The 288,358-nt window shown below is 37.9% G+C and overlaps 1 protein-coding gene across 4 annotated transcripts; it reads right to left on the minus strand.

Annotated features, from left to right (window-relative positions):
- Positions 1–1,778: 1,778 nt before the first annotated feature.
- LOC131035389 (uncharacterized) lies at positions 1,779–184,715 on the minus strand. 4 transcript variants are annotated; one of them, XM_057967076.2, is made up of 14 exons: positions 184,265–184,713; positions 128,909–129,018; positions 128,670–128,780; positions 128,507–128,564; positions 88,828–88,917; positions 81,865–81,959; positions 81,569–81,622; positions 14,993–15,136; positions 13,242–13,299; positions 12,995–13,109; positions 2,701–2,770; positions 2,498–2,569; positions 2,286–2,406; positions 1,779–2,205 (listed from the first exon to the last, which is right to left on the minus strand). In XM_057967076.2, exons 1-13 carry the CDS (start codon positions 184,464–184,466, stop codon positions 2,287–2,289), a joined length of 1,299 nt encoding a protein of 432 aa, XP_057823059.2. In that variant the 5' UTR covers positions 184,467–184,713; the 3' UTR covers positions 1,779–2,205; position 2,286. The 4 variants fall into 4 exon arrangements, with proteins under 4 accessions (XP_057823059.2, XP_057823058.2, XP_057823063.2 ...); XM_057967075.2 differs by having other exon boundaries at positions 1,779–2,145; positions 184,265–184,712; XM_057967080.2 differs by having other exon boundaries at positions 1,779–2,145; positions 128,717–128,780; positions 184,265–184,286.
- Positions 184,716–288,358: the final 103,643 nt, after the last annotated feature.

A 288,358-nucleotide genomic window follows, 5' to 3' on the forward strand; every position in this document is an offset into this window, starting at 1 on the left:
ATTATCTAAAAAGTTGAAGGAACTTAAAGAGGACCAAATTGTGGATGTGGCCAATGCAAGGGAGTTGACTGGTTCTATTCAACAGGGTCCCAGTGTCAAGACTTGAGGCAAGAAGAAATTTGTTGAGGCTGAAAAGAAGGATTTGTGAAGCTAGTTGAGCTTCATAAAAGTTTCTATCAACAAGAGTTGGAGACTGCTGACGCACTGAAGTTGTTGTGTTCACTAGGTGTCTGTTATTGATTTGTTGTAGGTTTTCTATGTTGATATTTAGTTGCAGCATTTTGTTGTTTTGGTGGGCTACAAGTTTTATCATCTTTCTTTAGTTGCAATTTTTTGTCTTTGATGTATGTTGATGTGCAGTCTTGTTAATCTTATAAGTAGCATTTTGTAAAATTTCAAGTCCCTTCAAAACCTGTTTTACCCATAATCAAAAATTTAACTCACCAATCCAAATAGGTCACAAAACCATTACCACATCATCCCAAATCTTTTGCTCTTACAAACGGTAGGAATGACAAGATCTATCATGATTTTGTACCAATTTTCTAGTTGGTGTATAACATTTTTAAAGCTAAATTACAGTTGCTTGCCATTTTTGCAAAAAATATAATATAAACATTTTTAATGCTTATAGAATATTTTATAAAGAATATTAGTTGACTAGAAGGTATCGTGTAGAGGGTGAAATTGATGCATTAATTAAGCTAATCAGCCTCTCATACGTCTATACCATAGTTCCAGGATTCTCCAAGCCCTGGAAGTCCTGGGCCGAGCGACCCTAGCCGAGTCTTAGGGGCTCAGGACTCTCCAGTAACTTGCTCTAGGCAAGACTCACTAGAAACTGGTTTTTTGTTAAGTCCTGCTCCGAGTTTGTTCCCCATCTTGCCGATTTTTTGCCGAGTCCCAAGTCAGGTCAGCCTTGCTGAATCCGCGCCGAGTCCGAGTCCTGAAACTATGGTCTATACACCCATTCCTCTCTGATACAAACCAAAGTACAACTTTGGCGTTTATGTTAAGATTCAATTGCCTGCCTTCTTCCTTATAGTAGATTTTACATACTGATCAATTACCCTTTCAGTTATTTCATTTATCAACCCATTTGCACATGCATATCATAAGTTTATGTAGGTTGGACAGCACAAAAATTAAGCCGTGATGTAATAAATTCTAAAGATGTTTAAAGCTAGTAAACAAAAATATTAAATTCACTTGGTATCATAACTTTTGCTGGCTTATGTAAAGGTAGATCAGTTATGTAGTGTACAATGGCTTAAAACGATGGCGGATTCTCAATGTACTCCCGAGTCTACAAAATTACTCTGTAAGCTATTCTCCTTGGTCAACCTATCTGCATACCAGTGTCTAAATTTTATGTAGGCTGGAAATCACGAAACTTAGTGGAGATGGGTTATAAAGATTTTAAAGTAAGTTCATTAAATATCAAATTCACGTGGCATCATTTGTGTTTCGCTTTATGCAGACAGCCCAGTTTTCATATTTTCACAATGCTTACTTAGCTGTTAGTATTTGGATTGACTTTTATTTAATTTGAATGTTTATTTTATGTATTTCATCCCTCCTAGGATAGTAAATCACAGATAATGCCCCATTATGGCATTTTGGGGACATATTAGGTAGATGGTCTGGACAGTTCATCTCGGAAATTTACCAGGATATTTACTTACTATTGCTCTTTATTAAAGAAAATAAGAAGTCTAAATCTGCCGATTTCTACATGCTTTTCAAATGTTATATAGACCACTTACAATGCAACACAATGATACAAATTCTATAAGAAAAATTCACATTAAAACAATATAGAATTCTCATAGTACTCTATTACATTAAAATCACATTATCAAGCTTTTCATCACACAAACTGAGTACTATTATACAACAGAGGAGTATTTCACTTGAATGAGAAGTCCACACGACCAAGTTAGGCAGAAGTGCCTTTGAACTCAATGACAGGACTAGGTTACATTTCCCTGACTAGACAATTAAGTTCATTCCATTGGGAGAAAACTGACAAGAGAAGAACCCACCATTATGATTTTCCACAGAATAGGCAAAAAGGTTGGTCAGGCTTGAATATTGAACACCACAGTGATGCTTGTATCAATTATGAATTTGATCCGTTTGAATCTGATGGAAAAATGCATCATAAAGTTATGGTGTATAAAGTGAAGTAGCACCAACTATGAACTGCACAGGACAGGACTAGAATAAGCAGGTAAGAGATAATTAATCGGACTAAACAAAGCCTTGGCAAAAGTATTTCTTACATCATGGTAGGATGTGCTGAGCATGGATTGTTGAGCGAACTGAATCCTGAACTGATGGAGAATGCCCATTCACAAGAATTTGCTGCATAAAATCTACACGAATTGCCTGGAAATGATGATTCTGTTCTCCAGGAGTTAAGGAAAATAGAAAGCATTAGGTCTGTAATGCCAAAGCTGGTATATGTTAATTGTAAAACATATAGTAAATTAACCTTGTCTTTCCAGCAAACATGTATGTCACGATAGGAAGGCTCTAATAATGTAACCGTGTCACTCTCTTTGATCTGAAAAATGAAAAGAAAAAAACAAATTTTATGAATATATAATAGCATACTATATTTGGAGCAAACGAGAAACAAACACTTCAAACTAATAACATTAAAGATATTTTTCTAAACCATATTATAATACTAACCACACCATCACGCAAACCATAAATAGACAAGATAAAAGAGCTTCCCTCAGCATCAGAAACTACATAGTATCTGCAAATTCAAGAAATTTGTACATGTTACACTGTTACTCCATTCAAGTCGATGGCAAAGGAAGCAAACATAAATGAACAACTAAGGTCAAATAGTAAAATAATTGAGATGCTATTATCAAATAAATATAGTTGCAGTTGCATCACTACAATAACTTCTTAAGAATAACAAAACTAGAACTTATGCTAGGATCCAAGATTGTTGGTGTGAATAAGGTGTTGTACCTAGTAAGTTCATCACCTAGGTCCTAATCACATCTGTTATTTAATTTTTCTTAGGGACCACATAGGATTCTTCCCACTTTAAGTGGATAGTTATCACTTTATGTCTCATATCATAAGATTAAGACACTTATCATAAACTTATGCTATCAATGTCTCACCTTGGCCTGTATAATCAAGGGTCTCCCATACATTGTACATTGATTCTATTTGCATTCTTGATAGAAATAAAACTTATTCTTATCATATTGATCTTCTCATTTCATTGTGCTTCCCGTTAGGCCTCTAGATTTTGGGTGGCTATTTCCATAGCCAAATCTTAAAAAGAAGATTATTTTTTTATTGTTGTGATGACATCTGTAGAGAGGAAAAAGTGAACCACACCAACAAACAGATAACAACCTCTCAGGGACTCACTAGTCTACCTCTCCACTCAAGATGAGTACAAAGCTTAAGGCTATCAATGTTGGAATCATTTGTCGTTGCGCCAAAAGCTTGAACTATCAATGCTCGCTACAAACGCCAGACTTAACCCAGATCCACGAGAGGCTCACTACCATGTCACGAATCCCAAGATCAGCGTTGAACGCCTCACTGACAAGGGGGTAGCTCACTGCCAACAATCCCCCCCTCAACGCGACCCGAAGGATTCGAACCTATGACCCATGGCTTTGATACCAAATGTTGGAATCGTTTGTCATTGCACCAAAAGCTCAAACTATCAACGCTCGCTACAAATGCGAGACTTAACCCAGATCCACGGGAGGCTCACTGCCATCTCACAAATCCCAAGATCAGTGTTGAAAGCCTCACTGACAAGGGGGAAGCTCACTGCCAACAATCAAGTACCCCATAGATGACACTGAATGTGTCACAGAGGCTTTCTGACGCTCTCCACTAAATCTTTGTCCGAGGATGCACACGCGGATCTTAGACGATAATGCAACGTGTTGGCATCCCATACAGATAGAATACAAAGTTTTGTATAAAGAGCACAGAATGACGGATATGTGTTCCAAATAATATAAAACTAAGTAAACACACAACAATAAGCAAAAAACGACTATGAAGATGTAAAAGGATAAAAGAAATAGAGAGAGGTAAGAGAGTCTCACAATTGGTCCACGATTGAAGCTTCCAGCAACATGATCCTTTCCAACCAAACGTGCACACAAGGAAGAACGAAAAAAATGTTGGGGCTGTGTTTAGAGGTCTGCGATAGTCAGATCCCCACTTTGGTGTTTCCACCTCCACAGATAGCCAAGATAGATTGATAGATAAACCGATAATGGAAATAGAATGCCAAGGGTAATGTAAATATGCTAATAGAGACAATAAAGGAGACGAAAAAAGAACTCCCCTTCCACACCCAAAGCCAAGAGCTTACTGAGTGAAGAAGATGAAGCACCAAATCTTCCTCAAGCATAGAGAAGAAACAACAATGTAGGAATATATCACTAGAAAGCTTCAATGGCGTGAGAGAGAGCCGTGAGAATGATCTTGTAGCTAGAGAATGTGAAAATCCGTTGTTCCAAAGCTCAAATGAAGCAAAAGGAGGATATTCATGCAAGAAGCGAAACCGAGGTTGGTGGTTGTTGAAAGGGGTGTTACAAACTCTACCAAATGCAAGCATAACGCTCAAATGGCCACTTATGGAGCTGCAGATTCGCAAGATGATAGCGCAGCACGCGGACGTCTCCGCGGCGTACTAGAGTCTATGAGTCAGACAGTCAACAGGGTTGAGGAAAAGGCTAAAATGCAGGTGACGGAGCAAGCCACGTGGACAAAAGGACAAAGAGATGAACAAGGTTTCCATTCAACGTAAAGCAAAGGTGCCTATGTAGCGTGAAATTGCACAGGATGCAATTTACGACACTACATTTTGCCCCACTTTAGTGAGCATATTACTACCACTAGATGCGAGCTGAAGTAAAGAGATTTTACAAAGATATGAAGGGGAAACAGAATCCTCAAACCATTCAAAGTTGCCCCCAAGGAAGAGATTTGAACCTTCGTAAGGTGTTGCTAAACTGTTTCATCAAAAACATGTTAGCTATGAACAAACATGTTAAATGAAAAAGCAAAAATAACAATAAAATGATATGATCAGACACTAAGATAAGAAGATTTCGCCGGTATGGGTAGCAAGTTGTGTTATGTTAGATGGCCATACAATAGGGCAATCGTCACTTAGATAATAAAAGGAAAACAATTTTGCCAGTATGGGTAGCAAGTTGTGTTATGCTAGATAGCCATACGATAGGGCAACCGTAGATAGATAGTGGTTTGGCCCCCACAAAGGTGATAAAGATCAAAAGAGATCATGAGATAGACAATTTGTAATGTCCCCTTCTCAACTCTAGACGGTTAGATGGATCTTTAGCCTATTCTGGAAACCCGTAGGTTAATTAGAGACTAAATTGGGGTTTCCATCTTTCGGGTGGATTTCAGAGGGGTGTTTGCAGGAGTTTGGAAGTTTGCCTCCAAGGTTTCTCTGGGTTTCTCGAGAGCTTCAGAGTGGTACGACATGCATTTCCATTAGAGGAGATTTCTTTCCAAGTGGATTTTAGAGGGGTGTTTGCAAGACTTTGGAAGTTTGCCTTCGGGATTTTTTTGGGTTTCTTGAGAGTTTCAGAGTGGTATGACATGCATTTCCATCAGAGGAGATTTTTGAACTTACTATTTTTTGTAAATTTTGACGGCTACTTGGATTGTGCTTAAAAGGTGTTTGGAGTCACTATTTTTAGCAGTATGCTATATTTAGTAAGTATTATTTTTAGCAGTACATTACAACACTTGGTTTCTATTTCTGGCAGTCCGGTTTGAGGGGTGGCTCATTTGATTCTCTTGGAGTCCATTTTTAGAAGGTAATATCTAAAATAATTTAATAATTCCAAGTTGTTTTTTGACCCTCACGCCTAGACTCAATGGCTTTAGGTTGTTTTTAAAAGATGTTCTCATGTGGTCCTCCAAGTTGGGAATTATTAATAATTTTTATTAAGTTATTGGTGCACAAGAAAAGGGAAATAAAATAAAGTTAAAACTTTTAATCCCACATGGCCTGGAGAAGAGGATCAATTCCTTGAGAAAAGCTATAAAAGCAAGTTTGAGAGGCTCATTTGTGTATGCTATTATTTTGATAACGAAGTGCTACTGAAATATTTTCAGAGACTCTTGCTTCGGAGTTGTGTGTCTCCTAGCTTCTTCCAGTTTCGAGTTTGAAAGATAACTCCTAGCTGAGTGTGGTGCAGCTTCATCCAAAGGTTGCTAAGGTATTCCAATGTAGATTTCTGTTTGAGTGGATTTGATGCTTTCTAGTTGGTGTGTGAGTGGTGTTTGTTTTTGGAGTGTAAAAACCCTAGTTGCTGATTCACGTTTATACTCATATTGTCTGGAGGTTTGGTCCGATTTTTGTGGGTACTGCTTCATTCTTTTCCAGAGATCAAGGAGCTCCTATGCCCAAGGTTTCATGATTTTTGACGAGGACATTGATTTTTGTTGTTGAATGTACCTTTTTGCTGGCCTTACTATCTTGCTTGGGCTGCATTGGGATTTGTGCCATCTCCCCAGTGGCTGGTTGGGACTTGGGATTGGATGGAGGTTGGATGCCTAGCCTTTATGGGTGTCTTTTCTTTCAGTTTGAGCTATTTCAGAGAAGAAACAAGGGAGATATGATCATTTGAAGTTTTCTCTGGTTGCTGGGTGGAAATATCGGTTTGTAGCTGTTGCATATCAGATTGGATATCGCTGTTCTAAACTCCTGTTTTTCATCATACTTTATTAGTATTGCGTTTGGATTTGTTTCTCTAACTTCTTGAATCATAGTAACAGCGTTTTCTCATGACGCGTCAATGTTAGCCTTATTGTAATTCGTTGATTTAGTAGTACTAAACAACATTCTTAATTTTCAGATTTTGAAGCTAATCTTGTTACCCACTGAACAAGTGGAAGTGGCTGGTTCACCGCCAATTTCTTATTTCATTACTTTCCAGCATTTGTTATTAGCACTCCCGCTCAATAAGTGGTTGAATTTAGTTTTGTTTTGCCCGTTGAGAAGTGGAAGTGGTTGGTTAAACCGCTAAGTCTTGCTTTCAATAAGCCTTCAGTTAATCTTTGTAATACCCATTGAATAAGTGGAAGTGGCTGGTCATACCGCCAAATGCAGTGCTCTATCCATGTTATATCTTATCCTCCCACTGCACAAGTGGTCGAGATGGTTTACTTTGCTTGTTGCTAATGCTAATGGGTGCTAGTGTTGTGTTCAAAAAAGGGGAAAACTATGGGGGCTATTTCACAATCATGATACAAATGCATAATTGAAACACAAAAATGTAGAGCTATGAAAGCCCCCCCTTAGAATGGTATGTGTGGAATACATGTCATTCTAAGGAGAAGAGAAGTTGTGTCACATCAACATAACAAGATGTTTTCATGGAATGTCATCTTCGACGAATGACACATAAGACCCAAAACATCAACAAAAACACAAAGGCATAGGTAGATCTGTTGGTTCAGCGTTAGAACCCATAACAGTGAAATGTGACAATGTATATAGCTGCATATGAGTATTTCATCATGGTGCTGAACTTTACGAATCATATGAAGGAGGCACATGAAAACAAAGATAAAAGAAAAATTTAGTCAACATGGAAGAGAACCTAAATGCCCCCAACACTTTGCATCATCCCCAATATTGAAAATCAAGATATGACAAATAGACGAAGGTCGATTACCAAATAAAATGGTACGACAAATAAACCCCTGTTTCCAAGCACCAACAGAGAAATTTGGATCCTCCGGGAGAGCACAGATACATAAAGATAGTCAACCTCCCATTTCCAAGCACCAACGGAGTAACTTGGGTTCTTCAAGAGACATATAAAGCAACCACAAGGGGAACACAAACAAGCACACCCTAATCTAGAAGATAAAGAAACAAAGGCACTGTCCTAGAGTTCTCCATCGGAAGGAATTTGACAAGTTTGGAATCTTCCCTGACCCCCCTCTCCTAGCGTCCTCCTCTTTCCTTGGGCGCCAAAATGCTTGAGTGGTGGAATTCTCCCCTTTTCAATCTTTCCATGACCATGTCATTTTAGCGCCCTCCTCCCAAACTGGGCATTGTTTTCACCTGAGGAAGGAATTTGATGTAATTTGGCATTTTCCGTGATCAACACATTTTGGTGCCCTCCTCTGTGCATGGGCGCTGATTTGCCTATGTCATGGAATTTGGTAATTTGGAGTTTTTCCATGACCTGAGGATTTTAACGCCTTGATAACTGCTTGGGCGATATTTTGCCCTGGAGGAGGAATTTGGACTCCCTCCATTTTTCCTTGGAGACCTCATTTTAGCGCCAAACTTGGCACTTGGGCGCTAAATCCATGTTGCTAAGGATTTCATCGTTTCAATGCTTTTCCATGTTTCCCCTGTTTTGGCACCAGACTTCCTGCTTGGGCGCCATTTCCTCTTGATGGTGGAATTTCACATTTTTGAGTTTTCACTGACTCTTCCAATTTGGCGCCCTAGTGATGGATTTTCAAGTTCTTACTCCAGACTTAGCCAGTTTGAATGCTTCCAAATTCAAGATGCCATTTCAAGAATAGAGGTGCATTTTTCAAACTTGGATGATTTCCCAATGCTTTACATTCTTGGAATGATTCCCACACTTCGCCATTTTTTTGATCCATTTAGCCTGCTTTTTTAAACTTTCGGATTTAGAAATGATCGTGAATGTTCAGTCTTCAGTGTCTGCCTGCAAAGGACCTGCCATAAATAGACTTACCAAAAATAGAAAGTGTTTCGAAATGTCAATGTTAGGGCAAAACAGGATGCATGTGGACTTACTAAAAATAGTAAGTTTGATTTTCAATGAAATTAGACCAATCTAGGAGGCAGTGAAATCCCTAAAAAATAGGAACTTTCTAAAAATAGAAAGTTGCTCAGAACTTGTGCAAATTTCACTGGGAGGTTCCTTAAAGGGTCCTGATTCCAATGCAACGTTCAATTTTTGAAAACCCTAAAATCTAGGACTGAAGAAAAAACCCTAAACTGACAAAACGAACCCTAGACTTAGCCAGAATTGCCCAAACAAAAGGCAAACTTGATCAATTTAACCCCCAAACACTTGCAAACTCAAAGGATCGAAGAGATTGCCGCCAAAAGATCCAAAAACCAAAACCAAAAGACAGAGAGGGCCTAAAAAGTAGGGGGGTCCCCATTTGTGAGATGGGTTGATGTGTGATTAGGTCACAACAAGGCCTAATCGGAGCAAGCCAAAAGTGATCTAATGAAAAGCCCCCACGGGTAATCAGTGGTTGAAATCCAGTGTCCTGGATAGTGTGCACTGCACCCTCATGAGGAAATTTTAGACTTTGTGAATGATCAATGGTGGAATTCATATATCCATACCACTAGCACTTTGTTGATTGTAAGTTTGCCTTGTGTGGTCAACTGGAATCCTTAAATGAGCTTAAATTCAATTGCTATTCACACTTTGATATGCATTGCCTTGATGGTATCCTTGTTGTTAATAGTGATTTGAATACCATTTTGCTTTCTATTGTCACAAAAGCTTGCACCCTTGCTGAGCTATCAACTCAACAACCTCGTTAAACATGGAAACAATCCCGAAGTGTGGGACCTTGCGCAAGGGGGTTAAATCTTCGGAGAAGGTCGGCTTCCTTCTCAATCCAAGTGCAGGTGTTGAACCAACTCAACACTCCAAATCTTATTTCTAAACCTATCCTAACAACTTGCAGAGGAAAAGGGAAGAGAGAAATGCTAAAATGAAAGGAGGTGATGCACCAAGATAATAGATGTTTCTCTCCCCACCCGAAATGGCACAAAGAATCAATTGAAATACCCAAGAGATGCACAACTTCAGTTGCATGAATGACTTTAACGCACATATGGAGGTTAGGACTTGTTGAATGTCAAGAGGGGAGAAGGTTTCCCACAAGTCACACCCAGAAACAGGTTAACACAGCATACATGTGAAAGAAAGCCACAACATACACTTACAATGAAGGTAAGAAAACATGCACATCATGCATAAGTTGAAGGAAGGTAAGAACGATAATTTCAATTCATTCAGAGGCCAATGGCCAAACTTACAGTTGCAGAAATGCAAGATATACGAGTTTTTAAGAGAAAAGAAAGAGCATAGAATAGCTCAAGCCAGCAGGGAGAGACCTTTACAATGAGGCTTAACAGCCTTTATATAGAAAACTGGTCGTAGAGGAGTTGTTGGAGCATTAAAAGCCTTGAGTGTTGATCACGCCATCTGGAGTGTTGCAAGCCGAAAGGAAGTTGGGAAGACTTAGGCTTAGGATTTTGGAACTTCGAGGTTCTGGGATTGAGGAAGAGAAGACTAAGGAAAGGAACTTCGGAACCTCAGAGTTCCGAAGTTCCGAGGAAGAGAAGAGAGGCTAAGGAAGGGTTTCCAGAGTTCCGGGGAAGAAAAGAGAAGCTAAGGAAGGAACTTCGAAACCTCGGGGTTCTGGAGTTCCGGGGAAGAGGAAAGAGAAGCTAAGGAAGGAACTTCGGAACCTCAGGGTTCCAAAGTTTCAGAGAAGAGGAAAGAGAAGCTAAGGAAGGAACTTCCTCCAAACAAGACAACACTTCACACTTCATAATTCCATTTCTTTTCTCCTTGATCAACTGGGGCAGCGCCGGTCCACGGATCGTATATCTGATCGGTTCTCACTAATGGACCAAGGGTGTCATAAAATGACAACACTTTCCTTAGAAGATTGCACCAAACTTTGTGGAGTTGTTGCTTTGCATGTCAAAGCAAATCTTAGTCGAGTTTCACCAAAGATTGTCCATCGTTCCTACATTCTTAGGATTAGATTAGACTTCTTAAACCCTCTCTTTTGCCCTTTTTTTATAAATCAAGTTAATTTTCACATTCCAGCAACATTCAAGTATTCAACATAAGTCCCCTTGGATTACAAGCAATCACATCAACCAATTGAGCTATCCACACGTCAAGACCTGACTTTAGAAACCTTGGAGTCGTCTTGGTTGATCACTATCATTAGCATCCGAGGAGATTTTGATCAAGAGAGGATAGAGTACCTTTGGTATTTTATTCTGTGTTAGAGGTGTCTAAAAAACACATCAATAGTATGTTTGCAATGTATTTATGTCTTTCTTTTCCTTTGAATCATCAATGATTTCTCTTGGCCTTTCCTTCTTCCCTTGACAGCTACAATTTCCTTTGACATCAATGACAATCAATTCCAACAAAGCATGTAAGATGTTTTTGCTCGAATCAATTTTGGACACAGTCTTCAAAAATGAAGGAAGAAATTCTTTTAATTTCATAAGCTTTTGTGGAACCAGAAGCTCTCTAAGAAGAGAGTTGTAATCTGTATGGGATCTAAGAGGAGCTCGTCCTCAAAGGAAGACACAAAATTTGAAGTGAAGAAACCACCCACAAAAATTGGTTTTGAAAAACTACCAGTTTTGTATAAGAACAGTTTCAAAAGCAAAGTTCCCCAAAAGGTGTGATTACATAACCACCACTTGAGCAGGAATTTGAAATAAACAGCCAGCTCTTTCACTTCCAATTCCATTCAGATCATTCTAAAGTATGAAGGAGATGTTCCAGCAGTTACATAGAGAGGTGGAGGTCATGGTTTTGTTCCAGCAGTCACACTGTATCTCTTGAAAGTAGAGAGATGAAGCACTAATAGGCTTGATAAAGGTCGTAATACACTTTTGTACTTGTCTATTTGAGCAGTACACTCCAAAGGAGAGCAATTGCCTCTACCAACAGGGTTTCTCACTCTTCACAAGTTTTTACCAGGATAAATTATTATATTTGTGTTGCATTTTACATTCAGCACTTCATTTCTTTGAGTAGAAATTCGTTAATTCCTCCCAAATTCACTGTCATTTGGAAATCCACGTACTAGTTTTTGGTAGAAATTATAAATCACGAACAAGGGTCAGAAATGCAAATTAAACTTTAAGAGTAAAGTTTGAACTCTGAAAGAAAAACTTGTGGGCACTTGCATACATAGCAGTAAAAATCTTCTCAAGACTGACTTGAAAAACCCTATGATAAAAATAAATTCCAATTAATCAGAAGAAATCAGAAAAATAAAAAATGTTGTCAAATTTAATGAAATATAGAAAAAAATGCTATTCTTTTTAAATTTCAAGTCAATCATGATTACATTGTGATTTTGCAGATTTCATCATGACCTTTTGCCCATATTTTGATGCCTCGGGATTCTTTCCTAAGTTTGGAGAAAGAATTGGTGATCCAATTCAGATTAGATTACCAAACCTGCTGAGTGCAGATAACAAATCAGTACTTGCAATTTTTTTGCAGATTTTTGCTACATTGCATGTAAATCATCCAAATTAAATATTTCAACACTGATATTCAGCACAGCATTCATCCAGAATGGCTTTACCAAGATGATAAAATAGATCAACGAAACTCAAATTATCTACCACAACTCCTAATAGTGATATCTTTTTTGACAAAACTCAAGAAAACAAACTCATTTTTAGAAATAATAAAAGTTCATGTAAAGACTAAAACAGAAAGAGTTTATTCAGCTGTCTTCCTTTCTACTCATCTGATAGCAGTAAAGCTCACCATATTCTACGTGTCTTTGGTCAAATCAATTGTTCTAAGGATCTCTGAGAGTTTTAATCTACTAAATCAATATTATATGCAGATAGTGTTCATCTTCAAATTGTTCTTTTTTGGGATATTCATTACACATTCTATACAGAAAAAAGCAAACGGTAAAAGAAATTCCTGTATTATTCTAACAAATAATTATTTGACCAATACTTCAAACTAGGCTATACACATTATTCAAAAATAAAGACAAGGAAGGGATTTTGAGATTCTTTAATGCAAGGTTGGGAAGTATTCTTCAAAGATATTACAGAAATAATGAGATTGCATTTACATGATAGATATAAAAAGCTATGTTGCACAATTGAAACAATGAAGCTCTAAACAAGAAAGAAACTTACAGTGGCACTTCATTGTCATGTGGTATGAAATATAGCACTCTACCGATCACAGCCAAACCCCTGTTCAAGCCTTCATGCAGGAACTGCATGGGTACCGGCTTTAATGATAGCTTAACTGCATGTAAACATAAAAATTGCTTGCAAAGATCATCGTTGAAAAGTAAAAAGTACTTAAGATGCATGTGCAAATAGAAGACTAAGCTTTACAACAACCATGAGAGTAGTAAACCGAAAGTTGGAATTATACTGTTTTCATTTCCCAAGGAAGATAAAAGTGATGCATGTCTCTTTGATTTCATCTGCCCCTGCATCACACAATGAGTTAAATAGAAGTTCTCTCACAGATCAAATATCTCAACAGTGAGTATGAACAGATCAAGATCAACCTAGAACAGGTTCAAACATATATTCAGATAATTTTTAGCTTGTAAAGCAGAGTGTCAATTTGTAAAGCACAAAGTAATATTTTTAAATTACTGAAAATATATATATCTTTGATGGTTGTTTTCTCTAATACGTATATATACATTACATACATACATGCATACATACACACACACATACATACACACATACATACATACATACATATATCTTATATATGTTCAAACACCAAAATTATAAAATATAACTTTGAAGAAATGGGCAAAATCGTTTTTAACTGGCATATGGAATATATGCATAGTACAACAAGGTGATTTTGGGAATGTCAGCATATAGAGAATAAACAAAAAATCAAAGTTAGAAAGCTATTCATCAAATAACTGCATTCTTCAATACTGTGGAATGGATCATTTCAGAGCATTTTGATATTAAATAGAAGCTTCAAGCAAAGAAAGAAGATTTTATTTCTGAAGTTACAAAAGAGTACTCTAGAAAATTGCATAAAAGTGGACAACATGATGCAGAAAATAAAAAATTAAAAAATATCATCAAATCAATAGAGGCAACAAATTACACAAGACTGCGGATCACATCTACTTAGCTTGCGTTCAATTGTATAAAGTAATTACCAAGTTCAGCACTCAAGTACACCCCACAGGGTGTTCAAAATGGAACCGTCCTCAAGCTTTTAGACATCAGTATAGAATTAACATGCCATTCAGTTTACTGAAAAATGCAATCCAAATTATGACACTTTCTACAGCAAAGCCAACCCACTTACAAGATCACAAGATTATGACATCCAGGATATATTATTGTTTTCTGAATAAAGGGCTGCAAATAAAGTCTGGCATTATGAATAATGAATTTTCCAGATAATGTGAATAAGAAAATATTAAGGACCAACTTTAAGGACAAGGTCGGAAACGCCTGGGTTCACGCAAGTTCGGCCTGGGCACTTGGGTTCAAACCCAGGTCAAACCCAAACCCAAATCGAACCCGAACTCGATTCTAGACCCAAACCCAAACCCGATTTGCATGACTATCTTGGCTTGTAATCAAATTTAGTGTGACAGGATGAAACAGACTGAGATATATCAGCATTATAAGTGTTATTGCATCTAAGAGGGGATGTTGGCTCTTCAATTTGTGCAAACTAATGATGTAATTGAGACATCTTCAAGAAACCACTTGTTGAGGCTAAGTTTATCAGATTGAAAAACATCTCATTAGAGCCTATAACATTTTTGGTGCACCTTGGGATTCTTATAAACATAGTAGGCAAAAGAGTGTTTAAATTCTATATGCATCATTAGAAATGATTGTTCAATTAGGAAAGTTTGCCCCACTTGATTCTCGCATTTCCCAGACTTTTCCTCCCCTTTTCCAGAAGAAATACCAATTACAAAAACAACAAATTAAATCCTTTGAGAGAGTAAATAATGGTGGGATACTGTCACAAAGTAGTAAAATGGACAAGGCATAGAGATATTGTAAGCGAAGAATGCAAGCAAAACAAGAATACTAGAGAATATTTTCAATGAGCCATCACAGAGAAAGACAGTAGAAGAGCCTAGCTTTAATTCATGTGTCCAATGAAAATCTGAATGGTACCTTGTTGATGCTAGATTCTTCCAACTTTGTGAGAAGTCTAACCAGCTTTTGAACCTCTTGTTCAGCATTCAAACCAGGATCTCTTAAGCTCGCAGCTTCAAAGCCACTGAGAGCCCTTTCATAGTTTTCCACATAACGATTTGCCTGAAACATTAAACAAATATAGTATGCAAATCAAGGAAATATAAAGTTCATTATCCAAAGAAAGTCAACAACACAAATAAACAAGTAAGATCTTACATGCATTTAATTATTGTATGTTCCCAAGCTCTTTTGCATTGAGAAACGAAATTTTATGGTCACAATTCTTATCAGCAAAAAGGGGAGATGCTAAACATTTTCTCTATATTTTTTATATGAAATAGTCTTGAAAGTCATACAAAGATTGCCAATATGCATTTGGCAGAAGAAATACTCATTATGCATTTAGCATTGAAATTCCTGGAGATTACTGTATAAACATCTGTTAGACCTTGCTGAGAATAGACTCACAACATAACCAAGAAAATAGAGATTGAAAAAATAAGTAGAACATGTGAAGAACACATTAAAAGTTCAATTATATTGATAGTAAATATTGTTAGAGTAGACGATCCAACATGTTGGATTCCCTTGATTTATCAACATTCTGGTATACTATTGGGTCGTGTATCTTGAGCATAAAGCCTACAAGTGTAAATGTGTACATAAGTGTAAAAAACATGTGATTAATCACATGGTATGCAAATAGTGCTACAAAGCGAAACATCTAAGGTGAGGCAGTTATGCAAAGTAAGGAAGTTAAGGTTTGGCTTCATGACTGTAAAATAGACTTCAACAATGAGAAAGTTTGAATTGTTGTATTAATAAGTTTTCTTTGCAATTCTTGTAATTACTCAATCTCCTCATATGGTTCCAGAGCAGTAGTTTATGAGATTGAGTTTTATTTTTTCTGGATTTGATTGTGTATGAATTTTTTGCATTAACGTTTAGAATCATCCTCTGTGATCCATTCTTACTCTGATTGCAATCTTTCATCCTGATGATGAATCACAGAGGGTGATTTGAAATGTTGATGCTAAAAAATCATACACAATCGAATCCAGAAAAAATAAAACTCAATTTTATGGATTGTGGAAAACTCATGTGTTCAGTTTATGAGATATTAAAATAATTTGAAGATTAATGGATCAAATCAAACTCCTAAGCGTAATTGAAGATACTGAGTATTTTTCAAGTTCAGGGAAAAATGTAATAAATTTCATCTATGAAGGATTAAGCATATCATATTAAGGTCAAATGTTTATATCTGATAAGACATAAATTTACACAATTCAAAAAGAGCATAGAAGCATTCTTGCATGGCATAGCGGGAGTGTAAGTGGGATTCAATTACCCAAATTCTAAAATGGTAAAAATCTAAAGCTTTTAATGTTATTTTTTTTTTTTTTAAATTAGATTAATAGCAAGATGTCTTTATACATTCGCTTCACACTTTGAGGCTTATTAAAAACGATTCACTCTAGATTTCAGTGTATGCAGTCCGAACTGCTATACGTTATCTGAACTGCCAATGGATGGAATATAATATTCAGTCTGATATATATATATTATGTGCGATCTGCAGATGGAAGAATGCAATCTGCTGATGGAGTGAACTCGATCTGCTGAAGGATATCGATCTGCTGTGATAGAATAGCCAATCTGCTGATGACGACTTCCACTTACGAAGCTATCGATCTGAGATGTGATACTTCGATCTGCAATTGTGAATATATGATCTGCTTAAGTGTTTACCCAATATGCTATATGTTCATTTGTTTTACTGTCAATGAACTTCAACTATTCAGATTCCTTTTTTTTCGATGAAGGGGAGAATGCATTGCATATATATCCGCCGATAGGAGATGATCTCAAAGAGTCGGCTCTCTTCAAAGAGATACGACTATGCATAATGTGTCGCACCCTTCCAATAATGAGTTGGCGGACAAAACAAACATTAATAATAATTGCCTAATCGGTTATACACATCTCGATTTATAATAACATTAATTTGCTTATTAATTATGCATAAGAAATTGGCTAAGGTATAAAGTATGGCTAAATAGTAAATACAAATAATGGAAATACCAAATATGTAAGGCCGATAGGCCATTCACATATTTGGTCTCAGTTAGTCGGCCTGTAGGATTACTACCAACGCTATATCATCAACATTTAATACAAATGACACATATAAAGGAAGGTATCTTTAAAAAAAATCAGAACTGCATTTATAAAAACTATTTTAGAAAATAAAATCCAATTATCACTGCTCTATCCAAGAATGTGGGAGTTGATGTGACTCTATCCGGAGAAAGCAATATCCTGGAAAGGTTTGTGTACTTAACTTTTTCCAACCTTAAATCTATAGACAAAATTACATATGTATACACCTTGATTCCATCAGACACTTCGGTAAATGAAGGAGGTTCCCAAACTCAAGTTTGAGTGTGTGATTGATGAGTTCCCCTAGAATCAGGACATGTCAACTTTATCAACTCAGTAATATCTTCAATTTCAGCTAAAAACTATAACAAGAGTCAAAATTAATTTGGCACATCAAAGAAACTGGTTTGGATTGTTTGCTTCCCTAATCCGTTAGATGAAATTCTAAGGCAAGATGCAAACCCATATTATTATTTTTCCTAGGAGACAGAAACCTTAGTGCATTCCAATAGGGAAATGCAGTCTTCCCAGTGAGCAAAACTGGACCCATAAGATCCCAACTTGCAAGTCTCTAGCCAAAGCACCATTTGTCTATCTCATTTAAACAAAAGGGCCCATTCAGTTATTTGTAGTATAGGAAAGGAGTCTATTCGGCTATACTTATTGCCTGAGTATCTAGCTGACTTAAGTTTATGTAATCGAAATTTTGCAATTACGATATGTAAAGTGTTTAAATGTTATGTTTGTAGTTCATTTTTATTTAATGATCAAGTGGGTTATTACAGTTCTCTTGGAAGATATCCAATCCATCACAACACCTTGCTCTTTTAATACCACTTGGTGCAATCTAAGCAAGGGGGTCCCATGAAAGACCACCTAAACCTAGCAACCTCTCACACTAGAACAGCTCATATGCCTCAACAAATGTCTTCTTATTGACTCAAAATACAATTTTCCCTCACAAGCTACAACAGGCTAATAAGAAACCTATTTCCTACCCATGCGCAATCTCACAAACCAACCCGCATACCTTGTCAATTAAGGCTTACAGAAAGCTAATAGGTTTCATAGTTCAAAACTAATATAGACATTTAAAAAATATCCTTGTCCTGATCCTATCCTATATCCTGATTATTTCTAATATTCCCCAAGTCCTAATCCATTTTCCCTTTAGTCGTAATCCATTCTTCCCTAGGTCCTAATCCATTTTCCTATTACTATTCCTAGTCTCCTTTCCACATGATTTTATTAATTGATTTAATTAAATCCCTCACATGACCACCCAAAAATGAATAAATGAATTAAAATATTTCTTTTATTCCTCAACACTCATCTCAAGACTATTTCAAAAAATTATTTGTAGAATAAAATAATTCTCTTTTGTTCTTCACCCTCCATCTCTCAACCTGTAATATCCCCTGTCCTATAATGACTGAGAACAAGGAATATTTTGCTGTCTAAACTGCGTGTTATGCTGTTGTGAGAAATTGCGTGTTATGCTGTTTGCTGTCTCTGAAGTTTTCAGATTGATATAGAGTTCAACAAACATATATTTATCATGAAAGAACAACTACAAATGATTACCATTGATAGTATGATGTCCAAGAATGCATATACAATTGATTGATAGTGTTCTTTACCAAATTTGACACACAAATTATGCACCTACAGCTATCTGACATTTAATCAAACAGTTGGCATACATCCTCAGGAAAAAATATGAAATTAGAATGCAATCTTATTCCTCCTTCATTACCATATATAATGATCAAGTATCTCATCAAATACCTTCACCAATGACTGGACACTTCTAATCTAATACTCAGAATTTTCTGAGGACAAAGGACAGCAATGGAGGATTACAACCATTGAAAGAATGTATAGAATGTTGCCAAAAAGGAACCTGGAATAAATCGCCTATCTTGATGTGTGAAGAAGCAAACAATATCCTGCCATTTGACGCCTTTAATCTGCTAAATTAACCTGATCCAAAATCGCCCCTGCTGTCCATGGATGATCTGATCACAAACAAAACATCAGCTGCTAGGCCTCAAAACTCCCCTCTAATAAATGTTTGCCCTTTCTTCACAATTGTAGCACTGTCTTTGGGGATGAGATTCGATGCCAAATGTGTGAGTTATGAATAAAGACGAGGGTATAGACTGACTGCAGCGACTTTTCTTCAGACTGATATATTAATGAAAGACAACTACAAGTTCATTATTTTTCTACCAAAATGATCGCCCTTGTTAATTTTATCAGATTTGAGAATGCTAAGGGTTATTTTATTTATCAAAGTACTTCTTTTATCATATATTGATTTGATCTCTTTTGAATATAAGCAAGTAAGAAACAGCAATCAGAATTTATGATTTGTATTTCAATGAATATGTAACAGCAATGTTCGTTTTTTTGTGCATGCCAGCTGGTTCAATATTTCTGATTTCTATTTTGTCCCTTAACCGTAGCTATACACCATATATACAATGGTGTGGAGGCATGCCTACGTAGAGGCATGCCTCTACGTGGAATAGCATCCACGTAGAGACATGTCTCCATGAACCCGTGAGGGTTAGACCGATAAACATTAAAGACAATACGCTAAGATGCAAGATGGTATAATTAACCAATTCGACTTTAAGTCAACTAATGTTTGTCAAGCGATTAAATGTAACAAGTCGATTATATTGACTATTGGTTTTAATAAACATATTTAATAATCAGCTTTTTCTTTATTACAAAAACATAAGTATATATTATATATACATATATATCAATAATGTAAATCACAAACATTATTGTATATATAGTTATATAGATACATATATACATTTGTGATATATATTAATATATGAGTATTAAATCCAATCATCAATTACAAATACTTCGGTGACAATACATATAAGCTAATTTAACAAAACTTGCAAGGATAAAGCAACTATCAAATGCTTAAGGTCAATTGGCCACTTAAGCATTTCATTTCGACGATCAGAATTATCTGACCGAAGCTACATAACATTAACAGCCCTTATCTCTCGAGTGAGGCGCTATTCTCCATAATGAAACTCAATGCCCAAGTAGTCAGCTACAAGCAAATTGTGGGTTTCTTATATGTCTGGTTCGAATTGTCTCAAACCTCAAATCGATTCCAAATTCTGATTATAACTCCTTCAATTACCCTTACAAACAATCGCCTTATGCTTCCAATGATGAATAACCCCTCCAAGTGATCCTTGAATGCTCCAATGAAGAGTTATGTGCCAAATCGATGGAATAAAGGTTGAAGTCACAGACCTGCAAATTTATCAATTCTTTACACGCTTCTACCTCTAATCATCCACCAATGGAATCGCATCCTTAATTAAATGAAAATTGATGCAAATGGGCACTCAATCTGAAATTCTAAAGATGCCATGAATATCCATTCACCATGAAAATGCTAATAACTCATTAAGCTCTATATGGAAGACTGAGTATCTTCCACTCTTAGCTGCAACCCCTCGGAAGGTCTTCCACTCCCTTAGTTATGCAATCTATGGGAGTTTTCGTTTCCAAAGACCAAAGTCTATAGACACCTCTCGGTTCTACAAAACCAATCAAGATCAATAACCAAATCCAAGCTGCCTTGAAACTTCATCTTGATCTCCTTTAATACTTTTTCACCCCAACATCCAGAAGCTTCTAGAAGTGACTTTATGAAATAATATTTAATTAGTCACTTTATTAAATTAATTAAATATAAAGTCATCTTTTAATTTTTAATTTATTTGATAACTTTATAAATAATTAACTTAATATTATTAATTAAAATAATTAATCAAGCTATTCATAAAATATATCAATAATTTGGACAACTTAATTAATTTATTATTCTTCAAAATGGGGACATTACAATCTGCCCCTCCTAAAATTGCTTGACCCCAAGCAATCAATCCTCCACCTGGATCCCATGGGTAACTCCGTGTAATGTCCCTGTGATCACCACACAACTCTTGCACTATCAGTTGAATCCACTGAATCAACTCAATTACCCCATCATGTGCTACAGGAGTATAAGTCACATGAGGAAGCAAATCAAGTGGCTGATCCTTCTTGCTCCCATTCCCTGCTGAAAATAAACCATCCACCACTTGTAACTCTGAACTATGCATCTGAAATAAGTCATGTACATGAGGATCCAAGGTGAAGCTGTAGAGACTCCTCACTATATACACTTCTAAATTTCCTTGTATGAGACTTGTATGAAATCCTGATGTACTAGAAGATTCCCAATCAGCACTATCAGGAGAATGATCCACATCCAAATCATAAAGTGGATTATCCAACAACCATGTAGCATCAAGCTCAAACAATGGATTATCCACCATCTCATGCTCCTCCTGTATAACCAACTGTTCTTCTTTCTTGCTCTTCTGCCCACAAAGAGAGATAGAGTGCAAGCTGCCATCCACAATTCCCCTCAATACATAATCCCTGTTATTTGATTTGAATTTCATCTCCTACTTAGGCACATTGAGGGTGAATTATTCTATGTCTTGGAGCCATTTCATCCCCAAGACTACATCTACTGCCCCCATGTTGACCACATAAAAATCAGCTTGTAACTCATAATCATTCAACAACAAAGTGAGACCACATAATCATTTGGTGCACATGAGGGTATATCCATCTGCAACTCTAACTCAAAATCCTTTGAGATCCTCTGTCTGCAATCTGCATCGTGCCACAAATCCTTCATCAATGAAATTGCGCATGGCTCTAGTGTCAAGCAAAGCAACACAACGCTGCCCATTAACTGATCCTCTAAATTGGAAGGTAATCTCATCCTGCTCATTGGCAAATATAGCTATAGGAGATAGATTCTCATCCGGCTCAAGCTCCACTGCAGCATTTCCATCCTGATTATCTCCTGAAACAGCTGGCTGGTCTAAATTTTCAGAATTAGAATCATCATAATACACCCACATTGTACAATTCGCCTTGCCCTTGGGCCTCAAGGGGCAATCATGCTCTCCGCTGTAAGGCTCCTTGTACCAAAAACATAATTTTCTCCTCAATTCTTCTCATGTCTCCTCATCCACCATCGTTGCTAATTTCTTTTTCTTATCAGCAATTTGTTGAGGACTCTCATGGCTGGTAGAAGGAGTTTCTTTATGAGAACTTTTGTTTGTAGGCGCTGCAAACTCCATGCTCCTTGCTTTCTTCATTGCTTCCTGTAGTGTAGGTGGGTCAAAAGCTTTCAACCAGCCTCTTAATGGCTCCAATAATCCTTCCATGAACAAGATAACCAACCTCCTTTCACTAATGCTAGGCACCATGACTGATAATCTCTGAAATTCACCTATATGTGTCTCCAAGTTACCCACTTGTTTCAGTTGTGCTAATTCTCTGAAGTACATCTCTGGATCCTTACGATCAAATCGTTCTATCAACCTGTTCATGAATTCTACATAAGTGGTGATGTGTATATGACCGAGTGTGGTTAACCCATGATACCACCACTCATGAGCAGCACCCTCCAAATGTAATGTGGCGAATCTGATAGCATCCTCTTCGGGCATTGGTCTCAATGACAAATAGTTGTGAAGCTTCTGCACCCATGACCTAGCTGTACATTTGTCGCTCCCATCAAAATAAGGCATGGTGATCTTCCCTAGAGTATGTTGATAATCATTCTGCACTGGAGTGTGGTAGTCATTCCTCCCACCATTCCTCCTACTCCTCTGATTCATAAACTGATCAAAAGACCACATATCTCTAAAGTTAGGAGGTAAAGTAGTGTACTCTAGATATGTCTGCCGTGCTTCATCTGCATAAGGTACAGGGGCAGCAACCTGTGGTTGTTCTTCCCGTGGAGTGAAGGTAGGAAAAAGAGGTCTAGAGGCTAAAACTCTAGTGTAGGCATCACGTTGATTGACTGTCCTTTCTCTCCCTTCCACTTCATTGCGGTTACCACTATTTTCTTCTGAACTATTTGTGTGATTTTCTTTAGGTTGCTGATGTGTTTGCTCCATTTTCCCGAGCAACCGTGACATCATGTCAATCATGGTATCGAACTTGCGTTCGATTCTTGCATCATCATCCTCGGCCATGTTCGGAACTGCCTTGTCTTTTTCTTTCTCTCTCAATGCTTCTGCGAATGTGTCAACTTCAGGTACCTGTGGAATGTGATATTGCTGCCTTCATTGTTCCCTGTTGTAGTATCTTATTTCCCTTTCACTCATCAATCACAGGATGGCAGGATCTTAGCTTTGATACCACTGTAATATCCCCTGTTCTATAATGACTGAGAACAACGAATATTTTGTTGTCTAAACTGCATGTTATGCTGTTCTAAGAAATTGAGTGTTATGCTGTTTGCTGTCTCAGAAGTTTTCAGATTGATATAGAGTTCAACAAACATACATTTATCACGAAAGAACAACTACAAATGATTACCATTGATAGTATGATGTCCAAGAATGCATATACAATTATGCACCAAATTCATTAATTGTAGGAGTATGATCATTGATAGTATGATGTTCTTTACCAAATTTGACACACAAATTATGCACCTACAACTATCTGACATTTAATCAAACAGTTGGCATACATCCTCAAGAAAAAATATGAAATTAGAATGCAGTCTTATTCCTCCTTCATTACCATATATAATGATCAAGTATCTCATCAAAGACCTTCACCAATGACTGGACACTTGTTATCTAATACTCAGAATTTTCTGAGGACAAAGGACAGCAATGGAGGATTACAACTATTGAAAGAATGTATAAAATGTTGCCAAAAAGGAACCTGGAATAAATCGCCTATCTTGATGTGTGAAGAAGCAAGCAATATCTTGCCATTTGATGTCTTTAATCTGCTAAATTAACCTGATCCAAAATCGCCCCTGTTGTCCATGGATGATCTGATCACAAACGAAACATCAGCTGCTGGGCCTCAAACTCCCCTCTAAAAATTGTTTGCCCTTTCTTCACAATTGTAGCGCTATCTTTGGCGATGAGATTCGATGCCAAATGTGTGAGTTATGAATAAAGATGAGGGTATAGACTGACTGCAGCGACTTTGCTTCAGACTGATATATTAATGAAAGACAGCTGCAAGTTCATTATTCTTCTACCAAAATGATCGCCCTTATCTCTTGAGTGAGGTGCTATTCTCCATAATGAAACTCAATGCCCAAGTAGTCAGCTACAAGCAAATCGTGGGTTTCTTATATGTCTGGTTCGAATTGTCTCAAACCTTAAATGGATGCCGAATCCTGATTATAACTCCTTCAATTACCCTTACAAAGAATCGCCTTATGCTTCCAATGATGAATAACCCTTCCAAGTTATCCTTGAATACTCCAATGAAGAGTTATGTGCCAAATCGATGGAATAAAGGCTGAAGTCGGATTAGATATCAGACCTGCAAATTTATCAATTCTTTACACACTTCTACCTCTAATCATCTACCAATGGAATCACCTCCTTAATTAAATGAAAATTGATGCAAATGGGCACTCAATCTGAAATTCTGAAGATGTCGTGAATATCCATTCACCATGAAAATGCTAATAACTCATTAAGCTCTATATGGAAGACTGAGTATCTTCCACTCTCAACTGCAACCCCTCGGAAGGTCTTCCACTCCATCAGTTATGCAATCTATGGGATTTTCGTTCCCAAAGACCAAAGTCTGCAGACACCTCTCAGTTCTACAGAACCAATCAAGATAAATAACCAAATCCAAGCTGCCTTGAAGCTTCATCTTGATCTCCTTTAATACTTTTTTACCCCAACATCCAGAAGCTTCTAGAAGTGACTTTATGAAATAATATTTAATTGGTCACTTTATTAAATTAATTAAATATTAAGTCATCTTTTAATTTTTAATTTATTTGATAACTTTATAAATAATTAACTTACTATTATTAATTAAAATAATTAATCAAGCTATCCATAAAATATATCAATAATTTGGACAACTTAATTAATTTAATTAATTAATCAATTCTTCTTCAAAATGGGGACATTGTTGTTTGTAACTAGGGGTATAGGGGTTCGGATTGCCTTAAGGCAACATCCGAACCACCTTTTAGGACCGGGTCCTACCCTAAATAACATGACCCCATCCTTATGCATCATGCCACACTAAATTCTCCCAAAATAACATTGGTGCAGAAATTAATAAGGAGGCCGACTTACAAGGAGGCCGACCTACAAAAGAATAAATATGCATATAAATAAATGACAATTTGTAAGTCATTTCAATCAAGCAAAAAAATCATATCCAAGGTGATTTAGCTCTGCTGTACGAACTTAAGGAAGAGGGCAAATTTATTCTGCTTGGTGTGAAATTGTCCAAAGGGACATAGTAGATTTGATGCAAGTCATTGAAGCATACAAGGACAGATCTGATATGTGAAGATCAGATTCGAGCTCAGTATTGTACTTATATTTTAGAGGAGAATATATAATCTGACCTATGGGTCTTTCATGCTTGGTTTTTCCTCCTTGGAGGTTTTCCCAGGGTATGCTTGTTTGTCTTTTGCTCTATTTCTGATTTACTAAATACTGCAAATCTGATTACAATCTAGGGCACAATTTAATATATATTGGTTTTCTAAAACACTACAGATCTGATTACAATCTAGAGCACAATTTAATCTATGTTGGTTCACTAAATCTGAATACAACCTAGGGCACAATCAATTAGATAAATCTGGTTAATATACCTAGTGTTTAAATTAACATGGTATCAGAGCTCTAGGTGTCACTAAATTCTAATTTAGCAGATCGATTGTTGCATATAGCTGTTGTGTGTGTTCAGATTAAAGATGTCAGGTTTGAAGGCTAAAGATAGGCTTGAGTGAGCCATTGATTTTGTTGCTTGGAAAGTTCGTATTCTGTTGATCCTTGAAGAAAATGACCTACTGAAATTTGTAGAAGAAGAAAGGCTATCTCCTCCAGAAGATGCTGAAGAACTGAAACTGTTCAAGAAGGATTCCCTCAAGGCTCGAAGGATCATAATTGAGTCAGTCAAGAACCATCTTGTCACTGTCATATCAAAGTTTACATCTGCCAGAGAAATGATCAAACACTTGGAAGGGATCTATGAAGTCAACAATCTCAGCAGGGCTCTTGCCCTAAGATAGCAACTTCTTCACATAAAAATGAAAGAAGAAGACTCGATCATAGCCTACTTCATGAAGATCAATGAACTAAAGGACAAGCTAAGCACTCTTGATTGCCAAATCTCAGATAAAGACCTTGTTATGATTGCATTAAATGGTCTACCAGATGAATGGGAACCATTCATTCGTAGCATTGGTGGAAGAGCCGATCGTCCCAACTTTGAGCGTCTTCAATCTGATTGCATCAAAGAGGAATCTCGAATTGAGGTAAGAGGAAAATTCAAGAACTCTCTCAAAGATAATCATGTTCTCTTATCTAAATCTAGGAAAGGTGGTCATTGGAAAAAAGAAAAGAGAAACAAAGATTTTAGATCCTCCTCCTATGATCCAAGGAAAAAGTCAAGAGATTCCTCTCACATTCATTGCTTCAGATGTGATAAGTATGGTCACTATGCCAGAGATTGTCAAAATGATCCAAAGGAAAGGGAAGCTAACTTAAATGAAGTTGCCGAACAAAGTGAAGACTACCTTCTTATCTCTGCTCTTTCCAGCAATGTTCCTACGGACAGCAATACATGGATACTTGACAGTGGTGCCTCCAGACACATCTCAGGATTTCATGAGCATCTCTCAAATCTGATTGAAAAAGACACCAATCTTCATGTAGTAATCGGTGGTGATGCTCGATACTCGGTAAAAGGCTCTGGCACTACCTCTTTAAAACTAGATTCAGGTATTTCCCTACAACTCTGTGATATTCTATTTGTACCTGGTATTAAAAGAAATCTTATTTCCATTTCTGCCTTAGAAGATAAGGGTTTGCAAATAGCATTTTCTGAAGGGAAAGTACTCGCTTGGTCTAAGAAATCTAACTTCAAATCTGCTCACATTATTGGAAATAGATGTGATAGTTTATATAAGCTTGCAGCTAATCCAATTCAAGCTCTCATTCATGAGACCCCTGAATCATGCGAGCTATGGCATAGAAGATTGGGTCATCTTCACTTTCAAGCTCTTCCCTCTCTCGGTAAAATGGTCAAAGGTATGCCTAATCTCAGTTTATCTCATGATGATGCTTGTAAAGGTTGTGCAATGGGTAAGAATGTAAAGAATCCCTTTCATAAAAGCGATAGTAGGGCTAAAGAAAGGTTAGAGCTTATTCATTCAGATTTATGTGGTCCTATGTCAGTAGCATCTCCTAGCGGTTTCCTATACTATGTTATCTTAATAGATGATTTCTCTAGGAAAACATGGATCTATTTTCTTAAAACTAAAGAGTCTGAAGAAGTCCTAAACAGATTTAAAGAATTCAAAGTCTTAGTTGAAAATACTACAGGAAATCGAATTAAATGTTTGAGGTCTGACAATGGAGGTGAATACACCTCAGGTAGTTTCTATGACTTTTGTATTAAAGTAGGAATTAAGAGGGAGTTATGTGTTCCCTACAACCCTCAGCAAAATGGAATTGCTGAAAGAAAGAACAGGACCATTGTTGAAGCTGCAAGAGCCATGATACATGATAAGAACTTGCAACCTTTCTTATGGGCAGAAGCATCCAAAACTACAGTTTATATTCAGAATAGATGTCCTCATCAAGTCCTAAAGAATGTGACACCTGAAGAAGCTTTTTCAGGAATCAAACCAAACATCAGTCACCTAAGGATATTTGGAAGCCCTGTGTATGTTCATGTACCTAAAGAAAAACGAACCAAGCTAGATCCATCTGGAAAGAAAGGCATCCTAGTAGGATACAGCGAATCTTCCAAAGCCTTCAAGATCTACATTTCAGGTCAAAGGTATGTTGAGGTAAGTAGAGATGTAACTTTTGAAGAAGATATTGCTTTCAAAAGATCTAAAGGTTCATTAATCAACAATGATGATATGGTGATGGAAAAACAAGATTCAATTGTTGATGCTAACCCTGAGTTACAGGAAGAGTCTACTGATCTTCCAGATCAAGAAGTTCAAAATGACTCATCAGAACCCATGCAATCTACCGATATACCTCAGGATATTGTGGTCTGCAAGAAGAGACCACTTTGGGTTAGAAATACAATTCAAGATGCTCAAGGGTTTGCTGCTCCCAGAGGAACCTTCAGAAATAGCAAGAGTGTCCAAAATCATGCCAACTACATTTCTGTGATGTGCAATATAATTGAGTCTGAACCCCACAATATCGAAGAAGCTATGTCACATCATGCTTGGAAATTAGCCATGGATGAAGAGTATGGGTCTATCATCAAGAATGATGTCTGGGACATCGTACCCAGACCAAAAGGTAAGTCTGTCGTTTCCTCTAAATGGTTGTTTAAAATTAAACATAATGCTGATGGTAGTATTGAAAAATATAAAGCTAGGTTTGTAGCTCGTGGTTTTTCTCAAAAGGAAGGAATAGATTATGAAGAAACCTTTGCCCCTGTTGCTGGATATACCTCTATTAGGTCTATAATAGCTATTGCTACAGCCAAAGGTTGGGAGCTGCATCAAATGGACGTTAAGACAGCCTTCCTTAATGGTGTCATTGAGGAGGAAGTCTATATTGAGCAACCAGAAGGTTATGTAATCCATAAAAGAGATTCTCATGTTTGCAGGTTGAAGAAAGATTTATATGGGCTCAAACAGGCTCCTCGCGCTTGGTATGAAAGAATTGATAAGTACTTACTAAGTTTAGGGTTTTCCAAGAATGATGCTGATGCTAACATTTACTTGAAAATTTATAATGATGAGATGCTTATTTTAGTTTTGTATGTAGATGATTTATTTCTCATGGGTGAAAATAAATTAATCATAAGATGTAAAAAGGAATTAGCCTCAGAATTTGAAATGAAAGATTTAGGTCTAATGCACTATTTCCTAGGGTTAGAAATATGGCAAAGAGCTAATGAAATCTTTCTAAGTCAGGGAAAATACACTATTGACATTTTGAAAAGATTTAGAATGATAAATTGTAAACCTATGCGTACTCCTATGGAATCTAACTTAAAGAAGTTAAGTGTTTCTGCTGCTAACTCGGATTTTGCAGATCCTTCTAAGTACGGGCAGTTGATTGGCTCTCTAATGTACCTAGTCAATACTAGGCCAGATATCTGTTATGCAGTGAATGCTCTCAGTCAGTTCATGAATTCACCTAAACATGTTCATCTGGTTGCTGCCAAGCACATTCTAAGATACCTACGTGGCACAATTGGTTATGGGCTGAAGTATTCACTTAATACCCCAATCCTCCTGAAAGGCTACTCAAATTCAGATTGGGCAGGAAGTGTCAAGGACAGGAAAAGCACTTCAGGCATCCGCTTCAACTTGGGCTCCGCAATGATCTCTTGGGCATGCAGAAAGCAATCTTTGGAAGCATTAAGCACTGCAGAAGTTGAGTACATTGCCACATCTGTTGCATCCAAAGAAGCAGTGTGGCTTCGTAAGCTCCTTGTTGGATTATTTGGTCAAGTCAATGATCCTACCACCATTCATTGTGATAATCAAAGCTGTATAAAGATGTCAGTAAATCCTGTATTTCATGATCGATCCAAACATGTGGAAACACACTATCATTACATTCGGGATATGGTGCAGAGAGGCGCCATTCATCTAAAGTACATTAGCACAGATGAACAGATTGCTGACATCCTCACCAAACCCTTATCCAGAGTGAAGTTCGAGTACTTCAGAGATAGACTTGGTGTCATGGAAAATGGAACCCTGATTGAGAGGGAGCTTCAATCTCAGTGACTATTGGTAGCACTTTTTGCTTGTGTGCAAGAATGAATTTCATCCAATCTATGCTTGTGTGCTAGATGGATAGTTGTAATAATGTAAAGACCCACTGGTGTATTACACTTTCTATGCTTGTGTGCTAGGTGGAAGATGTAATTCTATGCTTATGTGCTAAATCCATTCTATGCTTGTGTGCTAGATGGAACTTAAAAGGTTCAGATTATGTATTCTCCTCCTCCCTAGTTAAGAGGGAGTGTTGTTTGTAACTAGGGGTATAGGGGTTTGGATTGCCTTAAGGCAACATCCGAACCACCTTTTAGGACCGGGTCCTACCCTAAATAACGTGACCCCATCCTTATTGTTAGAATATTTAATCTTTATTTAGCTTAGGTTTATTTGTATTTAGTTTAGGATATTCCTTTGGAATTCCTACATGTAATTTGTCCTCTAGTACATGTGTGAGGACAAGTCATTTCTTTTATTTTCCTTTATTAAGGAATATTAGATTTCCTCCATAAGAGGATGTGGACACATGGCACACACATTTTATGAATGGTGGCATTCATAGATTTGGGAGTTACTTTGTAACTCCTCTCCTCATCTCTATTTAAGAGATGTCTCCTCTCTCATTTCTTCTTAATGACAATATTGTAAAGAGCTTCTTGCTCTCTCTCTCTCGCTCATTTTAGGCATTGCCTCATTCATAATATCACAAGGGGTTTTTCTTTGCTTTTCCCCTTTCAAAAGTTCTTGTGCCTCCTTCTTCACATTTGGGTGATGCTCCAAGGTTTTTGCTTTTCTCTTGGTAACAATTACTTCATCATAAACTTTCTTGGATTTTATTTTTCTTCCCTTGCTCTTGTATTTCTTTACATGGTATCAAAGCAGGTTTCTAATCCTTGTTTTAAGTTGACATTGATGAAGGTTACCATTCTGTGGAGTTCACCTTGTTGGAGGCATTCTTGAGAGGAGAAGAAGTTCTTTTTCTAATATTTTCTATTGTGCAGGTTTTGGTTTCAGATTTTTAACTTTTTTTCAAACTTGTTAACAAGTTTGCCTGCAGGTTTAATCTTCTATTCTAGTTTTTTAATTAAAAAAAGGGCTTTGGAAGGCTTGCTGTCAAAGTTCCTTCTTTCTAGTTTAAATTTGTGTCTTTGGAAAGCTTGCCGCCAAAGATTCTGGTTTTTTTTTAGTGTGCATAGTTTGGAAGGTTTACCGCCAAACTCAGTCTCCTTAATCTATTTGGTCGGCTTGCCGCCAAATCTGATTTATTATTACATTGCATTAGTTCGCATAATTTGTTTCTTTGAGAGGAAAGATTTAAGTTTTTAATAGTTGTTCTTATCAGAATAACCATAATCTTTAGCTTTGATATCTGTGTATTCTTATATCTCCATTATATTTTGCCTCTTTTGTTTATATTTTTAATACAGATCTAATTTGTATCTTTCTCTCCTTGCATTTTGTTCTCTTTACATATCAGCCTTGCTTTTGGCATATTTTGTTTGCTCAAGTTTAACAATAGTTTAATACATCTAACGCATGTAAACAACAGTTTAACCTGATAGTAAATACATTTGCTCTCGATCTGCCAAACTCATCCTAAGATTGCTCAAGTTTATTCTCAAAGGAGTAAACGACACAAGAGGTGGTCTGGGTTTCGAATCTCTGAATATATCATACCAAATCTGCTCTTCAGTCATAGTTTTTTTAGTGAGAGAGGCTCACACTCTCAACCTCAGGATTCCTCAATATCAGCTTGAGACCTTCGCACTAGCCAACTGCGCCACCACCTCATTATCCTCTTAGTAGCGACGCTTCTTGTATCTCTCGCTTGTCTGCACTCTGCGTTTCTGTCTCGGCGGAAGAGACGTGCGGTTGAACAGATACCCGGGGGCTCTCTCCTGGTCCCCTGGACCCCTTTGCCCTTTGGCCTACCTGATAGTCTTCGGCATCTTCCGAGGAGTTCGCACCTTCTTTGGCGACTTAACAGCTTTCTTCTTTTTGCCAGCTTTACCAACTTTACCAACGCCTGCATTCTTCACAATTTTCTTGCGCTGAGGGTTTCTAGAAACCTTATTATCTCTCAAACCTTCTTTGGCGACTTAAAAAAGAGATACGTTACCTGTATATCATTTCTGGTTCATTTACCAATAGGACTAAGGCTGATTCATTATTTATCTGAGCATAACGGCTCTGTTGTGTGCTCCCTCTTCCGTTATTTCCTGCTCTATGTCATTTCTGCTTGTACCTACATTGCCTAACTTTCCCGCCCTCACTGTTTTTAACGCCTCTATCTTGTGATTGGTCTTTTATTTGTATCAAGGTTGGTAACATTCATTTCATGCATGTTTGTCTTTAACAAGTTTCATTTTTTTTACCTTTCCTTTATCTTATACGTGTAAAGTAAGGTTCCTTTATTTACACTAATAGTTTAGTTTCTTTAGTAAAAATTTATTTAAAACAAGTTTTCTTTAATATTAACCTTTTTAAGTTTATAATTTTTTTTTTAAAAGTTTTAAATAATTTTGTTAATATAAATAATTTTATTTTATTATTAATAAAGATTTAAAGTTCTTTTAAAATATAAAGTTTGCTTAAATAAATTTAATTTTACTATTAAGGATTTGAAAATAATACTTTTTGTTAAATAGTTTTTTAAATTGTTATTTTTTAAAAAAAACAAAAAAAAGTTATTATTGAATTTTAGTTCAATTTTTAATCAAGGAGGTTAAAAAAAAAATTTATTTTTATCCAAGTGGGCATTTTTTTTCAATATTAAGCATAATTTGTTCATTATTTTGCTATCATGTCTACATTAATTCCGGAAATTAAATTAAATAGTTCCAATTATCATTCATGGAAAACACATATCTCGTTTATTTTTCGTTTCAAACACCTTTTGGATGTTGCGACTGATAAAACCTTTGAACCCGCTACAGCTGCTCCTCAAGCCGACCTAGATAGATGGAAGGCTCAAAATGAGGAAGCACTTGGTTTAATTGGTATTTCAATGGTTCCTGATTTGTATGTTTTAATTGGAAATTATACAAAAGCGCATGAAGCTTGGGAAATTTTAAAAACAACTTATGATAGCTCAAATGAATCCCAAAAAATTCAACTTCAAGATCAACTTGAAGATCTAAGGTATACGGATTTTAAAACTATGGATGAATTCTTATTAAAGTTTGATTTTGTTAATAGTCAATTAACTGGTTTAGGAGTTACTCTAGCTGATTTACGTTTAATTCATCTTATTCTTAAAAAATGTCTTCCTCGTCAATTTCAACAATTTATTACGAATATTTATGCTCAACTTGCTATTCCTAGCTTAGCTACTCAATTAACATATGATATTTTTCGTAATTTATTGCGTCAAGAGGAAGCTAAATTAATTCAATTTGGTACTCTTAAAAGTAGTGAACATGCTTTTATGTCTAAAAATCAAAATCATAATAATACTTTTAGATCCAATAATAATAAACATAATCATAATCATAATAATAATCATAATAATAATCACAAATCTTCTAATTATCAATCTCATTCTAAATCCTATCATAACAATTCTCATAATAATAATCATAATAATACGTACAATAATCAAAGGAATAATTCTCAAACAAGACCCCATTGCACATATTGTGGGAAAGATGGACATATTACTAATAATTGTTTTAAGAAACAAAATGGTAAAAAGCCCATGAATCAAAATAATCAAAATAATCAACATAAACCTCATTATAAGAAAGGTAATAATAATGGTAATTCATCTCGTCATGCATTTACATGTACTTATAATGTTTCTCAACCACTTGAGTGGATTATTGATTCTGGTGCATCTCAACATGTTACTTCTCATAAAGAATGTTTTGAATCTTTGCATCCCGATACTTCTAATATTCCTGTTCAATTAGCTAATAATCATAGTTGTAAAGTTGAAGCTATTGGTGATGTGAATGTTCCTAATGGGAAATTACATGATGTTCTTTATGTTCCTGAATTAAAATCAAATTTGATTTCAGTTCCTAAACTTTGTCAAGATTATAAGATTAACTTTTATAGGGGCATATGTTATATCATTGATCCAAACACTAATCATGTTATTGCTACTGCTAAAATGGATAGTGATAACTTATTCAAGTTCTATGAATTTGCTCCTCCAAAGTATTCTTTGCTTACTACTATTGATTTTACTATATGGCATGAAAGACTTGGCCATCTCAATTCTGATTATATTTCATTGATGCAAAAAGCAAATATGGTTGATGGATTGCCTAGTATTGTTCCTTCTCAAATTGTTTGCAATGGTTGCATGAGTGGTAAGATGCATAGGGAACCCTTTCCTCATGGTCAATCTTGGAGGGCATATACTAAATTACATCTAGTTCATAGTGATCTCTTGGGTCCCATGGAGAATCCCTCCATCCAAGGTTCAAGGTATGCACTTACCTTTGTTGATGATTTTTCAAGGAGAACATGGATATATTTCCTTCATAGTAAGGATCAAGTGCTTGATGTGTTTACTGAATTTCATATGTTTGTAGAAAGGCAATCTGGTTCTAAAATTAAGATTCTTCATACTGACAATAGAAGAGAATATGTCAATAATGCATTTAATGCTTATTTGAAATCTTTTGGAATTAAACATGAGCTTACCGTTCCTTATACACCACAACAAAATGGTGTGGCAGAACGGAAGCATAAGACAATTGTTGAAATGGCTAGATGTTTATTGCATGCTAAAAATATGGATTACAAGTTTTGGGCTGAAGCTATGGCTTGTGCAACTTATTTAATTAATAGAACACCTACCAAAGCCTTAAAGGATAAAACTCCTGAAGAAGCTTGGTCCGGTAGAAAGCCTAATTTGCTGAATTTAAGAATTTTTGGTTCCATAGCTTATGTTCACAAACCTAAGGAGAAACGAAAAAAATTAGATGCTAAATCTTCTCCTTTTATTTTTGTTGGTTATGATGAAAATACTAAAGGTTATAGAGTTTACAATCCTATTACTAACAAGGTAAAAGTTGCAAGAGATGTTTGTATTGCAGAAAAAGGCATTCATGATTGTTCTAAAGTGAAGGATGATGAACTTGGTCAAACCAAAGTTGTGCTTGTGGAGGACCAACCTCCTTCTCTTACCCTACTCCTAATGCATCTCTTTCTATTCCTTCTAGTGATAGTGATGATGATAATAATAACTCTACTCCTCATGACTCTTCTTCTAGTGATGAATCCATTACTTCTAAAAGAAGACCTAAATGGTTTAAATCTTTAATTCAAGATAGTGATGAATACTTAGCTAGAATGGATAAACTTCAAGCTAGGAGAGTTAATTATTGTAATTATGCTTTAATGACTACTATTATGAATTCTAATGATCCTAAAACATTTGATCAAGCTAAAAATCAACCACATTGGCAAAAAGCAATGAAGGAAGAATATGATACTCTAATTTCTAACCAAACTTGGGATTTAGTTCCCTTGCCTCATGGTAAAAATCTTGTTTCTTGCAAGTGGCTTTATAAAACCAAATTGAATGCTAATAATCAAGTTAGTAAATTTAAAGCTAGATTAGTTGCTAGAGGTTTTTCTCAAATTGAAGGCTTAGATTATACTGAAACTTTTGCTCCTGTTGCTAAAATGCCTACAATTAAACTTGTGCTTGCTTTAGCTTCTAGAATGAATTGGCCTATTCACCAAATGGATGTTAAAAGTGCTTTTCTTAATGGTGATTTACATGAGGAAATTTATATGTCTCAACCTCCTGGTTTTATTAAAGAAGGTAATGCACACTTAGTTTGTAAATTAAAGAAATCAATTTATGGATTAAAGCAATCTCCTAGGGAGTGGTATTCAAAGATTAATACATTCTTTCTTTCTCAAGGCTTTATTAGAAGTAAAAATGATCCTAACTTGTATATTAAACATAGTGAAGATGATATTATAATTATTATCTTGTATGTAGATGATTTGATTCTTACTTCAAGTTCCAATACTTTGATTTCTGATATTAAGTTTCAACTTAATCAAAAATTTCAAATGACTGATTTAGGTCTTTTACATTATTTCTTAGGAATGCAAATTTGGCAAACCTCTAAAGGAATTTTCTTATCTCAAAGTAAATATGCTCAAGATCTCATAGATAAGTTTAAAATGAATGATGCTCATCATGTTTCAATTCCTATTGAATTAGGCACTAAGTTAATGCTTGATATGCAAACTCCTCTTGTTGATCCTACTTTGTATAGACAATTAGTTGGAAGTTTAAATTATTTAACTCTTACTAGGCCAGATATTGCTTATAGTGTTGGTTTGGTTTCAAGATTCATGTCTAAACCTCAACAAACACACTTTAAAGTTGCTAAAAGAATTTTAAGATATATTAAAGGAACTATTAATGTAGGTTTGTTTTATGATGCAAATTCCGATTTTACTTTAAAAGGTTTTACTGATTCTGATCTAGGTGGAGATCCCAATGATGGGAAATCTACTTGTGGTTATTGTTTTTTTGTTGGTTCAGGAGCAATTTCTTGGAATAGTAAAAAGCAACAATCTACTTCTCTTGGATCCACTGAAGCTGAGTACAAAGGATGCACTAATGCTTCCAAAGAAGTCTTGTGGCTTAGAAGACTACTTGAAGATTTGGGTCTACTTCAACACGAACCAACTCCATTGTATTGTGACAACCAAAGTGCCATTGCCTTGGCTAAAAATCCAGTTTTCCATGCGAGGGCAAAACACATTGCTCTCCAACACCACTTTATTAGAGAACAAATTGAAGACAAGCAAGTTTCACTCCTCTATTGCAAGGGGGAAGACCAAGTTGCAGATATTTTGACCAAGCCACTTTGTAAAGAAAAATTCCAATTTCATTGTAAAAATCTTGGATTGCAACCCATTGAAGGGTTTGATGTAAGCTCCCCAAGTAAAGCTTAAGTAAAGCTTAAGGGGGGGTGTTAGAATATTTAATCTTTACTTAGCTTCGGTTTATTTGTATTTAGTTTAGGATATTCCTTTGGAATTCCTACATGTAATTTGTCCTCTAGTACATGTGTGAGGACAAGTCATTTCTTTTATTTTCCTTTATTAAGGAATATTAGATTTCCTCCATAAGAGAATGTGGACACATGGCACACACATTTTATGAATGGTGGCATTCATAGATTTGGGAGTTACTTTGTAACTCCTCTCCTCATCTCTATTTAAGAGATGTCTCCTCTCTCATTTCTTCTTAATGACAATATTGTAAAGAGCTTCTTGCTTTCTCTCTCTCGCTCATTTTAGGCATTGCCTCATTCATAATATCACAAGGGGTTTTTCTTTGCTTTTCCCCTTTCAAAAGTTCTTGTGCCTCCTCCTTCACATTTGGGTGATGCTCCAAGGTTTTTGCTTTTCTCTTGGTAACAATTACTTCATCATAAACTTTCTTGGATTTTATTTTTCTTCCCTTGCTCTTGTATTTCCTTACACTTATACATCACGCCACACTAAATTCTCCCAAAATAACATTGGCACCAAAATTAATAAGGAGGCCAACTTACAAGGAGGCCGACCTACCAGAGAATAAATATGCATATAAATAAATGACAATTTGTAAGTCATTTCAATCAAGCAAAAAAATCATATCAAAGGTGATTTAGCTCTGCTGTGCGAACTTAAGGAAGAGGGCGAATTTATTCTGCTTGGTGTGAAATTGTCCAAAGGGACATAGTAGATTTGATGCAAGTCATTGAAGCATACAAGGACAGATCTGATATGTGAAGATCAGATTCGAGCTAAGTATTGTACTTATATTTTGGAGGAGAATATATAATCTGACCTGTGGGTCTTTTATGCTGAGTTTTTCCTCCTTGGAGGTTTTCCCAGGGTATGCTTGTTTGTCTTCTGCTCTATTTCTGATTTACTAAATACTGCAAATCTGATTACAATCTAGGGCACAATTTAATATATATTGGATTTCTAAAACACTACAAATCTGATTACAATCTAGAGCACAATTTAATCTATGTTGGTTCACTAAATCTGAATACAACCTAGGGCATAATCAATAGATAAATCTGGTTAATATACCTAGTGTTTAAATTAACAGACATTACACAACCACCCAACCAACTTGATCTAAGCCATCTTTCTCTCATCATATCTTCACCATTGATCATCCTTCTAAAAAACATATAAATCCACCATCCTTGAACAATTTTGAATATCTTGAATTTGCTTACCGTTATGCTGCCCATGCAAGTACCACATTCCATCTACTCATGAGCACAACCACCTTCATGGTGCAACAATAATCAGTATGGGCAAAATTGTGATTTTTATTCATTCATTATTGATTTCTTTGCTCTTACTGAGGTTGCAATAAGTGCAGATTGAAGGGTTTGATATTTACATTTGAATTCTTTGTTTTGGTCCACATTTTTTTGTATACAACTACATTACAGGAATAATTTCATCCTTTGCCCCTTGACTTTTCACTATACCTTTTTCCCTCTCTATTTCAAGAAACACCTATAACTATACTCTACCCACCTCACCTTTGCAAACAAACTGTCACCGACCAAATTCTAACCTTTCTCCATCCACTATCCTCAAATCAATCCCACTCGAGCTTTCTCTTTTTCGCACTTGTTATCCCCTACTTTGCACAAGAACAAATCAATGGTTTTAATCTACCATGGAATTGTCACAAAAACAGCTACCATTTTTTTCTCTTCTTGATTCAAATATTCTTTTATTTGCTTAGTATAACAATCCATCTACAACTACCCTTCGCTAGAAACTCACACGATGGCCAGCAAATAGTCACAATAGGAAAATGCCTACCCATATGACTACAAATAGTCACCACCTCGTGAAGATAACAATCATGCAAAAGAGGACAAACAATCGCCAAAAGATAATGACCTTGATGTCCAAACACCATCATCATGACACCTATAGAGTACAAACAACCAACAAGGGATATACACAATTGCCATGCAAAGGGAAATAACAAGATGCTGAGTACTAAGAAGAAAGAACAGATGCAACCAGAAGGAGAAAAATTTGTCATTCAAGAAAAGATACAAACATTAGTTGTCACCTCTGCATCAACAGCAAATAGTTGCCAGTTAAGAAAACAGCAATGCGCAAAAGAGGACAAACAATTACTAAAAGATGATGGCATTGATGTCCAAATGCCATCCACACAACCCATATAGGAGAGAAACAACCACCGTGGAATTCATAGTTGCCGCTAAAGGTGTCCCAATTGCTAATAAAGATAATAGTTACTGACACAGACACACAAATAGAAGTTGACTAAGTGCAAAACACAAGCATATGCTAATGAAGTGACTTAAGCAAATGCTGACAAAGTCACACAAATGTAGATACTGATGGAGCACACAATAGGCTAACTACAAAAGTGAAAATGAAATTCTACAAAATATGCAACTATGTTTTCTTTGCTACCAAAGTCAACTAGAACATTATTTCACCTCTAAAATCCTCCACGCATGGCCAAAACCAAAATTCTTTCAAACATAGATTACATACTCTGCGAGTTGTTGAGTACTTGCCTTTTTTTTTGTTCCACAAGTTTTAGCGGGGTTTACTCATTGAGTTTTTTTCAAAGTTCTTTGAAAAACTCATCAAGTTTGAGTTTTTCATCAGTACTTGCCAAGACTCAACAAAAATTTGGCAAGTTTTCTGATTTTAACTTGTGGCACCAACATGCAAAATTAAGAAAAAAAACAATGTCGGCTAGTCATTACAAAAACTCTTTTTTTTTGCTTCATAAAGCTATAAATTATAGAGCATGACATATAATAATGTAATAAATAATAAATTAACATGTTAATGTTGATTTATTATATGTTAGATTTTAGTTAGTTATTAGTTATGAATTAGTTGCTAGTTAGTGGTTTGGGTAGTTAGTAGGTTGAATGGCTATGTAAAGCCATTGAATGTAATAATTTCGTGTTGAAGATGAATGACTAATTTGTGGTGTTGGAGCCTCGTGCTCTTTGTTTCTCAATTTCAATATGGTATCAGAGCAAGTGTCCTATGAGACCTCTCTGTTTTTCTATCATTCACTTGGCATTCATCCTGCAATGCATACAATGGCCAAGCAATGCAGACCACATGCAATAGACATTGTTGTTCGTCCACCATTCTTGCATTTTGTCAACAAAGGTGCAGTGTATTCTAAAACAAATGCAGAAGCATATGGATTTCAAAGAATTGATGTATTAACAGAATGAGCAAGACGCTCATAAATAATACAAAGATATTTACAAGAATAGCAAGTTTCTAATAAGAAACTGCTGAGAAGATCGAAGACGATCTAACTAGAATAGAATATACACTATTGAGCATTAATACTAAAATAACATTATTTTAATATTCTATTACCCTCCCTTGATGCTCAATCTATTAACTACACCTATAGACCCCCTGAATTTTACAAATTTATCAGGACCAAGGGGCTTGGTGAAGATGTCTGCTGGCTGCTCCGAGGTAGGAACATACAGCAACTGGATGGATCCCTCTTCAACCAGCTGTCGAATACAGTGACAATGAGTTTCCACATGCTTGGTTCTTTCATGGAAGACTGGATTCTTGGCGAGTTTGAGCACTCTCTGGTTATCACAGAACAAGGGAGTAGGACCTGCCTGGGAGACATGCATATCCGCAAGCATTCGTCGAAGCCAAACCGCCTCACAAGATGCCTTAACTGCTCCCCGATACTCTACTTCTGTCGAGGAGAGAGCCACTACCTGCTGCTTCTTACTAGTCCATGTGACAGCACCAGATCCCAAACTAAACACATACCCTGTTGTAGACTTATGGTCATCAACCAAACCTGCCTAGTCAGAATCTGTTGCCACAGAGTATAGGATCAGAACTCCGAGTGTACAGAAGTCCATAATCAGGAGTGCCACTCACATAACGCAGCACACGCTTCGCTGCTATCCAATGATCAGCCTTGGGAGCTGTCATGAAGCGTGAAATGGAGCTCACTGCAAAACTGATGTCAGGTCTAGTGGCAGTAAGATAGATGAGGCTGCCCATTAGTTGCCTGAACAGAGATTCATCCACAACTGGTGAAGATGACTGAGCTGAAAGTTTGAGCCTGGATTCCATAGGAGTAGAGGCAGGTTTGCAATCCTGCATTCTGAACCTGTCCACAAGACTTCTGGCATACTTGGACTGAGAGAGAAAGATACTGTTCTCAGTCTGCCAGACTTCAACTCCTAAGCAGTAATGTAGAAGTCCCAAATCTGTCATATCAAAGGTGCGGCACAAATCCTGTTTGATCCCAGTGATCAAATGTGTTGAACTGCCAGTAATGATTGAGTCATCCACATAGACAACCACAAACAGAATATCATTACTAGTATGCTTGATATACAGGTTTGCATCAGATGGACTCCGCTGAAAACCATGATCTGTCAGGTACTTATCAATTTTCATGTACCAAGCCCGAGGAGCTTGTTTCAGACCATAGAGTGCTTTGACTAGTCTACAGACCTTCTGTTCTTGACCAGCAACCTTGAATCCTGGGGGTTGCATCATGTAGACTTCTTCCTGTAAGTCACCATTCAAAAAGGCACTCTTGACGTCCATCTGATGGACTTTCCAATTGAACTGGGCTGCCAAGGCAAGAACGAGCTGTATGGTACTCATTTTGGCTGTAGGAGCAAAAGTCTCCTCGTAGTCAATGCCTTCTTTCTGTGAGAACCCACGAGCAACAAGACGAGCCTTATACTTGTCTAGGGTTCCATCAGCTTTGTATTTTACTTTGTACACCCATTTGCAGCTAATGGGCTTCTTCCCTGAAGGAAGATCAGAAAGGGCCCAAGTGTGATTCTTCTAAAGACTCTAGAACTCAGCTTCCATAGCCTGTTCCCACTCAGGTATACCATTAGCCTCTGAGTATGTCTGAGGCTCAAAAACACTGTGTATGTTAGCCATGAGAGCAAAATTGACTGTATGCTGCTGTTTGCTCTTATTAGGGGAAGTTCTACCCTCAATGAGCTCAGTATCCCTGAGATCACCAATGGTCTTGGCCCACCATTTAGGCCGGAGAGTAGAAGTGCGAACATCTGGAGGAGCTGGAAGAGGCTCAGGATCAGGAACAGGAGCAGCAGGAGGAGGATTATTCTCCGGAGGGAACTCAGGTAGTGCATCATCGAAAATAGATTCTGCATCATCCCTCCCATCAGGCGAACCTAATGGAATAAGAACACTGTGAGGCTGATCCTCAGAACTCTGCTCAGAAGAAGGGGACTGAAAGAATCCTCTGTCTTCATCAAATACAACATCACGACTGAAGATAAGACATTCAGTGTCTATATCTATCAGTCTGTAGGCCTTATGGTGATCACTGTATCCTGTCATCATGAGTTTCTGACTTTTGGAATCCAACTTGGAGCGCTTAGCATCTGGAATCCAAACATAGGCAACAGAGCCAAAAACCTTCAGGTGGCTGATCTTAGGCTTCCGACCAAACCAAACCTCTTCTGGAGTCTTCCCCTTAACAGCCTAAGTAGGAGAACGGTTAAGTAGGTAGACAGCAGTAAACACTGCTTCAGCCCAATACTTATTCGGAACACTCCTGTGTTGTAACATAAAGCGAGCCATCTCAACAACCGTACGATTGCGACGCTCGACAACACTGTTTTGCTGAGGAGTGTAGGGTGTAGTCAATTGGCATTTGATGCCATGGGTATCACAGAAGTTGGAGAATGCAGAAGAACAAAATTCCCCCCCGTTATCTGTCCTAAGAGTAATGATACTATGTCCAAACTCTTTTTCAACAAAGGACTTAAACTTCTGAAAGATACTAAATACATCTGATTTATGTTTAAGAAAGTACACCCACATCTTTCTACTAAAATCATCTACAATAAGCAAAAAGTATTTGCTACCAGTAACAGAAGATGGATTCATAGGACCACAAATATCAGCATGAAGTAATTGAAGTACCTTAGATGCGCGCCAAGACTTTCCATGTGGGAATGAAGTCCGATGCTATTTGCCAGCTTGACAGGCGCCACATACTCCAAGATGCTGAGTCTGAATATCAGGTAACCCTGAAACAAGTCCCTCCCGAGATAGCTAAGAGAGATACTGAATGTTGAGATGTCCATATCTCTGATGCCACAAAGTGCTGAGAGGAGAAACACGAGCTGCCAGAGCCACTTCAGGAGAATCACCAGTGTCAAGAAGCCTATATAGGCCATGATCCTCTAGACCAACAGCAACAGTAAGACGAGTCTCCCGATCAATGATGGAACACTTGTGAGCACTGAACACCACATCTAGCTGAGGAGAATTCCTCATAATCTGGCTGACAGAGAGTAGATTAAGTTCCATTCCAGGAACATAGTACACATTTAGAAAAAGGAGAGTCCTACCACCAGACTGTATCTGAACAGAGCCTCTGCCAACAACTGTATACTCCTCACCTCCGCCAAATACAACGGAATCACTGAAAGGTGAGAAGTCTGTAAACCAATCACGCCGATGAGAAAAGTGACGTGATGCACCAGAGTCGATGTACCAAGCAGAAGACCTGGCATGATCTGAAGACCTCTTAGCCATAAAGGCATAAAAGGCAGACTCCTTCTGCTCGGAATGTTCAGCAACATGCGCCTTCTGGTGTGACCCTCCCTGCTTCTTTTGTTCAGAAGCAAGCCTCTGACGGCAATCGTTCTTCATATGGCCGTACTTGTGACAGTAATTGCACTGCACATTCTTCTTCTTAGCTCCATCCTGTGTCTGAGAAGAGCCTTTCTGCTGAGAAGACTGAGAGGACTGAAATTTGCCTTTATCCTTGTGAAAGGATTGAGCTGTGAAGGCATTTTCCGAGGAGGCTAATGTAGTACCACTACCAAACTGTTGTTTCCAGCGATCCTGTTGTAGAAGTTTGGTGCACAATTCTGAAAACTTCAGATCAACATTAATGGAAGTAATATTGAGGGTCTCAATGAAGTGTTCATACGATTTCGGAAGACTTTTCAGAGTGATTACTACCATGTCTTCTTCCTCCATAGTCCAACCAATAGCTTCGAGCTGATCTCGAATGTCCTTAATCCTCGTGAGGTGTTCCTGTAAGGACATACGTTCTTCCATCATAATGGAGAACAGCTGATTCTTTAGAAAGAATGCTCGGCTCTTGTCGGATGTCTCATGCAGTTCCTTCAGATGCTTCCAGATGTCAGAAGCTGTCTTGCCGGAAGGAATCTGCGGTAACTGATCATCAGTCACTGAGAGTTTGAGAAGCATAACTGCCTCCCGATTGCGTTCATCAAACTTATCTTGATCTGCACCAGGTGTACCAGGACTGAGCTCTTTTCCCAAAACAAGCTGGTCAAGACGCCTATATTCAAAAATGGTCAACATACGCTGTTTCCAGATGTTGTAATTGTTGCCATTAAAGCGTTGACTGCCTTCTAACATCAGGTTGGTTAGAGAAGCCATTTGCACGTTTCCCAAAAAAATTCTCGATTGACCCAGACAAATCCAAAGACAACCCAGAAATGCGTGCAAAAAACCCAGAAGGAATCTGTTGTCAGAATCTGGATCCACGGGCTCGAAAATCGAGGCACCCAAAAAAAACGGACAACTACCCAAATTGGGGTTCGAAAAACCCACCAAGAATCTGCAAGAAAAATTTATTTTCGATAAAAACTTGAAGGTAAACACCTTAATCGAAAAATTAAAGGGTCATGGAAGCCATGATACGCCCAAAAAATCTGCAGACCGAAGAAAACTTGGCACAGGGAAGAAGACACAGTCGCACCACCAGTAGAGATGGCCTCACGCGGTTTTTTTATTTTTATTTTAACCCACAGAAACGAGCCCAGAACACGCACAGAGCCGCGAACGCCGCCGGAGACAGAGCCTCGGTCGCCGAGGGTTGAGGTCGCGACGCCGAGGGTTGAGGTCGCGACGCCGAGGGAACATTGCAGGTCGCGCATTGCAGAGAGTTGCAGGTCGCACGGGACGTTGCAGGTCGCAGAACGTTGCAAGTCGCGCGTTGCAGAGAGTTGCAGGTCGCGCGGGAGTTATAGTGCGGGCACAAAAAACACAGAAAAACCTTGCGATAGCCCCCCACACAAAAACGTGAATTATAGGTCCTCATACACAAACGTGTATTACAGGTCCTCACACGAAAATGTGAATTACAGGGAAAAATCCGCTCAAGATCACTACCGCTCTGATACCATAAAACAAATGCAGAAGCATATGGATTTCAAAGAATTGATGTATTAACAGAATGAGCAAGACGCTCATAAATAATACAAGGATATTTACAAGAATAGCAAGTTTCTAATAAGAAACTGCTGAGAAGATCGAAGACGATCTAACTAGAATAGAATATACAATATCGAGCATTAATACTAAAATAACATTATTTTAATATTCTATTATATTCCATGTGCAAAATTTGTTGGGATTCATCATCCATCTTCATTTGGTTTCTCTCCTCCCTCCATATTGTTCCTTCTTTTCATATTTTTTCATTCCATTTTGATCATTTTCATATAAAAATTAGAAATTTTGAAAAATTTATACATTCAAAGATGGAAAAAAAAAAGGTGTTGCAAAAAATTGCAAGAGGTTAAGGTGGTTTAAAATAAGTTTTTTATCTTTCAGTAATGAGGTTTTATTTGTTTCAAGATTAGCATTAATTTATTACCAAAGATAGTTAGACCATGCAAAGAAAAAATCATGTTCTTAGTAGGCACCATTTTATTGTTGGTACATTGTTTTGATTTTAAAATGGCAGTTCAATATAGCCTCACTAAAACTGTGATATCCTTCTCATTTCTCAACAAAATTTAAAAATTAAAAATGTTTTGGAGAACTGTTGAATAAAAGTACAAAACCCAAAAAACAATTGAGAATAATATCATTATTTAATTCATAGTTTGATGCAGAAGATGGGCATTTGAATGGTTACTGTCAATTTGATTTATTTTATTTTTTATGCAATAATAAGGGTGTAATAGATTTTGTATTTTGTAATGTCCCCTTCCGAGGAGTAGTTAAAAGCAACTAATTGGCCTATTTAGTTCCCATAGGTTAAATTCAAGTATAAGGGAATAATTTAAATTAATTATTTAATATTATTCCATGAAATATATTTTAAGGGTAATGTTATTTAATTAAATTTAATATAGTATAATGTATTACTAAGTGACTTCAGTGATATGTTTAAAGGAGATTAATTAAGTCACTTTATTTTCAGGATTTAAATGAAATATAAAAAGTGCAGGAAATTGGAAGATCTTTCGAGAAGTTTCCTAGGGTAAAATAAAAGAATGTTTTGAGGCTCATTTTCACATGCTTGGATTATTTTCTTCCTTTTAGATTCTAGAGAGCTTCTTGAGGAGTTGGAAACCCTAAGGCTGCTAGTTTCGATAGTGCAAAATTCTACCCTAACTGGCTGTTGGAGAGATCACACAAGTTTCTCACAGGTGCTTCAACGATTGAGTTCGAAATTTGTTAAGTCTTCAGAGAAGACAAGTTTCAGTTTGATGATAATATAGTCAGCAAGCCTGGACGCCATGAACAGTTATAGGAAAGGGACACCATTATTGGTGCTTATGACATTTGCAGGTAGGGTGTTTGGAGAGAAGATTGACTGCCTTAGCAAGTAGATAGCTGGAGTGAAAGCAACATATATATTTCCTTGGTCGATGAAGGAGTTTATCCATGTGCTGGCCACATGAACCATTAGCTGGCCGTGGTAAATAAGAATCCTTTCCTGAGCCAAATGGGACACCAAACCAGAGATTGCAGAGGCATGGGAGGTTAAGAAATTAGTTGCTCTTTGCTGGCCGATAGGGTGAACAAATATATGAGGCATATGGTCTCTCACTCAGCTGGCAATGAATCCTTTGAATCTGAGTTTATGCTAATTCGTGGAGTGTGAGAGCTGTCCCAAGATGCCACAAAAGGGATTACTTCAGCTTGTGCAGTTCTTCAAGCCAGACATGGAATTAAGCAGAGTGAAAAAAACATTCTAGCCACCTAATTCCTTGTCTCAGATTTTCTCTATTTTGTGCTGGACGTGGGAATGAGATTTTGAGCAAAATTGGGGATCAATGTGAAGAGCAGTTGCTGCTGTGTATTTCTGAGGCCTGCTATAAGATTTCAGATTGATGCATGTAATGTAAGGTCAGAAATTGTATCTGTCCTTGAAAACTTTATTTCTGCTATTGCAAAAATGAAAGGAAAACCCTGTTATTTCATTTTGTACGCATTTTGGAAGATATAACTATTTATTGTTCGATCAAAGCATATTCCCTTTCATTCTGAGTTAATAAACCTGCTCAAATATATCAAACAAAACACCAGTACTTCTGTAAATCTGAAACTCTGCGATCATATTATCAAGTAAACCATTAGAAGGGCAAGATTTTGGAGATAGATCTCGCAGAGTACTTTACATATTTGCACAACATAATTGGATGCATTATGGTAGAAACCAACATCCAAAGAAAGAATTTTATTGAAGGGGGGCAAATATGAGACAAGCCAATTGTTGATACTGCAGTACCAAAACAAAGTCCCTATGTCAGCACTAAAGGGAGGTGTTAAAAATTATATTGCATAACATAGAATAATGTAATAGATAATAAATTAACATGTATTGTGCAGAACATAGAATAATGTAACAAATAAGTAATAACAAATTAACATGTTAATGTAAATTAACATGTATTGTGCAAAACATAGAATAATGTAACAAATAAGTAATAACAAATCAACACGTTAATGTTAATTTATTATATTTTAGTTTTTAGTTTGTTATTAGTTATTATTTAATTGGCAGTTAGTGGTTTAGGTAGTTAATAGGTGAATGGCTATATAAAGTCTTCGAATGCAAGAATTTTGTTTTGAAGATGAATGGCTGAATTTGTGTATTGGAGCTTTGTGCTCTGTCTCTATTTTCAATATATAAGCATTGTTTTTTGCCTTTAAAAAATTATGAAACTGGTGTGCACCATGAAATTTTGTGTGGATTTGAAGATCTTCATTTGGGCTAGGTGGCAAGGGCTCCACGCCTCAACTCCACCTTGAGTTGTGATAAGAAACGTGCCAAGGGCACTGCCCCAACCCCGCAAGAGGCATTGGCCCTCAACCCTACCAGGGGCACTACTCCTCAATCCCGCTGGGGTCATTGACCCCAAACCATCATGTAGGACACTGCCCCTTGACCTCACTAGAGGCATTGCTCCCAAACCCACGACAAATGCGTTTGATAGTATAGATGGAATACACGCAGAGTACTCGGCGAGTTTTTTTTTTGCTTTGCGAATATTTACGACTGTAACTCACACAAAAACTCGCAAAGTTTTTGGCGAGTTTTTCACAAAAACTCGACGAGTCTTTGGAAAAAACTCGGCTGCATAAAAAAAAGGCCCAAACATGTCAAAAAATTATCTACTTTGTTTTTTCAAGTCACTCTCATTCCAATATAACAAATATATACATGAAATATAACATTTAAGTATAAGTGACATTTCAATATGTCTTTTTCCTTTCTTATACTTTAAGTATAAGTGGCATTTCAATATGTCTTTTTCCTTTCTTATACTTTAAGTTATATTTCATGTATATATTGGCAGGACGTTTGAGAGTGGTTTAAAAACTGTAGGAGTTATAATCCAAATTCTAAGTTTTAGAAGATCTTTTAAATTTTCCGACTTAGTCAAATTTCAGTAACTAGTAGGCTCCTATCAGCATAAGTCACATTTCAATGTCTTTTTCCTTTCTTATACTTTAAGCTATATTTCATGTATATATTGGCAGGATGTTTGAGAGTTGTTTCAGATTTGTAGGAGTTATAATGCAAATTCTAGGTTTTAGAAGATCTTTTAAATTTTCAGACTTAGTCAAATTTCAGTAACCAATTGGCTCTTATCAGCATAAGTCACATTTCAATATGTCTTCTTTCTTTCTTATACTTCAAGTTATATTTCATGTACATATTGGTAGGATGTTTGAGAGTGGTTTCAAATCTGTAGGAGTTATAATGCAAATTCTAGGTTTTAGAAGAACTTTTAATTTTTAGACAGTCAAATTTCAGTATTAGTAGGCTCCTATCAGCATTCTCTCGCTCTCTCTACCTCACTCACTTTATCTGCCCCGAATTCTAGACCTATCTATCTTCCTATCACTCTTCCTCCATCTCCTCACTCTATCACTCTCTATCTCACTCTCTCCTCTCTCCCCCAAGATCTAGACCTATCTCTCCACCTCTCTCTCTCACCCTCAGACCCCTGCAAGGGGTGTTACGCTCAACCTAATTTTGGTGAGGTGGAGGAGGCACATCGGACTCCTAGGACTAGACCCTCTAGTTCTATCTCTCCCCTATTTTTCACTAGAGCTAAGAAGAGGAAGATGTAAAATGTTTTGATGTAGTATTTACTTTTAGCTTTAGAAAAACAATTTGCTATTTCATTTTGTTTCAGTCTATCAGCCACCAACATTCCATAACACGATGCCATTTTGTACCCAATTTGCATTTAAATCAATCAAATATATCTAGACTCAGCTTGTTTCTTTTGTGTTCTCATTTATTGACTCATTGGATGCATCTCCTCACTAAATTTTGCAAAAAAAATGCATTTCTAATTAAATTTAAGCAATTTTTTTAGTTACCGAATTTTTTGCCGAGTACTGGCTGATTTTTCCGAGTTGTTTTTTTTAGGCCTTGGTGAGTTTTTGCTTTTGGCGAGTAGTTCAACTATGCTTGATACATTTTGTAGCTATATTTTGCATTTAAAAATAAAAAATAAAAAAATTAATGTTTTTTTCAAAAATTTAAGTGGTTTTTTAAGGTGCCAACTCTTGCCTTGTTTTTCCCCAGTACTCTTTGAGTCCAAGTTTGCAAACTATGCTCTCAATCACCCTTATTTTGTTTTTGGCAATGCACATTACTTGTGGATCCAAATACTATTGCATCACAAACAAAAAATCTTCACCCAAGAAAAAAGATTTCAGTCAAATAATTCTCAAATCTCAATCAAAGAAAGAGTTGTCTTAACACCCTAGTTCACTTGGCAATGATAGTATGTGGTTAGTTGGTGGATGACCAATATGGTTTGGAGATCATAGGGTTTATTGGCTTGGTGTTTGGAATTTTGGTCTATTGTATGTTCGCCTTTTTTAAGTTGTTCAAAATTCACTTGTGATCTTCCTTGGGTGAGTACCCCTATAGAACCCTTATTAAATTGTCAAGGAAAACAATGGTAGAACAAACATGTATGAATATGTCTCACAAGAATTTAAGTTAGCTATAAGTGTTGGTTGAAAATTTTGTACACCTTGGGAGGCATGCAAAATTGTGGTTTCAGCCACAGCATGTGAGTTTAAAACTCTCCTAATTCTAAGGGAAGGCTCCCCCTTTCCTACTATTACAAATTAACTATAAAATATAAACACTAATCTAACTTGGGTGGGACAACATCCTTTTCTCTTTCTTCAAAAAAGATGATATTCTTTTCTCTTTTTTCAAAAAGAAACTGTAACTAGAGTATAAAATACAAAAACTTAAGAAATTTCAAGAACAATAAGGATGCCTTATATAAAAGGAAGCAAAGTTTCCATGAAAGCACAAAGTCTTCCGTCACTTCCCCGGGACGGGAATATAGATGCAAAGCTCAAAGTCTTCACTTGTCTATTTTCCTATCTACCTTCCAGAATGACTAATATGATAACAATGTACAAAATATATAACCGCTCAAAGTCTGTTAGTATGATGCATTCTTGACTGCTATTTAATAAGAACGAGTACAAGCACAAAGTCTTGTAGCCTCTTCCTATCTTGACAATTAACTACACTAATTTAACCCTCAATATTTGCAGCACAAAATCTGCAAAAAATCAGATTAAAGCTCTTTTTAACGATCTCCCCAAAATCCCAAGTATATGCACAAAAATATATCACTATGACATAAGAACACAATGGATATATGAGCAAGGCTTCAACACAAAGTTTGAAACTCAAATGCTTTCTTGATATTACTTGAGAAATCAATTTACAAGTATAAAACACTGTCTTTACGACTATAAATTTCCGCAGAGTTTTCTTATTGCAAAAAAGATAAAAATTACAAAGAGTGCCCTTTGATATATATAGAAGAGGGGCTGAGAGCAAAAAGTGAGAGAAGTCCAACTAAGACTTTTTCCAAACCACTATAACTAACTATGACTTATTCCAAATTACAATCCTATTGTATTTCAACTTGTAATATGTTCACATGTAATTACAAGTTACAAGAATGCAACTAATGTGACTACTTGCAATTACAACTTTTAACATTACATGTAATTTGTCAAAGGGAAATTACAAATGCATAATTGAAACTAATCTAAGTGTCTGAAACACGACTCTATTTACATCATCCTTTGTCTAAGAGGTCTTCATGCTGCTACAAGATGCTGGAACTTGAAGTATTTGAGATCGGTGAAGGCATCAACTTGGATCATTTGTTCATGAATGGTAATGACAAGAACTTACAAAGATCAACCAGTAAACTTGAAGATAATGAGCATTCTTTATTGGCCACGGTGATAGTGAAAGTCACTACTCTTCATCACCTAGTGCTACTACAATGCATTGTAACAATGCATTCCTCTACTGCATTACTCCTTCATTTGTCAAGTCCTCTCTGCTTCATTGTTCATACTATTTTGATCCTCTTTGTGCATATGACAGCGTACTATTTTACATCATTATTGCCATCAACTTATGACAGCACTGGCTTTTGCTTGTTGTCCTTACATGCATTGAAACCCCATGCAATCGAGTCTCTATGACCCGACTGCAAGTATTGATCTTACAAAGGAAATACATGGGAATGAGTATGTGGAGACAAGGCGAATTTCGGATTTTGGGAGGTGAAATGCGAGTGCAAGTGGATTGCAGCGAACTTGGAAAAGTGGAAATGATCAACGCAAGTTAGGGAAAACCTTGACACTTCTACTTGCAATCGGGTCTTGGAGACCCGACAAGACCCTATTGCAAGTAAGCAAGCTTTGCATGATAGGTATAAGCTTGCAATCAGCTCTTCAAGACCTGATTGCAAGTAGAAGTGAAGCAAGATCACAAGGAAGTATAAACTTGCAATCGGGGTGTCAAGACCCGATTGCAAGTGAAGCACGTCAAAGTGTTCATGCAATGTTGGCTTGCAACCGGTTTTGGAAACCTCGATTGCAAGTGTAAGGCAAACATGATAAGATAACACACTTGCAATATGAAAAAAAGGACTTGCAATCGAGGTCTAGAGACCCGATTGCAAGTAATGACAACTTGCAAAAAGAAAGACAAATACTCACATACTTGCAATGTTAGACTTAAAACCCAACTTGACTTTGACAAGAACGCTCAACCAAAGGGACTATAGTTGCAGTCAAGTCTTTAGGACCCAATTGCAAGTAACATAGGTTTGCACTTGCATTTCGGGTTTGTTGTGCTTTAAGCACACATCGCGCTGCTTCACAGGGAACACCAAGTTCTTGTTGCAATCTGCCCGCATGAGGGGAGATATTCAAACTGAGTTCGCACATTTATTGCCAAAGCCCGAATTCTTCCAAGCAAAGGCATCTGAGAAAGTTCGGCTATTTTTTTAGAATTTTGTGAGGGTCATGAAGTTCGTTCAAACACGTCTAAGTCTCGTGTTCTGCTTCCACAAGGCCGAGTTTGGTGATAAGTGATGTTGGCGTCTAGAATGACAGAGTTTGGCCAAAAGGAATCAGCCATTCGGGCCAAAATGGCCGAAAATAACCAAAAAACGAAGTCGCGCGATTTGCCATTAGAACTCGAAAATCACCAAGCCAGAAAGAGGGTGAAATGTCATCTAAAATCGCACATTTTTTATTCAAATCTCGACTTTGCAAAATGCTCTAAAAGGCCGAAAAGCCCAATTCAAAAAAGTCGTGCGTTTTCCTTTAAATGGCCAAGCTCGTGAGTTCAATGTGGGGGAGTTTAAGTTAAAATCGCACAAACCATTAGGGCGTCTGTGATAACCCTCTACTGTATCACCTGATGTAAATCTTACCTCGGTATCATAGAAATCTACTCTTAATTTTTGCATTCATTACCGAGTTCAATAGAAATATATAAAATGAAGAAATCAATTATTAAAATAATGTTAATGTATTAAATAATGTTAATATATTAAATGAGGAAATAAATTATTAAATAATGTTAATAAATTAAACAAGGTTAATATAAGAAATAATTTATTAAATAATGTAATATATTTAATATCCTAAATGATGAAGAAATGAATTATTAATAATTAAATAATGTTAATTATTAATTAGTATTGACATATTATATAAAGCTAAAGTTTATTTTTTTTAAAAGAAAGAAAGATTTAATACAAGCCACGGGGATTACCCCCCGCGGGAAGTGGTGCGACGGGGGTCGCAGCCGACCACCGTCACACCCCTTCACACGAAAGGGATCCCGTGGTGGGACGCAACCCCTCCCTCCACGGGTATTAAGGGAGACAAGCCGTAGACCAAAGCGAAGGACGGGGAGTAAGGAGGAAAACAGGAAGGTTGCACCACAAACAGTGAAAAGGTAAGCGGTAAGTCTGTAGATCACAGGGAAATATATGTGTGTGGACGTGTGTGCCCCACACACACATATATGGTATAAATAGCACTGTCATATGTGATAAATCACAAATCACATTGACAGAGTTGTAGTCTTTTAATAAATTTGTTTGTCTCAGGTATATGTACCAGTATATATATATATATATATATATATATGTATGTATGCGGTATTTATATATGTATGTATGCAGTATAGATATTTGTATGTATGCAGAATATTTGTATGTATATAGAATCAATAATAGGAATTAAGGAATATGTAAATGTAGGCATAAATTATAGACTGAAAAATGATAATGAAATATAGAATATTATATGAATAACAATATTGTGGCTATATGATGGAGGCTATTGGGAGGAAATTCCCTTAGCCTAATTCAGGGATTATGATAATCCCTGGTAGGCAGTATATACTGAGTATTTATATGCATATATGTTAAGGCTTGGGTGTCAAAAGCTCACCCAAGAAGAGACGGATCTGGCCGGTCCTCTCTGGTAGAGTTGGATGATAAGATGTATCATCCAAGGCAAGGAATTGATCATATATGATGATCTTCCTTGGTAGGCTTGGATGTAAGATGTTACATCCAAGACAGGAATCGAATTATCCATCGATTTCCTGGTAAGGCTTGGAACCATGATGGGTTCCAAGAAGGCGGGCATTACAACCGCCTAAGGACATGTCCCAGTACTGCATTCGTATCCTTTTTATTAAATAAGAATTGAGATTAGTTTTAATTAAGTAATTGAAGTTTAATTGCAAATTAGATTAGTTATATATATATTTGTTGCATCCTAACAGTCTATTTTGCAGGACAGTGATCTCTAACCAGTAGGGACATTACAGTGGTATCAGAGCATAATCCTGCCAACCTATGGAAAGGAGTCTTAGTTTATGATCATAGATCAGAGGAAGAAAGGCACGAAAGCAATGGCCGATCAATTAGCCAAACAACTTCAAACTTTCATGGAGCAAACCAATGAGAAATTCGAAAGAATGAGCCAATTAATCCTCCAAGGTACAAAGAGCAACAATAGAGATATTCCAAACCCTAGAAGAGAGACCACTCTAATCACGCTGATAACGAACGATCTCCTCAAAGTTCTAGACAAACAATTCCCGAATTTCTTCTAGGAGAAGAACATATGGGAGATAAAGAGGAGCAAGCCACACTTGGGGTGGAAGAAATCGCCCAAATTTATGCTAGATTAGAGCTGGTAGTTCAGAGGGTGGTTTCCTTCAGGGACTTCTGTGAGTCCAAGACTAATGAAGGTAGAAGGAGGAAGCCTATGGGTAAAGACCTCAAAGCTAAAATTAACAAAATGTCCCTACCATGCTTTGATGGGTCAGGGAAGGATATCGCCCAAGCTTGGGTCCAAAAACTAGATACATACCTTTCAAATAGCCCCATGACCGAAGGAGATGCTATAAAGTTTGCCATACTCCATTTAACCGGAGCAGCCCATAATTGGTGGCATAATGGTCTCATTACCCTAGGCCACAAAAATATCTCCACCTATAATGAGTTTACTCAAAAACTCATCAGTCGGTTTGATCAGAAGGACTCGGAATGGTACTTCCAAGAGTTAACTCACCTTAAGCAATCAGGAACCATTGAAGACTATATCGACCAATTCCAAAACCTATCAGTAATGGTCCCCAACCTATCCCAGAGAAGGCTTACTTACATGTTTTTAGAAGGCTTGAAAGACTATTAAAAATTTTGTAAAACCCTTGGAACCACAAAATTTAGTAGAGACTATTAAGAAAACTAGGATGGTTGAATATAATACCCCCAAGAACATCCCAGCCAAAACACCACATAGGAATGAGGGACCACCGGGAGAGGCCCTGCCGCTTTTGCAAAAAACCTTGGAGTATGAATCACCGATGTAAGGAGAGAGAGGAACTCATGGAGAAGGGGTTATGTTTCAAATGCAAGGCCCCATGGGGGAAGGGCCACGAATGTAAAAGAGGACAGTTAAATAACACAGAAGAAATACGGGATGAGGAAAGACCCTATAAAAGGGCCAAGTTTGAAGGCAATGAGCCGGGTACCTTGGTAGTCATCACTCAAGGAAGTAAGAATAGATGCTTCAAACTCAAGGGGATAATCAAAGGACAGAGAGTAATCGCCTTGGTAGACACAGGAGCCTCACATTATTTCATTAGCAAACACTTAGCGGCAAAGAGAAGGTTAAAAACTCAAGAGTTTGGAGGGTTTGAAGTGATCATGGGCAACGGAGTCATAGACAGGTGCACTAAAATTATACCTCAATTAGAAGTCACCTTGGGGGAACATACAATTAAGAGGAACTTCTTTGTGGTGAACTTAGAGAACGATGTCATTTTGGGGATGCCATGGATAAACTCATTGGGTCGGTTCACCATGGACAGTCCAAATTGGGAGATATGCTTCCAACATGAAGGGAGAGAAATAACCTTAAAAGGAATCCCCAATGGCTCTCCAAAGATAGTATCAAGTAATAAAATGGAGAAAATCCTAGGCATGATCAAGGAGAGTGGGTCGCCCAATGTATGGTCTTGGATAAATCTCCGACCGAAGGTCCGCTGATAGTGATATACAACCCATCCTTAGGAGACACAAAAAAGTCTTCGAAGACATTCCCCCGGGCTTACCCCCAAAAAGGGGATTTGAACACTCCATTGAATAGAAGGAGCAAAACCTGTCATTACAACTCCTTAACGCCACCCCCACAAATTCAAAGAGGAGATTGAAAAAACCATAAAAGAGTTATTAGAAATGGGACATATCCAGCCAAGCAGCAGCCCCTTTGCTTCATCAGTGGTATTGGTCAAGAAGAAAGACGGGACGATGAGAATGTGCATAGATTACAAGGCCCTAAATAAAAAGACTATAAAAAAACAGATACCCTATTTTGAGAATTGACGAATCAATGGATGAACTACACGGAGCAAGATATTTCTCTAAAATTGATCTAAGGTCAGGATACCATCAGATTAGAATGAGGGAAGAGGATATTCCCAAAACAGCATTCAGATGTCACTATGGGCATTACGAGTTTTTGGTTCTACCATTTGGTCTCACTAATGCCCCGGCCACCTTCCAGTCATGCATGAATCATACGTTCAGGCAACAATTGAGGAAATTTCTTCTAATATTCTTTGATGATATACTTATTTACAGCAAGACATGGGAAGAACATCTCCGGCACATTGAGGAGGTATTAAATATTCTTGAGTCTGAATCATTATATGCCAAAGTCTCCAAGTGCGAATTTGGGATGAAAGAAATCATCTACCTAGGACACAAAATTAGTGAGGCCGGAGTGAGTGTTGATGAAGAAAAGATCAGGGCCATCAAGGAATGGCCCACCCCTAGAACCTTAACACAATTAAGGGGATTTGTGGGACTATGCAGCTACTATAGACGTTTTGTAAAAGGGTTCTCCAAGATTGCAGCACCCCTTACTGATCTAGCTAAGAAAGGGGCTTTCACATGGAATGACCAAGCCCAACAGGCTTTTGAACAACTTAAAATAACCATGAGCTCATGTCCAGTATTGGCCATTCCCAACTTCTCTATACCTTTTGAACTACAATGTAATGCATCTGGGGAGGGAATTGGGGCAGTCCTCATGCAAAAGAAACACCCCTGGCCTTTGAGAGTCGTAAACTTACCGAAGCAGAAAGAAACTACTCTATTTATCACAAAGAAATGCTAGCCATAATGCACGCCTTGGCCAAATTTCGCCAATACCTTGTCTCTGGGAAGTTTAGTGTGAAAACCGATCATAACAGCCTACGCTTCTTCTTGAGCCAAAAGGATCTTAATGATAGGCAACAAAAATGGGTGAGCAAAATACAAACCTATGACTTTGATATAGAATATGTAAAAGGGGTGAATAACAGGGCAGCAGATGCATTATCCCGAAGAGCCCACCTCAATACCTTTACCAGCATCTCAAAAGATTGGAAGGAAGAAATCCTTAACGAATATGACCAAGATCCACAAGCAAAGGAAATTTTGAAGGGAAACCCTCCCAATGAAGATTTTAAAGTTAGGGGAGACCTCATCTTGTACAAGGGAAGGGTATACTTGACCCCTTAGACCAGATTCAAAAGCAAAGTCCTAAAAGAAATCCATGATAACCCCCTGGCAGGACATTGAGGATGCTATAAAACTTATAAACACATTAGGGAAAAGTATGCATGGAAAGACCAAAAAAGAGATGTCCAAAAATATGTACAAGAGTGCCTAACCTGTCAATGCAATAAAACCGAACTCATCCACCCAGCTGGTTTGCTTCAACCATTACCTATTCCCAATCAAAAGTAGGAGAGCATTTCTATGGATTTCATAATAGGGCTGCCAAGGGCACAAGGAAAGGATAGCATTTTTGTGGTGGTAGACAGACTCACGAAGTATGCCCATTTCCTTGTAGTTTCCACATAATACAAAGCCTACCAAATAGCCGATCTATTCTTCAGGGAAATTTTCAGACTCCACGGACTCCCTCAGAATATTGTCAGTGACAGAGATAGCAAGTTTATTAGCCAATTCTAGGAAGAACTCTTCAGAATGGCAGGAACAGTCTTGATCCCTAGTACCAGTTACCATCCTCAAACTGATGGGCAAACTGAAATAGTGAACAAATGGATAGAGGGCTACCTAAGGAATTATGTTACATGGCAACAGACTGCTTGGGTTAAGTGGCTACACCTAGGAGAATATTGTTACAACACAACACACCACATGTCAATAGGGATGAGTCCCTTCCAAGCCTTGTACGGCTATGAGGCCACAACTTTTGGGGAATTAATAACCCAAGAACCCAAAGTACGAAGAGCACAAGATTTTGTTCAACAGAGTAGGGACATCATGAAGACCTTGAAAGAGAATTTACAACAAGCCCAAAATCAGCAAAAGATCTATGCAAACAGGAAGCGTACGGAAAGGACGTTCGAGGCCGGAGATCTGGTGTTTTTAAGGTTACAACCATATAAACAATCTTCCCTCAAGAAGAATGGGGCTGAAAAATTGAAACCCTGGTTCTATGGACCCTACAAGGTAATTCGAAGGATTGGGGAAGTAGCTTATGAAGTAGAACTTCCCAAAGACAGTAAAATACATAATGTGTTCCATGTCTCCCGACTTGAGAGGATTCTCGGACAACACTTGGCTCCATGCAGTGAACTACCTCCCCTAGATGATGAAGGGAAACTCACTTTGTACCCTGAAATCATTCTGGATACGCAGAAAAGGGAGCTTAGAAACCGAACCATTACCGAATACCTGATTAAATGGAGGAATCTCCCAAATGAGGATGCTACTTGGGAAAAGGAAGAAGATCTAAAAATGCTTGAGGACAAGCAAAGTTGAGACAGAGTGTAATGTCCCCACTTTAGCAGTTGACCAAGTGTATGTGCGTTAGCCTAGCTCTACATGTTCCCGAGGGCTAACGAACGGTTTAAGGGGATCCTAGAGTGTTGTGGCCTAGTCATTTCTAGTTTGGGCTAATTCAAAGTTGATTTACTTAGTTTCAGGCATACTTACTATTTTTAGTAAATCAGCAGGACACAACGGAGGCTAGCTTTGGTGATTGGATTCGATACTCCTCGGCGAGAGCTTTCCGACGAGCTATCACTCGCGCTATTTGGAGTCTGATTGCTAATATATTTTAATGCTTGAAGTGTTATTAAAGTAACATTTAATTTAATTGTAAAATATTAAAGTGTTACTTTAATATTTATTTTATAGGGATGTGTGCAAATCAAAGGGGCACCCAAGGGAGACATAAGTGAATATTTTAATATGTTTTATATTGCACATATTTTATCCCACATTGCTCAAGTGAGTTGGGTCGACCCTTGGAGAAAGAATAAAAGGAAGCTTTTGTGGCTTCATTCAGGGGTTGAATATGAGAAGAAATTGATGTGTGAGTTGTAGATCCGTTCTTGGCATTAGGGGACATCTATCCTCTCTTGTGACATTCTAGATGTCATTCCTTTGGGGTTTGGCCTTTGCAATCCATTGCTATCAGCTTCATTAGCAGGCAGATTGGGTGCATCTCCAGCTACAGGCAGATTTGGTGGTTTTGCTCATACCTTCTTCACTTCTTGTCCAATGCTTATGCCATTCTGAAGGGATGATTTTATAAAGATATTGAACTGATTGAAGACTAATTAACACTGTAGCAGCACTGTAGCACAACACTATTCACGTTACTGTAGCACGACACTATTCACGCCACTGTAGCGCGGCACTATTCACGTTACTGTAGCACAGCACTATTCATGTTACTGTAGCATGGCACTATTCATGTTACTGTAGCAGCAAGATGGGAAGTCATTGTTGGAACATTATGTCAAAAATGCTGGAGTATTTAGTGAGTTGAAAAATCTGCTATGTATTTGATTTTATTAATTCTGGAAATAATATCATATCAGCAGTAGTTCAATCTTCATGTTGCATGTTATTGTAATTTCCTTCTAGTTCATGTTATGTGATTTCAAATCGATGCAAAGACTTAAAAACAAACAAACATTTCATTTCCGAAGCCATAAGGGGGTTTAAACATTAAACGGAGAAATAAGGAGTTGGATGCAAACTGTTTGACTAAATTTCTATCAGCAATTGGTTTAATTTTTGGGCATTCTAGGGTGTCCATTACAGTGGTATCAGAGCTTGTTTTTCCTGCAATCCTGTGAGGGTTTCATGCATCCAGCACATCAGCATTACTTGAGGAGAAACAGGTCAAACCCAAACTTACAGAATTCACCAGAGATTGAAGAGGAGGGTGACCCTTTTTCAGCACCAGCCATGGGTGACAGAGATGGGGAAAGGGGAGAACCTAGCACTAGGGAGATGCTCAGTGATCTTGCTAGGGGTCAGAGGGAGCTCCAGGCTACATTGCAGCAGATGGCTATAGCCATTACACAACATTTGACAAGAGCAGATCAAGGCAATAATGCGAACCAAGGTAATAATGGCAACCAAGTTAATAATACCAATCAGGGTAATGGAGGTAATGGAGACGCATCGGTTAACAGGGGAACCAGGACATATGTTAGAGCAAGTTCTTCTACTACGAGACCACTCATGCCACAGTTTCCTCCGAGACAGAATGACCAGAATGATGCCGGTCCTACACAGCAAGAGATTCAAGATATGATTATGGATGATTGGAGGAACTCTAGCCCTGAGTTACAGACTGAGATGACATTCAGGGAATATATGGATGTTAGACTCAAGAATATGCCCATGAGAGGAAACCGACAACAGAATTATGAGATGAGGAAGAAGTTGGGAAAGTTGTCTATTCCATACTATGATGGTACAGGGAAAGCTTCAACACGGACATGGGTCCAGAAATTAGATACTTATTTCCAGCTTAATCCCATGCTTGAGGAGGATGCAATTAAGTATGCTGCATTGCACTTGGATGGGAGTGCACACGAGTGGTGGCACCATGGTATGGTCACATTGGGCCATAACCAGATAGACACATATGCAGAGTTCACTGAGAGGTTGATTGACAGGTTTGATACGAAGGATCCAGAACTCCATTTCAAGGAGTTAGCCCAGTTGAGACAGTGGGGTCCTATCGACAGTTACATCCCAGATTTCCAGAGTCTATCAGTGTTGGTTACAGACATTTCGGAGAGGAGGTTGATTGTACTGTTTGTGGATGGATTGTTTTCAGTGTAGGGAACCGTGGGATTTATCTCACAAGTGTCCTCTGAAGGCTAAGGCCAACAAGATGGAGTACTTCTCTGCTGAGGAGTCATAGTCAGAGGATGAGGAGCAGCAGTCAGAGTCTGATGGTGAGAGCAGTGCCACTGAGGAGGGTTCAGGGAATGAGAAGTCCCTAGCTAGATTGACAGTGCTCAAAAGGCAATTACTTTTAAGGTGCTTGGCACCATACAGGGACATAAGGTGGTTGCTTTGTTGGACACTAGGGCCACACATAATTTCATAGATTCACAGTTAGTGGCTAGGAGAGGGTGGCAAACTAAAGAACATTCAGGATTCCGAGTTAGGGTAGCTAGTGGTTACAAGTTACTATTCACACAAAAGATTACAAATCTTCGCATCAGATTGGGAGATGGTTATGAGCTCCAGGATGAGTTCTATGTTCTGGACATGGGTGATTATGACGTTATCTTAGGGATGACTTGGATGGCATCGTTGAGAGAGTTTACTCTCAACATGGAGAGAGTAGAGATGAGGTTCCAGCATGAGGGCAGGATCGTGGTACTCAGAGGATTATCAGATGGCAGTTGTAGGGAAGTTTCTTTGAGGAGGATGGAGAGGTTGTTCAGACATGATGATGTTGAGTGGGCAGCGGAGTGCTTGATTATGCCAACATCACCAGAGCCACAGGTTAAGAGTCATCCGCCTGATATGCAGGACATCCTTGATAGACATGCCAAGGTATTTGGCAGTATTCCACATGGCGTTCCTCCAGATAGGAGGATAGAGCACGTCATTGAGTTAAAAGAGGGGGCTAAGCCCATTATGATCACGCCCTATCGTCATCCAAAGAAACACAAGGATGAGATAGAGAAAGCCATCAAGGAGTTGTTGGAGATGGGGCACATTAGGCCAAGCAAAAGCCCTTTTGCTTCAGTAGTTGTTTTGGTTAAGAAGAAGGATGGAACAATGCGCATGTGCATTGACTACAGGGCCTTGAACAAGAAAACCATTAAGAACAGGTACCCCATTCCGAGGATAGATGAGCTAATAGATGAGCTACATGGGGCATGCTTCTTCACAAAGATAGATTTGATATCAGGGTATCATCAAATCAGTATGAGGGCAGAGGACATTGAGAAGACAGTTTTTCAGTGTCACTATGGTCATTTCGATTTTTTGGTTATGCCATTTGGGCTAACCAATGCTCCTGCTACTTTTCAGAGTTGCATGAACCAGGTGTTCAGGGGGCAATTGAGGAGATTCGTTTTGATTTTCTTTGACGATATTTTGGTCTTTAGCAAGACATGAGAGGAGCATTTGCAGCATCTTGAGGAGGTGCTATCTATCTTGGAGAGAGAGTCACTGTATGCCAAGGAGTCTAAGTGTGAGTTCGGGATGACAGAGCTTTTGTACCTTGGTCATATTATCAGTGCAAAGAGAGTTCGGGTGGATCCTGAAAAGATTAGAGCTATTGTTGATTGGCCCACGCCTACGAACCTTACTCAGCTTAAGGGGTTATTTGGCTTATGTGGTTTTTATAGGAGGTTTGTTAAGGGGTTTTCTCAGACAGCTGCTCCCTTGACAGATCTTACTAAGAAGGGGGCCTTCATGTGGACAGGGGCAGCACAGAGGTGTTTTGAGAATTTCAAGCAGGTGATGTCTTCATCTCCACTACTAGCTCTACCAGACTTCACGAAGCCTTTTGAGCTTCATTGTGATGCATCGGGTGATGGGGTTGTGTTGATGTGTATTTTGTACACGACCTAACACAGAATAAAATACCCAGAGGTATCTTATCCTCTCTTGATTAAAGTCTCTAAATGCTGAAGATGTCGCGAAAAGGATCAATCGGGATGACTTCAAGGTTCTTTGTTGTAGGATCTCTACATGTGGATAAGCATCAGTGGTCGTTGTGTATGTTGTTTCTTCAAGGGGCCTTACGTACTTTCAGAGAAAGCTTGTTCGTATTACTCTCTTTTCAACTGCAGGAACAGGATTTTCCTAACACTCACAGTCAAAAGATAAGGGTTTCAAGGAAGAGATACTTAAACTATTCCTAAGAATGACTCAATGAAGGCTAGACTTGGTAAGATTCTACCAATTTCAGTATCGCCAAGAAATTACAACTCTACTGGAATTGATGCGATCTTCTAAGGTGATTCAGTAACTTTCAAATCATCAAGGATATAGATACTATCATAGAGATACATATCAACTCTTCCAAAAATGTTTGAATTTTTAAGCAATCTCAATATTTCCAGTTGACCACACAAGGCGTCCTTACAATCAGTAAGAAGCTAGTGGTTTGGAATGTGAATCTCACCAAAGATCAAGCACAACACTTAGTCCTTCAAACTTAAACTTAAATACTACTTCAACTAAGACTGATTCAAGAAAATAAACAATCATGAAGATAGCCACAAGTATTGCAATAAAACACCATAACTTCAATATTTTATTGATCTCAAAGCCAAATGGACAACAATTGTTCAAAATTCTTTCTTCACTACTCAATCTTACTACACGATAACTTTCTTCTCTCTAAGCTCTCTCTCTTTTCTAACTTTTCTAACTATAAAAATGAAAATGAGTCAGGGTATATATAGCATCCTCAAATAAAAAGAATGGCCCAGATCAAAAGAAGATCAACGGATGAGATTTTGACACCTAAACCCTAATTAGGGTTTGTTACAAAAAGGTTCCCATTTAGATAAACATCATTAAATGCATAGCCAATAATTAACTGGCACAAATATCAAGGAAACATAGACAAATAGGAATTAAGCTACCACATCATCCTATAACAACTTTTCATCTAGAATTTTGTTCCCTTTTCTATGCTCTTGTAAATCATGTCTTTATGGTCCGGAAGATGAAGAGCTTCGCCTATAGCTTCCTCTGACAAGTAGGCCAAGATGTTTCCGTCCTTGGTTACGATCGTCCTTGATTGTGAGTCATAGTGGCGAGCACACTCGAACATCAGCTCATGACACTTGACGGCGGGAGGGAAACCTACAGCCTTGATGATGCCACTTTCAATTATCCTCCTCGCAACAGGTGATGGCTTGCCAATGTAGGGGACCTCTCGAAACTTCTTCACATTGAAGTTTCCTAAGTTGGTGTCTCCGATATTACTCCACTTGGACATGATCCTGGCCTCCAACTCGTCACCCCTCTAATCTTCTTTGATGAGAGCCTGCCGACTAGTAGATCCTCCGGCTTTGGGGGTCGCCATTTGATGTCTACACAAAAATTTTGAAATTAGTCTTTAAAGCATCATACTTTAAAGCGTAGAAATTAAGACTCCTCAAAGGGAAGATTTAAGATATTAATGATAAATCTAGAATTCCTTATTTCTCAATTAATTATGAATGGAATCAAACTTTCAAGACTTAGACCTTTTTCTAAAAAATTGCTATGAAATTAAAACAAGCCTTGAAAAATGATTCCCCATACCTTCCCTTGAGTGCTTAACTATAAAACCTTGGAAAATGATGAAAGAAGACCGGATTTTGTTGGACAAGGGTTAAATTATAGTCTTCCTTTGGATGAATTACGCCTCCATTAGCCTTCAAAAGAGCTTCATCTTCTTTAGCCTCCAACACTAAGCAAAAATTCTCCTCCAATCTGCTGGATTTCGCTCCTCAATTTGCTCCTCAAAATCGCACCTAGAAGGAATGAATGAATGATTTGAAATTTGAAGCAACACTCCCCCTTTATATAGGGCGCTCACCCTAATCCCTTCAAGGCCGACTTGGCAAATAAGGGGTAAAAATAAATAAAAATTCCTTGAAAAGGTGGCCGACTTGCCTAAAAAGGCATAATAATGATTTTTGAGCGCTCATTTTGTATTTTTTAATTTTAAAAATTAATTTTAATGCCTTCAAGGTGAATTTTTTAATTATTTTAAGGCCTAAAAATTAATTTATTAAATTGCCAATGCCTTAATTAATGCGAATTTAATTCAACCTCCCAAATGTCTTGAATTTAGGTAATTTAGTGCAAATTGGGGAATATCAAGGTTGGATTGAGGCTTAATGAATCTTCCTGATGATTTCGCCCTGGACCCTCTGGAAAGGTCAAGAGTGATTTTCTCAATTTAGTCCCGAATATCTCATTCCTTGACTCCAAAATCTCCTGGAGGGTGAATTCATACCTAATTAAAGTCTTGCATTTCAACTTTTGGTATTTCACATGAGGAAATTAGGTGAAAATGTGGATTTCGCCCTGGGCCCTCTGGAGGGGTCAGGTGGGATTTTTTTATTCTAGGCCATAATCCACCTTAGCTTGATCATTGAACTCTTCCAAGGCAATCTCCAGGGTCCATTTCCTTGTATCACTGAGTTGGCTCATCAAAATTTTGAAGGAAATAGTGCATTTAGGGGAATTTCGCTCTGGATCCTCTGGAAGGGTCAGGATCGAAATTCATAATTGGGCTCAAAATTTTCATTCTCTAAAGTTCAAAACCTCTTCAAGGCATTCCAAATAGGTTCTTTCACTGAATTCAAGGCTTAGTTTCATTCAACTTAGGAGGAAAAAGGTGATTTTAGGGTTTTTCACCCTGGACCCTCTGGAAGGGTCAAGAGCGATTTTTCCTCCTTAGGCTTACTCCTTCATCAACTTTTGTTGAATCTTTCACTCATAGCTACATAATGTTCTTCCTCATTCAATCCACCCAAGTTTGACTTGATCTTGCAAAGGTAAAGTAGGAGTTTTTCAAATTTTCGCCCTGGACCCTCTGGAAGGGTCAGGAGCGATTTTCCCTCTCTGACCTAGAATCATCAAGTTTTGAAGCAAACAATTACTCATTAATGGTCTTAAAGGTCATTTCTACCTTAGTGCATCCTTGCCTTAGCAAAAACTTAAAAGGAATATGTTGATTTTATGATTTTCGCCCTGCGCCCTCTGGAAGGGTCAGGAGCGAATTTTGAGTTTTAGGCATATTCCTTCATGCTTTTAACTTCAAATCACTTCTAAGGCAAAGAACATCATGCCTCTCTCCCATCCAAATCATGAATAGCAAGATCTTGTCTTAATTTTGCAAGAAAAGGGGAGAACTTGGAAACTTCGCTCTGGATCCTCTGGAAGGGTCAGGAGAGAATTTCCTTCTTGGCTTCAAAATTTTCACTTTTAACAATCCCACTTCACTTCAAGGCAATCCAAACATCGTTTTAAACCCATGCCTAGGCTTAGCTTTGCTCAAACTTTGGAGGAAAAGATAGGTTTTAGGATTTTCGCCCTGGACCCTCTGGAAGGGTCAAGAGCGAATTTCCTTTTCTAGGCTTGGTTGCTTCTTCTTGACTATCCCAATTATCTTCAAAGGATACTTCCTCACATTCATTCAAACCATAAAAAACCAAAAATTGTTTTGACCTTGCAAGAAAAAGGTGATTTCAGGAATTTCGCTCTGGACCCTCTAGAAGGGTCAGGAGCGAAATTCACAATTGGGTTCAATTATTCCACCTTTTGATAATTTCTTCCAACCTTAACATATTCTCAAGGGCAATTCCTTTTGAGTTTCATCTTATCCCCCACTTGGTTTAGCCAAATTTGATAGCAAAAAGGTGTTTTTGAGAAAATTCGCTCTGGGCCCTCTGGAAGGGTCAGGAGCGATTTTCACTATTTTGACCAAAATCCTTCATTTTTTTTTTTCACCTTGAAGCTTCTTTGCTAAGTATGATTTCACCTTGCACTGTGCTAGGAATAAAGTCTCATGTCCAAGGAAGGCCAAAAAATGTGATTATGAGGAATTTCGCTCTGGACCCTCTGGAAGGGTCAGGAGCGAAATTGCCTTTCCTAGGCAGAATCCTTCATTTTCTTCATCTCCAAACATACCTAAAGGTTTCAACATGCTCTTTCCACCTTTCATCATGCCTTTAATATTCCAATTTGACCAAACTAAGCAAGAAATGTCCCTCATAAAGATTTTCGCCATGGACCCTCTGGAAGGGTCAGGGGCGAAAATTAGGTTTTAAGCAAAATCCTTCATTCTTTTAAGTTGAAACTTTCTCAGGAGGCAAAAGGGAGTTGTCCTTGTTTCATTCATGCCCAAAACTTGACCCTTTTCATTCCAAGATGAGAGCTATTCAAAATTTCGCTTAGGACCCTCTGGAAGGGGCAGGAGCAAATTTGCCTTCCTTGTCCAAAATTCTACATTTTGCATGCTTCCAAATCTTCAAATGTATCAAATGATGTCCAATCTTCATTCCAAGAGACCCTGCACATAAAAAGTTAGCCAAAATTAGTGAAAAATAAGCTCAAATAAGATTTTCGCTTTGGACCCTCTGGAAGGGTCAGGAGCGAAATCTTCATTCCAAGCCAAATTGCTTAGTCTTTAAGTTTCAAACCATTTCACAAGACAAGGTTAGATCATTTTCAAGGCCAGGAACTAGATTGCAAGTCGGTCGACTCAAAGCAAGAAATTGTGTTTAGAATGAACTTCACTCTGGACCCTCTGGAGAGGTCAGGAGCGAAAATCCTCTTTCAGGCATCATCTTGCTCTCCAAAATCGATCAAATCCCTCTCTAGGCAAGAACACATAAATTCATCTTCAAACATGTCAAAACTTAGCCAAAATTGTGAAGGAAATCCAGTCTACAAAGAATTTCGCTCTAGACCCTCTGGAAGGGTCAGGGCGAAATTGACATTTTCAGGCCCCTGATTCATTTCACTCTCCATTTAACCAAATCAACTCCCTTTCTTCACTGACCATGCTTAGCTGACTCAGACTCAGAAACAATCAGGACCTTACCAAAAAAAAAAATTCTTTCAATCTAGACCTGACTTATTCATCCTACCCCTGGCCTAACCAATTTGACTCTCCTGAAAGGCATGTTTCATTCCGGCAATCTTGAAGTCTCAAGCAGATGACTAACAACCCCAAAATTTGGCTAGACTTAGCTTGAAAGAAACCCTAAAACGAGCTTCCAAGGTTTAGCCCTAATCTAGCTGGCCCAGGCAGACCACTCACTCACTCAAAACCCAAAAAGCAGAGAGAAAACAAACAAAGAGAAAACAAAACCCTAAGGCAAAAAGAGGCGGTCCCCATTCTAATGGGGCGATGTGTGAAATGGTCACAATAGGTTGGAGCAGTATTGATGCAAGAGAAGCACCCCATCGCTTTTGAAAGTAGGAAACTCCGAGGTGTGGAGAGGAGCTATTCTATTTATGATCGTGAGATGTTGGCCATCATGCATGCCTTGGCCAAATTCCGATCCTACTTGGTTGGAGGGAAGTTTGTGATCAAGACGGATCACAACAGCATAACGTATTTCATGAGCCAGCAAGACTTGAATGACAGGCAGCAGAAGTGGGTCACTAAATTGCAGGCTTATGACTTTGACATTGAGTTTGTCAAAGGGAAGAAGAATGTAGTAGATGATGCCTTATCCAGAAGACCTTACATTGTGCTCTTACAGAGATTACAGGAGATTGGAGGGATAAGATTATAGCAAAATATGTCGGAGATACTTGGGCTTCTAGTTTGATTTTAGGTACTATACAGGATGATCGCTATGAGGTGATAGATGGATTGATCAGATTTCAGGACAGGGTTTATTTGATTCCGTCATCGCAGTTGAGAGAGGCGATACTGAGGGCATTTCATGATGCGCCTACAGCTGGGCATCCGGGGGTCTTCAAGACCTATAGGCAGATCCGAGAGTCGTTCTCATGGAGAGGGCTCAAGGATGATGTTCAAAGGAATGTCAGGGAGTGTGCAGTTTGTCAGCAGAATAAGGTAGAGCACACGTTTCCTGTAGGTTTACTACAGCCCTTGCCCATTCCAAATAGGAAATGGGAAAGCATTTCTATGAACTTCATCACTAGTTTACCACGAGTGCGAGGAAGAGATGGCATTTATGTGGTGGTAGACAGATTGACGAAGTTTGCTCACTTCTTTGCTATTCCTTCTACTTACACAGCAGCTCAGGTGGCAGATTTGTTCTTCAGAGAGATTTTTAGGTTGCATGGGCTACCGAGATTTATTGTTAGTGATAGGGATAGAAAGTTCATGAGCGCCTTTTGGCAAGAGTTGTTCAGGCTATGCGGTATAGATCTTACACCTAGTACGAGCTACCATCCTCAGACAGATGGGCAGACAGAGATAGTAAATAAATGGGTGGAAGGTTATTTACGGAACTATGTGACTGCGCAGCAGAGAACTTGGGTCAGGTGGTTACACATGGGGAAGTATTGTTACAATACCACATATCACATGACCATCAGGATGACTCCATTTATGGCATTGTATGGGTATGAAGCACCAAGCTTCATGGATTTGGCTTTGGGGGACAGCAGAGTGCCCAAAGCCAAGGATCTATTGCAGGATAGTTAGGATATCCTGAGAGCGCTCAAGGAGAATATACAGTAGACTCAAAATCAGCAGAAGTTGTATGTTGACCAACATAGGGTAGAGCGCAGTTTCGAGATAGGGGACATGGTGTATTTGAGGCTATAGCCATATAGGCAGTCATCGCTCAAGAGGAATGGAGCAGAGAAGCTGAAGCCTAGATTTTATGGTCCCTACAGGGTGATTCGCAGAGTGGGCGAAGTTGCCTATGAGCTTGAGCTTCCAGAGGGCAATCAGGTACACACCACGCTGAAGAGCTCGATGCTGATTTGCACACACCAGACGCGAGCGAGATGTTGCACCACCAGTGGCGATCTCTCAATGTAGCTATTGAGGCTTTTCCGCTGCACAACACCTTACACGACTCAGAATCCCACCAAATTGTTTCTTTCCTTTCTGCTATTAATTCTGAAAATTTTCAATTCAATTTTGAATATTCTGGGAAAACAACTTGTAAATGGATTAACCACAGACCTAATGAACTTCCCCAACTAATAATTATGCCCGATGTCTTGGTTAAACCCAAGAGTGGCAAACTGAAAATTTTCTTTTCAGAATATAAAGACACTAGCCAAACTTAGAACTGTTCCCGCTGCCCTGATACTACTGCACGTATTGAGAAATCATCCTGGGTCAGGAATGCGTGCATATAGTCCACATTTTGTACAGTCGGTCTCTTCTCGTATATAGTTAGTTTAGGTTTTTTCTTTTTTGTTTTAGAGTAGTTTTGCTTTTTGTTTCTTAGCTTAGTTTCCCTGTTTTTCTGCTCTAGTTAGTTTGCTTTGCTGTAGCATAGATGTCCTTTCGGAAGGGGTTGTCTGCTTGTCAGTTTTTGCATGGGGTATGTTTGCTTTTACCAGCATTGGTGTGCGAAGTTAGAATGTTTGCCGGTTTGTTTCTTGGATGCCGACTTTGGTAGAGCACCTAATTGACAGTTGCCCCCGTAGTCAGTTCATTTGGCCCAACGCTTAGTCATTCTGAAAATTTAGTTGCTTATTGTGTTTTGTCACCAACATTACAATCACTGCACCTTTAAACACTTAATTTCGCCTAAGTTTGTTGTTTTATCAACGAGAATTCATTGCATGTAAAAATCTGAAGCTCTGCTTCAACGACCACTGTAATGCTCAATCCCACGTAGGCTTGATTGCTTACCAACCAATGTGAAAAAGTGAAAGTAAAAATAAGAAAAAAAAATCAAAAGAAAAGAAATTGAAAAGCAAAGAAATATAAAAATGCTTGGCTTTGGGAGTGCAGACACCTCTGCCGGTATTCAAAAAGAAATCTACCAAAAACAGAGCAATCTTTCTGAGCTTACAGGCGATAACTCGTCGAGGCTATGAACGCTCGCTAGCAGCGAGGCAAGATCCAAGTTGCTTTTGAAGTATGAATCACTCTACGTAGCTTGCCTTGATTGAATAGTGATGTTTCAACTTTCTTCAAGCTGGAATGAACTTCACTGCACACTTGATTTTCAAAGTTGGTGACTTAATTCAGTTTGCAACCTCATTTTTATTTTGAATCTGTCTTTTGTCATTTGGGTTGTTTTGTGGGGTATATACCATAGATTCTGGGGTTCAATCCGGATGGTCATCCTTGAAATGTTCAAGAACATTTCCCAGTCGAGTCGCCATTTGTTGTGCGTATTGCACCACATCCCCGTCCTGTTGACAGGACCCCCCGATTTTTTCGTCTACCAGCACGAGAGGGAGGTATACTTGGTAAAAAACGTGAAACCTTCAATTAAGCCGAAAGTGATTTTCGCGCATTTTGCTTCAGCTTCCCGAATTTGGCAATGAAGGGGGGCATCTAAGATAAAATTGTGCATTCTCATTGTAAAGCCCGAAAATCGCAAAACCCTATGTCACATGAAATGCTCATATAACCCGAAAATCTTATAGAAGAGGTTAAACTTTCATAATGGTCAAGTATGCCAAAAATCTTGCAAGAAATCAAAGTCACGCAAATCATCCAAATACCCGAAATCATCAAGTTTGCGCGAATGGTGTTTTTAGGCCGAAAAAACAAAATGTAAAATTGCAGGGCAACTTGGTGAAAATCACGAATCTCAGTCTTAATGCCCGAAGTTCGATTCAAAGGCAAAGACCAAAGGTCGCACGATTTACCACCGAAACCCGAGTTTCATTTAAGTCTAGGGAGGGCATTCGAACCAAAACTTCAAAATTGTGCGATATCGTCACACATTGGCTGAAATCATTCAAACTGAGGACCAAGGTTTCAAATTCACAAAACCCCCATTTTAGCCGAGAATGAACAAAATGAACTAAATCGTGCAAGAAACCTCTAAAAAGTGAAAAAGTTAAAGCTTGCAAAGTCGGCATTTAGGCCGAAATTGCCAAGAAAATGAAATGAAGTTGTACAGAATCGCCCAAAAGGCCAAAAAACACAAAGGTCTCAAATCGCGCGATTAGGCCACAAGAGCTGAAAATTTTAAAGACCTAAGCTCGCATTCTAAGCTCATGAGACGAAATTTCTTTTAGCTAAAGCTAGAGCTAAGTAAAAGGTCACGCATTAAGGTCCATTTAGGCCGAGATAATGTGAGAGACAAAATCACGCAAGGGTCGAGTTTGCAATAGGAAGTCGCCCAAATTTCCCCAAAGCCCGAAATGGAGGAAAGAAGTTTTAAAACATAAAGTCGTCATGTTCCAAAGAAATGGCCAAGTTTGCTAGGGGGTGTCTACAAAAATCGTGCATTTTCCCCCAATTGGCCGAATTTCTTCTCTAGAAGTTAGACATTTTAGAGCCAAACCAAAATCTTGCATTTTAATCTTGGAACCTTAATTTCGCAAAAGAGGACTTATGTTGTTTTAAATGCGAGCATCTTTCGCCTTCGCCAACCAAAGCTCGACCTCGCCTAAAATTTGATATTTGTTAAAACTAATTTATTTAATATTTCAAATGATTAATCCAGGTTGAAATTCATTGTTTGCAGGACATCGTAGAGAAGACATGATCGCGATCAACGCTGGAAGAGGAAATACAGAAATGCACCACAGAGCGCAAAACGAAGCATGGGGAAGCACGCCACTGGACGACAAGTTGAAGTTCATCCTCGAGACCGAAGACAAAGAACATAGAGAGTGCCGCCAAATTATGCATTCTTAGAAGGATACACAGCTGGATTTAATTCCAGAAATTCAGTTTCTAAAAACTGAAATTGTTTATTGTAAAAAGACACCTGCCTGTGGGCCCCACCTAATGTATTTTAAATAAAAGGGATACAGATCAGTTATGTCCAACTACCTGATTGACCAGATTAAAGCCAAATGATTGTAGGTAGTTGAAAAAGTGGTTGGGGGGATAATTGAGGATTAAATGGCATGGGTTAAGGCTGTCAGGCTTCTAGAAGGCAGATCAGTACTATAGGATGCAATTAATCCTAGGCTCTAATTCAATTTGAAAAATCTATAAAAGGCAGAGGCCTTTCTCTTGTAAAGGATTAGATTCTAGTTAGATTTTTAGAGTTAGACAATTAGATTGTTAGATTCCAGTTAGATAGTTAGAGTTTTTGTAGAAGGTTAGAATTTAGTAGTTAGGAATAGAGTAGAAATGTTGTAGAAATTGTTGTAATGGCAGCTGAAACAAATTCCATTTTCGCCTGGGATATAGAAAAAGGACGAGCCATTACCCAGAATGAGATGACACACGAACAAAGAGTTATGAACGAAAACATGCTACAGCCACACCAAACCAACAACCTGAAAGCACACTAACAACAATCCAAAATCAGAAAACCACAAAAATCTTCATCTTCGTTGAGCTCAATCTGCTCCTCTGGATGAGAAAAAATCACAAGTTCAGCTAGGTGCTATCTCTCAAGCACGAAACTGAAGGCACTAGGAGGTATGCATTCCTCGAAGCAAGAGTCTGACAGTATTTCGACAACACTTCGTTAACATAGCAAATAGATACCAAAACAAGACCCCGACACTCTTATTTATAGCTTTTTGTGTCTCCAAATTCAAATTCGCATTCCCTCCAAATGGACACCAAACCCAAATGCACATTCACTTCATATTATTTTGAAATTTACATTTCATTTCTCCTTTTCCCCAAATCAACCTTCACTAAGAGGCAAATATACTTTATAAAAATATCAATAAAGCATAATGTGGCGTCCAAAGGTGATAAACTGCATTTTATTATAAAATCAACTTATTCCTCCTTAGGCATCCAATATGAATAAGTGAAATATATTGCAAAATTAACTTATTTCTCTCTTAAGCATCCATTATGCCTTAAGCTAATATTTCACTTAATAAAACATTTTTCCTCAACAAGGAATCACCCAACATAAGCACTTGTTTACACATTTTTAAAGATTAAAATCTTTAATAAAATATTTTTAAAGATTAAAATCTTTAATAAAATATTTTTAAGATGGATGCCCCCAAAAAGCAGAAATAACTTAAGTCATTTAATTAATAAATGACTAGGTCCATTTGATCATATAATCAAGCTGAAGCCAATTTCTCTGCCAAAAATAGAACTGAATCTTTGGATCATCACGCCAAGTTGGACTTGTTGATTTTAAGGTAGTGCTCGTTAACCACAGGCAAACATCAGATCTGTTGCCTTCCCAACCATAGACGATAAGCTCTTATCGTCACCCCCGAGCACGCTACATAAATTTCTCACCATCAATTGATCTGCTTGTACATGAATTCGATCTGCCTGATTATGATCAAACTTGTCTGATCTTTGTTCCAAAGAGGGAAGACCACGTCCAAATATATCCGTCGAAAGGAGATATCCAAGAGTCGGCTCTCATCAAGGAGGCACGACCTTCATGAAGCATCGCATGCCTTCAAATGAGGGGTGGCAGACTTTAACCAAAAGTCGACCCCTTTGAAACAAATCCGATAAGTCAAACTCGATAATGTATGTTTAATCATTAAACCTCATAATGCATATGTGACTTAATAAAGATATTAAAGGATTAATATAAGTTGATAGATTCATCAAATGTGTAAGGCCAATAGGCCATTCACACATTTGATCTTGTTGAGTCAGCCTGTACGATTTCTATCGACGCTATATCATCAACACTCCCTCTTAGCTAGGGAGGAATCCTTCTTAATCTCTACAAGTCACATCACCTCATCGTGATGACTAAACATAATGACTACACTCATGTGAATGAAAGAAGCTTATCACCTCATTGTGATGTATGACCACAATGGCTACTCCTACAAGGTGAATATACACAAATGCTAAGTCATGGAGTCTCTCACATGACATCCACCATACCTACTTGCAGAGGGTGGAACAAGGGCCAATACCTCAAACTTCTCTCATAGAGAAGAATGCATAACAAGCGTTGATACCTCAAACTTCTCTCACAGAGAAGAATGCATAACAAGGGCTGAAACCTCAAACTTCTCTCACAGAGAAGAATGCATAACAACGTCTGATACCTCAAACTTCTCTGATAGAGAAGAATGCATAACAAGGGTTGATACCTCAAACTTCTCTCAGAGAGAAGAATGCATAACAAGGGCTGAAACCTTAAACTTCTATCACAGAGAAGAATGCATAACAAGGGCTGATACCTCAAACTTCTCTCACAGAGAAGAATGCATAACAAGGGCTGAAACCTCAAACTTCTCTCACAGAGAAAAATGCATTAAACAAGGGCTGAAACCTCAAACTTCTCTCACAGAGAAGAATGCACAACAAGGGCTGATACCTCAAACTTCTCTCACAGAGAAGATTGCATAACAAGGGTTGATACCTCAAACTTCTCTCACAGAGAAGAATGCATAACAATGGCTTGCACCTCAAACTTCTCTCACAGAGAAGAATGCATTAAACAAGGGTTTGCACCTCAAACTTCTCTCACAGAAGAATGCATTAAATAAGGGATTGAACCTCGAACTTCTCCCTCACAGAGAAGAACTCATTAACAAATCTTCATGATGGCGTGGCTCCCTCTAAAGCTGAAATGTTAAGCTCCCTCTGAAGCTGAAATGTTAGGCCTCTAAAGCTGAAAAACAAGCTCTCTCTGAAGCAAATATCAACCTTGTGACCTCTTCGTCCAAGGTTACTTCTGATGATATGCCAGACTCCCTCTGAATGTTGTTTCTTTCTCTGCGAAGAAATGCAAGCAATCTTCCTTCCTTGAATAGAGATTCGTCAATGCCTAAACCTTGGGTAGAGGGACCACCAATGAAAAGCATAATTTTGGCAGCAGTGCCAGGCACACAAGCCCCAACCAGCCCCGCGGCCACGCTGAGAGCAGTGCCAGTGCAACGTGCAGCTCTTGCATCCGTCTATGCCGCCCATGGTCCTTCTGCAACTCTTCCAAAACCAAATTCAAAGTGAATTCACACTGGGAAGCTGGCAACAAGAATCGGGTGATGCTCTGAGCAGAGAGGTCATCCTTGACATTGATTACATCGTCAACAAACTTGCAGATAGCGTCAAGCGATCTATCAATCTGCTGCTGCAATTTAGGATTGGGAGCAATACTAGACTTACTAAGCCAATAATGCCCGACCATGCGGCCCTCGTCCGAATTGGCAATCGAACCAGCCTCAAGCTCTTCCAAGGCCTTAAAACCGCTTTGAAACTTTTCCATCGCCTCCACGAATTCATCCGTAAACCCAATTCGGCTGACATCGATATACAATCCGAGCTCCTTGTGCGGATAAAGCCAATCCAAGTACCGATTCCACAGGGTTGCAGGCTTCGTCTCTAACCCTTTCTTTTTCTTCAAAGAATTTGTATCGAGCACAGAAACCTCTCCGGCCACAGCAGCCCAAGTTCGAGTCACAAGCCGGCACCTTTCAATGCTGACAATGTCGAGCTTTGAAATTTTGGACGAAATCCTGTGACTGGGCAGCAGGCAACTTTTTGCACAGGTTGTTGTCTGCGTTTCCCCACAAAACTTCAGACGCAAAGGATTTTGGGCCATCATACTTGTTCTCAAGGCCAGAGGAGACTCGATCCCCTGATTGCCACCTGATTTGTTTGGACGCCTAACCAATGCCACTGTGAAGGGCGGAGGTCAGCGAGTGTAATTGCTGCATTATCCTCTATAGTCAACTTTCGATCTAGAAGAGATCTTAAATCTGCAATTGTTTCTGATTAAATTTCCCTTAAGAGCACAAGATCTTCCTTCAAGCAGTTAGGCTCTATAGAAGGAACCCGCTCTGATACCATGTTGATTTTAAGGTAGTGCTCGTTAGCCACAGGCAAACATCAAATTTGTTGCCTTCCCAACCATAGACGATAAGCTCTTATCTTCACCCCCGAGCATGCTACATAAATTTCTCACCATCAATTAATCTGCATGTACATGAATTCGATCTGCCTGATTATGATCAAACTTGCTGTTTGATCTCTGTTCCAAAGAGGGAAGACCACGTCCATATATATCCATCAAAAGGAGATATCCAAGAGTCGGCTCTCATCAAGGAGGCACGACCTTCGTGGAGCATCGCATGCCTTCAAATGAGGGGTGGCGGACTTTAACCAAAAGCCGGCCCCTTTGAAACAAATCCGATAAGTCAAACTCGATAATGTATGTTTAATCATTAAACCTCATAATGCATATGTGACTTAATAAAGATATTAAAGGATTAATATAAGTTGATAGATTCATCAAATGTGTAAGGCCAATGGGCCATTCACACATTTGATCTTGCTGAGTCGGCCTGTAGGATTTCTACCGACACTAAATCATCAACAGGACTGCCATAAATAGCCTGTGTTGCATTGGCTCAACCCAAAACCCTAAAAACAGTACTTGCTAAAAATAGTAAGTGTCTCCAAACTCCATTAGGGCACAAACCTGGAAGCAATTGTCACTTACTAAAAATAGCATACTGCTAAAAATATTAAGTGTTTCCAAAGGGATTTTTACCACATTCTGAGCAACCGTTGCAACTTACTAAAAATAGTAAGTCCGGAAAAGTCTTCAGATTCATTTGCATATTACACCATCACGAAGCTCTCTGAAAACCCAAAAAAATACAAAGAAATAAACTGTCCTTGCCCCCACTAACTAAAAATAGTAAGTTTACCAAACTCCGTTGATTGATATGTATGTACCATCATTGCGAATCTTTCTAAAAACCCAAAAGGAATCCAGAATCAAAACTGTAAAACTCCAACATGCAAGCCACCAAAATTGCCAAAACATCCTCCTAGAAAATAGGAAACCCTAATTCTACCTCTGACTAACCAATGAGTCTCGAGATTGGCCAACAGACCCCAAAACAAACTAGAGCGGAAAAGGGGACATTACAGACAATGATGACAAACACACCCACTGATGCCTAGACGCAAACAAAAATGAGTTTTTTGCCTCGTATAACATGCCTTAGAGAAATGGGACTATGAATTTTAAAGAAAAATTAATAGGGGTTGTCAATTTTCAAATTTTTGAAAATTAAGACAACAATAAGAACAATAGAACTAACCTTACAATCAAATATGTTATTGTGCATATATCAAAATCTCAACAACTTAACACAAAAGCATGCAATTGCTCAAAACATAATTTACAAATTCAAGATTATAAGGCTCTAACCACTTTAAGTAGGAACACGTGCCAATAGAAAATGTGTATACAAGCCAAATCCCTTAAAAGGATAACCAATTCTGGCATGGCATCACAAAATAGTGAAATTGACACAATATAGAGATATTGTAAGAAGCGATGTATGAAAAAAAAAAAAAAAACTTTTGCATGGTTTACAGCTAAATATATTTTCAACGAGTGATTACAAGAGGACAAATAACAAGAGCATGGCAAAAATACATGTGCAAATCTAAATGAATCCTAGCCAAAGAAATAAAGATGGAGAATGTGAAATATTAAAGTGAAAGACCTTCAGGTACCTGACTCCAAAAAAAGAAGATGACTAGAAGTGATTGAGTTTAACCAAAGACTCCAATAGCCCACTCCAGTTTTCTACTGCTCACCTTTGCTGGGATGTCCGAGTAAGGCACCCAGGCTTCAACCTCTATTATTTTCAGCGGCTGAATATCTCAGGAATCAATGCCAATTACCAAAAAATACTCCTTGTGGAGTGCTCTGAGCTCGTCTACTCCTATCCCTAACACCCGGAATACTCCCTCTTATTTTGAGTTTCCTCCCATTCCCAATAGGCTCCCCTACAATCAACCTGACAGTCCCACAAATCCCAAAAGGGCTAATGATGAGAATAAGGAAAATTTTACCTTACCCAAACCCTACAACACCTTCACTGCCAGCATTCAAAATGTTGGCAGGAAAATTAATAGAACAGGGTAGATATCGTCAAATATATTTTTTCATTGATGTAAGTGTTGTTTTTTGTCAGCAATATCTTGTTGTCTGTGTTATGATCTGAGATCTGAGCTTTTTTGTTCAGCTTGTCTCGTGAGCTTGTCTGACTACAAGTGGCGTTCTTGTAACTATGCCTTTTAGTATATCTTCTGTTTGTCAGATGCACAGATGTCAGGTGGTGTTGCAATTGTAATTGCAGCTAGGTGATATTCTTCTGGCCTTTACAGAGATATCAGATTGTGTTGCATATGTAACTGAAGCTGGGCGATCATGAAATTTGGTGATATTCTTCTCTGCAAATGTAACTGTGCTGCATATGTAACTGAAGCTGGGTGATCATGAAATTTGGTGATATTATTCTCTGCAAGTGTAACTGTGCTGGGCGTTTTTTACTGAGCCATATTACTTCTATATCTGTATTTGGAACGCCAAGATTGTCAGCTCATATAAAACCGTTTTGCCTGAAATTGTTGAAGCTCTCTGCTGATAATGCGTGTTTGTGTGGGTTTTAAAAATATTATCTTCTGTCGATTTGATATTCTCTGCTGATATTTGTCATCTTTCATAATGACTAAAGTGAAAAATCGCAGTTTTTCTAATAATATTCCTTGCCAAGTGTTCGGCTGACTGCGCTTTAATGAAATCTCAGAGTCGTTTTTCTACATGAGATTTGTTAAAAATTATATACGTTCTGTAGAAGAAATTTTTTTGTAGAGTGCATAAGGTTAAGTAGGTATACGTTGCAGAGGAGCCGTGTGTGGGGTAGATTGGACTGTATATGGATGCTACGCTTATAAACAAAAATTTTAACTTTACATTCCTCAGTATGTGGCCGTTTTGATCATATATGCATTCTGGAATCATTCTGAGAGAGCTTGCTGAAGATTAACTCTGTTTTTCACGTGAAGATGTGCGACTGGAGTGAGTGAAGAATGATGTTTGTATAGTCTGATTTCTGATCGTTGTGTGTGAAGACTTCTATATCCTTCTTTACTGAGAAGATGACAGAAATAGTGGGTCGTCGGGCTGAGGAAATTTTTGGAGCTGAGTGTTAACATCTTGCCTATCTCCTGTGCATTTGGCTGCAGCTATGTAAAGAAACAGCTGAGTGTATTCTGTGTAAAAGACTTTACACCAAAAATTTTGAAGTGTGCATGAATGGCAAGCAGGCTCGCCAAAGAGTGATTTAAAATTTGTGCTGAGCATATGTAGAGATTGACTGCGTGTTATGCAGCTGTGTGCGTGGGTATGTAGAGATTGACTGCGTGTTATGCAGCTATGCATGTTAAGAAGTGATCTGGACTGACTGCGTGTTATGCGATAAATCTTTGCTGTAGCTTACTGGTTGCTGATAAAAAAAAAATCCTTAAGTGTTTTAAGTGGAGATGTTTTTTGTATCATGTTTCTGAATGAGTTTATTTTTCAAATGAAGGACTTAATGGAGAAAATCTACAGCTAAATGAGCTGTATTGTTTCTCAGTGATCTGTTTATGTATTTGATAAGGTTGGAGCCTCATTGTAAGAAGTTGTTGCTTCATAGTCTGAAGTTTGTGCTGTCTATGTTAACGAGGTTGGAGCCTCAGATAATCAGAGTTGGAGCTCTGTTTTGTAATTGGGTTGGCGCCCATATTTTTGCAGATTAGTGTATACCGTGGTTTTTTACCCTGTTGGGTTTTCCATGTGATAAAACTTGTGTCTTTATCTCTCTTGTGTCATGTTGTTTTTTCTGGTTCAAGTTATTAACACACTGATTCACCCCGCGCCCTGCCCCCCCTCTCAGTGTTTTTTGTTTGCTTTTCAGATATTTATTTCATCAAGAAATGGATCACTCTATTGGAGAATTGTATTCAACATCAGAAAGATTGCATCAAAGTTTTGCAGTGGTGTGTGCAATACCAGAAAGACCACCTCCTCGACTTAAGCCAACACTTAAGCAATTCAAAAGCACAACTGAGATCATTTAACAGCTTCTCACACCAGAAAGAAACAAGAAGAATCTTGCAGTGGTTATGCAACAAATTGCTCAGCAGTCTGGCAACAAAGACATTTTGCACAGCCTACAAGCTTCGTGGAAGCATCCATCCATGGCTCAGAATGGAATCTCTCACTTTGTAGGCCTGTTCCAATGGTTGTTGCCCCTTATTGGACCTTCAGAAAGGAGATCACGTTGCTATGGGGGAAAGAGTCACTAACAGTACTTGATACCTAAAAGTTACAGACTCCTAGTGAAAAAGGGCCAAGAATCTGTTGTCAGAATACCGGAAGAGAAACATGCCTTACAAATAAGAAAATTTAAGCATATCATAAAAAAAATTCTTACAACAAACTCAGTACAAGATTCAAAAGTTTATGATTAATTAAATTAATAAAATGTCTCTATATTATGAACAGGTATGAGTTACAAACTTACAACAAATGCTTAATATAGAATACTCTAGTATATATGACAGGCTATAATGGGTTTTGAGTGATGTTATCCAATTTTCTCACAAGTCCAACACCAAGACATATCATTTTCAATTTTTAAACTCAAACATTTAAGTTTTCTCGAACAAACTTGCTGGGATGATGGGATCACACTTACCATCGCACTGTTATAATAGAGATCTGGGTTGTTGTTTGCCAACTCATCCTTTTCCTGAGAATTGGAATGGAATGCTAGATTAATACACCAAACATCTTATGAAGGCTATTGTAACTGATAGTTTATGAATACAATTTTCTTATTCCATAAAATAGCAAATGATAATAACTTGAAAAGAACAAAAGCATCTAGCTTGATCTTCCTAAATCTTAGGGATGTAATGGAGCACACTAACTTAGATCCTCTGATTAAGATTTCCATTTCAAAAACATGAGTAGACTAAAATCAATACATACAGCATTCTGATAAGCTTTAAGAGATTGAAAAAGCTTGTTTTGGTCCCATGATCCCGTAATAAAAAAGCTTGATAAGTAAGCATTGCCCAAAGCATCTGTGATCAAGATTACCAGTCAGCCATAACAAGAGACAAGTCTAAAGAGTAAGTGTTAGAAAGATCCAATGCTAAACCAGACAAGTCTAAATTTACTAGTTCTAACGTGAATATGTATGCCTTACAAATATAAAAAGAAGAAGAGATTATTATAATGTCCGTCAATGAAAGGACAGACAGACTCAAGTAAATTGTCATCTTGAAAACAGCAAATGGAGTATTAGTATAATAAACAACTCAGATAACAACACATGAGAAAACTACAAAACACATAATAATGGTCAAGGAGCACATAGATAACACATGTCAACATGCATTCATGTTAGAATTGTAATTTGTAGCATAAAGATTTCTGAAACCTGATCCAATTACCAGAGTTTATCTGAGTTTAGGGGATAAAGAAAAAAATTCTTGATTTTAGAGATGGCAGGGTAAAGCTATTAATATTTAAACTAAAAAATACAAATAAACTAAAAAATTCACTTATACAAACTAAAAGATGCAAAGTTTTAAAAAGGAAATAAAAGGTGTCATATTTGCAATTGACAATCCATTGATTTACACATGTTAGCCCTCTTATATTTCACTCAATCAAAGAAAGGCAGATTTCTGGATATTTTTGTTCTCATTTACATATGTAAAAAGCATGAAAGCGATATACAAGCAACAGCACATAAAAAATGTAACAACCATTCATATGCTATACACCTCAATGTTCCATTGAATCTGAAGACGGCACTAACTAGTCTCGAGGAAGGGGGACCAAGGGCCTAGATTAGGAACAGCAAAGGATGGCAGCACAAATTTATATGGTATTTAAAAAAATAGTTAAAAAAATTCAAGGAAACATATGAAACTTTGAAATACTCAAGAATATTCGATATTGCATTGAATGAACAAGAAAATGTTGAATATCCATATATTATTATCAAAATGATGATTACATTCAAAAATATAAATGGCCAATAGCCCAATACCTGAAATCATCACTCATCCTCAAAGTCCACTCCAAACTCCTCATTGCTCAAACTTCCTAGACTACTCAAGCTCAAGATCCTTCGAAGCAATACCAACCAACCTTGTATGTGCTACATCTTCATCAACTTTTGATGGCTCCTCTGGCTCTACATCCCATCAGGTTGTTGATCTCTCCTTGTACATAAGCATGTTGTCAATGAGATGCAAGGCATTATGTACAACTACAAGATTCCATTCTCCTAGAGGAGAGTCAGTTTCCTCTTAACAAAGCGGATGAAACTATAAGTAAGCCAATTCCTCTCAGCAACACAAGAACTAGAAACCTGAGACAGAAAACAAATGTTTAGTAAGTTAGCCAAACAATTAAATTAGACCCATGCATAGTCCACCACATAATTGCATCTTCCTATGCCATAATCTTCTTATCCATCTTTCCCTCTTCTAAATATCCATTAAGAGTGGCAAAGTTTATCCACTAAATGTGAATGATGTTGGTCTATGTAGAATCATATATTTTCTAAAAGGCCTTCATAAGCCCTACCTTCACCTCAACATCTTGTCTAGGGGTAATTCTACCTGGCCTTTGCACATACCACTTCAGGTTCAATGTATAGGCAGCCATGTGCAAGGGACTGTTGAGCTTCTTCCATCAGTGACGAATGATTCGCTAAATGTCATCGTTGTAGAATGCTAATGAGGGGTCTTTCTCTTGTATGATGCCCTTCATTTGGCCAAGCATACTATCAATGCACTCATACACCTCTCCATTGTTAAGTGCATTTGTGTCCCCATATCTAATAACCTTGAAAAGTGGAGTAACCATGGCAACAATGTATTCTGCATCAGCCCAAAGAGTATCACTCTTCACCACCTCCTTCACCCTTTTCCCTTACTCAAACTTAGAATTAGGCCACCAATTCCACTCTACTATCATGACCAATAGTTGCAATGCCTCTTCCAACTCAAGCATCCTCTCCAAGAGAATGAATTATGATGCATATCTAATCTCCATAGGTATCAAAAATTCTTTCTTAGAGAAGTTCCTAGAGAGTGCATGTGAAGTATGGTGTTTGCAAATAATCTTTAGCAACATTAATCACATATTGATCCATTTAATTTTGCCCCCGTCCTTAAGTGTATTATTCATGGCACACACACAAGGAGTCCACCAAATATGCAGTAGGCTACATCAATCAAAATCCTTGCAACTTTGCACCATATGTTGTATTTGCCACTATTTGCAATAGCATCTCTAAGGATTTGGAACTTGCTGGTAAATAAGTTTGTCACTAAAAATTTCAATGTGACTCGCCCAATGAGCAATGACAAATGTTCCAACAATTGGATAAGTTGTTACTGGGGTAACAACTTTCCTTTGCATTTGCGAGGGCCAGCTTCCTCGTATGTTTTAAGGTTTTTTTGTACTTTTAATCTGAAAGTATAGAAAGGAAATGGGAAAAGCTAAAGAAAATAATTTATAAAAACCGTTCTAGTAGACACACAAATACAAACTAGGATTTCACAACATATGACAAATTATTGTTTACCCTCTCGGGTAAATAGCTTAAAGCATACAGATAAAAGATGTAATGCAGAATAATAATGCCATAGACATCAGATAAAATATAAGAGATGTTATTCCATTCCTAATCGTATGTCACAAGTTACATTTGGAAGTATATAAAGATACCGAGGGGGTGCGAGTGCCAACCGTCGCACGGTAACTACCATCCCTCGGCTGCTGACTAACAAAGACAATTACAACTTACGACTTAATTAGCTAGTTTTATTTGCGTACAATATTGCGGCTAACATCATCCCCCCCAAAAAAACAAGGTCGTGTCCTGACGACTGAATTACAACATAAAACTCAGAACCGAGAAGGGGGTGGAGAGGTATTCCCCGATGGCAGTATACCATGGTGGTAGTATTGTGAATGCTAGTCGAGCATGGAACTCATACACCTGCTGCGTCCTCGCCTGAAAACCCTTTCCTGCTACCATCCGATGCTCAAGTGCGGATTTCACCATTAGTGCTTCCTTTGACATCACAGTCCTCCTGTGCCTAAACCAAACTTGTCTGCAAAACATGCGTTTCAGTCTCAGCCTCCACCAACTGCTACTCAAATGATACTGTCTCCCTAGCCAATTTGTCCTCAATAGCCACCCACGCTGCCCTCTCGGCATCCAACTCCTAGGTATGCTGAGCTAAGTCTCATGCTACTCTTGCCTCCAACTTGGTGGTCAACTCCTCCCAAGCCCTCTGTGCATCCACCAAGGCAACCTCTTGTCCAACTGAGACATACTCTGAGTTCCTCAAAGCATACCATTCATGCCAAGAAGTGGCCACAACCCTCTGGCACAAAGGCTAGGAGATGCCTCAAATCCTCCATCACACTCCCCAAAGGTTGATAAATGAACTGAATAACTCCCTGATGTCGTATGACTTCGCGTGCCTACAATGCCTTCACTCGGACTCTGTTTGTTCGCGACCTCCAAATCCATCTCCCTCTACGACTTATGGCTTCCCTGCCACAGCTTGGCTTCAGGCTTCTTTCTCACAATACGAGACAACCCAACACTTACCATGACTTCTCTGATGCCTTCACCCAACTCAAAAAGTGTATTGTAGCTCAAAAATAAACTGGGGGTCGAGGGGCAGCGCCCCTCGCGGGGTCATGGCGCACATCATTTCTGTGATATTTTAAGATGCCAAAACCCTTCTTCTCCACTCTAATATTTTCAGCGTCCTGGCTCCAAACGTCATCGAATGATTTTTCAATCTGGTCGTTTATTTTTTTTCCACTGTAATGTCCCCAATGGCACCTCGGCCATACAACCTCCCCATACGGTCAACAACAGCACTGACACCTCCAATCGTATGGCCACCTTCCCGTGCGGTCAACACCCTCCTTACCGTACGATCACCCCTCCATCGTACGGATCACACCGTACAAACAACATGACCAACCGTCCACACCGTAGGGTCCTCCTTCTGCACACCCAACGTAGTTCAACCGTACGGTGGTATTCCACTGCAGGTGTCCTCCATTGTCAATGGTCCACCGTACGGTGGTTCCACCGCACGGTAGTCTCACCGTATGGTGGACCCCGTATGGTTGAACTACGTTGGGCATGCAGAAGGAGGACCGTACGGTGTGGACGGTTGGTCATGTTGTTCGTACGGTGTGATCCGTACGATGGAGGGGTGATCGTACGGTAATATTTGGTACGTGTGGAAAACACGAATATTTGTGCAAATGCAGAGCACTTCGCCCGAGACTGCCCGAAGGGAGAGGCCACACAATGCAGATCACTGGTTGCACGCTCTGCATTGGCCTCTCCCTTCAGGCAGTCTCGGGCGAAGTGCCCCCATGTGTGATTCATGTTGTGATGTATGACTGTTCTGTTACATGAATATTTGGTACGTGTGGAAAACATTGTGTTATCTGTTCATTCAACAACCATACATTTAGGACTAAACAATTACAAGGGGGTTTCAATACAAAGTATGTTTTGAAATGTAATGATAATAAAAGAAGAATAACAAATCTCAACATACAAAGACATAAGTTGCTTCAACACATTCAAACCAAGACACCAAGATATGATTGTGTTTCGTTATATCGATTGCATTGATTTATAAGTGTTTTGAATACCAATGGTTTCCACAATTACACGAAGGGTTACCACTTTAATATCAAGAAATAAATAATAATAACAGAAAAATACATTTAGAACATACAAATCAAATGCACTCTTTATTATCTTTATGAAATTGTACTCCAAAAAACCTTAGGTATAAAGTGTCAAACCAAAAGTCCTCAAAAAGTCACTCTAGAAAGTTCTTCTCAAGAGTTCCCCCTCTATAACAGTCTGCTTTGCATTCGAAATAGCCTTGTATTCATGGGCTTCTCTTTAGTAACTACCTCATAATTACCTTTTTGAAATACAATAATTAAAAATATTGAGCCGTATATGGTTATATTTTACATAACTTTTCTGGAAATAAGGTCTACTTTCTAACTTTTGGTTACAATATGTGACACAAGTCACTTTTGCAAAAGGGCAACTTGAAATCTATAAATTCAAAGAGAGACCATCTGATGGACTTTGTTGAGGTAGATATTGTGTCTTCTTCTAATCCATGAGTTAGTTGTTCATCAACAATTTGGCCTTTGAGGAGATGCACTCCAATTGCATTTGTTAAGGCATCCTTTCCTTCCAATTTCAAATAAAAATTCTCTTTTGCTTACTTTTTGAAATAGTTTCCAATTTCAAAAGCCTGATCTTCATTTGATACCAATTCAAATCCTCTCTATGTGTAATATTGATCTATCTAGATGAGAAACTTGATAGTCTTCTAGTGCTTTCAATAAACCTTAAAATTTGGGAAATATGATAATGCAATCCCAATAACATCTCCAATATTTATGCTAATCTCTGATTTTCTATAGATTATTTGAAACAAAATATCCAATTCTATTCATAATTGCCTTTTTCAGGAAATGAAATCATCCACTATCATTTTGTCAAATAGTCTCCATGTTTATTGTATGTTCTACTTTCCATGTTTGGCATGCTTAGCTGCCAACGAAGTTTTAAATACTAAATGCAATTTCATAATGAAGTCCATCTTAATTATACCTTGGGGGATGTTCACACTATGTTTTGAAGCCCTCATTTTCCTAATTTAGGATGAATTTTACGAGGTCTGCTGAGTTGAGCTTTAAACCAGCCAATTACATTTACTTGAAAGTTTCTAATGCCTTTCTAACAAATCCATTATGTGTAGATCCCGCAATTATGGCACCATTTCTTTCAAGCAGTTCACTTGCCTCGCCAATCTTTCCATTGATGTTTGGCATGCTGGAGCATCCAGTTTTTGTTCCATTTTTAACTGTTGTGCCAATTCTATTTCTTTATACCATGTGCTGATGTTCAAATATTGCTTTGAATTTTGTCAAACAATTCCTACCCATTTTTGCATACTTTCAAAGCAATTGCAACTACATCGTTTAACAAAATTTCATATTCTTTTTATGCTGTGAAGGATTTTTATACCCACTTCTAAGACATGTAGAATGCTAGCAAGGTGGTTGGAACTGTTGGTGAACATTTTCTTAGAAATTTCCCATGCAAAGGTAATGGTATTTGGCTTTATTTCTGGCAGTTGTATTTTCTTTTCCCAACACCTCCTTTTTAAAATCTGTTTTATACATATTCTGTCTATTGCCATTCATAAAAACATAATTCTTTGAGGCATGATGTCAGAAAAATTGCCTTCTTTGTGATCATTTTTGGCTGGTAGCTTCAACACTTTAATTATGGTTCCATTAAAATTTATGTCTTTTCGCCAAAGCAATTGCAACTACAGCATTTGGAGAAATATCCAACACCTCCCTTTCACAAATCCATGGCATGGCTATTGTTGTTCATTTGCTGTTCATAAAGAGCATTTCTTTGAGGCATAGTATCAAATAATTTACTGCTCTATCCATGCTTTCACAATATATGATGATGCCAAATTTCTTTAAGACATTTGTATAGACAATTCTCATGGCTTTTCTTTTCCAGCTATGACCTTTGGAATTTAAATGACCTCAAACCCCTTTGCCAAACTGTTCAAAACAATATTGACTGGTTTATTTTAATATTCAGAACTCCATTGCAGCCCTGGAAGATGCTGAGCGTGGGTTTGGAGGATGCTGGTAATGGTTGTAAGTTTTACACCTGCCAAATTGGATGCTCCAATATCATTTTCCTAACAACCTTCAATATTATGCATAAGACATCCAAGTATACAAATTTCACAGAAATATATGCAAGCAATGGTAAAGAGATTCAATCACAAAAATAGAAAATAGCAGGACTATGAAAGAGTACAGTACACCAAGATTGACCATCCTTCACATCTAACATGACAGCTTTCTTTGCATGTTGAATACTTTCTTCCACTACATCCACCTCATTAGCAGTGCCTGTATCAACATTTGCAAATGGATCATTATCTTGAACTAACAGAGAATCAAAACCAATGAAGGCCCAGACATGAAGCAAAAGATTTGCTTATAAGAGAATGCTACAAAAAAATTCAAAATGTATACAAGCCTTTAAGCGACAAAAATTCCAACCATGTACAAAAGCATCATCAAATATAACCCCTAAATTTGTAGCAATTCATTTAACCAAATAAATCAACATTGCAATACATGCCTCAAAATTCAGAAATATCTTGTACCATGAAAATAAGCATTCACAATGCCAAGTTTTAGATAAACTAGTTAATCAATGGATTATGTGGCATTGAAATTCAAATTCCATGTTGTCATTTGGTAATCCTTCTGTATAAAGAAAGCCAAATGGGGTGGCAGCATGATTTAATTTTTACATGAATGTCTGCTGCTAGGGTACACCAATCCTGTCGTTGGGAGACCATGACCCATATGTATATGTCATACGAAATAATTAACACAAACTTGGATTATCAATTAAGCACTTCAAAGTAATCAAGGCCTTGGTTAAGGCTATCAATGATTCTTTCAAAATAAACTCGTTTTTTAACAAGAATCTGAATATTAGCTTCCAAATGTAGTCTCTTTGTATTCAAGAAGGCATCAAACACGTCAAAATTTACAACCAATGTAATATCCCAGTTATTTTTGTTTTGTTTTTAGGCCAGCAATAGTCATCAACAAACAGATAACTCGTTAAGGTTAGAAAGCATAAACTGAAACATGCTGGAAAAGCAACCCTTCCACTTTTTGATCACCAAGTGCCCAATGTCGGAAGGTGAGAGCATACGGTGTTGAGGGGATCGTTAGCTCAATTGACTGGAAACAATACAATGCTTGGGCGGCAAGCTAGCCCCTTCCGCTTATCCAGCGGGAATGCAAGAAACTTGGCGAAGAACCAGCCAAGTGAGACACACAAAGATACGAATCACTCAACCGCAATATTTCAACGGGAGGACTGAAATTACATAACAATCTCAACTCAACCGCTTATGCAGCAGGAGGACCATTACACTCAAACATCACTCGACCACTTATGCAATGGGAGGATTGAAATTACAATTTACTTGATAATAGGCGGCAAGCCAGCCTCTTCCACTTTTCAGTAGGGTGAGAATTACAAATCAAAATTGGTTAGTAGTACTACTACTTAATCTTACAAAAATAAGATGATATGAGAAGAGAGGAATGCTGAATATCCAAATAAGAACATGAAATTCTGCTAACATCAAATCTGCAAGCTCGAATTGCAAAACCAGTAGCCTAAGGAACCAATAAAATGCTCACAACTCTTTCAATACATATCCAAATCACCCAAAATCAGTCCCAAACCCACACTAGACTAGCTACGATGACAACCAACCAAAGACAAGCTACCATAACTCCCAAATTAATTTTGCACGCATCCCAATGCACTTCAAAACCCCACGCCTAGCTTAGGAATTTCGGTTTTGTCTAATAAATTCAAAGCTCAACCAAAGATGCCACAAACTTACAGTGTATATCGCCAGTACTAGGAAGGATGAATGAGCCAATACCCATAACGATCAGTCACTCCAACAGAGAGGTATGATCAAAAATGCGCTTCAGCCACAAGCAAACCAGCAAGTTCCAAAATCGCTCCAACACCAAAACGGACTAAGATACGCACTGAGAATATAGTAGATTACAGCACACAGCTAGGTACTATGTTTCAAGTATGAAACCAGGAAGCACTAGGGAGACGCACTCCGAAGCCTCAAAGTTCTGACGCCAATCCGACAGCATAACAATGCAAATTTTCAAGATACCAAGAATGGGAGCCCAAGGCTCTTATTTATAACCTCGCACCACCAAATTCAAATGCAAATGCTTCAAATTCATCTTTCCCCATTTGCATTTCATTACATCTCACGTGGACCCCAAGGGTGGCACCATTCCACAAGTCAAACCTCACGCCAAAAAGCAAGGACCGCGATTTTCACTTGGCAAACACTTGAGATGAAATAAAATAATATCTCCCTTAATAATTTGACGTCCCCTTCTTAGACATAAATTTCGCCTAGCACTTAGGAGATATTAGGCATTATTCCCAAAGTCAATAAATCAGTAGTAACTAATCAAATTAATTAAATATTAAACCTTAGGATAAGGAAATAATATTTAATTATGTCACTTATGACTCCAATACTGATTATTGTCAAAACCAGGATGAAGTTGAGCCAGGAAGACCACTGAACTGCTATAGGATCAGGAACCTATCCACTGCTAGAAATAGAAACATGCCATACTGCCACTTACTAAAAATAGTAAGTCATGAACTACTGCTCCGAAAACCATGATCTTCGCGCCCAGTGACAGAGCATGGAGAGCTCAATAGAACAGTATCACCAAAATGGCCAACCCTAACTTACTAAAAATAGTAAGTTCTCGCCTCATCAATGTTGGACCCTCATTCTTCATTCCACCTAGCCTACGGGTCTCAGGAATAGGCTAATGGACCACTGGAAGGTCATCAACGAGAAGGGGACATTATAGTCGGCCCTCGCCAAAATTGCTTGTCCTCAAGCATCTGTAAGGTTAGATGCAGTAAAATCTCCTCATTTTCCCACATAGCATCCTCTGCTGGTAGATTTTTCCATTTGATCAAGTAGACCCTGATCAAGCTTTCTATGGTTCATCATTCTGAGGTGTTTGGAGTGGGAACTATAAGAGATTTCAGAAGTCTCCATGATTTTATCAGAATAATTCCACTAAGGCCTAGTAGATTCATGTGGAGTTATGAGAATGAGTTTGTTGAGCTCCTGCAAATGATTGTTTTCCTCCTTGCGGGAAGATTTGGAGAAGTCATATTTAAATCGTGGCTCTGTTAGATACCATATGGAGATGTGTTGTGGAGTTTGATCGTGAGTTGAGTAGACCTTATTTTCTGTTGCCCAAGCTTGTGATAAACAGTGGCACTATTGATATCGATTACTTAGAGCCTTGTGGGCACGAGATGATGCACGATATCGATTTCAATCCTTCAGGGATTTTCAGTTTGAGTATCATGGATGGTAACATTTTGGAGTTACAAGGGAGGTTAGTGCAGTTTTGGCATGATGTTTTCACTGATGTGATCAGAGTGGCGCAGCATCAACATGGTAGGTTCTTCTTGAGACGAACATGGGACCCTGGGCTCATATTTACTTGGGTGTGGATCGGTTTAAAATTTTCTGGAGTTGTGCTTGCATTGCTTGAGGACAAGCAATTTCGGGAAGGGCGGATTGTAATGTCCCCTTCTCCGCAGTGATTAGTTCAGTTGGTTGTTAGCCTAGTTCGGAGGCCCGTAGGCTAGTCAGGAGCAGAAATTAGGGTTTCCTATTTTCTAGGAGGATTTTTTGGTGTTTTCAAGGGGTATTAGTGGGAGTTTGACAGTTTGGATTATGGATTCCCTCTGGGTTTTCAGAGAGCTTCAGGATGGTTCGACATGCATCTGCATCGGGTGACTTTTTCCAAACTTACTATTTTTCGTAAGTGCGACGGCTACTCAAAATGTGGTTAAAATTACTTTGGAAACACTTGCTATTTTTAGCAGTATGCTATTTTTAGTAACTACTATTTTTAGCAGGATGTCAACAGGCCTGTTCAGATGGCTATTTCCGGCAAGTCAGTTTGAGCAGTTGGTCTTTTAGCATTTTTTGGTGCTATTCTTAGCAAGGATTCTGCAGCTCAACTCAATGGTTATTTCTGGTAGTATTATTTTGGCAGGATCTTGTATTCACTCAGATGACTATTTTTAGCAGTTCAGTTCAGAGCCCCGACTTAGTTGAGTTTTGGTGATTTCGAGCACTTCAGTCTCTGGCTCAATTTGGCAATAATCAGTATTTGAAGAGGTAATTTTAATATATTAATACCTTAGGTATGAGGTATTAATATTTGATTATTTTATGAATGGACGACTTAGGAAGGGAGAAAATATTAATTTTATCCTAAGTCTATTTGGGCGAAATTTGCATATGACTTCAAGGGGGTCGTCATGGTGTTAATAATTAAATTATAACTCAAGGCAAATGGGGCGATTTTCTAAGTATATTGACTTAGTAATATTTTTTATTTGGAAGTCATAGTTGGGTGCCCACTTTACACTTTATTTTATGACACTTATATTTATTAAAAAGGGCAATTTTGGGTGAATGTGAATTGGGCGAACTTGTGCAAGGAAATGAAATGAAATGCAATGCCAAATGTGGATGAAATGGAATGGCATTTGGTTTGGGCGTATTTGGAGTGCATTTGAATTTGAATTTGGCTGGCAAAAAGTTATAAATAAGTGACTTGGGCTTTCATTTTGGTATCTCAGACAATTTACACTGTTATGCTATCGGATTGACTCCAGACAATCTTCGAGGGTGAATACCTCCTAGGGCTCTTGACAAACTTCGAGTGTGAGATATCACTCCTAGCTGTGATTGGATCTTCTGAATGTGTGGTTCGATTTTAGTGTGCATTTGCAGATTTTCAGTGTGGTGTGGATTTCAGTGTTGCTGGTTTTTGGTGTGGCTGTAGCACGTTTTAGTTCATAACTCTCAGTTCGTGTGTCAGATCATTCAGGGTAGTGGCTCGTTCTCTTCCTATGCCACAGGCGATCAAGTTTGTAAGTTTGTAGAGCTTAATGTTGAGTATTTAATTTTTAAATGCAAATCGTACTTCTTTCCTAGCAGTACTATGCTAGGCTGCCTGGAAATGCATGCATAAATTCATTTGGGGGTTTTGGGTGCAGTTTGTTGGTTCTAATCTCATCGCCTGTCTTGTATCTCTCATTTGCATCCGTTTGGGGATAATTTCGTTGAGTGTGAATAGAGTTACGAGCATTTTTGTGAGTTTCTAAGCTGCTGGTCTGTGTGTTTCCAGTGCATGGGTTGCATATCAAAATCTGAAAAATTGTTAGTTTCGAGTGTTTCCTTGTGTGGAGTTGCTTTTAGAGTGTGTGGGTTCTATGGAGTGTGTTTAGAGATAATTTGATTGTGTGAGGAGTGATTTAGAAGTGTTTGTGAGGATTTTAATGTTGCTGGTCTGTATTTCCACCCTGTTGTTCATTCATATCAGATTTAGTTTTTTGGGGTTGAAGCTGGTTTTCAAGTGTGTGAGTCTATGGGTGTGGTGTGAAGAGTCTTGGTAATAAGTTGCAGCTATTAGTTTGGGTTTTGACATTTGAATATCCATGATGAATCATATTGTAATGTTTGTTAGTAGTACTAACAGCAATTTATTTGAACTCTCTTAGTCCCACTACATAAGTGGAAGAGGCTGGCCTTGCCGCCTAGTTTGGACAATGATTCTAGTAATTTTGTAATCCATGTTTGCATTGTAAAGCTGATTAGTAGTACTAACAGCTATATACTTGGATTGTTGTTCTCTGGCCCATTGCATAAGTGGAAGAGGCTAGCTTGCCGCCTTCTTATCTATTGTAATTTTGTCCTCTTGCTGAATAAGCGGTTGAGTTGATTGCAATCTCATTTTCAGTCCTCCTGCTGAATAAGCAGTGGAGTTGATTGCTATTTCATTTCTAGTCCTCCCGCTGCATAAGCGGTAGAGTGATTGTTCTTCAGTTCTTGCATCATCCTTGGCTGGTTTACCGCCAAGTGATTTTTAATATTATCCACATCCCGCTGAAAAGTGGAATGGGTTGGCTTGCCGCCCAAGCATTGTATTATTTCCAGTTATTTGAAGCTAACGATCCCCTCAACATCGTATGCTCTCACCTTCCCATATTGGGCACTTGGTGATCAAAAAGTGGAAGGGTTACAATTTCAGCATTATTGTATCTTCATTTACTAACCTTAACAGGTTCTTGTTGTGATTCTAACTGGAAAAAAATTGAAAAAAATTGTGGGGATATTGCAATCACTCACAATGTTCTTCGGTAACCCATGTAATCTGACACCTCCCGGAAGAACACTTCAGTAACTTGAGCTGCTGTAAAAGAATTGGTGATGGCAAAGAAGTGAGCAAACTTTGTGAGTTTGTCCACCACCACATAGATACTATCCTTCCCTTGAGCCCGAGGCAACCCCTTGATGAAATCCATGGAAATACTTTCCCATTTTTGACCGGGAATAGGCAAGGGTTGTAACAAACCAGTTGGTAGAGTGTGCTCATCTTTGTTCCTCTGACATGTATGACACTCCTTAATGTACTTCAAAACATCATTTTTAAGTCCCTTCCAAGAAAATCTCCCCCGAACCTGCCTGTATGTTTTGAAATAACCTTGGTGACCGGCGAGGGGAATGTCATGGAAAGTCTTCAAAATCTTCTCTTTTAACATAGATTCAGCCACTATGAAGATTCTTCCCTTGTACAGTATCAATCCCTCAACCAATTTGTACCTTTCATCATGAAAAGTACCTTCTATAAGGCTGGTTGCAAACTGATTTTTGGCATAATCAGCAAGCAACAACTCTCTCCAATCAGCAATAAGCTCGCATAGTGAGCTTAAATGGGGTCTCCTGGATAAGGCATCCGCCACAACATTGTTTTCACCCTTAACATACTCAATATCAAAATCGTAATCTTGCAGCTTACTCACCCACTTCTGCTATCTTTCATTCAAATCTTTCTGATGCGTGAAGTGTTTAAGACTATTGTGATCAGTCTTAACAATAAATTTACTCCCCACCAGATACTACCTGAAGTTCGCAAGGGCATGCATTATGGCAAGCATTTCCTTGTCATAAATTGAATACAACCTTTCAGGACCTCTCAATTTCCTGCTCTCGAAGACTATAGGATGTTTATCCTGCATGAGGACTGCACCAACACCTTCTCCAGATGCATCACACTGCAACTCAAACGGTTTGGTGAAATCAGGCAATGCCAAAACAAGGCAGGAACTCATGATCCCCTTAAACCGCTCAAACATTGTTTGTGCCTTTTCGGACCATTCAAAAGCTCCTTTCTTTGTAAGATCTGTGAAGGGGGCAGCCAACTAAGAATATCCTTTCACAAACCTCCGATAAAACCCACACAAACCCAAAAATCCCCTCAAATGTGTTATGTTCTCGGGAGAAGGCCAATCAATGATGGCTCTAATCTTTTCAGGATCCACCTTCACACCACCTGCACTGATAATGTGACCAAGGTAGAGCAACTCTTCCATCCCAAACTCACATTTGGACTCCTTGGCAAATAGGGATTTGGATTCTAATATGCTTAACACCTCATCCAATTGCTGTAAATGTTCTTTCCAAGATTTGTTGAATATGAGTATGTCATCAAAGAATATCAAAACAAACTTCCTTAGCTGTTCTTGGAAGATTTTGTTCATACATGACTGAAATGTAGCGGGTGCATTAGTCAAGCCAAAGGGCATGACTAGGAACTCAAAATGCCCAAAGTGGCATCTGAAAGCGGTCTTCTCCACATCTGATGCTCTCATTCGAATCTCATGATACCCCGACCTGAGGTCAATCTTGGAGAAGAACACTACACCATGTAGCTCATCAATGAGCTCATCAATTCTCGGAATAGGATACCGATTCTTGATGGTTTTCTGATTCAGTGCTCTGTAATCCACGCACATGCGCATGGTCCCATCCTTCTTTCTCACCAAAACAATAGCCAAAGCAAAGGGGCTTTTGCTAGGCCGTATGTAACCCATGTCAAGCAATTCCTGAATTGCTTTCTCAATCTCATCCTTCTGCTTCTTAGGAGTAGTCATAACTGGCTTAGCTCCTTCAAGCTCAATGATGTGTTCGGCACCTCTCTCAGGGGGTCTGCCAGGAGGTGGGTTTTCAAATACCTTGCTTCTCTTGGTTATCAAGGCTTGAATGTCTTCAGGAAAAGTTCCTATTCTCTTTTTGTGGTTCTGAGGGCATGACCATGATCTTACTTCTATCCGTGATCATTGCTTGAATGTCTGAGGAATAGTTGCCCTTGTCTACCAATGGATTTGAAGGCATTATCAAACACTCTGTTGCCCACTCCACCTGATTATGGCTGATCAGCCTTTCCATCCTTTTCAAGGATACCACTTTAAGTCCACCATGCGACATTCCTCTCAGTACTACCTTCTTCCCTTCAGATATGAATTTCAGCTCCATGGTTTGTAAGTTTAGTGTGATCTCACCAAGAGATCTCAGCCATTGAATCCCGAGGACTGCATCATCAGTCCCACCAATGCTCACCACAAAGAAATCATCTCTGATTTCATGATTTCCCAACTTCAAAGACATGTTGGAAATCATTCGGTTACAAGATATAGTGGAATCATCTGCTACCATGACTTTGAAGCCCTCAACTTCCTCTGCCACTAGTCCCCTTTTAGCAACAATTCTCTCATCAATGAAGTTGTGTGTTTCTCCTGTGTCAATGAGAGCAATGACACGATGCTCTCCAATCACACCTCGAACTCTAAAAGACTCATTTTTGTGAATGCTCGAGAGTTGAGCAACCACTCCTCTATCTTCTGACCCAAATTCAGACCCTTCAGGAGCCTCTTCATACTCGCTGTCCTCAACTTCAGTTTGCTGTTTTGAAATTTCAGAATCTGATCCATCTGCAAAATAGCACTCCATCTGATGCAAATTACCCTTTCCATGACACTTATGTCCGGGGGCCCAAGGTTCTCTGAAAGAGTAACAAAGATTCTTCCTCCGGAGCTCTTGACGGAGCTCATCATCCATACGCAAGGGAACCTCTTAGTCTGGTTTGTGAACTTCTTCTTATCCTTTCTGAAAAGAAAAGGTTTGGACTGAATTTTATTCCTTGGGGCAGCCAACTCCATGCTTCGAGATTTCTTAATAGCTTCTGCCAGGGTGGGCGGATCAAAAGCTTTAACCCAACCTTTCAAAGGTTCCTCAAGTCCTTCAGTGAAAAGGACAACTAGCCGCTTCTCCGAGATGCTACTTACCATAACTGACAGATTTTGGAATTCAGTTACATAAGTGTCCAACGAACCTTGTTGCTTGAGTTGTGCAAGTTCTCTAAACTTCACCTCTGGATCCTTGGTGTTGAATCTCTCCATAAGCTTGTTGGTGAAATCAACATAGGTGGTGATTCAGTTATGACCAAGGGTGACCAACCCATGTTACCACCATTCGTGGGCCACTCCATCCAAGTGCAAGGTAGCAAACTTGATGGCATCCTCCTCCGGCATAGGCCTCAAGGACAAGTAATTGTCCAACTTCTGCACCCATGCTCTAGCTGTGCTCTTAGTGCTTCCATCAAAGTGTGCTAAGGTCACTCTTCCAAGAGCTTGCTGATAATCTCTTGGGGCAGCAAACTTATAGTCATTCCTCCTTCCTCTCTTCATTTTCTGATTCATAAACTGATCCAGAGTTAGGATATCTTGGATCTCACCAGGAAGAGAAGCATACTCCATGTAGTTGTTTCTTATTTCATCAGCTGTAGGTATTTGTGTTACAGCTTGTAGTACTTCTCTTGGCAGAAATACAGGTTGTAAAGGTCTTGGGGCTGAACCTCCATTGTTGCTCCCGTTCTTACTCCCACTTCCATTGCCTAGAGGAGCATTAGACGTGCTGGCTTCCAGTCCATTGTTGGGTTGGTTAGGCGTCCCAACAACATTCTAGTTAAGTTTGGCCAGCGGTAGAGACATCATGTCCATCATGGCATTGAATTGTCTCCCAGACTTCTTATCAGGCGCCTCATTAGGTTCTGTAGTTTTGTCTGCCATTGAATCAACTATCTGAAGAATCTAAATCCTTCCCCCTGTTCCTCAGTACTTCTGAGAATGTGTCCTCTTCTGGCACTTTTGGAATCAGAAACTGTTGTCTCTTCTGTTCTCGGTTGTAGTATCTGACGTCTTTGTCACTCCTAGAGACTTCTTAACCCACTAAAACTCACAGGCTGGTAGGAAAACCAGCTCTGATACCACTGTAATGTCCCTGTTAATTTTTTTTTGTTTTTAGGCCAGCAATAGTCATCAAAAACAAATAACCAGTTAAGGTTAGAAAGCATAAACTGAAACATGTTGGAAAAGCAACCCTTCCACTTTCTGATCACCAAGTGCCCAATGTGGGAAGGTGAGAGCATACGGTGTTGAGGGGATCGTTAGCTCAATTAACTAGAAACAATACAATGTCTGGGCGGCAAGCCAGCCCCTTCCACTTATCCAACGGGAATGCAAGAAACTTGGAAATGAACCAGCCACGTGAGACAAACAAAGATACGAATCACTCAACCGCAATATTTCAGCGGGAGGACTGAAATTACATAACAATCTCAACTCAACCGCTTATGCAGCGGGAGGACCATTACACTCAGACATCACTCGACCACTTATGCAGTGGGACGGCTGAAATTACAGTTTACTTAATAATAGGCGGCCAGCCAACCTCTTCCACTTTTCAGCGGGGTGAGAATTACAAATCAGAATTGGTTAGTAGTACTACTACTTAACCTTACAAAAATAAGATGATATGAGAAGAGAGGAATGCTGAATATCCAAATAAGAACATGAAATTCTGCTAACATCAAATCTGCAGGCTCGAATTGCAAAACCAGCAGCCTAAAGAATCACTAAAATGCTCACAACTCTCTCAATACATATCCAAATAACCCAAAATCAGTCCCAAACCCACACTAGACTAGCTACGATGACAACCAACCAAAGAAAAGCTACCATAACTCCCTTATTAATTTTGCACGCATCCCAATGCACTTCAAAACCCCACGCCTAGCTTAGGAATTTTGGTTTTGTCTAATAAATTCAAAGCTCAACCAAAGATGCCACAAACTTACAGTGTATATTTCCAATACTAGGGAGGATGAATGAGCCAATACCCATAACGCTCAGTCACTCCAGCAGAGAGGTATGATCAAAAATGCGCTTCAGCCACAGGCAAACCAGCAAGTTCCAAAATCACTCCAACACCAAAAAGGACTAAGATACGCACTAAGAATATAGTAGATTACAGCACACAGCTAGGTACTATGTTTCAAATACGAAACCGGGAAGCACTAAAGAGACGCACTCCGAAGCCTCAAAGTTCTAACGCCAATCCGGCAACATAACAATGCAAATTTTCAAGATACCAAGAATGGGAGCCCAAGGCTCTTATTTATAACCTCGCACCACCAAATTCAAATGCAAATGCTTCAAATTCATCTTTCCCCATTTGCATTTGATTACATCTCACATGGACCCCAAGGGTGGCGCCATTCCACAAGTCAAACCTCATGTCATGTCCCCTCCTTGATCGGTATATAGATTCTAAATGAGGTAAGTATTAATATTGATTAATATAATGATTAACAAATGATTATTTTTGAAATTTATTTATTTATTAAATAAATTATTTAATTGATATATATATTAATATTTATTCTGGAGATGTGATTATTTAATATATATTAATATATATAAATAATATTAAATAAAATTAATATATGAAATAAATTATTAGAAAATATTAATATATTTAAATATACTAAAAGACGAAAATATGAATACTATAGCATGTTAAATTAACAGGGATAACTATTGACAATAAGATCGACCTTTACAATTAGTCTCTAGCGATGGTGATTAACTAGGAGATGTGATAACATATTAAAGGTTTGTAACAACTTGAAGAGGCACACGGGCATTAAGAGGAGACGTCATGATTTAGGAAGGGATGCCACCATTCATTCAGTCACCCCGTGATGAATGGTCACCACTCCTCCCACCAATAAAGAGATATAAATAGAACACGCCCAACAGTCAAAAGGGGAGGGAGCAACAGGCAGAAATAAAAATATAAGCAGTCAGCCGAAATCTGGAATTCATTTCTTCCTATGTCGTGGTATAAGGAGATATGAATGTCTATTTTATGTATAAATTGATGCCTAAATGATCATGTGTTTAATAATGTGAATCCCTATGTACAATTACCGATCATGTTGGGGAAGAGGGGAGGTAAGGAAGGAGGGAAGGTGTTCGTGGAAAAAAGGGCATTCTGCAAACAGCAAGGGAAGAGGTAGGAACTGCGGGTTACGAAGAGGTAAGTAATAATGAATATAACCAAGTGCATATTTTAATATATATGTTAATAAATGAATATTTTAATATATATGTATGTTAATGAATATAATTAAATGTATATTTTAATATATATTAATAAGTGAATATTTTAATATATATATATGTTAAGGAATATAACTAAATGCATATTTTAATATATATGTTAATAAATTAATATATATATGTTAATGAATATAATTAAGGCATATTTAATATATATGTAATGAATATAAGTAATGGAAATTTTTAATATATTTATGAAAATATATTAATGAGTAGTTAGGAATATACGCGAGTATATGATAACGGATGTTTTCTGAATATATGTATATTATGACAGTCATAGTAAGTTACGGGCAGAAAACACCCTTGTTCTTGATGGTATGTACGGTGATGTGCTTAATATATAAAGTCTGATAATGTTTTTATGCAGAACTTAATAGTAATACTAATATAGACTGCAATGTGTATGACAGTCATTCTTAATGTGGTATACAGTGGCAGACCTGCTCTGACAAATGTCAGATATGTCTGCTCTTAGAGCCACTAAATATAGTTAGTACTTATAGGCAGGGTTAGAATTAATAATTTATATAATAGGTTATTACCTAACACGTAAATTATTGGTAATATTGTTTAATTCATTTACTTATTTATGTATATATATATACCCCAAATCAGAATAAGGAATAATATAAGGGTTATAAATATAAATATTGATATACTAATAGATATTAATATAATAATTATAATTAATATAATATCTTTTAGAAACTGCTCTGCAGTAATACATAATAATTCATGTATCTAGTATTTAATAAATATGTAAATGATTTATAAATGAATCAGAACAAGATTAATTGTTTAGTATGGTAAGAGATGTTACAGAATGTAGGTGTAAATAGATATAAGTAATAATATTTTAATATATATGAATATAAATAATGAACATCTGAATACATATGTTAATGTAAGGTTCTTAGATGTTAATGAATATGCATGAACATAAGTAATTAATACATATCAATGAATAGTAGGAATATATGTTAAGAAATAAATGTGAATATTGGATAATGAACATTTTTATGAATATATGTTAGGAAATACATGTAAATCAGGAATATGTAAATGTGGATTGTGGAATGGAAAATAGTAATAAAATGCAAAAATGTATTATAAATGTGATTACATGATGGAGGCTATAGGGGGAAACTCCCTTAGTCTAAGGGAGGGATTATGATAATCCCTAGGGCATTATATATACTGAATATCTATATGCATATATATGGCTTGGTTGACTAAGTTCAACTAAGAAGAGACGGATTTGGCCGGTCCCCTCTGAGGACTTGTATGATGAGATGCATCACCCAAGGCAAGGAATGGACATAGGGTCTTCCTTGGATGGCTTGGGTGTAAGAGGTTACACCCAAGACAGGAATCAAATTAACCTTCGATTTCCTGGAGGGCTTGGATGTAAGAAATTACATTCAAGACAGTAGTCGAATTCACCTTCGATTTCCTGGAGGGCTTGGATGTAAGAAATTACATTCAACACAGGAGTCAAATTCACCTTCGACTTCCTGGAGGGCTTGGAACCAAGATGGGTTCCAAGAAACCGAGCTTCATGGCCGCCTAAGGACATATCGCCGTATGGCATTCGTATCCTTTTTATTAGATGAGAACTATGATTATATTGATTAAGTATTTTAAAGTTAGATTGCAAGATAGATTAGTTGTATATATATATCTGTTGTATTCTAACAATCTGTTTTGCAAGACAGTGACCCCTAACTAGTAGGGACATTCCAGTGGTATCAGAGCATAATCTTGCCATCCTATGGGGCAAAATTATAACATTACTCTTTAATATGTGCGTACCTTTCAAATGAGAAACACCAAATTTATTCTGCATGTATGTTCCTTACCTAGTGGGTATTCATAGGTGTATGACTCATGTCATAAAGGTTTCATATGCTTCGTGTTCTACGTACTAACGCACATGTTTCCTGCTTTAAAGTCTAGTGGTATGGATACATGTGTTTACAATGAGTGCCTTACTTGTATTTATGTGCTTCACATGCGTACTTCATACTACATGTGTATGCTTCTGAAAGCTTCTTGCCTTAAGTAAATAATTGGCAATACAATAGTGTCGTATTAAATTGAATTCTTAACCTTATGATTCCAGTGTTCTGATTCTTCACCTTTCTCTAAATGCTTGCAAAGATAGGGGGTGTGTGGGGGAAAAGCAGAATAAATCGGTCACATAGCAAAAATGTCCCAAGACAGGTAGCAAACCTTGGGGGAGCCGCACGTAGACTGTGTCATGCGCCCTTGGCACACTAAATCTACCATCTTGAAAGGTAAAGGAGAATGAGGAAGGGGAGACTCGAGCAATCTATGAGAGCTAAGCATCCAATAGATTAACGAATATTCACCACATTTGATAATACTTTAACCTTTCATTATAGGTGTCTTGTATGTCTATGAGAATGCTCAATGTTGCCATGTATGCCTTGTGTCTTAATGTGTGTCTGATGACTGATGTGTCTGTAGCATGATCACAACATGACTGCCTTTTCTTATACATACGTGGTACCTTATGTTTATCCGTGTACTACTTCAAGCCCTGCATGTCTTATGTACTTACTTCATGCCTTCAATGAATTCTTGCAGACAATTCACCTATACTCCCATATATGATTCATACTTGTGTTTGGATGTATATCCCATGCTTAAAAGGATTTATATATGCTAAATACATTCACTTCTTGAACTAAGTGAGTGCCTAGGTGAACTCCATGTTACTTAAGCAAATTCAAGTGTATACTCCATACTTTATGTATTTCACATGTGTGTTGCATGCCTTAATTGTATCCATGCGTATTACATATGTTGCACACCTTGAATGTACTCATGTGAATTTCTGTATATGATGAATAAAGGTATTGTGCATAAACTTCATGTGTGTCTCATACCCTTACATATGTATACCTTGTGTTTTTATTGGGAGACGATTTAGTTAGAGAAAATTGTTAGTTGCTTGAGGACAAGCAATTTCGGGAAGGATGGACAGTCATGTCCCCTTCTTGATCGGTATATAGATTCTAAATGAGGTAAGTATTACTATTGATTAATATAATGATTAACAAATGATTATTTTTGAAATTTATTTATTTATTAAATAAATTATTTAATTGATATATATATATTAATATTTATTCTGGAAATGTGATTATTTAATATATATTAATATATATAAATAATATTAAATAAAATTAATATATGAAATAAATTATGAGAAAATATTAATATATTTAAATATACTAAAAGACGAAAATATGAATACTAAAGCATGTTAAATTAACGAGTGTAACTATTGACAATAAGATCGACCTTTACAATTAGTCTCTAGCGATGGTGATTAACTAGGAGATGTGATAACATATTAAAGGTTTGTAACAACTTGAAGAGGCACACGGGTATCAAGAGGAGACGTCATGATCTAGGAAGGGATGCCACCATTCATTCAGTCACCCCTTGATGAATGGTCACCACTCCTCCCACCAATAAAGAGATATAAATAGAACACGCCCAACAGTCAAAAGGGGAGGGAGCAGCAGGCAGAAATAAAAATATAAGCAGTCAGCCGGAATCTAGAATTCATTTCTTCCTATGTCGTGGTATAAGGAGATATGAATGTCTATTTTATGTATAAATGGATGCCTAAATGATCATGTGTTTAATAATGTGAATCCCTATGTGCAATTACCGATCATGTTGGGGAAGAGGGGAGGTAAGGAATGAGGGAAGGTGTTCGTGGAAAAAAGGGCAGTCTGCGAACAGCAAGGGAAGAGGTAGGAACTGCGGGTTACGAAGAGGTAAGTAATAATGAATATAACCAAGTGCATATTTTAATATATATGTTAATAAATGAATATTTTAATATATATGTATGTTAATGAATATAATTAAATGTATATTTTAATATATATTAATAAGTGAATATTTTAATATATATATATATATGTTAAGGAATATAACTAAATGCATATTTTAATATATATGTTAATAAATTAATATAGATATGTTAATGAATATAATTAAGGCATATTTAATATATATGTAATGAATATAAGTAATGGAAATTTTTAATATATATATGAAAATATATTAATGAGCAGTTAGGAATATACGCGAGTATATGATAACAGATGTTTTCTGAATACATGTATATTATGACAGTCATAGTAAGTTACGGGCAGAAAACACCCTTGTTCTTGATGGTATGTATGGTGATATGCTTAATATATAAAGTCTGATAATGTTTTTATGCTGAACTTAATAGTAATACTAATATAGACTGCAATGTGTATGACAGTCATTCTTAATGTGGTATACAGTGGCAGACGTGTCAGATCTCTCTGCTAAGGGTTATAATTATAAATATTGATATACTAATAGATATTAATATAATAATTATAATTACTATAATATCTTTTAGAAACTGCTCTACAGTAATACATAATAATTCATGTATCTAGTATTTAATAAATATGTAAATGATTTATAAATGAATCAGAACAAGATTAATTGTTTAGTATGGTAAGAGATGTTACAGAATGTAGGTGTAAATAGATATAAGTAATAATATTTTAATATATATGAATATAATGAATATAAATAATGAACATCTGAATACATATGTTAATGTAAGGTTCTTAGATGTTAATGAATATGTATGAACATAAGTAATTAATACATATCAATGAATGGTAGGAATATATGTTAAGAAATAAATGTGAATATTGGATACTGAACATTTTTATGAATATGTTAGGAAATACATGTAAATCGGGAATATGTAAATGTGGATTGTGTAATGGAAAATAGTAATAAAATGCAAAAATGTATTATAAATGTGATTACATGATGGAGGCTATAGGGGGAAACTCCCTTAGTCTAAGGGAGGGATTATGATAATCCCTAGGGCAGTATATATACTGAATATCTATATGCATATATATGGCTTGGTTGACTAAGTTCAACTAAGAAGAGACGGATCTGGACGGTCCCCTCTGACGACTTGGATGATGAGATGCATCACCCAAGGCAAGGAATAGACATAGGGTCTTCCTTGGATGGCTTGGGTGACAGGAATCGAATTAACCTTTGATTTCCTGGAGGGCTTGGATGTAAGAAGTTACATTCAAGACAGGAGTCGAATTCACCTTCGATTTCCTGGAGGGCTTGGATGTAAGAAATTACATTCAAGACAGGAGTCGAATTCACCTTCGACTTTCTGGAGGGCTTGGAACCAAGATGGGTTCCAAGAAGGCGAGCTTCATGGCCGCCTAAGGACATATCGTCGTATGGCATTCGTATCCTTTTTATTAGATGAGAACTGTGATTATATTGATTAAGTATTTAAAGTTAGATTGCAAGATAGATTATATATATATATATATATATATATATATATATATATATCTGTTGTATTCTAACAATCTGTTTTGCAGGACAGTGATCCCTAACTAGTAGGGACATTCCACCTCACGCCAAAAAGCAAGGACCACAATTTTCACTTGGCAAACACTTGAGATGAAATAAAATAATATCTCCCTTAATAATTTGACGTCCCCTTCTTAGACATATATTTCTCCTAGCACTTAGGAGATATTACGCATTATTCCCAAAGTCAATAAATCAGTAGTAACTAATCAGATTAATTAAATGTTAAACCTTAGGATAAGGAAATAATATTTAATTATGTCACTTATGACTCCAATACTGATTATTGTCAAAACCAGGATGAAGTTGAGCCAGGAAGACCACTGAACTGCTGCAGGATCGAGACCCTGTCCACTGCCAGTAATAGAAATATGCCATACTGCCACTTACTAAAAATAGTAAGTCATGAACTACTGCTCCGAAAAGCATGATCTTCGCACCCAGTGAGAGAGCATGGAGAGCTCAGTAGGACAGTATCACCAAAATGGCCAACCCCTGACTTACTAAAAATAGTAAGTTCTCGCCTCATCAATGTTGGACCCTCATTCTTCATTCCACCTAGCCTACGGGTCTCAAGAATAGGCTAATGGACCATTGGAAGGTCATCAACGAGAAGGGGACATTACAACCAATGCCACCTACAAAGAATCAACTCAATGCAAAGATCCACTTCTATAAAATTCAAGTAATCTATAACCTGAATCATGTAATTACTCTGTTTTCTCTTCCAATTCAAACATTCACCTATAACCTGAATCATGTAATTACTCTAGTTGTTCTTCCGATTCAAACATTCAACAAGGTCCATCATATTACTTGTTATGATATTTCTTGGAAATAAATGCAAAAATCTGTAAACTAATAAACCACTTTGAGAGGGTGACCTCCAATAATAAGATAATAGTATATGAATTCGGTATTTTATGATATCATGGTTAGAGAGACATATATTCTCCTTATTTATAGGCTTAACTATGTAGAGACACACCCTCTCATTTTATTTAAGAGGGATTAGTGTATTAACTAAAATTAATGTTAAGGTTAGGAATGCCACAAGTGCATCACCATATTATATTTAGAATGATACAAAATTTAGGAGCCATTGCCTCTCTCCTTCAAAAAAGCATTTTCTTCAATGCTTAGCAACTCTAGATACTTTAGCACAAGTTGTTTTTCTTACTATGTTGCACCTTCAATCGGCATATTCTTCCAATTGATTAGGAACTCGGAGATGGCTCTATTCCGCAATTTTGTCACTCTTTTCTCAATAATTTCCTTGGTTCTAAGATAAACTTGCCTTGTACATCTAACTTTGGCAATTCTGACTGGATTGAAATATTGTTACTTATTACTTTCTTTAAACAAGAGACATGGAAGATAGGAAGAATTTTGGAAGAGGGTGAAAAAATTTCGAAGAGGGTGAAAGTTCTAACTTACAAGCAACAATTACTATTTGATGAGAACCTTATAGGGACCATGAAATTTGGGTGTCAGCTTGATGTTCTTATGTTGATTAAGGAAAATTTGTTTATAATGTTGTAATTGAATAAAATCTCCCTCTTCAAAATGCCTCTCACTATGATGTTGATCTGCTTGTACTCCTAAAACTACATCTTCTCCTCCAATTGGAATGGTAAACATTTCTGAATCTAGTTGATAATCTGCCTTTGAAAGTTTTATATGACGCCATTTACCACAAGAGAGTTAGTTGTTTTCCATCAGTATCATGAATTGAAGTTAAAGATTGGATACACAAAACAATTGAGCTCATTAGCCAGTCTTCTATCATTAAAGTTATGTATACTACTTGTATCAACCAACACTGTCACCTTTTCTTTTCTTTATAACCAAACACTTTTAGTGTTTGTGGTATGCTCGTTCCATTCAATGCGTATAAGAAGATAGTAGCACTTCCTTCTTCCTCTATATTTTTATGCTTCAATTCCATATTTAGTTCATCTATAGTTACTTCTTCCTCTTCTTCAACCTCATTCTCAATAATCATCAGTCTCTTCTCATCATGGTTTAAAAATTCGTGAACTCGCCACGGACTCAAGAGTCCAGTGGCGCCATGAGTCGACTCGCCATGGACTCGCGAGGCAAGTCTTGGCGAGTCTTTTTTAAAGACTCGCGAGTCTTTCTAATTGACTCGCGTGAGTCTTTCGCTTGGATTTGCGAGTCTTTTGACTAGATTCGTGCAACCCAGAAAACATGTCAAAAAATTATTTAAATCTTTTTTTTCAAGTCAAGCTCATTCCCTTAATCAGAATATATACATGAAATATAAAATTTAAGTATAAGTTATATTTCATGTTTATATTGGCAAGATGTTTGAGAGTGGTTTCAGATCTCTAGGAATTATAATACAGATTCTAGGTTTTAGAAGATCTTTTAAATTTTCAGACTTAGTCAAATTTCAGTAATCAGTAGGCTCCTATTAGCATTCTCTCGCCCTCTCTATCTCACTCACTTTATCTGCCTCGAATTTTAGACCTATCTATCTCCCTATCACTCTTCCTCTATCCCCTCTCTCTACCACTGTCTATCTCAATCTCTCCTCTCTCCCCCAAGATCTAGACCTATCATTATATGTAATTTTGTAAACATTTATAAACTTATGCTTCTATTATACATTTCAAAGTTTGAAACCAGTGTTCCACGGGCGTTGGGGACGGGGGGACGGGGGGACGAGGGGGACGCGTTTCCGGGACGGGGGGACCAAGGGCCTAAATTTGGGGATGGCGGTGGGATGGCGGTTTGGGGGGGGGGGGGGGGGGTGGCGGGGTGGTGGTGCTCATATATATACATATAGTACTTGAAAAACTAGTTTTGAAAAGATGTATAACAGTATAACAGTATAAGAATTAGATTTCAAATGAAACTATAGGAAATACCAAGATTACTTAGATTAGTAATACTAATTGCTAAATGCTAAATAAAATTTGACAAATGAAATTGTCAAATTGGAGATTTCTCATTTCTATCATATGAATATCGAAAAAGGAAAATGAAAATACGAATATTTGATGCCATTGCAAAGTCTATAATAATAAAGATGATTACATAATTCATCATTACAATGAGTAGCCAAATACAAATACGTGTAGCAATAGCATTACAAAAGAGACTAGAGTCAAAGACAAAATGACAAAACTCAAAATGTAGCTAATGGAGGCCTCTAATCATCTGCGAACTCCTCCTCACTGGAACTGCTAGACTCTTGAAGATCAAGGTCCCTCAAGCTCACACCAACTAGCCCTGTATCTGAAGTGGTAGGATCATCCTCATCAATCTGTGAAGGCTCCTCTGGCTCTACATCCCATCGTGCCGCTGGACTCTCCTTGTACACGAGTGTCTTGCGGTCTATGAGACGCAAAGCACTGTGTACAGCCACAAGCTTCTCTGCTCTCTTAGAGGTAAGTCTGTTCCTCTTAAGAGAGTGGATGAAGCTATATGTAGACCAGTTCCTCTCAGCAGCTGAAGAACTGGAAACCTGGGATAGCAGACGGATGGCTAGAGTGGTGGTCAAAGATTTCGGGCCATGACAAGTCCACCACAAAAGTGGGTCCTCCTGTGCCATAGTGTCTATATCCATCTTTGCCACATCTAAATAACCTCTAAGCGTGGCAAATCTTCCCCACTCAGTGCGCATTGTGCCGGCATCTCTGGAATCAAACATCTTCTCTATGCACCTAAAGAAACCCACCTTCACCTCATCATCCTCGATCGGTGTCATTCTACCCGGTCTAGCCTTGTACCACTTAGGATTCAAGGCAAAGGCAGCCATATGCAAAGGAGTGTTCAACTTGTCCCATCTACTCTGAATGATAGGCCGGATTTGCTCATTGTAGAATGCTAGAGAGGGGTCCTTCACTCGCACAGCAGCCCTCATCTGGTCAAGCATAGAGTCAATGCACTCATACACCTCTCCAAGGTTAGGTGCATCCCCATCCCCATATCTGATCACCTGGAATACTGGAGAAATGATGGAGACAATGTATTTCGCATCAGTCCAAAACACATCACTCTTCACTATCTCCTTCACCCTTCTCCCCTGCTCTGTCTTGGCCTCAGCCCACCTATTCCACTCATTAGTCATAACCATGAGTTGCAATGCCTCTTGCAACTCAATCATTCTCTCCAAGAGAATGAAATAGGATGCATATCTAGTCTCAACTGGTTTCAAGAACTCCTTCTTCGCGAAGGTCCTGAAGAGTGCATGTGAAGTGTGGTGGTTGCAGATAAACATCTGCACATCTCTCGCATCGGTGACCACTCCTCTAATCCAGTCAATCTTCCCCATGTCCTTGAGTGCATTGTTCATGGCATGCACACAACATGGGGTCCACCAAATGTGTCTATAGGCTGCCTCAACGAGTCTCCCTGCTACTCTACACACATAGGCTGCATTTGTCACTACTTGGACCACATTTTGTGGCCCAACCTCCTCAATAGCCTCCCTGAGGACCTGAAACTGGAAATCAGCATCTTTATGATGCCCTGTACAATCAACTGCTCTAAGGAAATATGGGCCCTCTGCACATGTGACCATGACGTTGATGAGTGGACGATGGCTAATGTTCGTCCACCCATCCATAACTATGCTGCACCCCGATGCCGCCCAACATGCCTTCATCTTCTCCATCAAAATATTGATCTTGGAATAGCTTTTATCCAAGATCGAGGTCCTCATTTTCGTCTCCCCTGGTGGCACATAAGATGGTCCTCCCTTGGCCACCATATCCATCATCTTCCTATAATAAGGAGACCGTGTAACATGAAATGGAATGCCATTGGCAAAGAAGAAATTGCCAATGGATTCATCTATCTCATCTCTCAGCTGCACATTAAACATATCAGCAATGGGGTTGCTCTGTGGTGTATGCAACCTACGTTTCCCAGCCCTGGCAGCAGTAGAAGTGGAAGTAGATGGAGATCCAAACATCATTCCTCCCGCCTGCGAAGCATGAGAAGTATGTGGCACTGGCACATTCTGGTTGTCGTGAAGTGATGCCCTAGCAGACAAAGTAGTAGGCATTGAAATATTTGTGTCATCTGGAACCCCCCCAAAGCCTGTCAAACTCAATTTTGTACTGTATATTTTTGGGTTCCTCCAAAAACTTACAATGTTTCACGCCTTTTCCTCTCCAAAACAGAAAGTGTGCATTCACCCTGCTAATGCTACCGAACCATTCTCTGTCACAAATATTGCACTTCCACTTCCTTGTTCCCCCACTTGAATGTGATGCAATGCCTTGTATTGATATTTGTGAAGCAAACTGTTTTAGAGGAGACTTAGGATCAAAATGACCCCTAGCATATGGTGCCAACAACTCTGAAGGGCAACCTGTACTAGCTGGTGCACTTGCCATAGAACTAGATTGGGCTCCAGGATCAGCCCCATGGTCACCCCCCTCATTTTCAGGTTCATATTCTGAATCATTCTCACTATGAGAATGGATTTCCATGTCATCTTCACTCGTGCCTTGGGAGCTCATTGTGAAATTGACACTGCATTTCACAAAATAAAAATAAAAATAAAATCAGCCTTGTTTAACAATATATTTTTAAATTTTTTTCCTATTCATCTCAAAATGAGATTTGATGTTGAATCTTGAGGGCAAAATGATGAATCATTTTGCCCTCAAGATTCAACATCAAATCTCATTTTGAGTCTTGAGATGAATAGGGAAAAAAAAACCAAAAAATGACATAGAACAATGAAAATCAGAAAGTAAAACAAAAAAAAAAACAAGAAGAAGTTGAAAAACCCTACCTTGTGCTTGAAAAATCTCTCCAAAATGTAGAAGAATCTTCTTCTTCCTTTTCTTCTTGCTTCTTCTAGCTCCTATCACGCTTGCAGTCACTTTTCTCACCCCTTCAATCAATCTTCTTCAAGTATTTCCTCATCTTCAAGTTGCTGGAAAAAAAATCAGTTTTCCAAAATGAGTGAAATCCAAAATAAACATGCTTTTGTGTTGTTTTGGGGGGTAGGGTGGGGCCCACGTCCAATTAGGGTTACCCCTTAACCCCCCCCAAAAGGCACATGTTTTAAAAAAACTTTAAAAAATCAAAAAACTGTCTTTTTTTGCGTGGGAACGCGGGAGATGCCTGGGCGTCTCCCCGTCCCTCAAGAGACGCCTGGACGTCTCCATGTCTCCCTGGGAGACGCGGAGACGCGGGGACGTCTCCACGTCCCGACGGCGTTTGGGTGGCGGTGGCAGGACGGCGGGGGACGTCGCGTCCCCGTCCCCCCGTCGTCTCTGACGGGGGGACGCGCCCAAAAAGGGGGGGGGGGACGCGTCCCCGTGGAACACTGTTTGAAACTAAGAGTATGAATGATGAAATTTCCAATATTGAGTGTTTGGAGATCATATGACATGTGTAATGTTTCAATTATGGCTCTTATGTTCTCTAAATGCATTAATTTCTTTATGTTTTTTTGTAAAACTACTGTTTTTTTTTTTGCTCAATCTTTCGCGAGTCTTTCACGAGTTTGAATCCGAGTCCGAGTCCAATTTTTTCGTTTGCCGAGTCTGTGGCGAGTCTGAGTTTTAAAACTTTGCTTCTCATTATTACCACATTTTATGACCCCTAGACCATTTGCTATCACAATGCAAAAAGAGAACTTCTCTTTCCTCTACCTATTGTTGAGGAGAGAACTTAGTTATTTGTCTTGGGTTAATTGTTGGATTAATTGTCATTGATGTCAAGGGCTATTCAGTGGCTTTTTGGAGCAGAGTTAGGAGATTTATTGGAGCACATCTATTGAGTTTAAATAAGCAGACTTAGAAGAGCAGAGCTCCTATAAATAAATAAGGAGCACCAAATAATTTATAATCTCAAAAACAAATATTAATTGCTGGCCGACCTAACCAAAGGGAAGTTCTTTTTAAATTAAATAATGCACAATTGTTGGTCGACCTTGTCATGTTAAGCACCCAATTTGAAGGAAGATCTAATTTTAAAATACCATGGCCAACCTCCTAGGGTGAAGTGCCCAGCCACGGCCAGGAAAATTAATGATAAATATTACTTTGTTATGCTTGGCCAACCTAGAAAAAGGGTTATGCTGGATGACCTGATTGAAGGGATATAACTGTTCATTTGAAGAGGCATTTAATGGGTATAAATTTGATGCAGGAGCATCATAGCATGAATTTTGTCACTTTTTGGTTTTTAGTGTGTTTAGGTGTTTATTGGGTCTAATAAGTTCATTTAAGACCATTTGGGATCATTTTGATCCATTTTGGAAAGTTTGAAGTCAAGTTGTTCAAAATTGTCTAAGTTGCTACAAATTGTCAATATTGCAACAAAAGTTGTCAAAGTTGCTAAAAAGTTGTCAAATTGTTGTAATTGTCCAAATGTGGTTAAATGGCAGTTGGAGCAGTTGTGGAATGATGGAAAATGTATAAATATGTCCTCCAACTCGCATTCCAAGGTTGAAGAAGATTATTATTGCTTTGCACATTGTATCTCTGATTTTCACCCGTTGCAGTCTGAAACTATTGTTTTGTACGACCTGTACCTTCATGTACTGACCTGCACATGTTTGGTATTGCTACAAAAGTGAATTAACTCTCGTTTGCATTTGGTCTCATTGATTTTCAGTAAGAATTGCAAGCGATATCACATTTTCTTTATTGACTGGTATAAACCCTACCTAGGGTAACCAGTGAGGAAAAAATGCACAAATTGACCCTCCACCGGTGAAAACTCTTAAAAATGGGTGGAGAGGTCTGTGATGATGTGTTGTACCATATCTCAAAGTTACAAGGCCCCATGTCGATGTTTGCGCGTGCCACTAATTGACAGTTGGTCTAATTGCAGGGTATCTCAAACTGTCAAGATTGTAAGAGATGGCGTTGGATTCACCAGTCCATGGTTTGGTGCAGTTTACCATAGGTTGGTGAAGGGAAGGTGTATATAGAAGTCTTGCAGACCTGTTCTAATTTGTTACAGGTCATTTTGTGATGTTTGGCACAAGCCATGTAATGGCAGTCCTAAGAAGCCAGTGTATGACAGTTTAGGGCAGCGAATGGAAGATTGAACAAACCAAATTCAAAAGTTGGTTGAATATATGTAGTTTATGTTGGGAAAGGGTCTTAGAAGTGTTTACAGACCTTGTTCAAGTGTCAGGGAACCAAACTTGTATTGTATGTCTTTGTACTCCCCATAGTGCAGCCCTAATATGCTTGCCATGAGTGGAGAGTTACTTTCATGTGTTAAGTTGTACTTGGGAATATGAAGTGGATTGGTTCTAGGAGTCGAGAAGCCTATGAGATGTTATCAGGCCTGTTGAGGGTGCCCCAAGGTAGTGTGTGTGTTTGAAATTTTTGAGAGGTCCCATAGATGGTCTAAAACCAATGCAGACCTAGTTTCACCTTGTGAGTGGATGGTTATAGGAAGAGCCTAACCTGATTTGTATTGCCCTCTACATCCAAATTGTAGAACATAGTGCTACTACTGAGAGGAAGGGGGGGAGGGTGAATCAATAGTACATTATACTTCAAAATTCTTGAACACTTCGATATTCTAAATAAACCGAGAAACTTAAAAATCAGAACTGAAAAGAATGCAACAACAAATAAAGACCAATACACAAGAAATATGTGGAAAACCCGGAATGGGAAAAACCACAGTCAGAAATGCTGCTAGGATCTACTGTCCTAATCCAGCCTTACAAATCAATAGTGTATACAATTTTTTAGGGCACCAACCCTCACCAAACTCCTCTTTAAGAGAACCAACTCTCATAAACAAAAAAATATCTGAAATACCGGTTCTTGGGAAAAAAGGCTGGGTCTGGGTCCCGGTTCTTGCCCGGTCCTGGTTCTCCTTGAGTTCCACCCAGGTCCTACCTCGGTGGCCGGATTCTTTGTGGGACCCACAGAGAACCCAGCCACCTAGGCAAGACCCAGGTTGAACCCAGGGAGAACCCAGGCGGACCTGGGAGAACCAAGGCCCGTGGGTTCACAAAAATGGGGCCCACGGGTCATAAAAGTCAAAAAAACAATTAAAAAACAACTATGTATCATTTATGTATCATTGTATGGGAAAGTTACATTGTTTCATATTTGTATGTTTGAACATATATAATTTTGATGTTTGAACATATATATAATATATGACATGTATATATATAATATATATATATATATGTACCCGTACCCGTACCCGTACCCAAGAAAAAAAATATTTGCCGAATCCTGTTGATTTTAAGGTAGTGCTCGTTAACCACAAGCAAACATTAGATCTATTGCCTTCCCAACCATACACGATAAGCTCTTATCGTCACCCCCGAGCACGCTACATAAATTTCTCACCATCAATTGATCTGCTTGTACATGAATTCGATCTGCCTGATTATGATCGAACTTGTTGTCTTATCTTTGTTCCAAAGAGGGAAGACCACGTCCATATATATCCGTCGAAAGGAGATATCCAAGAGTCGTCTCTCATCAAGGAGGCACGACCTCATGAAGCATCGCATGCCTTCAAACAAGGGGTGGCGGACTTTAACCAAAAGTCAGCCCCTTTGAAACAAATCTGATAAGTCAAACTCGATAATGTATGTTTAATCCATAGTGGGACTACTCGCCAAGCCCCTGGGAAAAAAACTTGGCAAAAACTCAGGAAAAAACTTGACAACTTAAAAACACGCTTAAATTTAAATAAAAAATGCATTTTTTTTGCAAAATTTAAATAAGAAGATGCATCCAATGACTCAATAAATGATAACACAAAAGAAACAAGCTAATTCTAGATATATTTAAATGCGAAGTGTCTACAAAATCGCATCCTCATAAGGAATGTTGATGGCTGGAAGCCTGGAAGCAAAATATTAATTAGTTTTTGTAAAACCAAAAGTAAATACATCATTACAAATTACAATTACAACTTCCTCTTCCCAGCTCTAGCAAAAACTAGGGGAGAGGTAAAACTAGAGGGTCTTGTCCTAGAAGTCTGCATTGGGCGTGACTATGCCTCCTCGCTCGGTATAGCTGGCTCATCCTCCATCCTGGATGAAGCTATGTCATCCTTGGAAAACAATGGAGGCTGCTCCTGTGATGTCCAATCACTGTAAGGATCTATATCATCCAAGTCAAGTGGACCACCTGCTACTTCCTCTACCTTCCTTACGCGCAATCGAAGATTATATTGCACAAAGACAAGGTCATTGAGGCATTTTTAAGCTAACTTGCTCCTCTTCTTCGTGTCGATGGCTTCAAACAAGCTCTAATTGTGCTCACAACTGGATGAACTACAAGGTTGACATAAGATTCTGAGGGCAAATTTTTTGAGATTTGGGGTATTTCCACCAAGCATCTGCAAATTAAAATTAGGTTGAGAGTAGCACCCCTCGCCGGGGTCTAAGGGTGAGAAAAAGAGGGGTAGAGAGATAGGTCTAGATCTTGGGGGAGAGAGGAGAGAGTGAGATGGAGTGTGGTAGAGAGGGGGATAGAGGAAGAGTGATAGGGAGATAGATAGGTCTGAAATTCGAGGCAGATAAAGTGAGTGACATAGAGAGAGCGACAGAATGTTGATAGGAGCATAATGGTTACTGACATTTGACTAAGTTTGAAAAATTAAAATATCTTCTAAAACCTAGAATTTGCATTATAACTCCTAGAGATCTAAAACCACTCTCAAACATCCTGCCAATATATACATGAAATATAACTTAAAGTATAAGAAAGGAAAAAGACATATTTCATGTATATATTCTGATGAAGAGAATGAAACTGACCTGAAAAAACAAAAATTGATAATTTTTTAACATGTTTGGGCCTCTTTTTTTACTCAGGCCGAGTTTTTAATAGAATCCGATAAGTCAAACTCGATAATGTATGTTTAATCATTAAACCTCATAATGCATATGTGACTTAATAAAGATATTAAAGGATTAATATAAGTTATAGATTCATCAAATGTGTAAGGCCAATAGGCCATTCACACATTTGATCTTGTTGAGTCGGCCTGTAGGATTTCTACCGACGCTATATCATCAACACTCCCTCTTAGCTAGGGAGGAATCCTTCTTAATCTCTACAAGTCACATCACCTCACTGTGATGACTAACATAATGACTACACTCATATGAATGAAAGAAGCTTATCACCTCATTGTGATAGCATATCACCTAATCGTGATGTTTGACCACAATGGCTACTCTCAGAGGGTGAATACACACAAATGCTAAGTCGTGGAGTCTCTCACATGACATCCACCATACCTACTCGCAGAGGGTGGATCCACCACACCCTACTCGCAGAGGGTGGAACAAGGGCTGGAACCTCAAACTTCTCTCACAGAGAAAAATGCACAACAAGGGTTGATACCTCAAACTTCTCTCACAGAGAAGAATGCATAACAAGGGCTGAAAACTCAAACTTCTCTCACAGAGAAGAATGCACAACAAGGGCCGATACCTCAAACTTCTCTCACAGAGAAGAATGCATAACAAGGGCTGAAACCTCAAACTTCTCTCACATAGAAGAATACATCTCCACCATGCCTACTCGCAAAGGGTGGATCAAGGGCTTTCACCTCAAACTTCTCCCAAAGAAGAATGCATTAACAAGGGATTTCACCTCGAACTTCTCCTCACAGAGAAGAACTCATTAACAAGGGAATTCACCTCGAACTTCTCTCTCTCAGAGAAGAACTCATTAACAAGGGATTGCACCTCGAACTTCTCTCTCACAGAGAAGAACTCATTAACAAGGGATTGCACCTCTCGAACTTCTCTCTCCTTTCATCTCAAATTTCTCCATCACAGAGAAAAATGCATTAACCAAATCTTCATGATGACATGGCTCCCTCTAAAGCTGAAATGTTATGCTCCCTTTAAAGCTGAAAAACAAGCTCCCTCTGAAGCAAATATCAACCTTCTGATCTCTTCGTCCAAGGTTACTTCTGACGATATGTCAGACTCCCTCTGAATGTTGATTCTTCCTCTGCGAAGAAATGCAAGCAATCTTCCTTCCTTGAATAGAGATTTGTCAGTGCCTGAACCTTGGGTAGACTGACCGCCAATGAAAAGCATAATTCTGGCAGCAGTGCCAGACACACAAGCCCCAACCAGCCCCGCGGTCACGCTGAGAGCAATGCCAGTGCGACGTGCAACTCTTGCATCCGTCTGCGCCGCCCACGGATACTTCTGCAACTCTTCCAAAACCAAATTCAAAGTAAATTCACACTGGGAAACTGACAACAAGAATCGGGCGATGCTCTGAGCAGAGAGGCCATCCTTGACGTTGACTACATCGTCAGCAAATTTGCAGATAACGTCAAGCATTCTATCAATCTGCTGCCGCAAATTAGGATTGGGAACAATACTAGACATACTAAGCCAATAATGCCCGACCATGCGGCCCTCATCTGGATTGGCAATCGAACCAGCCTCAAGCTCTTCCGAGGCCTTAAAAGCGCTTTGAAACTTTTCCATCGCCTCCACGAATTCATCCGTAAACCCCATTCGATTGACATCAATATACAATCCGAGCTCCTTGTGTTGATAGCCAATCCAAGTACCTATTCCACAGGGTTGCGGGCTCCGTGTCTAGCCCTTTCTTCTTCTACAAAGAATTTGTATCGAGCACAGAAACCTCTCCAGCCACAACAGCCCGAGTTCGAGTCACAAGCCAGCATCTTTCAACGCTGACAATACTGAGCTTTGAAATCTTGGGCGAAATCCTATGACTGGGCAGCAGGCAACTTTTTGCACAGGTTGTTGTCTGCATTTTCCCACGGAATTTCAAGCGCAAAGGATTTTGGGCCCTCATATTTGTTCTCGAGGCTTGGGGAGACTCGATCCCCTAATTGCCACCTAATTTGTTTAGACGCCTGACCGACGCCATTGTGAGGGGTGGAGGTCAACGAGTGTAATCGATGCATTATCCTCTGTAGTCACCTTTCGATCTGGAAGAGATCTTAAATCTGCAATTGTTTGTGATTGAATTTCCCTTGAGAGCACAGGATCTACCTTCAAGCGGTTAGGCTCTATAGAAGGAACCCACTCTAATACCATGTTGATTATAAGGTAGTGCTTGTTAACCACAAGCAAACATCAGATTTGTTGCCTTCCCAACCATAGATGATAAGCTCTTATCGTCAACCCCGAGCACGCTACATAAATTTCTCACCATCAATTGATCTGCTTGTACATGAATTCGATTTGCCTAATTATGATCGAACTTGTTGTCTTATCTCTGTTCCAAAGAGGGAAGACCACGTCCATATATATCCGTCGAAAGGAGAAATCCAAGAGTCGGCTCTCATCAAGGAGGTACGACCTTCATGAAGCATCGCATGCCTTCAAACGAGGGGTGGCGGACTTTAACCAAAAGTTGGCCCCTTTGAAACAAATCCGATAAGTCAAACTCGATAATGTATGTTTAATCATTAAACCTGATAATGCATATGTGACTTAATAAAGATATTAAAGGATTAATATAAGTTATAGATTCATCAAATGTGTAAGGCCAATAGGCCATTCACACATTTGATCTTGCTGAGTCGGCCTGTAGGATTTCTACCGACGCTATATCATCAACAAATCCATATCCGTACCCGAATCGTAACTTAGAAAAATATCAGTCTGAGCACTAACTCAGCATCTTTAGGCATCAACCATAAAGATGTTACAAATAAAATATACTGTTACTGATTTAAAATCTGCAAGATTTGATTTTACAACTTTGAAGTTATACAAGCAAAGTATTACAAACTGAGTGTCATCATCCTTCAGATATCTTGTTTTGTTTCACACGTTATAGTAACAGCAATCTGCAAATTACTCTTTACAGTCTCTGTTCTTTCAGCAACCTTTAGATAACCTGTTCATGTCACCCCAAGATAATCTCAGCAAAACAGATATGTCACTGTTTTAAGAAAACTGAATTTGTTCTCAATTTAAATTGATTCAATCACAGACTGAACTGCTTTAATCTGTCATAATGAAATTCATACTTACAGCACTTCTTAATTCTTCATCATATATCGCATATTCACTGCATTCTTAAGGATGTATCAGCCTCCTTTGCAATAACTTCTGTGCTATCTTTTGTTTTGCAACATCGCATTCCTCAAAAAAAATTTGAACTTGTGTCTCTACATTCAAATTCTCAGTCATGTAAAATTCTAACACCCTTTCTTCAAATGTCATGCCATTTTAATAGATAACTTCAACTACCTATTAACCAACTTGACAGTTTGACAACAACTTCAACCAAACTCAACCAACCAATGTAACCAAAACCAACAACAACAAACTTCAGGAAACAAATCGCATGATACACACCAACCCATGTTAAGATATTTGTAAATAATATTAACACAACTGCTTACGTGAAGGTGATAACCAACCTCATCCAACTGATCTAACTGATCTAACGGATCTTCAACCGACCATAACCAGTTTATAAAAGTTTGGATAATCATTCTCCAGTGTTATCTTTGAAAACATCATGAATCCAATTTTGTTCCAGGTTCATGGTTTGATTAGCACATAAGCAAAACAATGGTAATATCTGATTAAGTAATTACTGTGTATATTCTATGCAGATGTTTAATAATCTGAAACCAAGAATACACTATAACGTTTATTAATTCATTTTTCTTCACATTACTGTTTGACTTCAGGATCAGACGAATTCAGAGTGAAGGCAAAGAGCATGATGTTCATCTACAGATTACCATACTGGCACAATTTTGCTGCCTGAAGATTGTTATGTCACCATTCAAAGAGCCAGATATGTGCACCCTGCATCTATCAACTTAGGGTTTAATATAACAAAAATCTGTAAAATGTATTATCAACCTAGGATTTCAGAAGCACTGTAAATTTCATGAATGTATCTGATTGAACTTTACATCAATGACAAACATTAAAACTTCTAACATAAATAACAGTCTTTGAAGGACATTTAAACTATCCATTCATTGAATATCGTTCATATTTCTAGAGCAGATCTACAGCAAAGAAGAGCAGATTTCGAGAGCAGAATTTATCAGATTAATTTGTCTCATGCTTGTGGAGCATCTATGGTGAATTTATGCAAGATTCATAAAGGCTTGTTGTAAAGATGTTTCAGATTTGTGAGCGTACTTTTGAAGATCATGTTGCAAATCTGAGTGAAGATTAAAGAGCACAAAATCAAGGCAGATTTATGTGAAGGAGTGGGCATAATTTTAGAAGTCCTTGAAGGGATCTAAGGCAGATCAAAAACATCATAATCACTTTGCTTTTTGAAGATTGCCTTCTACTTTGTAAGTTCAAGTGGTTGGAGCCTCTCACCCAAAGAGATCGGTGTCTCTTGCTAAGTCAGCACTCAATGGAGGGAATTGGTGTCTCCTATGGGTTGGTGCCTACGAAGTTGTAAGAATTTTTCTATAAAAGCAATATTTTGCCATGGTTTTCTCTTGCAAGGGTCTCCACGTAAAATCGTGTGTGCATCTTGTGTTCTAATTTGCTAGATCTTACTTGTGTGGATGTTTTGATTATTGGTAATGTTATAAATTAAAAAAGTTGTTCTTATACTGATTCACCCCACCCTTTCAGTATAAGAGTGTGTGTGTTTCTTCAAAAGAAGTTGGCCCCATTTTTTGTTAGTAGGATTTATGACATTTCTGTCTTTCCATCCTATGGTTTGGCTTTGTGTTGATCTTTTAGTGGTGAGATTTCACTGCTCAATATGTAATGCTTGTCACATAGCTTGTCTAACTGTACAAAGCTTCAACAAATAGACACCATGTTTAATTTTAATGTAGAGTTGTGGCTTTTGATAAGGTGTCACAGCTTAAGTAGGAATTGCTAATCTCATATCCTTAGCATTATATTCTACCACAGATCCTATTTGTTTTAAATTAGTTAGTTGGGTAAAATAGCTCCTCTTCCAGGGTTGCTCATAGTAGGATACTAGACCAATTAGATAATTCTCTCCAACTAAATAATTTCACTTTTTTTTCACTTATCATCCATTGGTACAATTGATTAGGTTCAACTATGCAATGTTTGACATAGTTTCTGTTGAAGATGTAGCTTCAGTCGGAATCCTAAATACCGACTCTGTAGATCAAATTTGTAAGTGGCCTATCGACCTTACACATTTGATCAATCGATTAATCTTATTAAACTATTCAGATTTCTTTTATAACTATACTTCATCGTATTTCATTCATGTTGATTCATTTGTCAAGTAATATAATCAATTCGATTATCAATTTGTGTTACAAGATTGATTCTTGCTATTATTGATTTCACCTAAACTGATTCTATCGATCATATCATTAAGTTAATATTAGTTAATATTACTACTGTTAATTATACGGACCAAGCTATTGTATATCAGGTCAGATGGATATTCCGATTACCATTGTATGTCAGGTCAGATAGATATTCCGATTACCATTGTATATCAGCTTATTTATATATACCGATTAATATTGTCTATCGGTTTCATTTTATATAACCCGATCACTGTTGTATCGGTTTAGTTATGTTTCCGATTACTATAATGAATTTGTTTATAGTCATCGGGCTCTTGGTGAAGAGTCGTGTCTCCCTCGAGGCTCTTATACTTACATACATTCATTTTGAAACGATATATTACTGAATAAAAAAAAGGAACAAGTTGATATAAAGTATAGAGAAGAGTCGGCAAATATAACAGCGATATTATAATTGTCTGCAATCCGTAAGGTAGTCAACTAGGGAATAGTCGACACTGATTCCTACTGTCGGTGAGGGCATAGTTAGAGTTGATTGTCTATCTGTGCTGTCGAACAAGAGATGGCAGTAAATAAAGGCAATTGAATATAGCAGTAAAGATATATATATATATATATATATATATATATATATATATATATAGTCCGTACATATAAGTATTGATATTAATCAATACATAGCTGTCTTAAATACTGATATTAATCAGTACTTGAACATTGATCTTTTGGAAATCATTCTAAGTTAAATTAGACAAACATTTAAATCTACACTTACCTACAAATCTGATCAAAATTAACATGGTATCAGAGCAGGTTTAAGGGAAGATCATATCAGATTCATAGAAGCAGGGTTATCCTCCACTATTGTCCTCAAGATCAACTTCGTCTACCAAACGTCAAGATAGTGAACGGAATCAGAGTTGAAGACCGACTTTAGGGTGCATTAAACTTTGTGTCTTGAAAGTTTAGAATTATGCTTGCCTTGGGGGAAAAGGAATTAAATGAATTCATGAAGGATGCGGTACCAGAACCAAAGGAAGAAGATGAGAAACTTCAATGGAAGAGAAAGAACAACAAAGCAATGAAAATATTGATTGACTCTGTGAAAGATCACATTGTGCCAATCATCTCCAAGTTGGAGACAGCATGTGACATGTTCAAAGCATTAGAGAAAATGTATGAGATGAACAACACAAGCCGAGATCTTGCACTAAAGCAACAACTTCACCATGTCAAAATGACAAAAGGCGAATCCATCACCTCATACTTCATGAGGATTACAGAATTGAGAGATCAACTCTCTACCATTGGTCACACGATAGAGAGAAAAGAGTTAACCATGTTGGCACTCAATGGTCTCCCCTCTTCATGGGAGTCATTTATTCAAGGGATAAGCGCAAGATCAAAAATTCCTAATTTTGATCGATTAAAGACTGACTGCATTCAAGAAGAGTCAAGATTGGCTACAAGAGGCATTGGCCAAAACTCCATAAATGAAGATATTCATGTTCTTGCCTCGCACTCCTCAAAGATGAAAGGTAAGAAAGGACATTTCAAAAGTAAGAAAGATAAGGAATCCAATGATGCTCCTACATTCAAAAGAAGGAAGGATATTTCAGAAATCCAATGCTTTAGATGTGACAAATATGGTCACTATGCAATGCAATGTCCAACTAGGACTATGTCTCAAGCTTCCATTGCGAATGTTGGTGAAACTCCTCCACAAAAGGATTCAGATGGATTCATATTCTAACTTGAAAGAGATAAGTTTTTGTTTTGTTTTTTTGAATAATGTTCATGAATTTCATATGTAGTTATTAATTCATGCAATTACATTATGCGTATTATTTGTGAATCAATATTGTCAGCAGATGTTTGTTTATGACAAGCTGCATCTGGATATCTTCTGTTTAAATTTCTTCAATTTACTATGAGAAACTTATCCCTTAAATACAGGACATCCTTAGAATCACATCCTATGGAGTTTTCTTTAAAGTTCTATTTGTGATGAAGAGATTGAAATTCAGGAGGAATATGCAAAGGACTTTAGTGGAGATTATGAGATTTTGCATTTCCCTAAAACAAATAGTTACCTACAGAAATGCAACAGTCTATTTGAGAAAGCTATCAAGCCATTTGTGCAGGTAATAATAGCATCTAGGGTTACAAACCAAAGATGAGACAAGAGGGCTCTCCCAGTGAGATGGAGCATATTGCAAGGTGATCTTGTTCGTATACTTCTGTGACAAAGGGAGCAGCTAAGAAGATGTGCTTCGATTGATATCCGAGGATCTTGACCATATTGATTCAGAGGGAGTGGACCATGTCAAGATGGTTTCCCTAGTGATCAGTCAAAGGACTATGATTCATGGGATGGAGTCCCATGTATATAGACTGGAAGGCCTTTATGATGACTCCTAGGTCATGATATTTCTGGATAGATGAATACTTGGTGATCTTGGAATACACCAAGAGTGATGCAGACTCCAACCTTGTATTGCATGAAAGGTCAAGGCATGTGAAAATCAAGTGGAAAGGAATGCTATTCAATTAAGATACATTAGTACTGATGAACAGACGGCAGACATTCTCACCAAGCCTCTCTCCAAAACAAAGTTTGTGTACTTTCGAGGTAAGCTTGGTATGGTGGAAAATGTAGCCCTAGCTGAGATTGAGTCTCAGCATCATTGATTTGTTTATATTGTTTATTGCACTAATGTATTCTTCTCTTTATAAGAAGTTTAAAGTGTAAACTCTTGTTAATGCAATTTCTTTGAGAAAGATCCAAGGTGAAAACCTTATCTCACCCTCTAATATGGTTCATGGTGAATGTCATGTGTGTGACTCCAAGACAATATCACGTGAGAGAATCCGTGATGATTTTCATGTACTTGTGTGTTTACCCTCTAATGAACCATGGTGAATATCATTGTGAGGTGACGATCTCACAATGATGGACACTTGTACATTTCACCATTATTGTAAGGTGACGATCTTACAATATTGGTTGGATAAACCATTATGATGGATATCATGTGACGTGATATCTATGGATATGTCATAATGGTTGATATCTCGAGAGGTAATATCTATGGATATGCCATAATGGTGGATATCATGTAAAGTGATATCCGTGGATAAGCCATAATGGTGGATATTACATAAGGAGATATCTATGGTGGATATCACGTGAAGTGATATCCATGGATATGCCATAATACTTGATATCACAATGAGGTGATATTTTTCTCTTCCACATATAGATGTAGCTATTGTGGTAAATCATCACAATGGAGTGATGTAAGGATAGAAGGATTCCTCCCTAGCTAAGAGGGAGTGTTGAAGATGTAGCTTCAGTCGGAATCCTAAATACCGACTCTGTAGATCAAATGTGTAAGTGGCCTATCGGCCTTAAACATTTGATCAATCAATTAATCTTATTAAACTTTTCAGATTTCTTTTATAACTATACTTCATCATATTTCATTCATGTCGATTCATTTGTCAAGTAGTATAATCAGTTCGATTATCAATTTGTGTTACAAGATTGATTCTTGCTATTATTGATTTCACCTAAACTGATTCTATCGATCATATCAGTAAGTTAATATTAGTTAATATTACTGCTGTTAATTATACGGACCAAACTATTGTATATCGGGTCAGATAGATATTCCGATTACCATCGTATATTGGGTCAGATAGATATTCTGATTACCATTGTATATCGGCTTATTTATATATACCGATTAATATTGTCTATCGGTTTAGTTTTATATAACCCAATCACTGTTGTATCGGTTTACTTATGTTTCCGATTACTATAATGAATTTGTTTATAGTCATCGGGCTCTTGGTGAAGAGTCGTGTCTCCCTCGTGGCTCTTATATACATTCATTTTGAAACGATATATTACTGAATAAAAAAAAGGAACAAGTTGATATAAAGTATAGAGAAGAGTCAGCAAATATAACAGCGATATTATAATTGTCTGCAGTCCGTAAGGTAGTCAACTAGGGAATAGTCGACACTGATTCCTACTATCAGTGAGGGCATAGTTAGAGTTGATTGTCTATCTGTGCTGTCGAACAAGAGATAGCAGTAAATAAAGGCAGTTGAATATAGCAGTAAAGATATATATATATATATATAGTCCATACATATACGTATTGATATTAATCAATACATAGCTGTCTTAAATGCTGATATTAATCAGTACTTGAACATTGATCTTTTGGAAATCATTCTAAGTTAAATTAGAGAAAAATTTAAATCTACAAATCTGATCAAAATTAACAGTTTCACTACATTTAGAATCTGAACCATTGATTAGGTTCAGATTCTAAATGTATTGAAACTATGTCAACCGTTGCATCATCAGATATATTGTGGAGTTTAAAATATCGTTCCATGAGACTTATCCATGAAGTAGCATCTATACCATCAAACTTGCCTATATCTATTTTGGGTAGGTTTAATTTTGGACCTTGAAAAGATTGTCCTATTCGTTGATTTTGTCTATTAGGGTTATACCCACCTTGATGGTTTTGTGGGTCCCTTAATTTTGATAATATTTATTTTTTATACCTATCTAAACTATTGTTTAAAGATGTTGCAAATGGGTCAAACAATTTTCCTTAAAAAATGTACCACCTTTACACATTCTGGTGGAATTATTCCCTCAATTTTAGGTGGTCGACAATGAAGAGGGTTGTTGGATTCAATATTCAAAGAAAAGTTCTCTAGTCCTAAAGATGACATGTCTTCAAGTTTGTTTTTATTTTTAACTCTAGACTCTTTTATATTAATTGAGGACAGTACCAAGTGCCATCTGTAACCATAAAACTTTAGAACGTGGGCATGTCACAAGTGTCTCACCTTATTATATTTAGAATGATAGAATACTAGGGGCCTAACACTACTACTATGTGATCCTGGTATATGTGATGGTTTAGGTTGTAATGGCATCTTCTAAGTTTCAAACAAATCTCTACCTCGTTTTTTCTCTTCTCAAAGAAAAAGAAAATACACTTAATGTCATTGTCTTCAAACCACCAACTAAATGTAAGGATCCACATAATAAAATTAAAGTGTGAAGCCAACTTAAACATGTAAAAAGGTCCTTTATTAACAAGCTGTTCTGGATTTGATTGTGTGTTTCTTTTTTGCATCAACGTTTTGGATCACACTCTGTGATCCATCATCAGGAGGTATGAGAGTGTCAAGAGATGTAAAAGTAAAGTGCAGACTTAGACTCCCTTACATCTCTTGACACTCTCATACATCCTGATGATGGATCACAGAGTGTGATCCGAAACGTTGATGCAAAAAAGAAACACACAATCAAATCCAGAAACAGCTTGGTAATTAACTAATGGATTATGGAAATCTGATAAAATTAAAGGTCCGTTATGCCACTAGTATGCAATTCCATTATGTGTTATAGTTGGTTTAGGCTAATAGATCTCATGGTATACTTATTCCATTAGTAGGAAAATTAAGTTCCTTGACCAAACACACAACATATACATGCTTAAAAAGTCACAGCTTACAATAAGCATGTAAAAGTAAATAGAAAAGTTACCACCAACAGCCTATCTGTACATAAACCTCTTGTAAATTGCCCAATCAAAATTTATTCAAAATTTCAATCATTTTATGGGAACATGTCATAATATGAACATAAAAATAACAAAATTCACATGCTTAAATGGGCAAATACATACATAAAAGCATAAAACGGTATCTTGAGTTGACATAATTTCAAGCGATTATGTTAAATAACACAAATATTTTGTTCATTATCTTTTGGAAGGAAAAAAACATCACCTTGAGCTAGACGCCTTTCCAACATTGAGAGTTGACGAAGAATTTTTTTGTTAGGACCCTGCAAAACATGGATTACCAAATCACAAAGAAAATTATAGTCATTTCCACTCAATGGTAACCATACTGTGTACCCATCCCAGAGAAAAAAAATGTATTGAGCAACCTTCTTCAGAGCTAGACTAAAGCAGTTCTTTGCTCCAGACAAATCACCTTTCTTCCATAAACAATTACCCAGGCACAACCACGCATCTGCAAGAGAAGGGTCCAATTTAACCTGGACCACACTCAAATAAAGAACTAATTTATTAGCAAATACACAGCTACCAAAAAGCCAGATGCCATTCACAGCATTCTCACTCTCTATAGGCAACAGATTTTGTTTAGTCAGTTCTGTGAACCTACAGCTTTTGATAGGTGGTCTTCTGCTTCTTTGCGGTAATCAGGAGAAACATCTAGCACTTTCCCTCTCAGGTATTCATAAACAGCTCTTCTTGAAGATTGTTTTCTCTTTTCTGCATGTAACACAGTATCACAATAAGGTTAGAGTTTAATGGAGCAAAAGGCTGCATATTTATGCATTGCAATACCAAAACAAGGTTGAGTTGAATAAATTGAAAATGCTGCAGTTGGAACTGTTTTCTATATGAAAAATTGAAAGAATACAAACTGTGGGGTATTTTTCATTCCTTTCTTTTAACATTTTTGTAAGGCTTTGTTAGCTATTTTTTTAATTAGGATGAGCTCAATTGTAAATGGCTTTCATGGTTAACACCCAAATTTCAAAACCCCAAAACATTTATAAAGCATAGAATTTTAACACATCCAATTCTGGGTACAGATACCTCAACAGACAAGGTTGAATGCAATCCCTACAGACACTTGACAAAATTTAGATATCCCTTGGTTGTGGCATTTAAACTGAAGATATACTCCTACCGAGGTTAGAAACAGAAAAATTTGGAAAATAAAAAGAATATTTCATGTTAAGTGCTGCTCTATTCAGAATCTTTAGTGCATAGAAAAAAATCAAGAATCAAAAACTTTTGATTGCTGATGAGAACTGTCATATGCATAATCCTAAACAAACTGGGTACAAATTACAACAAACCTTATGACCGTGCAATCAAAATTCCTAAATAGACTGGGAGTGCATTAAATGAAAACAATATGGCCCAATTCTTGGTCTTCTCAATCGTACAAAAGATTCAGGAGAATTTAGGAGACCAATCATTGTGTGGTATCAGTGGGGGGTACACCAAATCAAATACAATATGCACCATGGGTTTCATTATGGTCTCAAACACACGTGGTCTAAACACAGTTTGGAAGAATCATTCTGCAATTGAGACAGAAAATGAAAAACCAACAGGCAGAAGGTAAGCAATTGCTTTTCTTGTATATGTCAAGCAACCTCTTCAACTGCCATACTTCTAGAACTACATCCAGTAGTTATTGTTCAAATAGGCTTCTAGTTCTCAAGCAAAACTCTCAGATTATTGTACAGAAATTGTAGATTCTAAAGCAATGCAATATGGCATTACAGTTGTAGCATGGTGTTCAATTATGCATATCATGGTAGATGATCTGAATATGTGTTACAGTATGATGGAAAGGAGGTGTTTCCAATCTAAAGTAAATGACAAAAGACTATTTAACCAAAATCTTCAAGTAAGGTAAGAGGAATATGTTAATGTTTGCGTACGCTTCAGGAGATTTTATTTATTTCTCCGATGGTTGTCTTTCCGTTTTGCTGTTCCTTATTTCTTGTTCGGCGATTAGCTGGAAGTATTCCGTCTCCATATTGTGTATGTGCTAGCAGCATTTATTCCATCGTGGATTTCATCCATTGAAGTTCTTTGACTCTTTGTGTATGTCGGTTGTGTAACTGACATCCTCTTTTGGTGTTTGGCCTTCCGACTTTCTTCTTCGTGAGCTATATCGGGTCGTGTTATGTGTTATATATATGCTGAGGGATGTGAAGTTTAATGTGATCGATATTCTGATGTATTTGATGATTATCAATGAAAAGCTCAGAACTTTGCTGCTGTGACCTTGCATCATCTTCAGTCTTCTGATATAACTATTATGTTCAGCTGAGATCATCTGTGTATGATTGACTGTTAAGTGTGAGAGTTTTGTACACAATTTGTGCATTCAATAAAATATTTTTTTGTGTGGCTGGGTTTTTCACCCTCAGGTGGAGGGCTTTCCCAGGATAAATTCTGTGTATCTTGTTCTTGTGAGATTTTCTAAGTTTCAGATTTTTGTGTCTTATGTTTCTAGTTCTAACATTAACATGATATCAGAGCGAGTTTGAGGCCGTCTCCCTCACAGGAGGGCCGGAGGCCTCAAGATTCTGGAAGGGTTGCTTGTTTATTGTTTGGTGTTATTCGAACTATGTTTTTTTGAAGACTTCACCTTCTCTAAGCTGCGACTTCATTTCTTCCTATTTTGGATTTCTCGAGCAGCCCTGCAAAACTCGATGGGATCTCTACAATGTTTTGGAAGGACAAGATCATGGCTTCTCTATGTCGTTGCTCTTATCTGGCATCTGCATCCTATCGGCTTGTATATGTTGTGATCATTTATCACATTGTTGTCATTGCTATTGTCTGCAATCTTTGTCTTGTTCATAGGAGAGAACACTCAGTATGTGGTGTATTTGAGCAGACCTTAATGCATACCAAAAGATTCCCGATATAAAGAACACTCAGTATGTGGTGTATTTGAGCAGACCTTAATGCATACCAAAAGATTCCTAATACAAAGAACAGTGTTGGAGGAGTCTTATGAGAAGATAAGACTCAACTACAAGACTAACTCAATGGGATCCGGCAATAAAGAAGTGAAGGCTACACATGTTCTAGGTCCTATGGTGACCTTTTTCACACATCGCCCCATTGCAAATGGGGACCTTCTCTTTTCTTGCTTTCTAGGGTTTTGTTAGTGTCCTGTGACCTTTTGCTGCAGTTTCACCAAGCCTTGTCCAGTTCAGAGCATTTCAGGCCCTGGCAATTGAAAGTTAGTTTTTGCAAGTTATGTGATTCCGAAGTGTGAACACCACCAGAGTGCTTAGAGAGGCCAAAGGACGAAGATCGCAATTGATTTGGACGAATTTGGACAACTTTCTATTTTTAGAAAGTTTGCTTTTTTTCTTTTTCCTATTTTTTAGGAAGTTTCGTTTTTGGCATTTTCAGCCTGATCCCCAGTATGACTATTTTTAGAAAGTTTTCCTATTTTTTAGGGATGTCTGCTTTTTGCTTTTTCCAGGATGCAAACCTAGGGTTACACTTGTACTACTGACCTACTTCGACCGGAACTCGAAAATTCCAAGTTTTGACCTAAAAAAGCTGAATCCCTAGATTTTAGGCTTTTTGCTTTTTCTGGGATGCAAACCTAGGGTTGCACTTGTACTACTGACCAGCCTCGACCGGAACACAAAAATTCCAAGTTTTGACCTAAAAAAGCTAAATCCCTAGATTTTAGGCTTTTTGCTGCTTCAGATGATCCACCTAAAGCATGGATTTCAAATTTCAAGTTAATCCGGTTAAATTAGATTAAACTGTGAAATTTTGAAATTTCTTTGAAAATTCTTCTAAGTCGGGCTAACAAGGGTTTTGAAGTGTTTCTGCAGGTTCAAACCCCATCACGAAGGTTGAAGAGGCCATGAAGGAGCCTTGCATGAAGTCCGCCATGCCTTAGGAGGCTGTGTGGGTGCTCTCATCAAAGTCCGCCATGCCTTAGGGAGGCCATGTGGGTGCCTTGCCTAAAGTCCGCCATGAGTTTAGAGGTCACATGGGTGCCCACTCTAAAGTCCGCCCCACCTAAAGAGACCATGGAGGAGCAAGGGTTGAAGTCCGCCCAAGGCTGAAGAGGCTATGTGGGTGCCAAGCTCCAAGTCCGCCTTGCAAGAAGAGAGGTCATGTGGGAGCTAACTTCAAAGTCCGCCATGCCTTAGGAGAGTCATGAGGAGGGACCTTCAAAGTCCGCCCCATGCCTTAGTTAAATTTACACTTTGATGGAGGCCATGAAGGAACACTCACCAAAGTCCACCCAAGAAGAGAGGTCATGTGGGAGCTAACTTCAAAGCCCGCTCAAGGTGGGAGTGTAGCCTAAAGTCCGCCCAAGCATACCAAGTGATGAGAAGCCAACTCTAAAACTCTGCAAATAGGTTAGAGAGCCATGAGGAGGTGTCTCCAAAGTCCACCCAAGGTGGAGAGCGCCTCAAAGTCCGCCCAAGCATGTGGGAGCACTCTTCAAAGTCCGCCCAAGCATGTGGAGAGCGCCTCAAAGTCCGCCCAAGGTGGGAGCACTCTTTAAAGTCCGCCCAAGCATGCCAAGTGATGGAGAAGCCTTGTCCAAAGTCCGCCAAAGGTTAGAGAGCCATGTAGGAGGTGCCACCAAAGTCCGCCATGACTTAGGGGACTCACCAAAACTCCGCCCATGGTGTTGGTCATCCAAAACTCCACCCAAGGTGCTACTAAGTGAATGGCCTTGAAACTCCGCCCTATCCTTCCATGTTGGTGGCCAACCCTTCAAAGTCCGCCATGTTTTGGAAGAGGCCATGATGGCCAACACTCTAAAGTCCGCCATGTGTGTGGGGTGCCCAAGGGGTGAAGTCCAAAGTTCGCCCTATGTTGGAGACCCATCAAAACTCCGCCCTACCCTAGCAAAATGATGCAAAGGTCTAGAAGTCCACCCATGTTGGAGATGTCTTAGAAGTCCGCCTAGGGGGTGTGTTCCAAAGTCCGCCCTATGCCTTAGCTAAAAATTCGCCTTGATTGAGCTTTGCTCAAAGTCTGCCCTCCATGTTGAAAGGACCCTTCAAAACTCCGCCCAAGGAAGTAGATGCTAAGTATGATAGGGGAAGGCCCTCTAAACTCCGCCATACCTTGGAGAGGTAAGCAAAGTCCGCCAAAACTTAAAGAAGATGAAGATAAACTTCCAAAAAGTCCACCTACACATAAAAGTCAAACAGAATCAACGAAAATACAAAATGATGTCATGAAAATCCTTCAAGATTTCGAACTTAAATCCAAAATAGAAAGTTTTCAAAAGGAGAATATTGGAAGATTAATAAATATTTCGAACTTATAGCCAAATTGGAAACTTTTGGAATATATTTTCTTCGAATTTGGAAACATGACAACACTTTCCTAAAGAATGAAGTTAAAATTGGAAACATGAGTTGGAAGATTTTAAGGGTTTCTGATTGAGGATTTAACTTTATTTACAAATACTTAGTTGTAAACTTCATTTCTACACCAAGAAGTTCGAGTTACTAACGAGAGCTTACTAAAGTATTTTCGGTTTGAAGATCATCTGAAGAAAGTTTTGAACAGTGTTGGAGGTTGGATAAACTTTTTGACAAAAGTTTCATAGATTTTTTTGAGAAAGACAACCAGTATAAGTAAGAGTTATTGAATCATTCTTGAATTTCCTGAGTGTTCTTGAGAAAATCCTGCCTTACTTCCATCCATTCGAAGGTGAAATGGAATTCATGACGCAGATTTATGAATTTTCTAAGTATTTTTCAGAGTTTAAGAGATGATTTTTAGTAAACTTATTCGAATTTCTAGAGAATGAAAATCATTTTTTTTTTTTTTGGCTAAGTATAAGAAATTTTCGGAGTTATAACAATTGGTGTTGATTCACGATCACAACCACCCTTGAAGACTAAAGGGTTTTGAGGATGAAATTTCAGTTTTTATGGCTAAGTATGAAAATGAAGTGAAATTTTCCAAACACTTAGCCGTTCACAGCCTCGATTTTCTTTAATCCAAGAGATTTCTAACTTATTTTCCTTTGGTTTTACGGGTCGCAAGAGGAAATAGAAGCGGGATCATCATAGAGATCGCGGTTGGAGTTCACAGGCAAGGTTCATCCGGGCATGAAGATAGCCAAAATTTGGCTAAGTATGGGAAATGTTGAAGGCATGTCAGGGTATCGAGAAGAAGGACATGATCACAGCGAATGCCTGAACAGCTTGATCCCATCATTTCATATTTGCAAGGGGTTACCCAGAGTTTTTTAACCCTTCGCCCACGCAACATAAATTGGCAACTGAAGGCAGGATCATCATAGAAAACACAAATGGAGTTTCGATCCAATTTCAGAATTGAAAACGGGACCACGAGCAAGGTTCATCCGAGCATAGAGAGGGACAAAATTTGGCTAAGTATGAGAAATACTTCGCGAAGAGATTTCTTCTCCAAATTCGAGGCACTTGAAAGAATCTCAAGGCATCAAGAAAGAAAAGTTCTTAGACTTGGTGAAAATATGGGAAAGTTAAATAAACTTCCAACTTCTTGAAGGATTTCATCTCCTGAAGGAATTAAAAAGACAAGCTCCCAAGCAGAATCAAATGGCGACAAGAAGGAATCAAATTTCCATACTTGGATGATTTCTTGACACAAATTGGAGAATTCAAGGAAGACATCCAACACGTTGAGGTGGCGCCTCGTCATTTTCCAACCAATCAAATCGCTCCAAGTCAGCATGTCCAGATTCGATGAACCTGACTTCACAATGCAACAACCTTCTATTTTCATTGATGGTTCATATTTAGCAAGAAGGACAAGTGTCCCAAATGTAATTGGTCGAGGGTAGTTAGTTTTGGGAAACCCTAATTAGGGTTTATAGCTTTCAATCTGGGCCCTTGATCACTGTTTGATCTCGGCCGTTCATTTATTCTTGAAAACTATATAAGGCTACCTCCTCTCAGTTGGAGAGGGTGAGGTTTTTGATGTATTGTTGCTTAAGGTCATTTCCAGATAATATATTGCATGTGCGCTGCTTTGTAATCTCTATTATTTGAATGATTTGCATGGTTTCAATTGCCTCAACACTTAGTTAGAAATAATTTAGATTTGCTTTCATTGTTGTTAATTTGAATGAAGGATTTGATAAGTGTCAATTGATGGTGTATCTCCGCTCATACTTTTGGTGTATGGATGATTTCCATCTCACCGTGCAAAGTTAGTCTGAGCCCATCCCCTGTGCATCCCAACATCTCGATCATAAGCACAACCCATTGAAGATTGCACCGGCCTTGTGTAGTTGTCCCTAGTGTGGCGAAGCAAGGTTTGGTTTCTCGAGGGCACCCAGTTGATGCCATCTCTAGAATTCGTAGGATTAGATTAGCCTTCCTGAACCCTATCTCCCTTTTTCCATTTCTTTTGAACGTCTAAATCCCAGAAAATTCCAAAAAAAAAAAGAAGAGCCTAAAATTGCTAAATCCATCTAAGTCCAGCAGTTCAAGATACTTGTCAAACGTAAGTCCCCCTTGAAAATTTCAGCATACACTACCCAAGAAGCTATTCCACTAAAGTCGCTTGTTCGCACATATAGACCTTGGAATCAGTAGTGATTTTTCAGGAGAGGATAGAATACCTTCGGGTATCCTATCCTAATGTTTGGTAGATAATAAAACAGACACCAACACATTGGAAGACATCTAAGTGGGTATTCCAGTAATATAGGGCACTCACAGTTAAAAAATTCTCTATACAACACGTATTGGTATTGGATTGATTGGGTGCATAGATTTTGATTGGACAAACGATTCTCAATATCACAAATCCACTTCTAGATACAACTTCTCACTTGATTCCAGTCTTATATGTTAGTCAAGAAAGAAAGAAACTGCTATTGCTCTTTCTTTTACCAAGGCCAAGTATCGAGGGGCTATGAATGCCACCATGGGGCCCTTTGGCTTTAGCATATTCTCACCAAGTTTAGTATCCAATTTTACAAGCCATCTGTCATATTTTGTGACAACCAAAGTGCCATCTTGATCTCTTGAAACCCAATCCATCATCAACAAACCAAAAACATTAAGGTCCACATGAGCTACATTTGGAAGTTAATTCATAGATAGGTCATAGATCTTCGCCATTGCTTGACTTCTAAAGCTTTCTCCTTCGCCAATATTGGGAATGGCCATCACTATATCCCACCAATATAATGATCTAACAAAGTTGAAAGGAAGCTCATTGTCATAAATGCAACAAGGAATGCTCTCATCTACAACCTCCCTTGCTTCATTCTTGAAGGCCTTTTCTAATGAGCCTCTTTTATGCAAAAGAAAATAAGTATTTTCTTCTCGAGATAATGGTGGCAATGACATGAAAGGATTTGGGCTAACTGGTTGTACATTCTTTCTTGTGAAGAGGATTTGCTCTTTTCTTTGATCTATTACTTACCATGTTAGCATTATCTTAGTCTTTAATATATCCCATTAATTGTTGCTTTGGCAACCCTTTTTCATTCAGCCATTGACAAATTCTTACTCCGAAGCCAAAAATAGTGCACAAGTGAGTTGTCACTTGACTGCACGAGCTCTTATGCTCATTACCACATTGGCCACGACACCAACAATAACCACCACCTATTCAATCATGTTCATATGTCGCCAAAGCAATGAGGCTGCATCAAATTAAGTTGAATCTCCACAATTGGGGCAACTAAACTAAAATTACCAGCCATTTTATATAAACATAACAAAATAAAAAAATATTACAAATTTACAACCCTAGATCTTTTTTAAAAAATTCGGCATTCTAACCCCTTATTACGCATTAAAAAAAAATCAAGTCTTAAAAAATATTCAAAACTTATAAAAAAACAAATTTTAAACTTGAAAATTTTTTAAAATCTACAAAAATTCTTCAAAACTTGAAAAGAATTATAAGATTCACTCACCTTTGATAGATAAATCTTCCCCATGCAACTCTTTCTCCCCTATTGGTGTAGGTTTTTCTATTTTGTAGCGCTCCACCCCTTATCTTGGAAGAAAAAAACACCAACCTTCAAAAACCAACAATGGCAGCCTGGAGGCAATAAATGTTGTTTCAGTCCCTTGTGTTTGTGAAATGAATCAAAATAAGTATATGCCCTCACTTTAGGGCAAAATTAAGTTTTAAAGGCACTTTTTGGTTTTAAAATGGTCAAAAGAGAGTTTGTTTTTTTTTTCCGGGGGGGGGGCAAGGGTGCGGGCACCTAGATTGAAAGTCCCCCCAAATCCCCCTAGGTTCGACCAAATCCACCCATGGGTGAACCCAAAGCTATCCCAACCCCAGACCTAACCCATATAGGTACAAAAGGAGTTTCAAGAGAACCCTACAACATTGAACATAAGACTTGGGATCTCACAAATCTCCCACCGAGGAAGAAATACATTGATTGCAAATGGGTGTACAAGGTCAAGTACAAGGAAAATGACACACTAGACAAATACAAGGGTTGGTTGCAAAAGGGTTCTCACAAACAAATAGCATTGACTATGAGAATACCTTCACACGTATAGCAAAGATAAGCACCATCCAATTAATCCTATCCATCGCAACTCAGTTTGGTTAGGCAGTCAATCAAATGGATGTGACGAGTGTCTTCGTCAATGGAGATTTGGAGGAAGTATACATGTGTTGACCACATGGTTTTTAGGTTATAGGGAAGGAACATTTTGTATGCCAACTGAAGAAATCTCTATATGGCTTGATGGAAGCACCCAAGCAATCATACATTAAAATTGATTGGTACTTGGATGAATAAGGGTTTTAGTGAAGTTCTCTAAATTTCAATGTGTATGTAAAAAGCATAGGTAATGATCTCATTCTACTAATCATATATGTAGATGACATCATTATTATAGGTACTAAGACATGTTCTATTGAACAAATCAAATCTAATATGAGTAAGGTTTTTGACATGATTGATCTAGGCCTCGTACATTACCGCCTAGGTGTATAAGTTTGGCAAACAAGTGGCAGACATTTTATTTCACAAACCAAATATGTCAAGAGTTTGCACAACAAATTTAAAATGACAAATTGAAAAATCTTGTCCACGTCTATAGAGAAACGTCTGAAGCTTTTAGTCAAAACTTACTCTAAAACAATTAATAAGATAGCATACAAGCAACTAGAGGTGAGCTTAATACATCTTACAGCCACTAGACCTAATTTGTGTTATGTTGTGAGCTTCCACTCCTTCCTCCTACAGGTCGAATTTCCACTCTTCAAGCAAAGATGAGAGATACAAGTCAAAATAGAACAAGGAAGGTGGAAAACAAGGAATCCCAAATCTTCCTCATGCGGGGTCATTTTCCACTCCTTCCTCCTACATGGCGATTTTCCACCCTCGCTAAATTGAACGATGAATGAAGAAGATAAAAGTCTAAGACAAGAAACTCAAAAAATTATAAGAGGCAAAACCTTCCTCCTTCCTAGTGAAATTTCACACCTTCCTAGTTCGTGGTGAATTTCCACTCCAAAGTTAATGAATTTCAAGGTGGAAATCTTCCTTGTGCATCCCAAATTTCTGCACTTTCCTCCTAGGTAGCATTTTTCCACTCCTCATTTGTGCAATTTAAGGTAATTTAAAATCGAATTTGAACAAAAGCTAAATCTTCCTCCTTGGTATCGAATTTCCACCCTTCATGTGTAAGCGCTTCACATTAATGCTTGATTAATTACAAAATCGCAAGAGAATGATGAAGCATGCCGACTTAATAAGGGAGATTGTGAATCTTTATTTGCAAAATAAAATGTTTTCTAAGGCAAAGTCGGCCTATGATGAAGAATGAAAGGGTGCGATTCTTGTTGTGAGGCAATATAAAATAGAGGAGGAATGCACCATTCATTCAAATCAAATTCAAAACTGCTTAAACAAATTCGCATTAGAGAAGAGGACTTCTAAACCGCAGCCAGCATAAGGAAATTCAAAATTCAATTAAATTTTGCCAAGCATTGAGAGGAGAAGTTGGAGTCAAATCGTGGAAGAAAGAAGGAGAGGACTGATCAAAGATCAAAGCCCAAATCGCTTCTTGCTAGGGACAAGAATTGAATTTTAAGACAAACATTCAGAAATCAGATTTAAAATCAGAACTTTTCCAAGTGTAACTTGTGAGGAATACCATTGTCAAATATAGTCAAGTGCATATTTCCATTCCTAGAATTGACAATTAAAGCGTGAAATTCTGATTATAGGACTTAAATTCAAGGTTTGTAAGCAAAAAATCAGAACTTATGCAATTCTGGAATTGATTACTTGGAAGCATTTTTTAATCATTAGTCGTTTTCCAAACCAAATTTTTGACTTTGAGCTTCGTATAGGAACATATCAGAATCAAAGACCGGAGGTAGTGCGAGGAAGATTCAGATGAAGACCATGCTTAGAGGTTTCTTCCCGAAGTCACAAATGTCATCAAGATAGAGGAAAGTTGGGGACACCAACTTAAAACAATTGGATCTAGTCAAGCTCAAGAGGAGAATGTTCGGCACCCGAGATCAAATGCCATCCACATTGGCAAGCAACATGGTCAAGAATGGAATTTACCAAGCCGTCGGTTTCCCGCTAGCAGTTCAATGCGACAAGTTGACATTCGAATGTGCAAGACATTATGATCCTCAAACAAGGACGATAGTGGCACCTAATGGAGTAGTTCTTGCATTCCTCTCGGAAGAAGCAATCAGGGAGACCTTTAGTATTCCTCATTATGATGGGATGGTGAACATAACAAAGCAAGAATCAACGGCAATATTTGAAAAGACACCGGGAAGATGTATGGGCTTTGTTACATCTAATTGGATGAGCGGACCAAAGAGAACACAATCCAAGCTTCCAAAGAAACTCATGTGCACTGACTTCAAGGATGAGTATAGCGATATGGTGCTCATGCTAAATAGAATCATAGGGAGCCAACAAGGAGCAGTGTTTGAAACCTAGATGTTCTACTATGTAGAAGAGATTTCTCTAGGTTTGAAGATGATAAATTGGGCTAAGCTGATTGGCGAGAACCTAGATGTGTAGTAGAGAAACTTGGAAAGAACAAGAATATTCTACATGAGTTCCTATGTGGTATACATGTTGGCCAAGAACATAAGATATAAAGGATTGGTATCTAAAGGCGAAGTAGGCTTCAACGAGGTCAACTCAAGGTGTACGACTTCTATCCACACTTGCAATTGCACACAAAAAAACATTATATAAGAGTAAACGATGCATTCTCAATGTATCTCACTCGTTTACTACAAGGTGGAACACACAAACAATTGTCAAAGGAAGTTATGGCGCTAGTAGAGAAATATGGTTTGTGGTTCATTCAATTTCCGACTTTCACATACATAAGAATCTAGGGGTGCACATATCATCCATACAAGCTTCCTAGATATCCGACTGACAAGATGGTGCTACTTGAGGTGGTGAGGCAATTGACCGAGTTTGATTTCATTCAGAAGGAGAAGCATAGGCCTGGAGTATCCTTTCCTATCTCAGTTGGTAAGATGATAGAGACATGTCCTACAACCCAAGCAGTTGAGATAGCCAAATACAGAATTGCACTTTTACCAACTTGGGGTATAAAAGATTAGATCGTGTTTCAATCCTCATCATGACCAGATTCATTGCATATGAAACCAGGGAAAGAGATAAGGGAAATCAAATTCTAGAAGATAGTTTGTTAGATTATTAGGTGTCATCTAATTTTCTCATTGGTTCTTGCTCCTCGAGGTTCATGATGAGGAGAATATTCCATTTTTATTGCATAGCATTTAATGATTTTTTGTAAACCCTAATTAGGGCTTAGGTGGTTTAATCTTGGCCCTTCATTTGTAATAAGAGCTCTATATAAGCTAGCTCATTTCATTGTACCTCATAAGCGATTTTGGAGACTTGTTGCTATAGTGCTGCCAAATTGATATAAGACATTGAAGCTTGGTGATTTTATATGCTATCTTGGAGTATTTGCATGGTTTCCTATCTTCTCAAGTCAATTTAGATTTGCTTAAGCTACTTTAGTTGAATGAAAGTTATTGTGGATGATTCATTGTGAAACTCTTATGTCCATACCATTTACAATTTGTTGATTATAAGTTGTAGTGAATGGTTAGTCTAGACTCTAAACCTTTAAAATAAGCTTAACTTTGATTGCTTCTCACTCACTGATATGCATATCTATGGTATTGATGATTGTTATTAGTAATTTGAATATCATTTGCTTTCCTTAAAAGATTGCACTAGCTTTGCCTAGTTGTTCATTGCATGGCGAAACAAAGCACGATTGAGTTTCATTAAGTCATTCATCGTCTCTTGCATTGTAGGATTAGATTAGGATTTCTCAAAACCTTATTGTTTTTTCACTTTTTTTTGCATAAGTCATTAGTAGTAGTAAGCAAAGAACATCATCGAAAATCATTCGAAAGCACAACCAGACTCATAGGGCATTTTCCTTGACTTGAAGTGATCATCTCCTAAGAACAATTACGTAAGTCCCCTTGGATTACCAACAATCACATCAACCATTGAGACTATCCACATGTCAAGACCTAACAGTAGAAACCTTGGAATCATCTCAGGTGATCATTTAACTCAGCATTTGGGAAGGTGTTGTTCAAGAGAGGATAGAGTATTCAATACTTTATTCTGTGTTCGAGGTGTCACAAAACACACATCAACAATGTGGAAATACATTGTCACTTCATCAAACAACTTGTGGAGATGGATCTATTTTACTAAAGTATTATCCAACAAAGGACCAAACTGCAAACATTCTTACCAAATCTTTGTGTCTGACAAATTTGATAAATTTTCGAATAAAGTTGGTGTACTTAGTAGAATGACCATTAAAGGTGGGTGTTAAAATAATTACTACGTTGTAATGGTCAATTAGTTATTATGTGTAGGCTCTAATAGATTTATTTCGACTTAAATGTTCTTTTTATTTGTCCCACACTCATAACATGGGTTGTCTCCTATACTTATCGTCCTTTATAGGAAGAATTTCCCTTCTTATTTTATCATTGAATATCTTGGTTATCTTTATGTGCTTGATTTCCATAACACCACAAGAGAAATTTAGAGGGAGCTTACAACATCATATTCAGCTCAACAAATCAGTGAGGCAACAAGTTAAAATTGAGCCATCAAGAAAATGGTTTCATCTATGATCCATTATGTCAATGTACCTAAATTTATAGGGGTTGAAGCAATGGATATAGTCATCACAATCTACATTAGGTGTCTTCAAAGGCATTAATTTGTCAACACCCTTGGGAATGTGAGAAAAAAAGAAACTCAATGTCTGACACCTAAGAATATCTAGAAGTCGACCTTTTGTATTCATTCTCAAAAACAAAAGAAAGAAACTTGATCCAACTTATTTCTAATGTATCTTTGTAGGATATGGAGAAAAAACAAAGGCCTAAGGCTATATGATCCCTTGAAAAGAGATGTAATATTAAGCAGAAACATTAATATTAATGAAATACCTTTATCTACCATCCAATCAACTAAAATTGTAAATATTGAAGAATCCTCTAATATACCTCAAACTAAAAGACACAATGGTATCAAACCATAATTCAAGATGCAAACCTCGAGAATCCTTCTTCATCCAAAATGACTTGGAGTCAACATGCAATCAAAGCATTAATGACTTTTTATGAAACTGAAACCCAAACCTTAGAAGAAGCTAACAAAGAGGGAAAATGGAGGGTTGCAATGCAATTAGAGTTTGACACTCTAATTAAGAACAAAACTTGGGATCTTGTTCCTCCACCCCATAAAATATGTTGTTAATTGTCCTTGGTCATATAAAATCATATGTAACTCTACTAGTGCAATAGACAAATATAAGGCAAGATGAATCACTAGAGGCTTTACTCAATGACATGGTTTAGCCCATAGATGGCCCACTCGCAGAGTACTCGGTGAGTTCTAAAAACTCGCCAAGTTTTCAAGCTTTGCGAATAAAAAAGACTTTTAGTCGGCCGCAACAGCATAATAGAGAAAAACGGCAAAAACACATTTTAGCTTGGGTTTTTTGCTGAGAAGGGAGAAGAGTGACTCCAACACTCTTGCAAGGTGGTTTCTAGCTATTCTTGCCAATTCCAAGTGGATTTGAAGGGGATTTGAGGTGGTTTTTTAGGAAAAATCAGATTCCCAGGTTGGTTTTTTTTTTTTCTATGTTTTTTTAAAACATTTTGTTTATTTTTTGTTGCATCTAGATGAATTAAAAATCATTTCTAAATGGTCTAAAATCTTTTTAAGTTATTTGAACAAGATTTAACACTAGTTTTGACAAGTTTTGTTGAAATTTTCACTTATTTTTTAAGAATCTCTAGTTTTCAAAAAACAAAATCAAACCCTAATAGTTTTGTTTTTTTTACTTTGAATGATGTCTGAATTTTTTTCAACTAATTTAGATAGTTTGCTAAATTGTTTAACTAAAATGTTAACTTTCTTTTTTCACTTTGTATGTGTAGGTTAACTAAGCATTAATTATGGCAAGTTCTGATTGGACACTAGAACCATGCCCATCTAGATATATAGGCACCCGTCCTAAAGGTGCTAGAGATAGAGCTTGGAAGTATGCCTATGAGGGACCGGATCTTGGGATAGTTATTTGCATAAAGTGTGATAAAATACTTCATGGAGGCATCAACCACCTCAAATACCACCTTGCAGGCATAGACAAACATGATGCTAGAGAATGCCAAGGAACCAATCCTGAAATAAAAAGACAAATGAATGTCTTTCTAACAGCTGGGGAAGAGAAGAAATTGCAAAGGGAAAGGGCAAAGCTAGCCATGAGATCAGCCATAGCTAAATCTCAAGGTGCTTCTATTGACATTGAAAAAGAACAAGAAGCACTTGAGGGCATAGTGGGCTCTCGGCGTGGCCCACGTATCCGCAAACCCACCACCACATTGCCCATCGCTTCTACTTCCTCTAGTAGAGTACCTGGGGCTGGTAGGGGCACTATTGCATCACAATCAGGGTCCATAGGTGATTATTTTGTGCCCAGGAACACACCTAGAGCACAACCATCATTAGAGGTCAATGGATGGAATAGGAAGGCACATGAGAAAACCGACAAAACCGACATTGCAGCAGTTGATTTTTGGTACTTCAACAACATTCCATTCAATGTGGTAGAAAATCCTTATTGGTTGAATTTGGTGACCGCAATGACAGTTGCAGGAAAGGGGTACAAGGCCCCTTCTCGCAAGGATTTGAGTGGGAGGTTAGTAAATTACTAAATAGTCCACTTGATTTCATTTTTAATTGTTTTTTAGATTTCTTGTTTATTAAATCAAAATTGTGTACTAAGACCTAATTTCACTTTGTTCTTGTAGGTTGCTCACAAATGCAGTTGCTAAGGCAAAAGAAGTGGTGCAGGACCAAAAAAATGAATGGACAAAATATGGCTGCACCATTCTTTTTGATGGGTGGACAAATGGCAAGAACCGCACCATCATTAATTTTTTGGTTGCTTGTAAGGACAATGTAGTGTTCTTGAAATCGGTTGATGCCTCCAGTAAGATGAAAAATAAAGAAACATTGGCTGGAATGCTGGAGCGTGTTGTCATGGAGGTGGGAGTAGAGAATGTGGTGCAAATCATCACAAATAATGCAGCAGCATATGTGGCAGCAAGTAGAAACCTTTTGAATTATCACCTTTAGCAATATTTTCATTTGTTGTGGCTTTGTTTCTCTGGGTTGCATCTTTCTTAAGATTAACTTCTTCTTTTGCAAGTAGAATCCTCCAAGAGAGGCACCCCACTCTTTTTTGGACACCTTGTGCAGCACATGTCCTTGACCTTCTTTTGGAGGACATAGGGAAACTTGAGTGGGTGACTCCAGTTGTGGAAGATGCAAGGAGGATCACAAAATATATTTACAATCACCCTTGGGGTCTACATTTGATGAGAGAGCACACCCAAGGGAAAGATTTGGTGAGAGCTAGTGTCACAAGGTTTGCAAAGCATTCTTGCTGCATTGAATTCTTTAAACAAATGTTTGTGAGTGAAGCATGGCTAAACTCACCTTATTCAAAAAAGGCTGAAGGAGAGGTTGTCGCATGCATAGTCTTTGACAGCCATTTGCACAAAGGGCTGCAAAGATTGTGAAGGTAACTTCAAAACTTTAATTTTTAATTATTCTTGACTCAAATCTCTCATTATTAATTTGTAACTTCATTAATTAATCTTTTGTAATTTGTATTTTTCAATTGTAGGCGTCAGAGCCCTTGGTTAGAGTTCTCCGCTTACTGGATCGGGATAAAACCCCAATGGGGTATATTTATGAGGCCACGGATAGGGCCAAGGAGTCTATCAAAAATTACTACAAGGGGGATAGACTCAAATTTGATCCTAATTGGGAAATTATTGATAAGAGGTGGAACAATCAGCTCCACCAACCCATTCATGCAGCAGGGTACTTCCTCAACCCTCGTTTTAAGTTTGGGGGTTCTTACTCAGATCCAAATGGAGAGGTCATGGAAGGCCTCACTACATGCATTCAAAGGATGGTACCCGATGTTGAGGAGAGAGACCTCATTGTGGGCGAACTCCAAAATTATGAGGAAGCAAGGGGTAAGCTATTCTCTTCAGAGTTGGCTAGGAGAGGAAGAACCACTCAATCCCCAAGTATAACATTTGCCATTTGGATTTTGGGATCTAAAGCGATTGATAAATTATGTTTTCTCTTTTCTCTTTGCTTTCTAACTTTTCAAAAAAAAAATACTTTGCAGATGCTTGGTGGCAAAATTGGGGTGAAAACACCCATCTCAAAAAAATTGCCCTCAAAATCTTATGTCAGCCTTGTAGTTCATCCAATTGTGAGCGCAATTGGAGCTTGTTTGAAGCAATCCACACGAAGAAGAGGAGCAAGTTAGCGCAGAAATGCCTCAATGACCTTGTCTTCATGCAATATAATCTTCGATTGCGCGTGAAGAAGAGTAGAGAAAGTAGAAGGTGGTCCAATTGACTTGGATGATATAGATCCTTATAGTGATTGGACATCACAGGAGCCGCCTCCATTGTTTTCCAAGGATGACATCACTGACTTGGAGAGGCAGGCTATGGAGGAGGAGGGGGGTGGATTTGGTTTCACACTGGATGACATTGAGGAGGAAGAGGATGAGGATGAGGAGTCATTGCTAGTGCCAGAAGCAGGTAGAGACATAGTTTCATCCAGGATGGAGGACGAGCCAGCCATACCAAGCAAGGAGGCACAGTCAAGCCCACTGTAGACTTCTAGGACTAGACCCTCTAGTTCTACCTCTCCCCTAATTTTTGATAGAGCTGGGAAGAGGAAGTTGTAATTGTAATGATGTATTTACTTTTGGTTTTACAAAAACTATTTACTATTTTGCTTCCAAGCTTCCAGCCATCAGCATTCCTCATGAGGATGCGATTTTGTAGACACTTTGCATTTAAATATATCTAGAATAAGCTTGTTTCTTTTGTGTTCTCATTTATTGACTCATTGGATGCATCTTCTCATTAAATTTTGCAAAAAAAGCATTTATAATTAAATTTAAGCGTGTTTTTAAGTTAACAAGTTTTGCCAAGTTTTGCCAAGTTTTTCTCGAGTTTTTTTTTTCAGGCCTTGGCGAGTAGTTCATCTATGGTTTAGTCTATGATAGAACATTTGCCCCTATGGCAAACATAAGTACCATTAGAATGCTCCTTCCCTTTATAGCCCAAAATGGTTTGGAGATGCCAAATAGATTTGAAAGATGAATTCTAAATAGTGATCTATAAAAAGAAATCATATGACTCAGTAAAAGGGATTGAACAACCAAACAAAGAATCCTATGTATGTAAACTCAAAAAACCTTTCTATGGTCTTAAACAAGCTCTTAGAACTTGATATGAAAAGATTAATAGCCTCTTTCAATCTCTTGGATTCTCTATTTGCTACTCTAATAATGACCTCTATTAAATTGAAGATGGTGAGATTATTATACTTGTGTTATGTGTAAATGACTTACTCTGTGATGTCCCCACTTTGAAATATAATTTAATAAATAATAATAATAAAATTAAAATACAAAACAATAAAAATTAAATTAAAATTTGATTAAAGTTAATGAATAGTCAAAAGGCATGAAATGATAAGTTGTGACTCCCCCAAATATGAGGTATAAAAGGGAGAAGAGAATTCATTTGAAGGAGGGCTAATTGGGTAATCAGAAGTGCAAATCTGATTTGAATAATAAGTGCAAATCTGATTGTGAAAGGTTGTGTCCCTTTCAAAGGGCAGAAATAATGAAGAGTTGCACTCTTTCAAATGGTGCAAATGGTGAAAGGGTGTGTCTCTTGCCAAAGGGCATACATGATGAAGAGGTGTGACCCTTCCCTCACATGGAGAGATATAAAGGAAAGGAATCAAAAGCATCCAAGGGAACACCATTGAACAGATCAGATCAGAACTATTATTAAGTTATAGGCAATAACATACTTGTTTTTGGTGGTATGCACGGGGATGTGCTTAATATGTATGATTAAGATATGAAGTCTGATAATGTTCTTATGCAGAATTTAATAGTTCATATGCATTCATAATACATAGAAGACTATTATATTATTGGCCTAGTCTTAATTCATCTACTAAGTCCTATGAGGGGATAGGTCGGTGTGTGTAGGGAAAACCCAAGATGGGTAGGGACGTAGTCCTATGCTCTAATGTCCCATTCTCAGTGAGGTGTATTCAGTGGTCCATTGGCCTATTCCAGAGACCCGTAGGCTATTTGGAGAGGACAATTAGGGTTTCCAATTTCTATGGAGTTCTGCACGAGATTTTTAGGGTTTGTCGGGAGGGAATTCTTCAGTTCTGCTTCTGGTTTCGTTCTGGGTTTTCTATGAACTCCAGGGTGGCATAACATACATTTGATTCTTTGGTGAAGTCAGAACTTACTATTTTTAAAAAGTTAGGGTTTGGTTGTTGGGATGATGCAGTTCTATTGAGTTTTCAAAGCTCTTTCTCTAGGTCCGAAAATCATGTTTTTTGGAGCAGTATTTCTTGACTTACTATTTTTAGTAAGTGGTTGTGATGAGCATTTCTATTTTTAGTAGTCTCGGACAGGATCCTGACTCAACACAATTCAATGGTCTTCATCGTACAGCTTCATCCTTGATTTTGGTATTGATCAGTATTGGAGTTATAAGTTATGTAATTAAATATTAATTCCTTATCCTAAGGTTTAATATTTAATTATTTTATTACTGATTAATGTTATATTGGGTGACTTAAGAAAAGACATATTTATATCTAATATCAATGTTATTATTTCCTAAGTTATGTTGATGCATAATAGCTTCGGCAAGATAAGACATCTCTAACTATTCCTTTATCTGATATTTATAAATGCTCTCCTTAATTCTGTTATAACTTCCTTCATTTATGAAACTAATTTATGTACTTACTATCATCTGATAGTACCGATAATGAATCGGGGTTTTTTGTTCTAACCCTGATCCATTATCGGGCTATCATTTGATAGTCTAGATTTGCATATGATTATCGGGCTTCATAAAGAAATGATTATCGGGCTATAACATATTTTGATTGCCACCGATTATAATCGGATTAACACATTTAGTTATCGCACTTAACACAATTGTTTATCATCGATTATAATCGGGTCAATGCATTTGTTTATCATGCATTGCCACCGATACATTATCGGTTATTAACCATCAGTGATTGCACATTGTTTCTATTACCAACTGAATGATATCTTGCAAATGAAACCGATTAGCATCGGTTAAAAAGAGGCATCGACCAAGGGATATCTTGGTCGATCATGTCCAAAGGACATGACCGATCAAGGTATCTCTTGATCAGTCCCCCTTCATTGGTATATATACACCGATGGAACATTGTGGGAGATGCATAGAAAATCATTAATGTTCTCTCTCCATCTGCAGCAAAGCAAAATCAGAAATATTATATTGTGAATCAACAAAGAAATAATAATACATTACATTGCATATATATATAACATGTTCTTCAAATTGAAAATTGAATATACATTTACAAGTTAGGCATTGAAATTTGAAGAATGCATTAAGTTATTGTTGAGGACTTAGGCAAGTTCGAACTTGTCTCATTATTGGTTAAAATTGTCATGTCCCCACTCTAGCTCAGTCTAGCAGAGACATGTGAGTCAGCTTATTATGGGGTCTTGTAGGCTGACAGGGTTGGACAGAGACCCGGTATGGTTATTCAGTGTTGGAGACTTGGTATTCTAGCAGTTATTGATCAGTTGGGAGACATTCCTTGTTTTTAGGAGGCAGTTCCTACTTTTTAGGAGGTTTGATCATGCCCAAGGTTGGGTCTCCATGAGATGCCTCTTTGGGTTCAGTTTCAGAGAGATTGGGCTTGTTTCCTAAATTTTAGGAGCATCCCTAGATTTTAGGGATGAGACTACCAGTGAATCCTTGATTTCCGACTTCAGTCACAGACAGGTGACAGGATGATTTTAGGGTTTGTAATGTCAGTTGGGCATTTTATGGCTATTTGGGTTATATTTTTAATATTTCCTAAGTTAGCGTTTAATAATTAAATAAGGCTAAGTTGTTAGCCATTTTGGAGTAATAAGGGGATTTTTGGCCTCATCTGGATGCGCACCCTATTGTGTGATAGCTCGTTGGAAAGATCTTGAAATTCTTTAAATCTTTCTCTTTGGTCTCAGGGCAATTCAGTGAGCGGATTTCTGTCTATGAGGAAAAAGGTCATTTTCTAGTAACATGACCACTTTAAAATAAGAAATTATAACATTTCCACTAGACCATGCCACTTGGAGACAATTAGGGTTCGATTTGCAATTGAGAGGGGTTATAAGGGGATAGGAGCTTCATTCTATCATCATCTTTTGCATATTTGACAACTTGTATGAATTTGCTCTGGAGAGCGATTTCTAGACTGGGACGCAAACCCCAGGATTAGGATTGGCTGGGACGTAGCCCTCAGCAATCTTTGGCACCGGACTTATAAGGCATTGTGTGTGGTGATTAAGGACAGAGGCATCAATTCTCAGTAGGGTTTCAGCGTGGCCTACCATCTTTCCAGTGGAGACGTGGTTCATTGCAGCTGGAGGAATGCCATTTGCAGCAAATACACCACGTGGTGTATAGGGTATTGCTTGTATTCACTTCCAGTGTATGTGGGGTTGGAGAACATTCTTCATCTTCCAGTTTGACTTTGAATTTGTATGAGAGCTTGGGAAATACATTGGATTCATTGTTTGGCTTTGTAATTCAGACAAATCTGCCTGGTACGATTTGCAATAATTCTGACTTTTGCTGTATACCTCATTTATTTCAGTATTGCTTCATATTTGCTGTTATCTATTCCTTCCTATGCTATTAAACAATCAAAAACACAAAAACAAACAACCCTTTCTGCACTTCTGTCTAGTTCTGTAAGAAAAACTTAAATAAACAGGAAAACAAAATTAAAAATAAAAAAATTACAGCAGGTTAACAGCAAAGATCTATCAGGGATCTTTCAGTGGTATCAGAGCCATGTATTCTGCCAGCCTGTGGGGTTAATCAGACTTTATTTCTATGCATTCGGGTAGAGCGGATATAAATAGGTATTACACACGCAGAAGAGCTCAGTACGAGCGTGAGTTTGGGATAGAACAGAATCCAGTCATGGCTGAGGAACAGGTGGGCGACAGAAGAAATCAAGATGAGGAAGAGAGAGAGATGATGAGGACTCTTATCACTACTCAGCCCAGGATCGTCCAGGCATTAGATAGGTTACAAGATACCTTGGATCGTTTGGATATGGATGGACACAGAGGTAGGCGTGGTAGGTCACCTTCAGTGGCTGGTAGTCACCGCAGCCATCAGTCCCAATCTTCAGTTGGGAGTTCCCATCATTCCAGCAGGAGGCACCGCCATCGTACACCTACTACGAATAGGCCATTGCTTCCTCAGTTCATACCAGGTGAACAACCAGCACAAGTGGAACCACCGGAGGTTGGGTTCCAGGAGTCAGTTTTAGCAGCCACAGCTGAGTGGAGAGCTCTACCCCCTGAGGTTAGGGGCGTTTTCCCTCTTCCCCAGTATTGTGCACAGCGTAGAGATACAACCAGGTTCAGGGGAGATCGTGGTAATAGACCACACCAGCAGCAGCAGAATTATGATTTGAATAGAGCTACTGGGAAGATTACATTGGCCCCATATAATGGCACAGGAGACACTAGCGCACGAGCGTGGGTCCACAAGCTGGACATATATCTTTCATTGAGGCCCATGCCTGAGCGTGAGGCTATTCAGTTTGCTGTATTGCATTTAGAGGGGATTGCCTATGATTGGTGGCACCATGGATTGGTCACCCAGGATCACACCTTAGTTCACTCCTATACTGAGTTCACTGAGCGTCTCATTGCACGGTTTGACCGTAAGGATACAGAACTTTATTACAGGGAGTTGGCTCACCTTAGACAAACCGGTCATGCAGAAGCCTATATTAATGAGTTCCAACGTATTGCAGTGATGGTACCGGATATGCCCCAGAGACGTAGTGTGATGTTGTTCACTGAGGGCTTGCAGGATAGGCTAAAGGGACTAGTGCGTGCTTTCCAACCAGCAACTCTTAAGGAGGCTATTGAGGTGACATTGAGACTAGATACTGTTCCCACTTCTTATCAGGCAGATAAGAAACCATTTAGAGATTCACGGCCTGCACAGAAGGCCAATACGTCCCAGAACAAAGAAGGGACTTCAGCGAAAACCCCTTGGATGAATCAGGAAACGAGGAATGAATTGAGGAGGAAAAAGTTATGTTTTTCCTGCAAGGAACCTTGGGAACCAGGACACCGTTGCATGGGTAAAGGAAAGGTTCATTTGATTGAGGTGACTTCTGAGTTAGGAGATGAGGAGGTTCTTGATACTGATATTGAGGAGGATACAGAGGATGTTGAGCAGGTTCAGACACAGTTGGAGCTAGACATCCCTGAGCCGTTGGCGTCAGCCAAAGTAGCTATGGCTACTCTCTCCAGTTATCCTAAGTTTCATGCCTTCCGGTTGAAAGGTACACTTAAGGGTAAGCGGGTCACCAGCTTGGTAGACACAGGTGCTACGCATAACTTTATTGATCAGAAATTAGTTGAGAGGCGTGGCTTGCAGTATGAGGAGTTTGGTGGTTTTGGAGTGAAGGTGGCAGATGGTGCAGTTTTGGGTTGCACCAAACGGATTCCACAGCTTAGTATTCAGATGGGGAATTATACTTTGACTGATGATTTTTATGTGCTTCCTATAGAGGATTATGATGTGGTTTTGGGCATGCAGTGGTTACAGGGTATTGGGCGTTACATTATTGATCACCAACGTATGCAGTTGGAGTTTCTGTCTGGAGGGAAGAAAGTGATTTTGAGGGCAGCTTCAGATGGTGGACCTAGGGAAGTGACTTCTCGCAGGATGGAGACTATCCTCAGGCATAATGATGTACTCTGGGCTACGCATTGTTTGGTTAAGTCCAAAACACCCACACCCCAGGATGGCCGTGTGTTTCATGTGGACATTCAGTCAGTGATGGATCGCCATGGTAGAGTATTTGGTGATATACCTCCTGGAGTGCCACCAGATAGAGGTTTTGAGCATGGTATAGAGTTGGAGGAGGGAGCAAAGCCAGTGATTACTACCCCATATCGTCATCCTAGAGCTTATAAGGATGAAATTGAGAAGACAATTCATGAACTATTAGATATGGGTTTCATTCGACCGAGTTCTAGCCCGTTTGCTTCTTCCGTAGTGTTGGTTAAGAAGAAGGATGGGACTCTACGGATGTGTATTGATTATAGAGCCTTGAACAAGAAGACAATAAAAAACAGATATCCTATTCCGCGCATCGATGAGTTGTTGGATGAGTTACATGGGGCTGTCTATTTCTCTAAGATTGATCTTCGTTCAGGCTACCATCAGATTCGTGTACGCGCTGAGGATGTACACAAGACTGCTTTCCGTTGTCACTATGGGCATTATGAGTTCCTGGTAATGCCTTTTGGCCCTACCAATGCACCAGCTACTTTCCAGTCCTGTATGAACCATATCTTCAACAAGCAGTTGAGGAAGTCGGTTCTAGTGTTCTTTGATGATATATTGATTTACAGTTGTACTTGGGAGGATCATCTCAGACATCTTGAGGAGGTACTTGGCATAATGGAGGATCAGTCTCTATTTGCTAAGCTTTCCAAATTGAGTTTGGATTGAGGGAGGTGTTATATTTGGGACATGTGATCAGTGCTGATGGAGTGAAGGTGCATGAGGAGAAGATTCAGGCAATTCAGAATTGGCCCGTCCCTCAGAACATTACGGAGTTACGTGGATTCCTTGGATTGTGTGCTTATTATAGGAGATTTGTGAAGGGGTTCTCTCAGTTGGCGGCACCTTTGACAGATCTTACAAAAAAGGGGGCCTTCAGATGGACAGAACAAGCGCAGGGGGTCTTTGATAGACTCAAGGAGGTGATGAGCACTTGTCCTGTCTTGGCACTACCTGATTTCTCGCAGCCCTTTGTTCTAGAGTGTGATGCCTCAGGATTTGGTATAGGAGCCGTGTTGATGCAGAACAAACATCCCATTGCCTATGAGAGCAGAAAGTTGCAAAATAATGAGAGGTTGTACTCTACCTACGACAAGGAAATGTTGGCTATCATGCATGCGTTAGCCAAATTCAGACAGTATCTTGTTGGCAGCAAATTTGTGGTAAGAACTGATCACAACAGTCTGAAATACTTCCTAAATCAAACAGAGCTTAATGATAGACAACAAAAATGGATTAGCAAAATTCAGGCTTATGACTTCGATATCGAATTCATAAAGGGGAAGAATAATACTGTGGCTGATGCACTCTCTAGGAAACCTTCATTGGCTGCCCTTTGCTCATTGAGCGAGATTTCAGCAGATTGGAAGGCTCAACTCTTAGTTGAGTATTCCAAGGATCAGCATGCTTGTGAGATCATGGATGGTTTGATAGTGGATGACAGATATAGTGTGGTAGATGATATTATCTACTACAAGGGTAGGGTTTATCTTGTTCCGAGTTCTCAGTTGAAGGAACAAATTTTGCATGCTCTCCATGATACTCCTACAGCAGGACATCCAGGATATGGTAAGACTTACAGGGCGGTTCGTGAGAGATTCTCTTGGAAGGGTCTCAAAGATGATGTTTTACGCCATGTCCGTGAGTGTATGACTTGTCAGCAGAACAAGTCGGAGCATACCTACCCAGCGGGGTTGTTGCAACCCTTACCTATACCGGAACAGAAGTGGACAGGGATCTCAATGGATTTCATTACAGGTCTTCCTCGGGTTCAGGGGAAAGATTGTATTTATGTTGTTGTGGATAGGCTAACAAAGTATGCCCACTTCTTTCCCATTGCACTGGATTTCACAGCATCACAGGTGGCTGAGTTATTTTTCAGGGAGGTATTTAGACTCCATGGTCTTCCCAAACCATTGTGAGTGACAGGGACAGCAGGTTCATGAGTTCCTTTTGGCAGGAACTTTTCAGGCTTACAGGCACTGAGTTGACACCTAGTACTAGTTACCACCCTCAAACTGATGGACAGTCCGAGATAGTCAACAAGTGGGTTGAGGGATATTTGCGTAACTATGTATCAGGGCAACAAAAAGCATGGGTACGCTGGTTGTATTTGGGCGAGTATTGTTATAATACCACTCACCATATGTCCATTGGCATGACGCCTTTCAGAGCTCTCTATGGATATGAGGCATTATCTTTCACTGATTTGGCAATTAGTGATAGTAGAGTTCCTTTGGCTCAGGGTTGGTTACAGGAGAACCAGGATGTCATGAGATCTCTCAAGGAGAATTTACAGCAGGCCCAAAATCAGCAAAAGATGTACGCAAACAGGCACAGGATTGAGAGAGCATTTGAGGTGGATGATATGGTCTTTCTGCGCTTACAACCATATCGGCAGAGCACCCTAAAAAGGGGGGGAGCTGAGAAGCTCAAACCACATTTTTATGGTCCATACAGGGTACTCAGGCGAGTGGGAGCGGTTGCATATGAGGTTGAGTTACCACCTGGCAGCAGGATTCATAATGTATTTCATGTATCTTGCCTGAAAAAGGCCCTTGGACAGCATATTACAGTTTCACCCGAGTTACCTCCTATGGATGAGGAGGGTAAATTGATTTTGGTTCCTGATGAGATTCTTGAGGTGAGGGAACGACGGCTGAGAAGCCGGGTGATTCGAGAGTATTTGGTTCGATGGAGAGATCTTCCCATAGAGGATGCCACTTGGGAAGGTGAGAGCATTTTACAGCATCCAGCATTACAGTTGCTTGTGGGCAAGCATCTCCGAGAGGGGAGGACTGTCATGTCCCCACTCTAGCTCAGTCTAGCAGAGACATGTGAGTCAGCTTATTATGGGGTCTTGTAGGCTGACAGGGTTGGACAGAGACCCGGTATGGTTATTCAGTGTTGGAGACTTGGTATTCTAGCAGTTATTGATCAGTTGGGAGACATTCCTTGTTTTTAGGAGGCAGTTCCTACTTTTTAGGAGGTTTGATCATGCCCAAGGTTGGGTCTCCATGAGATGCCTCTTTGGGTTCAGTTTCAGAGAGATTGGGCTTGTTTCCTAAATTTTAGGAGCATCCCTAGATTTTAGGGATGAGACTACCAGTGAATCCTTGATTTCCGACTTCAGTCACAGACAGGTGACAGGATGATTTTAGGGTTTGTAATGTCAGTTGGGCATTTTATGGCTATTTGGGTTATATTTTTAATATTTCCTAAGTTAGCGTTTAATAATTAAATAAGGCTAAGTTGTTAGCCATTTTGGAGTAATAAGGGGATTTTTGGCCTCATCTGGATGCGCACCCTATTGTGTGATAGCTCGTTGGAAAGATCTTGAAATTCTTTAAATCTTTCTCTTTGGTCTCAGGGCAATTCAGTGAGCGGATTTCTGTCTATGAGGAAAAAGGTCATTTTCTAGTAACATGACCACTTTAAAATAAGAAATTATAACATTTCCACTAGACCATGCCACTTGGAGACAATTAGGGTTCGATTTGCAATTGAGAGGGGTTATAAGGGGATAGGAGCTTCATTCTATCATCATCTTTTGCATATTTGACAACTTGTATGAATTTGCTCTGGAGAGCGATTTCTAGACTGGGACGCAAACCCCAGGATTAGGATTGGCTGGGACGTAGCCCTCAGCAATCTTTGGCACCGGACTTATAAGGCATTGTGTGTGGTGATTAAGGACAGAGGCATCAATTCTCAGTAGGGTTTCAGCGTGGCCTACCATCTTTCCAGTGGAGACGTGGTTCATTGCAGCTGGAGGAATGCCATTTGCAGCAAATACACCACGTGGTGTATAGGGTATTGCTTGTATTCACTTCCAGTGTATGTGGGGTTGGAGAACATTCTTCATCTTCCAGTTTGACTTTGAATTTGTATGAGAGCTTGGGAAATACATTGGATTCATTGTTTGGCTTTGTAATTCAGACAAATCTGCCTGGTACGATTTGCAATAATTCTGACTTTTGCTGTATACCTCATTTATTTCAGTATTGCTTCATATTTGCTGTTATCTATTCCTTCCTATGCTATTAAACAATCAAAAACACAAAAACAAACAACCCTTTCTGCACTTCTGTCTAGTTCTGTAAGAAAAACTTAAATAAACAGGAAAACAAAATTAAAAATAAAAAAATTACAGCAGGTTAACAGCAAAGATCTATCAGGGATCTTTCAAAAATACAACTTGGGCGCCCACCTTGGGAAATGAAATGAAATGTAATTTGGACGCCATGTGATAGTGAGATGAAATGCAATGAGATTTGGGCGAATTTGGGAGCAATTACATTTGAATTGCAGAGGGAAAAATGATAAAATCTATAAATACAGGTGCTTAGCCATTCATTTGATGATCTTGAAGAAATTACAACGTTATGTTGCCGGTTTGGCGAATGAAATCTGAGCTTCGAAGTGAGCCTTCCTAGCTAAATGCAGTTTTGTACTTGCAAGACAGTACCTAGCTGTTTTCCATGATCTTTCAGAGATGTTAGGGAGTTTGTTGGAGTGTGGGATTGCTGGTTTTGCTGTAGTTCGAGTTTTGGTGTATTTCCAAGCTGCTGGGGACGTCATGGCTGAAGCATACTTTCTTTCATAAGTCTTCATGTGATCTCTCGTTGCTTCTGGGTATCGGCTCTTTGGTTTTGTATGTCCTAGGCCATGTTATTTGTAAGTTTCCCGCTCTAATCTTTGAGTTTTCAATTTTATCAAGCAAATCGAACTTCCCAGCCTAGGCATCATTCTTAGTGTGGACATTTGGAAGCAAGTTGTGGTGGTTGGTATATATAGAGGTCATTTTACTAATTGTTCTTGGTCATTTATGATATATTAGCCGTTTGGGAGTTTTTTGGGGATGTTGGTGTGAGTTGTGAGTGAGTTTTATGCATTTTAGTGTGTCTTGGTGTTGTTGGTTGTGCATTTCCAACTTGCTGTCATAAATTACAGATTTCCAGAAGTTAGTGTTTGGGTGTGCATTTCGAAGTGTGACTAGATTAATTGATTTGGGTGTGATTTGAGGTGATTTGGGTGAGTTTGGAGAGAGATATGAGCATTTCATAGTTTCTTGAAGCTGTTGGTCTACGTGTTATTGATCCTAGAATTTCATTATTACATGTTGAAGGATCTTTGGGAGTTAGTAATTGTTTGGAGATATTTATCAGCATTGGACAGCATTACTTCTCTATTCTATCTCTCTATTTCTATATTGTAAAGTTACGTAGTAGTACTACTAAACATTTCTAGATTGTAATCTTCCCCACTGAAAAGTGGAAGAGGCTGGCTTGCCGCCTATATTTTGATATTTGTTGCTCAGTCCTCCCGCTGCATAAGCGGTCGAGTGATATATGTTTGTAATAGTCCTCCCGCTGCATAAGAGGTTGAGTGTTATTTGATGTAATGATCCTCCCGCTGCATAAGAGGTTGAGTGTTATTTGATGTAATGATCCTCCCTCTGCATAAGCGGTTGAGTTGAGCTTGTTTGGTGTGTTCAGTCCTCCCACTGAAATATTGCAATAGAGTGATTCGTGTTTTGGAGTATTGTTCACTTGGTTGGTTTACTGCCAAGTCTCTTGCTTACCCGCTGGTTAAGCGGAAGGGGCTGGCTTGCCGCCCATTATTGTATTCAGCACTTCAGCGGATTATCACTAACGATCCCCTGCTACCGTGTGCTCTAACCCTCCCAGTTTGGGATCTCAGTGATCAGAAAGTGGAAGGGTTACTTTCAGTAGTATTGTGATTATATTTCTCTAACCTTAACAGGTTATTGTGTTTGTTCTTGAATTCTTATTGCAAAATCAAAAAAAAATTAAAGGGAATATTGCAGTGGTATCAGAGCCACACATCCTACCAGCCTGTGTGACTGAAGAGTTCCATGATTGACAGAGATATCAAATACTACAACCGGAAACAGAGAAGACAGCAGTTTCAGGTTCCATTAGTGCCAGAGGAAGATACTTTTTCAGAGGTATTGAAAAACAGAGGGGAGGAAGTGGATTTTGCAGATTCAGTAGATTCAATGGCAGAGAAGGCTACAGAACATAATGAGGCACCTGACAAAAAGGCTGAGAGGCAGTTAAATGCCATGATGGATATGATGTCTCAATTGCTGGCCAAACTTAACCAGAATGTTGTTGGGACCCCTAATCAACCCAACAATGACCCGAAAGCTAGCACTTCTAATACTCCTAGAGGAAATGGAAACGGGAGTAACAAAGGGAGCAACAATGGAGGTTCAGCTCCAAGACCTCTACAACCCGTCTTCCTACCTAGAGAAGCACCACAAGATGAAGTTGAGATACCTACAGTTGATGAGATAAGGAGCAGCTATATGGAGTATGCTTCTCCCTACAGAGATCCGAGATATTCTCAACTTGGATCAATACATGAATCAGAAAATGAAGCGAGGAACGAGGAATGACAACCGATTTCCTGCCCCAAGAGATTATCAACAAGCTCTTGGAAGGGTGACTCTAGCACATTTTGATGGAAGCAATAAGAGCACAGCTAGAGCATGGGTGCAGAAGTTGGACAATTATTTGTCCTTGAGGCCTATGCCCGAAGAAAACGCCATCAAGTTTGCCAATTTGCATTTGGATGGTATTGCTCACGAATGGTGGTACCATGGGTTGGTCACCCTTGGTCATAACTTGATAACCACTGAAGCTGATTTCACCAACAAGCTGATAGAAAGATTTGATACCAAGGATCCGGAGGTGAAATTTAGGGAACTTGCTCAACTCCAACAGCAAGGTTCGTTGGACTCTTACATAACTGAATTCTAAAATCTCTCAGTTATGGTAAGTAGTATCCCTGAGAAGCGGTTAGTGGTCCTTTTCACTGAAGGACTTGAAGAACCTTTGAAAGGTTGGGTTAAAGCTTTTGATCCGCCCACCTTGGCAAAAGCCATTAAGAAATCTAGGAGCATAGAGTTGGCTGCCCCTAAGAACAAATTTCAGTCCAAGCCTTTTACTTTCCAGAAAGATAAGAAGAAGTTTACAAATCAGACCAAGAAGTTTCCTTCGCAGATGGATGATGAGATCCGTCAAGAACTCCGAAGGAAGAATCTTTGCTACTCTTGCAGAGAACCTTGGGCCCGAGGACATAAATGTCATGGGAAGGGCAATTTACATCAAATGGAGTGCTATTCTGCGGATGGATCAGATTCTGAAATTTCAGAGCAGAAAACTAAAATTGAGGACAGCGAGTATGAAGAGGCTCTTGAAGGGCCTAAAATTGAACCAAAAGATAGATGAGTCTTTCAGAGTTTGGGGTGTGATAGGAGAACATCGTGTCAATGCTCTCATTGACAATGGAGCGACTCATAATTTCATTGATGAGAGAATTGTTACAAAGAAGGGACTTGTGGCAGAGGAAGTAGAAGGCTTCAACGTAATGGTAGCTGATGGCTCCACTATATCTTGCAACCGAATGATTTCCAACATGTCTCTGAAGTTGGGAAACCATGAGATTCGAGATGACTTCTTTGTGGTTAGCACTGGAGGGACTGATGATGCAGTCCTTGGAATTCAGTGGCTGAGATCTCTTGGAGATATTAGTCTAAATTTGCAAACCATGGAGCTGAAATTTATAGCAAATGGGAAGAAGGTAGTCCTAAGAGGGATGTCCAATGGTGGACTTAGAATAGTATCTTTGAAGCGGATGGAGGGGTTGATCCGCCATAACCAAGTGGAGTGGGCAGCGAAGTGTTTGATATTGCCTTCAGATACTCTTGAAGATGAGAGGGGCTACTCTACAGACATTCAAGCTTTGATCACGGAGAGGAGTAAGACTCTTGGGGATCCACTCCTTGGTAAACCTACAAAGTTCATGCTTACGCCATCCAATCCACCTGAAGAGAAGAAGAGTTATCCTAAAGACATCCAGGCTTTGATAACCAAGAGGAGTAAGGTGTTTGAGAATCCACCTCCTAGTAGACCTCCTCAAAGAGGTGCAGAAGACATCATTGAGCTAGAAGAGGGAGCCAAGCCTGTTATGACGACTCCCTATCGGTACCCCAAGAAGCAGAAGGATGAAATAGAAAAAGCTATTAAAGAGCTTCTTGACATGGGATATATTCGGCCAAGCAAAAGCTCTTTTTCTTCGGTTGTGGTTTTGGTGAAGAAGAAGGATGGGACCATGCGCATGTGCGTGGACTACCGAGCTCTGAATCAGAAAACCATCAAGAATCGGTACCCAATTCCGAGAATTGATGAGCTACATGGAGCCGTGTTCTTTTCAAAGATGGATCTCAGATCGGGCTACCACCAAATCAAGATGAGGGCGTCAAATGTGGGGAAAACTGCTTTCAGATGCCACTTTGGGCATTTTGAGTTCCTAATCATGCCCTTTGGCTTGACTAACACCTCGGCCACATTCCAATCATGCATGAACAAAATCTTCCAAAAGTAGTTGAGGAAGTTTGTGCTCATATTCTTTGATGATATACTCATATTCAGCAAGTCCTGGAAGGAGCATTTACAGCACTTGGATGAAGTGTTAAGCATACTGGAATCCGAATCCCTGTTTGCAAAGGAGTCCAAATGTGAATTTGGAATGGAAGAATTGCTCTACCTTGGTCACATTATCAGTGCAGGGGGTGTGAAGGTAGATCCCAAAAAGATTAGAGCTATCATTGATTGGCCTCCTCTCGAGAACTTAACACACTTGAAGGGATTCTTGGGTCTTTGTGGTTTCTACCGTAGGTTTGTGAAGGGATATTCTCAGTTGGCTGCCCCCCTCACAGATCTTACAAGGAAAGGAGCTTTTGAATGGTCAGAAAAGGCACAGGCAGTATTTGATCTGTTTAAGGAGATCATGAGCTCGTGCCCTGTTTTAGCTCTACCTGATTTCACTAAGCCTTTCAAGCTACAGTGTGATGCTTCTGGTGAAGGCGTTGGTGCAGTCCTCATGCAAGACAAGGAGCCTATTGTCTTTGAGAGCAGAAAATTAGGAGGAGCGGAAAGATTGTACTCCATCTATGACAAAGAGATACTTGCCATCATGCATTTTTTTGCGAAATTCAGACAGTATCTTGTGGGGAGTAAGTTTGTTGTTAAGACTGATCATAACATCTTAAGCACTTCATGCACCAGAAAGACTTGAACAAAAGGCAGCAAAAGTGGGTTAGTAAGCTTCAGGCTTATGACTTTGACATTGAGTATGTCAAAGGGAAGAACAACATAGTGGCAGATGCTCTTTCTCGGACACCCCATTTGAGCTCTATGAGTGAGCTTACAGCTGATTGGAGGGACTTGTTGCTTGCTGATTATGCCAAAAATCAATTTGCAACCAGCATTATTGAGGGCACTTTTCATGATGAAAAGTACACATTGGTTGATGGATTGATTATGTACAAGGGTAGGATCCTTCTTCTACCTGAATCTAAGTTGAAGGAGAAGGTATTACAGACTTTTCATGACATTCCTCTCGCTGGCCATCAGGGTTTTTTCAAAACTTATAAGCAGATCCGAGAGAGATTCTCTTGGAAAGGGTTGAAAAAGATGTTCTGAAGTATATCAGGGAATGCCATGTTTGTCAGAAGAACAAGGATGAGCACACTGCACCTGCCGGATTGTTGCAACCACTGTTGATTCCCAGTCAAAAATGGGAAAGCATCTCTATGGATTTCATCACTGGGTTGCCGAGAGCTAGTGGGAAGGATTGTATCTATGTGGTGGTAGATAGATTAACGAAATTTGCTCATTTTTTTGCTATCACCAGCTCATTTACAGCAGCTCAGGTTGCTAATTTGTTCTTCCGTGAGGTGTTTAGACTACATGGGCTGCCTAAAAACATTGTGAGTGATAGGGACAACAAGTTCCTAAGCTCTTTCTGGCAAGAGATTTTCAGATTGTGTGGTATTGTGCTCACCCCAAGCACGAGTTACCATCCATAGACAGATGGACAAACGGAGATAGTTAATAAGTGGTTGGAAGGTTATTTGAGAAATTATGTTTCAGAACAGCAGAAGGCGTGGGTAAGATGGCTACAGCTTGGTGAATACTGCTATAATTCCACTTATCACATGTCCATCCGGATGTCTCCTTTCATGGCACTCTACGGTTACGAGGCCCCTAGCTTTGCTGACTTGGTGTTTGGAGATAGCAGAGCACCTCAAGCTAGGGATATGGTTCAACAGTGTCAGGATATTCTGAAGGCATTGAAGGACAACCTCCAGATTGCATAGAATCAGCAGAAGATGTACACTGATCAGCAGCGAGTTGAACGTTCATTTGAGGTTGGTGACATGGTCTACTTGAGACTCCAACCCTTCAAAGAGTCTACTCTTAAGAAGAGTGGAGCATAAAAGCTTAAGCCACGTTTTTATGGACCATTCAAGGTCATCAGGAGAGTGGGAGTTGTGGATTATGAGTTGGAGCTACCAGCGAGTAGCCAAGTACACAATGTCTTCCATGTGTCACGCCTCAAAAAGGCGCTTAGGCACAACGTGATAGTCTCATCTGATTTGCCTCCTTTGGATGAAGAGGGAGAATTGGTACTGATTCCTAAAGCAATCCTTGATGTCAAGGAACGAATTTTGAGGAGAAGGACCATCAGAGAGTATTTGGTTAAGTGGAAAGACTTACCGGTGGAGGATGCTACGTGGGAGAATAAGGAGATATTACAACACCAACGATTTGCGATTGCTTGAGGACAAGCAATTTTGGGGATGGCGGACTGTAATGTCCCCTTCTCAGTGAGGTGTATTCAGTGGTCCATTGGCCTATTCTGGAGACCCGTAGGCTATTTGGAGCGGAGGATTAAGGTTTCCAATTTCTATGGAGTTTTGCACAAATTTTTTAGGGTTTGTCAGGAGGGAATTCTTGGGGTCTACTTATGGTTTCCTTCTAGGTTTTCCATGAACTCCAAGGTGGCATAACATACATTTGATTCTTTGGTGAAGTCAGAACTTACTATTTTTGGTAAGTTAGGGTTTGGTTGTTGGGATGATGTGGTTCTACTGAGCTTTCCAAGCTCTTTCTCTGGGTGCAAAGATCATGTTTTTCGAAGCAGTATTTCTTGACTTACTATTTTTAGTAAGTGGTTATGTTTAGCATTTCTATTTTTAGCAATCTCAGACAGGGTCCTGACTCAGCACAGTTCAGTTGTCTTCATCGCACAGCTTCATCCTTGATTTTGGTATTGATCAATATTGGAGTTATAAGTTATTTAATTAAATATTAATTCCTTATCCTAAGGTTTAATATTTAATTATTTTATTATTGATTAATGTTATATTGGGTGACTTAGGAAAAGACATATTTATATCTAATATCAATGTTATTATTTCCTAAGTTAGGCGTTGAAATTTGAAGAATGCATTAAGTTATTGTTGAGGACTTAGGCAAGTTCGAACTTGTCAAATCATTGGTTAAAATATAACTTGGGTGCCCACCTTGGGAAATGAAATGAAATGTAATTTGGACGCCATGTGAAAGTGAGATGAAATGCAATGAGATTTGGGCGAATTTGAGAGCAATTACATTTGAATTTCAGAGGGGAAAATCTATAAATACAGGTGCTTGGCCTTTCATTTGATGATCTTGAAGAAATTACACTGTTATGCTACGGGTTGGGCGAATGAAATTTGAGCTTCGAAGTGAGCCTTCCTAGCTAAGTGCAGTTTCGTACTTGCAAGACAGTACCTAGCTGTTTTCCATGATCTTTTAGTGATGTTAGGGAGTTTGTTGGAGTGTGGGATTGCTGGTTTTGCTGTAGTTCGAGTTTTGGTGTGTTTCCAGGCTGTTGGGGACGTCATGGCTGAAGCATACTTTTGTTCATAAGTCTCCATGTGATCTCTCATTGCTTCTGGGTATCGGCTCCTTGGTTTTTTGTGTCCTAGGTGATGTTATTTGTAAGTTTCCAGCTCTAATCTTTGAGTTTTCAATTTTATCAAGCAAATCGAACTTCCCAGCCTAGGCATCACTCTTAGTGTGGACATTTCGAAGCAAGTTGTGGTAGGTTGGTATATATAGAGGTCATTTTGCTAATTGTTTTTGGTCATTTATGATATATTAGCCGTTTGGGAGTTTTTTGGGGATGTCGGTGTGAGTTGTGAGTGAGTTTTATGCATTTTAGTGTGTCTTGGTGTTGCTGGTTGTGCATTTCCAGCTTGCTGTCATAAATCACAGATTTCCAAAAGTTAGAGTTTGGGCGTATATTTATGTGATGTCCCCTACTTGATCTATTTCAACATATTAAAATTGATTGATATTCTTCAATTAGTTATTAACAAGTGCTTATCTATTTTCCTCATTAGATGATTAACATCATTATTAATATAGATATCAGACCCTGTTACTATTTCAGTTTTAAGGGAGAAGGGTTTACGTATGTTACCAAAGCGCTTAGACACCAACTACAATAGGTTCCCTCAAAGTTTACAGATCCAAGCCCTTACCTATCTTGGGTCTATACCCTCAAGGCTTATGGGTCGCTGATCCCCACCCTATCTTGGGACTTAACCTATTGCTTGGATTTAGACTGCCCCTCTTTGGAACATCTCATCCCCATCTTCTTAAATACTGACAATAATAACATGATTTAGACTATAAGTACACTAACTTCTTGTGTATTATAAATATATATGAAATTAAGTATGACTGTCATACATATTGCAGTTTATAACAAAATTATTACTAGATTCTGCATAATAGCTTTATCAGGCTTAATATACTAGGCATACATATTAAGCACATCCCCATGCATACCACCAAGAACACAAATGTTACTGCCTGTAACTTGATAACAATTTTGATCTGATCTTATCAATGGTGATGTCACTAGATGCTTTTGATTCCTTCCCTTTATATCTCTCAATTTGAGGGAGAGGTCGCACCTCCTCATCATGTATGCCCTTTGGCAAGATACATTCCCTTTCACCATTAGCAACCTTTGAAAGAGTGCAACTCTTGATTATTTCTACCCTTTGAAAGGGACACAACCTTTCATAATCAAATCTGCACTTCTCATTTCCAAATTATCCCCCCCTCTCAAATGAGGTTTTCTTCTCCCTTTTATATCTCATTGTTGAGGGAGTCACAACTTTTCCTTTCATGTCTTTTGACTTTTCATTAACTTAATTAATTTTTAATTAATCATATTTAGTTATATTATTTTATATTTTAATTTTATTATTATCATTTATTATTAAATTCTATTTCAAAGTGGGGACATTACAATTTCGAAGTGTGAGTGGATTAGTTGATTTGGGTGTGATTTGGGGTGATTTGGTGAGTTTGGAGAGAGATATGAGCATTTCATAGTTTCTTGAAGGTGCTGGTCTGCGTGTTATTGATCCAAGAATTTCATTATTATATGTTGAAGGATCTTTAGGAGTTAGTATTACTTCTCTATTCTATCTCTCTATTTCTATATTGTAAGGTTAGGTAGTAGTACTACTAACCATTTCTGGATTGTAATTTTTCCCACTGAAAAGTGGAAGAGGCTGGCTTGCCGCCTATATTTTGATATTTGTTGCTCAGTCCTCCCGCTGCATAAGCAGTAGAGTGATATTTGTTTGTAATAGTCCTCCCGCTGCATAAGCAGTTGAGTGATATTTGATGTAATGATCCTCCCGCTGCATAAGCGGTTGAGTTGAGCTTGTTTGATGTGTTCAGTGTTCCTGCTGAAATATTGCGGTAGAGTGATTCGTGTTTTGGAGTATTGTTCACTTGGCCGGTTTACCGCCAAGTCTCTTGCTTACCCATTGGTTAAGCGGAAGGTGTTGGCTTGCCACCCATTATTGTATTCAGCACTTCAACAGATTATCACTAACGATCCCCTGCTACCGTATGCTCTCACCCTTCCAGTTTTGGCTCTCGATGATCAAAAAGTGGAAGGGTTACTTTCAGCAGTATTGTGATTATATTTCTCTAACCTTAACGGGTTATTGTGTTTGTTCTGGAATTCTTATTGCAAAAATCCAAAAAAAATTAAGGGGAATATTACATATGCCTTGAGGGAGCCTCTTTGTGGTTGGTGTCAACGCCCTATGACTGTAAATCCCCATCCCTCATTAGGATTAGAAAAGAAGCTAAGATAGGACTTAATATAATGAAAATTGAATGTTTTATGAATACTAATCTGTGTAATAGTTTGAGAAATATGAACTGAAGCATAATAATGTATATTAATGTGTGTTAATTCATTGGGAAACAGGCAGCCTCCTAGTAGGGGGCATTACATACTCTTTACAAGTAGTCTTCATTTTTTAATCCACATTTACAAAAACAAACTAAATCAAACTTTTGAAATGACTGACTTAGGCTTTCTTCATTCAATGTTCCCATTACTCTATTGTGGTATCGCAAGCAAGATTTGCAAGACATTTGCTTCAAAAATTCAATATGATTGATTATAAACCTACTACTATTCCTATTGAAGTGTGTATTAAACTTGACCCCAAACCTCCATGCGAAAAGACCAATCGTACTTTATATAAACTTAAATAATTAGCAAGAAGCTTAGTATACCTTACTATATTTAGACCTGGTATTACCTATAGAGTGGGTAATTACATCTAGATTCATGCACAATACATATGCAGATCAATGGAAAATGACAAAAAAGGATATTAAGGTATATTAAAGGTACACTTAATTATGTTGTTTATTATTCTTCCACCAAAAATGTAAAATTTATATGGTTATTGTGATACTTATAAAGTTGGTGATACTATTAACAAAAAACCTACTTCTGGCTGTCTTTAAATTTGATGTGGGTTTTATCAAATGGAGTAGTACAATGGAACTTACTATAGCTCTTTCGTCTACAAATGCTGAATATAGAAAAGCAAACAAATTCAATGTAGCTTAAAAGATTATTGGATGACCTTCATATGGGTACTACCAAAAGTACCACTTTATTATGTGATAGCCAAAGTCAAACTGTTCTTAGCAAAAATCAGGTTCAACCTTAAAAAAAAGCACATTGAAGTCCATGTGCACTTCATTTGAGAAAAATAATTCAAATGGTGAAATTTCTCTCCAATTCTATCAAACTAATGATCAAATGGTAAATATATTTATAAAATCTCTATACAACGTAAAATTCTCTAAATTCATTTATTGGGCTTCAAGGACTTGCCATTGAGAGGGAGCATGCATGACAATGACACCTCCTACTGACTAACCATTGTATTACATGTGAGACCTAACTCAGCACTTGTTATGAAAGTAATATTTAGTTATTTAATGGTCATTTAGGTGTCTTTAGTTGATATAGATAGTTTCTATTTATGTCTTAAGTTGACGATTGTTTCCTTTAGAAACATCGGTTTCTAATTCTCTATATATGTAACTTCGTTTCATTAATTGATTATGCAATTACCATTACATGGTATCAGAGCAGGATTGAAATAGTTTTGCAAACTTTTAAAAAGTAAATATTTGTTTGTGCTATTCTTCAAAGGGACCTATTTTGTGCAATTAAAATTTCTGGGCTGATTTCTAACTGTAATTTGCAAAGTCATGTGAGGATTCTTGCTTGTAAATCACATCCTTCTGTGTGCCTTTTTTCTGAGTCGAACAAGTTCGTGGCTCGCGTTTCTTTCTTTCTTCCACCTATGTGAAGGTTTGTGTGAGTTTCCCAATGTTGCGTTTACATTTCAGTTCTAGCGACGAGTTTGAAGAAACATCACGCAGTCTGTAAAAAAAAAAACAAAAAAGCACGCCAATTTTTCTAACCGTATTTTCCGTGTTGCAACACGCAACAAATTTGTTTGGTGCGTGACGCATTTTTTTCTTTCCGCTACCTCTTGCCACATTTTTTTGTGTCTTTCTGCCCCACGTCAGCTACCTGCAACGAACCAAAATCCGTGTCTTCTCTATGACGGGATTCTATAAATTATACACGATTTGTCTATCAATCATGAGTTTCAAACTCAACTAGGGTTTTTGACCCGCTTTTCTCAGTTGGCGCCGCTTTGTTGCTTTTTGTAAGTTCGCTACATACTAGCTAGGGTTCTTACACCGTAGTTTCTCAATAACTTTCCTGCAACATTTTTTTACTGATTTTTTGGCATAAAAATCAGGGATTTTTTTGCAATCATCTATGTGCCTCGATATTCATGCCCGGATGTTGAGCCTTGCTTTGCCTTGGGATTTGTGTCAAATGTTTCATTGATCTGATTTTAAATCAAAAGTTTCTACCTCGTTTTCTATGCCTTCACAAGTTTGACTTGCTTTGACCTCGATGTTTGTGATGGCATCTTTGACCAACATTATGTTGGAAAATAGTCAAAAGTTCAACGGTCGCAACCACAACATGTGGAAACAACACAAGTTAACAATATTTGAGTATCAGTGCCTTGACCAAATTGTTCTGGGTAAGACTACTCATCCTTCAATGGTGGGAAAAGACAAGGACAAGTTCAATGAGCGCAACCAAGAAGCGGTGATGCTAATCAAATTATCAGCCACTATCAACCACTGATGATCAGTTGCCTCAAGTGTCATCCGGCAACACAGCTGCAGAGATCTAGACTCATTTGAAGGATCTCCATGAAACCTCAAATAAAAGTCGAGCGTTCTTTCTGAAGAACATGTTGTTTTCCATCATGATAGATGAAAAGATGTCTCTGCAAGAGCATCTTATGAAGATAAAGGACATCCATGATCAGTTGGAAGCGTGTTGTGAGCTTTTCACACATCATCCCATTGAGAATGGGGACCCTCCCTTTTTTCTGCTTTCTAGGGTTTTTGTTAGAGCCTTGTGACCTTCCTGCATCGGTATTGCCAAGTTTGTTAGTTTTGAATGGTCTTAATTTTGAAAGTCATGAGTCAGTTTGTGCAAGCCATGGTCAGAACAGAGTCTAGACACCGTCAAAGTGCCTAGAAAGGCCAAAGGACGAAGATTGCAATTGATTTGGGTAGATTTGGACAACTTTCTATTTTTTGAAAGTTTTGCTTTTTGCTTTTTCCTATTTTTGAGGAAGTTTTGTTTTCGGCATTTTGAGCACAATCCCCGAAGTGGCTATTTTTAAAAAGTTTTTCCTATTTTTTAGGGAACCTTGCTTTTTCTATTTTTTGGAAAAGGGATCTAAGGTTTGCACTGTTGACTCTGAATTACACTGGAAATGATCAACAAATTCTTCCGAAATTCAAGTTTTGTTCGAAAAAGCCAATTTCCTAAATTTTAGGGATCCAGAGGAATTCAATGAATGAATGATGAGTGGTTTTCAAATTTCAAACAAATCCGAGAAGAATTGCACAAATTATGAAGATTTGAAGTTTTGATCTCATGGTGCATAAAATTCGCCAAGCTCGCCTTGACTTGGTCACAAATGTCATGAACTCCACCCTTCATTGATGATATGGTGCACATGAAGTTGATGAAGTCCGCTCTCCATGGTTACTAAGGTTCACCAAGTCCGCCTAGCAAACAAGTAATGTGGCATGAAGTTGATGAAGTCCACTCTCCATGGTTCCTAAGGTTCACCAAGTCCACCCTTGATTGAGTATAAGGTGCATGAAAGTTAAGAAAGTCCACCCAAGGGTGAAGGAAGTAGCATGTGGGAGAAGTGAAAAGGTTTGAGCAAGTCCACCCTCCTTGGTCACATAAAGAACAAAGTCTGCCATGAGTTTTGGTGCACAAAGTTGGTAAAGTCTGCCCACTATGCATTGAGTGGTGCATGAAAAGAGCAAAGTCCGCCCTCATGGTAGGAAAGCATGGTCATGACCTTCTCAAAGTCCGCCCTAGGAATGGTTGCAAAGTTAACATGATGGTACACAAACTCAATGAAGTCCGCCCAAGGTAATAAGTGAAGTGCCAAGAATCAGATCAAGTCCGCTCAAGAAGTAAAACACGTTGTGCCTAAGTGTGGAGAAGTCCGCCCTACATCAGCATACACTTGGTGCATGACATCAACAAAGTCCGCCCTACCTTGCAACCAGTAGTTCCTAAATGTGATGAAGTCCGCCCCTAGCTTTGATTGCAATTGGAAACAAGTTAAGATGAGTCCGCCCAAGAGAGAGATACATGCTAAGTTTAGGGAAAAAGGAATATTCTCAAGTGATGTCAGCAAGATTTGATGATGAAGTTCGAACTGAGACCAAATTAGAAGGTTTTTTTTAAAGAGAATATTGAAGATCAAGTTCGAATTACAAACTGAAAATGGAGTTAGAAACTTTCATCTCGAACTGAAAATTGAAAGTTCGAACTTGCCAAAGAGATGACAGTTCACTAAAGTCTGATTTGGAAACTTTCTTTGAAAGATTAAAACCTGAATGTCCAAGTTCAATGAATGAAGAGCGAATTAGAAACAAATTTTGAAGATCCTCTGTGTTTCCAAATATGAAATTCGAACTCTTATACAAATACCTTATTCATTCTCTCATTTTTACACATGAAGTTCAAACTTCTGAGCAAGTTGAGAACAATTAAGAGAGGTTTTCTGCAGGTGAAGGACATTTTTGAGAGAATTTTCAAGAGTTTTTGCAGGTTGAGGTGATTTCAAGGGAGATTTTTAGATTCTTGACATTTTTCACAAGTTCATACACAGATTGAGGAAGATTCTTGACTGTTTGGAAGGCAAATTCACTAATTTTCTGAGATTAACATCTGATTTTTTCCAAGCAGCTTCTGTTCCCTTCTTCTCATTCTTCGGAAGGTGAAAATGAGTTTTGTGGGCAGAGTATTGGGTTTTGAACCCAATTTTTCTTCAAAGTTTTAAAGCGAGAGAACAAATATAGCAGATTTCCCTTCTTTTCTTTCTCACTTTCTGCCTTTCAAACAAGTTAAAATGAATTTAATTGAGTTTTCTTGGACTTGGATTTTCTGTAAATTCTGATTTTGAAGTTAAAATCAGACTGTAAACTCCTTAAATTTGATGATTTTCAGGGGTTTTCATTAAGATTTTCAGAATATCAAAGTATTTGAAAACCTCATTTTAAGGCTAAGTGTTGGAAGGAGAGTGAAAATCATGATACACTTAGCTATCAAACCCCCAAAATTACACCTAAAATACAGACCTTCACTTAAGTTTATTTGTTTCTTTTGCAGATTTGGATGACCTCCGAGGTTGGAAAATCACGTAGAATGAAGTTTCAGGTTGACAAAGATTCCCTTCCAGAATCAAAAATGAACTCTAAGTGGAAACAAGTAGGAGACACAAACTTGGGACACATCAACCTCTGAGAGTTTAAGAAGAGAATGCATGGCACGGACACTCAGCTACCTACAGCGATAGCAAGGAAAATTATGCGGAATGGTATAGTATAGGCTGCTGGTTTCCTTCCAGCAATGCAATGTACTGAATTGATTGCGGAGTGCTTCAAGCACTACAACCCAGAGAACAGAGAGACAGTAGCTCCTGATGGTATAATTCTCGCAAATATTGGAAAAGTGACAATTAGGGAAGCCTTTCGCATACCTTAGTATCATAACACTGTCTACATGACTAGAGATGAAGCAACCCAGTTATACAATGACCACATAGAAGAATATGAAGCTAATATCAACCATTCATGGTTGGAAAAGCCGAAGAAAAGGAATTTCCAAGATACCTAAACTCCTTGCGAGGGCATATTTCAAAGAAGATTATGGAGACCTCATAGTCCTATTGAACAGAGTCATGGGCAGCCAGAAGGGTGCTCCTTTCGAGCCATGGATGTACTATTTTATCCATGAAGTGACTGCTGGAGTTAAGATGATAAACTGGGCCAGAATCATCAGTGATAATCTAGATGATCAATTGAGAAACTTGGAAAAGAATAGGACTATGAGTTCTTATTTGGTCTATTCTTTAGCCAGGACATACAGATATAGAGGCCTTGTATGCAAAGGAGTTGTGGGAAATAAGGAGAACCAATTTGTTGTTTATGATTGTTATCCACAACTGCACCTGGAGGAGAAATTTCATCTAAAAAGAGTTAATGATGCATTCTTAATGCATATCACGAGAACCCTTCAGGGAGGTATCCATCAACGACTCTCTCAAGAGTCGAAAGATTTTATCAGCAGGTTTGGGCATTGGTATATCCAATATCCCAGGTTTACCTACTTGAGGATCCAGGGATTCTCCAGACAGCCATAAAAGTTACCCATGTTTCCTAAGAACAAGATGGTACTACTTGAGGTAGTACAACAATTGGAGAATTTTATGAGTGTGAAAAGAAAGAAACAAAAGATTGGAGCGCCTTCTCTCACTATCGTAAATGGATTGGAAACATGTCCATCGACCCAAGTTGCTACACATGCTGACAAAGAAATTCAATGGTACCCATTCTTCCAGTATGTCATTTCGATCCTTTTCATCGAATGGGAAAGGTGAATGAAGTAAAATTTGAGCACAGGTCGGATCTTGAGGATTATTGGGCTAATGTTGCTGATAGCTTCGATGTGAGAAGGAGGCTATGGTCTAGAATTCCATTGAGTTTGATCAAAGTTTCTGAAGTATTTCGTGTAGCAGACCAGCTTGAGGAAGACAAAGAATATGAGCAACCACATTATGACACCTTGAAGAATGAGCCCCTTGCCTCCGTTAATTGGTCAGATGCTGAAAGATCCAACCTAGGTGATCTTATGAGGCCTGTAATTGAGTACTCCAAGTGGTGGGCAGCTCAGAAAACTAAGGAGTTCAAAGCGAAAAAGCGTTGCCTTCACATATGATCTCATGGGGACTGATGAGTCTATGTCTTCAAATCATGGTGTAACATCCAGTGGTCCCAGGAATCCAGAGAGTGTTGGATCGAGGAAGAGAAAGGAACCCATTGAGAATTACTAAGGGCAAAAGGAAAGAAAGTCACTGGAGAAGTAGATGTGAGAAGACGATAGAAGTCAACGAAAGGTCATTCGACCATAAGTGCTTCATCTACCACATCACTGAGAATTATGATTGATGAACAAGAACAAGACAGTGAAATGGAAGATGAGGAAATGAGAGCTCCTTCTCCTGTAATTGAGGAGATCATAGAGGAACCAGTTCAGGCCCCATTTCAGGAACCAACACAAGAGCCCAATGTTGCTAAGGTTGTAGAAGTTGAGAACCCGGAACCTCAAAGAGAATTCTTGGATGGCATAATCACTACGCCAAAGGATATTGAGGATAATTTTGATGAAGGTGCCATGGAACAATCAACCATTCCTAATTGGTTGAAGGAGAGAATGAAAGCAAAGGTTCCTGAGAAGGTGCACCAAGTAGATAACACAACTGCACTCTTGGCTGAATTAGATAGGTCCAGCAAAGTAAAACCACCCAAGCCAGCCAAGAGATTTTCTCTAATTCAAAGAAATAGTGCAGGGTTCAGGATAGGTCAGGTAGCAGTTCCAAAGGCAAGTAAAACTCAGGATGATATCACTCCTGAGGAGTATGAGATCACTACCGTGAACTTGGGTAAGCCTACCAAAGCCCAAGAGGTCCAGAACTTTGATGATTCTTGCAACACCCTCAAGGCAAGACTGAACAAGGAAATAGAAAAAAGAAAGAAAGTTGAAGTTGAGAATGAGCAATAGAAGAGATATGTTCAACATTTGACAAAACCCATTGATCGAGAGGAAGTAACTGTTACTCCACCCATACTCTTCCACAAGAATCATTAAAGGATTATGAGGACATGAAGATAACTTTCAAAGAAGCCAAAGGATGGACTTTGATGCCTCAAAGTGTGTTGACATACTCATTGAGAACCTGGTATCAGCACATGACTCTACCTCTTCCTTATTGAGCAGAATTCAAGACATAGCTAAAGCTTGGGAAGATATTGAGGATATTCAGAGCAGGATAATTCCATGTCTGAAGATAATCAGAGGGCTTTCTCAGCAGGATCTTACATATGGAAAAGTCATCCAGCCCGATGACATATATGATTTCAGTACTTGGTACTTTGCTTTGATTACTAGGGTTGAATCTTTGAGAAAATCTAAGGCTAAGTGTTCAGAGATTGAAAAGACCATCGGGAGTATTCAGGACAAAGTCTTCTTTGTGGCAGTTGAGATATTGCAGCAGGATGAGGTGCGAGAGAAGCATCTGCGTGCAGAGAATTTGAAGGCCAAAGTTCAAGGAAACTTCTTCAAAGTTTCAGGGCCAATTCTCAAGGAAGATCTCACTAGGATTTCGAGTTTCATTCATATTGATGAGAATTTCTTAGCACAGACAACTGACTGGGAGAGCACTCTCACCACATGTGCTGATGACGTGGACATGGTTGATTTCCAAATTGGTAGCTTGCCACATATCACCATGGAGGAGGTTTGGCCACTTGTGTCTAGATACATTGAATTTGCAGCATCCCAGAAAGGAAACTAGACGGTCACTTCACCAAAATTAGCAACTGCGCCACTTGTCCTCTTTTCTCTTGTTGAAACTAATTGAGTTTTTGGAAACCCTAATTAGGGTTTTGATCTTTTAATCTGGGCCCTTGATCGTTGTTTGATCTCGCCCATTCAAAAATGTTGGACTCCTATATAAGGTTGCCTCCTCTCATTAGTAGAGTGTGAGGTTTTTGAAATATTGTTGCAAGAAGGTCATTTTCAAATAATACATTACTTGTGTGCTTTTTCTTAAGGCTTTGTAATCTTTGTTATTTGAGTGATTAGCAAGGTTTTCAATTTCTTCAACATCTTAGTTAGATTTTATTTCATGTTGTTAGATTGAATGAAGGATTTGATAAGTATTGATTCATGGTGTATCTTCGCTCATACTTTTGATTAATAGATGATTTTTATTCATTGTGCAAAGTTAGCCTGAGCTTTCCATTTTGTGTATGCTTAAACTCTCGATCATAAGCACATTCCTTGAAGATTGAATCCCTTTTGTGTAGTTGTCTTAGGTAAGGCGAAGCAAAGTGTGGTTTATGAGTTCACCAAATCGATACCGTCTCTTGAGTTCATAGGAGTAGAGTGTACTTCTAAACCCTTATCCATTTTTTCTTTTTTTGAAAGTCTTAACCCGAAAATCCAAAAAAAAAAAGAAGAGCATCAATCGATAAACCTGTTTAAATCCCAAAGTGGTGAACAATTCAAGCATAAGTCCCTTTGTGTATTACCAGCATATCACAACACCCATTGAGCTTATCCACACGTCAAGATCTAACAAAAGAAACCTTGGAATCACCATATGATCTTCTAGCAATCTTAACATACGCGGTGATTTTATTCAAGAGAGGATAAATTATCTTTGGGTACTTTATTCTAATGTTCGGTATATGATAAAACGTACACTAACAAAGCAATTGGTCAAAAAATCGAGGAGAAGATATGGTGGTCATAACTTTGAAGAGCATACCAAAATCTTATGAACATTTTATTGAGACAATCAACATTACATCAACAAAAATTGACCTCAAGTTTCCTGATCTCTGCAACAAGCTTCTACAGCAAGATCGATGGAAACAACAATTTGGTAGCGGCATCAACACATCCTCCACTAAATAAGCATTCACTATCAAAGCCTCGAATAAGGACAAGGGCAAAGGCAAGTCCTTCCAATAGAAAGGTCGAGGCAAACTTCTAGAGAATCCTAAGAAGAATATTCAATGTAGCTATTGTCATAAGTATGGCCATATGAAGAAAGATTGCAAGAAACGACTGGCGTCTAAGCAATCTAGACAGGGAGAGTCTCAACAAAAGGCTCATGCTGCCACACATTCTGAACAAGAGTTTGCCTTCTATGCGTTCATGGCCAAACGCCCATCTGAACATGTGCAATCATTTGCCTAGTACATTGACTCTGGCGCCTCTTGACACTTCACACATCGTCGAGATTGGTTTACAGAATACTCGCCATTCATTGATTCAATGATCTTTGAAGGAGGCGAAGAGTATACTGTTGTCGGAAAGGGCAACGTTCAGATCACATCTGGAGGGAGAAATTTGATATTTCTCAATGTATACTTTGTCCTAGGAATGGAACTCAATTTGTTGCCAGTCAGCCAGATCATGTGCCATTCTCCACAGCTGGATGTCGTCTCTAGTTCACACAAGTGCAGCATTGTTGACAGGGACACTCGCACTTCAGTTGCTATTGGCCTTGAGGATCATGAACTTTATAGACTCGTTAATATTGGTGATTCTTAGAAGCACGCCATGGCAGCCAAAAGTTATTCCATCAGCAATCTCTAGCATCAGCAATATGGCAACCTGAATGTACATTGTCTCTCTCAATTAGTTTAGGAGGGCCTGGTTGTTGGGTTATCCAAGATTTAGACTCAGAATCATGCAGTTTGCGGAGCTTGTCAAGCTGGAAAGCAACATCAGACTCCGTTTTCATATGGTGACACTTGGAGAGCATCCATGTCTTGCAATTGGTTCATGCAGATGTCTATGGACCAATGAACACTCCATCAGTCACTGGATCCAAGTATTTTCTATTATTTGTTGATGATTTTAGTAGAAGAATGTGGGTGTATTTTCTTAAAAACAAATCAAAGGTGTTTAACATGTTTCAGAAGTTTAAGGCCTTAGTGGAAAAAGAGTTAGGTTGTCAGATAGTCACTCTTAAGTTAGACAATGGGGGGGAATTTTGTTCTTCTAATTTCTCCAACTTCTGTGCAACACATGGGATTAAACGTCAACTTACCACACCTTACACCCCTCAATAGAATGGTGTTGTTGAGCGAAGAAACTGCACACTCACCTTGATGGCCCAATCTATGTTCGAGCATAGAAAAGTTCCAAAGAGATTTTGGGCTGAAGCAATTTACACTACAGTCTATATTCTGAACCGGTCTCCCACACAAGCCATTAATAAGATGACCCTAGAAGAAGCCTGGTCTGGAAGGAAGCCCAAAATCAATCATTTGAAAGTCTTTGGCTCTACTGCTTATGTTTGGATTCCAGATGCCAAGCGCACGAAACTAGATTCCAAGAGCCATAAATTAATGTTCACGAGCTATAGTGATAACCACAAAGCTTATTAGTTGATTAATGTAGACATTGATTGTCTCATATTCAAACGTGATGTTGTATTTGATGAAGAACAAGAGCCCTTTCAGCTCTCTTTTCCTGCTTTGAGCCCTAAGGATCAGCCTCTGAAGGCTAAGGATTTGGGTGTTCATCTTCCCTTAAGTCCACCTAATGGGAGGGATTCAGATGACTCTGACTCTGAAGTTGTGGAGTCTCCCGGGCATGACATTGCACCACCCGACTTTCCTCGAGAAAATATTGATCCGCATCCAAATGACTTTGTTCGAGGCACCCCAGGTGAAGTTTATCCTCCAGCATTGGATGTTGGTGCTTCTACTCTCCAGCCTAAGTGGTGGGCCAAGACCGTTGGTGATCTTCGTGATGATGAACTTATTGAGGGTAGATCAGCTAGACGCAAGAGCAAGCAAAAGAACATAGTTAACTTTGCTCTCATGGCCAACATTCGCAATGTCTGTGAGCCTCAGACATATTCAGAGGCTAAAGGAATACCTGAGCGGGAACAGGCTATGGAAGTTGAACACCATAGTCTCCTGAAAAATGACACTTGGGTCTTGTCCAATCTTCCACCTAGGAAGAAACCCATTGGCTACAAACGGGTGTATAAAGTCAAGTATAAGGCTGATGGAACCCTTGATAAGTACAAGGCTCGCTTAGTAGCTATAGGGTTCTCGCAAAAAGAGGGCAGCAACTATGAGGAGACATTTTCTCCCACAGCCAAAATGAGTACCATTTGGCTTGTCATCAATATTTCAGCCCAGTTTGGATGGAGAGTCCATCAAATGGATGTCAAGAGTGCATTCCTCAATGGTGAGTTGCAAGAAGAGGTCTACATGACACAACCTCCTGGTTTCAAGGTTGTCGGTAAAGAACACCAAGTATGCAAACTGATGAAAGCACTCTATGGCCTTAAACAGGCTCCTCGAGCATGGTACATAAAAATTGATAAGCATTTTAGTTGATCGAGGCTTTCAGAGGAGTCCTTTTGATCCCAATCTATATGTCAAGAACACTGGTGGTGATATCCTTCTTCTTGTCATCTATGTTGATGACCTGATCATCACTGGTACTGCAGCGAATTCGATCGAGCAGATCAAACAAAATTTGTGACAGTTCTTTGATATGAAAGACTTGGGACTTCTGCATTATTATCTCGATGTAGAGGTTTGGCAAACTAATGGTAGTATTTTTATCTCCCAATCCAAGTATGTCAGAAGTTTGCTTGATAAGTTTCGGATGAATGATTGCAAACCTGCATCTACACCTATGGAGAAAGGGCTAAAACTATTAGCCAAATCGGATTCACCGATGGTGAATGAATCAACATTCAGGCAACTAGTGGACAGCCTCATCTATCTCATTGCCACTAGACCTGACCTCAGTTATGCTGTGAGCTACATATCTCGCTTCATGACAGCCCCAAAAGCTAAACATTGGGGTTACAGTGAAGCGTGTTTTGAGATATGTGAAGGGCACTCCTGACTTTGGCATTTTGTACAACGGAAGCAAAGATCATAAGCTCATTGGTTTTAAAGACTCAAATTGGGCTGGTTCTATTAATGACAAGTTGATAACAGAAAGTCTACTTCTGGGTGTGTCTTCAATCTAGGCACAAGTGCAGTCACATGGACCAGCAAGAAGCAGCAGGCAATAGCTCTTTCCTTGACCGAAGCAGAATATCGAGGAATTGTTAAGGCAGCTTGTGAGGCAATTTGGCTTCAAAGTATTTTCTGACATGCAAATGTCTCAAGCAGAGCCTTCTCCCTTGTTCTGTGATAATCAAGGGATGTTGAAACTTGCCAAAAATCCAGTCTTCCATAAACAGACCAAGCATGTTGAGCTTTATTGTCATTTCCTCCGCAAGCTTGTAGAAGATGGATCTGTTCAGTTGCAGTGTGTTCCAACTGAGGATTAGACTGCGGATATCCTCACCAAGTCTCTAAGCTTAGACAAGTTTGTAAAATTTAGGGGGCAACTTGGTGTAGTTGATTAAATGACCATTAAGGGAGGGTATTAAAGTAATATTTAGTTATTTAATGGTCATTTAGGTGTCTTTAGTTGATAACTTGATATAGATAGTTTCTATTTCTATCTTTAGTTGACGATTGTTTCCTTCAGAAACATCAGTTTGTAATTCTCTATTTATGTAACTTCGTTTCATTAATTGATTATGCAATTACCATTACACTTGTAAGACCTATGGGCATTGATAAGACCTAAAGACATATGTTGTACGTAAGATATACAAACATTATGTAGCTCTTCCTCTGGATTTCTTCTTCTATTTGAAAAAACATTGTATTGCATGTGAGACCTAACGTGGCACTTGTAAGACCTATAGGCATTGATATGACCTAAGAGCATTGTATTGTATGTAATATTAGCCATAGTTATCACTGATATCAAAAGAAGTTGCAGAAGTGTTGTGCAAACAGATTCATTATATCAAGTACAGACGAATTAATGACAGGTTTCATTGCTTAAGTTTTTGAGCACACAAGTACCCAACATTGAGTTTGAAGTTTCTGAGAACACATATAAATGCAATATATTGGGTTAATGATAAGTTTTGACAAAAAATATATACAGATGCAGGAGGAATATCCGTTGAAGCAAATCATCTTTGATATACGTATCTCATCGGTACACTCTCATCGGCATTAGTGTACAATATTAATGTTGAAATAAGACTTGATATCAAGATCTCTTGTTTGAATGCTCTAGTAATTTGAAGAAGATGAAATTATTAATGATTATATATCATGGGGAATTAAGGATTGAACTAGCATATCTGCCATTTCCGTGATTGGAAGAATGTTGTTTCGTTTCGGGAAGTATCATCTGAGCACAGGAGTCCAAAATCGGCTTAATCATTAGACTTGGAATTTTTTATAGTGATCGGCACCAAAGTTTGAAGCAGAATAAATATTCCCAATTTTAAAAGAAAACAAAATCACCATTTATTTATATTTGCATATAGACCAAGGACTTTACCCTCATGGCATGAATAAACTGTTATGCATGACTTCATGATCAGAATAACAGCTTGTATATATATCATTGCTCGGTTGTATAGAGCATTTCTGGTAGTGTTTCCAAATGCAAGAATGACAGTATTGAATACAAGCAAAGGCATCGTATTATCATGGTTGTTTAGCGGTTATTTAGTTACAACTATTCTGTTCAGTTGTAAGAAGTTATAACTATCCTCTAACTGGCCATCCTATAGAGGTCAATATATAGAAGAATGAAGAACGATGAAAATGTAGTGTGTGAAGGCTCGAAGAAAAGAATGAGTATGTATGAGATGTGTTGAACAAAGATATATCATACAAGTAACCATATAAGGATTGTTGAAACAGATCGTATGCCAATAAAGGAGGGGTATTGCTGAGCAGAGGAATGCTGTTTGAAAGAAAATACTTTGAGAAGGACATATATACTGAAGTCTGAAGTTTGATGCTGTCATAAGGAAGGAAGGTATTCCATTTGAAGTTATGATGATATTTGATCCAGATCAGGTACAACAATAACAGCGGATTGGTTTTATTTTCTCTCGAGTTTGTTCTAAAATTGTAGACAAATTTTTCAGAGGTTGCTGATAACAGTGAGATATTTTCAAGTTACATTTGCAGATTTATGTTATCTAATCCTTCAGTTTGCATTCAGTTTACAGAGAGGTTCTTGCAGTTCATCTTGATACAAAATATCTATCTAAAGTCTGTTCAAATTGTAATTATTTATTTACTTGTTCCAAACATTGTAAAGAGAAAGAGATTGTAATTTTCTTCGAGTTGGTGCTTTAAGAATTTCTGAGTTGGTGCTCAGATCATTGAATTGTAGTTTCAGAGGATTTGGTGCTCTTATAAGGAATTTGGACAGTAGATCCTAGCAGCATTTTTCACCGTGGTTCTTCCCAACCTGGGTTTCTGTAATGTCCCCACTTTGAAATAGAATTTAATAATAAATGATAATAATAAAAATTAAACATTAAAAATTAAATTAAAATATAAAATAATATAATTAAATATGATTAATTAAAAATTAATTAAGTTAATGAAAAGTCAAAAGACATGAAAGGAAAAGTTGTGACTCCCTCAACAATGAGATATAAAAGGGAGAAGAGAACCTCATTTGAGAGGGGGGATAATTTGGAAATGAGAAGTGCAGATCTGATTATGAAAGGTTGTGTCCCTTTCAAAGGGTAGAAATAATGAAGAGTTGCACTCTTTCAAAGCGTGCTAATGGTGAAAGGGTATGTCTCTTGCCAAAGGGCATACATGATGAAGAGGTGTGACCTCTCCCTCAAATTAAAGATATAAAGGGAAGGAATCAAAAGCATCTAGTGATATCACCATTGATCAGATCAGATCAGAATTGTTATCAAGTTACAGGCAGTAACATTTGTGTTCTTGGTGGTATGCATGGGGATGTGCTTAATATGTATGCTTAGTATATGAAGCCTGATAAAGTTGTTATGCAGAATCTAGTAATAATATTGTTATAAACTGCAATATGTATGACAGTCATACTTAATATGATATATATTCATAATACATTAGAAGTTAGTGTACGTATAGTCTAAATCATGTTATTACTGTCAGTATTTAAGAAGACGGGGATGAGATGTTCCAAAGAGGGGCAATCTAAATCCAAGCAATAGGTTAAGTCCCAAGATAGGGTGGGGATCAGCGACCCATAAGCCTTGAGGGTATAGACCCAAGATAGGTAAGGGCTTGGATCTGTAAACTTTGAGAAAAACCTATTGTAGTTGGTCTCTAAGCGCTTTGGTAACATACGTAAACCCTTCTCCCTTAAAACTGAAGTAGTAGCAGGGTCTGATATCTATATTATTAATGATATTAATCATCTAATGAGGAAAATAGATAAGCACTTGTTAATAACTAATTGAAGAATATCAATCAATTTTAATATATTGAAATAGATCAGGTAGGGGACATTACAGTTTCCACGTAAATCTTGTGCATTGTCTTTATTCTGTGGCTGCATCTCTTTCTGGTTTCAGTTTCAATTCCTTTAAGGTTTAAATTGTTAAGGATCAAAATTTTATATGGATGTAAGAAGTTATAATTGCATTTCTGGGCATCATGAGAGAGCATATTGAGAGGAAGTAGGTGGAGATTAAAAGATGTAAAAACTCGGAGTTTACTGCCTCTTGTTGGACAAACAAGAGGAAGAGAATTTAGGGCATCTTAGAACGTTTGATTCAGCATTTGTTTAAACCTGCTCTTCCTTTCTTTTAGACACTTGTGAAATCAGAATAATAATGATACTTTTGAGGGCTAGTAGAATTCTTGAAGCTTCATATTACCTCACATATTTTTGTTATCTGGTTTTATCAGACAATAAAAGTCTTGAATAGCCTGAAGTGTGCTTACTAAATACTAAATATCAACCCCTTTTAGCAGGGACCTGAAATCCGTAAACTCCAGGTATTCTGAGTAACAAAATTATCCCCAGAAGTTCTTCGTTTTTTCAATAGGGACTTTCAATGAAACTATAAAGTTAAAACTGAAGAGAAATTTGAAACTTCCAATATTGATTATTCCCTATAGCGTGTGCAACGCTCTGTGCCTGCTTGATATACACATCATCAGTTGTAATGTGGTCGTGACAGATGATTTGAGATGTATCTGCCATGTCAACAACCTGGCTCTTTGACATCGTGCACGCAGCTGGAGGCAGAACACAAATCAACTCCTTTCTCCTCTCACAACTTCCTCCTGCATCCGTGCCAGAGTCCATGTCATGTTTATGGGTACAACTTCTTCAGGGTAAATAGTCGTTATCAGGACTACTAGCATTATCAATGTTCAAGGCAATCTTTGTTATAAGGCTTACAGTACGAACAACTATGTTATTCGGATAAGTTTTTTGCCCAGGGCCAGTATGATATTTAAGAGCAACCGTTTAGATAAATAATATCAAAAGAACTGGTTATTTTGGCAACTTTGTCATCTGGTGGTTAATGCCTATTAGCTATAGGGTAAATCTGGAAGGCCTTAGGCTAAAAACTCAGATTTGGCATGCGGAATTCTTCTGTATTTTCTTCAGTCAAATATGACATAAGTTGTCCAACGACCTGCAGTTTTGCTAACGATGCGTATTCGAGTGAGGAAAAAGCGTCGCAGAGGTTCAAATGCCCCCACCACGATAAGGCTGCCCATTACTCCTGGGGTGGTTGTGTAAAAATTATGAGGTCTGTTTGAGTGTAACCCCTGTTTATGTAGTGCAATATTTCTTTTGTTCTACAAAATTTTATTGCTATCGGCATTGCCATTGTCAATGTATGCATATTCTGAACCTAATAAAGCATACACCCCTTTGTATAAATCTGATACGAACAAGACATTTTTCAAACTTCATTTCGAAATAGCTATCTGGCAGTCAGGCAACGATGATTTCAATTGCTGTATAGCCATAGCCTTACATGGTTTTCACCATGAAAAGCCTCTATTAAACAGTTCTCTACAACTCTCCTTTTTTTTAAATAAAAGCATTCAGAGCTTGAGAATATAAATCTCACCCGGAAGTATTGAATCGACGATGGAAAGTGCGAGGTTCGAATCCCTGTGGATCCTAATTTTCTTATCTGTGGGATTCTTTGGAAAAAATGTGTCTCTCATTGTATACAGGCCTTCGACCGCCTCGGAAGCCTTCTCGAATGGGTCGCTTGATTCTGCGTTAGCACTGCTATTACTCCTTTCATCACTCCCACTCTTCTCCATTTTGCTCTTTACCTCCCAGATTTTGCTCTTCTTCTGATAGTTTCGATTATACAAAGCTTGGCAACGCTTTGACTGGAAGTTTGGTCAGTTTTGGGACATATGTGATGTAAACTTCAAGCGAGCATTGATGGCACCCAACTTTTGTGCAGGTAAGATGTTTGTAGCTGTCTAATGCAATTATGTAATTATTTTTGGGTGTCGGACGATCCTTAGCTCTCAAGGCATGGTTCCAATTGGCTATGGACTCAGAAGTTGTGGGAGAATATTGATAGATGGAAGGAGTATCTAAATTTATTTTGGTTGTCTAAATGGCAGAGGGTATATAAATTTATTTTAATATTTATTTTAAAACATTTTTGGATGGAATGAAATTATATCTTAAAGTTATAGATGTAAAAAAATAAAAGTTCATACAATATTAAAAATTAGTTTACAATTACAATTACAATTATATTATCATTTTAAGAATTGGTACAGTTAAATATAATGTTATAATATGATAGTGAAAATTAAGTTACAAGAGTTATAGAGCTAAAAGGTGGGAGGGAGGCCTTTATCATCAAGGTGACTCCTTTTTAATCAAATTATTTCTATTATTAATATGTTCCCAATCAATAAGAGAAAAATCATCATTCTCTTATAGTTAAATAATAAGAATTGTTGTATCTTTGATCTTTAATTGTGAAATAGCCAAATTCAACCAAGAGAACTTGTCGTGTCCCCATCCATGTCAAGAAGAAGATACTAAGAAGGGATTCCAATATAGGTTGGACACCAACCGAGTTGGCCTACAATAGTAGGAGATCAACCTTTGCATTGGCTAGCAAGTGAAGGTGAAGGAGAAGGACATTGTTTGTGCCTCTAAGAATAACACTTAGAGGAACCAAAGCAATCATGTATTTGGTTCCATTAGGACAACCAGTTATGCGGTGATGACATAAGAAGTATACATACCACGATACATGAGGCATCACCCACACAATCTAACAAAGTCTACAAATGTGTCAACTCAAGGGTCACTTATTGGCCTAGACATAAATTTGCATTAGCACATTAGCGTTACATCCCCAAATTTTGTTTAGTATTTCATTCCAATAATGAATGGTTTTTACTTTTAACTTTCATGTTATAAAAGTAGAATTACTATGAATTTGGATGAATAATCATTAATGATGTGTTGTGATGTCAATGTGGTTTTGAATATGTTTTGAAACTTGCAATGAAAGATAGATTAAATTATTCATTTTACAATGAATTTGAAATACAAGAATGTTTTATTATGGAATATGACTTTATGTATGAAAGTGGTCTAATCATGTGTTTGATTGTCCAAGTGATATCCAAGGAGTTTGTCGAGTTTATCCTACCAAAAGAATAGGGATAGTATCATTCGGGAGAGGAGTGTAGACAAGGAAAATGTGTCGATGTCGTCTTAAGACCTTCATGCACACTTAAGTTGCAATGGTCAAGACAAAGTATCACAATCAATATATATGTGTGTGTGTGTGTGTGTGTGTGTGTACACACACACACACGCACACAGATATATATATATATATACACACACATACATATATATATACACACACATACATATATATGTAGATATATATATATATATATATATATATATACATATATACATATATACATACATATATATATATATATGTACACACACACACACACACAGATATATATATATATACACACACACACACACACACACGCACACATGTGTGTGTGTACATATATGTATATATACATGTATACATACATGATATGACATATATATATCATATATATGTGTGTGTGTGTAGTCACACAAATCTGTCCAACTTAATTAAATAAATAAACGCTATTTATTTGATTAAAAATCCACTAGCTATCAGTTAATTAAATTAATATTTAATTAATTTATTCTCAAAACATTCTTCTATTAATTAAATAAATTATTCATTTTATTTTAATTCATTCATTAAATCAAATTTCAATCAATTAAATAAATAAAAGCTATTTATTTAATAAAATCCCCTTTTCCTCTTTTAAATAATTTATTTAAATCATTATCCCCCCCCCCCACTTGCATTTTCCTACAAATGCAACTTGCACTCATTTATTGAAATAAACTAATTTTATTTTAAATAAAAATCATATTTTCCCTCACCCACCAAATCCACTTGCAAAAATCTAATCCCCTTCTAGATTCTTCTAACCCCTTCCTAATTAGCCTAATCCATCTCCTAATTATTGTCACATTCCTAAGCAAAATGGAGTTGCTTCTCAAAGACTCCAAAATCTTTGAAAAGCATTTAATGCTTTGTGTGTTCAACAAATTAACCCCCAAAATCTTCCAAGACCACTAATGGCTCTTACATGACCATTTATGGCTCTTACATAACCATTTATGGTTATTTCAAACTTGTCCCCCCAAACATTTATTGTTTTGACCATATTCATCCATTTCACATTTGCACAAGAGTTTATCCATTGGATAAAAGCTTTATTCTTTGAATAAAGAGTTTTTTCATTCAACCAACCTTGACATTAACTCCCAAAGTCATATCAGGCATTTAATGCTTATTCTCTCTCCTCTCAACCTATCTCACATTGACACCTGTCATCCTGGGATTGGGTTGAAAGCTCTCACATGGATTTGAAATCATTCGATCCTGACTCTTGTTGAGATTGCTCAATCTCAACCATCCATTGCTCCATTTTTCCTATAAATAGAGCCCATTTCTTCATAATCCAGATCCTGAAAACTTGTATGCATTTAAGCTATAGGCATTTTTAGAGAGCATTTAGCATAGCAAATTCATGTATTGTCATTTTGGTTAAAATAAATCATTTTAACATCAATAGCTTAATATTAGCTTCTTTATTTACATTTAGAGCAATATTTCAATCTCAATCCTTCATAAGCATCCATAGTGCAAAAAGTTGCTGAGAGCTACACTATTTTGGAACTTGGAGAGGAGAGGAACAAGGGAGAAGGAGCTAAGAGCATGCTAAGAGGCATTTGGAGATGCCTCATTATCTTTATTTCATTAGTTAGATATATTAGCATGATTTTAGTGTCTCTCTTTATATGTCTGTTTAAATTAGTTTTTGATTGACTAACACTAACGGTTTCTTGTGTGTGTGTTATTTATCTCAGACTAACCTTATCCACTTTGCAGGGCATCATTTGGTGAACCCGACGTGAATCGAAACACCAAAAATATATTCTTTTTTTTAAAACTAACATGTCTGAATATTGAAAGTGTCACACAGGTTGCGCTTTGGCGCTATGGAACTCGTTCTGGCGCTATCGATACTTATTCTTTTAGCGCTATTGTTCTTACAATAGCGCTATTGTCTCAAGTTCAGCGCTTTTGGAACCGTTTTGGCACTTTTGACATTGTTTTGGCGCTATTAACCCTTTTTCAGCGTTTTTGCCTCTCTATCTTTCCCCTTCTTTCAGCGCTTTTGTGTTAAATAGCGCTTCTGTTCAAAACACAGACTAGCGCTATTGTAACAGAATGTCGTAAAAATCACCTTGTAACCAAAAAAATTGAAAATTTTAGGCTTGTGAAAGCCTCCCTTGGACATAGATTTTACTAACAATTTGTTGTTTGTGCAGGTTTAAAACTCACCATAAAAAATCACAAACTTGTCTTTTGGTGCTTTTAAAAACTTGAACAAACAAAATTCCATTGCTTTCTAGTTAGGGTCACTCATCTTTTGGTGCATTAAAAACTGAACAAAACAACTTTATTTTGCAAGTTAGGAAACAAACTTCGTTTTGGTGCTTAAAATCAACAAAACAAAATTTATTTTTTTGCATCAACTTAAAAAAATTTACAATCAACACTTTGTTTTGGGCAATCTAAAAAGAACAAGTCATTTTTCATTGAAGCTCAAAAACAAGTTTACTTCAAGAAAAACGTGTTTTTTGTTAAAGTTGACCAGGACTTCCCATTTCTAGATTACAACATATTGCCTTTGAAGTTAAAAAGAACATCATGATTGTTGGAGCAACATCTCCAAAATAGTTAGATCACATTGCAATGGTGGATTAAAAAGAACAAGTGTTTTTCGTGTTTGGCACGCTTGTGCAAAAAGTCGGTCGAGTGGTCCTACCTCTAACACACACTATCCTCTCCCTTGGCTTTCGTGGTCCTAGGTGCAAGAGAAAAGTGTTAGTAACACTCAAAATTTTATCTTTTTAAGAGAGGCCTGCCAAGGGATCGATACTCTTGGGAATGACCTCGCGCAATAAATTCTTCGAGTCGCTATAGAAATTAGGTGAGAGCGAAAGCTGTAGCCTTAGGTATAGCTGTTCCTACAGTGTAACTGGCCGAAAGGACAAATGGGCCCCACCACCAGTTACAAGGCTCTTAAGTGAGTCACTGCAGAATGAACTTATGTCCAAAAACATCGAACATGACTAAACACCTTTAAGTAGTAGCCCACCCGTTCTATTGATTGAAGATATTTGCGATATAATTTAGTGCAAGAGCATAGATGGTTTTGCTCCCAAGATACTCACCATACTTATTTCCTTGAGTATGTTATCACTGATTTAAATTGGGTTTTTCTTTTCCCATGATTGGTTGAAGTTTGTTGAATTTTGAATAGGGTGTAGTTCCAAATACTTCGGCTTTGTTCTAGACCTCAAGGGTTTAAGGGTTTTTTGATTTTAAATCCTCTTGTGTTTCGTTCTAAAACCTTTGGTTTCTAATCTTTCATTACTTTATTCACTTAAGTAATGGGTCATAGGAAGTGTCCCCCCTTGTTGTTTGCCTAGGCGGTTATGTTAATTAATCAAAAAATTTATGCCTTATATGTTTTCTTCTAAAGTTGTCGGGCCCAGTAACTAGTGCGCATCTCGCGGATGGATCCACGGCTCGCGTTATTTCGCTAGGTGAAGTTGCGCGTAGTTTAAAACCAGCAAAGTTGCGAAAAACACATGGCATGCCACATAGACAGTCCAGCTGGTGGTTGACAGCGAGTAAGTTGGCGGCACATGGCACTAGTCACAACAGTCAGCAGGTCAGGATTAAAGGCTAAAAGGCGGGCCCCAGAGGTGAGTCAGGTCGCAGGTGGAGATGACTTGGCGAGTATCGCTGTTATGAAAAAGGTGGGGCCTCGTGGTTTCCTTTTGGCAAATAAGAAGGTGACAAGTCAGCTCTGAAAGTGACTAGGCGCCAGGTGTTCACGATGAGTCAGCGGGCCCACCCCTCCTGAGAGCCTGTTCAGAGGATTAAAAGCCGATCAGCTTAAGAGATGATCCGACGGCCCGCGCTATTTCGCAAGGGTAAGATGCTCGTCCTTTATACCCCACGAAATAGCGAGAATGAATGCGAGCCGTCCACGTGTCATGATGATGACCTAGAGGATATAGCTGTTATGAAAAAGGTGGGGCCCCGTGGTTTCCTTTTGGCAAATAAGAAGGTGACAAGTCAGCTCCGAAAGTGACTAAGCGCCAGGTGTTCATGATGAGTCAGCGGGCCCACCCCTCCTGAGAGCCTATTCAGAGGATTAAAAGTCGATCAACTTAAGAGATGATCCGACGGCCCGTGCTATTTCGCAAGGGTAAGATGCTCGTCCTTTATACCCTGCGAAATAGCGAGCATGAACGCGAGTCGTCCACGTGTCATGATGATGACCTGGAGGATATAGCTGTTATGAAAAAGGTGGGGCCCCGTGGTTTCCTTTTGGCAAATAAGAAGGTGACAAGTCAGCTCCGAAAGTGACTGGGCGCCAGGTGTTCATGATGAGTCAGCGGGCCCACCCCTCCTGAGAGCCTGTTCAGAGGATTAAAAGTCGATCAGCTTAAGAGATGATTCGACAGCCCGCGCTATTTGGAAAGGGTAAGATGCTCGTCCTTTATACCCCGCGAAATAGCGAGAATGAACATGAGCCGTCCACGTGTCATGATGACACGTGGTCTAAGAAGAAAGTGTGGGCCCGCCAAGGTGGAACCGGCGGTATGAAAGAAAGACACGTGGCCAGTATCAAGTGGAATGCGAAGGGAATTTCAAGGCCAACGGTTGGACGCCACGTGGTATCATGTAGCCAATAGAAAAGCGGGACCTAGAGTAAAGCTAAAGCCGTCAGTTAACCTAACTCTCGATCAAGTCTCTTTTGATCGAACGGTTGGCATTATTTCGCAGGACCAAGCTGCCCGATGGTTATGCTTCACAAAGTTGTGAAAGAACAAAATGAAACACTTACAGGAATGTTGTGACTCATTGGAGTGAAAAATACGAATTCTTGTATGAATTCAATTTTGAAGGGACGACCGAAGCATGCGGAATCAATGTTATAGTTAAGGCCCTGAGTACAAATATTTGATTTCCTAACAACCGGGTAAAGATATCTTTTAAAGGATTTTGCAGAAGAGCAGACACAGAGTTATTCTCCTCAGATACAAAGCAAGTCGGTTCAGTTGCAGAGCAAATTCCTTCAAGCAAAGAACAGGTTCTCTCATATTTTTGTGTAGCAATTCTTGTGTAGTGTTCTAAATAAGATAGTTGATTCGTCACAGAATTGTTTAAGAGTGGCATTTATTTCTTGCATTTTCAAAATGGCTCCTAAAAGAGAATTTTCTGGTAAGGTTAACTATTCAGAGAGGAGTGTCTGTGATGATTTTTTAGAATAGTTGACGTTGTCAACTAATCAGGCTTCAAAGGCAAAAGAATTAGTACCCAAGGCTCCTCATCTAAAGATAGGAGAAGGATTATATGATAAGGGCAATTGGTTGAGAGACCCACAGGTTGGACTGTCTGGGTTGGGGTTGTTTAAAATTGGATTCGGAATGAGAAATTCTCCTGCCCCGCAAAACAGTATCTGGGAACTAGATGTTGGGAAATTAGTAGTCCCAGGGGTATTCATAGACACAGATTTGCTGACTCAAATGGCGTTAAACTATGACTCAGTTACGAGAAGTATTCGGGATTGAAATGGGAAAACACTTGTTGAAATTAATGCTGACGAGTTTAGGAAAGCATTTGGGCTTAATGAGTTTACAAACTTTCTAGAACCTATAAACTTCACATCATTAGCCCAAATTTACGGTGCACAGAGGAGTCATCTCAGGAATGGGCCTCTTAAAGAATTTTTTGTGAAAATTGGAGGGTTAACAGTTGTAGGACCCAACACACAAGAGCCCTTCTCATTAAGTATGTTCACTCTGAGGGCCAAAGGAATGTATTGGGCACTTTGTCAAGTTTTGGGAGAAGATGCTGAAGCAAATATGTCGAATCATTACCTGCTAATGATTGCTCAGATTTTGAATCCTTCTCTTGCAATCATATTTGATTATGTCTCCTTTATTGCTGATGCTATCCATGGAGGGTTGATAGGAATTAAGAATGGAAAGGTGGATAGGCCTTTCGGATGGTACTCACTCCTAATGCATCTTTTTCTCTTCAAAGGTGGTGATTATTTTGCCAGTGGATTAGACTTGGTTAAGGAGAAGGAAGGAGAAAAAATGCCAGTACAGTTATGGAGTACTGTGTTGTCATGGGATAGAGAGGATGTCAGTTTTCTGAAGTTTGATAAATACTTTGCATCAAAGATAAGGACTCTCCTCTGCTCTGAAAACCCAAGAATCCCCAAAGTTCTTCTGGAATTCATGAGACCAAAAGAATTCGCAGAGAACATAAAAATTGTTCATAATTGGGGTGACATTTACTTATATCTAGTCTCCACAGTTTTTAGAGTTTATGGTTTCAGGGGCACCCCATTTTTGTTACCTTACTAGGTCCCTCTCAAAGTAGGAATCGCAGAGATCCTTAGACAAATTGGTGGCTTGCAAGAGGCAGAGTTGACAGGCAGGGGTAAAGGGACTATTTTCCCTGCAGCTACCATAGCCCACCAATTTGTAATAACAAAGGGAGGCTGGAATTGCTTTGAGGATTTCCTCAAACCTTATCATTTATCCACTGCAGTGTCTAGGTGCGCCGATCCAGAGGACTTCTTCAACGGTATGTTTAGGAAGAAGGTAGCATGTAGAGGTAGGCCTCATCAATTCCAGTTTACTAAAGACCTCATCAGAAATGAATTTGATCTAGATGAGCAGGAGCTAAGAAAAGAAAAGTGGGTGGCTTATAAGAAAGCCCTGGATTTTGTGCAAGTTTGATGTTATCTATGACCCATTGTCTAGCTTTTTCCCACTAGAAGAGAAAATAAAGTTTTTGATTGTTTTTTTTGAAGATGTGATGCAGACATTGAAGGAGAAGAGGGAAGCTGTAATCAAAAGCAACCCTGAGAAAGCCAGAGTGATCCTTAGTAGGTCAGCTTCTAGCAAGCCAATCCCTTCTGGTGATTACACACTACATAAGAAATCAGGTTATAGTGTGTTGGTGCCTACAATAGGGGAGCCCTCTACCTCCAAAGGAAAGAGGAAGATACAAGATGTCATCGACATCCAAGAGAGCCCAAAGAAGCAAAGGGTGGGGAAAGAAATACAATCAGATACACCTTTGTATTCCCCATCCCAATCCCCTATCCATATAGGAAATGAGCAAGCAGCAGCTGAGCAACTCCTACAATTGGGTAGTCTAGGGCAAATTGCATACACCTATGATGAAGTGGAGGAAGGGATGCCGGAAGAACCCATTACTGCTGAAATGGATATCACCTCCACTGAACTTAAAGGCCAGGAGTGGGATCTTGAGATAAAGAAGGCAAGTAGTGCCTTTCTGGCTAATAACAATTTTGTCACATCAGAAGCATTTATGCAGTTTATATGGAAACAGCACATAGATAGATATAATGCTAGATGTGAAACAAGAAAGGCTGGGCAGCCCAATAAAGATCCAGCCTTGGTGGAAGAGGAAATAAAGCAAGAGATGATGGAAGAATTCAAAACCATCACCCCTGAGCACAGAAGAGATATGGTAGCACAAGCTGGAGCGCTTATATTACCCGAATGGGATATTGCAGATGCCCTGGTATTAGATGTAGTAAGAAAAGAGACTAAACATATGGAGGGGGTTACTTTCAATAAGGACAATGTTGCACTTGTCATGTGGTCTCTCAAGAGAAATGAGAGTAAGAAATGCAAAGACACCCCAGGGTCAAGTTACCTTGGTGGAATGATGGTGAAGAGAGTACAGAGTACAGGGGTAGTGGAGGCTGCTAGCACTGTGTTAGAAACTGCAAAATTCAGTGTTGCAGTAGCAGAGAAAGAAGCCAGAGAGAAAGAGGCCCTCCAAATCAAGTTGGAAACAGTTTTAAAGGCCTATAACAGTGCCAAAGAGGAGGTAAGAGGTAAGGATAGCATCATTGCCAAGCTGCAGAGCCAGTTGACTGGGCAATACCATCAAGGTGAGTCTTCAACACTGATGATCTCCTCTTCTCCTGTAAGACCTCCACCTACTAGCCCTATCATTGAGTTTCCACCATCTCCATCACCCTCCAGCTCTCAAATGATTGAAATCACTCCCCAAGAATTAGAAAATTTGAAACAGGCTCAAGCCTTGTATGCAAAGAAGTTTGAGGAGAGAGTAAGGGCTACAATTTCCAGTTTTGCAGATACAATAAATGTCTCATTGCTCTACAACAATGTAGGTAAAATTATGGAAATATGGAATGAGCTCAGGAGAAACAAGGCTATTTTGACGCCTATTTTTGACAGATGGAGGCCTAGGGAGCAAGATTTAGAGTTTATGTGTGTATCTTGTGATGAGGCAAGGGCCAATCCCATCATTAAATCCACTTCTGATGTCACTAAAATTTTAATACAATTAGCAGCAGAGGTGGATAATGTGGATAGAAAGGTTAATCTGTGCAAGAAGGAATACATTGACCAGGTTTTTGAGTTGCTCCTAGGAGTTTTTGCTAGCCCTGATCAGTTAAAAGACAAACAAATGTGGCTCAAGGAGATAGAAGCTAAATTATCAGCAAGGATTAAAGGAATTATTGATCTTGATGATGCTTCTTTCTTTGTTGTGACAATACAAGAGATAGAGAAAATTAAGTCGCATTATGCTTTTCTCAATTCAGAAGTCAACAAAATGAGAAATTCTTGGAAAAGGCTGACTAAGACTAAAGATAAGGCGATTAATTTCTCATGGCCGACAGAAGAAGTGTATAATGAGTGGACGATTAAATATGCCACCCATGATCCGGAACAGTTAGAGAGTGCCCCTGAAAAGATAGAAGAGGTTGCAACCGAACAAACTGTTGAAGAAACTGCAGAGGCTGAAAAGAGTTTGTAATTGCTTTTGCGAAAAGTTTGTAACCTCTTTACTCTGAAAGAAATGATTGTAACAAACTCTCCTTGAGAAGTCCGAAGCTTTGTGCATACATGTTGTTATAAATGGATACCAGGACTAGAGGATAGGTGATCGCAAAAAATTGTAAGAAAACGCTACAGAAATTTATCTGAGCTTTTCTAAGTCTAATGGAAAATCAAAATTTCTTGTAATACTTTTTGAACTAAATATCAATATACAGACTATCGGTTTTGAGTAAAGCTCTGTGTTGTCTTCAAGTTTGTTCACAAATTTGTTTACTGTTTTCATTCTGAATAATCCAGGGTTGTTCTGTTTGAATGGAATTGCAAAGCAATTTTAGTATAAGTGTTCGTTAGCTTTTCTCTTTAGGAGGGAAATTAAAGAGGCGGGGATCACTCATACCAGTAAACTCTCTGGAAGGAACTTTGAATTCTGATGACCATAGCTTGGTTTATAATGCTTGAGTTTTTGTAGGTGTCAGGCATATACAAGGATTGATAGAAACCAAGCCGACGGGAAGCATAAAGATGTTTTGTTTGAGGAGTCTTATTTGAGTTTAGATGACTCTGTGACCTTGGATAAGGCACTGGTATTAATTGAAGTTGTTTATTGCATGCTTTGTTGATCGAAATGCTGAACTTAAGTACAATTTCCATTCTTTGTTTTCAGTTGATTTCAAGGTGAATAGATCCACTGGTTTTCTGGACTGGTTTGCTGTGGGTTTATGTTTGAAAGCGTGAATTTAATTCACAAAGGTATACCCACCTGGGCTCTAAGTAAGCCCGAAGTGTAGAAGGTCTAATCAAACATTGTCATATGTTGTCTTGATAATTTATTTATCTTTGATGTCTCTTCTACACCAAGCTTGAATCATATTATTTTAAGGATGTTAAAGGGAATCAGATTTTGAAGACAACAGAGTAGAAACATAACTTTTTGAAAAGTCACTTGTGGCTTGATAAAAGTGGTGACTCCCCCATCATAGAGATCATCTATTTGTTATGCTCGTGCAAGACTTAGTATATCACATCCTTACCTGCCACGGCGGGATTCATAAGGTATGTAGTACCAAAGTCGAAGAAATATCAAAATGTGGGCTAAATTTATCACAACTGGCCATTTGACCTTAGGGATAAAAAGTGTTTAAAGTGTGTTCGTTTTAAAGACCAAGTGCAAATTGAGCCGACTTCAGACTTTGGAAATACACCTTAAAATACATCTAAAGGAAGGGTCATATAAAAGTCCAAGGATTGGGTTGATCTAGACCCATACTCATTTGTGCCTTTGAGGCTACATTCTTGTGTTTGTGTGCTTGCTTTGTTTTCTTGTCAAAGAAACATCAAATCAGAAAATCAATCCCAAAAACAAAGTATTCATCCAACATCTTTCAAAACAACCAAAACACATCAAAAACAAAGTGCAAACAAACAAAGGGTCAAATTTTATGACCATTCTTCACATCTTGCGAAAGAAGGAGCGTCATCAGAATATCAACTTGAAAAGAAGACCATTAAGCTCAAAGGCTTTGATCAAAAGGAGGAAATTCTTCTATATAAATAGACAACTCTTTGTCTCCCATAGAGTTTTTCTGCGTCACATGCGTCTCTACCTTCAAGGCAAAACAAACGAATTTGATTCAGAATCATTGAACCGCAGAGCTTTTATGCAATATAGAGCTTAGAGTTATCACAAAAACCAAGGAGGTAAGATTAATCCCAACTTTTTCCCAAACATCTGTATCACCTACAACACAGCTCGAGAAATACCACCAACACCCGAAAGGGAAGAGGTAGAGTTTGTCCCATTTATAACACAAAGTTTTTATTGAAGTTGAAAACATTTTTCATCCATCATCTTCTTCATCCATCATCATTTCATCATCAATCCGTTCCATACTCTCAAAACATTAAGAGGTTCTTGTCCCAAGTTCTCTTTTAGATATTGCTTGAAATCAAAAACTTCACATCACTTTTTAGATTGTTTCTACATCTAGGATAAGCTCATCCTAAGAGACACATCTACGCAGGTTAAAACTAGTTTATGAGTGAATCCTCTCGTTACTAGGTAGTTCAATCTGTAACACATCTCAGATTTCTCTACACCTTATCACATCAAATCTTATCAAAACAAACAAGCAATTGAAAGAAGGAATTTCAGTTACATCTACCTTAAAAGTGCTAGAGATCCACATGCAACACAATTCACCAATCATCAATCTCTCATTTCATCAAAAACTCATCATCATTTTCACTCAACTTCAACAAAGACTCATAAGCAAAATGGCTCAAACCCGATCATTGTCAAGAAATGGAAGAAGAAGAAGAAGAAAATCTCAATGAATTTCAAGAAGCACTTGGAGGAAATGCGGATGACGAAAACCCAAGTACTCCTACTCCTGCAACAATAGAAAGGGCTCAACATAACCCTCTCTTTAACAGACTGTTTAATGAAATACTCAGGAGCAATGTGGATGCTCACTTCTTAAAACTCGCTCAAGAAGGAGCCAAACTCCCCTTTGACTTTGATCTTGCCCAATTAAGACAAGCATCGGAATGACAAAGTCGCCATGAAGAGGAAAGAGGTAGAGATCCCATTAGATATAACATTCCTCGAGGTAACCCACCACCTCCTCCTCCAACTGAAATGGAGATGTTGCGGCAACAAGTCGAGAATCTCGCCCAACAACTTCATAGTGGTGTCAAGACTAACCAATTCTCACTCAATGACATCTGTCCCTATCCTTTTGATAGGAATCTTTATATGCCACCCTTTCCCCGAGGATTCAAAACACCCAAATTTGAAAAATATAGAGGAAAGGGGGATCCTCGAGATCATGTCAGAGAATTTCATTCCGCTTGTCTTGAAGTGGCATATCAAGACACCTACCTAATGCGCCTTTTTCCCCAAAGCTTGGGAGGAACAACCACATCATGGTTTTCTCGACTACCAGGTGGCATTAGAACATTTGAGGAACTCATCCAGAAGTTTCTAGCTCATTACTCTCATAACATTGAACGCGACATCACCATGGCTGATCTGTGCAACACTAAACAAAAACCAGGTGAACTATTCTCAGTATTCCTGCAACAATGGCATCAAATGTCTAGCAGACGTTCTCTTCAGTTACCTGAACGAGAACTAGTGGAAATATTCATTTCCAACTTAAACGAAGAAATGGAATTTCACCTGGATGTCAAAGACACAGACTCTTTTAATGATATGATCACCAAGGGTTTGAAATGTGAAAGGGCACTCATCAAGAAAGGACTCATCAAAATCTATAATGAACCAAAGGATGGTCCTTGCCCACGCTTCAATAGTGATAAACCAAGCTTCTGGAACAAAAACAAGAATATTGTCAACGATGGGGTTGTGGATGCCAGGACTATACAAAATGCACAACCTGTGGTTTGGTTTGCAGGACAAAATCCTCCACCTCAGAATACCACAAATGTTCCTTCCAATCAAGGTCGCATCACATCTCATGATGAACCAAGACCTCGTCAGCAAAAACAGAAACACACATACACTCCCTTAGGGGAACCCATTGAAACGGTATTGCGACAACTCATTTCTCAAAATTTGGTCACTCTACCTAAACTATCAAACTATGAGCCTCAAGTCAAACCAGCATGGTGGAGAGATCCTGAACATTGTGAATTCCATCAAGGAAGAGGACACAAGACAAGTAATTGTCACCGATTAAAAGATCTTATTCAGGATCTTATTGACCGAGGAGAAATTGAAATTGAAGGACATGACCCAAAAACAACCAATAATGATCATCTGATGTTCAAAAATCGACTTCCATCACAAGATCAAAGGGGTTCTTCCACTTCCAGGCGAAGCACTGATACCACTGATTATACACAGGCTACGTATAATTAAACTGTAAATCATCTGTATGATGCCAATGAACAAGTTGCAACTATAACCTTCAAAAATCCCAACTCAAATTGCAATGTTGTTACACGTCGCGACAAAGTTACCATAAAGGCAACTCCACAAGGCACCACCTCCATCCCAAAGCAGTACAATCTTGTGGAACAATTAGATAAAATGCCTGCGCTTATATCCATTTTAGAACTATTGTGCCTATCGCCCTCTCATAAAACTATCTTGGATCAAGCACTCCAAGAGGCGTCAGTCCCTACAAATCTGAATACAGACCAATTTCAAGCCATGGTTGGAAGTCTAAAGTCATCACCTTGTCTCACTTTTTCCGAAAGTGACAACTCTTCCTTCCAGCAACCTCATAACGCCTCACTCCACATCAAAGGATTTATTAATCAGCATAGGATCAAGCGAGTCTTGATCGATAATGGAGCAGGCCTGAATATTTGTACACTACAGTTGGTCACAACATTGGGATATGCAATAGAATTAGTGGATCCTCGTAAGAAGATCACAATCAAAGCCTACGACGATGCAGAGCGTTCCTCCAAAGGAGCTGTGGTACTACCAATCCGAGTAGGCCCTGTGGTAAAGCACATCATCTGTCAGGTTCTGGACCTTCCTCTGCCATACAATCTATTGTTAGGAAGTGTAAAGCGGAAAATCGCGATCGAACCCTAGTTGTTCTCCCCTCTTCCAACTCCGAGGAGAGAGAAGGGAGGTTCGCTAGGATTCGATGGTTTTCACTTAGGGGAGAGACTTTACATTCAAAAGAGGGGTTGAAACCCACTAGATCCAATCCCACGCAATGCAAGATTGGATGCTAAATGTGTTTCAAGGGTTAAGACAACAAGGCTACCCTCTTTTGTAAAGAATGTTGATAGAAGAATTAAACTAAGCATGCATAGAAAGTGACAAAGATTTGCTTATAAACTGAGTTCGGATTATAGGATGAAGCTGCGGACCTGGAATTAGCAGTAAAATGTCGATACGGCGCTGTCCTGCAAATTTGAGCAAAAGTTGTCAGGACGATGGCGCCCGGCGCCACGGTCCTCCGAAAAATCCGCGAAACGAAGGGGGATCTGTTCGTCTCTGCACAAGGATTCCAGATCTTCAATTCCAGCCGCGTACCTGCAACCTACACACAGAAAAACGAAGACGATTGGGGGGTTAGGGATTAGGGGTTTGCCTTTAGGTCAAACCCCGGTTTTGGAATTAACCAAGAAATGAGCAAGAGTTGTAAATGTAAATGACTGTAAAACAAGTACTAATACCTTGTTCTAAGGATGTTTGTATCCTTATGTGCGAAGGTTTATATGTTGTATGTTGTATGTTGTAGCATGTTGTATGTGATCTCCTCTTCAATGGTTGAATCCTTGTCTTGAATGCAACACTTAGCCTTGAATGGAGACTTAGAAGGAATGCTTGAATGCTTGAATGCTTGAATGTTTGAATGTTTGAAATTTGCTTTCGCCTTTTTTCCATCTACCACCAATGAGAGAGGAAAGTGTAGTTTATATACTTGTCATTTAGGGCTGATAGACTGATTTTCCCGACCTTAGGTTGACTAGGAAAGTTAATTTCCAAATTGCAAACAAAAAGACCCGAGCCCCTTAGGAGACCGGGCCCAAAATAGGACCCAGGGACCAGGGCGCTGGGCGCTCTGGTCCCACCTCCCGGGACAGCAGGGTGCAAGGAGGTTCAGGCCAGGGTGCTTGAAAAATGCAGTTTTCAGTGTCGTGAGCAAGTTTCAGGGTCTCCATTCAGGTTGGGTGTTGCGTCGCCATCGTGAAGACCGAAATGCAGTCGAAATTGCAAGTGTCGCAATTTTAGGACGCTACATTTAGCCCCCACTTTAGCGGGAGTATGTATGCTCATACTTCCGGTAAAGTACAAGGAAACAACATTGAAAGACTTTCACCACGTCAAGGAGGCAAGATACACCAAGCCCCCAGTGGACTAAGGATCTTACGACTTTGATTGACAAAGTAAAAGGGAAGATCGCGAGGGAGAACCATGACTGTCAGTAGTAAGGTTCCCTCACTATGAGTCATGCAAAAGGAATACCGAAAATTTTCAAGGCAAAGCTAAGTTTGCCAAGAAATTTTCAAGTATCTTGAAAAGATATGAACGGGATGTATGCCCCCCTACGTTGAAGCGATCGCACACACCTCACCGGGGGTGATTGTTTTAACGTAGTGATACACATAAGAAATGAGAAAGGAAACGGAGCACGTTATCGCAAGGATTTAGCCCCCAAGTGTGAGATAAACCCAAGGATAATAGACACAAAACATAAAGCACAAGGTGACTTCACTTTCCTCAGGGTCAGTATGCTGTATGATAATTCATGTATATCATATGTATGTATGCATAATTGTTCTTCATTCCCCAATCAAGGAAGGTCACCTAGAAGAAGGGAACACATGTGTCTTTTGAGTCAACATGAGAGAGATCGAGAGATCTCAATGCTTTGCATCGTCCTCAAGTAGACAACACTAAGGACAACAAATAGAAGAATGAGAGTACACATAGAAGAAGTGACAAAAGAGAGGGGGAGAGAATCTGCTATGCTAATGAAACTAGTCTAGCACGTCATCTACCCCCCGATCTTGCTGATCAATGTTTCGGGAAGGCAGGGAACACGCTAGAGGAGGAACATCCAACACAGCAGATGGAGCTATCACAAGATCCAAACAAGGGCTATGTTCATGTCCCGAGCCACATTGTTCTTGTCTAGGAGCTAGGATAAGTGCTTTAGAAAATTCATTAGATAAATGGTTATCAATATCAACAAGTTCATATTCACTATCAGAAGCAAGAGGAGTAACATTTTCATCATGAATAACATTTTCATCTATATCATCATCAAGATTTATAAAAATAGGATCTTTAACTCGCACAGGATCAAGACCATCATGCATCTTATGTTTAGGAGATTTAGGCTCAATGTCCGGCTGAGGAGAAAATGGAATAATGCTTGTTGAAGGTGTTTTTGGAGATGGCAAAGTTTGAGAAGCAGCTACTTGAGCTCTAAGACGACGCTTTCGTTGACGTTCGCGTGCAGAACACTTTCGTCTAGTCTTAGTAGGAAGTGAAGAAGATTGAGGAGGAGGAATGTTCTCATCCCTATCACTTGGGTGTTTAGGTTGTGGTCTCTTAGGCTGGACAATAGGAGAAGAAGAAGGTCTCTTCTCTCTATAAAAGGAAGGAGGAGGAACTGCTCCATATAAAGGAGGAATATTTGGTTTAGGGAGAAGACCAAGTCCATCATGACGAGGAGGTATAGGTCTACTCTTAGGAAGTTTATTAGGCATAGACATAGTCACATCCATAGGGATGGGTTGGGAATCTTCTGGAGGAAAGACATTAGTTTTATCTTTCAAAGGAAGAACTTCCTTCTCAAGAATGATAGGAATGTCAAGTTTAGGTGTTCTAGGTTCACTTAGAGATAAGATCATATCTGTTTTCCACTTTTGATAAGATTTGAAAAGATGATCACTTCGTGGAGGAAGAGATTGGAATTGTTTAGGCCAAAAGTAATCAATAGGAACGCTAGAAGTTCTTTCAGCTGGTTTAAAGAGACTATGATTGACAGTAACAACTTCACCATTATGGGGAAATTTCAAACACTTATGAATAGGAGAAGCAATAGCTTTCATGGAAGATAGCCAAGGATAGCCAAGCTTCACACGAAATTGTTCGGAAGATGGAATAATAGCAAAGTTCACATCAAGAGATTTGTTATGGAACTCAATAGGCAATGTAATAGAACCAATTGCAGGAGAAGAAAATGCATCAAATAGTTTCACAATCACATCTGTTTTGTCATATATCACTTGATTCAATTGCAAAGTAAAAAGGAATTCTTCAGTAATAACATTAATCATGCACGAAGGATCAATAAGCACTCCACGGCAAGGTGTATTCTTGACTTTTGCAACTATGTATAAAGGACCATTAGGTGCCCTAATGGTTTCATTGGAATCAAATGTGATGGAAGGTTCTTTAGGGATTTCTTGCTGCTCTACAAAGTTAATCACATTCGGAGTCATAGACACAAGACCATCAGATGAGAGAGAGGAATCATTAGCCTCAATTGCATTAGAGGTATGAGAAGGCAATGGATCAGTGAAAATCTGAAGATTTTGGTTAGGAGGAGCTACAGATGTATTGCCTTTATCATTCACTCCAGAAACAGAGATAGTATTGTTATCAATCAAATCTTGAATTTTACCCTTTAAAGAAAAACATTTTTCAGTATCATGCCTAGGCTGACGGTGAAATTGACAAAAAGATTTGTTATCAAAATAAAGTGAAGTAATCTTTGCAGGATCAATTTGTCTTATAGGAGGAAGAGTAAGCACATTTTGTTCCAATAACTTATTCATAATACTATGCAATGATTCATTCAAAGGAGTATACTTTCTTTCTTTCTTGAAAAATTTAGAAATAGGAGGCACACCTGATGCTGCATTCACATTGTTGTTGATGATGTTTTCATTGAATTTGATGGAAACTCTGTTCGGTTTAAACTTCCCAAATGGTTGTTGACTGCTATCACCCTTATCACTCGGAGCCATAGGATGTGATTGTTCCATTTGACTCACAGTCAGTTGATAATTGTGAAGAGTTGCACACAACTGTTGGAAAGAAGTAAACTTAGAAAATAGAAGTTTGTCTCGAATATCTTTTTGTAAATTAGAAATAAAGATTCTTTGAATATCATTGTCAGGCACTGGAAAAGAAATTTGAGCATACAAATGCTTATATCTACCAATGAAATCAGTCACTTTTTCTTTAACACCTTGTTTACAATGCATTAAATCAATCAAAGTAACCTTAGGACTTATATTGTTTTGAAATTGTTGAATGAAAGCATTTGCAAGTTGTTCGAAAGAAGTAATAGAATAGGAAGGCAACGAGCAATACCATTGTAGGGCTTTGTCTCTTAATGTTCTAGTAAACAGTTTTGCAAGCAACCTTTGGTCATAAGCAAAATCAGTACAAATTGTTTGAAAAGTCTTAACATGTGTTAGAGGATCTCCTTTACCATTATAAAGTTCCAAATGCGGGATTTCAACATGTTTAGGAGGGATAGCTCGAACAATGTCAAGAGAAAGTGGGCTCGCAACATCAAATGTGGGCACACTAAACTTAGATTGATTCATAGAGGCAATTTGTTGCTGTAAAGAAGAGACAGTTTGTGCTAGATTGTTAATGGTCGCTTCAGTCGAAGAATTCATATTGAATGTGTGAGATTGAGATGGAGGTGTTATGTTATTGAAAGAAGGTAAAGAGTAAGGTGGTGGGACTCTATGATAATTAGTCATAGGAGATGATTGGGCAGGAGGAACACTACAAGGAGGAATGGATTGGTTAAACGAATTGCCCCCTTGCATCATGTTCATTTGTGGAGATGTAATAGGAACACTCATTGGAGGAATGAATGAAGAAGTCGGATTAAATGAAGGAAGAGGGTTAATTGAAGAAGAAGGGTTGCCCCCATGACTAGTGATCATAGGAGGAATGTCTTGTGTTGAAGTAGTCATTATGTTTGATGTAAAGGTAGGTATGCTAGCAATAGAAGTCATCAAAGGAATAGAATGATTGACTTGTGTAGGAGGTTGTGTATAACCTAAATTTTCAGCACAACTCTTCATAGGCATCACATTCGAATCCACGATGTGTGCAATACCACGCAAAATATCAATTCCATTCTTATCACTTTGAAGCATACGTTTTAGACCCTCAATTAAAGGAAGAGCTTGACTATCAGGGTATTCTTGAGACATCCATTGTCGAAAATCGTCAAATTGGTTATCCAATTTCGAAAGTTGTTCTTCAGAAACCTCATGGAGAGCTTCTTCATCATTAAGAGGATTAGAGGAATTACCCATGTCCTCGTTAAAAAGGCTATTCAAATTAGGTTCCATCTCCTCAGTAGTTAAACCTCGGAAAGACTTAATTCTACGGCTTCGTCTAACGGGAATAGTGTAAGTAGGGCTTATTGTTGTAAAACTCATGCACTAGAAAGAGAGAGAAGATTTTGAATTTAGAGGTAGCAATTTTCAGTAAAATCAGCCAATCTTCTGGATTTAAGCTGTTAAATGCAATCACGACAGTCTCCCAAAATTTCGGAAAAAATGTCTGGGACCGTGGCGCTCGGAGTGCAACACGGTCCTTGCAACTTTTTTCGAAATTTGCAGGGATGAAAGGTATGATGATTTTAGAGCTAATCTGAAAAAATTGAGTGATTTTACGATCTGTAGATAGGCCAAATTAAAGTTGTAATCTCGAAATTGAACCCTACCAAGATTGTCGAAAAATGCAAAATTTGAATTTTGAAAAAGAGAGGGAAACTGAAATTTTGAATTTTATGATTTTTAGAGGGAATGTCAAGAGCAATGCAAATTTTGAAATTCAAAAGTTGACTCAATTTCACGCAAAATTCAATTTTGAAAGCGGAAATTAAAGTTGTTGTAATTAAGCACTTAATTTCAAAAGTCACAAAATGCAAGAATTTGAATAAAGCACTGAAATTTTTAATGAATGCAAACACACTTTTCAGATTTAGGACAGTAAGAACACAATTTTGACACAAAATTTCAGTTTCAATGATTTTTAAATGTTTAGAAGCCTTAATCCAAGCAATCACAAGACCAACTTTGACTGTAATTTTGAAGGTGTTATAATTGATAAAATCAGCCAAAATTCTGAATTTTAGCAGAAAAACACAGTAAGATCTCGCTCCCGAAATTTCGGAAAAAATGTCGGGGACGATGGCGCTCGGCGCCACGGTCCTCGCAACTTTTTTCCAAATTTTCAGGGATGAAAGATGTTGTGATTTTATTGCGGAATCCAAAGTTACAGCTGATTTGGAGATGTTTTGATCAGTGAATTTGTTGGACAAAGATTGAATCAAGAGGGTTTCAAAAATTAGGGTTTTGACACTTAACCACTTAATTTTCAAAATTAAAGCACAAATATGAATTGATAATTTGTAATAGAAGGGCAGATCTGAAACAAGCATTAACATTTAGACATTTCGCAAGTTCAATTACTAAAAAGAAATTTTAGGGTTTTAATGCAATCACCTCTAAAATTTTGCAAAAGATCAAACATGGAAATGTAATCAATTTTTTCAGATCTAAGCATGAAAAATCAGAAAGGATGTTCACGTCGGGTTCACCAAAATGTAAAGCGGAAAATCGCGATCGAACCCTAGTTGTTCTCCCCTCTTCCAACTCTGAGGAGAGAGAAGGGAGGTTCGCTAGGATTTGATGGTTTTCACTTAGGGGAGAGACTTTACATTCAAAAGAGGGGTTGAAACCCACTAGATCCAATCCCACGCAATGCAAGATTGGATGCTAAATGTGTTTCAAGGGTTAAGACAGCAAGGCTACCCTTTTTTGTAAAGAATGTTGATAGAAGAATTAAACTAAGCATGCATAGAAAGTGACAAAGATTTGCTTATAAACTAAGTTCGGATTATAGGATGAAGCTGCGGACCTGGAATTAGCAGTAAAATGTCGATACGGCGCTGTCCTGCAAATTTGAGCAAAAGTTGTCGGAACGATGGCGCCCGGCGCCACGGTCCTCCGAAAAATCCGTGAAACGAAGGGGGATCTGTTCGTCTCTGCACAAGGATTCCAGATCTTCAATTCCAGCCGCATACCTGCAACCTACACATAGAAAAGTGAAGACGATTGGGGGGTTAGGGATTAGGGGTTTGCCTTTAGGTCAAACCCTGATTTTGGAATTAACCAAGAAATGAGCAAGAGCTGTAAATGTAAATGACTGTAAAACAAGTACTAATACCTTGTTCTAAGGATGTTTGTATCCTTATGTGCGAATGTTTAGATGTTGTATGTTGTATGTTGTAGCATGTAGTATGTGATCTCCTCTTCAATGGTTGAATCCTTGTCTTGAATGCAACACTTAGCCTTGAATGGAGACTTAGAAGGAATGCTTGAATGCTTGAATGCTTGAATGTTTGAATGTTTGAATTTTGCTTTCGCCTTTTTTCCATCTACCACCAATGAGAGAGGAAAGTGTAGTTTATATACTTGTCATTTAGGGCTGATAGACTGATTTTCCCGACCTTAGGCCGACTAGGAAAGTTAATTTCCAAATTGCAAACAAAAAGACCCGAGCCCCTTAGGAGACCGGGCCCAAAATAGGACCCAGGGACCAGGGCGCTGGGCGCTCTAGTCCCACCTCCCGGGACAGCAGGGTGCAAGGAGGTTCAGGCCAGGGTGCTTGAAAAATGCAGTTTTCAGTGTCGTGAGCAAGTTTCAGGGTCTCCATTTAGGTTGCGTGTTGCGTCGCCATCGTGAAGACCGAAATGCAGTCGAAATTGCAAGTGTCGCAATTTTAGGACGCTACAGGAAGACCTTGGATACATGCCATGCAAGTCGTTCCATCTACCTACCATCAATGTATCAAGTTCCCACATAACGGTGTAGAGATCACAATCTTGGGCGATGCAAATCCCTTTGCATATTGCCATAATATTAGCCATCAACCAGAGATTACCGTTCCTAATAATAGAGAAGCCATTTCCTAAACATCATATATAAGTCCCGCCTCTCTTGCCAATTCAAACACCACTATACCCAAGCAAGAAAAGCTTAAGATGAAGATAGCAGAGGAAGGTCCTGGGGAATACAACTTGAGTCAACTCTTTTGTGTGGGACAAATGCCCATTTCCCCTAAAACACATGGTAAACCACAGCAGGTACTCCAGCAACCACTAGTCACGCCAGCATGTACTTTGACGCCTTTCATCCTTGGAAAGAGTCAAGAAGAAGAAGCCCAAGATGAGGACTTAGCGGAATGGATCTATAAAGATCCCATTACCACTGATATACCACAAGTTAAGCTTCCCACAGATCAATATGGCAAAGGTCTCTTCATTATGCAAAGAACGGGGTATGATGGTCAGAGTGCTTTGGGATGTTGCAAACAAGGACGGCATGAACCTCTGCTGCCGGAATTAAAGCGTAAAGGTAATACAGGCCTAGGCTTTGAAAAAGAGATCTTTCCTAAACTCAAATTCAAAGGAAAACCCAGCAAACCATTATGTCAGCCTATTGCAAAGAGGACACCTTTCATTATCAAAGCAACATCGAGCACCATCACAACTGCCCCACTGAGGCTCAGAATCCCAACACAACCATCACCAATGCCACTCATCCCACCAAACAAACTCGTAATCCCATCAGCAGCACCATTAGTAGCAGCAACTGTATCAGAACCCGTAGCAGCATCTATGGCACCAGCAGTTCCAGTAGAAGCAACTGAGTCAATATTACCAATACTCCCGGTACCATATTCTTTTATCCCCATCAATCTTCCTGCAGCATCGATCACTACAAAGGTACATCAACCAATCACACCTGCAGTATTTAACTCAAAAGACATCCCAGTATGGTATAGTAATCGGATGCTGGAAAGTGACTCAGAGACCGACTCACATGAGTGGGAATTTGATTCTGTACAACTTAACACTTCAGATGAGGAAGACACATCACCACCTCCACCACACAAAGACATCCCTATTTACGGAGAAGCACAGATAAAGACCACATGGGTTCCTGAAATAGAAACATCTTCCACAGACCCTACGTCTCATCCTACGCCTGATTCTGATAGAGAGAGTACCATCAACGACCTTCACCATAACATCTTAACCCTCACTGATACATCTAGCGCACTTAACCTAATTGATGAAGTAATGCCCATTATCCACCCTGAACTCATTGAATGGAACCAACCAAATCCCCCATGTCTTGACCTCTTCCAAAACGATGAGGACATCATTGACTTTTTGGAATTAAGGGATAACCTGCCAAGTGGGGATCACAAAGTTGGATTCGCCATAGAACTAAATAGTGCAGCATACTTCGGGGCGGATGCCAAACCTTTCAGCTGCAAAAATATAACGATAAAACATGGATCTTACAGTGAAAACCACACTGTGGCACTGTTTGATCCAACAAAAGTAAAAAGAAAGAGTGTATCCAACGGTGAAAACCTCTCTGAGGTGCCTGAGGATGAAGGGTTTGACATCCTCCTTGCTAGTACACAACAGGAACGATCAACGATTCTCATCGAGGAAACCAAAGAATACAATGTGGGGACTCTTGAAAATCCTCATCTCATACATCTAGCATCTCTTCTCACTCCAGAGGAACAACCTAAATTTATAGAGTTCTTTCAAAAGCATCAAATCAACTTTGCATGGTCATCTACAGATATGCCTGGGCTTGATCCTGATTTAGTCATGCATCACCTCACCGTAGCAAAAGGAGCCAAACCTATCAAGCAGAAGCTTTGTAAGATGCATCCTCAGATTGCAGTGCTAGTCAAAACAAAACTCAAGAAACTCCTAGATGTTGGTTTCATTAGACCAATTGATTATGCAGAATGGATCTCCAATATTGTGCCTGTCGGCAAACGAAAAGGGGGCATCCACATTTGTACTGACTTTAGAGATCTAAATAAGGCCTGTCCTAAGGATGACTTCCCCCTTCCAAATATTGACATCATAGTGGATTTGACAGCAGGACATGCCATGCTTTCACTCATGGATGGCTTTTCAGGATACAATCAGATAAAGATTGCACCAGAAGATCAACATAAGACAACCTTCACCTGTCCATGGGGCACATATTGTTGGAATGTGATGCCTTTCGGTCTCAAGAATGCAGGAGCAACCTATCAAAGAGCAATGACCACCATCTTCCATGACATGTTGCATACTATGATGGAAGATTATGTGGATGACTTACTAGCAAAATCACTCACCAGATAAGGGCATCTCCACATCTTAGATAAAATCTTTGATAGACTGGAACAATACCATGTTCGACTCAACCCCAAGAAATGTGTCTTTGGAGTAACCTCCGAGAAGCTTCTAGGATACATTGTCTCAAGCAAAGGTATTGAGGTCGACCCAGCAAAGGTAAAAGCAATCATGAACATGCCACCACCAAAGAATATCAGTCAGCTAAGGACATTACAAGGGCGACTTCAATCCATCCGAAGATTCATTGCACAATTGGCTGATAAGTGTCACCCATTTACACATCTGCTACACAAGAACATCTGCTTTCAGTGGGATGCCCGATGCCAGCAAGCATTTCAGATGCTTAAAGACTATCTCATGAATCCACCATTGCTGATGCCACCAGATCCAAGTAGACCATTGTTACTCTATATCTCAGCAACAATTATAGCATTGGGTGTACTACTGGCACAACATAATGTAGAAGGAAAAGAGTGTGTTGTATACTACATCTCTCGCACACTGGTGGGCTATGAACTCAATTACACACCTATTGAGCGAGCTTGCTTAGCAGTAATCTTAGCATCCACTAAACTAAGGCATTATCTGTTAACACACAAGGTACAACTCATTGCAAAGATTGATCCACTCAAGTATTTACTCGGCAAAGCAGCATTGACAGGCCGCTTGGCCAAATGGGTGATGATTCTAAGTGAATTTGACATCGAGTACATGGACCGTAAAGTTATCAAAGGTCAAGTTATTGTAGATCAGTTGGCTGACACACCTCTCATGGGTGATCATCCTCTCATTTCCAATTTTCCAGATGAAGAGATATTCATGATCACAACAACACAACCATGGAAATTATACTTTGATGGCTCGTACACTAGGCATGGCTCGGGGGTAGGCATTCTGTTTATCACACCTCAAGGTGACAGCATCCCAAAGTCTTACAGGCTCACATTTCCATGTACCAACAACATTGTAGAGTATGAGGCCTTGATCACGAGACTCAGGTTAGTCGTACAATGGAAATTACAAGAACTGCAAGTATATGGCGACTCACAACTAGTCATTCGACAAGCAACTGATGAATATCAAACCAAGGATGATAAACTCATGCCATATAAGCAAATGGTGGACACTCTAAAGACATCATTTACTACTATCACTTTTGAGTAGATACCAAGAGATCAGAATTGAGCTGCTGACGCTATGGCTACCATCGCATCTCTCCTAGATCTTCCACATAATTCAACACGCTACAAGTTCTTGGTAGAACAGCTTTGGATTCCCGCTTATGATATCCCTGAATCCGAAATGATATGTCGCCTTGTCGGTCCTGAATCCCCGTGGTACGGTGAATTCTACACCTATCTCCGCAATCACACCCTTCCTCCCAACCAATCGAATAACCAACGTAAAACCTTTATTTGCCAAACTGCTCGATATACCATTATTGCTGACACCCTATACCGACGCGGTCTTGATGGTACTCTCCTTCGATGTCTGGAACAAGGTGAGATAACAAAGGCTTTGGAAGAAGTCCATGAGGGAATTTGCGGGACTCACTCAAGTGGTCCGTCACTAGCCAAGAAACTCCTGCGCAATGGATACTATTAGCCATCTATGGAAAATGATTCCTACTACTTTGTCAAAAAATGCAAGAAATGTCAAGTTCATGGCGACCTGATACATGCACCAACACAGGAACTACAACCAATCACAACACCATGGCCTTTTTGTCAATGGGGCCTTGACCTTGTGGGTAAAATCCATCCATCTTCATCCAACGGCCACAAATTCATTATTACTACCACCGAATATTTCACAAAGTGGATCAAAGATGTTCCACTTACCCAAGTCACTGGCAAGCAGATCGCCTCATTCATCCTCAACTACATCATCTACCGGTATGGTGTACCCATGTCCATCATCACAGATAACAGTCTTCCTTTCAAAAATCAGAATGTCCGCGAACTTTGTGAGAAATTTCATATCCAACACCACTTTTCCACTCCCTACTACCCTACCCACAAGGAAATGGTCAGGCCGAAGCATCCAATAAAAACATATTGAGGATCCTAAAGAAGACAGTCAATGATGTCGGTCGTGATTGGCATGTTCAACTAAATCCAGCACTATGGGCATATCGAACTAGCATTCGAACCCCTATAGGTGCAACTCCTTATTCGTTGGTCTATGGTGCAGAAGCTATCTTACCTATTGAGGTCAAAATACCATCATTACGGGTTTCCTTGCACAATCTCATCGATGATGAAGCATATAGAGTATCTCGTCTTCAGGACTTAGAGTTACTCGATGAGAAGCGACAAACTGCATACATCCATCTCAAAGCCTATCAGCAGCGCATGAGTAGAAACTACAATCACCGAGTTAGATCTCGTACATTTGAGGTAGGTGATCTTGTTCTATGAGAGAATCCTCGTAATCAACCAAACAGAGAACATTAGGGCAAGTTTGAATCAAACTGGCTAGGCCCATATGTCGTCACTGCTGTATTCGGGTCCGGGGCATATCAGTTGGCTACATCAGAAGGAGAACCGCTTGCAGATCCAATCAACAGCATGCACCTCAAACGGTTTTATACCTAAGCTGTACAGAGCATCAGGCTCCCCTGCATACCAGAAAATACCAAAAACATTCAGAAAAATATCTTGAAGAAATACAAAAACATTCAAAAAAGTAAAGAAAAATCATGCATCCAAACGATGAACAACCACTCCATTGGCACCTTGGGTAAGTGCAATGGTGAAAACCTGGCAAATAGGCGCCACTCATAAAAACAATGGCTCCAGTATCTTTCAGGCTCATTGCAATCACATTCATGCATCCACACATCCATTCGTCCAAGACCATGGCTTTTTATTCATCGGCAATTAAGAAAGTACTCCATGCATCTTGCATCCCGCTTTTTCCTAGTCATGTCTAAACTGGGGGCAATGCCCTTAACCTATTGATGGAAGTGGATTCTACATTGTCTTATGATTCATTAAGTTCTTCATTCCAAACAATCATCAAAAATCCAAAAACATTCAAAACTATCTCACAAAATACCAAAAACATCCAAAACAACACAAAATCCAAAAACATTGAAAAACCATTGAAAAATCACACAAAAACATGGCAACACCTTGTACATACTCATCCATGTAGATACCAAAACAAACATTGACAAAATACTCACACAATGACCATTTATCAATCAAACCACACAAATCAACATCAACACTCAAAAACTGTCTTCAACAAGGATGCATCCTTCCTTACCAACACAAAGACAAAAGTGACGTTTTCTTTGACAAGAGAATTATGTTAAGCTATCAAATACTTGGTTGATTTGTGAGTACAATCATTCGTTTATCTATATCGGGATCTTTCAACATTGTTTTGTATCGTTTGCGCATTATTTCCGATGAAGTTCTGGGGCATGTACTAATGGTGTCTACGTGGGAAGTTCACCAAACTACGTGATCTTATGCCAAAATGCAGTCATGGATCATTACGGCTTGCTGACTATAGCGTATACCTCGACCATATGGGGATGAACCATTACCAAGGATCCTTATTCTTTATTCTTTATGTATATACTGTTTGTTTGTAGGTATAATGCTCATTCTTTGGTTCCTCCTCATCCAAATTGGATAAAGATTTTATCTCTTAGTACGGTATGCACTTGTCTCAGGATATGATCAGCCTAAGATCAAGGACGACGATCCAAGTCATGCATGAACAGAGGTAATCCTTGTCTGTTCCGCAAGCAATACTCTGGTCGACTTGACCCTTATATCAAGTCGTTTGTATTAACTTGCTATATAAAATCCATGTAAGGAATACTCAGGCCATCTTGAATCATTATGTCAAGATGCTTGTATTCTCTTCCAACATTTTAAAGCTCAATGATGAAAATAGAGCACTATGGATCGTCATTTCATCTCATCTGTTTATATATTGCATTCCGTTGCATATCACCTATCCATTTATTCATTCATATGTAGGCTTTATATGCAAAAGTGACCATTAAAGCTGGTCTTGGATACACTCACGACCGAGTACTCTGATACATCATCAATGCATCATGCAAAGTCTTAAAAACCTTGCATTCCTCATAGTCATATCACCATCGCATTTAGGGGCATCTTGCATTAAGTTCATTCATGTCATTTTTAACTTACCATTGCCTATAGTGCATGTTTAAACATTAGTTTTCATTAATCATTTGCATCATTGCATCAATCATAAAATAATTAGATTCATTCGTAGGATCAAAATTGTCTTTGATTGTTTTAAAACATTTACTAGACATTCATTTAGTGTCAATTATCCATCATCATTTCATTATCCTTTTCTCATTTATTATTGCATACATTTATTTATAGTTAAAAGGTGCATTCATTCATTATTAAGTACCTTATTATGCTCGTTTTAGGATTCATTCACATTACATTCATTATCCTCTTTTTAATTGCATTACGGTGCAGTTATTAAAACCATAAGTTATAATATCATCACATTATCATTTTTACTTAACATCATATTTAAAGCATTTAGCATCATAAACTCCATTTGTTTCCAAACATTGGTTCATACCATTTTATATATATCCATTTTACATATGCATTCATTATCATATAAACATTTGTACTTTACATTTTGTTTATTCATATTGCATTCATTTAACAAAAACATCTAGATACATATCATTACATAACATCATTCATTCAAACATTGCCTTAACATCATTGCATACCATTATCTCATCATTATATCAAAATAGGAAACACCAAAATCCTGTTCATAAATCATCATAAGCATACCTCATCATTATGGCATTACATACATAAAGCATTACATCAAAAATAAAACAAATCATACATATCTATACCTGCATTCATATGTCAGTATCCAACATCATACATCATCATAAAAACATGCATATAAGAAACATCTCATCAAATGCATACATGTACACATATCCATCTAAGCAATAACTCATCATCCTGCATAAACATCCATACATATCAACTGTATATCATCAAAATATGGGATCTCCTCATATATATCATCTCATATATTAGAGTACAATGAAGTCTACAAAATCGGCTACCATGAGCCATCCAAGATACAGTCCAAAAAATAAACAATGATACAATACATATATGCATGCAAAAATGCTCTCTCAAATGCCACTCTGGCCAGATGTTGTCCCAACACCTCCACCTGCTCCACCACTGGTGCCCGCACCACCTGATCCATCTCTCCATGGAGGCCTCATCGAACCACCACTCCCTCCTGCATCCCCTGATCTCTCCCTCCGCAATGGACCCATCACACCCCCACTGCTCTGCACCCTCTGCGATCGCTCTGATCTGGCCTGCCGCATCTGAGAATAACTGAGAACTCGCTGACCAACTGACACCACCTGCTCATATAAACCCCACCAGTAGTCTATCTCTGCCTGTGTTCATCACATCTCCCTCATCACCTCCCCCGTAGGCCCTTGTGCTCCTACTCCAACCCGCACTCTCTCCTGCAGCTCTGTCAATCTCTCCACTGCACTATCCCTCTCCCGCAGCACCACCGCCAGCTCTGACTCCCGTGCAAATAGCTGCACATCTCTAGCTACCACCTTCACCTCCAAATCCTCTATCCGAGTCTGCAAGCGTACTATCATATGATCCCGCAGATCTCCAGTAGCTCCCTCCCTGGTATCCATAGCCACCTCACCTGCACCACCCTCTCTAGTAGTCCCCTCCCCTCTATCCATCGGGATCTCCCTCTCCATCCCCCTCCCACTCAATTGAACTCCTCCCTGTATCAATGGTCTCTGTGATATCTGTAGAGGCAGTCCACCTCTCCCTCTCTGCTGACTTCGTATCCCCAACCCTCCTCCTCCTCCTCCTCCTCCTCCACCACCTGCCCTCGGTCCTCGACCTCCTGCCCTCCTCCGTCTCTGTCCCCTCTCATCCTCAAAATCTGAGATCGGCTCTGCTGGATCAGATATCCGTAAGATCGGGTGCGCTACCCGGTACTACGTGTACTCATCTGTAACACCTGCATCCACGACCTTCGGTCGTATGTCCCACGGTCTCGCTTGCAGTGTCCGGAACTCTGCCAATGCCTGATCATATGGTAACACTGGCCCCCATGTGTACCTCTCCCGAATAACTTGAGCATACTCTCTTGATCCATTGGGCAGTCCCTGCTACCGCCTAAACTATCTCAGCACTCTCCCAGGCACCTGTCTCTCCACATGGTATGAGGTCCTCCTAATGAGGAATCGAGTCATAAAAACATAAGGCAGTGCCTCTGCATCATCATCTCATGGCTCACACTCCAAGTATGGCCGCCATATAACTGCATCCAGATCATCCAAAGCTCGCCGCCACCACTCTAACTTCCCTAGGTGGGGCTGACTCATCATGTCGCTATACATGAACATGTACGGCTGATCCACTGCTTGGAATTTTAGATTCACCGGTCGAGTCACTGGTAGGTGCTCCCAAGCCCAAATATGCAGTAGTGTCATGCCCATTGCTAAGGAACCCCTCTCCTAGTAAACCACCTCATGGAGCTCTTGGTACAGGTGCCCCAGCACGCATGACCCCCACACAAATCGGGTCCCCTCGGTCATCATCATTTCTATCACCTGTCCCCATCCGACGGCTAGACCATGCGAGTGCCTATCAGGACACAGTAATCCTCCCATAATGCCGGACAAAACTACTGGAAGAGGCTCATATAACGCCGCTATCTCCTCCTAGGAAATGGAGTCATCATCAATAAAAACGTCCTCATCAAAAATCCTCTGCACTGCAAGAGTCCCCCAGGATCTATCATATGTGACTAGCTCCCCCCGAATCAGAATCTGTAGGATGCGCCACACATCCTCTAGGGTCACTGTCATCTCCCCCTGTGCCAGATGGAAGGTGCACGTCTCGCTGTGCCACCGCTTTGCTAATGCTGTGATCAATCCGTGATTCATACGAATCACGGGCATGTGCATCACCTCATATAGTCCCGTCATGGTAATGCAGTCTATCTCCGCCTGTGTCAATCGATCCCGCAACCCCTATATCACAGGCTATCGCTCACGTAACTGCAACACGCCCAGCTCCTCCTGCACATGGACATTCATCAATCACCATCAGTTGTTTTGTTTTCAAACTTTCTTAAGTTTAAACCTAGACTATCAACAGATACTTTGATCAAGTGTTTTCGGGTGTCAACAGGTAAGTAATCATGGCCACCTAAACTTCAACGGGCATTTATCCTAACAAATGCCCTAAGTCTCATCAGACTGCTATGGTTAAAAAAAACTCCCACTTCACATCGCCAACCATCCATCATTGGCATCGGGAGATTAGTCTTCATCCACATTGGGGCATCTCTTTATCCTAAGGCAAAAGCGCTATTTTACCAACAAAAGCGCTAGTTTCTCAACAATAGCGCTACAACCCTAACAAAAGCACTCAATCAGCTATCCAACAATGCTCAAACTACAAATGCACTAAAACAACTACACAGTAGCGCTACTTAAAATCAATAGCGCTCAATCAAGCCCTCAATAGCATTTATTAATCAATAGCACCTAAACTTGCATACAATAGCGCTATAACAAAACAAAAGTGCTCAAACAATGGGGCAATAGCGCCATTGCGACACAGTAGCGCTAGTTCACGGAGCAAAAGCGCTAAAACCGTAGTTCCAACACTCTTGCTCCGACTCGACTTGGACTCAGCTAAAAACGTATCAAAAATGCATGAAAATTAAAATTACGAATTTGCATACTGCTAGTCCGTAGTCGTCTGGGCACTAGAATTGTCGGACTCGCTCAAATCTGTGCTCTGCAATCGGTATCGGCCTCTTGACTGCTACTCGCTTCTCCAAAAGGCCACTATCAGAGCTCGGGTTTTACACTGGTTGCGGTCACAAATGATCTTGTTTTCACCCCTTTCACCTCATTTATACCCTTCACTGTCACCGTAACTTCCCCCCGCTCACCGCCGTGGTCCCCGGGAACTTCCCAAGCCCCCCATTTTTCCATTTTTCCCCCAATTTCTTCTATTTTTCACCCGTATTCCTAAATCATTTTCTTCTAACACCCTGCCAATTTTCATTCTTTTTTGAGAGATCGCCCGATTTTTCAAAATTTTGCAGCCCATCTCTCGAAGGGGCATACCACCCATTAAATTTACATTTTATGGGGCATTTCTTCACACCAGTTTTTCTTTCTTTGAAACGACGCGATAAACTGCACCGTCTCAAAGAGGGGCAAATGTAGTCACACAAATCTGTCCAGCTTAATTAAATAAATAAACACTATTTATTTGATTAAAAATCCACTAGCTATCAGTTAATTAAATTAATATTTAATTAATTTATTCCCAAAACATTCTTCTATTAATTAAATAAATTATTCCATTTATTTTAATTAATTCATTAAATCAAATTCCAATCAATTAAATAAATAAAAGCCATTTATTTAATAAAATCCCCTTTTCCTCTTTTAAATAAATTAAATAAAACATTTATTTAAATCATTATCCCCCCCCACTTGCATTTTCCTACAAATGCAACTTGCACTCATTTATTGAAATAAACTAATTTTATTTTAAATAAAAATCCTATTTTCCCTCACCCACCAAATCCATTTGCAAAAATCTAATCCCCTTCTAGATTCTTCTAACCCCTTCCTAATTAGCCTAATCCATCTCCTAATTATTGTCACATTCCTAAGCAAAATGGAGTCACTTCTCAAAGACTCCAAAGTCTTTGAAAAACATTTAATGCTTTGTGTGTTCAACAAATTAACCCCCAAAGTCTTCCAAGACCACTAATGGCTCTTACATGACCATTTATGGCTCCTACATAACCATTTACGGTTATTTCAAACTTGTCCCCCCAAACATTTATTGTTTTGACCATATTCATCCATTTCACATTTGCACAAGAGTTTATCCATTGGATACAAGCTTTATTCTTTGAATAAAGAATTTATTCATTCAACCAACCTTGACATTAACTCCCAAAGTCATATCAGGCATTTAATGCTTATTCTCTCTCCTCTCAACCTATCTCACATTGACAGTTGTCATCCTGGGATTGGGTTGAAAGCTCTCACATGGATTTGAAATCATTCAATCCTGACCCTTGTTGAGATTGTTCAATCTCAACCATCCATTGCTCCATTTTTCCTATAAATAGAGCCCATTTCTTCATAATCCAAATCTTGAAAACTTGTATGCATTTAAGCTATAGGCATTTTTAAAGAGCATTTAGCATAGCAAACTCATGTATTGTCATTTTGGTTAAAATAAATCATTTTAACATCAATAGCTTAATATTAGCTTTTTTATTTACATTTAGAGCAATATTTCAATCTCAATCCTCGATAAGCATCCATAGTGCAAAAAGCTGCTGAGAGCTACACTATTTTGGAACTTGAAGAGGAGAGGAACAAGGGAGAAGGAGCTAAGAGCATGCTAAGAGGCATTTGGAGATGCCTCATTATCTTTATTTCATTAGTTAGATATATTAACATGATTTTAGTGTCTCTCTTGATATGCCTGTTTAGATTAGTTTTTGATTGACTAACACTAACGGTTTCTTGTGTGTGTGTTATTTATCTCAGACTAACCTTGTCCACTTTGCAGGGCATCAATATGTATATGTATGTGTATACATTATACATTATACATACATACATACATACATACATTAATTATACATACATGCATGTAGATTTATATATGTATATGTATACATACATACATATATACATATATGTATATGTACATGTACACACACACATATATATACATACATATATATACACAAATATATACATTTACATGTATATTTACACATATATACATATATACACACATATATGTGTGTGTGTGTGTGTGTGTCATATACATATATGTATTATGTATATGTATACATATCATATATGTATTATGTATATTTATACATGTCATATATGTATACATATCGTTTATGTATTATGTATATTTATACATATCATATATGTATGCATACTATGTATATGTTAGGACCCAAAGGCAATTGAGAGAGGGCGGGGCGGGGCGGGGGGGGGGGGGGGGGGTGAATCAATTGCCTATTAATTTCAACCCAAATATAACTTAATCAAACTTGATACATAATACCAGTAAACCAAACTTAATGTCGATTGACAGTTTAACAGTTAATAACCATACCGGTGAAACTTAATGCATGAAACAGGAAGAGAAATAACATCCACAACGCATAACACAGATATTTGTACATGGAAACCCCGTAAGAGGAAAAACCATGGTGGGAAACCTTACCCACAATCAGATGATACTACTGCAGATAGTATGTGTGTACAAATGGGGTCTGCACATGCAGAAAGGCCAACTACCTTGAGCTCACTGCTCAATCACAAAATGAGAGTCACACTGACTACAATTGGATGATTAAATCCAATGATAATGTATTGTTCAAAGTAGCATCTCCAATGCTGGATTCAGTACCGGTTAACCTCTGATTTTTTTCTTCAAACCTTCCTTGAATCTTTAAATGATGTCTACGTGAGTAGCTCTGCTTATAGTCGCATATATCAAATATCACAACCTTATCTCATCTCCTATATTATTCTACCACATAATCTCACAAATGAGATCTTACATAGATACCAAAACCTAAGACCAAATGTGTAGGTCGACTCACTAAGAATATTACAATTAAATCAATTACAAATGAATCAATATGCGATGTATCATGTCGGCTCAATGCATTTACAATAATAACCAATCAATAAGTCATATCCATAACATGTCGTGCTGATCTGGAATAGATAGCGCATGTCGGTCCATAACCTAGACCAATTTGTCAGTAACAGTAAATATGTCAACTTGATTAGGCCAATAATCAAATCTCCAAAACCATTGTCCAAACCATGTCTTCGACATAACCAAGTGATCTCCAGATGATAACAAATCATCCTCAGTGCTGGTGAACAATATAACCTGTCGGTGAACCAAATACTGGTGACTGTGCATAAGCCACTGAACATGCCAGTGAACATAACCAAAGATCTCCAGAAGGATAAGTGTTGATAAGTGTTGACATCAATGACAAAACCAATGCAACACATCCATAATACCAACATTATATATGTGTGTGTGTGTGTGTGTGTGTGTGTGTGTGTGTGTGTGTGTGTGTGTGTGTGTGTGTACACATATATATGTACATATGTGTATATATATATGTGTGTGTGTGTGTCTGTGTGTGTGTATGTATACACATATATATGTACATATGTATATTTATATGTAAAATGTACACATGCATATACGTATACATGTATGTACATACATATACATATACATGTATGTACATATATGTATACTACATACATATACATATACATGTATGTACATATATGTATACTACATACATATATACTACATATATATATATATATATATATATATATATATATATATATATATATATATATGTTGTTGGCAATATTGCATTATGGACATAACTGATTAAAGATGTTTTACTGTCTTGATATTATTATTTTGTCATTGATGTCAAGAAATTGATTTTCTAATTTAGTATGATGTTGTCATATCTTGAGAAGTATGATATGAAGATTATAAAAATGTCGGTAAAAGACACAGAAAAGAATATGATGAATAAGGTATTCAATGGGCAACTAGTACCGAGTCAGACAATGATGAGATCATGATGTTTTAGATTGTTTTAACATCATACATATGTTGTAAATATAAAGGTTATTACTATACTATGTTATCAAGCAAAGAACCTAGTCGGTAAACCCTAAGGTTATCGCTATCGGTTAATGAAGACAAAATGTCTACCATGTGAAGTTTAGTATTCACCGAGTTGTTACCGAGTTGTAATCGAGCTATAACAGAATGCATTAAATGTTTGCATGTTGTATTCAATGAAGGAAGCTGATGAGCTGGAGCAGATTAAATGATTGGTAAGCTGTGACTGAAGTTTGTTAATGAATCTAAGGCAATGAAAAGTCGGCATGAAGATCTACAGCTCAGATTGAACCGCAATACCCTGACACAAGTTCCAAGACTATTATGCAAGTTCCAAGGTGGGGTAAAATATTTTCAGATCGAAAGATGCATTGAACTTGGATAAGATTGAAGATCTGATGGCTATGATTGATCATGGGAAATGTGATCAAGGAGATTAAGCGGTTACCTAATTGTTTATAAATAGGAAACTGTTGATAAACAATGTATGCAGGCAAGTGTATGCACAGGGATGCTACATAGTGATTACCGAGCACAGAAGCTTGAAGACCTATTTAGAATAACAGAGTGTAGAAGCCCAATAGATAGACAAGATTAGTTCTATGTCTAGATTGTATTGAACAAATAGGAATCTGCTTTAGCATTTTAGATGTGAAGTTGCAGATAGATTTTTATTACTGTTATTTTGTGAAAGTGACAGAAAATCTCTTAACCGAGTGGACTTAATAGTCTTATATGTAAACCCTCTAGCAAGGTGACATTTTGATTGAGTGTTTGAAATCCTTTAACAAGGTCACTTCTAACAAAGTGAAGATCCTAACAGATCTGAGGGAAATCCCTTAATTGGGTTACATCTAGCAATGTGTTTGTAATCTTTAACAGGATTTGCTTTTAACTGAGCATACTCTAGTATTTCTTAGTGGGTCTGAAATCTCACAGTGGTTTTTCCCTATTTGGGTTTCCACGTTAAATCTGGTGTTATGAGGTTTATGATGTTCATATGCTTTTGAGTTTGCATGCTTAATAGTTTTGGTTATATTACTGATATATATGTTACCGAGGTTGAATCTGATATTTTTATGGAAGATTAAGTTTGTATGATTCACCCCCCCCCCTCTCATCTTGTTGGCTATTGGATCTGTACTTATATTAAGTATCAGAACTATCAATTGGTATCAGAGCATCGGACTCCGGAAGGAAAGTTTAAAGGCACTTGAGTTAAAGATCCAAAGATGTATAAGAGGGATGCACCGAAGCTGAACAAGTCAAGTTTCTCTACATGGCAGAAAAGGATGAAGCTACATCTATCAGGAGTTGGAGAATATGCAGTATACTATCTGGAGAATGATTTTGTCACACCGAGCACCTATCCATTGACTATGGAAGAGATGAAGGCGAAGCAAGAACATATTCAAGCAATGATTGAAATAACATCTGCATTGACCGATTCAGAGTTCAATGATCTAGAAGGCTACAATGATGCAAAGGCAATGTGGGATAAGCTCATATCAGTATATGGAGGAGATGAACATGTTCAAAGAGCAAAAGTAGATAGTCTGAGAGGACAACTTGAATCTATGAGGATGAATAAAGGTGAGAACATAACTCAGTACAATACAAGACTAAAGGAGATTGTCAATCAAATCAAAGGAGCAGGTGGAACTATTGAAGAAAAGGATATAACAAGTTGTTGAGAACCCTTCTACCAGCTTATGCAATCTGAGACTCTGCAATCAATGAATTGAGGTCTGTACCTAATATGTCAGTTTCTTTGGATGCTATTATTGGTAAGCTACATGCATTTGAGTTAAGTAATTTTGATAACAATGGATCTTCGGTAAATAATGTTGAATCTGCATTTAGTTCTTTTCATCTTGATGAATCTAATGATTACAATGAAAGAAAGTATAAGTACTTTGAAGGAGATCACAGTGGAGCAAGTGAAATATTTCAGAAGAACATGGAAGAAGTACACAAACTGTATGAAGAAATCAGAAAGCAAGAAGAGTTTGAAGCACTATTAGCCAAAAGGTTACCGAGAGGCAAAGGTAAGTATAAAGGAAAACTACCTTTGAAATGTTTCAATTGTGATAAGATAGGACATATGGCTTCTAACTGTCCTGACAAAGATTTTACTGAAAGGAGAGATTACCAAGATAACAGACAGAAAGATAATCATTATAGAGGACATCGAGACTTCAAAAGAAGAGATAGAAAGACATGCCTAATAGCTGATGAGGAATCCAACGATGATAAATCAGATGAGACTGATACAGAGGAAGTAGTTTATGTGGCTATCAAGGATGGATCAGATGAAGAGAGGTATGAAGAAAAAGCCCTAATATCTCACATAAACACTAATGATTCTTGGATTATAGATAGTGGATGCTCACATCATATGACAGGAGATAAACACAAGTTTGTTATGTTAGAAGATTATGATGGAGGCTATGTTAGAGTTGGTAATGATGCACCATGTCCAGTGAGAGGTAAAGGATCTATAACACTTCTTGATAATGTAAGATGCAATGATGTTTATTGGGTTGAAGGTTTGAAATACAATTTGTTGAGTGTAGCCTAGCTAAACAACACAGGTTACTGAATAGAATTTCAGAAGGGAATTGTCAAAGTTCATGACAAAAATGGAAAGTTAGCTGCTACCGGGACACAAACAAAAGGTAATACATTTCACCTTGACTCAACTCGGAATAAGTGTTTGCATGCAAAGATTGATGATACTTGGTTATGGCATAAAAGGTTTTGTCATGTCAATTTTGATAATCTGATCAAAATAAGTAAGAAGCACAGAGTAAGAGGTCTACCGAGCCTTGAAAAACCTAAGAATGCTATGTGTCGAGGATGCCAGATGGGTAAGATGACAAGATCAAGCTTTACAAGTAAGTCTTACACTTCTAAAGGAATTTTAGATCTAGTGCACATTGATCTATGTGGTCCTATGAAAGTTCAAAGTTATTATGGTGATAAATATTTCATATTATTTGTGGATGACTATTCAAGGATGATGTCAGTAATGTTTTTAAAAGAAAAATCAGAAGCTTTTCAAATGTTTAAATGGTACAAGGCAAGAATTGAAAATGAAACAGGAAGACAACTGAAATGTCTTAGATCAAATAGAGGAGGAGAGTTCACATCTGATGAGTTCAACTTATTTTGCAATGATCATGGTATTAAAAGACAAGTCTCTACACCGAGAACTCCACAGTAGAATGGAATAGCTGAAAGAAGAAACAGATCTATTGTGGATTGTGCTAGAACACTGATGATTGAAAAGAAGGTGCCACAAACATTTTGGAGAGAAGCAATAAGCACAACAGTTTACATCTTGAACCGAGTTCAATTGAAGAAAGGTACTTTGAAGACACCATATGAAATCTGGTATGACAAGAAACCTAATGTAAGTTATTTTAAAATCTTTGGAAGTAGATGCTATGTTCATAAAGATGATAAAAATGACAAATTTGATGAGAAAAGTGAAGAAGGAACGTTTATAGGTTATTCTTCTAGAAGAAAAGCATTTAAATGTCTGATCAAATCATCTAACAAAATAGTAGAAAGTGCAAATGTGAAAATTGATGAATTTGCAAAAAGAAATGATGAAGGAAATTCCAAGGAACTAGAAGACTATGATGAATTTGTCTATGTTCAACCGAGAAGTCCTAGCAAGAAGACTGTTGAAGAAAATGAAGAGAATATCCAGTTACCGAGTGATGAAGAAGATCATACAAAGCCTACCAAGCCTGTATTAACCAAGTATGTCAGAAGACATCATGCACCAAGTCAGATTATAGGAGATAAGGATGATCCAGTGATGACAAGGAACAAACTAAGACAGAACACATGTTTGATATCTGAATTTGAACCGAGAATAGTGAAAGAGGCATTTAACAGTGAAGATTGGATAAATGCTATCACAGAAGAGATTGATCAAATCAAGAAGAATGACACATGGACACTAATCCCAAGACTGAAGGACAAAAATGTAATCGGTACAAAGTGGATTTTCAAAAACAAGTTAAATGAAAAAGGTGAAGTCATTCGAAACAAAGCAAGACTAGTTTGCAAAGGTTATGCTCGAGAAGAAGGAATTGATTATGGTGAAACTTTTGCACCTGTTGCTAGACTTGAAGGAGTAAGAACATTGTTGGCCTATGCTGCTTTCAAAAATTTCAAGACATATCAAATAGATGTCAAATCTGCATTTCTGAATGGAATATTAGAAGAAGAAGTTTTCATTGAGCAACCTGAAGGATTTGTTGAAGACAATAATAAAGATTAGGTATGTAAATTGAACAAAGCTTTATATGGTTTGAAACAAACACCAAGAGCATGGTATGAAAGATTGCACTCTTATTTGATTAAGATTGGTTTTATAAGGACAAGTGAGAACAACAACATGTATATAAAGAATGATGAAAATGGAATACTGATCTCAGCCATATTTGTTGATGATATTATATTTTGTGGAAATGACTCTTTATGCAAGAACTTTGGAAATGAAATGAGCAAAGAATTTGAGATGTCATTAATTGGTGAGATAAAGTATTTTATAGGTTTATAGATAATACAAATGAAAAATGAGATTTTCATTACTCAATCCAAGTACATAAAGGAAATCTTGAAGAAATTCAGAATGGAGGATTCAAAACCAGTAAGTACTCCTATGACTACCAACTACAAATTATCAAAGAATGATGAATCTGCATCTATTGATGAGACACTTTACCGATCCATGATTGGAAAACTACAATATGTTGTTCACAGTAGACCAGATATAGCACATGCAGTAGGTATAGTTGCAAGATTCTCTGCAAATCCTAAGGAAACACACATGACAGCAATCAAAAGAATTTTTAGATACTTGAAAGGCACAGAGGATTATGGCTTAGTATATCAAAAAGGAAATGATTTTGATTTAAAAGTTTATACTGATGTTGATTGGACAGGCAACATTGATGACAGGAAAAGCACAAGTGGAGGAGCTTTCTTTTTAGGAGAAAGACTAGTGAGTTGGCTTAGCAAGAAACAAGGATGTGTTTCACAGTCAACAACAGAAGCTGAATACGCTGCTGCAGCATTGAATTGTACCAACATTGCATGGATCAAACAACTATTGGAAGGTATAAATGAGAAAGTTACCAAGCCATCAACTATATTCTGTGACAATACTAGTGCCATTAATATTTCAAAGAATCCTGTTATGCACTCTAAGACAAAGCACATATCTATCAAATATCATTATCTTAGAGAAGAAGCCCAAGAGAAGAAAGTGGTATTGGAGTATGTTAGCACAAAGAAACAAATAGCAGATATCTTCACCAAACCACTACCAAGGGACACTTTTGAATATCTCAGAAGTAAGTTAGGGGTCCTACCCCTATCTTCTACTCATTGACCGAGTTTGGTGAAAGCATCAATCCGATGACTCTAATGAATATCTTTTGGGAGTTGATGCTGAGTTATACACTTTAGGATGTTTTCTAAAAGTGTACTGGAATTAATACAGGAAATATTACAGGGAACAGGAATTGAAGACAAATGCTCTGGCCGAGACTCAGTTGATACACACCAGCAGGAAATCACTTCTTTCAGAAAGAAATTATGTTTTAGTTCTTTTTTTGGCATTGTTGTCAAAGGGGGAGAAGACTACTATAAAGAGGAAGAAGACCTATCAGGGGAGAAGACTAAAAGAAAACTGAGCAGACTACAGATTGGAAAAAAGACTGAAAACAGGAGAAGTCTAATGTATGGGGGAGAGCATTTCAGCATTTCAGAATCACAGCAATTCGAATCTATTAAGGTCAAATCAATTGGTTTTGCCATCAATGCCAAAGGGGGAGATTGTTGGCAATATTACATTATAACAGACAATGAAAGATTGTTGGCATTTCTTAAGGATATTGAGAAGGTTGTTGAGATTATAGATATAACTGATTAAAGATGTTTTACTGTCTTGATATTATTATTTTGTCATTGATGTCAAGAAATTGATTTTCTAATTCAGTATGATGTTGCAATATCTTGAGAAGTATGATATGAAGATTATAAAAATGTCGGCAAAAGACACAGGAAAGAATATGATGAATAAGGTATTCAATGGGCAACTAGTACCGATTCAAACAATGATGAGATCATGATGTTTTAGATTGTTTTAACATCATACATATGTTGTAAATATAAAGGTTAATACTATACTATGTTATCAAGCAAAGAACCTAGTCGGTAAACCCTAAGGTTATCGCTATCGGTTAATGAAGACGAAATTTCTACCATGTGAAGTTTAGTATTCACCGAGTTGTTATCGAGTTGTAACCGAGCTATAACAGAATGCATTAAATGTTTATATGCGGTATTTAATGAAGGAAGCTGATGAGCTGGAGTGGATTAAATGATTGGTAAGCCGTGAATGAAGTTTGTTAATGAATCTAAGGCAATGAAAAGTCGGCATGAAGATCTACAGCTCAGATTGAACCGCAATACCCTGACACAAGTTCCAAGACTATTATGCAATTTCAAAGGTGGGGTAAAATGTTTTCAGATCGAAAGATGCATTGAACCTGGACATGATTGAAGATCTGATGGCTATGATTGATCATGGGAAATGTGATCAAGGAGATTAAGTGGTTACCTAATTGTTTATAAATAGGAAACTGTTGATAAACAATGTATGTGGGCAAGTGTATGCACAAGGATGCTACATAGTGATTACCGAGCATAGAAGCTTGAAGACCTGTTTAGAATAACAGAGTATAGAAGCCCAACAGATAGACAAGATTAGTTCTATGTCTAGATTGTATTGAACAAATAGGAATCTGCTTTAGCATTTTAGATGTGAAGTTGCAGATAGATTTTTATTACTGTTATTTTGTGAAAATGACAGAAAATATCTTAACTGAGTGGACTTAACAGTCTTATATGTAAACCCTCTAACAAGGTGACATTCTGATTGAGTGTTTGAAATCCTTTAACAAGGTCACTTCTAACAAAGTGAAGATCCTAACAGATCTGAGGGAAATCCCTTAACCAGGTCACATCTAGCAATGTGTTTGTAATCTTTAACAAGATTTTCTTTTAACCGAGCATACTCTAGAAGAGTATATTTCTTAGTGGGTCTGAAATCCCACAGTGGTTTTTCCCTATTTGGGTTTCCACGTTAAATCTGGTGTTATGAGTTCATATGCTTTTGAGTTTACACGTTTAACAGTTTTGGTTATATTACTGATATATATGTTACTGAGGTTGAATCTGATGTTTTTATGGAAGATTAAGTTTGTATGATTCACACCCCCCACCTCTCATCTTGTTGGCTATTGGATCTGTACTTATATTAAGTATCAGAACTATCAATATACATGTATATATATATATGTGTGTGTGTGTGTGTGTGTGTGTGTGTGTGTGTGTGTACATATATATATGTACATATATATATATGTGTGTATGTATGTATGTATGTATATATATATGTGTGTGTGATCTACATGTATATATATACATATAGATATATGTATGTGTGTATATATATGTGTGTGTGTGTATATATGTACATGTATACATAGATGTATATGTATATGTATATGCATGTGTACATTTTACACACACACACACACATATATACATACATACACACACATACATACATAGACATATATATACATATATATGTATATGTATATATGTATATGTATATATGTATGTATATACATATATATGTACATATATACATATACATATATATGTATATATATACATATTTGTGTATACATACATAAATATATATGCATGTATATATATACATATGTATACATACATGCATACATACATATGTATATATGTATAAATATATACACACACATAGATACATACATACATATATATAGTGTGTATATACATACACATATATATACATGTTGTCCTCGATTTCAGCGCGGCCAAAATCATGAGGCAACCCTACGAAATTGGTCTATTTCATACCTTATGGTCTCCAGGAGAGCTTAATCGACTTAGTCAGTTAGTTCGTTTTGCTCCTTGCTTTTCATTTTAGTAATTTTCTTGTTTTTCTTAAGTTTGCAGTTTTCCCTGCAGTTCGGACTTTAAAGTTTGAACTACAGGTTCTTTTCTTTGTTGTCTGCACATCGGACTTTAAAGTCCGATATGTGTTTGCTTGGTCTAAGCCCGCAGTTCGAACTTTAAAGTCCCACCTATAGGTGGTCTTTGCCCACAGATTAGACTTTAAAGTCCGACTTGCAGACTGCTTGTTTGGACAATGCATGTCGGACTTTAAAGCCTGACATGCAAGAGTTTCTAGCCTGCATGCTGGACTTTAAAGTCCAACATGCAACTGCGAGTTGTAATTAATTCTGCATTAATTGATTTTTTAGGTTTTTTATTTAATCACTTTTTAAGTTAATTTTTTTGTTTCCTTCCTTTGTTTTTACTTATCATCGTTTTCTCCATGCGCCCTCCTCCGCTTTTGCTCGCCGTGATTCAAATTTTTCTCACCGTGACTCAGATCAGATCGCTCCATTGTTGGATTTTTCCATCATCATTGTCGCGAGGTAGGATTTGCTTTTTTTTTTCTCTCCAGGTTTTCCTTTTTGTTTTGCATTTCTTTCTTCCTTGTTTTGGTTTCTTTCGGGGTTTTTGTTCTGTGTTTCGAAGAGCAATCGGATTTTGAAGTCCGATTGTCTCCCTTATTTCAGAGGACAATCGGACTTCAAAACCTGATTGCTCTCTAAAGTATCCCTTCTCCAATCGCATACCGGACTTTAAAATCTGGTGTGTAGTTGGATGGAAGGATCTCCACATATCAGATTTTAAAGTCTGATATGCGAGATCATAACCTTCGCATATCAGACTTTAAAATCCGATATGCGGAGAAGAGTAGGTTGACATGTTGGGTTTTAAAACCCGACATGTCAACCAATTGTTTTTCCCTTTGTATGCACTTCGGACTTTAAAGTCCGATGTGCCTTTAAATCTTTCCCAGATTGCACATCGGACTTTAAAGTCCGATGTGCTTGTTTCAAGTTTTCACCCCTACACATCGGACTTTAAAGTCTGATGTGTTATTGATTTTCCCCGGATTGACACATCGAACTTTAAAGTCCGATGTGTTGATGACCCATCTCAGATTTGCACATCGGACTTTAAAGTTTGATGTGCTAATCAAGGTATTTTAAATTGCACTTCGGACTTTAAAGTCCGATGTGCAATTTTTGTTTTCAAAAGAGCATGTCGGACTTTTTTTTTTCCCGACCTACTGTTTTTGGCATTTTTACTCCTAAGACCTGTTTGGAGTCTCGTTTTTTGATCCATTTGATAAAATTTGATAATGATGAATAGCTAATCATTAGTGTTGAATGAAGCCATCACGAATGTCAAAGCTCCCTCACAACAAGCCCGAGTCTTCCTCAGGTCAGTTGGAATCTTCTCCAAGTAAAGCATCATCAAGAAAGATGAAGTACAAGTACAACAAGTACTTGAATCTCTACCCAGAGAGTTCAGTAGACTTGAATATCAAGGATATCAGAGACACTGAAATTGGGCATGTTGATATGCAAGAATTTGTTGACCAGGTTCACAAGGCTCTTGCTCGTCTAACTAGTCTAATCAAATCTGAGCTGCATAAGTATGCATCTTTCCCAGTTGTGGCTCATGATCCTGAATTTGTACTAGCAATAGCAGATCACTTTGATCCAAATACAAGGAAAGTAAAGGACATTGATCAGAACGTCATCATGACCTTGGATAGTGTGTTCTTTAATAGTGTTTTCAAGGGTTCACCAATTGAGGAAGTGGCTGATATTTCTCAAGAGAGTGCTCAAGAGTACTATGAGAAACATGAGGATAAATGCAAAAAGGTGATCAATATTGTTTATCTCTCTACTGCAAGGAGTTTCCTCACCTCACGATGGCCTAAGTCCTTCCACAGGAGTGATTTTAATGAGGAATATAATGACATGGTCACCATGTTATCTAGAGTGAGGGGGTTAAAATACTCATTATTTTCAAAACTGGATGTCTTATTACATAAATATAATTAGAAAGGGGGTCGCGAGAATCGATTGGGGAGAGTAGATTAGTGATACACTTTGTGCTCAATTGAAAGAGGTCAAGGCGACATTGAAGTTTTACATGACCTCGTACCTGGTTTACGCAACTGCTTCAATGAGGCAATATCCAAGCTTGTCTACCAAGGGTGATAGAAGATTGGTGCCTGTCTGGGAGTATTATGATCAACTTACCATCAAGAATAAAGGTAACCACTATAGAAGAGTTAATGATGCTTTCTTTGCTATGTGGAAATGTATGTTTGATAAAGGCCTTCAAAAGAAAAGATTGTCAGAGGCTGCTTACAACAGGGTATCTCATTATGGTTGTTCCTACATTCACCTACATCCGAATCAGATGTTTTTCAGGAGAGCCCTTTATTCTACCAAGGTTCCCTTCAGACAAGATCATTCTCATGGAATTGTGTAGACAACTAATTAATGTGCATGAAAAATAATCACAAGCACATAAAACTGGGTTGATGTTTCCAGAATCAATTGACAGGTACTCAGTACTAACCAACCCTAAAGCCAAGAACATGGAAGAAGAAATGCAATGGAATACCATGTGAAGGTTCAAGGCATGAAACAAATTTGACTTTTGTGGCATAAAGAGCAAACTCAGGAGGAGTTATAGTCATGTCTATACGTTTGAGGATGTTTGGGCATATTGTCAGAATGAGGAGGATATAAGAAGGATGGATTTCAGTCGTCTTACTTTGGAATAAATTAAAAATTTGGATTTAGCTAAGATCCCAATGACCATGGAAGACACAAATGACATAGTGGACCCTGTTTATTATGAGAAGAAGATTGCTGACTCCCCACTTCCACTTGTGCAATGGTCGAAGAAAGAAAGCAAATCTATTACTCAGAGGATCTCTCCTATCTTAGAAAACACCAATGCTTGGTTGCTGAAAAAGAATCTCAGGATGAAACAACTTCTTGATAGTTCAAGAGATGAGGACAACAATGATGGCCCATTAGGCAAGATAGCTACAGCTGAAACAAGAACAAAGAGCAGGGCAGACCCATAAGCACTATCCACAGCTCCTATAATACAATCAAAAGGGAAAGGACCCAAGATTAAATTTACAGTGAAAGGGTCCAAAAAAGGTGAATCATCATCCGTGATACAAGAAGCAGTGACTAAAGAGCCAGAACAACCACCTACCAAGGAAATTGAAGAAGGTGAAATTCCTCAACAAGAGGAAGTACAGGCTAAGGAAACATCACGCCCAGTTGAAGTTGATGCCCTAATTACCTCACAAGTAATCATCCACTCTATTGACTCTGACTCTAACTCTAACCAAGAGGATGAGAATTTTCAAGAAGATGGGGATCTAAGTATGGGCATGACACAATCGGAGATCGTTGGTCAGTTTTTCACAATAACCAACTTCTCCAATCTAGATGATATCCCTTCATCTACTTTTGAATCCATAATGATGGATTTTAATGAAACCTTATAAGATGCACTTGCAGAACAGGTTTCAGTAGACTTACCCGTCACTACCACCACCACCACAGAAATTCCTCCATTGGTAAGTGTTGAAGTTACATTTATGACACCCTCAACTCTCCCATCTGTAACTGGAGAGGTAGCAACAACAAATTTTCCACTAGATACCTCAATATCAGCACCATCAGTAACACTCACAACTGCTCCAAGCTCCAGTCAACCTACTTCTGAAGCTTCAACTCAAAATCAGCAAGGAGCTACTACTCCATCAGCCAATCTAGAACTACCCCCTTGGATGGAAGTAGTGGCCCCTAAAAGGAAAAAATAGGTGATCTCTCCAGATGAGTTTGACTTTGAACTTTTAGTTCCTCCAAAGCCTAAGGGAACAAAAAATCCAAAGACAGTATCTCGGGTGGTAGTAGACCCGACTTCTAGGAGAAAATATGTTGAAGTTATGGTGCCATTGTCAGACAAGGACAAAGGCAACATACGATCTGAATATTATACCATGCAGGTCGTAGAGCTCGGGGTGGAAACACATGAGAGTGTGAAATTGGATTCACAGACAACCTTTAATTCTTTGTTGAGAAGATTGGATCAGGAGAGGGATGAGAAAAATATCTTGAAGCAGAAGTGTGAACAACTAACCAACGTTCTTCTAAAGGTAACACAATCTTCTCAAGAGGTTGAACCCATAGGATCCTCAATATATACTGAAGCCCTCAAGAAGATTGAATGGGTGGGAGCTAAAGGCTGAGTGATGGATGAGTGGATTTCACAGCTAAGATCAGAAGGTTCTCATCTTCCGAGCTCAACAGTGGGACTATTGTCAGATTATGAAGTAATCCAGAGTTAGATGCAAGGACTCAAAACTTGTTTATCACGGGAAATTGAGGAAGTTGTGAAAAGTATTACCTTGTGGAGAAAAATGGAGGACTTCAGGATAGATGTTCTGGTTGAAAACAAGGTAATTCCTACAAGGGATAAGTACACCCAGATCTTGTCTTTATTATCTCATAAGCAAGAGATAATAAAGTTAATGATTGTGGAACTGGACCAAGAAAAGAAAGAAGGTGATGGTGAGGTTGATCTCATTTTTGCCAAAGTTGGTGATCTTCCTTGTTATTTATATGATGGTGATCAAAATCTCGTCACTGTTGAAGTTGTCACGCAGGAACTCCTTTTCTTGATGGATCACTGCACGAGACAAGATTTATCACTTGATATTTTGATAAGCTGTTAGAGATAAAGGTCAGTTTTGAAGTCCTCACATCCATGCCGAAGGATGTTAAAAAGAAACAGGTAAAGATTCAAGATGCAATTTCCCGCGTCCAAGTGATCACAAGTTCTACCTCGATGCCGAACGAAGCAGAGATGAAATCCATCTTTGCTAAGTTTGAAGATTTCCAAAAATCCAATGAGGAAGAGAATCAAGAATGAAGCACCCCCTTTTGGCACATTTTCTTCATGCAGTTGCATCGATAGATGCTGTCAATTTTTATGCAACTGCACGTTTTCTTTATATTGTAGTTGTAGTAAAATGGGACTGTGCAGTTGAATAAGTTAACTATACCCACCTTTTTCTCAACTTCTTTTCCTATATAAGGAGGACCTCTTTGGTAAATATTTTATCTTTTTCATGCTTAGCAAAACTCTGCATAATTTTTATCCCAACTAAGACTTTGGGCTTTTGTGGTGAAAATTCTATCAAACAAATAAGGAAAACAATTTTGTTGATCACAAACTTTGTGTTGTATCAAGAAAATTGTTTATATAATTTAATGTTCCTATGTCCATTGAATATATATTATCTTTGCTTCTTTGATCTTTAAGATATTGTTGTGTGATTAAAGAGCTCTCAAATCTTGCAAGTAGACTTTGTGCTCTTAGCATATTTGAGAAATCTTATGATAAATTAAGTAACTCATGGTAAGCTTTGTATTGCTGCAATTATGTGTAGTTTAATGGATTAGAAATCTATACTTGAAGACTTTGAGCTACAAGCTAAATTTCTAATTTTTTAATTTGTAATGATTAGTTTGAATTATTGTTACCTTCAAGGAGACTTTGTGTTGCTTAATAGTAACTCTTGGTGTAGTTTTTTAGATTAATAGTTCTTTTCTTTAAGTATCTGAAGAGATAGAGAAATTGTAACTAGGTGAAGGGAGAATACATAAACTCTGAAAAAAAAGAGTTATATGCCCAACACCAACCCACAAATTTAATTTCTTATTAATTAGAGGAGAAATTTCATAGGGAACCTCCCCTTGATGAGAGGAGAGATTAATTTCTTAGCATAGCGTTGTGTGAATTATATATTTTGTCATTAGTATGTTGGTGACAAAATATTCACCCAACAATACACACATGCATACATATACATATATGTGTGTGTGTACACATATATATGTGTATACATATGTGTATGTGTATGTGTACATACCTACATACATATGTATATATATGTATGTGTATGTATAGACATATATGTGTGTGTGTACACATATATGTATATGTATATGTATATAGATACACATATACATATAGACATACACACACACATGTGATGCAGTCACCAATTAGGAGGGACTTCAAATAGATCAATCTAGAATGGTCAGCAAGAGTAAACACAATGAAAACACAAGGATATGATGGAGGCAATGCAGAACTAAATGAATTATATCATGAAAACTAATTACAATCAATCGGTAACAACTGGGTTACATAAATTGACTCATAGGCCTGCTAAAACATGTTTAATTACAAAACAGGTCACAACCGGGACCTCAAATCTCAAGATCTATCTTCTATGCTCTATATCTTAACTGATCTTCATTCTAATGCTCAATTACAATGATTTATGATCCAAGGGGATCCGTTCAGCCCAAAAAGGGATCAAATGCCAAATAATAAGACCTAACGTGTAAAAGCAACAAGGTTGGTCTCCGACAAAGAAATTCCTCTGAAAAATCAAAAGGATGAAGTGCATATCAAAGGGAAGGTCATCCACATGCCAAGGAACATTGAAATCAACGCTTAGGGCTCTGCAAGCTACAAAAAGGATCCAGTAGATTACAAATGCAAATAGGTCTAGCCAATCGGTACCAGAAAACTGTCTCGAAAACCAATAGCGATAACTTGTCGAAAAATTATCCAAATGCTTTGCAAATTGGAAATAAGGTAGATGATCAAGTCTTCAAGAAAAAATCCAAATCCTTAAGATCCAGTGAGCCAATGCCAGAAAATACATAATGAAATACTGAAACTACAAAACAGAAAGCAAATATTTTTTGTTGATGCAAGATTGTCAAGAACCGAGGATGCTCCTTCCTGCATCAAACATTTGGGGTTGTTGAAAAAAAGTGAGTCTCTCACTTTGCGGGGCTTAGAGTAAAACCAAGGCAGTCTACCTCTGCTTGATAAATCCAAGATGAATCTTCAACTAGTCTACCTTTCCACTTCACAAGATACTCCTTATACTAACTGCTCCAAGTACTACGCCCAATCCTACTATGCAAAATGCCTTCAATCTGATTTGATTCCTTCCGGGGTAACTGTTGCTCCAAGTCTGCAATATTGTCCTCACTAAATTCTAGTTCATGATATTGATGTAGATCTGTAATGTTGAATATAGGTGAAATACTCAGACTATCCGGTAACTCCACTTCATATGCATTTCCGGAACTGAACTTTCTCAAAATCTTGCAAGGTCCAAACTTTCTCATCTGCAACTTGTTATAAGTTCCAACCAGGAATCTTTCTTTTCTCAGATACACCATCACTTCATCGCCAACTTCAAATTCCTTGCATCTCCTCTTCTCATTTGCTTTCTCCTTATACTTGATGTCCATGTCCTCCAAATGTTGCTTAACTTGAATATGTAAGTCCTTTATGTGATCTGCAAATTCTTCTTCTTCTGAACTTCTCCGATCTTCATTGCTGATATCTCTTAATTCTAATATACCACTAGGGTGTGCTCTGGTAACAATCTCAAAAGGTGTCCTTCCAGTACTCCTGTTTACTGAATTATTGTAGGCAAACTCTGCTTGTCCAAGAATCAAATCCCAACTTCTAGTTTTGTCTCTAACTAAGCATCTCAACAAATTTCCCAAGCTTCAGTTAACTACTTATGCGTGTCCATCAGTTTGTGGGTGAAAAGTAGAATGGAACTTCAAATCTATCTTCATCTTCTTCCAAAGTGTTCTCTGAAAATAGTCAACAAACTTAGTATCTCTATCTGAAACTATGCTCTTAGGTAATCCATGCAATCTCACCACTTCCTTGAAAAATAGGTCAGCTATATGCACTACATCTAATGTCTTCTTACAAGGTATGAAATGAGCCATCTTCGAGAATCTATCCACTACCACAAATATAGAATCATTCCCTCTCTGTGTTTTAGGAAATCCAAGTATGAAATCCATGCTTATATCTTCCCAAGGTCTCTCTGGTATTGTCAAAGGTTTATACAAACCCACATTCTGACTACTACCCTTTACAACTTAGTAAATCTACAAATTTGCACATATTTCCTAACATCCTTATGAATCTGGGGCCAAAAGTAATGCTCACTCACCATTGCTATTGTTTTATCAACACCAAAGTGTCTGGCTAATCCTCCACTATGTTTCTCCTTTATCAGATTCTCCCTCATAGAACTCTTAGGTATGCACAACTGAATCCTTTTAAAAACATCCCATCCTAAATGAAGTAATACAACCACTTGCTTCTATTTACCATAACTAGTTCTCTACATGCTCTCCAAGGTTTTGCAAAATCTGGGTCATCATCATACAAGGTCTTCAACTCCTCAAATCCTAATATTGTCACTCTCATTGCTGTCAGCAAGTTCCTTCTTCTACTCAATGCATCATAAAATTTGTTAGATTTCCTACTTCTATGCTTCAACACAAAGGTGTAACTCTGCAAAAATTCTACCCATCTCATATGTCTCTGATTCAACTTACTCTTACTGTTCAAATACTGCAAAGCTTGATGATCCATATACAACACAAACTCCTTAGGCAACAAGTAATGTCTCCACTTCTTCAAGGCTTGAACTATGACATAAAATTCTTGATCATACACTGAATATCTTCTTTGGGCATCATTCAATTTCTTACTAAAATAAGCTACTGCTCTTCCTTCCCGACTCAATATGGCTCCAATTGTTGTTCCACTTGCATCACAATCCACTTGAAATACTTTGTTGAAATTTGGCAAAGCTAACACAGGCTTCTCAGTCACTTTTTGCTTCAACAGTTCAAAACTTTTGTTTTATCTGGAGCACAACCTAAACTCCTTCCTATCTCTCCTCATTGTCTCAATCATAGGGTTACAAACTAAACTAAAATTTATGATAAACTTCCGGTAGAAACTAGCCAATCCATGAAATGATCTTACCTCTCCAATGCTTTCCGGTGTAGGCCATTCAACAATTTCTTTTACTTTCTCAGGGTCTATCTTCAAACCATCCTCAGATATCACAAATCCCAAATAGACTAATTCTTCCTTCATGAAAGTACACTTCTAAAGATTTATCAACAACTTTTCTTCTCTCAGCCTTTGCAAAACTTGTCTTAAATGCAACAAATGCTCCTCTTTTGTCTTACTAAAAATCAGAATGTCATCCAAATATACAATAACAAACTTACCCAAGAATTTCTTCAATACCTCATTCATTAGCCTCATGAAAGTACTCGGTGCATTAGTTAACCCAAAAGGCATCACCAACCATTCATACAGTCCTTCATGTGTCTTGAATGTTGTCTTCCACTCATCTCCTTCTCTGATCCTGATCTAATGAGATCTACTCTTCAAGTCTATCTTCGTAAAGTATTTGGCTCCACTCAAACAGTCCATTATGTCATCCATCCTAAGCAAAGGAAACCTATATTTCACTGTGATCTTGTTTATTTATCTGGAATCAGTACACATCCTCCATTCTCCATTCTTCTTAGGTGCAAATATTGTTGGTACTGCACAAGGACTCAGACTTTCTCTGATCAAACCTTTCTTCAACAATTCCTGCACTTGTCTATTCAACTCTTCATTCTTTGTTGGTGTCATCCAATGTGCAGCTTTGTTAGGAAAACTATCTTAAGAGACCAGGTCCATGCAATGACTGATACTTCTCACAGGTGGTAATCCATCAGGCACATTTTCTAAAATGATGTCTTCATATCTGTCAGCAACTCTTTTATCTCTTCTGATTGTTCTTCTTCATGCTTTGGATTCTCAGTCTTCTTAGGAACTAAAGGCAAAACACACATTCTCATGTCTCATGCCATCTAGGAATTTCCTTCCATCCACCAAATAGATTCTAGCTTTTGTACATACTTCACTCTTCAAAGGCTCCTCCAAGGGCAACAAGGTTTGCTTCATCCCATTGGCCACAATAGTGTGTGTATTCTTCCTCCCATCATGTATTGCCTATCCATCAAACTGCCAAGGTCTACCCGACAAAAGGTGACAAATATCCATAGGCATAATATCACACAAGACTTCATCATGATAATTCCTAATTTTTTATTTCACCAAACATTGCTCACTTACTAACAACTTATTATCATCTGAATCCATGCTATTTGATGAGGCTTAGGGTGTTTCAATCTTTCCAAATTCAACTTATTCACCATCTCTTCTGAAACAAGATTATCTAAACTACCACTATGAATAACAACTTTACAACACTTACTTGATACCTTACGTCTGGTCTTGAACAAATTCTTCCTTTGCAAGGGCTCTTCATCTCCTTTGATATGACACAAATCTCTTCTCATCATCAACAATTCTCCATCTTTCGGTTTATTAGCTGATCCGGTGGGGATTTCTTCCACCACTATTGTTCTCCCAGTATTCTCTATCTTCTTACACTCAAAAGAATGATGTCCTTCTCCTCCACATTTATAGCAAGTTCTTCTAAATACTCTTGTGTCTTGTCTTCTGTCATCTTTTCCAAAATTCTCATTCTAGTAACCATCTGATTCTCTCCTCCAGTAGAAATTTCTATCATCCTTCCGATATGAATTACCTTCTTTGCTCACTTCCTTGTTGTTGTTCTGATCTGTACAGGTTCATCTACCCCCGTTATATCCTCTTCCTCTGGAAAACCTTCCACCTCTACCTCTCTGTCTCTACTCATGTCTTTTGTTAAGCTTCTCTTCTACTTTCAGGGCATACTGGTAAGCTTCTTCAATACTCTGCAATTTGATCAAACTGAGTTCATCTTGTATAGACATCCACAATCCATTCAAATATCTTGCAACTTGTTCAACTTCATCATCAACATGTCCGGATCTAATATTCAACTTGTAAAATGTTTCAGTGTACTCCTTCACAATAGATTCCTTCTACCTCAAATTCTGTAACTTTTGGAACAAATTTACTTGATAATCAGCTGGTATAAATTTTTATTTCAACTTAGCAACCATCTGATCCCATGTCTTGATCTTCTCTTTACCTCTTCTCTATCTATCAACCTGCAAATGCTCCCACCAAAGGGATGCATGTCCTTTCAACTGGGTATAGGCATATTTCACCATTCTTTCTTCTGCGATGTTCTCAAAATCAAAATATTTCTCCATCTCCAAGATCTAATCCATCAATTCATCTGAATCCAACTTTTCATCATATTCCGGTGGGGTAAAATGAGGTTTAGTATTCACCCTACTCAAAACCCTCAAAAACATTTCTTCATCCGTATCAATCGTCGGTGGGTTTACTTGTTTTGTCGGGCCTTCTTCTCGTTCATCTTCACTCACATCTTCAATATGTTGGCCTCTTCTCTGGGGTGTCTCAATGGCTTCCAACCGGGCTGCAACTCCTTGCAACATTTCCATCACAACAGGGTTTGCATTCCCATGCGCTCCACCATTCCTATTTCCTCTTTGCGCCATCTTGACATCAGTCCTCTGTAGCTGCAGGTCAGATCCACAGTCTGCCACCCTACAACAAAATTTCTCTAGACAACACAATCTCTAGAATGAAAGCTTGCTCTGATACCAGTTGATGTAGTCACCGGTTAGGAGGGACCTCAAAGAGATCAATCTGGAGGTCAACAAGAGTAAACACAATGAAAACATAAGGAGATGATGGAGGTAATGCAGAACTAAATGAATTATATCATGAAAACTGGTTACAATCAATCGGTAACAATCAGGTTATAGAAATCGGTTCACAAGCCTGCTAAAACATACTTAATTATAGAATAGGTCGCAACCGGGACCTCAAATCTCAAGATCTATATTATATGTTCTATATCCTAACTGATCTCCATTCTAATGCTCAATTACAATGATTTATAAGATCCAAGGGGATCCGGTCAGCCTAAAAAGGGATCAAATGCCAAAGAACAGGACCTAATGTGTAAAAACAACAAGGTCGACCTCCACCAAAAAAATTCCTCTAGAAAATCTTAAGGATGAAGTGCAGATCAATGGGAAGGTCGGCCACATGCCAAGGAATATCAAAATCAACTCTCAAGGCTCCACAAGCTACAAAAAGGGATCTGGTAGATTCCAGTGGATTACAAATACAAATAGGTCCAGGCAACCGGTACCAGAAAATTGTCTCAAAAACCGGTAGCTATAACTTGCCGGAAAATGATCCAAATGCTCCGCGGTTTGGGAATAAGGTAGATGATCAAGTCTTAAAGCAAAAATCCAACTCCTCGAGATCCGAAGATCCAATGCTAGAAAATGCAGAATAAAATGCTGAAACTACAAAACAGAAAGCAAAACAGAAAGGAAATATTTTTGGTTGATACAAGATTGTCGAGAACCAGGGATGCTCCTGCATCAACATGTGCGAGTGTATGTGTATGTCTATATGTATGTATGTATGTATGTATGTATGCATGCATGTATGTATGTATGTATGTATGTATGCATGCATGGATGTATGTATGTATGTATGTATGTATGCATGCATGGATGTATGTATGTATGTATGTATGTATGCATGCATGGATGTATGTATGTATGTATGTATGTATGCATGCATGCACACACACTCACATATATACATATATATGTACACACACACACATACATACACATACATGCATATATGTGTGTATATATATACATATATACATGTACACACACACACTCACACACACACACACATATATATACACATACATATATGTACGTATGTATATACATATACATACATATATGTGTGTGTGTGTACACACACATATATGTATGTACATATGTGTGTTTGTTGTGTATATATGTGTGTGTGTGTGTACATACATATATGTATGTATACGATATAAACATATGTATATGTATGTATACATACATACACATATGTATATATATACATGCATACATACATATATGTATGTATATATGCATACATATATGTATATATATACATATATGTGTATAAAAAATATATATTTTATCATTTATTAAAATAGAAATCAAAGCATGTATTAATCGGTTTTTAAAAACATAATAAGTCTTTAGTAAACATAATGTAGTGGTGAGAAGGCTCGATAACCACCTCATAGTGGTAACTAGCAATCGCACCTTGGTGTGCAATGGGTATGCCGAAGAGGTATGGAATGTGAATTAGGGAAAATTTTGTTCTATTATTTGCATACATTTGTGGCCTAAATGAATTTAACTAATAGAGAGACATATAAGGGTAGAGAGAGGGAGACATATAGGGGTAGATAGATATGAAGAGATAGCGAGATAAAAATAGAGGTAGAGGTGCAAAATGAAATATGAAGAGTTAGAGATAAAGAGACAAAGGGATATAGATATAGAGGTTTAGGAAGAGGAAGAGAGAGGGAGAGGGATCAATGGATAGAGAGAGATAGGGAGACATGTATAGATTTAAAAGGGAAGAAATAGATATAATACATAAAGGTAAAGGGAGAGATAGACAAATGCAAATGTTGAGAAAGAGAGATAGAGATATAAGGAATTATAGAGAGAGGGGAGGGAGAGAGATTGAGAAAAAAATAAAGAAAGTGGAGATAAAGATATAAAGGGGGAGATAAAGATAAGGAGAGAGAAAGAGGGGGAGAGATATATGAGAAGAGAAAGGGAGAGGTGGTAGAGATAGAGACATAAATAGTGCTAGTGAGGGAGGGGGGGAGGGAGGGAGAGAGGGAGGGAGGGAGATGAGGAGATAGGGAGAGGGAGGGAGAGAAATGAAGAGAGAAAAAAAGGGGAGAGGGAGATATGGCTTAGTATATAGAGTGGCAAAGAGAGAAGGATATGGATAGATATAGATAGAGGTTGATGTAGAGAGAGATAAAGGGATGGGGAAAGAGATAAAGAGAGATAGGAAGATAGAGGTAGAGAAATATGAATAGAAAGAGATAGAAAGAGGGGTGAGAGGGAGAAATAGAGATAGAGATATAGAGTAGGAAGAGATGGAGAGAAAGATAGAGAGAGATGGAGAGAGAGGGGGAGAGAGAGGGAGTGATATAGATAGAGGGAGATAAGGAGAGAGAGATAGAGAGAGGTTGGAGATAGAGGTAGAAACATGTGAAAAGAAAAAGATGGAGAGGAGTGAGATGAAGATAGAGAAAGGAATTTAGAAATTTTGTTTTAAAATAAATCATTCAACTATTGGATCTCCTAAAGATTTGTTCCAAAATCAAAGAAACCGTTTGAGTTGTTTGTCAAAATCTTCTAAGTCGTTGTTGTGGTGTTAATGAAAAAAAATGATTTTTCCTAAGTGAAAGGTTTAGGTTGATTGTAGGCTAAATTGGATGTGATGATACAAATTGTAGACAAGTATTTTTGTCCACTTGATTAAATAAATTTTATATTTGTTTAATTACCATTCATCCAACTATTAATTAAATTCACATTTAATTAATCTTTCATCCTTTTTCAACTATTATTTGAATTAATTCACCCCAAACCTCTTCTCCTATTAATTAAATAAATTATTCAATTTATTTGATTTAATTCACTTAACCAAATTCAGACCATTAATTAAATAAATAAATCATATTTGTTTAATTAAATCTTCTCTCACATTTATTTAATTCCCCCAAAATCCCATCTCTCACATTTAAATAAATTAACATTTATTTAAATCACCTTTATCCTCCACCCACTTGCACTTTCTAGAAAATGCAAGTTGCACCACTATTTTAAATAAATAAATTATTTATTTAAAATCATATTTATCCTCACCCACTTGAAACCTTTGATGGCTTCCCTTAAAGTCTTCAAACCTTTAAAGGTTTCCTTCTAGAGTCTTCTCAAGCCTTTAATAGTTTCCTTAAAGTCTTTAAAACCTTTAATGGCTTCTTTCTAGATTCTTCTTAAGCCTTTAATGGTTTCCCTCAAAGTCTTCAAGCATTTAATGCTTTATCCCCCTTTTTCTCATTTAAATAAATTAAGATTTGTTTAAATAAAATCCATAATTCACATTCACATTTAAATATCTATCCAAATGCAAGTTGCATTCATTTTAGTTGAAATAAATCTTTTTATTTTAATTATAAATTCATATTTCTCCCACTTGCATTCTCCTACATTTTCTATTAACTTCCTAAGCATTCTTATAGAACCTCACAAAACCCACTTAATTAGTCTAATTCTTCTATCATGGCCACATCCCTAGATTTTGGGGAAGTCACTTCTAATTTTGGAAGAAAGTCTTCTAAATGCATTTAAAGTTTGCTAACTTTGTCGAGTTCCCCAAATTTGTAGGACTCTCACAAAAGTCTTGAAGGTTATCTAACTTCCAACAAGATAACCTCCAAGGTCTCCAAAGAGCTTTTAATGCTCTTACAAAACTTCACATTTTCAACACATTGAGCTTTGCACAAGATTTTGTACATTGGACAATATCTTTATTCATTGGATAAAAGCTTTATTCTATGAATTTGCCCACATGGGATTAACCATTAAGTCTTCTAAAGCATTTAATGCCTCCTCCCTCTCCTCTCAAGCAATCTTATGGTGACACTTGTCAACATGGGATTGGGTTGAAAATCTCACATGGATTGATAACATTCAATCTTGACCCTCCTTAATCCAATTCAATTTTGGCCATCCAATTCTCCATTTCTTCTATAAATAGAGCTCATTTCTCCTTCAATTCATATCTCAATCTTGTGCATCTAAATTATAGTTATTTTGTAGCTTAAGGAGCTCATCTTGTCATCTTCAAGCATCCAAGCCATCTTCAATTAGCATTAGCATTTTAGCTTCATTTTAGCATATCATCTAGTTAATTACATATCATATCATAATATTTTATACTCATCTAGTTTAATTAACTCATCTAGCATCATCTAATCTTCAATTTGGAATACATTTAACATCTTAATCATCTAGTCTTGCATCTTGCATCCTATCTTCATCCATCATCTCATCTTAGCTAAGATCTTAGTTTCATCCATTTTGATCTTAGCACATCACTAAAATCTCGTTCTCTAGGTTCTCATCTAAGAGATCAAGTGCTCTTCCAAGTGAGGGCCACCTTGAATCTTGAAGATCTTTAGAGATAGAGGACAATGGAGTGATTTTAGGAGTTTTAAATCCACTAACTTGTTTGTGATTTCTAACTATAATGCAATGCTTCATTGGTGTGTTTGAAGTTTTTTTTTCTTCTTGTAGGTTGAAGACCACATTTTTGGCATATACAAACCTATTTTGATCTCACAATAAGTGTAGAGAGTATAGTAACAAGAAGCCCATTATACTATGGCTCCATAAAAGATGCATTCTCAATGACTGCTTCTCTATCATGTATTGTTATAGAAGCAAGCCAAAGAGATAATCATTCTGCATATGATGGAAAGCAAGATAAAGTGAAAATTGGTTTCATATGATAGAAATCACAAAATCCATGTTGGTCAAGATATAAATCGCTGCTAACCTTCTTTCTAATGTTTGTGATTTTCTAATTATTTGTCAAATATACAAAAGTATAATAATTTGTTTTATTAATATTGTGATGGAAAAATAAATGTTGTGAAAAAAAGACACATTGATTTCTAAAATGAAAAGAATCTTGATGTTCTAGGCCTTGCATAGAAGATGAATTTAGACTTGTAAATGAATATCATTTGATTATTAAATACAATAAATGATGTATTTATGCTTGTGGTTGTTTCATAACATCCAGGAAAAAAGATTATTAAGAAAAAATAGAGGAGAAATCATTAACAACAAGATAAATTAATGAGAAAGTTTGGGGAGTTTAGCATTATTACGGAAGCAAAATCTGATTTCTATAAACAGTTTATCCATAGGACCATTAAACATTATCTAGATATGACGTGGAGATTCAAGTTTGCATGCCCAATTTGAGGGCTACTATAGGAGATATGAAGAATATTAGAGATTTGACCCAAGTAAAGTTGTGTGATCTAAGAGGAAAATTGATTCATTCCATACGAAAACTAACACAATTGCATTTTTATGGAAGGAGCTACAAAAAAAAAAAAAGGTCGTATTTGGCGCAAATGGCCAAGAGAGCGGAAGGGGTGATGGGATTTGAGGACTATTTGCCTATGATGAAAAACAAATTGGGGGAAGAGGAATTTATGGGGGCTTCCATCTTCTCGCAGATGCAAATGGCAACAAAGTTCTTGACCAAAATGAATTCGGCTCTCATTCTCACACTCAGTCGTTCCTTGATGATAAAGGCACACAAATGGCTAGAAAATGCCTCGATTCAAGAAATTAAGGGATTTGTACAATAAAAATGAAACAAAGAAGAGGCGTGAACCTGTGAATGCATGCATTTTTCAAGGCTAAGTAGATAGGCAATGACAGGCCAACATCAATATGCATTGATGAAAAGTGAATCAACAATTAAAGATAGTGCAATTGTCTTGCACTCTCTCTCAATCATCGTGGACCATTGATGGATAAAATGAGCTTGTCAATTTCATATGGGGAACACCTTCGACGTAATAAAGGGCATGTAGTCAATGTTATTGTGAGGATATGATTATTACTGAGAGGGGGAGTGAATTAGTAATAAGCAATAAACTGAAACTTTTCTCCAATCTGCAAAATACTTTACAAAATAGTTTATTACCAGTACCGGTAGCTGATTAAACAATCACTTAATGCAGATTCACCAAAACATTACCGCTAGCAACTTAAGTGTTCATCATTAAGCAAATATAGTGAAGACATCAATGCATAACTCAACAATCCATCCACATCATGAACACAAGGATTTTTCACGTGGAAACCCAAATGGGAAAAACCACGGTGGGAATTGGTACCCACAAAATATGCACTCTTTCAGAATGCGCCCTATTAGGAGCCTAGCCTGGTTAGGAGCTTTACAACAATGCCCGGTTAAGAGCAGACCCAATTAGGAGTCACCCAGTCAAGGGATTTTACAACTTAGCTCTGTTAGGAGCTTTACCTTGTTAGGAGTAACCTCGTTGGAGGATTTAAACCCAAACTAATGAGCCACTCAGTGAAGGTATTTACAAGATCAGGCCTATTAGGACCTACCCAATTAAGGGATTTCAATACTACTGCAACTGTTAGGAAACAACAAATAAATGATTTGGACTCAGCACTTCATAGCTTTCTATTATAGATCCTTGTTAGCTCCAATTTGCTTCTCTCATGCAGACATCTCAATCTGGTTCGACACACTTCTCTAATCACTGACACACTCAACCTTCTCAAATTCAACCTAAATACATTTTACGATTAGTTAGGTTGCAAAACCCTAACCTAAAATGAATCTACATCATAGATCATATCAGATCATCATACAGGTTATTATAAAAAATTACAAGACAATTACAACCGTCGAATGATCATAAATCATCACCGCACATTGATCTGATAAGTTGTCAAACCCTTAACACATTCTGCTAAGCACTTCGCTTCTTCCCAAGAAATTCGATCCTTGTATGCGCTAAAGCAACATCTTATCTTTTTACATGGATTCTGACATGTCATCAACTTATGAACATGAAAAAAATCACCGCCAAACCATAAAACATCACTGGTCAAAATATCTTGTTATTAGTTCTCAAACCCTAGCTGATTATACAACAATCAATTACAAACATGACTTATGATTCTCCAAACATAATGCGGTTCATGTCATAGACTCATTATGATGTCATAAGCACACATTCCAAACCGCAACACCTGACTCAACACAGATCACTACTGCAACCATCTCCTTCTTTGTTCCTGCTTACTGGTTCACTGTCACTTGGTAGTTTTGCTTTCCAACTCAATCCATTTCAATCCATTACCGGTTAGACTTACTAGTAGACTTAGATGACATACCAAGCATAAACAAACATGGAAAAATATGGTTTCCATCAATGACAACACAAATAACTGATCATCAAGCATCATATCATAATTATATCATCATCAATAGTCCATCAATATATCATCACCAACAGTCCTTTACCGGTACACCATCATCTCCATCATTTATGCCAATAGTCAATGCCACGTAAGTGGTAGTTGGAGAGGAAGGACTACTACCTTGAAAGGTGGAATACCCTACTCTCAAGGGGTAAGAGTATTTAGTGTTTGCCCCACACACCCTACTCACATGGGAGTATGGGTATTTTGCTCATGCACCCTTTTCTTAAGGGAATGGGTAGTTAATAAAACAATTTATTTTTCCCTTTAAATTAGTGCATCATGGATTTTGTGTATGGGTCGGCCCACTTTATGGGCTCATAAACAAGTTTGTTAGAAGGTGCAACGTGGTTTTAGATTGCAATTAAAATGTTATTCACGAACTATATTAATGATTCGGTTTCAAAATTGATTTCCTTTTTACCTTTTACCTTCCTATATTAAGGGAAAGAATAAGAAGGGGATAGTGGTTTATTAGGAGAGATTTTATTTGTTTTAAAACAAACTATAATAAATCCTATCCTCATGTTTGTTTTTGAATTGTTAGGGATTTATGCCTTATTTCATGGGGAAGTGGATAGGCATTCATATCTTATTAATTTCTTCTCTACTTATATATACGGTTTTGTGGAGTGGAGTGAGACACTTTGTTTTTTGGGGGAAAGAATTTAGACAAGAAAAAGGAATTGTTTTGGGAAGGGGAACTAGTTAGATTGGAGTTTCTTTTTTCATGGTGACTAGAAAAAGAAGAGGGAGCTTTTACACTTCATTCTTTTGATTTTGAGAGAATTTTGGTGGGATTTTGGAGAAGCTTGTTGGAAGGATTCAAGGGCTTACACCTACTCTTATCTTAAGTCTCCAACATTATCCAAGCATGTACATCCATCGCTTAGAAGACTATTTCTTCATTATTTCTATTAGTAGAGTGATAAACGTAGTATGCTTAAGAAATGCAAATTTATTGGGAGTTCTTATCGAGTGATAATATAGAGAGACAATTTGGTTTCATTATTATCATGGTAGCTCATTGTGAAATAGAATTGTGAATGAATGTTCCTTTTTACATGTGCTCCCATGCCTTGCATTATTTGTGTAATTCTCCATTTTTGAAAGGAATGCTTTTTTTATTTATTATTGAACTCGGTTGGAGTGTCAAGATAGTATGTTGAGATAGTAGAAATATGTTTATATATAGCTATGTTCTTGTGTAATGCCATTTCTTTTATTTGAGAAAGATATTGCAAGAAAGATAAATTTTGGATTAAGAGAAAATAGACAAAAGATAAGTTACCTTATTTTGCTTGTTATCATATGTTAGTATGAAATATTTTTGAAGACACTTCGTATGGAATAGGGGGGTAAATCTAGAATCCAGTTTGTAGTAGCAAAGAGGGTGTCCAATTTAGATAAGTACTTAAACTCCTTGTTTAGTTTTAGATAGTTTGTGATTTGACTAGAGAGTTAAAACTTTTTAAACCCTAGGATGAGAGTAATCTCCAAGTTGAGTAAGAGGTGAATGAACTTATGATTATTTAAAAAAATAACTTTGGCCAAAGTGTCATATTTGTCAATGCATGCAACTAGCTAGTTCACAAGTGCCACCAAAACATAGATCTTCCAAATTGGCCATACTTAGTTAGAAGATAGTCTAATGTATATGGTCAGGATAAGATATGTGGCACATGTCACTAGTACTCAGATGGATCAAGATAGGTCCCCTTCTCTATACTCTTCATGAATGGTAGGGCCACTTCTAGTAGTAATGCGTGTGGGAGACTATGTTGAACACATGACATGACTAAGAGGTGGGTGAATTAATCTGAAGCTTTGAAACAAATTAATTATAAACAACATCCAATAACATAGAAACAACACATCAATCATCAACACGTGAACATCAACCATCAACAAATGAACACCAGATATACGTGGAAAACCCAAACTAGGAAAAACCAAAGTGAGAATCTAACTCACAAAATGAATAAAATGATTACAATGTTTTATGCTTACTATCAAGGAGAAATAGAAACTAATGCACTTGCAAGGCTAAGGCACACTACCTTAGGGAAAGCTATAAGGACTTGCACAACTGATGATCACTTCTTCAGAGAAAGATACAATCTATTGCCAAAGGACCCACTGTCAATCAACAACAAAGGAAATAGTAGAACTAAAAATGAGAAAGATCTCCTGAACATGATTGTCATTGAATGACTAGATCAAGTGACCAACATCATGGCAAACATCTCTGATAACCACCACTGTCACAACACATTGTCTCACTAAATATATCACCTTCAAAGCTTTGACTGTTGCACTTTTACAATCTCAAATTTGCTTGCACATCATTTGCATACCCTTCTCATCAATTCACACACAATTCATTCAACTTATCTAACCACATTCCTTAATTATGAAATAGATCATTAAAAACTTAATTTAGAGTCGACCAAGAATAGAATAAATATTATTAAATAAAATAAGCCAACCACTTAAAGTAGTCCACTCCACGAGAAGAAGAAACCCATCTACATCACAATACATCCTTCCAAGATGAATCCAATGATCTGCACATGCTAACACATCCACCAATGTCATAACATGTACAATTGATCAGCCAAAGGACATCTTGTGATGCAAAATATCTTATGCAGATCTCCACATGGCATGGTGAGACTCATAACAACTTCTTAATACATCCTCCAATGCATATCCAGACCAAAGGAATGTGATCCAAATAAGATAAATCAAAACAAAACACACTGAACCATAACACAAATGAATATTTTGAACATAAATCAACATAACTCATTCATGGAACAAAAACATCACCAGAGAAACAAACATATGATATTACATGAGCCACATAATCATGTCCACTATACCGCAACATAATATGCAACATATTTGAAGGCTATTGAAGACTTTTTGAACCAGTCTGATAGACATTCTTACTGCCAGAAAACAAAAATTACTATCCGAATAAAAATACCACAACCAACACAAAAATACCAAACTCAATTTGCAACACAAAACACAACTACAACAACTAGGAGAATATCTTGACCAAAATCCATTTGGACAACAAAGTTTGACATCAATGACAACCATACAAACTCATACTTCAAACAATATCCCTCTTTGTCATTGATGGAAACACTTGAATAATACTTGAATATTCAAAAAAATATCACAACAACTCTCTCCCCAAATCTCTCAATAGCTCTCTCCCCAAATCACACAACAAATATCTCACCCTTTGACATCAAAGACAAAGGGCACTGCATAACATACAAACCAAAACATACCACTGCTCCCCCTGAGCGCAGTAACAACATCAATCCAAGAGATAAAGGATAAGCATTGAATCTCCCCCTAGAAAGATGCACCACTATAATGCATCTAGTTACAAAAAGGAGTGGAAATAACCTCTAGTTTCTACCTAAGATACACAAAAGTATCCTTCACCAACGCCTTAGTGAAAATGTTTGCTACCTGTTCTTTTGTAGAAATGTATTCCAATATAGCTTCCTTTTCTACAACTTTCTCTCTTAAGAAATGATATCGGACTGAGATATGTTTAGTTCTTGAATGCATTATCAGATTCTTTGAAATGTTTAGAACATTGGTATTATCACACATAATAGGAATAACTTCATCATATACCACTCTGATATCTTTAAGAGTCTACTTCATCGATACAACTTGAGTACAACAAGATGTTTCCGCAATGTATTTTGCTTCTGCAATAGATAATGATACTAAATCTTGCTTCTTACTTAACCAGGAAACCAATTTGTCTACCAAAAATAATGTACCACCACTAGTACTTTTCATGTTGTCAATGCTTTCGGCCCAATCCACATCTATATATGCTTTCAACATGAAATCTCCATGCTTCTTGTACCAAAGGCCAAGATTCTGAGTCCCTTTCAAGTATCTGGAAATCCTCTTCACTGTTGGTTCATGTGATTGCTTTGGATTAGCCTAAAATCTCACAAATAAACACACAACTTGCATAATATCTGGTCTAGAGGCAATTAAATACAACCCTCCTCCAATCATAGATATGTACTTCCTCTAATAAACATCTAGAGATGTATCATCTTTGCTTAATTTGCAACCAACAATTAAAGGGGTAGTAACCAGTTTACAATTCTCCATATCAAACTTCTTTAACATCTCTTTGACATATTTAGCTTGAGAAGTAAAGATTACATATTCCAACTGAGTAACTTGTAGACCAAGAAAGAATGACATCTCACCAATCATTGACATTTCAAATTCCTTTCACGTCTCTTTTGCAAACTCTTTACATAGACCATCGCTTCCTCAAAATATAGTATCGTCAACATAGACAACAACAATCAACAACTTGTTAACTTCAACCTTAAAATAAAGATTGTTGTCAGCAGTACCTTTCTTGGAGTTTTGTTGTAATAAATATATGTCCAAGCTCTAGGTGCTTGTTTGAGTCCATATAAAGCCTTCTTTAACCTACAAATTGTCTCTGAATCTTCTGACAATTCGAATCCATCTGGTTGCTTAATATATACCTCTTCTTCCAATTCTCCATTCAAAAATGTTGGCTTAACACCCATTTGATATACCTTTAATTTTTATAAGCAGAAAAAACAAGAAACATTCTTATAGCTTTCATCCTAGCTATTGGAGCAAAAGTTTCCTTAAAATCAATACCTTCAACTTATGAATACCCTTTACATAAAAATATCACTTTGTTCCTTGTAACATGTCCTTGTTCATTTAGCTTGTTTCAGAACACCCACTTAGTTCCTATCACATTTTTGTCCATTGATCTGGGTACAAGCTCCCAAGTCTAACTAATTTGGTTCTTATTTTATTGCTTTGACCCAACTTTCTTCTTTACTTTCTTCCTCATATGATTCAGGCTCCAATAGTGAAAGAAAATAGTAGTTTATTTGATCATTTACCTTTGTAACACTTCTTCTTGTGTGAACTCCTTTTTTTTGTCTCCAATTATCTAATTTTTTGAATGATTCTTTTCAACATATTTTGTGGGGGGTCTTAGTCACTTGCTTAGGCTCTTCTTCTTTCTCTTCAATTTTTCATTTTTGTCTTCTGGATTTGTCTTTTCTTCTACAACAATATGAATAATCTCAAATTCAATCATGTCTATGGGTTCTGACAGTCCGATCCCATGCTTCACATACTTTCACATTTGTGCTCTCCACTATCTTGTTCAATTTATTATTATAACATCGACATGCATTGTTATTTGTAGCATATCCCAATAATATTCCTTCATCTTCTCTGGTATCAAACTTTCCAAGGTCATATTCATCTAGATTCTAATAGAGCACTTACTCCCAAATATTTTAAAATACTTTACAGTAGGAGATGTTCCATTCTACAACTCATAAGGTGTCTTAGTATGATTTACTCTTATCTATACCATGTTAAGAATGTAAAAAATAGTGTGCACAACTCCTTTCCAATATGCATTAGCTAGGTTAGTATCCTTCATCATAGTTCTATCCATCTCAATAACGGTCCCATTCTTTCTTTCTTCCACACCATTCTGTTGAGGGGTTCTTAGAGCATAAAAGTGTCTTCTAATACAATATTTCTCACAAAAAATGTCAAATTCATTTGAAGTAAATTATCCTCCTCTATTAGATCTCAAACACTTGATTTTAGCATCAACTTAATTTTCTACCATTGATTTGAACACTTTAAATCTTTCAAAAACTTTAGATTTCTCTTTAAAAAATGTAACACATGCCATCCTAGAATAATCATCAATAAGTGACATGAAATACCTTTCTTCATTAAGTTCTTTTATCCTTGTAGGCCCGTAAAGATCTGTATGAATCATCTCCAAGGGTCTTGAAGTAGAATACTTCTTGTTCTTGAAACTCTTCTTTGCCTTCTTTCCTAATTGACATTCCCTGCATATAGTATCACTAGGCTTGATAATGTTTGGTAAATCCCTCACTGCTTTAGTAATACCCATCTTTATCATGTTATCAAAGTTGACATGTCCCATCCTTTTGTGCCATAACCAACACAAACCGTTCTGTGTCAAAAAACATCTACTTCTGTTCTTGTCTTTTATGTAATAAACATTTCCATTCGTTCTAATACTACCATCCTTTCAGTTTTATGCTTACCATCAATTGAGATACTCCCAATTCCACAAATAGGCGCATATTCATCTCCTACAAATTTCACTAATCTTTCGTCATACTGTTTAAGATTGACGAATTTCTCTTTTTCATCGGTCATATGATTTGAACATCCAAAATCGATGATCCAAGCTCTAGGTTCAACCTTAGCATGCAATGCAGTCTTTTCTCTTGCTATCTTTCTGTTATCTTCAACACCTTCCTGTCTTCGAGACTTCTTACAATTCTTCTCCTTTATGGCTAAAAATAGTGACCCTTCATTCGATTCATTAACATCTTCTTCCTTAGATGAATGTGTCTCCATAGAAAATAAGCTCATTTTTCCTTTATCTCTATCATCTGTCCTTTTCTTAAAATCATGTCTTCTATATCTACTTTTCTTTTCATCATCATCAAATTTTTTGTAATATTCCTTATACATACATTTAGAGGCATAATGACCAATTCTACCATAATTCAAAAAATTTCAAGGTTAAATTATCTTTGTACTTTCAAGTTCCTCTCTTCATTCTTCTTACAAATTTAACTCCAATCTCATCCAAGTTTTCACTTGTTTTGGTTCATCTTCAAATATTTTTGAAAAGTTAAATGCAAATTCTCTTCTATAGGTTTTTATATCATCCATCTCTCCAATTGCATAAGCAAATAATGTTCCAATGAGTTGATCATTTGAGTAGTTATTCAAATTATGACATTCTTCAATTGTACACTTCTTTTGTTTATAGGGTTTATTTAGTGTAAAAATGATATTTCTTATGATATCACCTTCTTCTAAAGTTCCACCAACAGTTGAAATAGCCTCAACAGTATCATTCACTCTGTGTATGTAGTTCTCAACGCTTTGATCATCAGACATCCTTAAACCTTCATATTTATGTTTCAAATTCATGAGCCTAGCTTGCTTTGTCTTAGGATCACCTTTTTATGTATAACATAACTTGTTCCAAATCTCCTTAGCTTCTTTCAATCCTTTAACCTTATTGAACACTACATCACTCAGACAACTGATAAGTATTGTTCTAGCTTTTGCATTTGTCTCTTGAGCCTTAAGTTCATCTAGAGTTGTAGGACCATTCAGAGGAGGTGTATAACCAGTCCTTGTAATATCGCACATTCCATTATGCAAAGTCTCCAAGCAAGATTCCATTTTTTCCTTCTAATAAGAAAATTTTGTTCCATCAAACATCGGTGCTTTAAGATGAAGTTCTTGCACCATTTTGAATCTACCTAAAGCGGTTGAGCTTTCCAAAGAGGAACCAACACTCTGATACCAATTGTTGAACATATAGCAGGACTGAGAGGTAGAGTGAATCAGTCCAAAAATTCAAAACATATTAATTATAAGCAACATTAAATAACACAATAGCAACACATCAATCATCAACACATGAACATCAACCATCAATAGATGAACACCAAATTTACGTGGAAAACCCAAATCGGGAAAAGTCATACTGAGAATCTAACTCACAATATGAATAAAATGATTAGAATGCTTGCCATGACAAAATAGTAAGGAGTTAGTATGCTTGCCATGATAAAATAGTAGCTACTTACAAAAATAAAGTGTGGAGTTTAATAGAATATTTTGATGTATTTGACATAAAAATAATACCTAGGAGAAGAAACCATAGCTTAGTTGCAATGGTTGTTCTTACAAGTACACTAGAACCCATGACCCAATCAAGCATGAGAAGGTTCCTGGTGGAATTGATTCCCAAATTGTAGTTCTTGAAAATGTAAAAAAAATGTAGGTATTCAAAAATGACAAACATATTTTGGACCTTATTGCCTATGTTGGAGTTTTCAAAGAAAAAACCATTGAAGAAATAGATAAAGACTCTTTTAAGGTATATGAAGGGATTGTAAGGAAACTTGCAATCAACTTTATGACAATTTCCATATAACCCAATTGAGATTTCAACAAAAAAAATCACATAGAATCCACATGAAAAGAATAAAAAACATACCCATCCAAGTTGACACAAGATATACCTTGGGAAAACCCTCATGAGGGAAAAACCCAACCTCAAAAAGCATCCATCACCATGTATTATTCAACAATGCAACATTACAATACAACTATGGAAGCTTCTGAAACCTAGACATCAACAAGCTATTAACAAGCACTCCATGTGAACAAGCATGTAACCACACATCCCATGCCATGCTTCCAACCTCCACAAATACTAAACTTGACTAACTTGGCTCTAACACAAACAACTACCCTTGTGGTTGCTTTTATAAACACAAGCTCCCACAAAACCACCAAGTTGTAGTACATCAAAACCATGTGCAAATACCATGGGCTAACTACCCCATTGACCCCACATCTAATATTGGGTACTTTATTAAATTACTTTCCCTTATATTAAATAAATACAATATATTATATCCCAATGTTACAATAAAACTCATCAAGTGGTTCCAAGAATATTCCCATAAAATCTCTACATGTTACATGTCCATGTGCAACATCAAATTTATGAGTGCCAAAATTAAGCGAGCCGTCCAATCTCCCACAAACATTAATTGCTCTCTCATGCCACATGATTTCCATGCTTTCCCAGGCTTAAAGTTGCGATAAGAAATTAACTTAAATGTCCAACTCGGCATAATCAAATAAAATCTCACCTCACCAAGGATTATGAAATAATAATTGCAGTTGTCCAAATGGCATTTCACAAATACGGGGAGGCTAATAACATAGAAAAACATGATTAATTCCCTTGCCAAAGTCCTCTGAGTGGCCAAATAATGTGACCAATAGTACAAATGATTTATGCATTCTTTGTCAGCGCCGCCACTTTTGCCAGCCTATTTGCCACCTCATTGCCTTCTCTAAATATGTGGCTTATACAAAAATTCTCCAAAATGTCCAACAAGATTTTGATTGGGCGGAGCATTTGATTAAGGAACAACTTGGGGTCTCATTCTTTTTTATCGCATTTACCACATTCAAAGAATCACCTTCCAGGTGGATTCTCTGAGCCCCACTTTCAATTCCAATCTAGAGCCCATGAAATTTTGCCACATTGTTTGTAGCAATTTCAATATGCTATGTCACTTCTGCCAAAGAGTTTTCATGCTCATCACTGATGACGTAGCCAATGCCACTAGCACCAAGATTTCCTAGAGATGATTCATCAAAATTAACCTTAACCCATCCAGGTTCAGGAGCACACCATTGGACCAAGGATCTAGGATTAACCAAAGTTTTGCTACAATCGTCAAACAAGGTTGGAATTGAGAGATTAGAGAAGGTCAGTTTAATTTTATCGTCCCAACTAATGAATGTATTCTGCTTAAGGGTTTTTCAATTTGAATACTCTGTTGACAAGGTCAATCAATTGGGTTTCAATCTTTTGACAAAGTCTATCAGTATCCATACTCTTGTGTTGAAATATTCTCTGATTACATTCCTTCCATACCTCCTAGATAAGCAATGAAGGAAGAATCTGCCATAAATCACCAAAAATAGCCTTCATCAGATTCAATGACCACATTCTGAACCAATCGTCAATCCTAAAGGGAAAGGGGCAAATGAAATTCAATTTTCTCATAAAATGCCACCAACATTTGCTACCATAATTGCATGTTAGAAGCAAATGGTCCACCGATTCTAAATCATGCCGACAAAGAACACATCTGCTAGGACCCTGAACGCCAATTCTCATAAGCCTATTGTATCAACTTAGAATTTCACTTCAGAATATACTTGCAACTTGTTAGTTTTCAACAATAGTAAAGATAAAACTACAGGAAAACTCCAAATTTAACCAATGAAACAAATAAAGGAGTACAAAACTTGAAAGCTTATACCTCTATCCTGCTGCCTCATTGTGTCCTATGACCATTTGAACTTGGTTGCATATGTTTTTACTCTTAGACATGCACTGTGGTTGCTTCCAAGATGAAAATGATGAACAAACTGATAACTAGATGTTGATATGATAAACTAAATGATTATGCAAAAGCCATATGAAAATGATAAGCTAAAAGCTCATAGATGCAAGATAACTCCTAGATGACTACTAACTCTAAAAATGCTTAGGAAATGCCTTTTTATATATTTTCATGAGCAAAAATCCCATGTGGTGGAGATCAACGGTTGAGATTAAATCTTGCAAGATTGATGGCTATGAAGAGATTGGTTGGAATATGAGAGAAAAATGAGGAAGATGTTCCTCCTACACATGCAGGATGGAGGAAAAGGTGGAAGGAGAAGCCAATTGTCAGAAGGCTCACCTTGACTGGAGTTGAAGACTTGAGGGAATATAGGATGGCTGGAGAAGATTTAGCGATGTTGAGACAAGTGGATTCAACTCCCTCCAAAGATGTAGGGAGGTTAGAGAGAAAATAGAAGAATTGAAAATGTGTGTACGTACACATTCTTTTATTTATGAATTGGAAGTGTAAGACATGTGATCAATTAATATTTACAAATATTAATATCTTTAGCCACATAATTGAAGAGTTGGCAAAAGGGGAAGTGATGTGGAGATGAGATGAGTTGGATTTGAAGATTAAATAATTAAGAAAAATTTCAATTGATGAGACTATAAAAGATTTGGATAGGGGATGATTAAATATTAGATATTTAATTAAATTAGTTTAGAAGAATGGGGTAATGAATTAATTAATAAAATATTTTAATTTAATTAATTAATAGAAGAATAAGCATTAAAATGAATTAAATAATTAAACTTGTCAATTTAATTATTTAATAGAGGAAATTAACATTAAATAAATAATAAATATTTATTTAATTATTCATAGCCAATTTTGAGTGTAAACATTTTCCCCCTCTTTGAAATATTGTTGGAACAACATTGTTTCAAAGAAAATGAAGTCTCGATTTTTTATATTTTTGCCCCTGTCAGTGATTAAATGCCAATAGCGTGCCCCCTCGAGAGATTGATTGTGAAATTTTGAATTTTTTGATTGAGTGACGAATCTCATGATAAAATGATGAAAAGATTTGATTAAAAAGCCCCAGCCATAAATTTTATTTTTGAAAAATAAAATTGCGCCTCACATTTAAAATTAATTACCATCTTAATAAATAAAAAAGTTAATTATATTAATCTTATTGGGCCCATTTCTACCTCATTTGCATTTTGTCTTTTTGGAGAGTGAAAGCAGGAGAGCTAATTGGAGTGTTGAGCTATCAGGATGGTGGTTCCCTACGCTAGCCATCGATTCGAGCGAGTGCGCAGATACTAGAGCCGACTGTGTACAAACCCCTGGTAAATACCCTAAACTTAATCTTGCGTTTGAATTTGTACGTTTTTTCCTCATATTTCACATGTTTTAGGTCAAATTTGATTTTTTGTGACTTTTTTTACCCTTTTTTCGTGCATTTGTTTGGTTTTTTAGCGCTTTTACCTTTTTTGTTAGCGCTTTTGCTTGTTTAGCGCATTCACTTCTAGTTTTCATGCTTTCATGCAAACTTTTCATGCATATGTTTGTTTAGCGCCTTTACTTAAAGTTATGGTGCATCTGTGTGATTTGTTGGCGCTTTTAATTAGTATAGCACATTTGTTGAAAGTATTCACGCTTATGCTAATTTGTGTAGCACATATGTTGGATTTGGCACTTTTACTCGAAGTTTTCGTGCATATGCTATTTGATGTAGCGCTTTTGCTCTTTGCTTTGCCCAAATTTTGATTGTTGAATTGATGATTTTTTATCTTATTTTTGATTAAGATAGATGATTTTGAGATGATTTGAGATACGATTGATAGATTGATAACCATGATTGATGGTTTTAGATTATATAGAAGCTCTAAGAGACCAATTTAGTCTCTGATGAAGAGCTTGATAGATAGATAGGATAGATAGATTGATCACAGATTCCTTGATAAATAGGATAGATGAATTTATAAATGATGATTGACTTAGACAAGTTTGTTTGCATAAACATGAGAGATTAGATATTCTCCAGTGTTGTGAGTGGTTTCCGTCAATGCGACACTTAGTTCCAGAGTTAGATGTCGTTGCTTTGAGACATATCGATGCTTGTGGTTTGAGACAACTCCTGTATATGCCTGATATCAGGATAAATAGGGGATTATTGATAGCTCTTGCGGAGAGATGGAATAGCGACCACAACTCCTTCCACGGCCCTACTGGCAAGATCAACGTGAACATGGAGGATGTATATAGGATATTGTGCATTCTGATTGTTGGTGAGCTTGTATAATATGATCACCATGAGATGGGTGGGACAACAGTGTTGAGGGCCATTTTTGGTGATGAGTCTATTGACAGTTCTGAGATCAGAAGGGAGGATATGATGATGTAATGTGACACTCTTCCTTCCATTTTGGCTGGACTAAATGGAGGATTCATTTGCCCAGACAAGAGATCACGTGGACTCTCAGTTGGTTGGGGCAGGATTTTATTGAGCATGATGCATCATCAAACTAGATATGCATGGGGTGTTTGTATGCTTGCACACTTATACCATGATCTTCACCAGGTTGTATATGATGGTGCAACCAGTTTATCATCAGGTGTCACTCTCCTACAGGTTTGGTGTTGGGAGCATATTGCAATCACATGACCTATTCATGATAGGGTGCGGGGTGATGGACTACCATATATTTATCTATACCGTGGCATGATTACCCAACATAATCTAGGTAAGCTTGAGTAATGGTGATGGGTTCTTGATTCCATGGACTCGGTTGTGTGGCGACCATATGTAGATTGTGATCCATGGATGGATGATGCTCGATCATTACCAGTTGTCATGCAAACCAAAAAATTGATTGGTCATACTCCTTTTGTTATTGAGAGACAATTGATTCAGAGAGTACTTAGATAGTTTGGCAGGCCACAGGGTATGCTACAGGATGTCACCGTGTATGCACAGACATACAAGGACATGTAAGATTGTGGGCCTTCTCTTTCCTTTAACACAACATATGCAAAGTTCATTGCCATGCCACTTGTTTCTTATAAGCGGAGACCACATATATTGGATGCTGGTACTACTAAGGAGTATACATGCTACTTAGTAGCTCACCCATTCCCACATATTACAGATCCTGCAGATCCACCACCGAGCTCAGGGGATGAGGATGATGATGAGGATGACCCTTGATGGAAGAGGAGACGACGACGACAGGGTGGTCGAGGAGGGGATGGAGAGGAGGGGGATGATGAAAGAGGTGGGAGGAGAGGTGGTAGGAGAGGCAAAAAACCACATGTTTGGGGTGGACCTTTTGTGCTTAGAGGGTGAGGTCTTCCACCACCTATTAGAGGCAGGGATGCAGGCAGGGGTGGAGGACGAGGTGGACCATTATTAGCCAATCTAAGTAGAGGCGGCAGAAGAGTTGGAGGCTAAGGGAGTGGCTCAAATAGAGGTCGAGGAGGGAGAGAGGGGAGAGGTACACCTCTCAATTTTGGGTAGGTTGGTCTCAATCTAGGCGGTTTAGCTACACATGGTGGATTTGATGAGGAGGATTCTGAGGATGATGTGCCATTGATCAAACATCGACTTACCTAAGTACAATAGGTTGACGCCCTGGTAGGTGGACACATAGTAGAGGGACAGGTGGGTGGGGATGGAGAGGATGAGATGATGCAGCAGGATGTGAAAGAGGCACAAGATGATATAGGTGATTTGAGAGCATAAGTTGCACAACTCACAGCTCAGGTTCGGGCTCTTAATCTTGAGAGGGATATTGCCAGACATGAGAGGGATACTACAATTGAGAGGTATGGTCGGGTGGAGAGTGTGTTATACCAGATTCAACAAGTTGTCTTAGGTTCTCTCTCAGTCAATACAGTTAGATCCTTGATTCGCATTGGGAAGGATATTTCACATCGGTGTGGGTTATATGAGAGTGTGGTTCCTCTTAGTCAGAGAGCAGGCAACTATGTCTCCACACATCAATTGTGCAGGTAGGGTCAGACAAAGAGTGGTAGAGTTATGGGACCACCTCTCTGAGACAGAGATCTAGATCTTGGGGCAAGACCATCAGGTGGAGTACATCCTACTCGACAGAGACATACAGATTCTGGTGGTAGTGCCACATGATTTGAGACTTGATGTATCCTTTGATGTTTGTATCATGAGGCTTTTGTACACTTTTGATGATTTTTTTTCCGATATCATTGTATACTTGGATAGTTTATGATTTATGATGTTATGCAGACATTTATGAACTCTATATGATGCTACTCTATGATGTTTGCTATATGCATGATGATGTTGTGATGATGATTTTATTTGATCTATATGATGATGATATATGACCTATATGATGTTGATTCATTTCCTACATGCATTGATTTGGATGATATGACCTATATTATTTATTTATATGAATGATGCTTTGATTATGATGCCATGCTTCTATATGCGATGCATTGATTATTTATTGCCTTATGATATGCTCATGATGATACTTACAAATATAAATGCTTGTAATGTTGATGATTTTAATGCAATGCCTTATTACTATAGATGTATATGATGATGTAAAATGATATAATGATATGAAATGATGATAGATGAAATGAATGTTTAGGCAACGTAATACTATCTATAAATACAAATGTGCCTAATGATTATGACAATGAATTAATGAACTAAATCAATGATAAATGAACCTAAATGATTAAGATAAAATGAATGCAATGAACCTAAATGATTAAGATGAAATTAATCTAATATCCTAAATGCAATGAACTTAATGCAAATGTTTTTGTTTGTCCAAGTATACTCAATCATTATTTTTTCAACCGTTGATCATGAATGCTTATACTGCAAATGATAATGAACACTTTAAAATGCAATGCAAATGCAAAGACCTACCTAAATGATATTGTCATCTTTTTCGCATTTTGGAACAATGCTTTAATTCATCATTGAGCTTTTAAATTGTTGCAAGAAAATACAAGCACCTAGGTACAATTACACCAAGATGACCTAAGTATTTATTACATGGATTTTGATTTATCAAGTTAATACAAGCATCTAGGTATAAGGAACCAAGATGACTTGAGTACTTCTTGCATAACAGACAAGGATTATCCCCTTCCATATATGACTCGGCACGTCCTCGATGATCTATTGCTGATCATATCCTTAGACAAGTATATACATTTCTAAGAGATAAAACACAAACAATAGACAAAGAAAAATAACCATGCCCCATCATAGCTCCTCTAGTCATGGACATCCTTGAGTTACATAGGGTACATGATTAATGAAAATCAAGATACAAACATTGAATCATGCATGTCACATGTATGTTCTCTTAGTCCAAATAGATATAATCATCCTGATTAATGATTGTTGATATGTGTTATCACTTGTTTGTTGATTCTCCAAAATTTGAGTTTCATGATTCACTTTGTTGGATATGTCCCGATTTTGTTTAAACCTTGTTGCCTTACTGCTTGTCACCTGTTTTCAAAATCCAAATTGTTTTTGGTTTTTTTCTAAGTTTTCCGATATTTTTGGATTTTCTAGATTTTCGATGTGTTTTGGATTTTCTAGATTTTTAGTGTTGCCCCTAGTGAAGCCTAGGATTTTTTCCCCCAGCTAGAAACAAACTTTATTATGGATGTACAACAATGATCAAAACATGGCAAGACGACTACGCTTGATTATGTACACAAGGCCTTATTATGAATATGCATAGATGTGATGGATGGTTGTGGAAAGAAAATGCGAACTCATAGAAAGAAGAGCCAATAGATAGATAACGCCTATTTGCCAGGTTTTCCCCATCTATTTTTATTGCATTTTTCCTTATATTTAATTTTTTTCACTGTTATCTACTTTTTATGGGTTTTCTCTGTTATTTCAATCATAGAACTTCTTGAGGTGCATGGTATTGATAGGTTCATCAAACCAATCACCCTCTAGTGTAGACAATCTGTAAGCTCCTGATCCATATGTTGCTACCACGACAAAAGGACCCAACCATTTTGGTTCAAATTTTCCCTTTTTCTATTGATCTTGCTAGTTGCATGGATTTTCCCTTAGAACGAGATATCGTATATGAAATACTCTTGGCTTCACTTTGTGATTATAGATTCTTGTCATTCTCTTCTGATATGCCTTCAAATGATCTGAAGCATTTCAGCAACGCTCTTGTATCAATTCTAATTCCTGTAGCCTAGCGACTCTTTGTTCTTCTTTTGGGATAAGTCCCTTCAATGACATATGTAGAGAAGGTATCTCTACTTCTATTGGTAGGATTGATTTTGATTCATACACAAGGCAATATGGAGTTTCTCCTGTTGGTGTATGAATGGTAGTGCGATAAGCCCATAGAGCAGGATTCAACTGCACATGCCAGTCTTTACCAACTTCATTGACCATTTTCTTGAGGATTTTGAGTATAGTTTTATTGGATGCCTCAACTTGTCCATTCCCTTGAGGATAGTATGGTGTCAAGAACCTATGTTGGATTTGGAATCGCTCATATAGTTCTTTCACATCTTGATTTTGGAACGGTCTTCCATTATTAGTGATAATGGAGATGAGAATACCATAGCGACAGATGATGTAGTTCAAGATAAAAGATGAGATTTGTTTTCCTGTTATTGTTGTCAGAGGTACTTCTTCAGTCCATTTGGTGAAGTACTCAGTTGCAGTCAAAATGAATTTGTGTCCATTTGAAGATGAAGGATTTATCTTTCCCACCAGGTCCAGTCCCCATTGAGAAAACGACCATGATCCTACCAAAGGATGCAATTCTTGCACCAATGCATGGATAAGATTGCTGTGAATATGACATTGTTTGCACTTTTTAGTATATGTGAAGGAATCTCTTTCCATAGTGGGCCAATAATACCCCAATCAAATGAGTTTCTTGGCCAGCATAAGACCACTTGAGTGTGTGCCACAAATACCTTCATGGACTTTGTTTAGAGATTTTTCAGATTCTTCACGTTCAAGACACCTTAAGAGAGTGCTATCCAAACCTCGCCTATAGAGGATATTAACAATAATGGTATAACAGGTTGATTGATGGATAAAATCTAGCTTCTAATTTTGGCTTAAGTTTGGGGGAAGGATATTGTTTTTGAGGTATAGATAGGTTTGGCTATACAATGAAGATTCGGTTCCAGATATGTTGCAGACGATTTAGGTATTTGGGGAATCAGTGGTAGGATAAAAGATTTGTTCCACCTGGGACTCATAATTCTCTTAATTTTCTTGGGTTTGCAAAAGAGATGCTATCATTTCCATGACATATGTTGCTTTATTCTCATTCCTTGAGATCTACACAAATGTGATTTTAGTAAAATGTTCTTTGAAATATTCAACCAATTTCTTGTAGGGCATCGGTTTATCATCCTTAGACTAATATTCATCATTTATCTGGTTGATAACCAACTGTGATCTCCATAAACATGTAACTCCTTGATGTTCCATTCAATAGCCATTTTGATCCCAATGACTAGCACCTCATACTCTGCAGTATTGTTTGTACATGGGAAGCACAATTTATATAGTTTAGGAATGGTGTGACGCCGAGGTGTTATGAATAAGATTCCTGCACCTAATCCGTGTTGTGTGTAGGAGCCATCAAAATAGAACTCCCAAAACTTGGTACTGATAGTAAGAACATCTGTATTAGGAAACTCAATGTGTAAGGGTGCATCATCACACAAGGGTACTTCATCTAGTTGATCTGCAATTACTTGTCCTTTTATGGCTTTTTGATCAACATATTCAATGTCGAACTCACTTAACATCATGACCCATTTAGCCAATCGACCAGTTAATGTTGCCTTGCTAATTAAATACTTCAATGGATCAATCTTTGCAATTAGTTTAACAAAGTGGGTAAGCATATAATGTCGCAATTTCTGAGTTCAACTCATAATTGACCAAGGTTCTGTTTAGTTCCACAGTTGTTTAGTTCAACTCATAAATACCACTACTAGACATATCTTTTCCACAGCTGTGTAGTTCAACTCATAACTGACCAAGGTATTGTTTATATAATATGTTGCTCTTTCCTTTCCTTCAATGTCACACTATGCTAGAAGAGCCCCTAATGATACATCTGTTTTCAAGATGTATAGCAAAAATGATTTTCCTTTGATTGGTGTTGCTAGCACTAGTGGATTTACCAGATATTGTTTGATTTCAATGAATGCTTCCTCACATTTATCATCCCATTTGAATGGAACATTCTTGTGTAACAACTGAGTAAAAGGATGACATCCGTCAGCTAACTGAGCTATGAACCTCCTGATTGATTGCAATATCCCTTGTAAAGAACGCAACTGGCTAATATTGTTTGGGGATTCCATCTCCATGATAGCTTTTACTTTCTTTGGATCCACTTCTATTCCATGAGCTGATATGATATAACCTACAAGTTTACCCAATATAACCTCGAAAGCACACTTCTTTGGATTCAACCTCAATTTGTATTGTTCTAGTCTATCAAAGATCTTGTCTAAGATTTCCAAGTTCTCTTCTCTTGTATGTGATTTTGCCAGTATATCATCCATATAATCCTCCATGAAATTATGCATCATATCATGAAAAATGGTTGTCATAACTCTTTTATATGTAGCTCCACTATTCTTGAGACCAAATGGCATAATGTTTCAACAAAAAGTACCCCAAGGGCATGTGAAAGTTGTTTTCTCTTGATCCTTGAGAGATATATCCAAACCAGTCTTGTTAATGATTTTGCATTTTCTATCTTTAAACTGAAGTTGGAAACCCTTGTCCACCAATTGACCAACACTTAAGAGATTGTGCTTTAAACCTTCTACACAATAGACATTATCAATGTTATGCTTGCCATCCAAAGAAATAATACCTCTACCTCTGATCATACATGCTTTGTCATCTCCAAATCTGACTTGATCACCATTGTATTCTTGCAGGGACATAAATTTCCCTTTATCTCTAGTCATATGATGTGAGCATCCACTATCAATTACCCATTCATCATTATCTTCAACTTTTGCTGCCAAGGCCTTTTCTTCATTTTTGATAGCCGATTCCGGTTCATCTTCCTTTAAAGCATAGAACGCCCATTCCTTTCCATTGTTGAATCCACTAGCAGGGTCTTCTAACGGTTCATCTCCAAAGTCATCATTTACTTCTTCCTCATCCACTATGTAGCATTGTTTACTTTTCTTGAATCTATATTTCCTATCGGACCTTTAGGTACTCTTCTAGCAAATAAGGCGTCAAGTTTCTCAAATTCTTCATCTTCTTTCCTCATGTCTTCCAATTATTTTGCACATAAGACATTCCAATCACTTTTGCCGATAGATGATGATGATGATGATGCATGAAAAGCAGATTTAGACTTTACATCTCCAGAAGACCCAAATTCTTCAAGCTCAAAAGTAGATAATTTCCTAATCAAAATGTCTTTGTTAACTAAAGAGTTTGCCATTGTTCTCAACTCATTAATAGTAGTTGCCTTCATCTTGTAATCCAGTGGAAGGGCTCTCAAGATTTTGGAAACTATTTCATCTTCACTCAGAAAACCTCCAAAACATTGAATTCCCATAACAATCTCATTTACTCTTTCCATAAACACAACAATTCTGTCATTATCTTCCATCTTCAAGTTTTCATATCTTACCCGGTAGCCATGAAGTTTAACAATTTTAACAGTAGGATCACCTTCATTTAGAGTTTGGAATTTGTCCCACATAACCTTTGTTGATGATTTATCAATCAATCCCATGATCTATTGATCAATAAGTGCACACAAGAGGGCTTCTCTAGCTCTGCAATCATTTTCAATATTCTTATCCAAGTCTGCAGGAGCAGGATTGCTAGATGTCAGATAACAAGGTGTGTATCCTTTCTTAGTGATCTCCCAAATATCTTTTCTAAGACATCTAAGATGAGTCTCCATTTGAATTTTTCATATCCCATAATTTATTCCATCAAGCTTAGGGACTTCTCTTCTGAAAATAGTTGCCGGTGGATTAGAAGTGTTAGCTTCCATAGGATCTACCTCAAGCGGTTAAGCTTCTACAAAAGAGGACTAAAGCTCTGATACCAATTGTTAGGATAACCGGTAAACAACTGAGAGGGGGGGGGGGGGTGAATCAGTTGTTAACAAATTATAACATTTAATCCACTTAATAACCCTTAAACATATTAAGTACCAGTAGAGAAGAAACAGATACCGGTAAACAATACAACTTAACAATTAAACAAATAATCAATGGAAAGAAACCATACCACATAACACCATGATTTGTACATGGAAAACCTGGAAAGCAAAAAACCACAGTGGGAAGCCTACCCACAGTTAGATGATACTTCTGCAGAAAGTATGTGATACAATGAGGGGCCTGCACACTTCCTAGATCATACTGCTCATTACAAAAGAGTCTCATTGACTACAGAGAGGCTACAACCATCTCAAGATAAATGGACAACAATCCAATAGAGTGAATTGCCAGAAATAGCCTCTACCATGCCTGATTATAGTCCCGGTTAAGCTCAATATCAAAGGCCTTTGATGTAAGGAAACTCAGGTGCGGAAACAACTTCCTACACTAATCTCTAGAGGAAAGTATTGTGCAAATTCTTTTAAATCCTTACAATTTCAGATTCGTTAACTACTTTAACAAAGATATTGCAGCCATATACCATGCATACAGAAAATAGAGAATGACACAATGATTTACCCTGGGGAAAACCTTTCGGTAAAAAACCCCAACACTCCCAAACCTACACAATGTATTATCTTCAACACAATGGTTACAACACACGTGCAATGCAAGTTCTTTTAGGAGACAATCGACACTTAAAAACAAATCCAGTAGCATGATATCATACCAACAATACACTCTTTTCGTGTCATAGTCTGTAACTCTAAAAAATGCTTATGCGCTTTCCTTTTTAGGGCAACTTCCAAAGATAGCCGTATTAGGGTTTTACCATTCTCCGAGAAAATAGGAACCCTAAAATTTGGAAGAGTGTACAGTACTCAACTTTATCAGTTGCCACATGTCTTGCATGTTTTCACCCGTCATTGAAAACTCCTAGAAATAGCTCTTACGTGTCATAGGAATCCGTCATAACCGTTTCAGCCATGATCTCCTTACACACAATTCAAGATGCCGACACATCAAGTGGAGTGACACATCAACATGCCAACTAGACATGTACACTCACACTTAATTAAATTATTTGCAAGAAATACATTTTACAAAACAAATAATAAGAATAGGAATTATCCAAGGCCGAGACACCTTATTCCTAACATTTGACCTCTTCTTTAATCCCAATTCGATCACCTATGATCGAGCAAGTCTCCTTCACATATGATATTGCATTTGAAGACCACAAACACTTATTCCATTCACATACCATAATCTACAATGAGATCTTACATCATTTTATACAAACCCTAAGGCCTAAACCAATTAGGTCGGCCACGTAAAAGATATTACAATAAGATCATTACATAAATTCATATTACAATGATATTCCATGTTGGCTTAAGACTAAAACAATAATAACAAATCCATAAATCATCCCGAAACATCCCAGTAATGTGTAGAGTACATGTTAACATGATACCGATCTATAACCTAGATAGGCACCAGACCTATTCTGGGTCCACCACGCCAAAGCAATGTCTTCAAGTAGTTGAAGAATGATCAAAGAACACCTTCAACATCCTGAAATCAATGTAGAAGCTGCACCAACACCAATTATGCATCCAGTCAAGATTCCTCATTAAGAGCTCTGCCGGTAAAGCCTTAAACTAGTGCCGATAAGGGTTTACCAGAGTGTATGATAGCATCCGATTACCAATTCAATACCATCTGACCAAGACATGCTCTAGAAGCACGTACCACATGTAACCGATCACACTCCATAGATCCAAACATGCCGAAAGTGTCCAATAGATAGTCTCTTCTGCCGGTAACACTAGATCTTCTACCGATAACCAAAACATGTCTGTCGGTAACCAACCATAATAGCTAGTGTTGACATCAATGACAAAACATCAATGCAACAAATAATCAATTCATCCAATAATGCCAACAATATCTTGATTTGGTTATACCCGAGAAACCATCCATTAAAGAGAACATTTCATGTCTTGCTGATAGATCTACAATGATATCAATGCTTGGTAATGGAAAGTCATCCTTTGGGAATGCCTTGTTTAGGTCCCTTAAATCTGTGCACACTCTGATATTTTTATCTAGTTTTGATACAGGTACAATATTTGACACCCATTCTATATATGCGACTGGTCGTATGAACCTTACATCTAATAATTTATTCAACTCTTCTTTGACAAGAAGAGCAATATGAGGATGCATCTTTCTAAGTTTTTGCTTGGCTGGTTTTGTTCCCGGAGCAACATTGAGATGATGCATAATGAGATTTGGATCAAAACCTGGCATATCAACATATGACAAGCCAAAGAAGATTTGCCTCTTCTTGAAAAACTCAGTATAATCCTGTTTCTCTTGTGTTGATAATGATGCGTCAGGATGGAGAATCTTAGGATTCTTTGTTGTACCAATGTTAATTTTTTCTGTTGGTTCTATCAAGATAGTCGATCTCTATTGAAAATATGCTGGAAGAGTGTCAAATATTCCATCTTTTGGTGCCTCAAGGATGTTTTCATCATCAAAAACGTCCTTTATTTTATCTTTTGATTGATCTAATATTGTCATAAAATGGTTTTCAACATTAAACCTTTTTCTTTGTTTTGTTTGTATTTCATTTTTGCCATTGGAAGATTTGACTCCCTCCTATTTATCAGAAATGTTTTTTGATTCACCGGTGGACACTCTTTTGGATGTTACCAGCTCAACGACATTAAGATATATTGATATGCCATGGTCATTTGGAAAGGTATCAAGTTCAGGGATTTCATCATTTTTCCAGTCAATCAGTTCTGGGTGGATAAAGGGTAAGTCATAATCTTGGTCAATTTCTATGTTTTCAATCATCATAACATAATTGTCAAAATTTTCAAGTGTATTAGTCGAGTTAAGGATAGCACTCTTCTCAGGATATTCTCTCTCGATCGTTCTCCTATTAGTTTTGGTGAAGTTAGAATGTGTAATTTTTGATTCACCTTCGAGTGATCTATCTTCTAACGTTTTCCCCTCAAATGAATGGATCATACCAACATACACATCTTTTGTGCTACAAGTTTCTTCAGAAGATGTCTCAGAATTTATATCAAACTCCCACTCATGTGAGTCAGTTTCACTGCTATCTTGTAATCTACATATTTGTTCATAGAGATTATTGGTAGCTTCTACTGATTTCCTTGTCATTTCTTTTCTTCTTTCATATTCTACTTCCTTTGGACTGATTGTTTCTCCTACTTGGCTTGCCATCAATTCTTCTATAGCTCTACCAAGTTTTAGTTCTTGATGACTAGGGATTTATGGAGTTCTTACGTCCTTTTGTTCTTCTAACTGTTGGGTAGTGACCATATCCGTCTTTTGGATTGTGACTTCTTATTTTCTCTTATTTTTTTCCTCCTATTTCCTAGCATATGCTTCGTTTCTTTGAATTCAGATTTGTTCTTGTCTTCTATCAAGCTCCTCTTTGTGTTTCTTGGAAGACGTGTTATCTTCTGGAGAAGCATCCTTGTCTTCAATTTCTGCACTTGATAAATTAGATAGTGGATATGTACCCCATTCATATTCATGTAAGTTAGTTTCAAAATCTCTTTCTACGACTACACCACTGTATCTGACACTAATATTGTATGGTGAGAATAGCTCATTGACTACTGATACAAGTTCTATTGCTAGTTCTGCACTGGATTGATCAGGTTCTGTACTTGCTTGTAATTTTTGAACTTGTTTATAAGAAACCTCCTCTCTTTGAATGGCGTGTTCTTCATGTTATTTCCCATATTCCTCTTCTTTTTTTTTGTTTGTTTGTCTTTTCAGGTGCTTGTTGTATCACTTCTTTCCATGATTCCTCTTTGCATGCTACTTTTCTTCTCCATTGGGGATTTTGATGATGATATAGATTTTGTATAGGTTGAGTATGCTGGTCATATCCAAGTCCAGATTTATCTTTAACATGTTGAGAGTGAGGTGTGATTGGTTTTATGATGCCTTCTTGACGCTTGCCAATAGGGCCTTTTCCTTGGCATCCCATTCTCTGCATGATTCTGAATCCATTGCCATACTGCTATGTGGGGATAGTGATATCTAAAGTTTCTACTTTGATTTATTCTTCATCTTTGTATATCCAATCAAGGATGCCCTTTTCTTCAGTTTCTTCAGATAATGTTCCAACTTTGACAAATTTTCCATCAAATATTTCAATAGGTTTTTGTTGTTTTTGCATGTTTGCATTTGTTGGTTTTCCATATGACTTTTGAGAAAGTGGTAAAGTTTGCAAAGAATAATTTCTAGTTCCCGCATCATTTAATTTTAGTTTTTTGTCAAAACTTTCCAAAGTGGATGTATATAATGTCTCTTGAGATGCTTTGGTAGGATATAATGCTTCTTTGTTATGAGGAACCCTTGCATCTTGAGTTGGTTTCAAATTGTTGCAATACTGACTAGAATCTGCTGATACAGTTATTTCTTGTCCATTATAAGGAAATTTGACACATTGATGATATATCGAGGGAACTGCTTGCATATCATGAATCCATGCTCTACCTAGAAGAATGTTGTAAGATAAATTCAAGTACAAGACTTGATAAACTGTATCTCTCTCAACTGGTCCTATTTTGAGTGGTAAAACCACTGTCCCCCTATAAGAGCATTCTTCTTCATAATAGGCCTTGATTGTTATTTTCTTTTTAGGATCCACTGTATTTTTTGAATATCCCAAAGCTTTTATCAAACTTAATGCACAAATGTTTAAGCTAATTCCTCCATCTATAAGAACACATTTGACGCGGGTTGTATGAATAGTGACTTCAATATGTAGGGGAGCATTATGGGGATGTTGCAATGATACGTCATCATTGTCTATGAATGATGAACAATGAGGGGCTATGAGATGTCCTACCATGTTTCTAAATTGATCAACATCCATGTCCTTAGAGACTGTTGTTTCCACTAGAGCCTTTTCCAATATTTCTTTATGCATGGGTGAGATTTTTAAGAGCTCTAGGATTGATATTTGTGTAGGTGTTTTCTTCAATTGATCTACTAAGTTATACTGCCTCAAGGTAGAGGTTGTCTCATTTGTTACACCTAGGAATTTTACCTTAGCCTTACTCTAAGTAATGACATGCACTATTTCAGAGGGTATTTTATCCTTAACAATGATGATATTTACTACATTGTCGTAGGTGTGGGCATAATTTACTTTTCTTTTCCCATTTGAGGTTCCACCCTTTTCATAGTTGGGGAGTGGATTTTTGAATTCCAAGTGTGATTCATTAGTTTTATGACCATCCACTGTGATAACCTCATTATCAATCAAGTCCTGAATGATATGTTTCAGTCTTTGACAATCATTCGTTTGGTGTGCTTTGTTTCTATGAAAATCACAAAAACGATTGTCATTCCACCAACTTGGTTTGACCTTAGGCTCGAAATCTCTTGCTTCTGGTAATGTGATCAACTTGTTGCAAGAAGAGTTTTTAAAGCTAATTCCAATGGTTCCCTAATGTTTGTAAATTTTCAGCGGGGGTTGGAATAAAAGGAATTTGGTTTAGCATCTCTTGATTGTTTACTGGTGTTCGACTTGATAGATTGAAAATGGGTTGTTGTGGTTTAGCATCGTTGTTATGAGATACTCCCTCATTGGAAACATTTATGTTCTTCATCCAAAATTTTGGTTTATCGTTGTTGCTATTATTGTCATTGTTGCTGTAGTTATAGGAATTGTAGAGTTTCAATTCTCCTTTCTTAACCATATCATCCTCTATTTTTAGGCCATTTTCAATCATCTTTACAAAAGTAGGCGAACATTGCATTTTGAGTCTATAAATAATTTCATTGGTAAGATTATCAATGTATATGTCCATTTTCTCTTGATCTGGTACCTCTCTAGGGTATCTGTTGAATAAACATCTCCATCTCTAAAGGAAGATCATTAAAGATTCCCCATTCTTTTGCTTAATGTTGCATAGGTCTAGCATTGCTATCTCATTTGTTATGTTGTAGGAGTATTGTGAGAGGAATCTGTTCACAAGTTCTTCAAAAGATTTAATCCCAGATGGTAATTCAAAGAACCATTCCATTGATTGTCCACTTAAACTTCTAGGAAATAAACGCATCAGATAGGTTTCATTGTGTGCAAATTCCATACTCATAGTACAAAATTCCTTGATATGATCTCAAGGATCAGATTTCCCATCATATGTATTGTATTTTGGGATTTCACAATGTAGTGGGAATGGAACCATGTTCAAACTCCTTTCAAAAGGATATGGACAAATATCATTCAATGAATATTTCTTGGAACTTGTTCCATTTTGCATATCTTGTAGTTGTTGTTGCAAAGTTTGCACTTGTTGAGTGAGAGTTAATAGAGGATTATCAACATGGGTTCTCCTTGTATCTCCATGAGTCTTCTCATCACCTTGATTTTTTCTTGTTTCATCTTGATTCCTTGTATCATCTTGGTCTCCTCTTGTTCTATCTCCTCTTGTTTCTTCTCTATCTCTTCTTGTTTCTTCGTGGTTTACCCAATTCAAGTCATCGTCGTTGTGGTCATCAGTGTTTTGATTATAACTTGTTTCAACATTTTGCTTCAAACTTCCATATTAAAATCTTGTGGCAATTTTGCTCCTGAACTTGCCAACATTAGGAAATATTTTTGCTTTTCTTTTTCCAAGATTCTTTCCATTAATTTGTCAAATCTAGAATATTGTTGAAGGTCTCTAATGGTATTATTGATTGCTTCTTCATCAACATCTGTGTATCCAAAGTCATGAAACATTGGATTTTCTTCTTCCATTTGTTTTTGTTCTTTTGTCAATTGCTCACGTTGAGCTCTAGTCCAAACTGGCATATGATCAATTTGAAACTTCCCAAGTTTTGATCTTCTAGATGTAACTCAATAGGTGATCAATTTTTCAAGTAAATAAGCTAATTTGATTCTACCACCTCTATTGGTACATTGAGATAAAATGTCTCTTTGTTGAAAAGCACGTGCTTGTAAGGTTTCTTCATCAAACTTAGTTCCATGACCATAGATAGTTACAAAAATTGTGTAGGAATATGAAATGTTTCAACATAAGTTTGTGGTTTATGTATAGAAACTTTCTCTTTTTCAATAGTGCTTTATAGCTAAGTTTCCTCTTTTTGAGACGACACAAAATGGTCATACAAGTATGTGATAGTTTGCAAGTTTCTTTGATCCCAATGAGAGTACAAATGTTTTGTGAAATTTTGATATAACCTAGTTAAAAAAGAAACGATATATCCAAGATAATGAACAAGGTTAATCCAATCAAAAGTTTGTAGTTTCGTGATAATGGATGATATATCCCGATGAGAAACTATGTTTATAATATTAGATTATCAAAGGATAAGTGTTTGTGAACTTGAGATGTTGAATCTAAGACTTGTTGAAAGTGAAAACTTGTAAAAACCTTTGGTGTAATCTAGCTCTTTTTGTAAATTGCCCAAGAAACCTGTTTGTCTGACCAATTATGAAATCTGTGACAATTGAAATGGAGTCTTCTCGAAAATGGGTATTCAAAAATGTTTTCAAAATTTTGAGTTGATAAGGGGAAGTGCCCTTTGTTGTAAATGGGTAAAAACAAATGTGTGACCAAATTGTGTAAATGCACTGCCAAATTCAATAAATGCATTGCTCTACGTTGTAAATGCCTGACTGTTTTTTGTGCATGCGCTAATATATGTTGTGAATGCGCTAATATTTTTCAAATGCATTACAAGACTATACAAATGAGCCACTAAATAACACAAATGCACTAACAGATATTGCAAATGCGCTATAGAATGTTTCAAATGCGTGATTCTGCGTTTCAAATGTGTGATTATGTGTTTTCTCTACAAAATTTTTAGTTTTTTATTGTTTTAAAAAATGGATGATTTTTTTTGTTTTTTATTTGAGAATGTACTGCAAACACAATAGACACAATATTTGGAAAATAGAACTGAAAGACAAGCACAATTCTTATGGCAGGCCAGGACAATAGTTATTGAATCTCACGTGGGTTTCCCTGAGGCTATGCTATTCAAAGCAAATACTTAGATGCTTGACCCCACTGGTTCCACCCTCGACACTCACTTCTCTAGGGCAGCCAAGCACCAGTTCCCTTGAAAACTCCTCATAGAAAATGATGCAGGAGCATCCCCGGTCTCTGAGAAATCTTGTATCAACCAAAAATATTTCCTTTAAGTTTAGTTCTTGTTTAGTTCAATGTGTGGTTTTCTGTGTTCTTACCGGTTGGTATCGGTAGTTGCTTGCTTTTCGTTGCAGATCTTATTTTTGGTTTCTAGGCTGGTTCATGTGCTTAATTCCACATTTTTCAGTTCATTTTGATTATTTTTTGTCTAGTTATCGCTCCCAATTGACTGTCTCCAGGTTTTGGGACAGTTCTTGTCCTTACCGGTTAACTTTCCTTCTTTTCTAGAGTGATTCTTGGTGTGTGGATCTATTTTGGGTCTTGTTCAATGTTCTTTGGCATGTGGCCGACCTTCCTGCTGAACCACACTTCATGGTTGTTATTTTCCGGAAAGATTTCTTTAATTCTCAGGGCTGACCTAGTTACACGTTTCATTTTCCTGCATTGGTAAATGTAATCTTATGAGGCTGACTTAGATATGTTCCAGTGGGTATATATATGATATTATGTAATCATTTATAGGGGCAAAGGAAGTAGAATTGAGAATAAGGATTGAGATTCACAGTTTGTGATCTGGTTGATTCTTAGAGTCCCGATTGGATTGTATCTGGCTTGAAGCCTGCATGTAACTGGTTAACTACTAGAAGTTCTATGATGATTGTATGATGATAATCGATTGGTTTCCGAAAGTTCTAAGGCAATAATATGATATGTTTCTATAATCTTGCTATGTTTTCTTATTGCTTTCGTTGTGTTACTCTTGTTGCATAAGCTAGTTGATTCTTTTTGAGGGTTTTACCGGTTATGGTTGCATCAAGTGGTACCAGAGCTAGTTATGAATTGGTTAGTGGAAGAGTTGTTTGCGAACCCCGAGGCATTCCTTTGGGTGGACAAATTGCCGATTGGAGGTAGGCTACACATGTGTTCAGTAGATCATCGAGGGGAGGCAATTGAAACCGGTAATCAGATCGCCGAGTTGAGGCAGTTCACTAGAGTGGAAGAGGAGATTCCTCCTAGAAGGACAAACCCCTAGAGGGTAGAGAAGATGATGAAAAACTTCAAGAATGAAGTGAGGAATGAAATCCGAAATACTTTGGTTGGTTTGTGGAAAAACCCTGAATCTGAGGATGAGTATGAAGAAGCTGGTGAAGAGATTGAAGAAGCTGAAGGACCGAAAGATGAAAGAGAGGAAAGATTCCTGAGAGAAGTGGTGCAAGCGAGTAAAGTTCATAAAGTTGAAGTTTCAAACTTTTTCAGAATACTGAACCCAGAGGATCTGATTGATTGGATTGGAGAGTTGGAGGATTACTTTGAGTTTGAGAATGTCAAGGACCCATAGAGAGTCTGATTGGCACATACTAAGTTGAAAGGGAATGCTACCTTATGGTGGAAAGAATTGCAGAAAGACAATGGAGAATGGTGAAGTGAAGATCACCCGATGGAGACAGATGGTTGCAAGATTGAAGGCCAAGGTCATACCGGGAGACTATGAGTTGGAATTTTTCAAGAAGTTGCAGAACCTGAAACAGAGAAACATGAATGTGAAAGAGTAAACTGAGGAATTCTACAAGGTGATGATTAGATCTGGACATAAAGAGATAGACAAAGAAAAGGAAGTGAGGTACATGAATGGGCTTGCATTTAACATTCAGGATGAGATAAGTATGTTGAGGGTTTCCATAGTTGAAGAAGCTTACCAGTATGCTTTGAAGGCCAAGGAGAAGATGAGAAGAATACAACTGAATAGAGGGAAGGAGAGATTCAAGGAACAAATGAGTACAGAGAAGCAGAGTGTTGAGGAAGAATCAAAACCTAAGTGGTGTAAAGAACCAGAACAAAAAACACAGAGGATAGGTAGTAGTAGTACCGATAGAGAATTTCCCGAAAAATATTTCAAGTATGGAGAAAGCGGACATAGATTCTATGAATGTAAGCATGGAATGGCAAGGAGTTGTATGGAAAATGAGGAACCAGAAGGTGAAGGTACCAGATCAGACTGTGCACTGGAGCAAGGAGAATCCCTTATGTTTAGAAGAAAGGATATTGGATCTACTCAAAGGAAGAGTCTTTTCCAGATTGTATGTAAATCAGATGGTAAGTGTTGTAAGGTTATTGTGGATACTGGGAGTACTTTTAATTTAGTATCTGAGGAGATGGTTATGAAGGTTGGATTGAAAAGGCTTGAGCATCCTTGTCCTTATGAGGTGAGTTGGTTACAAGATAATCAAAAGATAGAAGTAAAGGAATAGTGTTTGGTGAATTTTAATATTTTGGTTGCAGAGGTTATATTGGAAGGTTTGCAGAAAGATCTGATAGAACCGATTGCAGAAGTTATACCAGAGGGTGACATGAGTTTATAGAAGGATCTGATAGATAAACCTGATGGACAAATAATACCGGATGATAGAGATATTATGGTGACAAACCAGATGAAGTCTTGTGGCATAAACAAATCAGAATTGGAGAAGAAAGAAGGTAGTAAACAGAGACAATGTACAGATCTAAAGCAAAGGAAGAGAAACAAAGAAACTCAGGGGTTGGAGAAGCCGGTTGAGATTTTGGAGGAGCTAAAGAAGAGGTTGGCAGATAAGGAAGATGTTTGGATCATAAATGAGCATGGGGTCTTTGTTCTGAATCCTTTTAGATGTTCATGAGTTGCCTCTCATGGAACATCTTCTTTCCTACCTAGGGTGTTTGATGTAGGAGCATCCCCGATCTCTGAGCAATCTTGCATCAACCAAAAATATTTCCTTTCAGTTTAGTTCTTGTTTAGTTCAGTGTACAGTTTTTTGTGTTCTTGTCAGTTTCTACTAGTATTTGCTTGCTTTTCATTGCAAATCTTATTTTTGGTTTCTAGGCTAGTTCATGTGCTTAATTCCAGAGTTTTAGTTCATTTGGATTCTTTTCTGATCAGTTATCGCTCTTGGTTGACTGTTTCTGGGTTCTGGGATAGTTCTTATGCTTATCGGTTAACTTTCCTTCTTTTCTAGAGCGATTCTTGGCGTGTGGATCTATTTTGGGTCTTGTCAAATGTTCTTTGGCATGTGGCCGACCTTCCTGCTGAACTACACATCGTGGTTGTTATTTTTCCAAAAATATTTCTTTAATTCTTAGGGCTGACCTAGTTACACATTTTATTTTCTTGCATTAGTAAATGTAATCTTATGAGGCCAACCCAGATATGTTTTTGATTAAAGTAAAAGCAGGGTTTGAAGGGGCCCTGAAACCCTTTACAAAAGGACATTACAAGATAAATGTAATCTTATGAGGCTGACCCAGATATGTTCCGATGGGTATATATATGATATTATATAATCATTTATAGGGGAAGAGGAAGTAGAATTGAGAATAAGGATTGAGATTCACATTTTGTCATCCAGTTGATTCTTAGAGTCCCAGTTTGATTGTATCTGGCTTGAAGCCTGCATGTAACCGGTTAACTACTGGATGTTCTATGATGATTGTATGATGATAACCGATTGGTTTTTGGAAGTTCTAAGCCAATAATATGATCTGTTTCTGTAATCTTGCTACGTTTTCTTGTTGCTTTCATTGTGTTACTCTTGCTGCATAAGCCGGTTGATTCTCTTTGAGGGTTTTACTAGTTATGGCTGCATCAGCAAACTTCGTATCTCTACTAAGAACTGTATGTATGTGAGCCCCTTCAGAGGTCCGACCTCCTGTGCTAAAAGGATTTGGGCTTCTACACAAAAGAGTTTTTAGTCAAGGAATCTGGTCAAGTGGTCATACATGTGGCGTGTTACGCTCCATTAAGGAAGGTCTCCCAGCATATAGAGGTTGTGCTCTATAGGGTTTATGGGAAGTCATAACATCGGTATGGACTAATCAACACTCATTGCCTGTAACTTTCGTTACAAACACAATCTATTTATAGTGGTTCGGAAGAGCTTGTCCTTAGCCCGTTACCACTTGGGTCCTTCCCTCTCATTGGCCCTATTGGCAGCTCAGGAGACAGGCCCACTAAAGGTTACACATTGAAAATGGGTTTGGTTTTCTAGTCACCTTGTTAAGGTGAGAGCATAATAACCTACCACTTTGCAAGAATAGTGAACACTTGATTAATTAACCCTCTAAATTAGTCTAAGTGCATCTATTTTAAGAAGACAAAATGAAAGTTGCATGCTATAAATTGACCACCTAATTAAGCTAATGTGAAGAAAAAATGATCAATTATTGAACCCCTAGTTAAACTAGATGTGAAAATGCATGAAAAACACTTGCAAAACCATCAGTTAGCTATTTGAAAGATTTTGTCTTTGACAGGCAAAAAGCTGCAAGTGTTAGTGTTAGTCAAACAACCTATTTTGAAAATTATTACAAACTTATCAAAACAAATGCGCTGAAACTATGAATGTGCTAAAACTAACTACAAATGTGCTATCCAAATTAACAAATGCACTACCCTGCTTAACAAATGTGCTAAACTGTGTGTTAAATGTGCTAAAAACATGATAAATGCATTACTAAAATTAATAGATGCGCTAAATTGCATGACAAATGCACTACCAGATAGAACAAATGCGCTATAGAAAGTCACAAATGTGCTAAAAGGCTTACAAAAGCATTAACAAAATGAGTAAAAGCGCGACTTTGCTAAACTTGCGAGATTGAAAGACAAAAAATAGAAATTGAGGCCTGTGCCCCACGGTGGGCGCCAAAATGTGTCAAATTGGAATTTCACTTCAGAATATACTGGCAACTTTTTAGTTTTCAACAATAATAAAGATAAAAGCTACAAGAAAACTCCAAATTTAACCAATGAAACAAATAAAGGAGTACAAAACTTGAAAGCCTATACCTCTATCCCATTGTCTCATTATGTCCTATCACCATTTGAACTTGGTTGCATATGTTTTTGCTCTAAGACATGCACTGTGGTTGCTTCCAAGATGAGAATGATGAACATACTGATAACTAGAAGTTGATATGATAAACTAAATGATTATGCAAAAGCTATTTGAAAATGATAAGCTAAAAACTCGCGGATGCAAGATAACTCCTATATGACTACTGACTCTAAAAATGCTTAGGAAATGCCTTTTTATAGATTTTCATGAGAAAAAAATCCCATGTGGCAGAGATCAACGTTTGAGATTAAATCTTGCAAGATTAATTTCTATGAAGAGATTGGTTGGAATGTAATAGAAAACAGAGGAAGATGTTCCTCCTACACATGCAGGATGGAGGAAATGGTGGAAGGAGAAGCCAAGTGTCAGAAGGCTCACCTTGACTAGAATTGAAGACTTGAGGGAATATAGGATGGTTGGAGAAGATTTAGGGATGTTGAGACAAGTGGACTCAACTTCATCCAAATATGGAAGGAGGTTAGAGAGAATATAGAAGAATTGAAAATGTGTCTACATACACATTCTTTTATTTATGAATTGGAAGTTGAAGATATGTGATCAATTAATATTTACAAATATTAATATCTTTAACCACATAATTGAAGAGTTTGCAAAAGAGGAAGTGATGTGGAGATGAGATGAGTTGGATTTGGAGATTAAATAATTAATAAATTATTTAATTGATGGGACTATAGAAGAATTGGATAGGGGATGATTAAATATTAGATATTTAATTGAATTAGTTTAGAAGAAAGGGGTAATGAATTAATTAATAAAATATTTTAATTTAATTAATTAATAGAAGAATAAGCATTAAAATGAATTAAATAATTAAACTTGTCAATTTAATTATTTAATAGAGGAAATTAATATTAAATAAATATTTTAAATAATAAATATTTATTTAATTATTCATAGCCAATTTTGAGTGTATACACCTATCACTGGTTAGAATTTTCTTTTGCAATGCCATCCAAGCAAAAACACCCGCTTTCGGCAAGCAATGCCTATTCCAAAGCAAATTAGTTGGTCAATTCTACTTTGCTATGGTTGCCTCCTTAATTTTATAACCCAAAATGGCTTTATGTTTCCCATCCTTAGACCTACACCAACAGGTAATATCCTCACCTCCCGATGGAATAATCATTAGGCTACTCAAGATATTACTCAATGTATCCTTCTGTTGTTGATCTACATTTATATTTTCTAGGGATCGCCACACCCACTTATTTACACCATTTTGGAGGACTATCTCACCATAGTCACTAACCTTACTCCCCCATAGACTGGTTGTTGCATCCTTGATCTCATTGAGATTTTGGTACAAGCTCAGAATCTCCCCTCCACCCCAGGAATCATTCTAAAAGGACGCATTATGACCATTCTGTATTTCACAGGTGACATGATTGTTGATTGTATCCCTGCATTCCACCACATAGTTCCATATAGATGAGCCTTTCGGTGGGTTGAGCATTATGAGGATCCTCTTAGGTTCGGTAGAGTCAAGATACTTATGCTTGATTATCCTAATCTACTTCTGGTCCCTTCCATTGTAAACTACCCAAACCAATTTAGCGCCCATGGCCAGATTCATGATTGACAATTGGCGTATGCTTGCACCCCCAACATCCTTTGGTTAGCTGACATTCTTCCATGCTACTAAAGGAATTTTGTTTTTCTCCTCGACACCATTCCAAAGGAAGTTATGCATGATCTGAATAAGCTCCCTTTCTACTGCCAATAGGATTTTCAGGCAGACCATTGAAAAAACTGGAATGGCTGACAAGACCGATTTAATCATCATAAGTGTCCCTACCGAAGAAAGTCACTTTCCTTTCCAACATTCTAGTTTGCTTATGCATTTCTCCACTAGTTTGTCCCAATAGTTGATCTTATTTAACCCCACAAACAAAGGTGTGCCCAAAAACCTACCAAGAAAGTTAGCAACTCTTAAGTTTAAGATTCTAGAGAGAACCCTCTACAGTCTAGGTTGGGAGTTAAGGAAAAAAAATTCAGACTTGTGCTAGTTAATGCTTTGACCTAAGGCCTTGCAATAGTCATCCAAATAGGATTTAATGGTTTTGGCCTCACTCCTACTTGAAACACCAAAAAGTATTGTGTCATCCACAAATTGGAGGCGAGTGGTCTGCTCTACTCTATTTGCCACGTTTACCCCATGCCATAACCCTTCCTGATAGAGTTTGCCAATGGATCTACCAAGATCCTCTTCCATTATGATAAACAAAAAGGGGGAGATTGGTCCCCCTGACGGATACCTCTTGTAGAAGAAAAGAAACTATGGGTAGCCCCGTTGATTAAAACAGAGAATTTGGGAGCTGTCAAACAACTCATAATCCACTTGATCCAACAACCCCCAAAACCAAAATTTTCCAATACTTCAAAAATGAATTTCCTATCTACCAAATCATAGGCTTTAAGAATGTCTAATTTTAATATTATACATGCTTTCCTGGTTTTCCTTGTAGATTGTAGTTTTTCATGGGCTGTTATGATCCCTTCCACAATTGATCTCCCCAGGGCAAATCCACTCTTCTCATTTGAGATGATATGATTAAGGATCAATTTCAATCTATTCACAATGATCTTTGTAACAATCTTATAAACTATGTTTCATAGGGCTATAGGCCTAAAGTCTACCATCTCTTGAGGACATCTCTTCTTAGGAATTAGGGTTAGGAAGGTGCGATTTATTGACCCCAACATTCTCATCTTTCTTCTTGATTCTTCCACAACCAGATGGAGATCCTTACCAACAATATCCCAATAGGCTTGGAAAAAAGTTGAAGGAAATCCGTCTGGCCTAGGGGCCTTGTCCGGGTTGAGTTGAAATTTTACTTTCATGACTTCCTCCACATCAATCTTTTTGTATAGACACCTATTCTTTTCTTATGATATCAAAGGCGAGATGGAATCCAAGATCTTATCCCTGATGTTTCTATTCACCTGATTATCTTTGTTCAAAATTGAATCAAAAAAATTCACCACCTCTCTACTGACTTCTTCTGAGTTTAGGGCCATACCACAATCCATTTTATTGATTTCATAAATCCTATTCCTGTTTCTATTGGCAATTGCAGACCTATGGAAGAATTTGGTGTTTCTGTCCCCTTCCTTGATCCAAATCTCTTTAGACTTCTGTTGCCAGTGTATTTAGTCCCTTATTAAAATCTTATTAATTTCATCTGTTAATTTCATTTCCTTCTAGAAATCCGATCTATCCATCCCTCTATTGATCACATTTTCATTAATCAATTCAAGCTCTCCCTCCACTCTTCTTTTTTCTTCAAATATATTCTTGAATTGGTCCTTGTTCTAATCCTTGAGTTTTGTCTTGACATATTTTATCCTTCTACTTAATTTATATAGATGCGAGTAATTTACCACGTATATTTCACTCCACCATGTTTTTATTAAATTTAATAGTCTAGAATCTCTGATTCACATTTTCACAAATTTGAAAGGGATGCCTCCCCCAGAGTGAAATAGTGAATCTATAAGTCGAATGGGATAATGATCTAAGCCAGAGAGAGGGAGGATGGTGGTTTCCACAAGGGGGTCTTGTTGAATCCAATCCCTAAACAACAAAAATATGTCTAACCTTTCAACAATATTTGTGAATCCCATCTTCCTATTTGTCCAAGATAATCCATTCTTCAGAATGATGTCCATGAGTTGATTCCTATCCACAAAACTCTAAAAATCTCTTCGAACTGCATTAGGCCTCTAAATTCCACCCAACTTCTCTTGTTCATTCAAGGTGGCATTGAAGTCTCCAGCTATAATGATCTTTTCATTGTTGCTACCATCCAGAATACTAGAAATAAATTACCACAACTCCCTTTTTTCACAAGTGGCTGAAGGTCCATACACATTGATGATGAAAAAACTTACATTATTGCTCAAAAGTGTTATCTTAGCATGTTTCCAATACCTTCCTTCACCCTAAACTTCTCCTTTCATTGTAAAAGGATTCTAAATGATTCCAACACCACCCGAAGCGCCTCTAGCTTCAACAAATTGTCTTGACCACTTCCTCCACACTCATCTTTTTGTCAATTTATGCCCTGCTCCATTTAGTCTCTTGTAATAACCATATATCCCCATTTGCCTCTTCTATTTGGCACTTGATCAGGGGCATTTAAGCCCCTAACATTCCAAGTAGAGTTCCTCATTGCCCCTGGGGAAGGGGTGCACCCTTCCCTAGTGTGAGTTTGGTCAATCTTATAGCCATTGCTACTAATTCCAATCTGGCTTTATTTTATTTGTGCCCCCTCCTCCCCTTGGGTTTGATGTTGGGCCTACATATTTTAGAGATTGAAACCTCAAACCCTTTGATGCCGTAGTCTCCAAGCTCTTTAGGCTCACTTCCACCATCTTCTTCCCATCCTGAATCCACATCATCATCTTTATTTATCTCCATTTAGATGTCAAAAGCTTCCTTGGTAGCTAATCCACAATTATCAATTATGTTCTGATCTACATCACCTACCTCCAGGAGCATCTCTCTTGATTGGAGCTAGACTACTCCTTGAGCCACCTAGGTCGTATGTAATGATTCTTGACTGATGGCTAAATCTCCTAACCCCTCCACTGCCTTATTTCCCAACCCATATCCTTGTGATAATGGGAGGTCTTTTATCTGCATTTGTTTCTCAGATTGCAAGGTTTTGGCTTCCTTTAGTAGAATTTGCAGGTCTAATGCGCTATCTCCTGAGCTTCCTCCTAAGCATTCCTACTCTAAATATTTTGGTCTTATTGGTTCCAAAAATAGTTTAGAGATGGGGTTAAGAGTAGAGGAAGAGGCCCCCATGATTTCATCTATAGACAGTTCCCTCTGTGACCCATTCCTACTGCAATCATCATCCAACCAACATGTTCCCACTAACTCAATGAGTGGATAATTGACCTAACCAATCTCTCTTGGATCCACTGCAGTGGCTCGAAGGATTGAAATCTTGCTTTGGGTGCAAGCATATGCCTTCAAAAATTTTGCAGATAGCTCACATTCCAGACCTATGTGCTCTCTATAAAAACATTTGGGGCATATAAACATCTGATCCTCTCTATCTATCCTCTGAGTCCAAAACTCCCCTGCTCCCAATATCTTAACTTTGCTTGGTATTTTTGAGATCCGGTAGACATTAACACATAATCTTGAAAAACTTCCCCAAACTCTGTCTTCCAAGATTTCATCTACGGAGATGAAGGATCCAAGGCTTTTGCTAATTTCTTTTAGCAACTCTATATTCCAATATCATGTCGGTATGTTATACATCCTTACCCATGTCAGACTCTCAGGTAGGGTATGGGTCCTAGGGTTAAAGTTGGGGTGCCACTTAATCAAATGGAATCCAATACCCTCCAACATATATGGGTCGTTGTTTAGGGATTTCCATTACTCCTTTTCTTTAGGGAATTCGATCAGGTAGTATTTGTTTGGGAGAATATTGATCCTAATTTCATCACCCCATTGAACCCTACACCAATTTGTAAAATTTTCTCTGCTCCAGAATCCTCCTCCCCATTTAACAAACACCCCTTTACTTTGAAGATTATCCTTAATTTCCTTTATTTTAGCATCTTTCAAAATAATTGAAGTGAGGGGTGTATCACATACCTCATCTTGCAATCCTATAGGTTTTCATGGGTGGTTGCCTTCTTCCTTGAAGCTTGTTTTCCTTGTCCACTCTTTACTGGATTCGAGAGGGAGCACTGGACTATAGGATCTCCAATTGTCAACTTGATATTCTTTTGGTATTTCTGTTTGCTTGGACCACCCACTCCTTCCTTTCTTGAATATGTGCCTTTGGAGATTCTTTGCCACACTTGTCGTAGTATGATAGCCCACCCTCCTGGGATTGTGATGAGTATTGTCCCATTGTCTGACCCATGGAGGACCCAATATTTTTTTCGACTGTTGTGCATATCCTTTGATCTGTCCACTTCCCTTCTGAGGGTCTGCACACTGCTGATTTTGATAATGGGGAAAGCATTTGTCTACCCATCTACCCCCCTCAAAGACCCATTAAGGAACATGCATTGTCTGGTGAAAGTGATTTGGGTTTGGATTAGATTAGAATCCACCTTTGCTAGCAGGAGGGAACTATTGCATATCTGGATTCGAAGCCTGCCACTTCTCCTTGGTTGCATGGTCTCAAATGGCCTCCATTAGAAATGCCTCATTTGCCTTTTGTGCCCAAATCCCAACTCCTTTTCTCATCGCTTCCTACCAATTACCATGCTCCACATCATTCTTGCCAGCCTGCGCTTGGTACTGGTTCAAATTCTTGTTGTTACATGCCACCTCCATCGTCCTCTTCACCAAGTACAATTATAAACATTATTATGCAGGGTGTACAACACCTATTTTCCCAACAAGGATCATCAAACTCCAAACAATTAGTATTTCAAAAGGAATGGTGGCATTACAAAGGATATTTGAAATTGGACTTCAAGCTAAGGAGAAAGTTTCCTTTGATTTTGGAGGAAAATATGATAAATTTAATTTGGGAGACCAATTTCAAGAGAAGATTTCAATTGTAAGACTTGCTCTCATAGGAAAAAAGACTACATTACCAAGGTTTTCAAAGAGTAAATTGATGTAATTTCTTAGGAATATAAAGACCTCAAAAGATTTGACACATCTATCTGTAGACACTAAAAATTGGTAAACGCCCGCATTCTTTATTTTTAAGCTAATTGCGCTTATAGTCTTTGTAATTCACGTGAACTTGTCTCGCTTCCCCTTTCCCATTTCTTGTCTCATTGATATCATTTTCTCCCTATTTCAAGTATGGGATATCATTTTGTCCTAAAATCCATCCCATTGATGTCAATTCATCCCAATTTTGATCTTGTAATGTGAATTCATTCGAAAATCTATCCTGATTAGGTCAATTTGCTCCTATTTTGATCCTGTCATTCCCCCTTTCCCATTTTTTGTCCAGATTGCATATTTTTCTCA

Source organism: Cryptomeria japonica, chromosome 2, assembly GCF_030272615.1.
Source record: "Cryptomeria japonica chromosome 2, Sugi_1.0, whole genome shotgun sequence".
NCBI lineage: Eukaryota > Viridiplantae > Streptophyta > Pinopsida > Cupressales > Cupressaceae > Cryptomeria > Cryptomeria japonica.

Excerpts from the sequence above, each read along its gene's own strand:
- LOC131035389 (XM_057967076.2), bottom strand. The coding sequence starts at position 184,466 with ATGGAGAAGAGTGGGAGTGATGAAAGGAGTAATAGCAGTGCTAACGCA. Across the intron at positions 81,623-81,864 it reads TTAAAGCTTATCAGAATGCT|GAAAAGGATGAGTTGGCAAA; the intron begins GTATGTATTGAT and ends TCCAATTCTCAG. Across the intron at positions 2,570-2,700 it reads ATGGTTTGCGTGATGGTGTG|ATCAAAGAGAGTGACACGGT; the intron begins GTTAGTATTATA and ends TTCATTTTTCAG.